The sequence below is a fragment of the Onychomys torridus genome, chromosome 2 (genome assembly GCF_903995425.1).
Source record: "Onychomys torridus chromosome 2, mOncTor1.1, whole genome shotgun sequence".
NCBI lineage: Eukaryota > Metazoa > Chordata > Mammalia > Rodentia > Cricetidae > Onychomys > Onychomys torridus.
Genome location: NC_050444.1, coordinates 22,386,314 through 22,608,155, shown reverse-complemented (window position 1 = coordinate 22,608,155; position 221,842 = coordinate 22,386,314). Strand labels below are relative to the sequence as shown.

Below are 221,842 nucleotides of genomic sequence, written 5' to 3'. Positions count from 1 at the left end.
TCCCTCCCCATTATATATGTTGTATACCTGGGGCAAAATGTATACTAACATGCATAAAAGTAGTTTCTTAGTTTTGAAAGTATTAGAAGAGGCATATTTAGTCAAACCATTAGTTTATGCCCACCAAATAGTCTAGGGGCTCAGTAATATTGCTGTTGTCCAGGTGAATTAACTGGTAAAACAGAATAACAAGCATCAGAATAATGGGAAGTGTCTAGATTAAAGGTTTTAGATATTAGACAATTTCCAGTCTCCTGTAAATCCTCTAAAATTAGTTTGGGCTGCCGAGTCACAATGGTTTTTATCAGTCAATGGGCTGACAGTTTGATTATTTCCTATCCTGATGTAGTACATAGACTGGGGATATAAGCATAACCAGCAATCCTGGCCAATTTCTAGCTGGGAATGGTCAACTAAGTGAGAGACATTGCCAAGAATGGAAAATAAGTGTAAGGATTCATTGGCTTCTAGGTGGGACTCTTGCCCCAGGTGTGTCAAGTGCTTTGTGCTTTGGCATGGGCAGCTCTCTATCAGGACCCTAAAGTCTGGGTACCAGAGGAGCAGTTGCTTCTAGATAGTAAACTGATTTCTGGGACCAATAAGACCAAAAACTTCCTTCCAAACCTTTAATGTTATCACCACTGGGTTATATTTTTCTATTGTGCATTCCTTGGGATGAGATTCTCTGTCTATGTATTCATCTGAGTGTTTCCATAAAGTTTTATAACCCCCAGTTTTTACAATAGGAATCCCCTAGTTCTTGGCAATTAGGGGGCCCAGCTTTAGGAAATACATAGAAGTGTAAATGATATATTCCTACCTCAAAAGATAAACTTCCACATCCTCCTCCCTTTCTTCAATACCACCAGACACTTAAAGTGGGCCTCAGTGAGCAAAGGTCCATGTGGAATATTGGTTTTTGGTTTGTAGTCACATTAGCTATCACCTTCCCTGTATCTGTCTTCTTCAGCTCTCAGGTCCAGGTCTGAGGATGATAGGGCTTGGACCATAATCCTGTATTTACACCAAACATGACTCAAGAGGAGTGGAAGGGCCCAAGGCCTGAGGAAAGTTTAAATTTAATGGGTCCAGGAGACAGTCCATTTGGCAGTGGAATTTGTGACTTCTGCTTTCTTGACTGGGGTGTGGTGGATCCATGGTGTAATACCAGCTTCCTCACAACCATAGGGGCAGAGAGAATCACCATGCAGGGTTCTTTCCAAGTCAGTTCCAGCGTCCCTTGGCTACTCACTTGATTCAGACAGTATCACTGGACTCAAACAAGCGAAACTGGTGAAGGACTCAGAGGTCATGTGGGTATCTCAAACAATCCAATGAATATCATTTGTGGAGGACTGGAAGGCCCTTAGTTACTTGAGAAGGGAATGGTTAGAAAATTCTGTCAGTAGCTTGTCTCTAAGCCAAGGAAACATTGGGAGGGTTCTTCCAAACATAATCTCATAGGGAGTAAATCCTTCCCTAAATGAGGTGCAGCTGACCTGAAGTAAAACAAATTGAAGGTGGTCTACCCACCCTTCACTGGACTCTAGTGAGAGTTTTGTTAGTATTTTCTTTAACATTCTCTTCACTCATTCTGTGTGCCCAGAACTCTGAGATCTATATGCACAATGGAGTTTCCAATCGATCCCTAAAGCTTTGACTATCAATTGTCAAAGCTATGAAAATGTGCCATTGTCAGACCCCATTGCTTGGACAAGGCCAAATCAGGGGACCAGGTCCTGGAGGAGCTTTTTAGCTACTATTTGAATAGTTTCAGTCCAGTTAGGGAATGCTTCTATCCACCCAAAAAGTATCTATAAAAACAAGAAAGTACTTGTATCCTCTCCCTGGCAGGCCATATTTCAGTGAAGCCAGTTTCAGAGTTTTCCAGGGTGTTGTCCTTTTATATGGACACCTTCCTGGCAAAGGCCCTCTGTTTTGGATTTACTTGAGCACAGACCTGGCATCTGGCTGAGACATCCTGCATGAGGCTGTTCAATCTAGGTATAAGATAACTTGGTCTGAGCAACTCAGAAAATTTTGTGGACCCCAGATGAGGAGCCTGGTGAAGGTCAGTTACCAATCCTGACAATTGTTTCTAAAAGAATAATCATTCCTCTGGCATTCTCCACAAACCTGTGTGTTCAAGCTTTCCATTCCTTCTTTTTGGAATCTTCTTTTTCCTTTTGGTTATACCATGGAGTCTCAGGTAGCACTGGGTTTGGATATGTCTCCAGAATATCAATAGGACCAACTGGTCTTAGGGACACTTGTCAGGCTCTTGTTCAGCCAGGTCACTGGTATGTTACATCTTGGCTCAGGGGAGTCACCTTTTTGATGTCCTTGGCAGAGGATAGCAACTAATGGGGGAAGCCAAATAGCCTCTAGGACAGCCAAGATTTCTTCTATTTTTTTTTTTTAATCTCCTTTCCTCCTGCAGCGAGGAGCCCTCTTTCCTTATAGATTATACCATGGACATGTTCAGTAGCAAAAGCATAGTGACAGTCTGTACACATAATTTTAGGTTTCCTTTATCCCCATCGGAGAGCCTGGGTTATAGCAATCAATTTTTCTCTCTGGGCTGAGATACCTGGCCCTGAAGATTATGCCCAAATTGTTTCAGATAAAGTAACTACTACAACCAACACATGTCTGGTTTCATCTTTAATGAAACTATTCCCATCTGTGTAGAGTACTGTATCAGGATTAGTCCAGGGTGGGGATGTCCATTACATCAGGGCAGATCCCCTTGACCACTATAGTTACCTCAGGACCTTTGTATCCATAGGTTGTCTCTAGGCAAGAGGGTAACAGTATTGATGGGAGTGGGTTTCTCAAACTAGACTCAGTCACATGGGCATTAGCCAGTGTTCTGATCTTCCTTGGAGGAGGCCTCAGTTACATGAGGTATTGATTATAAGATCATGAACCTGGAAGGAGGGGACTGGACCTGCCTGTACTAAATCCACCAGGTTTAAATGAATCCCCAGGGGAGTCTTGGCCCTGGAGGAGATGGGAATGGAGGGGAGGGGATGGGGGAAGGTGGGGGTGCAGGGGGGAGGGGGGAGGACAGGAGAACCCATGGCTGATGTGTAAAATTAAAACACAAATATAATAATAGTAAAAAAAAAATCATGAACCAAAGTTAACTTGTCTGTTTCTTTCACTATAATAGTGGTAAGTACCACATCTCTTAGACACATAGGCTATTCTGAAGGGTCCAGTCATTTGGACAATTATGCCACAGGCCATTTCTATAGCCCTATACTTTGGGTTAAAACCCCCTTTGCAGTGCCTTTTTTTATTTAAATATATTTATTTATTAAAATTTTTTCATTTTACATATCAACCCCAGTTCCTTCTCCCACCTCCTTACCTCCCTCCCACTCTACCCTCATCCACTCCTCAGAGTGGGTAAGGCCTCCCATGGTAGTCAACAGAGTCTGGCATACCAAGTTGAAGGAGAGCCTAGCCCCTCCCCATTGTATCAAGGCTGAGCAAGGTATCCCACCACAGGGAATGGGTTCCAAAAAGTCAGTTCATGCACTTGGGATAAGTCCTGGTCCTGCTGCCAGGGACCCCACAAACAGATTGATTCACACTACTTTCACCCTCATTCAGCGGGCCTAGTTCAGTCCCATGCAGGTTCCCGAGCTGTCAGTCCAGAGTCAGTGAGCTCCAACTGGCACCGGTCAGCTGTCTCTGTGGGTTTCCCCATCATGATCCCTCTTCTCTTCTTCTTCTTTTTTTTTTTTTTTCTTTGAATGCCGAATGCCGTTTACTGAAGGGAGGAGGTCTTAAATACAGGCTTACAGCACAATGGGAGAACCCCAGAGAACAGAAGTTCACTTCTGATTTTTTTTTTTTTTTTGAGCCTAGGATTGAACCCTGGGCCTTGAGCTTGCTAGGCAAGCACTCTACCATTGAGCTAAATCCCCACCCCTGCTCTTGATGTTTTAGAATCTTGCATCTAAGCTATTAACGCTCAATATTTGCAGTGCCTTTTGTTTCATGGATGAACAGATGAAAAGGTTTCAAGACATCTGGAAGTGCTAGAGCTGGAGCCAAAGTCAGCTGGGTTTCTAGCCTCAACATCCTTTTGTTCAGTCTCAGTCCAGATTAGGGGCTCAGTTCCCTTTATTGTGCTGGTATATAGAGGGTTTGCTATTTCTAAAAACCCTGGTATCCTAGGATGGCAATATCCATCCCTTCCATACATAAGATCTCTCAAGCCTATCTCTTAGTTTTTGGAGATAGGATCTAAAGGATGGCAGCAATCCTATCTGAGACAGGCTCCCTTTGCCCAGCCTTGGTTGATAGCCAAGATAGGTAGCCTCTGATGTACAAATTTGGGATTTCTTTGCAGATGCTCTGTAACCCAGTGTCTGTAATTCTTGTAGAAATCCCTCAGTGGCCTTTCTACAGTCGGTTTTGGTTTCATAGGCTAGGATGAGGTCAGCTACATACTCTAAGCTGATGGTCTCAGGAAACTTGTAATGGAAGGGCAGAGTGTCAGCACTTAGTGCATTATTAAAAAGAATTGGAGAATTCTTAAATAGTTGGGCCAATCTGGTCCAAGTAAATTGCCCTCTGTAACCTCCCTCTGTGTCTGTCCAATCAAAAGCAAAGATGGATTGACTCACCTCTGCAAATGGGAGGCTGAAGAATGCATCTTTTGGTTCCAAGATAGTGTATCTCAGTTTCTCTGGAGGAATCAGACTCATGAGAGTATATCTGATTTGGAACTATGGGGTGAATGTTTTCAACCCTTTTATTAACTTCTGTTAGATTTTAGACAGGTCTATAATCAGAGGTCCCAAGTTTCTTCATAGGCAGGAGAGGTGTGTTCAAGGGTGATGAGCAAGGCATCAAGATGCCTATTTCTCTGAGCTGGGCAGTAGGGACCACAATTCCTTTTTATGCTCATTGGGTATTTTTTAATCTGGACATGGGTAACTAAACTGGTTAGTAGAACAATTATAGGAACTTGGTATAAGGACAGGCCTTGGGGGTTAATTTCTGCTCATACTTCTAGGAATTTTTCCTGAAAATCTGAGAGATAGTCCAACTGTATCTCTTGACTGAGGACAGGCATTTCAGCTAGGAGATATTCTTCTGCCAAAGGGCAAGACACCTGCTGTGGGCCACAGGAATATATCATAAGAACTCATCTGGTTATGGCAAAGTCACTACCAGGAGGGATCAGGGAATTCCTCCAAAGGAAGCCAAATCCCAAGGAGTGTTTGGTGTTATTTGGCTTGTTATATATCAGCTGTATTCTGTTATGAAAATCATGTGTGCCTTCAAAGTTTTCCCAATTGACTTTTCCCTAAGAAGGGCTAACAGTGTGGACTGATCACTCTCTGGACATACACATTCCAGGTATTTGGAGAACAGCCTCAGGAAAGGCTTTCTCTAGAATCAGATATTTCCCTTAGCCACTTTCAAGCACCAACAATGATAACAGCCCACATACAAGTCTCCTGATTTAATTCCACAAGGAGACACCACCTAGGTCAGGTGGACATTAAATAATAGTTTCACACAGTTTAGCTTGGACCCTCCTTTCTTATACAACCTTATTAATAGACCCCTAACTTCTTTCCTAACCACTTCTGGGAATGTAGACATAGATCCACTTTTTGATATGCTAACCAGTCATTAGCACTCAGTTTACCTTCTCTTTTACCACTCCCATTTTGGATTGCAAAAGAAAGCTTTATGGTCACTGCCTGAAGAAAATTCTTACCTGCCTTTATGACCCGGTAGAATTCAAGCCTGTTGACCTTGCTCTACCAGGGGCTTGATATAGCTGGACTCCGGGGAGACCTAGGTGGAACGTGGAGAACGGAGGACAGAGAAGAGAAAAGAGAATGGAAGAACTAGATGGGTAAGAACTTGAGAGGAACAAACTGAGATAGGGAAGAACTAGATTGAAGGGCTAGAAGAGAGTACTAGAGGAATGAGATGGAAGATGAGGAAGAGTCAGATGGGAAAGTCCTAGCTGGGGAAGAAAGGACCTAGATGAGGCAGAATTAAGATGAGACAATTAAGATAGAACTTAAGAGGGAGTAGTAGATAAACAGAGAGAAATCAGGCAAGAAAGGACCCAGGCACGAGAACAGAACTGAAGCTGTATATACAGGATGTTATGCCAGAAGAAATAAAGCAAGTGGAAGATAGAGCTTCATGTGCTGAGATTTTATTTTCTGAAAATAGTCCTCGCCATTACTGTTGGTTAAATCGGCACTGCTTGTGGCTGGCCGCCACCCACAGTGGCCATGCAGACGGAGGAGCATGCTGGAGGAAAGCCATGAGCCATAGTTACCTTTCTAGAGCTTTGATGAGAGAGAGAGAGAGACAGAGAGAGACAGAGAGACAGAGACCACGCAAAGGAAAGAGAAAAGGGAGACACACAGAGGGCCCACCCACTTTTTCGGGTGGCCTGCGGTCCCAGGCTGATGACATAATTAAGACAGAACCCTTACAGTTAGTAGTTCTCTCTCCTGAGACCCTGGGATGTATAATATTAAGGCTGGTCCCCCTAATATTATACAAGAGACACAAACCTTTTGCTGTGTATCTGTAAGTCTAACTGTGTCTCATCATTAGAGAAGGTGATGGTGTCTTTCAGTTTATGCAAGAGATCTCATCCCAACAATGGTTAGAGCCAATCAGACATGACCAAGAACAAAGTTACACTCCCCTTTTCTAGGTAGATGGGGCAGTTTGTGGTTCAGGAGTGTATACCTTTTTTCATGTTTCCCCTTGGACTGCAATTTTTTTGACCAGTTAATTGGCCTAGGAGCTTTTTAAGAACTGAATTTGTAGCCCCACCATCTACTAAGAAATTGATTGCTTTATCCCCAACTATAAATGTTAGCCTAGGCTCCTGGGGGCTTAAAACATAAGAACCTGGGTCGTGTTACCTTTCCAATTGTTGTACTTGCAGGGACTTTTTCTTACAATTAGAACATCCCTTTTTCCAATGTTCTTTTTCTCTTCAGTAGGCATATTGGTCTTTTTCTAATGGTGGCTTACTTATCTCCTAGCCCCCTTCACACCTGTCACCTCAACCTGGTTTATTATTCCAATTTTCTCATATAGCCACCACTATGCCCTTGATAAATCTCTTGTCCCTCTGCCTCTCAATCTGCTCTCTGTTGTTAAACACCATTTGAGTTACCTCCAGCAAATGAGACCTACTAATACCTTAAAATCCCTCTAATGTTTGTAATTTCTTTCTAATATCTGGGGCCAATTGAGTGACAAAGGCAATGTTGAGCGCTCGCCTGTTCTCCAGCTTACTGGGGGGTCCATTGGTATATAGATATGGTAAGCCTTTATGAAGTACTCTAGGAATATAGCGGGATGCTCTGAAGTCTTCTATATAAACTCACTTGCCTTTGACAAATTTTGGGGTTTCAGTGCTGCTACACAGAGTCCAGCCAGGCAAGTCTGACTGTAGGTGTCGAGTGCCCCCTTACCTTGGTCAGTATTGGGATCCCAATAGAGTCTGCTGGATGGAAACATGCTCTCAGTGTGATTAGCTTTATCAGCCAGAGATCCCCTTCCTGGAACCAGGACAGTTTTCTTAGCTTCCAACTTTATGCAGTCCCTTTCTGGTAATGTGAACATGATAGCCAGTAACTGTTGGCAATGATCCCAGGTGGGCTAGTGGGTATAAAAACAATCTCTAAAAGAGATATGAGTTACTGAAATTTCTCAGAGAAGGGAGGGGGGGTTCTGTGACCTCCAGAAATACAGGTCACTAGTTGAGAAGGGAACATATATCAATCAGGAGAGTGGATGGATCCACAGTGGAATCCTTTGGCTCAAGAGGACTGAGACTACAGGTCTTCTAAACAGGAAGAATGTCAGAGTGGGTTGAGTCATGGGAATCCAGGGAACAGAGAGCATAGTTGTAGCCACTGTGAGTGTGTGGAGGAGACACTGTAGGGGAAGAAGAGGAAAGGGCACTTGGGGATAAGGCCCAGATTTGGTTCACTATTTATCCCAGGACATAGGTGTTTTTTCCCTTTTGGGGCTTAGTTACCAGAACCTCAATACCAGATTTAAGGACAGAGGTCCTAAGCCACAGAGGAAGTTATTATAATAAACTTCACCATGCACCAATTTAGGGGAAATGTTCAGGATTGCCAGCATTCCTCTGACCACCAGCCACACTGTTTGGACCTTTCTTCAGTCATATGTACCAGCAGACAGCGATTAAACATCAAAAGAGGGCCACACTAACTCACAAACGTTCAGAAGTGGCCTTTTGACACTATACTCCACCCTTTGTCTTTATATGCCTCCTGAAAATAATGAAGGAAACATACCAAAGGAGCGAACTGTTTAGAAACAGAACTGCCCATAGCTTTCCTTTCCAGATCTCAAGTCACAATGACAAGTAACAGACTGATCAGGAGAGAAAGACAGACAGAACAGAAGCTAACAATGATAATAGGGAGACGAATTATGGGTGGCCATCATGCACTAAAACACCTGAAGTGAGAGAATCCTGTGATGTCTCTCAAGGACCTCAGACACTGGATCAGCAGCTACACTGGATCAGCAGCTGCATCCAACCTCTCCTATGTGTCCAAACTGAGGGTGTCTTAAACAGACTAACCCCAGGAGATAACAGAACAGATAGTTCTTAATGAAAGAAATTTAGACAGAGGTAGCTGGAGAGTCTGGACAGCTGCATGTGCTGAGTTCTGCGATCGGAGCCCTGTGCAATTCCACAGGTTACATATCTCTTAGAAGAAAGTCCACACCTGCTGTGGTCACAGCCCACATGGAGACCTTGGTCAAACTGGTTAGGATCACAAAAAGATCTTGGTGGGACCTCCAGTTCTTATGGGGTAAAAACCCAGAGACCACTCTGCATGATCAAAGTTTGAATGTGTTAAGCAGATGGAAGACCACCTGGAGAGAAACACTTCTCACAGAGCATCACTGAATGCATAGTGCAGGAGACAAATAATTCATAAAAACTATACCCTGGTTGTCAGTTGCAAGGAGCAGCAATAAAAGAGTTGAACAAGAGCCAAGAGTATTCAGTTAGCTGGGGCTTTCCATCCTGAATTTCTAGAACAAGGTTTGGTGTTTTTCTACAAGACTTTTCAGGGCAGGGGGTAGAAACCAAAGATGGCTTCATCTGAGACAAGATGGAGAAACCTTTACCCTGTTACACTATCAATATAAATCTTTCAAACCACTCAGTTCCTTGAGTCCTTTACTGGTGGAGTGGACAAGAGTTTCTGCCATGGTGAGAAAGAGAGTTGGTAACTGGTTCAATCTAATTTCTTTTTTACTAATTCTTCTCTCCTTGATGTTAAATCTTCCTGGGAATAATAAAATCTTACTGTAATAGGTAGCAGTGACTGACTTGATCAGCTGCATAAATAACTTTGATGAATAATTAGCCTTTAAGACATTTTCACTGTGGCTTCAGAACAAGATCACAAAATATTAGAGCAATTTAAAAGTTAACCACTTTCAAAACCCAGTTAGACAAAACAGTAAGTTTTGTGTAAGGATGAGATGGCGAAATCAAGAGAGCAGTATTTTTTTAAAAAGCTTTGTAGAAGTTGGAGAAAGTATGAAATGTATATAATAGTGAGAAGTTCTCATTTCTTTATCAAAAATTTAACAAGGCAAAAACAAAATTATTTTATGAGTACATTTTCTTATTTGGTACCACAACAGGTGTCACTTTGTGTCTCCACACACAGTATTAGAATACCCCTCATTGGAAATTTGTGCCCTGAAAATTTGATTATGCCCTGATTGGTATGATGAATGCTTTTTGTTAGGCAGACTTGGGGACCAAATTCCCTGTGAGTACATAACCTTATTATTTCTCTAAGAGGTCTCTTAGATCCTCTATTGTTTTCCTCAGCCTTTGCATTAAATTTTTTGCATGTTCTCTCTTAATATAGCATGTTAATATAATACAACCTTTGTATGCTAAATTCTCCACTCCTTAGCTAGCAAAAAAAAAATGTTTATGTCTTTCTTTTGCTATTGGTGGCCATTGGAAACTCTCAATTCTTGAGTAATGAAACCAGTGACTTGGTTTCAGAGTGATTGGTTTTTTTAATTTCATATCTGTGAATTTGGTCAGGTTTGAGAATGCTTTGGATGCAAAACTTCCAATGCTTCATAGACTGTAGAAGCCATTCTCCAAGCATTGTGTATATACCCTGGATTGACACTCCTTACCAATACAGCAGGTAAATCCTTTCATAAAGCTATTTGATACAGTGTATAAATTCCAGAATTTGTGGGAAATAAAAATGCTATTTGTTTTTGTTATTAAATTAAAACTACTCTTTACTTCATTTCATCTAAAAATTCAATTTATATCCATTAAGACAGACTACGTAGAATTTATTTTTCTTGCAGTCAGTTCCATATAAATAAATTTTTGAGAAATGTAAATAAGATTCTCAAAAAGAACTGGGATGACTTGACCCTCTCAGGCTTCACTGCATTGATTTTAGGCTAATTTAAGGCATTTCTCACGTGAGTACTAAAGACATAAGAAGTATATTATTTTTTAATAAAACTCATAGAATTAATACATCTAATTAATTAATACAATTAAACTCCACAAAGTGATGACAAAGCCCTATTGTTAAAGACAACACCTACCCAACTCATTGAATATAGAGAAGATGAGCTGGTGCCTACATAGACTCTTTACCCCTAAGTGCTAATGCCTTTGATATTGGAACGTACTTGGTTTGATAGCAAGAGAGAAACATAAAAATCAACTGTTTTAGTTTGGGTTGCTATTATTGTGATAAAACACCATTATCAAAGCATTTGGGGGAGGAAAGTGTATATTCAGCTTACACTTCCACATCACAATTGATAATCAAAGGAAGTTGGGACAGGAACTCAAGCAGGGCAGGATCCTAGAGACAGGAGCTGATACAGAGGTCATGGAGGGGAGCTGCTTACTGGCTTGCTTCCCCGGATTTGTTCAGCCAGCTCCCTTATAGAAACCAAAACCATCAGTCCAGGGATGGCCCTACCCATGATGGGCTGGGCCTTCCCCCATTAATCACTAATTAAGAAAATGTCCTAGGACCAGATACTATGGAGTCATTTTTTCACATGAGGTCTCTTCCTTTCAGATAATGCTACGTTGTATCAGGTTGATATAAAAGTAGCAAAATACAACATATTACTGTAAGGCCATACCTTTTCTTTCTTATTTATCCCCAAGGTCACACATTAACATCAACATCATAATATAAAACATGGCAAAATCTCTACCCACCAATGCCTGAGGCAGGTGCCAAAGCTAGCTTTGAGGTCAGAAGGGCAGGAAAACTGTCCCTGCTTGTCACCATCTACAACACTCAGGAGAGCAGGCCCTGCATCTCGCCTGGGAAGCACAAGTGGTGTGGTATGGGTAAGTCAGCCCCAAAGTTGTGAGCTTGGGACAGCTGTCCTCATTACTCATCTGTCACATGGCAGCATGGTGGGGAGAGATGCCCTCCCCCCGACCTATCAATGCCTGAGGCTGGTGGGAAAGCTGTCCCTGAGGGCAGAAGGGTGGGAGAACTGTGCCTGGCCACCATCAGCTGCAACACTCAGGAGAGCAGGCCCTGCACCTCACAAAGGCAGCACAATAGAGCCAACTTCATTGGCAGAGGTGAGGGTGAGCCAGCCTCAATATTGTGAGCATGGGAAAGCTGTCCCTATTACTCACCTGTCATGTGGCAGCATGGTTAGAAGAGAGATGTCATCCCTCATCAACCCATCCACACATCAATGCCTGAAGCATGTGGGAGAGCTGTCCCAAAGGTCAAAAGAGCAGGAGAGCTAACCCTTTAGGGAAAAGGGACTGGCTAAAGAAACCCACCCTGACCATGGAGCCCAGAACTAGGGAAAGATGGCTCAGATAAGGTCAGTGAAAGAAACAGTTTGGCTCAGATCAGAGCCATCTCTGCCTGTTGCCAACTGACTTGTGAAACCAAACAATCAATCACAGAGCAGGAAGGGAACACTATGACTCTGGGGCCCAGGACCAGGGAAAGAAACACAGCCTGGGTTTGGGACCTGAGCCAGAGAGATGAACACTTTATCCCCAAACCCAGCACTCAAGAGACTGGCCCTTACACCATGCCTGGACATCAGAGGAGAGCTGGCCCTGAATGTTTAAGTGTGGGAGACCTGACTCTGAGGACATGGAAACCAGAGAACTGGCCTCACTCCTTGCTCAACACTGCAAAGGATGAACTTGCAAAGGCAATGCAAGAGAGCTCCCCCTGGTGGTGAGGACAAAAGAAAATGCGTGGCCTGACCAACCCTACAATAGGATCTATATTATTCAGGTTCTATTGCACAAACCAACAGCCCCAGAACCAGGGTTATGGGTTAGTCTACCATAATATCCATCCCTTCACTGATCTGCTGGAGCACATGAAGGGACTGGCCCCACAGGCCCAAAACTACAGGATTTCCACAACACAGGGCAACAGCAGGATAATCAAGAAGAGTTCCAGTGAAGACCCATCAATAGTGTAGCAGAAACCAGAGGCCTCAAACCAGACCAATGATTCTTTGCAATGAACACTTGCAAGTAAATATATATAGACAAAAAATGGTAAAATCTTTTAAAGTTCCATAGTTTTCACAAATTCAAACACTGTTTTTATTAAGAAAAATTTTTCATTCATTTTACACACAAATCAAAGATTCCCCTCTTCCCTTCTCCCATTCCCCCAGCCTCCCCCTCCAACCTATCCCCCATTCCCCACCACAAGAAGGCAAGGCCTCCCATGGGAAGGCACATCCAGTAAAGGCAAGTCCAAGCCCTTTGCCCTGCCTCAAGGCTGCACAAGGTGTTTCATCATAGGTAGTGGGCTCCAAATATCCCCATCATGCACCAGGGATGGATTCTGAGTCTACTGCTAGTCCCCCCCACCAAGCAGATCAAGCTACACAATTATCTCGTCATAAAGAGGGCCTAGTCCAGTCCCATGTAGGCTCCACAGTCATTGATCCAAGTTTAATGACTTCCCACTAGTTTGGTTTGGTCATCTCTACAGGTTTCCCCATCAAAATCCTGATACATTTGCTCATAGAATCCCTCCTCTCTTTCTCTCCTACTGCACTCCTGGAGCTTTGCCTGATATTTGACTGTGGATCTCTGTATCTGCCTCCATCAGTCATTGGAGAAAAGCTCAGTTAGAGTATTCACCAGTCTGATCACTGGGGCAAGCTAGTTCAGTTCAGGCACCCTCTCCACTATTTCTAGTAGTCTAAGCTGGGGTCATCCTTGGGGATTCCTGACAACTTCCCTAGAACTGGTTTTCTCTCTATCCCATGATATCTCTCTCTATCATGGTATCTCATTGCTTTCCCACTCCATCCCTGTTCCAGCTTGACCATCCCATTCTCTTATGTTCTCATTGCCTACCCCCTACCCTCCATTGCCCACCCTTCACCCGCAGTTTACTCATGGAGATTTCATCTATTTCCCCTTCCCAGAGTGTTCCATGCATACCTTTGTGGTTCTTCCTTGTTAGCTAGCTTCTCTGGAGTTGTAGGTTGTTGTCTGGTTATTTGCTTTACTTCTAGTATCCACTTATGAATGGGTATATACCATGTTTGCCCTTCCAAGTCTAGGTTATCTCACTCAAAATGATACTTTCTAGTTCCGTCCACTTGCCTCCAAATTTCATGATGTCAGTGTTTTGTTTTTCTCTGCTGAGTAGTACTCCATTGGGTGTATGTACCACATTTCTTAATCCATTATTCAGCTGAGGGGCATCTAGGTTATTTCTAGGTTCTGGCTATTATGATTAATGCTGCTATGAATGTAGTTGAGCATGTATCTGCTGGGGACCAGCTTCAGCAGTGTCGAGGGTCTCAAAGGGCAGGGATGTCTGGCAGGTGCAAGAAAAGACTCAGACACAGGAGTTGGTGCAAGCTGACAAGTCTTGTCAGATCTGGAGATTTCTGTCTTCTCTGCCTTCTCTCAGTCTGACTCAACCCCAGTCTTTTATTGTAATAATACAAGGAAATAGAGGATGAGAAAATTCAACAGGTGATTGGGTTATTCACAATAGTTTCAAAAGTTCTTTTTGTAAATCAGTAAAGTGTACCCCGTGCCCCTTGATTGCACATAGAAATTCCCAGGAAGAAATCCAAAGCATACCAGTTTATTCTTTCACAGGTTAATAATTATCAGAACATCTGAGGCAATCACCCCAGCGGCCATCTACTTGCAGTTTCTCAGAAAGCACAGAAGTACAAGCAGTGGTTTAAGGTACCAGACTGCCAGCTTCCTCTCAGCTTAAGTCCTTTTTCATCACTCTGTAATTCATCAAGTTGTCTTCTAACTAGCTATGGGCAACTCTTGTCTTTTATCCTATCTATATGTCACTCCATCTACAGCTTTCTGCCACCAGCCTTCTGGGTTTTTCCCATGACCTGCATAACGACTTTAACTCCTGCCATTGTCACAACCTCAATATCATTTCTAATTTCATGGAAACCACCCCAGGAGAGAGAAAAAGAAAATCATAAAGAGAAAATAGAGTAGGAGGATTACAAGAACCAGTAACAGTTGGATGGGTGAGAACATGATATGCATATGCCATAAAGCCTGCCCTCGGGAAGCAGGGGTTGTTTTTTCCCTGTCCCACAGAAGGCAGTCTTAGTAGAATATCCAGGGGGCAGGCCCAGAGGGGTTGATGTCCTCACTCTCGGGTACCTCCAGCAACACATCAGGCTTTTCATATGCTGTCTCCGGCATATATCCCTGTGGTATGACTGAGCATTCCTTAAGTATATGCCTAAGAGTGCTACAGCTGGGTCTTAAGGAAGATTGATTCCCAATTTTCTGAGAAACCACCACACTGATTTCCAAAGTTGCTGTACAAGTTTACACTCCTACCAACAGTGAAGGAGTGTTCCCCTTGCTCTACATCCTCTCCAACATAAGCTGTCTGCAGTGCTTTTGATCTTAGCTGTTCTGGCAGGCATAAGATGGTATCTCAGAGTCATTTTGATTTGCATCTCCCTGATGACTAAGGATGTTGAGCAATTCCTTAAATGTCTTTCAGCTATTTGAAATTTTTCCTTTGAGAATTCTCTATTTAGCTCTATAACCCATTTTTAATTGGATTGTTTGTGATTTTGATGTCTATCTTCTTTATATATTTTGGAGATCAGCCCTCGGTCAGATGTGGGGTTGGTGAAAATCTTTCCCCATTCTGTAGGCTGTTGTTTTGTCTTATTAACTGTGTCTTTTGCCTTATAGAAGCTTCTCAGTTTTAGGAGGTCCCATTTATTAATTTTTTGTTCTCAGTGTCTATGCTACTGGTGTTATATCTCTTTTATCAGGTTCAGTATAACTGGTTTTATATTGAAGTCTTTAATACACTTTGACTTGAGTTTTGTGCATGATGATACATATGGATCTATTTGCAATCTTCTACATGTTGACATTCAGTTATGCCAGCACTATTTGTTGAAGATGCTTTCTTTTTTCCATTGTACAGTTTTGGCTTCTTTGTCAAAAATCATGTGTTTATAGGTGTGTGGGTTAATGTCAGGGTCTTCAATTTGATTCCATTGGTCCACATGTTGGTTTTTATGCTAATACCAAGCTGTTTTTATTACTATAGCTCTATAGTAGAGCTTGAATTCAGGGATGGTGATGCCTCCAGAGGAGGCTTTATTGTACAGGATTGTTTTAGCTATCCTGGGTTTTCTGTTTTTCCAAATGATCAAACATTTTAAAATTCAGTCTCTTTAAAAAAATTGAATTCTCTTTTAAAACCTAAAATCTCATTAAATATTTAGTCTCTCAACTGGAACCCATTAAACATAAAAATAAGATAAATGCATCCTTACATAAGAAGGAAGCACCAGGGCACAGTCACAATTTAAGCAAAGCAAAATCAAACTAGAGAAGTGTAAATAACTCAATGTTCAATTGTTTGGGATACATTTACGATGTTCTGGGCACCTCCAAAGGGCAGAGGTCATTTTTATGGCACTGGCACTGCAGTATACACAGGTTGTCTAATAGGTTCCAACAGGCTCCACTCCACAGCTGCTCCTGCTTTTAGTGGTCATCCCACGGTATTCACACATACAAAACTGCTAGGGTCCCTTGCTTCCATGGGCCACACTTTCACCAATATCCTCTCCTAAGCCCTCTTTAAGGACTCTAGCCCTGCCATACAGAGCCCAGCCTCATTTGCTATTCATAACCCCTTCATGCCATCAAAGTCAGTACCACCTGGGTGACTCTTACACTACTAAGTTCAGCCAGCATAAGGTACAAACTTTGTTGCTTCTGAAACAGAAGTTTCTGTGTGCTGATACTGAGGAAACATTTCCCAGATGACTTCACCTAAATGATGCTGGTTTATACTTAGTCACAGGTGATTCTTCAGCCCAAGATGGCCAGCATCAATTATACTAACAGAGAAATGGTTTTACTTTAATGATTGTGGTTTTTTGTTAATCACAGCTACAGCTAGCAGATTCTTCACACAGAAGGCCCACTAGGTTCTCTACTTTCCTCTGAAACTTCTCAACCCAAACCTCTTCTTCACTGCTCTCAGCATGCTTATAGTATGAGATCTAACAGAAAAGAAGCTCTCTGAATTCCCAACACTCAATATTGTTTCTAGCCTAAAGTTCCAAAATCCTTCAGTGATCCTCCAGGAAAAAAAAAAAAAAAAAAAACGTAGTCATGTCTCCCACAGCAGTACTCCACCACTAGTATAAATTTATCATAGCTTGGGTTATTCTTACTGTGATAAAGCACCATTATCAAATCAAGCTTGAGACAGAAGAGTTTATTCTACTTAGACTTCTACACCACATTCCATTATCAAAGGAACTCAGGACAACAACTCAAGCAGGACAGGAATCTGGAGGTAGAGATAATGATGCAGAGGACATGGAGGAGTGCTGCTTACTGGCTTGCTCCCTGTGGCTTGTTCAACCTGTTTTCTTATAGAACCCAGGGGACCACCTGCCCATGGATGGCACCACCACCAATGGGCTGGGCTCAACCCCAATGATCACTAATTAATAAAGTACCTTATAGTCAGATTTTATAGTCATTTTCTCAAGAGAGGTTCACTCCTTTCAGATAACTAGCTTGTGTCAAGTTGACATAAAATTAATCCGGACACCAATCCAGCTACAAACTCTTTGATTTATAATGTTGACCTGCACAAAGGTGGCACAAAACTTGTGGGAGTAACGAGCCAGTATCTGATTAAACTTAAGGCCCACTCCATGAGGTGGAATCCATTCCTGACACTGCATACATAACCAATAATCTGAAACTAGATAGCCCAGGGACCTCCAGGAAGACCAAATATAAGTTGTCTACTAAAACAACATAGCAATAAAGTGACTCCTTGTGACATTCTGCTATTCTAATAGATCAGTGCCTTGCTCAGGGATTATCAGAGAAGTTTCCTCCTGTAGCAGATGAGAACAAATCCGGAGATGCACAGTCAGACATTATGCAAAGAGTAAGAGAGACCTTAGAACACTCAATCAAATCCTCCTCCTCAAAGCTCAGGGAATCCTGCAGAGGAGGCAGAAACAGTGTAAGCAGCACAGGGGATGAAGACACAAGGAAATGAGACTCTAAATCAACAGCATTGGCCAGTATCACATTCATAGAGACTGAGGCAGCATGCACAAGGCCTGCAAGGATTTGCGCCAATGAGTCCTATAGCTGAAAGGAGAAGTGGATAAATCCTCCATCCCTAACCCAAGTGCTGTTTCCACTTTATAGGGACTTGCAAATGGAAATTTAATTTCTGCCAAAGGAGTCTCACTAAGGAAAAGTATTACTCTTAGGGGTAGGCTGCACACCAAGCAGCAGATGGTCAAAAGTAAATGAACCCAATGGAATCTTTGAAGGTTCATCATCTCCTGATGTCATGTTGGGTCTTTATTATTTTTTCTCTCATTTTACCCCACAAGTCCTTTGTGGATATATTATGGTTTCCAGCTTAGTGTTTTTATGGGATCCCTGATTTTGCCAATGGGTGATTCTCTGCATCTTTATCTGTTTCTTGTGCCTTTCCTTGGGCTCTATTCCTTTTCTTTCTTTCTTTCTTTTTTCTTTTGTCTTATTCCAATGTAGTTTAGTTTTTGTTTTATCTTATTATATTTTATTTCTTTATTATTGCTTGAAAGCCTTTTTGTTTTCTAATGGGAGATAGAAAGCAGGAAGATCTGGAGAGAAGCTGAGGTAAGGAAGAACTTGGAAGAATAGAAGAAAGGGAAACTATATTCAGAATATGTTACATGAGAAAAGAATCTATTTCAATACAGGGAATAAAAAAGGATATATGTGCTTATAAACCACTAGTCAATACATACCTAATCAACATATTGATGTGTGCACTCTCAGCATGCATGTACTTTCATTGAAAAACATATTATATTTTGTTATTTATATTACATATAGTTATTTTATTTAATATAAATATTCATATCTGTAAATGATTCATAAAATTTTACTTACCAGTTTTAATTAGAAATATAAATTGCTTAATAAGTAACAAAGATTTTTCTACATTACTTTGTAATTATCTAGAAGCTTCTTGTAAATGTTACATTGCACATCTATCTGATTCACAATTATAAAGAATGGTAAGATATATGTAAATCATCTACTATTTTTATGCGTATGAATGTTCTGCCTTTACATATGTATGTACATCATGTTCATTCCTTGTGCCCATGAAGATCAGAAGACGAGATCAGATCCCCTGGAATTGGAGTTATGGGTGGTTCTAAGCCACCAGATTGGTGCTACAAGGTGATCCTGGATCCTATAAAGGAGCAATACATGCTTTTAGCTACTGAGCCATCAATCAGCCCTCACTGCTATTTCTAAGTAACAAAAGTGTGGTTATTTGAATGGTATAGCCCTAGTAGGTTCATAAATTTGAATATTTGGTCCCCAGATGTAGAACTGTTTGGAAAGGATTAGGACAAATGGCCTTGTTAGAGGAGGTATGTCACGGGGGTAGAGTTTGTGGTTTCAAAACTTCATATATTTCAGCCTCACTCTCTGCCTCATGATTGTGGATAAAAATGTGCACCCTCAAATACTGCTTCAATCTCACACCTACCTGTCTGCTCTCATGATCCTTGCCATGATGATCAGGGACTCTATCCCTCTGAAACTGTAAGCCTCAAATAAATTCTTTCTTATACAAACTGCCTTGGTTATGGCATCTTACCACAACAATAGAAAATAAATGAGATAAAATTAAACCCTTCTCATTCCATAATTTACAGAGTTTAATAATAGTTGTAGAATATTTCCAAATATTTAAAAAAATACAATACACTATATTTCCTTACATTTTAAAATTATAAAAATAATGAAAAATATTAGGTATCAAAAGCCTTTGAAGTTTTAAAAATTCCTTATAAATATTTTAATGAAACACTTTCTAAGATGTAGAAATTCTATATATTGAATGAGTGAAAACTAAGTATTGTACATTAAGACATTTAATAATGGGTGCTTGGGCCAGGGAAGCGAGAGGCCTACTACAGATCTCCACTTGTCCAAATCCAATTCCACAGCTCTGTAGCAAACCTCCTAACTAACTTCCCTTATCTCCCTCTGCTGTTTCCAGTGGATCACACAGATATTCACTTCAAATTTTCCTTCCACACACTCATTGCTTTGTCACAGATGCCAACTCCAGCAGTCTTTCTCTGGCACTCCACCAGCCAGGCTGTCAAAAGAAGCAGGTAGACAATTGAAGCAGACAGGTAAGCTTCAGAGCTTCTCCCAACCTCTCCTCTTCCGTATCTAAAGCCCCACTTTCATCCCCAGCTCTTGTAGTGAATGCTTGTTGTGGGCTCTCCTCACTCCCTGCTGCTGTTTTCAGAGAATTAAGCAGATCCCATTCAATACCCTTATTTCCTCTCTCCTGTGGACTCACTCAGCCCCACACTCTGAGCCCATCACCATTCTTAAGTGTTATTTCCCAATACCTGGGCATATATTTTATCCTGAACCCCCAGTGGCCACACCTTCCAAGATCCCAGAAAAGAGCCCAAGAGAAGGCACAAGAATCAAGACCCACTCATTCCCACACTAAGGAATCACATAAAAACACTAAACTAGAAACTATAACAGAAGCATGGAGGACCTAGTGAAAACCCTTGCAGAGCTCGTGACTACTGCTTTAGTCTCCTTAAGCGCATATGAGCGTTATTCGTGTTAATTTAGAGGGGCTTGTTTTCTTGGTGTCCTGCTTCCCTTCTGGCTCTGACGCTCTTACTGCCTCCTGTTTTGTGTATAGTCTTCTGAGATTTGAGGGGAAGAATTGGATGGAGACATCCCATTTAGAGCTGTGTTCTCTCTCTCTCTCTCTCTGTCTCTCTCTCTCTCTCTCTCTCTCTCTGTCTCTCTCTCTCTCTCTCTCTGCATAATGTCTTCCTTTGGGTCTCTATTTTTGTTCCTATCTGCTGAAGAAGGAAGCTTCTCTGATAATGGTTGAACAAGACTCATTAATGAGTATAGCAGAATATTATTTGGAATAATTTTGTCACTACATTTTTTGACAAGTATTATTTGGTTTTACCCTAAGTCCCTGAGATATCTAGTCTCAGGTTGTTGGTGACTAAAGCAATGGCAAGTATGGTTTCCATCTCATGGAGTGGGCATTAAGTCAAATCAGTTATTGGTTGGTTACTCCTACAAGCTTTGTTCCACCATTGCCCTATCATACCTTGCAGGTAGTACACGATTTTGATAAAAGCACTGTTGCTGGCTTGATGTTTATGTTTCTCCTTTGATAGTATGCAGAATATCTTCCTTTACAAAAGATGCTGGAGTGTAGGGATGAAGGCTCTAGTTAGGCACCAATTTGACATTTTTATATTCAGTGACTTGTGTAGGTGTTGTCTTCAGCAATGGGGTATTATGTAAGTTTGTGGAGAGTAACCTATTGTTTTGGCACCAATAGGTTATGTTTGGAGATTCCAGTAGGGGATTTTGGTCAACAATTCAATTAGATGTAACCCAATCCTGGTGTGGTACTGGAAGCTTTGTTTGGTGACAACAGATAGCTTGTAAATCCCTAAAAGAAAGCCAAGAAAAAAAAAAAAAAAAGCAAATGAAGGAAACTGTTAAGACCTGAAAATGGAAATAAACGCAATTTAAAAATCACGAATGGAGGGATTCCTGGAAATGAAAAATCTGGGTAAGTGAACAGAACTACAGATGAGAGCATCACCAACAGAATACAATAGATGGATGAGAGATTCTCAGGTGTTGATGACATGGTAGTGGAAATAGATGAATTGGTCAAAGAAAATGTTAAATATAAAAAATTCCTAACACAAAATATCCAAGAAATCTGGGACACTATGAAAAGACCGAATCTTAGAAGGAGAAGAAACACAGCTCAAAAACCCAGAGAATATATTTAACAAAATTATGGAAGAAAATTTTCCTAATCTAAAGTAAGACCTGCCTATGGAGGTACAAAATTTTACAGGACACCAAAAAGAGTGGATCAGAAAACAAAATCCCCTCACCAAATATTCAGAACACTAAACATACAAAACAACAACAATAAAGATTATTAGAAGTGGCAAGGGGAAAACACAAAATAACATGTAAAGGCAGACCTGTTAGAATCACACCCAGCTTCTCAACAGAGATCCTAAAATACATATGGGTCTGGACTGATGTCTTGTACAGTCTGACAGACCAACTATGTTCATAACAGCTTTATTCATGGTATCCAAAACCTGCAAACAACCTAGATGTCCTTCAACTGAGGAATGGATAAAGAAAATGTGGTACATTTACTCAATGGAGTATTACTTAGCTGTTAAAAACAATGACATCAGGAATTTTGAAAGCAAACAGAGCTAGAAAAAATCATCTTGAGTGAAGTAACCCAGACTGAAAAAGACAATCATGGTATCTACTCACTTATAAATGGACGTTAACTGTAATAAAATAATAAAAGATAATTATGCTAAAATCAACAGACCCAGAGAGACTAGGTAACAAGGAGGATTCAAGGGGGCACTCCTAGATCTCCTTGGCAAGAGGAAATAGAAGAAATTTCATGAGCAGACTGCAGGTGGGTGGAGTTGGGAACATGAAGAATCAAGTTAGGGATGGTGACCAAGGAGGGAAGTACTGAAGAAAGCTACTGGAAAAGGGGAGCAGTAGTACAGGGTCAGATAAAAACCTGGCATGAGGGAATCTCCCAAGAATCTATAAGGATGACCCCAGCTAAGACTTCCAGCATTGGGGAATACTAGCCTGAACTGGGCATCTCCTGTGACCAGGCAAGACTTCAAGCAGAGGGAGTGGGAAACCAATCCAACCACATAATCTTCAACCTACAGTCTGTCCTACCTATGGGATGTGCTGGGGTAAGGGTGGCCTTAGAAATTGAGAGAGTGGCCAACCAATGACCCATCTAGCCTAAAATCCATGCCAGGAGAGTAAGCCCATGCCTAACATTGCCAGGAGCACCAGGAACCACAGACTTGATGATCTAGAACCTTGTGATAGAAGCAAGCACAACTGAAGGAATAAAATTGTCAATATAATGATGCCTCATGATATTCTGCTCTACTCATAGATTGGTGCCTAACCCAATCGTCATCAGAGAGGCTTCATCCAGCAACTCATGGAAACAGATGAAGACCCACAGATAAACATTAGGCATAGATTGGGGAATCCTGCAGACGAGGGAAAGAAAGGATTGTAGGAGCCAGAGTGGTCAAGGACACCACAAAAAAAAAAAAAAAAAAAAAAAAAAAAACCTCATAGAATCACCTAACTGGGCTCAAGGCGGCTCACAGAGGCTGAATCACCAGGGAGCCTGCATAGGGCTGACCTAGGCCCTCCACATATGTTACAGTTGTGTGGGTTGGTCCTCTTGGACTGCTTACAGTGGGAACAGGGGTTGTTTCAGACTCTTTTGCTGGCTTTTATGGGGTGCTTATTCTTATTGCAATTTGATATACCATGTTTTACTGATATTCATGGGAGACCTGATCTTTCCTAAACAGAAACAGAGGAGGAGTGGATTAGAGGGTGGGAACAGAGGAGGATTTAGGGGAAGGACTAAGAGGAGAGGAGGGAAAGGAAACTGTAGCAGAGATGTAAAATTAATTAATTAATTAATTAAAATCCATTTTCATCCAACATTATTAATATAAAGACAGGAGAAATTTGATGTTATCACTTTGATTTACCTTATAAGGCCTAGGTAGATCTGGCTCCTTGTACCTCAGTTTAAGTAACGCCATCATATTTAGTGCATTCATGAAAATGTATACTTGTCCCATATATTTTATTGTATAGGTTACATTCAAAAATAGTATTGCCAGAGATGATAAGATGGTAATTTGAGTGACAGCTACAACTGGGCAGTGGTGGTCATTAAGCATAGGATAAATGAAAGGCAGCTGTCCTTCTTGGCTCACAGAATAGAAATTCCCTGATGCTGTAAGTATTCCACAGACAGTGGTGTTCAGTATTGAAATTGAGATCCCCAGAGAAATGATCCATTGCATGGAAGGGAATACTCCATTCATCCATGTGACTGCAACAGATTCTAAAAAAAAATTAAACAGAAATTCAAGAATGAAAGCTATTGTGTTTATTGAGAACATAGCAATAAGCCTATCTTCTTTCCTTCACAATCAGTATAACTTGGATGCTCTTGCCAGAAGAGGGAGTTCCTTTACTTACTTCTTGAGTCAGGTAAGGCCTTATGATTTGTTTTGATAAGAAAAAAGGCATTAGAAGTCCTTATGTCCCAGTATTTAGTCTATTTATCATATTGCATAGTTCTTGCTCCCTTGATTGATGCACTGGTTACCCAGTAAATTAACAATATCAGCTAGTTTGTGAGAAGACAGAGACATGACAATGTACAACATACTCTACAAATCATGTGTCCTATGACTCAGTGTATTAGTCACTTGTCTTCTTTCTGTGACCAAATATTTGCCTGATAAGAACACACTTAAGTAGGATCGATTTTGGCTTACAGTTTTGAGGTGAATAGTACATCATGTCAGGTAAGTTTTGATGGCAAAATTATAAGGTATTTGGTCACATTGCATCTGTAGTCAGAAAGCAGGCAGAAAGGGGGCTGAGCTGTCAGATCTCAAGGAACCCCCAAAACGACTCATTTTCTTCAGCAAGGCTCTACATCTGAAAGGTTCACAGCACTGATGGCTGGAGTCCAAATAATCAAACAGTTAAGTCTATGGGGGACATTTGACATTCAAATAACATCACTCAGCTACTTCACTGTGTCACCAGTTGTAGCCATTAGTCACACATGATGTATCTGTCAGATTGTTCATATCTCATGACTTTGTGTGGCAGTCACTTGAAGCATCATTGATTTTATGGCAGAATTTATCCTGTTAAAGGGCTCTTGCTATTCCTTTCTCCTACTTAAGGAATAATAGAAACCAATTCTCCTTCCTTCTGTTCCTTTTAGATAGTGTTCTGAGTTACATCATATCCACATTTTTCATATTCTTGTCAGGCTTCCTATTTTCTCAGTCACAAACATTTGCCCTAATCCAATCATCCACATATTTTAAAATTTTCTGCTCAAAGAACAGTAAGTCACCTGCACTTAAGAGTTCAGTCTATGTTAGGCTTCAGTGCCACTGCTTTCCAAGCTACAGGAGTCTCCAGAGGTATCACTACAAGTGACAGACCCTGTGAAGGACAGAATTGTTTGTCTAGATCCATCATAAATGGTTATCCCATACACGTGTGGGTTAAACCAATGAATAACTTTTATCAGAAAATTTGTGGAGAATTGATAGGAACAAAATGGGTAAATAAAACAGTCACTAAAACACTCATAAAATAAAATTTATAAATGGAAAGATTTTTCCCAATGGAAATAAAATATATGATTAAGTAATATGAATATTTGGCATTTGAAAATAATAAATAATTTCATAACTGTGTCTTACATAGTCCAAAATTGATCCAAACTATGTACATAGATATTGATTATAGAGCTGGGTGATGATGGTGCAAGCCTTCAATACCAGCACTCAGAAGGCAGAGACAGGAGGATCTCTGTGAGTTTGAAGCCAGCCTGGTCTACAGAGTGAGCTCCAGGACAGGCCCTAAAGCTCCAGAGAAACCCTGTCTTGAAAAACCAAAAAATATTTTTTTGATTATAAGCTATCGTTAAAATTTATTGTTACAGTTATATTGCTATGTTTTGATAGTATTTTCCATTCCTATTTATTGAGTATTTAAGTTATTTTTAACCCTATTTCCATCACAAGTGTTTACACATCTAGAGTTTTTCCCCAACATTTGCAAAGTTAATCTGTGCTTCTATAGGTCATCTTTAATCTAAATCTCAAAGAATTTATTATTCAGAGGTATCACTGCATTCTGATTTTTTTTTGTTCTGTTTTGTTTTGCTTTGCTTTGTTTTTTGAGACAAACTTTCTCTGTATAACAGTCCTGGCTGTCCTGGAACTCACTTTGTAGATCAGGCTGGCCTTGAACTCACAGAGATCCACCTGGCTCTGCCTCCTGAGTGCTAGGATTAAAGGCGTCCGCCACCACTGCCCGGCTGCATTCTGATGATTTTGAGTACAGTTTTCCTATTCTATTTGAAAAGTTTATACTTTCTTCAAGCTCTCCCGTATGAGATAGACATGAATTTTTAAAAGCCCTTGTGTGCGTGAGCTATGGAACTTAAAATTAATCCAATTAGACTGCAAGAGAGGATTATGAGGCTGAGTATCCAGGTGGCATGTGGAAGGCAGAAGGTGTCAGTTTTGTATATAACAGTGAGTTAGTTATTCAGAGCCTAATGTGTTTGTGTGCAAGAGAATTAAAAGCTCATTACAAGTTTAAAGATACTTGTATTTGTTTGTACCCCGGCATACCTGAAGCAATGATTTCCTGGGGTGTCAAAACTGTGAGGTAGGACACGTTAGTCAGTACATAAAGCACAGTTATGACAGGCAGACTAGAAATCAAAGACTTAGGAATCGTCTCAGAGGGATTTTTTACTTCTCCTGAAAAACACAAGTAAAGTCATCAAAAAAGTGGTATATTGTGAAACATGTGCATAAAAAAGAAGGAAATATTTGTCAGATGCTATACTCCTTTCACTTTCTTAAATTGATTCTGTTGGGTTTTTTTGGGGGTGGGTACAGAAATTTTGCTCGAATGATGGCTTTTCTATGATCCTACTTTAAAAATAAAGTTATGTAAATTTTCAATATTCTCCCCCAGTCAGCATTTAATCTTATAAGTGAGGAGTGTCCAGTACTGATGTAAAGACACTTCCCAATTCTAGAGATTTCTCTGAATATTGGAATTCTGTAATTGAGATGGATGCTCTTGGAGCTCAGACCCCAACAACACATCCTTCTTTTGGATATGAGTCTAAAATATGCAGAATGGCTCTTGGGAGGCTAAAGCATCTCTTCAGAATAACAATATAAACATATATTATCTGTTTTGTTCACAAATGTCTAACCAAAAGTATGTGTGAGCAGAAACCAAAGAATTGACTTCTATCTATTTAGGGTAACCATGGTGAGTCACAAAGTCCCAACTCTGAAGGCTGTAAGTGGTATTAATATGGTGCTAATTATGGCAATCAATTCCATTTTATGTGACATCCAGTATTATTACAGAGGCTTCATTCTCTTCTTTTCCCTTCTATTGATATGTTGTCAAGTGAGGCAATCTTTGATTTAAAATTATAATCAACCACAAATCCTAACACATGTGAACTTCACAGGAGCCGTATATGCCTCCTTCAGACATTAACCCTTACTGTTGTGACCCAAGCTTAGGCATACTGAGAACAGAATAGAGGCCTGCCCCAAGCAACAAATGACCACCCACAGAAATATGTATGCCTTCCAAACATTCCTAAGGATATATGGTGAGAGCCAGGTAACTTAATGGAGGGTTTGTTCCTCTGTTCAAAAACTTCACTTAGATGAAGCCTAACTAGAAGTACTTCTGAAAAAATCATTAGCATTTTAACACCAAGTAATCCCAAAAACTCAACCTTGGGCATCATCCTGCTTATCCAAAAATTTATGTTAGGGGTATAGCAAACCCAAACTCTCACTAAATAATGGATATAGATAATAGATAGATAGATAGATAGATAGATAGATAGATAGATAGATAATATGTGATAGATATATGATAGATTATAGAAAGATAGATAATAGATACAAGTAGATAGATGATAGAGATACATAATTCATATCAAAAGATAATACCAATGACTTAACTTGAGATACACATATTACACAAAAATAACACAACCAACATAAATAAAGGCAATATGTCTTCTACAAAAATTAATACTCGCAATTTATATGGAACATAGATGACACACAAGACAGTAATTTCAAAGTAGCAATTATAAACATCATCAAGAAACTCAGCCAGGTGGCAGTGGCACACAACTTTAATCCCAGCACTCTGCAAACAGAACCAGGTAGATCTTTGTGAGTTCAAGACCACCCTGGTCTACAGAGCAAGATCCAGGACAGGCACCAAAACTACACAGAGAAACTGTCTTGAAAAACCAAAAAAAAAAAAAAAAAAAGGAGAAAGAAATTCAATGAGAATATGAATTAATTCTGAAGTGAACACCACAAAAACCCTAAATAAATTAATGAGTGCAGTAAGAAAAATCAAGATATTAAAATAGAATTTAATAGAGAGAATTTCTGAACAAAACTCAAACAAAATTAAGTTGAGGTGAAAAACTTTAACAGGTCAAGAGAAAAAAATCAACATCCTTTCTATGTACTAAAAAGCATGCTGAAGAAATGAAAAAATTCCCATTCACAGTAGCCTCAAAAATATTTAGGAATCACCCTAACCAAGAAAGTGAAAGAACTTTATAATGAAAACTAAATCTCTGAAGAAGTAGATTGAGGAAGACAATAGAACATTGGAATATCTTCCATGCTCAAGGATTGATAAAATGAATATTGTCAAAATAACCATTCTATCAAAAGAAATTTACAGATTCAATTACATTTCAATCAAAATACCCATCATCTATGATATTCTGGATAGATATAGATATAGAGAATTCAGGTGGATCCAAAACAGACCCCAAATAGTTAAAGCAATCAGCAAAAATTACAATGTTGGACTGATCGTCATTCTACAGAGCTGTAATAATAATACCAGATACTCCTGGCACAGAAGCAGACATATAGGCCAATGAAACAAAATAGAAGGCCCCAAAATTACACACATAACTACAACCATTTGATATTTGACAAAAGATGACAAAACATGCATTGGAGAAAAGGTACCATGTTCAACAAGTGGTGTTTGGAAAACAGAATGTCCACAATTAGGAAGAATAATATTAGACCTGAATCTGTAACCTTACCAAAAATTTACTACAAGTGAATCAGATATCTCAATGTAAAACCTGAAATGCCAGACCTGCTAGAAGGAAACATAGGCAGTATCCTACATGATATAAATATAATATAAAATTTCTATTCAACAGTAAATAAAAATGTAATTATAAAAATTTCAGGTACATGGATGGAATTAGAAAATATCACATGTGTGAGGTAACCTATAAAGACAAACACTGTATGATCTTTGTAACATGAATTGCTAAATAGTAAAATAAAAAACCTGGAGCCAGATGCTGGGGTGAAAGATGAGAGATGAGAAGAATAGACCAAGCCAGCCACAAGTTCTTATCAACTAGGAAATCCTCAGCCTGAGAGAGAGCTACTTCCTGTCTACTCATGCCTATATAACTTCCTGTGCCCTGCCATCTTACTTCCTCTCTCTCTGCCCAGCTATATCACTTTCTCTTTCTGCCCAGATCTATCACTTCCTGTCTGTCTATACAGACCTCTATGTTTAACTAATGCTGGGATTAAGGGCATCTGCCACCATTTCTGGCTCTGTTCCCAGTGTGGCCTTGAACTCATAGAGATCCAGAAGAATCTATGCCTTCTGAAAGCTAGGATTAAAGGCATGTGCTACCATTGCCTGACCTCTATGTTTAGTATAGTGGCTGGCTTTGTCCTCTGATCCCCAGGCAAGAATTATTTTTTAGAGTACAAATAAAATATCACCAGATTTCCCCATTTTTTATCTAAAATTTTTTAAAAAGTTATAACTAATATAAGAAAAACTATATACAATAATTATATACAATATATACAGGCAATAAATACATCAACAAAATCTAGTCCATTTGCATTTGACAAATTTAGCAGAAATATTCCATTTTGTATCCTATTTTGGTGAGTCCAAAATGTACCTAATTCACTTTCTATCCTAACTTGTATTACCAACCAAAAACTATCTTTTGATGTCCATCAAATGTATATACTTTAAACCTCTTTAGTGTGTTTCAGTTCTGAATTTGAGAACAAGAAAAACTATAAGTACATAATGTTCAACTGCCTCAGAGACCCAAGAAGGATATAATATTACCTAGTTAAACAGGAAGTGCAAACAAGTGAGTTCCAAAAAATGTGAGAAAGGACAGAAACAGTGGGCTGGCTACCTGGACAGTCACCTAAGGTTTCCCTGCAATATTGGGGCATCCATCTTCAGCCTACAGGCTCAGCATATATGACAGACTTGTCTGGGAAGCAGGATTTTCTAAAGAGCTTTTCTACCTTGTCTTAACAAGGATCAGCAGTCTTATCTTTTGTGTCTTGCTTGTCCATTTTGGACAGTGTACTGTTAGCAGTCAATGTGTAGGTACTTTCTTGTCCAGTGTCTAACTTTTGCCACATTGAAAGTAAGCTCCATATGGAGTTTCTTCAGTGCCCATCATCTTCTCTGTAGTAGATTGGTGCTACCAGGAGCAGACATGTCTCATTGTCATAAAAAAAAGAAAAAAATCTACATAATTAGTACATCTTAAATGCCATATTCTGTAGATCTCTGAAGTGTTTGAAGATGATGTGTATATCGAAAATATATTTCTGCTTGATCTTGAAACCATATGTAATATGACTACAAGTCGATTGTAATGACTAACTACTAACCTGCATTTCTTTATTATCCTAAATAGTTGGTAATAACTGGCAAGAACTAGAACATTGCATTACATTGTTAAATGAATTGTATAAGTACAACACCTTGAACAAGATTAGAAATATATGTACAGTATTTTCTTGCTGTGGATGTCTTTCTGTATGTTGTGAATATATGTTGTCCCCATTAGTTAATAAAAAAGCTGCCTTGGCCTATGGCAAGGCAGGTTAGAGGCAGGCAGAAAATCCAAGGAGAGAGACAGGAAAGAGAAAGGGGGAATCAGGAGAGATACCAGCTTGCCATCCAAGGACCAACATGCTAGCAGACTGGTAAGCCACAGGATATGTGGAAAAACATAAATTAATAGAAGTGGGTTTATTTAAGATATAAGAGCTAGCTAGCAAAAGGGCTGCCATAGGTCATACAGTTTATAAATAATATAAGCCTCTGTGTGTTTCCTTGGGTCCAAGCAGCTGTGGGGCTGCAGGTGATAGAGATTTGTCTAGACTGCGGGGAAATTGGCAGGACTGGAGGAAACTTCTGGTTACATTTTCTAAAAAAATTAATCTCAAATTCGTATCAATATACATAACTTGTATACAATATACAGAAATCCAATCTAATGTAAAATATTTAAAACCAGTTGTTGCCTTTTAAAAGTAGATTCAGTAATAAACCTTTTTATCTTATCATATCTATATCTTCCCCTTTTTTCTTTTCAGAGTAGATTCAATAATATACTTCTTATCTTTATCACCTTTTTTTCTTTTTCTTTTTCAAAACAGAACTCTAAATCTGGTCTTCATTGTTTATTCTTTTTTTTTCTAACCATTAACAATAACAACTTGTAACCAAGCATCCTAAACAATAACAACTTTCCATAACCCATTGAAAGACCAAAAACCACCCACCCCACCACTTGGGAACATGGGCATCATGTTCTTAACAATATTTCCTGCTGTCTTGGGACAACAGAAACTTTAGAAGATCCTGAGGCATTGGGAATGGGGTTAATTGTCTAGTTCTGGGAGAGGTAGCTATATCATTTGTTGACCAGTCTCTGCAAAATGCCAAAGTGCAGGGCTTATCTCAAGACCTTGTTCAAATAGTCTGTGAGGCTGGATCATCTCAGTTAGCCATCTCAAAATTATCCTGAGCAGTTTGGAGTCCAACACTGAACTTTGGGTGGTGTTTATCAGCTTAGTGACATTATCATTGTCCTGATGAAATCGTGATTGTGGGGCCCATCAATCGTTTTTAGAGACTTCAAGGTCACTATTAGGCATGGACATGGTTTTCTGCAGAAAACTAATAGAGATTCAAACCAGAAATCATGTACAGGAAGCTAGATGAAGCCTTTTTTTCTAAATTAGTAAGTACTCTATTTGACCATTAATATCATGATAAAAATTTAAAATATATATAAATAAATCTTACCAATTTTGATATAAAATTCTTACCTTAAAGTTTTAAAGAGTCGAAATAGAACCAAAGGATTATGAGATTATTGGCAATAGAACAGCCCTTAATTTTCACTTTTCTTCTGTCCCATATCAGGTGGCTCTTCTGACATGACACAGAGACTCTGGATTTTCTTTTAACAAGCATGCTTAGATTTAGAGAAAGATATACCCATGCTCCACCTCCAAAGCCAGTTTTAATTTTTAATTGAACTGGGACTATATAAAGACCATTTGTGTTATGTGTCTGTAGAGAATAGCAGAAACAAACATTGAGGAAGACTTGTGAAACTTTATCCTGTTAGATATGTGTTATACCAATAGACGAATTTACTCTTTTTCTTGGGACATTTTTTCTGAATGATTTGTCCCTTTTATTCAGATGTCTCATTTGTCCAGTGTTCTTCAGATTCCTTAGCCCTCATTTTCTTGAAGGAAAAAAAAGAAAAACCCTTTCCCAACACTAAATTTGGGGAGGTTCCCTTCTGACAAGTAATATCTGATTAAATGAAAAACATTTGTTAGTGGTATAAGCTAGTTTAAATTGAATGGTCATGCTGGTTGATGAACCATCACCTCTTCTAATTAAGAGGTCTCTCTTGTTCAAAGTGAATCTTTATCAATTTTGATAGTATCCATAGTTTTTCTTCTCCTGTAGAAACAAATGCAAAACCTTGTCCCCAACCTAGTACATACGCTGGTTTCTATTCTGAGGTCAGCACATCTTTAAAGTATGTAGGCTGATTTAATTCTGTTGTCTTTTTTTCTGTTAGCCAATGTCTCTCTGCAGCTGTTGTTCCTTTGTCATTAGCACTGAGAAAATTCAAAGTTAGTAGAGCATTATGTAATCTATTTCTGGGGGGGTTTGTTACCCCTTTCTGTTTATTTATCATATCCTTTAGAGTTCTATTTGATCTTTCCAGGACTGCTTGGCCTGTAGGATGATGTGGTATACATGTAATATGCTTCATATTGTAATAAGCAAAAAACTGCTTCATTTTACCAGAGACATATGCTGGAACACTGTCAGTTTTAATTTGTGCAGGTATACCTATGATGGTCATAACTTGTAGCAAATGCAGGATCACTGAATCAGCCTTTTCAGAACTCAGAGCTGTCGCCCATTGAAATCCTGAATAGGTGCCAATGGTGTGGTGTACGTATTTCAATTTTCCAAATTTTACAAAATGAAACATATCCATCTATCAGATTTCATTCCTGTTAGAATCATTTGGGTTGGAAGTTGAGTCTGACTGTAAAAAGAACAAGTAAGATATGACTTTGGCTTCTTACCAGGTTATGGAAAAATCCTTTTTTTAAACCCTTACTATTGACATGATGTTTTTTTATGTAATTCTGAGGCCTCCAGCACATTTCCCCAATAGTTTATCAATCTAGTCATTTCCTTTTGCTAGAGGGCCTGACAGACCAGTATGGAATTGGATGTGAGTTATAAATAAGGGTTGATTCCTATTCCTGATTATTTCTTATAATTGAATAAATAATGAAGTTAATTATGACTCATCATGGATAAATTCTGCTGTTTCAATGTGTAAGACCATACTTTCAGCATACTGAGAATTAGTAACTATGTTGAGGGGTTCAAAAAAACCCATTAATACCGTCAGAATAGCATATAATTCCAATTTGGAGACAGAATTATAAGGACTTTGAACCACTTTACTTAAATTTTCTGATTTGTAATCTGCCTTTTTCTTGTTTGTTTGCATCTGTATAAAATGTAGGTGCTCCAGATATTGGTGTTTCCCATACAATGCAAGGCAGGATCCATTTAGCTCTCTTTATAAGTTTAATTCTATAATTTATGGGATATTTGTTGTTAATATCTCCCAAAAAATTACTGCAGGCTCTTTGCCAATATTCACTCTCTGACCATAATTTGTCAATTTCATCATTAGGTAAAGGTACTACAATTTCTGCTGGGACAATTCCTGATAATAGACAAAGTCTCAATTTTCCTTTTAAAATCAAGTCAGAGATGTTTTCCACATAAATTTTTAATTTTTTAACTCTGTTTATTTAGTAGTAATATCCATTCCAATATAATATCTTCCCTGTGCATTAAAATTTCTGTAGGACAATGCCTAGAGGGTAAAATAACCAAAATGCAATCAAGCTTTGGATCCACATGTAGACATGTCCTTCCTGTATTTTCTTTTCTACCAAGGCCAAATCTTTCTCAACTTCGGATGATAATTCTCTTGGACTATTTAAGTCCTTGTCACCTTTTAAGGTTTTGGACAAATTACTCAGTTCATCTTTTTTTTTTTTTACACCAACAATAGTTTGTAGATGGAAAATGTCTCTGAATAATTTTAGAAAGTCAATAAGAGTCCATAATTGATCTCTCCTAATTTGCACCTTTTGGGGTCTAAACTTTTGTAGCCCTATTTAATATCCTAAATAATTTATAGAATCTCTTCTTTGTATCTTTTCAGGAGCAATTTATAATCCTCAATAAGGCAAAATTTTCTTTCCTTCAAACATTCTTTCTAAAGTATCTGCATTTGAGTCAGCTAGTAAAATATTGTCCATGTAATGATAAATTATAGATTTAGGAAATTGTGTATTACTTCCAATGGCTGTTGTACAAAATATTAGCACAGGGTAGAGCTATTCAACATTCCCTGTGAGAGAACCCTCCATTGATATCTTTTAACCAGTTGAGCATTATTATAAGTAGGCACTGTGCAGGCAAATATTTCTCTGTCTTTTTCTTGTAAGGGTATTGAAAAGAAACAGTCTTTTAAATCAATAATTATAAGAGGACATTCTTTAGGTAACAGAGTAGGTACAGGAATTCCAGACTGTAGAGAGCCAAGCGGTTGAGTTACTTTGTTAATTGTTCTTAGGTCTATTATCATTCTCCACTTACCAGATTTCTTTTTAATAACAAATACAGGAGAATTCCAAGGGCTGGTTGATTTTTCAATATGCTGAGCATTTAACTACTATTGGACCAACTGTTCTAAGGCTTGATGTTTCTCTGTTACTAAAGGCCATTGTTGAACCCATACAGGCTTGTCTGTTAACCACTTTAAAGGTAGAGCTGTTGGTGTCTTTGAAAGATCAGCAGCTGTTGTGCCTTGTTCTTGTACAATCTGGATGGTTAGTGACTATTTTTATAATACTTTCTAATATTATTCTTAGGAACATATGTTAGCTTATGGTTTGTTTCTGAGGTCGGAGGAATGTTATTCTAGGTATTCCATTGTTGTAATAAGTCACAGCCCCCAAAATTCATAGCTATATTAGCTACATATGGCTTTAATTTTACTCTTCGTCCTTCTGGCCCCATACATTCGACCAATCTTGCATACTGTTTCACTTGAGATAATGTTCCAGTCCCTAACAACTGAACATTTACCTCCTGAAAAGGTCAATTTGGATGCCAAGATTCTGGTATAATTATTGTTATATCCACACCTATGTCTACAAGACCTTTAATGAAAACATTATTTATTTGTGTTTTTAATTTTGGTATTGTGCATTTATAAAAGTTTGCCAAAAAATTCGCTTTATGGTTTCTCCTGAAATTTTTTTGTTCTTTCCGCTATAGCTGTTCTCCCACCCCAAGCTATATGGTTTTTAACAATAGGCATTTGGTTATTTAATTGCTCTGGGAAGGGGTTTCTTCTATGATGGCAGGAAAGGACTGATCTGAATTTGCCATGGGACCCTGTGAGAGGCCCCTCTGGGAGTTTCCCAATGGCAAAGGCAAAGGATTACCTTGTCTGCCCTTTGTTCCCAGTGTGGCTCTGATATCACAGAGATCCAGATGAATCTCCACCTCCTGAAAGCTAGGATTAAAGCTGTGTCCTACCACTACTTGACCTCTATGTTTAATATAGTGAGTGGCTTTGCCCCTAGATCTTCAGGCAAGCTTTATTTTTTAGAGTACAAATAAAATATCACCTGAGATCTTCATCACTTCATTTATATTACTCACATATTCAGTGTATGTGTAGAATGAAGCCAGATACTTGGCCAAAGCATCAGACACATGGCCCCCATATCATCGCCTGATAAAGTCCTTTTTGCCCTCTGAAACATCATGAGCTGAGTTTTCACCATCTACATTTCTTGGCAGCATTACTATCTTCAATATGCACTTAGCACAGTTCATTGAGGTCTGCTTTTGGCATCCTGTGGCCTTTCATGCTCAATATACTAAATGCTTCTACATTCCTCAAAAAGGTAAAGCAATTACATAGGCTTAAAATGTACATGGTCAGGCTTATTACAATGATGACCCCACTTATGGCAACAACTTCTGTCTTGTTTCTTTTTTAATTGTTGTGAAAAAATACCCTGACAGAAACATCTTATGGGATACTGGTTTTATTTTAGTACACATTTCCAAATTATAGAATATCATTACTGTGAAGTCACAGCAGCAGGAAATCAAGATAGCTATATACATTATATGAATATTCAAGAAGCATAAACAATTAAATGCATGTGTCTTCATTAGGGTTTTGATTGCTGTGAAAAGACACCATGACCACAGAAACTTTTATAGAAGAAAACATTTAATTAGGTCTAGCTTATAGTTCAGAGGTTCCCAACATTATTGTCATGTTGGGAAGCATGGCTGCATGCAAACAGACATGGTGCTGGAATCTGGATCAGCAGGCAGCAGGAATAGAAAGTGAGTCACTAGGCCTGTCTTGAGCTCCTGAAAACTCAAAGCCCACACCCTCACTGATACACCACCTTCAACAAAGTCACACCTACTCCAACAAGGCCACATCTCCTAATAGTGCCAATCCCTATGGGACTATTTTCAGTCAAACCACTACAGTATGCATGTTAGTGTTTTGCTTACTCTCTTTCTTAAACAATCCAGAATACACTGCCTAGGAAACAGTGCCTGCCTCAGTGTATAGGGATTCCCTACAAGCTAACATGACCAAGATAAGCTCTCATAGATATGGACAAAGACCTCCTAAGTAATTCTAAATTCTATAATCTGACAATTAAACTAATAATGTTAAAATCCTTTTATGATCCCGTTTCCTCTACTTTTATGATACATTGGTAGCCCACCCTATTTAAAATGATACCCTCCTATTTCTTGAATTTTCTTGTTCTTCATCCATATTTTCATTTCTTGTTATATTCTTTTCACCATTAGGTGATTTTAAGCTAATTATTAGTAATTGCTACAGAATATATTTTCTTGTTTTTAATAGTTTACTTACTAGGTTTATTTCCTTATTTTTACTAGAATATAGATAACAAGAGAATAAGGTTTATTGTGATTATAATTGCAAAGCTCTATTTGTATTTCTGGGGTTATATCCTGCATTCATTGAATAAATGAATTGATAGTTATGTAAATAATTCTTTTTATGTGAATAGAAATTTAATATTCAATGTGGCAATTAACTTACTCGGTATAATTCCTGTATGTTTTATAAAAATTTAATTTCCCAAATGAAATAAGATTATGATGGGATGAATACATAGACAAAAATAGATTTATGAAAATTTTCTATACATAGTTTGCAAGAAAGGAAAATTTAAGGTGTCCTAAACATTATGTGTAATAAAATATATTCAAGAAAGTAAAAATATTTGTGTCTCCTTGAATTGAAAATCTCTTAGTCTATTTAACAACACCTCCAAAAAGTTAATCCATGAAAAATAAATGTAACTGGGAAGCAATCCATGTATTATCAACAAAAATGAGATAATTCTACCCTCAGTCTACCCATTGTGGCCACTAATCAGTTCAAAATTATAAAACAAGCAGTTCCTAAATGAGGAAATATGAATAGTTGAAAAATAGAAGATGCTTAGCCTCACTAACATGGGAGGAAATAGAAGTAAAAATTAATCATAATAGATTTAGTCTGTGACTTGTCTGTTGAGATGGCTCAATGACAAAAATTCTGGAGTCCTTTCAAATTTTGAATACCATATTGAACAGTGGAAGATATTAACTTATTGGTGTTACAAGTATGGAAAGTCAGTAAATATGAAGTCATTTACACTATGATCCAGAAATCCCATACCTTAGCACATAGTCAGTTAATCTTCTCTCAAATGTAGACATTGAAAATGTTATACATGAACTCACTGGAGCTTTGTTTGTGTAGCAAAGACAGAAGGGACTCAATTAATCACTAGTTAGGAGATAGATAAAAGATACTCATTTTCTATGGTATAATCAACTTTGGGTTGTCAACAAAGAGACTTGTAGACCAATATAGGAGAAAAACACACCCAGACTAAATCAACCAATTTCAAACAAGTGATTCTCAACAAAGTTATCAATGACAATGATACAAACAGCCTTTTCAAATGCTGGGAAAATATAATAAAGTTTACATAAGAAGATTTAAGCCAGACACCTTCTCTCTCATCTTGTATAAAAACTAACTCAAAATAGTTAAATTGCATTAATATAGGACCCAAACTACTAAAATTATTAGCAAAAAACTGAGTGGACAAATCAGCTTATAAGTCAATTTGAGAATATTCTAAATATAAAGCACAAGAAATAAAACAAAGCTCTGACAAATGCCATTACATCAAACTATAAAAGCTTCTAAATCGAAAAGGTAACATTCAAGTGTTATAAGACAACCCACAACAAAGGCAAAATTTGCCAACTGTTCATCAGACATTGTGTTAAAAATACAGGACACATAAAAATAAAAATTTGAAATTTTCTGGTTAACAAGTCACCGATGATATGAAAAGACAATTCACATGATCAGTATAAGTAACTGATTCTTTTATGAGAAAATGTTCAACATCTTTAGCCATCATAGAGAAGTTAACCAAAACTGTAATTTTGATGGCCTCTTACACATTCTTGAAGAGGATACTTATTGCAGCTACTGTGGAGAGCAGAAAGTTCACCAAATATTAAAAATAGAACTGCCATATCATATCACCATCCCATTCCTGAATGTATATCAGCAGGAAGTGAACTTGGCATACAAAATAGACTTGTTCAAGCATCTATTGCAGAACTACTCACAGTTTTCAACATATGAAATCAGCTGTGGTGCCTAGTACATGCATACAGGAGGAGGGGCAGGGAGACAAGGACACACAGAGACAAAGACAGAGAAACAGATAGAGACAGAAAGCCTGAAAAACAGAACAGATATGAAATATGAGCAGTGTGCAGGGACAGGAGAGTGGAAGGTGAGGGGATAGGATGAATGTATGACATATGAATGAATAAAATTACAGTGGAGCCCACTGTAGGATTAACATTTACTAAGAAATCTAATAAAGTCTTATCAGCTACATCTTTTAATAATACATATGAGTGATAAAAATTGATTTATTAGGAAGAATTTTTATAATCATAAAATAAAATATTTCAGAAAATTATAATTGTAAGTTTGGGGAAATTTTTGTTTTGTTTTGTTTTTCGAGGCAGGGTTTCTCTGTGTAGCTTTGCGCCTTTCCTGGAACTTGCTTTTTAGACCAGGCTAGCCTCGAACTCACAGAGATCTGCCTGCCTCTGCCTCCTGAGTGCTGGGATTAAAGGCGTGTGCCACCAACGCCTGGCAAGTTTGGGGAAATTTTGCAGTTATTTCAAGCATAAAACCTACAGAAGCATTACAGCTACTTAAGCAAGATGAAGTGTTTCTTATTTTAATCATTTTTGAAAAGATGTTATTTGAAAGTCAGGAAGATTCAATATTCTTCCTTAATATTTTAAGTTTTATAGTTTTCAATGTAAATGAAATATAGTAAATTACTTTTATCTACACTTTAAAAAATTTATTTATTTTATGTGTGTTGGTGTTTTGGCATGGGTGTCTGGTCCTCTGGAACAGGAGTTACTGACAATTGTAAGCTGCCATGTGGGTGCTGGGAATTGAACCCAGGTCCTCTAAAAGAGCAGTCAGTACTCTTAATCACTGAGCCATTTCTCCAGCCCCCGCCCAAAAAAACTTTTTTAATGGGAGTTTCATACACCTATACTCAAATTTTTTGGATATCAAACTAGACAGTGTGAACAAAGTAAAAAATTGTATACAGAGAAGGCTCTAACACTATCCATCTCTTATATGGAAAACTTCAGAAAGACTTTAAATGTTCGTAAAAGTGAAGCACATCAGAAAAATTATTGCCATACATAGCTAATATTATCATGGAATGAACTGTAAGAAAAACAAGGCAGGATAAAAATGAGAAAGCATTTTACTAATTTTGCTATTCCTGAGGACACAAAAGAGAAAGCAATGATATTTTCATGGACAAGTCTATAGATAATGAAGGGAACTCAAATCAAGTGACCGGCTGTGCTTAGTTCTGGATGGGTGAACGGGTTTGGTCAGAAGCACTGGAATATACCAAACATCTCAAATATGTCATACATTTTAATTAGGAATATGAATTATATAATTACTATTTAACAGAAAATGCCTCAAAATCATGAGGTCTACTGGAAAATAAAATCTGGAAGTACAGATAATCTTGCTTTTCTTTGCAGTTTGAAAAAGAAACTCAAAGTATTATATAAGAGGCATAACACACAGAAAATTAAATTTTGCATACTCTGTTTGAATTGTTATATGTAGAAGTTTTTATAGTACCATATAATGTGGTATCTGTGAAATTATATTACAAAACACTAAACAACAACATTTATTTTTTCCCATAAGTTCTGAATAAGTCATTATTTATGTTGCCAGTTTTCAGTAAATGGAGTTACCTGCTATGTTGACCAGAAGTGATGACCCCATGTATGCATAAAATACTTGAAGAATGGCTTCTACAGTCTGCAAGGCATCAGGAAGGTCAGCATCCTAAGCATTCTCAAACCTGGACACATTTTTCCTTTTCCCAATCACTAACAGCACAACCCCAGCTAGAATAATGAGACAAAGAGCACCCATCTTCATCAAACTGCTGATAGTATTAAACCAAAACACTGTAGTCACCCCTCGAGCATTAAGAATTCCAAGTGACCACAAAATAGCCAAGGCCAGACATTTCTTTGGTAGCTCTGGGGCTGGGCACTCAACATAGAAAGGCTGGATTAGATAACCTGCTATTAGTAAGTTTTGAGCACCCAGGCCTAGGGAATAAGCAAAAAGTTTAATCCAAAGACTAAAGAATGCAACAGAAGATCCAAGAGATCTTTTCAGGAAGTAATAAGGTGCTGCACTCACAGGGAAGGTTGTACCCAGTTCTGCAAGACAGAGAGCATGCATCATGCTCAGCACAGCACAAACTACCCAAATACTCAGAGAAACAGGGATGTTCAGTGAAGAGTATTCCAATGTCCCTTTAGGAGACACAAAAATCCCTGCCCCTATGACAGCACTAAATAGAAACATGTTTCCGTGGAAGAATCCCGTTGCCCTCAAGAGTTGCATGGTTTTGCCTTTTTTGTATTTCAAATCTTGAGAAACTAATATTATATTTCACAGAAGTTGTTCTTATATATCCCTCCCATCAACTCTTTCAGAGCTATCTCAAATAGGACACTCTCAAAATGTGCAACCTCATCCTTACACAAGATTTTTATTTTTGAGCTTAACATGGATTTGCAAATAATTAGCTTGTGCATTATCTTAGGATTTTATGGATTCTTCCTAAGACCACAGTTAAGACATGCCATAAGTTAATGTTTTTTTAAAGTTAGGGAATCCTAACTAAGATAGTTATTTTGAGCAGATTTACAATAAATTATTAACTCTCAGTTTATTTATATAAAATAAACTAATGTTATTTATCCACATTAAGATTTTGAGCTTATCTGGGAATCCAGCAGAAGAGAGGGAAAGGGATTATATGAGCAAGTGGGGAGGTCAAGATCATGATGGGGAAATCTACAGAGACAAATGAACCAAGCTCATAGGAACTCACAAACTTTAGACCGACAGCCGTGGAACATTCATGAGACCAGACTAAGCTCTCTGCATATGGGAGACAGTTATGTAGCTGGGTCAGTTTGAGGAGCCCCTGGCAGTGGGATCAGGATCAATCCCTGGTGCATGAGCTGGCTTTCTGGATCCCATTACCTATGGTTGGACACCTTGCTAATCCTTGATGCAGTGGGGAGGGGCTTGGTCCTGCCTCATTAAATGTACCAGGCTTTTCTGTACCCCCCATGGGAGGACTTACCCTTTTGGATGTGGGGATAGGGAGGTCAGGGGAGGGGAAAAAGAGAGGGGAGCAGAAGGAGGGAAGAGAAGTGTATCTGTGGTTGGTATGTAAAATGAATAAAACAATTTTTTAAAATAAAAAAGATTTTGAGCCTTAAAGCTATGATTTTTTTTTTTTTAAGGAAAGCTCTTTTAGTACCAGAATAAACTTTAAACCATAAACACAGTCCATGGAGAAACTGGAGCCTCATTTTCTTGATGCTTTTATAGTGTACTCTTACATATCCTAAATCAATTTTACAATTTAGTTTAGCACAAAGAATATAATCACAGGGGAGAAAAGTAAAATGTGTTTTCATAATGAAAAGGTGTGCAATTAATTTTTATTATTGTTTCCATTATGACTGTTTCTTCATGTGGTTAGAGCTTAACAAAGTTCACAATGAAGTGATTAGACATACATCTTTTAGTCAGATTTTTGTTAACATGAATAGGCACTTATAACTTTACATACATTAATACATTTAACCACTAAACATACTATGTATGTCTCATCCTCTGTGGGAGCCCATTTTCAGGTTCCTCAGGGCTTTACCCAGCAAGTCCTCTTAGAGGATGATTAGGGCCACGGGCCTGAGTGCAGGTGTCTGAGATGGTCCGCACTTGGCTGTGCTGGGGGAGGAGGTCTTTTGCTCTACCCCTTGGCATCTCTATAAATACTTGGGGCAGAGACAGTCAGGGCCCTATTGGAATAGGTTCCAGGCCCTGTCGAGGCTATCCTGTATTTTCTATCTGTTTCTCTCCACAATCTAAATCCTTCTATCTAATATTTACTGCTGCTTGCACTCAAGAAAACTCCGGGGAACTGTGGGGTTGGTGGGTAAATGCGCCGCAGAATGGTGCCAGGAACGGGGACTAAAGAAAAAAGGATAAAAAAAAAAAAAGGGAGGACTAAAGACAAATGAACAGGGACTAAAGACAAGGTAATAGGGACTAAAGAGAAAGGAAAATAATAGTTTTATTACAGCATTTTTGTCAGAAGGGTGACTTAGCCCTGCCAGTGAAAAGTGGCATGCCAGTGTTATGAAATACATATATTATTGAGGGTCAGAGGTTTTATCCTTGAGAGAAAAGGAAAATGGACTGGAAGAATGTCTGATGCTGCAGCGCAAAATTCCCTTCTGTCAAAATTTTCTATCTTCTATCCCATTCTCAATTTCTATCTGTGAAAAATAAGTATAAGGCATAGTGTCGTAATATAGTATAGGAGAAAGTTAGAAATGTTAGAAAAAATTTAAGATAACTAAAAGCAACTAGACAGAAAAACTCTTCAACTTTCTAACTTTGGGGGCTATGAACGCAAACTGGGGGAAAAATCTTTGAGCTTTATGGGTAGTTTAAAAAAAAAAAACTCTTTAAGCTTATGGGGAAGAAAAAGTTTCCTATGGAAGCTTTGGACCTGGGGACAGCTGAAATGCTAAGTCCAAGTGGCAGGAGAAAGTGATTTCTCCCTGAGGCAAAAATTAGGGTGTAAAAAGCTAAAAAAGTTTAAAGTTCAGAAAAGTTGGTCTTTCTCTCTTGTGAAAAAAAAAAATCACTTAAACTAAAAGCTTTCCTTGGAAAACTTGGAAAAGATCTCTCTAAAATGCCTTAATCTTTTTCTATTGGGAAAACAATCTCTAAAAATCCCTTCAGAGCCTTGTTCTCCTTCAGTAAAGTGCGAAAAATTAGAATCACCTGAAGATACTAGTATGGGGATCTCCTGTGATTAGTTCTAAGGGAAAACAAAAAACCTCCCAAGACAGCAAAACCTCTATCAATTCTCTTTCAAGCTTTAAAAATCCTCCCTGCAATGCAGGAGGCAGGTACAAGTTCCTGAAAACCTCTTCTAAGCTCTGTCCCTTCAAGCTACTAAAAGGCAGTGGGTCAAAGTCCCCTACACTTGGGAGAGTGCAGGTTAAGAGCCACAAAGAGCCCAATAGGGCAGGAAACTGTTTACTTGAGAAAAGCAAAAAGCCAAGCTTTTCAGTTACACCTGAGCTGAGGCATCAAGCATCTTCTGAGTGAGCTATGAAAAAGTGTTCCTGCCTTTAATCCCAGCACTCGGGAGGCAGAGGCAGGCAGATCTCTGTGAGTTCGAGGCCAGCCTGGTCTACAGAACAAGTTCCAGGAAAGGTGCAAAGCTACACAGAGAAACCCTATCTCAAAAAAAAAAAAAAAAGGTGCTCCTAATCTTCCTAATGCAAAGATCCCTTGAAGCAATGCAAACTCTGTTAGCATTGTATCCTCGTTACTGACCAAAACCCCACAGGCAACTGGCCAGTGTCTCTGAGTTAAAGTGCCTTTCGGGGATATTAGGGTTCTTGCAGTTGTAAACTTCCTGGAGAACAGAGCTGAGGCAGAAGGTGCAGGACCCAGGGGAAGATTGCTAATGAACAAACACAGCTAAAGCCAGTGGGAACACGGCTCAGTTGTCCGCTTTCCTACAAGTCCCCAGTTGATAGGTCCACAGCTGCAAAAAGAAATCTGAGAAAAAGCTTTCCTACCAGAGAAAGGACCTTTCTGGGAAAACAGTAAAGCTGAACTGTGTCTGAAGCAGTTGTGCTGCTTAGTCAGAACGATGTCTGGGGAAAGAGCCCGGCCAGGGCAGAACAGAATATCCAGGTTACTCCTTTTTTCTTTTCTGTCAGAGAAAGCATCTCTTTGAGAAAAGCTTTGTTTCAACTGACTCCCAGTGAGATGAGGGAGTATAGCTCTAAGGGGCCACTGCCTCTGACATAAGCTCTGTCCTTGAGCACCCAGACAAGCAAACACAACCCACTGGGGGACTGGACTAGGTGAAGGCCTGATGAGGCAAAACACCTGCTGTATATGGGAGTTTAGAAATGACAAAACATGCTGTTAGAAAAGCAGAAGCTTGATTTATGAACACAAACTTCACAGACCCTGAAAACAGAAACAGACACAAAGCAGGGAAAGCTGCCACTGAGTGTTGGAAACTGTTTCTGGGGCAGAGGGGATGAACTGAGACCGAACTGGGAACTGTCAGGGAGAAACTCAAAAGAAACGGAAAAGGGACAAATTCCTCCCCAGAAAATGCATGACCTGAAAAAGCTGCTAGAATTTGAGGCAGATTCAGGGGGAGAAAAAAAGCCCCTACCTCTAAAGGCAGCTAGCAGGAACAGAGCATACTGAGCTATCTGAAGCTCTGCATCTGGGGGGAAAGGAACAAGCAAAATGAGAATAAAATCAGTGGGAGAAAATGTCTCTGAAGGAGCCATGGAAAAGCTGTTGTAAAAGTTTGTTTTTCACTGACTGGCTAAGACAAACACAAGCCCCGAGGAAAGTTGCTATCAGAAATGCCAACCTCAATGCCCGCTAACAAGGCAGGTGCAGTTCTGCTTTAGGGCCAGTGTCTGATGAAGGAGATACACCTGTTAAAGCCAGCTGAAGAAAGACCAGAAATCTCCCAATGTCCCATAGTTGAAATGTAAAATGCTTGTTCAAATCTCCTGTTGCAAAACTTGTTTCAAACCTCCCAGGCAAGATTTTTTTTTCCCCTTCAAAGATCCATTTATTCACTATGTATACAGCATGTATGACTGCAGACCAGAAGAGGGCACCAGACCCCATTACAGATGGCTGTGAGGCACCATGTGGCCGACGAGAACTGAACTCAGGACCTCTGGAAGAGCAGCCAGCGCTCTCAACCTCTGAGCCATCTCTCCAGCAAGAATTTGTAAGCAAGTCTGGTAAAAAGAGAACTGGAAGTTGACTCCCAGACCCAAAGAGAAGTATGGAAAATGGAGTCTATGAACTAGCTCTATTTTAATATGGGGTCGAGGACATGTTTGTGTTTCTTCACAAGAGGAGAATGAAGCTCCATGGTTACCGGAGCATCAGGTAAGGAGCGTGGAACTAAGGAAGGTGAGCTCCAATGACGTTCCTATAAAGGAACCAGAATGAAAGTGGCTGGATTAGTGTTTCTGATTAGTTTTGTCACTGGTTAATGCAAACAGTGAGGAAATAGAGTTCAGGAGCTGTGCCACTTTTGGCTTTACTAGCTCCTTTAGAAAAATACTTTATATTACCTAATAACTATGCAGTATTTTTGCGAAGAGCTTTACAGCAGCTAAGTATGGTAATTTCACCCTCAGCATGAAGTGAAGTTTTTCAGTCCAACAAACCAAAAGTACTGCTGTACTAGAAACATTTGTCTGAATTGAAGCACTTGGGGGGGGGGGGGCTATTATGAATTTGGGTGAAGGGGTTAGCCTTTAGTTAAAAACAGTTTACCATTGAAAAGTGCATCTCTGCAGGTTCCGAATGGCTGAGAGGACTCGGCGACTTTGGGATGTGGTTTCGTCCCGAGAATATTACAATCCCCTAGCAACAAGTATCACAACTCTATAACACTCACTAAATCCCAGTGTTGTATAGCAAAGCTGACTATAAACTCCAAATTTTAGAAATGATGTATGTACTTCCTGTCTAGTTAAGAGAATCTTTCTAATAGAGATTGTGATAATAAGAGTAAGAAATAGAAAATGATGAAAATAAATATATGAGTTTGTAGAAATTATTCTGTCTTGTTAGATCTGTGTTAAGAAATCTTTGGGTGTTTGTTAAGTTAAATATATGCTAATGGTATCCCTATATAAGTTTGTAAAATAGATCTATAGAGTTCCTTTAAGAATATAAGCTTGCAAGAAGTATCTAAGGTAGTCTTAAGACATGAAGTAATAAGCTTGTAAGAAGTAAAGATGCTAGTTGTAAATGTAAGTTTAAATAAGAAATATGAAGATGTGATGAATATAAGAAGTAATAAGAAATATATTTGCTAAAGTAGTTCTATAGTTTCCTTAAGTAGTATAAAGAAGTAGATGTTAATGTTATATGTGAGTTTGTAAAAATGCATAAATGTTGAGTGTGAGTTTATGCTTAAGCACATGTTATATGTGAGTTTGTGAAAAAGTGTAAATATTGAGTGTGAATCTATGCTTAATGTACATGGTGAAAGAACCTGAGACACAGAAGGTAGTGTCCTAGTAGACTGTAAAGCAGGCAGTCTGAGTGGTTTCAAAAGCTCCAGAAGCCGCTAAGAAGCTAAGAATGGCGCTGTTTAAATGAAGAAGTTTATGTTTCTACCTAAAGTCAAGATGCAGTTTTGTGTATGCATTTATGCTGGTGATTCATGAGTTGTTCTGTATTAAAAATGCAATTGTTTTGTGGAACAGTTTATGTAAAAATAGAATTACTTATGGAACTGGTTTTGTGTTACAAATGGAACTGTTTAAATGGAAAAGTTTGGGTTTTCTAACTAGGCTGGAGATTTTGCTTAAAAATTATTTTATAAAAGGGAGAGTTAGTATTTGTTACTCTAATTTAAAAAATTATTGTTTGAGTGGATTAATGTCATGTTTTGTTACTAAGAAATGCCAATGGATATACTAAGAGACTACTTTTAAAGTGTAAAGAGTTTTATTAAGAAACTGCTTTTGGATGTTTTGCTAAACCTTTTCAAAATGTTAATGGTTAGATTGAAAATATTGCTTTTCAATACGGGTTTGTAGGAATTTGAGTTTGGACTTTCTTCTAACTAGGCTTGAGATTGTTTTTTAAAAAATATAAAGAAGCCGGGTGGTGGTGGCACACGCCTGTAATCGCAGCACTCGGGAGGCAGAGGCAGAGGCAGAGGCAGAGATCGAGGCCAGCCTGGTCTACAGAGCTAGTCCAGGACAGACTCCAAAGCTACAGAGAAACCCTGTCTCGAAAAACAAAATATATATATATATGTGTGTGTGTGTGTGTGTGTGTGTGTGTGTGTGTGTGTGTGTATACACACATATATATGTATATACATACATATATATATGTGTGTGTATATATATGTATATATACATGAAGGAGTTGCGAGTGAATTAAAGTTGAAGTATGTTTGCAAAAATTATGTTTAACCTATTGATATTAATGCACCCTGGTTTTGTGGTGTTAAGGAAATATTTATGTTTGATGTGAATACATCAGAAGTTTTTTCTATGTTCTGTTAGCAAGAAAACTTAAATGATTTATTAATAATTAAAGATGTAAGATTGAGAGAATTGTAACTATGGATAGCAATATTTATGTTAACTTGCTACTGATAATGATGAAGATAAGGAATTCTTTAAGCTTCCAATTACATTAAGTTTTTGGTTTAGAAAGGGCTTGATGCAGCTAAAGACTGCTGTAGTCACCTTGGACCTAATCCAAAAGAGAAATGCCATCTTTATCATCCTCTACTCCCATACTGGGAGGTATAACAGCTATGGAGATTGTTGTGAACTCATAATAATGAGTTGTTTTTTATATATAAAGAAAGGAGGACCTGTGGGAGCCTGTTTTCAGGTTCCTCATGACTTAACCCAGCAGGTCCTCATAGAGGATGATTAGCACCACGGGCCTGAGCGCAGGTGTCTAAAACAGTCTGCACTTGGCTGTGCTGGGGGAGGAGGTCTTTTGCTCCACCCCCTTGGCATCTCTATAAATACTTGGGGCAGAGACAGTCAGGGCCCAATTGGAATAAGTTCCAGGCCCTCTCGAGGCTATCCTGTATTTTCTGTTTCTCTCCACAATCTAAATCCTTCTATCTAATATTTACTGCTGCTTGCACTCAAGAAAACTGGGGAACTGTGGGGTTGGTGGGTAAATGCCCCGCAATCCTCAATAAACACTTCACAACATATTTATACATTCTGTGACTTGGTTTAAGGTTTTAGTTTTTGTCCCATTGTTATTTATATAATGAATCCTATCTAAAACAATTTAATTCTTTTATTAGAGATATAACCTTAAATTTATATCCTTTATAACATTTTGTTATCTCACTGATCTTGAGAGTAAATTGATATCTCAGCAAGAACTTTAGAGACATCACTAAGCTCAAATGAGAAAAAAAAAAATTTCATAAATGAGAACCAAGATCAGGAAGTGTAGAACAGGAGTTCAATTTGTAAATAACTGTGAGAAATCAACTAACAAACTTTAGTACCTTTGGACAAGACATCTTAACCAAAATTACCCTAATACCATGAGAAAGTAACACTAACAAACAGACTTACCATTTGTTTTAAGAAATTTTTTTCTAAGATTTTATGCAAAATGTATTTTCCTTGAATCCTTTGCCCAGTATATATAACAGCTTTCCCATGACTGCACAGGTGGACCACCTCTTTTCCAGTTTTTCTAACCTGTATACCCTAGTTTCTCCAGAAAACCTTGAGGTCTATGCAACTGGGACCAAATTGCCTATAAGTGGGAACAATAACTGGATACAAATGTGAAGGTTCAATGACCATCTCTATCTCCTCCTCTGCTAAATGAATATTAACATTTTAGAGCCCAGCTGTGATTCTTTTAATCAGGAAGAACTGGAGTTATGACAAAGATGACTATTCAGCTTTACAGATATTGTATAACATCATCTTAACAAAAGAAGGTTGAATCCAAATCACACATGTGGGTTAATGTAATAAATTAATATTATCTATGAACATACTGTTGAACTTTTAGGCACTGTAAGTTTTTAGATAAACCTTATAAAAATACAAAGCAAACTTTATGACTTATACAGTATTGGAGTTATTTTTTCATGATTATCATTACATTCATGTTTATAGCAGCTAAAGAATTTATCTGACTATGATGCTGGAGTAATTATTGAGAGATTTTAGACTGAGGGTTCCTTTATCTTTATGTACCATCATCCTATTAACTGTTATTTTATAGACACCTTTATATAATGAGGTTAATATTAATCACTATTGAAAAGAGTTTACCTCTTACCTGTTCTCTAGTGCAAAATGCCTTTTTCCTGGCTGGACCTAGTGCCCTATGTTGTCAGAATTTTTTGTCAGGATTATTGGCTCCCCAATAATGACATGGAGACTTACCATTAACTATGAAAACTCAGTTGATAGCTTAAGCTTGTTTCTAACTAGTTCATATAACTTAAATGAATCCATTTCCATTAATTTTCTTTCTGCCTCTTGGCTTTATTACCTTATTATCTTCATAGTACCCATCCTGCTTACTCTGTGTCTTCTGTGGTCTCCCATTCTTCCCAGTATCCTTTCTACTCAGGAATCCTGCCTAGCTGTTTCCCATACATCTTTTTATTAAACCAATCAGAGTAACACATCTTCAGAGTGTGCAAAAAGATAATTTCACAATATTTCCCCCTTTAGTCTAAAATAAAAAGAACAGTTTTAACTCTAACAGAGTAAAATTATGTAAAATAAGAACAATTATTAAGTATTGTCTAAATAGAAATGAAAGGTATTAACTTTAACAAATGAAACTATGTAAAATAAGAATGATTACCAAGTAAGAATCACATTCAGAATATCCAGTCCATTTGTATTTAGCAAATTTGGAGAAAATACTCTTGTCTATCTTATCTTGGTGGATTTAAAGTTTTATAACTAAATCATTTTCTATCATAATTTGTATTACCATCTTAAAACTATCTTTTTAGACCTCAGAACATTTTTTAGATAAACAATTTAAGCTTTGATGTCTCTCAATCTTATAAACTTTACTTCGATTATGTAAGTTTTTTTCTGAATTTGGTAACAAGGAAAACTGTAAAACTATAATTAAAATAGTTTAAATGCCATATTGTTTAGGTCTTTGAAGTGTTTGAAGACAATCTATTTAAAATATAAGTCTATTTGAGCTTGAAAGCATACCTAACATGACTATAGACAACTATTAACCTTTATGTCTTTAATATCCTAATAGCTTTTGAACACTAAAACTTTACATAACCTTTTAAAAATGAGCTGCATAGGTATAATGCCCTAAAAGAGTAGAAATCCATAAACAGTACAACAAAAATAACCTTAACTTTGTATCAATACACAAAAATCCATACCAATGTAAAATATTTGAGACTAGTAGTTGTTTAAAAGTAGACTCAACAATTCACCCTTTTATCCCATCATTTCTATACTATATCCCCTTTTCCACCTTCAGAAAGAGACCCTGAATATAAGCTCCTTTGTTTAGATTTCTCTGTGACCATTACCAGTAGCAATTTGTAACCAAACCTGTAAGTAATGACAAGCATCCATTGAACCACAAAAACCATCTACCCCACCTCTTGGGGATGTTGGTGTCACATTTTCTAGACTGCTTTCTATTGTCTGGGAGCAATGATATGTAGTTAGAGTTTTCCTGCCTGGCCCAGTCAGGACAAATCTCTCTTACCCGCCAGTCCCACAGTCGCTCAGACCCAACCAAGAAAGCACACAGAGACTTACATTGCTTAGAAACTGTATGGCCGTGGCAGGCTTCTTGTTATCTGCTTCTTCTATCTTAAATTAACCCATTTCTGTTAATCTATTCTTTGCCACATGGCTTGTGGCTTACCAGTGTCTTTACACGTTGCTTCTCATGGCGGTGGCTGGTGGTGTCTCGCTCCAACCTTCTACTTCCCAGAATTCTCTTCTCTCTTGTCCCGCCTATACTTCCTGCCTGGCCACTGGCCAATCAGAACTTTATTTACACAGAGGGATATCCACAGCACTTCCCCTTTTCTTTTTTTTAAGGAAGGTTTTAACTTTTACATAGTACAATTACATATAACCAAACAATTATCAAGCAAGAATTACAGTTACAATATTAAAGAAGATATACTATCTATATTTGTGAGTCTAAGGTTTTATATCTAACTTACCTTTTATCATAACTGAGGAAATTATAACTATCTAGTCTTCAACCACATCAAAGACCTCAGAAGGATATAATATTACCTGAGAAAGGGAGAAGGATGCAAGCAACTTTCGGGAGTCTTGCAGGGTAGACAGAGACAGCTGGCAGCCTGGACAGTCACCTAATGTTCCTTTGTAAAGTTGGGGCATTTGTCTTTAGCCCACAGGGCTAGAGTCTCTTGGTCACTTCTCTCAGTGTCCTGTAGAATGTCTGGAAGTTTCTTCTGTGAAGCAGGAACCTGAAGGACCATTGTGTCAAGCAAAGTTCAGTGGTCACCTTTCTATGGGTCCTGTACGTACAGTCGATCAAGCAGTCCAGGCAAGAACAGTTTCTTGCTAAAATGGCTATTTTTGACAAGGTGAAGATAAGATATGAAGTGTCTTCAATGCCCATCCTCATCTCTGAAGTAAATCGGTGTTGCCAGAAGCAGACATGTCTCACTGTCCAGAAAGTCTAAATTTTAAAAATATTTTAAATGCCATATTCTGAAGGTCTTTGAAGTATTTGAAGATTACCTATCTATCTGAAATATCTCTATGTATACCTAGAAGACTTAACTAACATGGCTGTGAGTATGATTATCACAGATGATTAATTATTAATCTATTTTTAATTATCCATTATAATTTTAAATGAGCTATACAAACACAATACCTTAAACATGAGTAGAAATATATACATAGTATAACAAAATTAACTTTAAGTTTGTATCAATAGACTAAAATCTAAACCAATGTAAAACATTTTAAACAAGTTGTTGCTCTTTAGAAGTAAGTTCCCTAATCTACCCTTTCATCCTATTATATCTATATCATATCCCCCTTTCTTCTTTAGAAAGAGATCTCATTTATAATCAACCTGCTTTAAAGAAAAATATTGGGTTTTGTTTGTTTGTTTGTTTGTTTTTTTTGTCCCACACCAGAGGGCTCTTCTGATTTGGGACACAAGAATCTCTTAACCATTTCTTTTAACAATATGTCTGGGTTTAGAGAAGGAGTGAGCCAATTCCATCTCCAAAGCCAGCTGGGAATTTTGGGAATGTGGGCGTAGTTTCTCTTACTACTTCCTGCTGGAGGGGGGCGCTGCATCTTATGGGGACACAAAGAAAATTTTAGGATTATGGAGTAGTCCATTAGGGTGAACCTCTGAGCCAGTTGCCTTGAAACCATTCTGGATGTCGGATCATCTGGGCCACTGTGTCATCGGAGACCTTTCAGGTGGTCTTGGCTGATCAAACCTGATGTATCTTAATCTGGAATAAATCCATAGCCTCTGGCTTTCTGTGGAAACAAAAGCAGAGACTCCTTTCCAAAGCAACATATCCTTATATCCAAATTTTGAAGTCAAGGTACCTTTAAAATTTACATATTTGTTTAACTCAACAGCTTTTATGATCAAATCTTTTTCTGCAGTTAAAAATCCAAAAGATAACATAAAACAGATTCTCTGTGTAATATCTATCTTTGTAAGACTGAAACGCTGCTGTGGCTGCTGGCTCCGCCCACCTCTGCTTCCCAACATGGCGGCAGTTACAGTACCGCCAGCTCTGGGTCTGGAGCCATGTGTACCATCAACTATCAGAAGCAGTTCTATCGAAGTAGTGCATAGCCCAGAAACTTTCTTTTTTTTTTTTTCTTTTTTTTTTTTTTTTTTTTTAACTAGCAAAGGCTAAATCCACCATGCAGCAGAGTAAAGTGCCGCTTGTAGACTCCTCATTCCAGCCACACTGCAGGTCAGACGCACACGCCAGGAACCCGCCATAGTAGCTCAAACCGGCAGGCTGCTGCTAACTTGAGAGAGACAATTAAGAAGCTGTTTTTAGCTCCATTTTAGAATCTTTTTTCTCAGGTGTTAGGTGGAAATGCTTGCCAACACGTTGGGCGCCATTTGTAGTTAGAGTTTTCCTGCCTGGCCCAGTCAGGACAAATCTCTCTTACCCGCCAGTCCCACAGTCGCTCAGACCCAACCAAGAAAGCATACAAAGACTTACATTGTTTAGAAACTGTATGGCTGTGGCAGGCTTCTTGTTATCTGCTTCTTACATCTTAAATTAACCCATTTCTGTTAATCTATTCTTTGCCACATGGCTTGTGGCTTACCAGTGTCTTTACACGTTGCTTCTCATGGCGGTGGCTGGTGGTGTCTCTCTCCAACCTTCTACTTCCCAGAATTCTCATCTCTCTTGTCCCGCCTATACTTCCTGCCTGGCCACTGGCCAATCAGAACTTTATTTACACAGAGGGATATCCACAGCAATGATATCTTTAGAGAACCCTGATTAAGATATTAATATTAAGATAATGGCCAAGTCCTAGGGGAGATAGCTGTTGCCCAGTCTAGATGTGATGGGATAATGCAAGTGAAGTCCTGGCTGGAATAGTCTGAGCAGATAAAAGGCATCTGTCAACTTTATAAGTCCATTTTGACTGCATGACCAAACTCTAATATAAATCTCTATTCATGCCATATAAAAGGATGGCATGTAATAATATGTCATGAGTACTCTGTAGTGAACAAGATTTATCATGTCTCTCTCATCTCATTTCCAAATTGTTTTCATGTAGAGGGATCAGCTTACACATCACCTGTCCTATAGTCTTTCTTGACTTTCTTTCTCATGTCTGTAGCAAAGAACCTCAGAGGGTCTCTTCCAGTCAAACCTGATCTCTAGTGACCTGGAAAAAATCCACAGCCTTTTGTTTCCTGCTATGGATATCGCTCTGTATAAATAAAATGCTGTTTGGCCAGTGGCCAGGCAGGAAGTATAGGCAGAACAAGAGAGAAGAGAATTCTGGGAGGTGGAAGGCTGGGGCGGAGAGATACGGCCAGCCACCACCATGACAAGGAAGATGTAAGGTAATAATGGTAAGCCACGAGCCACATGGCAAAGTATAGATTAATAGAAATGGGTTAATTTATGATAGAAGAAGTAGATAACAAGAAGCCTGCCACGGCCATACAGTTTGTAAACAAAGTAAGTTTCTGTGTGTTTACTTGGTTGGTTCTGAGTGTCTATGGGCCTGGCGGGTGAGAAAGATTTGTCCTGACTGTGGGCCAGGCAGGAAAACTCTAACAACAGTTTCCTGTGGAAACAAAAGCAGAATCTCTTCCCCAACGTAATACATTTTTTTTTACTTCCATCTTAAAGTTAAGGCATTCCTCAAGTATATAGGTTAGTTTAATTCAGCAGTCCCTTCCACAATCCAGTGTCTCTTACCAGCTGTTGTCTGCCCATTAGCATTCAAAAAATTCAAAATTAACAAAGCTCTATATACAGTCCCAACTCTTACGTTATAATGTTTCCCATCCTTATGTGGCTCATTCTTTTCTTAGTTACATTACTTCTCTCTTGAAAGACTTTATTATTTCTAAACTATTTATTTTTGTGACTGTCTATATCATTTTTCTTCTTTTTCTTAAGCCTATGCATAATGTTCAATACATTATAACTTGTTTAGGGTTTTTTCTGTCTGAATCTGCTTTATTGACTATCTGTAACATTTTCTGTTGGCATGAACAAAACCTTAAACCACCTCTCAGCTTAGCTTATGGGCAGCTCAAACCTATAAACAGTGGCCACGAGACATGTCTCTGTATCACAACCTGCATAAGAGACTGTGGGACTAGAAAGCCACATTTGGCTTAATTTATGTGTGTTTAGAACCTTTTTAAAGCTTTTTTGGGTCTTATGTTGAAATACATGTCCCCATGCTGGACATCATTTGTTGTCAAATTTTTTGTCAAGACCATTGGCTGCCCAATAACGACATGAAGACATTATTAATTATGAAAGCTTGGCCAGTGGCTTAGGCTCGTATCTAACTAGCTTTTGTAACTTTGATTAGTGCATTTCTATTAATTTTCTTTCTGCCTCATGGATTTATTACCTCATTTTCATATGCCCATCCTGCTTGCTCTGTGTCTCCTGGCATCTCCCCTTCTCAGCATCCTCTCTGCCTAGAAATCCTGCCTACCTATTGACTGTACAGCTTCACATTATCTAAAAGATTAATCCACAACAGCTCTATATACCCATAACCAGTTTCTGTGTATCAATAGACGAGGAAAGGTAACATGAAAAGCTTAGTGAGTATTCTCCCTCTTATAAAGACATAAAATTGCATATTATATAATGATTCTATGAGACAAAGAGGTCCTGTCTCCTTTATAATAGGTTCTCCTTAGGTTGTTTGTTGTTGTTGTTGTTTTTGGTTTTTGTTCGTTTGTTTGTTTTTGTTTTTTTGTTTTTCGAGACAGGGTTTCTCTGTGTAGCTTTGCCCCTTTCCTGTAACTTGCTTGGTAGCCCAGGCTGACCTCAAACTCACAGAGATCCACCTGGCTCTGCCTCCGGAGTGCTGGGATTAAAGGCGAGCGCCGCTGCCGCCGCCGCCGCCCACCACCACCACCACCACCACCACCACCACCACCACCACCACCCGGCTTCCTTAGGTTGTTTTAAATATATATTCTAGATAACTAGACTGTGCTGAACAGGAGTTCAATCTCTAACCAAGGTACCATAATACTAATAATCTAAGGAACCTAGAAAGTAATAGAAACAAAATCAAGAGTTTCCAGGTTGGCTGGGCAGAAACAAAGGCAGACCACAGTCACAAGGCAAAGGAGTCCCAAGAATAGAAATAATGTTCTGTCTCAGAGCAAGCAGGATTGAAGACTCAGTAGAAAGGACCAAATAATCATAGTTCTATCTTCATTATCTTGCCCAAAAAATGTAGTAAAGGAACTCCTCAACACAGAAAATCTGGCCAAAGACCCCTTGGCCACTAGAGAGAGAGAGATGAAATACATACTGAGGGAAGGGGCCTAAGAAGAATGACATTCTGCTACACCCATAGATAAGTGCTCTGCTCATGGATCATCAGAGAAATTTATTCTTGCAATAGAAGAAAACTAACACAGAGACACATAATTGGATAATGCAAAGGCAGTGAGAGACTTCGGCGTATGCAATCCTTAAATGGAATGGCTTCACCCAAGCTCTCTACTCAGGGCAAAGGAATCTCTGAGGAAGAAAAGGCAAAAAGACTGTAAGAGCCAAGGTGATGGGTGACTCAAAAAAACATACAACAGAACTGATACACATATGAACTCAAAGAGGCTATGGCATCATTTCCAGGGCCTACACAGGTTCACCCATGGGGTCCCAGCAATAGGAGGTGGGCTGGACATGGGCTCTGACATCTAAACAAGAATTTATCTGTACCTGATACCTTCTTACACAAGAAAAATTAGTTTTTCAGAATGGAGTCTCACTACAGTCATTAACCATTCTTCAGGGTAGACCCAGGAGCAATTGGCCAAATCAAAATGAACTCAATGGTAGGTCAGTAGACTTTTTGTCTAATATTGTTTTGTTGGGCATTTTTTGTCTTATTTTGTATTTTGTTTTCCATTTCTGTGCTTTGTTGGGGAAGAATGTATGTGTTCCTTATTTGTTTTAGTTCGGTTTTTTGGCTTTAAAAAAAAAAAAAACAAGAATGGACATGGAGTTGGGATGGTGGGAAGATAAGGAGGCTCTTGAAGGAGTTGGGGGATGGGGAAAACATGACCAAAATATTTTGTATGAAAAAAAACTCAATAAAAAATAAACATTAAAAAGGAAAACATATTGTATATAATTTTTTAATTAAAACCAAAAACAATAGGAATTTATGCTTGTGAAATTTTTTAATTATAAAAATTTTAATTTTTATATTTTACTAAATCCCTATATATAGAATTGAAATTTATTTTGTGTATAACTATTTATTTTATTAAATTTACTTAGCAATTCAAAGAGACTGTATGTACAACCTTTGAAATTTTAATAAATACAAGTATGTCTGTCATGTGCAAAGAAAGGAAGGAACAAAGGAAGGAAGGAATTATTCTTTTAGATATTTGAATTTAATGTATTTCAGGTTTTTAAAGTATTCCCTTACAATCCTTATATCCACAGATAAATGGGACTATCGGCCTTTACCAAAAAGCCTCTTTACAGCAAATAGATACCAGCTCAGAAAACCACAATAGAGATTGGCAGTTCATGAGAAAACAGGTCCAACAGATACTTCCACATCACAGATCCTGCATGTACGGATTAGGGAACATCATGAAAGAGGTCCTGAAAGATTATACTAGCCTGTGGTGATTTAAATGAGAATGGCCCTTACAGGGTCTTAATGAATGGCATTATTGGCCGGCAGTGGTGGCACACGCCTTTAATCCCAGCACTTGGGAGGCAGAGCCAGGTGGATCTCTGTGAGTTCGAGGGCAGCCTGGGCTACCAAGTGAGTTCCAGGAAAGACGCAGAGCTACACAGAGAAACCCTGTCTTGAAAAAAAAAAAAAAAAAAGAGCGGCATTATTAGGAGATGTAGCCTTGTTGAAAGAAGTGTGTCACTGGGGGTATGGACTTTGAGGTTTCAGAAGTTCAAGACAGGCCTAGTGTCTCAGTGTCTCTTCCCACTGCCTGAAGATCCTGATGTAGAACTCTCAGCTACCTCTCTAGCACCATAATCTATCTGCATACCACCATGCTTCCTGCCATAATGAGAAGGGACTAAACCTCTTAACTGTAACCCAGACCCAGTTAAATGTTTTCCTTTATAAGAATTGCCATGGTCATGGTGTCAGTTCACAAAAATGAAACCCTAAGACTGAGCCAGAATACCAGAAACTCTTCTATGAAAAACTTTCCTAGAAATGGCTGCATGAATAAGTCTTTAGCAATGGCAATAATAATGGACATGTTAACATGGAAGGAGGCAAGTTTCATGGAGTCCATCTCTTGATAAGGAATTACAGACAACTAAGGACTTTGGGAGAAGGAGAATTAGCTTCTCCCAGGGGTGAGCTCCCTTACTGGTTGTGCAATACAGATTGGTCATCCCTGAAATCCTATCCATACAAACAAGAAAAATTGCCTCAACAAGCTGTATTTATCCAAGTGTGGGCATATGTGTGTGTGTGTGCGTGTGCGTGTGTGCGTGTGTGTGTGTGTGTGTGTGTGTGTGTGTGTAGAAATAATAACTAAAGGAAAAGAGGCTATCAATTATCAACTTAATATTGGGGTTCATGGAGTAAATTTGAGGGAAAGGTACTTGGAAGGGTTTGGAGGGAGGAAATTGAGGAAAATGGATGTATAATTTCATTTCAATTAAAAGTATATTTTTGAAAATATACTTTGCAGCAAAGGATGGAACTGAAAAGTAACCTGTGATGCTTGGAGGAACCCAGAAGATCATGAGTGAATCCGAGACATTATACATTTACAGTTATTTGCATAGTTGGAGTAGTTTTATTTTGTTCATATTGGGACTATGCCTTGGTTCTTTGCAAATCAGTGAGCATCACCCTTTGATGGCCTCTGAATCAGTTCCTTCCTCCAGATTGTCACACTCTTTGGGTTCCTATCCCGGTTTCCATAAGTTATGGACTATGGATTTGGAAGTATAAGTCAAAAAAAAAAAATCTTTCCATCCCAGATTTCTTTTGGTCATAGTTTTTTAGCATAAGAATAGCAACCCAAATGAAGACACATTTTTGTAAAAAGAAAAAGGTGGTGGAGGGGGGCAAAAATATTCATGTAAAGTTAGGGATGGCATAAGGAATATTATAAAATGAGTAGGGTGTTTAATTTAATTGTGGAAATTTTACTTTGGCATTTCAGTGCATTTTCAGTTGCTTAAACAAAATGAACTTGGCTAAGAGATTTATAAAATCAAGAAATTTACTTCTTGAAGATTTTGGAAGTTAAGTCTTCAAGACTATTTAACCTTTGGTGAGGATCCTTTTGGCTGTATAATAGCATGGTGAAGAAAGAGAAAAGGGAAATTTTGTGAGCAAAAGGAGGCAAGCAAATGAAGCATTCTTGTTTTATATTAAAATGATCTCAGGAGAACTACCCTTGCTCCAGTGAGAACTAAGTTAATCATTCCCTGTGATATTTCTTTCAGTGGTCTCATTACATTAAACTAGGGTCCACATCTCAATTGGTCTACAACCTCTCAGTATCCAAACACCAGCCAATTATTCACATATACAGACTTATCATGTCATAAAATGGTGTAATATGTAGTGGGTAGCCATCCCAGCATTGGCCTGGAAGTTCCAACCCCCATTGAGGCTTTGGTAATGGTCACGCCCACAAGGCGGGGTGGAGGATGAAGAGGAAGACCCAGGATCTAGAGGAGGTCTCTCTCTTGGTTCCAGGACCCTGGACTCTGGAGGTAGACAGAGCAGAGTTCTCCAGAGAACACCGCCGGACTGTGCTATACCTTTGCCAGACCCTGCAACCTATCCCTTCATTTGTAAGTTACCCCACAAAATAAACCTCCCTTTAACTACGTGGAGTGGCCTTAATGATTTCACCAATAGTAATACATAGATATATGCCCATGTCATAAAATAATGAGATGCATAGATGTATGACTAAATGTAAAATCACTTGAGTGAAAAAGATATTGCTGCTTCTATTCCTCTTCCCAATATATGTATGAGCTTGTCCAGACTCTGGGACATAAAACTTCTCACATGACACTGTTCACATTCTAAAGTAATTCTCTTTATTGTAAGGGTCCTTACCTTGAAGAGTAAAACAAGGATATATGGAATTGTAGGTGATATTATTACAAGGAACCATGTGATGAAGGGCTGGGGATGAAGAGAGTCAGAAAGGAAAATATGGGGAAAAAAATCTTCAGAAATCCACAAAGGAAATGAATATGCTGGAGGGGAGAAAGTGAGCAGCTCAAAGAAGTAAGGCAAACTCACCTCAACTCCTCAGTCCCCTGATGGGAGAGAAGACGCAAAAGCCACTTGAAATGTATGATGAGGCAGTCTCCCCATCAGAACAAACTCACTACACTCAAGGTCATGCATGTGGCTGAATTGTTGTATGGTCTGAAGATAACTAAGACATGTAAATAAGATTGCTACATGGCTCAGATAGGCACCAGGCAAGAAAACAATTGTTAAGACTGGATGCAGGAAGCTAAAATACCTCCACTACCTGCAAACTTAACAGTCTTGTCTGAGATCCTTGAGTAATATATACCCAAAGTCATGTACATTCTCTGAGTCACTGCTACATGAGGCAGAGAGGGAGAAACCGACAGACAGACAGACAGACAGACAGGGAGGGAGGGAGAAATGGAGAGAGACAAAGACAGAGACAGAGAAAGGGAGAAACAGAAAGAGAGATGGAGAAACTGAGAGAAAGAGAGAGAACAAGAGAGAGAGAGAGAGAGAGAGAAAGAAAGAAACAGAAAGAGAGAGAGAAAAACTGAGAGAGAGGGGGAGGGAGAGAGACACTGAGAGAGAGAGGAAGTGTGAGAATGCATGAGCTAGAGCAAGAGAGTGAGGGTGGGTGAACAAGAGAAAGAGAGTGTGTGGGTGGGCAAGAGAGAGAGAGGTGGGGAGTGAGAGAGAAAGGGGGTGGGGAGTGAGAGAACGAGAGACAGAGTGTGTGTGTGTGTGTGTGTGTGTGTGTGTGTGTGTGTGTGTGTGTGTGGGTGGATGAGAGAGAGTGTGTGTGGATGGGTGAGAGAGAGAGAAAAAGAGAGAGAGAGGGTGGGTGGAAGACAGACAGAGAAGGGGGTGGCAAAACTGGATGTCAACATGTAGAAGGCTGCAAATAGATCCATATCTGTCACCATGCACAAAACTTAAGTCCAAGTGGATCAAAGACCTCAACATAAATCCAGCTACTCTGAACCTGATAGAAGAGAAAGTAGGAAGTACTCTTGAATGCATTGGCACTAGAGATCACTTTCTAAATATAACGCCAGTAGCACAGATACTAAGAGCAATAATCAGTCAATGGGACCTGTTGAAACTGAGAAGCTTTTATAGAACAAAGGACATGGTCAACAAGACAAAGCGTCAGCCTACAGAATGGGAAAAGGTCTTCACCAAGCCCACATCTGACAGAGGGCTGATATCCAGAATATATAAAGAACTCAAGAAATTAGACATCAAAATGCCCAACAGTCCAATTAAGAAATGGGATATAGAACTAAACAGAGAATTCTCAACAGAGGAAGTTCAAATGGCTGAAAGACATTTAAGGAATTGCTCAACATCCCTAAATATCTGGGAAATGCAAATCAAAACAATCTGAGATACCACCTTACACCTGTCAGAGTGGCTAAGATCAAAAACACTGAAGACAGCTTATGCTGGAGAGGATGTGGAGCAAGGGGAACTCTCCTTCACTACTGGTGGGAATGCAAGCTTGTACAGCCACTTTGGAAAACAATATGGCGCTTCCTTAGAAAATTGGGAATCCATCTCCCCCAAGACACACCTATAGCTTTCTTGGGTATATACCCACGGAATGCTCAATCATACCACAAGGGCATTTGCTCAGCTATGTTCATAGCAGCCTTATTTGTAATAGCTAGAAACTGGAAACAACCCAGATGTCCCTCAACTGAAGAATGGATTAAAAAACTGTGGTACATCTACACAATGGAGTACTATTCAGCAGAGAAAAACAATGACATCATGAGGTTTGCAGGCAAATGGATGGATCTAGAAAAAATCATCCTGAGTGAGCTAACCCAGACTCAGAAGGAAGAACATGGTATGCACTCACTCATAGTAGGATACTAGATGTAAAACAAAGATGACTAGACTGCTACACAACTCCAGGGAGGCTACCTAGAAAACAGGACCCTAAGAAAGACACAGGGATCGCCCAATGACAGAGAAATGGATGAGATCTACATGAATAACATGGATGACAGTGGGAGTAATGAAGGGCAATGTTTGAAGGAAAGGAAGCTTAGGGGGGAGCAGGAGATCCCAGCTGGATCAAGAACAGAAAGGGAGAACAAGGAATAACAGACCATGATAAATGATGACCACATGAGAACAGGAATAGGCAGAGTGCTAGAGAGGTTCCCAGAAATCCACAATGATACATCCTCTGTAGACTGCTGGCAATGGTCAAGAGAAAGCTTGATCTGACCTAGTCTGGTGATCAGATGGCCAAACACCCTAACAGTCGTGCTGGAATTCTCATCCAATAACTGATGGAAGTGGATGCAGAGATCCTCAGCCAGGCCCCAGCTTGAGGTCCAGGAGTCGAATTGTCAAGAAAGAGAAGGGACTGTGAGAGTGTGAATTGTTGTGATCAAGATTGGAAAAGCACAGGGACAAATAGCCAAAAGAATGGAAGCACATGAATTATGAACCAAAGGCTGTGGAGCCCCCAGCTAGAACAGGCTCTCTGGATAAGTGAGACCATTGAATAGCTTGAACTGTTTGGGAGACACCCAGGCAGTGGGACCTAGACCTGTCCTTAGTGCATGAGCTGGCTGTTTGGAAACTTGGGCTTACACAGGGACACTTTGCTCAGCCTGGAAGGAGGGGACTGGACCTGCCTGTACTGAATCCACCAGGTTTAAATGACTCCTCAGGGGAGTCTTGGCCCTGGAGGAGATGGGAATGGAGGGGAGGGGCTGCGGGGAAGGTGGGGGCGGGCATGGGAGTGGGGAGGACAGGGGAACCCATGGCTGACATGTAAAATTAAAACACAAATATAATAAATTTTTAAAAAGGAAAAAAAGAGACAATAAGGAAATCCAGAGAATCATCAGGTCATACTTCAAAAACCTCTACTACACAAAACTGGAAAATCTGAAAGAAATGGATAATTTTCTGGATAGGTACCACATACCTAAATTAAATCAAGACCAGAGAAAACTATTTAAGTAGTCCAATAACCCCCAAGGAATTAGAATCAGTCATTAAAAAGTCTCCCAACCAAAACAAAAACAAAAACACCCAGGACCAGATGGTTTCAGTGCAGAATTCTACCAGCTCTTCAAAGAAGACTTAATACCAATACTCTTTAAATTGTTCCACACAATAGAAGCAGAAGGAATATTACCAAACTCCTTCTATGAGGCTGCAATTACCCTGATTCCTAAACCAAAGATGCAACAAAGAAAGAGAACTACAAACTGATCTTCCCCATGAGCATGGATGCAAAAATACTCAATAAAATACTGGCAAACAGACTCCAAGAGCACATCAAAACAATTATCCACCATGAGCAAGTAGGCTTCATCCCAGGGATGCAAGGGTGGTTCAACATACAAAAGTCCGTCAATGCAATACACCATATAAACAAACTTAAAGTGTGTAACTGAGAATTTTTTCATGTATCTTCATCAGAGATATTGCCCTATAATTTTATGTTGCTGAGTCTTTGACTAGTTTTGAAGTAAAGATCAATCATACTGGCTTTGCAAAAGGAATTTGGAAATTTTCTTCCTTTTCTGTAATTCTTGTATATTCTATACAAAATCCATCTGCTCTGGTTTTTGGTTTTGGGGAAAAGATTTTTAGCTATTGCTTCTATTTCATTCGATGTCTTAGATTGATTTAAATTATTTAATTTTTCTTGATTTGACTTTGGTAGGTTATATCTATGTATCTGGAAACCCATCCATTTCTTTTAAGTTTTTCAGGTTGGTGGGATGTAGATTTTTTAAGATTCCATTATGATTCTCTGAATTTCCCTGGTGCCTGCAGTAATGTTTCTCTTTTACCTCTAATTTTATTAAATGTTTACCATCTGTGCCTTTTGGTTAATTTGGATAAAGTTTTGTCAAACTTGTTGATTATCTCAAAAAGCCAACTCTTTTTCAATAATTCTTTGTATTGGTTTGCTTGTTTCTATTTTGTTGATTTCAGCCCTGAGTTTGATTATTTCTTTTCATCTACACTTTGAGGTGTTGTTTCTTATTGTTTTTCTAAAGCTTTCAAATGTGTCCATAAGTTATTATTATCAGATCTCTTCAGACTGTTCATATGAGCATTTTCTGTTGAAAGTGCCTTCATTTGGTCACATAGGTTTTGATATGTTCTGTTTTCATTTTAATTCTACTTTCAAAAGTTTCCAATTTTCTTCTCAACTTCTGTCTTGACTCAATTTCAACCAGTGGTGAGTTGCTTAGCTTCCATAAGTTTGTATACTTTCTGTCATTTCTATTGTTGTCAATATCCAGCTTTAACTCATGGTGGTCAGATAAGATGTAGGGTGTTATTTCAATTTTCCCATATCTTTTATGACCTTCTTTGTCTCCTAATATATGGTGAATTTTGAAGGAAGTTCCAGGGGCTCTTAAGAAGAAAGTATGTTCTCTAGTGTTTGGGTAGAATGTTCTGTAGAGGTCTGTTAGTTCTATTTGAGTTATGATATTGTTTCATTCCAAAATCTTGGTTTAGTTTTTGTCTGGATGACCTGTCTCTTGGTAAGCATGGAATACTTAAGTCACTCACTACCATAGTTTGAGGGTCAGTATGTAATTTTTGCTGTAGTGATGTTCTTTTATGAACTAGGGTACCCTTGAAGTTGTTACATAAATACTTAGAATTTTAACATCCTCTTGCTGGATTTTTTTTTTCGTTTAGGAATTTGTAGCATTTTCCCCTATCTCTTCTGATTAGTTTTTGTTTGAGTCTCATGAGATGTTAAAATGGCTGTTCCTGTTTGCTTCTTGATTTCACTTTTTTTTTTAATACCCTTTTCCCTACTTTTACCCTGGTGTGTCTATCCTTGTTAGTGAGATGTGTTTCTTGGAGGCAGTAAAGAGATGGAGCTTCTTTTCTAATCTAACCTGCTAATCCATGCCTTTATATTTGGGAACTGAGACTGCTGATATTGATAATTAGTACTGAGCCATTTTTATCAATTCTTATTATTTTGATTGTGATAGTATTGTTGTTTTGTGGTTCTTAGTATTTTTCAAGACCTCTTTAACATTTCTGGAATTATTTATCCCTTATGTCCTCTTAAGTGTCATTTACCTTCTCTTCAGATTGATGCTTCTGTAGAACTGAACTGGTGGACAGAAATTGTTTAAATTTGTTTTTATCATGAAATGTTTTTCTTTCTTCTTCTATTGTGATTAATAGTTCTGCTGGATATACTAGTCTAGGCTGGCACCTGTGGTCTTTCAAAGCTTGTGGAATTCAGAGTCACTATTGAAAAGTAAGGTGTTAATGAAATATCATTTGACAGTTAAGAAAAGAAAAATGAAATTATGGAATTCACAAGTAGATGAATGTATCTAGAGAAACATCATTGTAAATAAGGTAACTAAGACACAAAAAGACAAATATTGTATGTTTCTCCTAATGTGGATGTTATTTTATAAACTATGAGCAAGTAGGCAAAAATCCACATTACCACAGAGGTTATGTACAGATTAAGGGATCGGGGTGAGGGTAGACTCTCCCAAGGTAGGGGAAATAAAGTATATATCTATGGGGAGACAAAGGGGAAACTAGAATAATAGGATTAAATATGAAAGAGTGGGAGATAAGGGTAAAGGAGGGAATATGAGGAGGAATAACTAACATTAAAGAACTTTGAAAACTATACCAAAATCTACTATTGTAGATACTTCTTAAAATACACATATTTTAAGGCTAGATGAGAGGAATTTAAAAATAGTCACAAAATACTAGGGGAGGGAATTTCCCAACTAGATACATTTCACCACCAAGCAAAACCTCTTGTGCCAGGAATGGTATGCATCTTGTTGAGTTGTCCAAATGGACACCTTGGAAACTGCCGAGCACCACAGGCTATTGCAAAGGTTATTGGTTACTCTCAACAACCTGATGGTAAGCCCTATTGGTGAAAACAACAGTTAATGTATGTCATCAAACATTGAGAAGTTGAGCTGGTGCCTAACTACTGATGCTTCCCCACTGCTGATTAGTGCTCATAATACTGGAAGGTACTGTGCATGCTCCCAGAGGGAAAGGTAATCATTAATATCACTCCATTACAAACCCTGTGAACTACAACAGTTACATGCATGCAAGATATAATGGTTCATTAGTGTCACAAATGTTATAGGAACCATCAACCACATTCTGATTTAAGTATATTTAAAGCTCACTCCATGAGACAGAAGCCATACCTGACACAGCTAACGTGACCAAGAACCTGAGACTATCTATACAGGTCACAGGCCTAAGAGAAAACCTACTACTACTGTTCTGCTAAAGAAACATAGTAATAAAATAACTTCTAATGATATACTACTGTTATACCCACAGATCAGTGCCTTGCACAACTCATATTTGATAAGCTTCTTACAGTGCCCACATCTCTGCGGGGGTCTCCCTGCTCACCCATGCCCCAGAAGCCGCGTTGGGGGACCCCTGGAGTTTTCCCCACTGTGCCTACGTTGTGGAAACAAGGAAACTGATGGAAGAATGTAAGAGATTTCAGAGAGAAATGTTGAAGCTGTCAGAAGAAAACTGACACCTGAGAGATGAAGGCCTAAGGCTTCGAAAGGTAGCGCATTCGGATAAAGCAGGATCCACCTCGGCTGTATCCTTCAGAGATAATGTCGCCAGTCCTCTTCCTTCTGTTCTGGTGTAATTGCAGCCATTTTCATCGGATTCTTTCTAGGGAAATTCATCTTGTAGAGTGAAGCATGCAGAGTGCTATTTCTTTTTTTTCTCTCAACCAGAAAAAGATTTGTTTACCTACCATTTCATTGGTAGTATGGCCCGCGGTGACATTTTGTGTGTGTACAGCGTCATATAGGCTTTGCCTTTAATGATCTCTTACGGTTAGAAAACAATAAAAACCAACTGTTCGGCTACTGGACAAAGTGTATATTATCAGATCATCACTAGCAGATGTCAGTTGCACATTCAGTCCTTTATGAAATTCATAAATAAAGAATTGCTCTTTCTTTGTGGTTTTAATAAGAGTTCAAGAATTGTTCAGTCTTGTAAATGTTATTTTAATAATCTCTTTAAATTTTATCTATTGCTGTTACCTCTTGAAATATGATTTATTTTGATTGCTAATCTCACTTATTCAGGAAATGACAGGAGGTTTTCTGTGGGGAAATGGTGCCTCTTACTGTGTAAATTTTCTCCTTTACCTTTGCTAATATCATGGCAGAATTTTTCTTATCCCTTGTGAGGTGGTTTGTTGACTGAGTTTTCATCCTTACAATCCTGTCCCATGGTATTTAACATAAAAAAACTGTTAACAGATTCTTGAAAAATCTATAAAAAATTAAAAAGATAGAAATTAATGCAGAGACAGATAATGGGACAATGTACAGAGAGTGAGAATTGGAAGCAGTCAATCCAAATGGGACATTTTCATCAAACCCTTCCTCTCAAAGCTCATAGATCTGTGAGGAAGAGGAAACAGAAAGATTATAAGTGCCAGAGAGGGTGGATGATGTGCTGGCTAGTATATGTCAGTGTGACACACATACTAGAGTTATCTGAAAGGAGGGAACTTCAATGGAGAAAATGCCTCCATAAAATTCAGTTTTAAGGTTTTTTTTAAAAAACATTGATTGATGGATGAGGCCCAAGCCCCTTGTGGGTGGCCATCTCTGGGCTGGTGGTCATGGCTTCTACAAGAAAGCAGGCTGAGCAAACCACAGAGAGCATGCCAGTAAGCAGCACCCCCTCCCTTCCCACAGCCTCTATGTCAACTCCTGGCTCCAGGTTCCTGGCTTGTTTGGGTTCCTGTCCTGACTTCCTTCAGTGATGAAGAGCAATATTGAAGTGTAAGCCAAATAAACCCTTTTCTCTGTAACTTGCTCTTTGGTCACGGTGTTTCAAGACAGCAATAGAAACTCTAACAGAGATGAATCCAAGGAAACAATGTCTTCCAGACAAACAGCACTACTGCCCTCATAACTCAAAGGGGCATAAACAAGACATGTATCGATTCAAGCCAATAAAGTCCTAGCACTGAGAGGGGGAAGTCCACACAGAATCACACCCATAACTAGGAAGTTATCTGCAATTGTTGCTGGTTGGCAAAGGGAAAATTAATTTTCTCCAACTGTGTCTCACTTAAGTATATGAACCACAGTTCAGGGCAGGACCCAAGACAAGAGGCAGTGAGTCAACACAAAATGAATTCAACAATATTTTGTGGAGTTTTTGTTTCATTTTGCTTTGTTTGGGTTTTTGTTGTTGTTCTTGTCTTATTGCTATCTTACTTGTTTGTTTTGATTTTGTGGTGGCTTTTCCTTTTCTTGTTTTGTTTGTTTGATTTTCTTCTGTTTTTATTGTGTTGGTTTTGGTTTTGGTTTTTGAAAAAAAAATGAGAGAAAGAACATATAGTTGAGTGGGTAAAGAGATAGGAAGCATCTGAAAGGGAGAGGGTAAGACATGATCAAAAGTACATTTTATTATAATTTTTGATAAAAATTGTTGTAAAAGCTAGGTGGTAGTGGCACGTGCCTTTAGTTCCAGAACTTTGGTGGCAGAGGCAGGAGGGTCTGTGAGATCAAAGTCAGCCTGATCTACAAAGAAAGTTCCAGGGCAGCCAGAGTTGTTACACAGAGAATGAAACTGTCTGAAAAAAAAACAAAATAAATAAATGAATGTATAAAAAAAAATCAGTTGTTTTTCTAATGAGCTTGTCTTTCTGTGTAACTTGGTCTTTTCTCTCATAACGTTTAATATCCTTCCTTTGTTCTGTACATTTATTGTTTTGATTATCATGTATCATTGGCAGTTTCTTGGGGTTTTTTCTGGTCCTATCTATCTGGTGTTCTGTATGCTTTTGGCATTTTGATAGGCATCTCTTTTGTTAAATTTGGGAAATCTTTTCTATGATTTTGTTAAAAATATTTCTGTGCCTTTGACCTGGGTTTCTCTATACTTATTATACATAGGATTCGACTTTTCATAGTGTCCCAAATTACCTGGATGTTTCCTATCTGGTGGTTTTTGTTTATATTTGTGTGTGTTAATATTTTCTTGAACTGAGACTACCTGTTTCTTCTACCATTTCTTCAGGACTTGAAAATTTCTCATCTAATTCATTCAATCTGTGGCAACACTTTCCTCTGAACTTTTTTTTTTTAATTTTATTTCAATTTGAAATTCCTTTAGTGATTCAATTTCTTTGTTAAATCAATAACTTCATATCTTGAATTATTTTTATTGTTTCATTCAACTGCTTGTGTTTTCATGGTCTTTATTTGGTGCATTTATTCATAACCTCTATAAGGTCCTTGAACATATTCATAACTGCTTTTCTGAAGTCCTTGTCTTCTATTTTATCTATACTGTTTTCCTTAGGAAATGTTACAGTACAGGTGCTGGTTTCTGGAGGAGTCACATTGTATTGGTTGTTCATGTTTGCAGTTTTGTCCTTGGTATCTAGGCATCTGGAGTTGATAAATTTGTAGTATTCTTTGATGTGGATATCTGGTCTTGTCTTAATTAGTTTTAGGTTCTTTGATTGATGTTACCTCATCTAACAGATTATTGGCCAGCAGACTGATGCTTGGTTTTCAGTATTGGGGATACTCTGGTTTCAGGCTTCAGACTCTAACTGGTTCCACATCTGAAGTTTGAATTGGAACTTTGTTCAGACTCCAGGAAGCCCCAGATCAGTGAATGGGTGGGATGGGTGATAAGCTAGCATGGAAAGAGGACAGAATCTGGACCTCTCTTAAATATGGTTTGTGGTCTAACACCATGAAGAGTAGTGGTAGAGGCAGAACTAAGGGTGCCCTGAGTCTAGCCATAGATAGTGGGGAGTCACAATGAACTGCAGATGATCTGGGAGAAGGGGCTAAGGTAAGCAGTATTGTAATACTAGAGAGACAAGAATGGAGGAAGGGGAGGAGGTCAGAGTAGCTTGGCTCACACCAAGGGTTTAGGCTGTGGGATCCCAGAGAGAGAAAAAAAATCTGTGGTCAGTGAATAGTCGCAAAGGAATGAAAACAGGATGGAAGGAATGGCTGAAGTGGGTAGCAAAAGAATATCTATAGCAACACTGAGTCACTGCCCTATGTGGTGGCAAGTCTCAAGGTGATGAGGTGGGCTGGGAAGATGGGCTCAAGTGGGAGATGACAGCAGGACTTGGAGTGCCCTACAGATGCCAGGTGGGGGAGACAGAGGATCACACTAGTTTCCTACCTAGGTCCCCACCATGTATAGTTGCTGTGAAGTCCCTGAAAGAGAGCAGGTTTACAGTCTGCAGTAGTATTCCATATGAAATTTGAAATCTACTTTGGAGAATTTGAAAAAACATAGAAAAACATTGAACTCTTGAATGTAATAGGATTTTTCCATGGAAGCATGTTCTTATTTAGTGTCATGGTGAGGGCAGGAATCTTCATGTCTCTTAAAGGGGTATTAAAATTCTCATCACTGAACATCCCTGATTTCCTGTTAATTTGGGCAACTGCTGCTCTGCTAAACATGATGAATGCTCTCTGTCTTTCAGAGTTGGGGACCACCTTCCCTGTGAGTGCAGCACCTTTGTTATTTCCTGAAAAGTTCTGTTGAATCATCGGTTGCTTTCCTGGGCCTCTGGATTGATATGTTTGTTTTTTCCCTTGGCCTAGGTGCTCAAGACTTACTAATAGAAAGTTGTCTAATCCAACCTTTCTAATTTGGGTGACCAGCTCTAGAGCTACCAAAGAAATGTCTAGCTTTGGCTGTTTTATGTCACTTGGAAGTCTCAATGCTCGAGGGCTGACTACAGTGTCTTGGTTTAATACTATCAGCAGTTAATGAAGATGGCTATTCCTTGTTTCATTTCTCTAACTGGGATTGTGCTGCTAGTGATTGGGAAAGGGAGAGTATGTCAGGTTTGAGAATGCTTTGAATACTGAACTTCCTGAAACCTCACAGATTGCAAAAGCCATTCTCCAAGGGTCCTATGAATGTGCAGAATTAGCACCCCTGTTCAACATAGGTAAATCCATTCATAAAAATAACTGAGAGCATGCACAAGGGTTTGTTCAGAATTTATCTGGAATGACAACAATGATTGATTCATACTTTGTAATTAAAATTAATTTTCTCTGTATTACATGGTCATTATTAAACCTCCATGTGTAATTCAGGCAAATGGCATAGAATTACATGTTCTTCAGGCTCTGTCTCTTACATTAACATTGATAATTTTGGTTTTTCGAAAGTAATGTTTTCTGTATTCTGAGATTTTGTGACATTTAATTTTAGCATTTTGAGGTATTTTTCAAGGAATTAATTATATAAGAAATACACATTCGTTTTCACAGAAAAAATGTGAGCCACCTTAGATTGAAAACTTTTGCTTCATTTTACTATTACTCCCAAAACTAATCTTTATATAGAATTTGGCAAATATCAAGGAAAATCACTTCTGCTGATTCTTTTTAAGGACTTGCTTTCCCGTTTGGCCATTACATTTTTTTAACTAAATTTTGGTCCTTAATAAATGCACTGTTCCATATTGCAATTTAAAGGTGCCCTTTTTATTTATTCTTTAATATCCCAGCCACAGTTTCACTTCCCTCCTCATCTCTCAATCCCTCTCTCCCACATCCCCTCTGACTTCCCTGTCCACTCCTTCTCAATTTCTATTCAGAAAAGGGCAGTCTTCCCATGGATATCAGTAAAACATGGCATATCAATTTGCAGTAAGACTAAGCAACTCCCCATGTATTAAGGTTGGACAAGGGAACATAGTATGAAGAATAGGGTCCCATAAGCTGGCAAGAGTAGGAGATAGCCCCTGTTCCCACTGTTAGAAGTCCCACAAGAAGACTAAGCTACACAACTGTCACATATATGCAGAGTGCCTAGGTCAGTCCCATGTAGGCTTCCTGGTTGTTGGTTCAGTCTCTGTGAGCCTCCATGAGCCCAGGTTAGTTGATTTTGTGAGTTATCTTATGATCTTGACCCCTCTGGCTCCTACAATCTGTCCTTCCCCTCTTCTGCAGGATTGCCTGAGCTCTGTTTAATGTTAGGTTGTAGGTCTCTGTATATATTTTCATTAGTTGCTGGATGAAACCTCCCTAATAACAACTGGGCTAGGCACCAATCCTAGCATATCCTGTAGGCAGGACAGACTGTAGGTTGGAGGTTAAGTGGCTGGATTGCTGTCCCAGTCCTTCCACTAGAAGTCTTGCCTGGGCACAGGAGATGGCCAGTTTAGGCTGCATATCCCCTATTGCTAGGAGTCTTAGCTGGGGTTATCCTTGTAGGTTCCTGGGAGCTTCCCTTGCACTAACTAGGTTTCTACCTCACTCCAAAATGCCCCCCCCTTTTCAGTAATCTCTTTCAGTACTCTCCTCCTCCTTTTTGCCCACCTGATCTCTCATGTTCCCATCCCCTCCAGTCCCCAGTCCACCAAGATTAACTAAAAAATCAGTAGACCTCCTATACACAAATGTTAAATGGGCAGAGAAAGAAATCAGGGAAACAACACACTTACAAGAACCACAAATAATATGAGATATCTTGGTGTAACTCTAACCAAGCAAGTGAAAGATCTTTATGACAAGAACTTCAAGTCTTTGAAGAAAGAAAAGGAGAAAAATATCAGAAGATGGAAATATCTTCCATACTCGTGGATTCATACAATTAACATAGTAAAAATGACCATTTTACCAAAAGCAATCTGCAGATTCAGTGCAATCTCCACTGAAATCCCAACACAATTCTTTATAGACCTTTAAAAAAGTACCCAATTTCATATAGAAAACCAAAAAACCCAGGACAGCTAAAATAATCCTGTACAATAAAAGAACTTCCGGAGGTATCACCATCCCTGATTTCAAGCGCTATTACAGAGATATAGTAATAAAAACCAAATGGCACTGGCATAAAAACAGATGGGTGAATAAATGGAATCAAATTAATGACCCAGATATAAAGACACCCTTTCATCTTGCTATAATTTTAATTTTTTCACAGTTCTATCTTATGCTCTTAGTGACATTGAGCTGTAGCTGCTTCCCATGCTTCAGAACACTTGGTGCTTTCCTTCACTGTTCTCTTGCCCTGGACCAGTATGCTGCACTTAAAAACATTTCAGTATAAGAGGATTGTTCAATAGTTCACCATTTTCTAAGTTACATGTTCTCTGCTGGTCACTTGAATGTGAAGTTTGAAGTGTTTTAAAATGTTGGGTTCCCATTATTTGTAATTGATTTCTTTTATGTTGAGCCATGTCCTATTATGTCAAACTAAGGGATTAACAATTTTCTAGCATTCCTCTTTCCTTATCTATTGATTCTAGTTTTTCTGGTTTATTGTAGAATCTACAGTAGGTTTATGGCATTCAGTGAATTATAATTCCTTAAACATATTCACTGAGAGCCTATTATGTGGCATCATGTCATTAATCTAGAGAGTTGAGATATAGCAGTGAACACACCCCATCATCGTGGACTTCAGATGCCAATGTATGACTGTGAATTACTTATTCCTCTTCTCGTTACTGAGATTGAACATTCTTAAAAGATTGCCTGCATTCTGCTTGAGTTTTCATATCTGTGCTTCTAGTCTGCGTGTTCACACTGTGGCTTTTGTACTCAGCTCAGCAACACTGACTGGAAAGATTCTGAGCTACAGCTTTGATTTTTATTAAGTTGTAATCTACTTGTTAATATTTGAATACTTCACTAAGGAGTCACTTTTTTTATTTTTAGAGTAGATTCGTGTATTTTGTAATATATGACTTTCAGAAAACTGAAGTGGGTTGAGCATATATGTAACTACCCACTCTCCTAAACTCTACAAACATTCCTAAAAGTCTCATTTCTTCTGCTCTGTAGCATGCTGCATTCATGGAAAATATATTAAGAGCACACACATAAGTGGACACGCAGAGAGAGGGAGGGAGATGACTAAAAGTGCAGATCCTTATTATTTGTTGCCAAGTGCTGACTGTTTAGGAAATTAGTTCTTAATTCCTATATATATTTTTCCTATAGACACATAATTCTTACTTTAAAACGATTCTTTGTTCTTATATAATAGAAACAACTTTTATATTCATAAGTTTCCTTGTAATTTTATGTTATCTGTTAATGAGAAGAAGTTGCATATACTTACTTTTCAGACTCTATTAAGTTTCGGGGCTGGAGCAAGGACTCAGCAGTTGAGAGCACTGACTGCTCTTCCATGCTCAATATCCAGCACCCACATGGTGCTTCACGATCCAGTAACTCCAGTCCCAGAGAGTCTCACACCCTCTTCTGGCCTGCACAGGCACTGGAAGTACATGGTGCCCAAATATTCATACAGGCAAAACACTGATACACATAAAAATAAAAATAAAATGCAAAAAAATTTCAATGTATTAAAATTAAGGGATTTTCTGTTAATCCTAAGAAATATATTACTAACTCAATAAAATAAAAATTATATCTTTTTCTTAGAGCATTTTTATACTTTCATTTTATTATACTTATTCTTCCTCTGATTTTCTTTCTAGGTACTGTTTTCATTGTGGTTCTTTCGATGGAACCCTACTCTGGCCAGAGCTTAAGACTTTTAGAAGAAGAAGTCTGTTATATTTTCAGGAAAGATACTTTAGTTTGCAAGTATTCCCTAAAATGCAGATATCTTCAATAAAATTAAATAGTACCACTCTTCTAGCAGCAGTAGAGAATAAGATATTGATCAGTATGGTAGTTAATACTGTCAACTGACAGGATCTAGAGTCATCTAGGAGGCAAGCCTCTGGACATGTCTGTGAAGTCTTACATAGATTAGGTTAATCAAATGAGAAGGTTCACCTTATTTGTGGATGGTATTATCCAATAGGTTAGGATCCTTGAATGACTATAAAGAAGGAAGGATGGGCTGCAGAGATGGCTCAGTGGTTAAGAGCACTGCCTGCTCTTCCAAAGGTCCGAAGTACAACTCCCAGCAACCACATGGTGGCTCACAACCATCTCTAGTGGGATCTGATGCCCTCTTCTGTCATAAAGTTGTACATGCAGATAAAGCACTCACACATAAATAAATAATAAAAATCTTACAAAAAAAAAAAAAAAAGGAAGGTGTTATTCGCCCTGATAAGAAAGACCAGAAGAGTACTTTTGGCTAAGAATGGTGCATCCAGTGTTCTTCATCTGTAAATCCTTTCTCAGCTGAAGCCCCTCTTCCCTTGTCTGGAGGAACAGATAGAAAATTTCTGTTCTCACCTTATCTGTCCCACTTCTGTAACTATGCTTCCTCATAGACAGTCCTTAGTGCTGTCAGCAAATATCCCAACACATAACCCACCAATAACAGAAAAGGTGAGAAATGATGCTGTACATCAATTTAAGAAATTAGATTTGGGCCCAGAGTCTAAGAGTATTATCTTTCTGTCTTCCACTGGGCTGAAGGTATAGTAAAGCAATGTTTTCTCTGTGTACTTGACTCTTCATCTTCCACAACAAGCACTCTCCACTTCCTGAGGGTGGATGCAATGTGACAAGCTGTCTCAAATTCCTGCCTCCATGATAAATTAACTGTATCTTCCAATTGTGAGCCAAAATAAATCCCACCTATCTGAACTTGCATTTGTCATACATTTATCATAGCTACAAGAAAAAAATAACTATTAAAATCAACATCTGCATTAAAGCTAATTCTGTTCTCTACAAGAATATGGAATCTTCTAATCCAAAAAATTTCATTCTACCTTTCCAACCACTTCGTCACATTGCACCAGAATACCTTCACATTTTGTGGTCACTGCTGGTTATAAATCAATTGTTTTGATCTAAGCTTTGTCTCACTCGATGGTACATGAGCTCAAGGAACTGAAGGAAGAGGTCTGTATCACAATGCCCCACAGAATGGACCTGGCTGTCACACTAGCAATGCATTAACATTGCTTATAATGTAATTCATGGATTTAGAATCTTATGGATTATGCAGTAGTCTTCTGGCAAATTTTAACTGGTCACGCATCAATACAATTAATGCTATATGTCTAGATTTTTATGTTGGAGGGACAGCATCGAGTTCTAACTATCATTGTACTTTGTTTAGACCCATGACTGACTTTAGCCAGGCTGTATATTGGTCTCTGAGCCATCACTGTATCCATTTCAGTAACAGGAAGTACATACCCAGAGAAATCTCCTGTGGCAGAACTCTCATTACCAGATTTTGTTTCACTCTTCAGTAGCAGGATCAAATTCTTCTGTTTCCCTGATATGATTAGGGGAGACTTTCACTAATTTACATACTTTTATTTTCAGTATAGGATTATAGAAAATTACCAACTTTGGGGGGAAAATATGTGTTACACAAAAGCAGAATCAAAGCAAGCAAATGAAGAGGCAATGAGTCACCCGTCCCTAAATTCTTCCCACTGTGACCCTCCCCTAAGACCGCTCTATCCCAGGTAGTCCCCAACCCCCCATGACTTGGCTTTCCCCACAACCCATGACCCTTCATCAGGCCTATTTCAGTCATCCCAGTTTTGTCCCTGGCCCTGCTGCTGTTGGGCCCTAACCACAACTCCAGGGGACTTTTGCCACTGAGGTACAGACAACATCAGCCACAGATGCCCTCATCAGTCCACAAGAGGCTCTTTCCCTGACCTCATAGACTCCATAGGCCCAGATACAGTCCACACCAGTTGGAAGAACAGACACCATAGGCTCACACACAGTTTACACCAGTCTGAAGGATATCCCCAGCAACTCTACCATAGACCAGGCTGGTCCTAGGTACTCCAGAAGAAGACTCAAGCTTTACTGGAGGGCAGGACAGATATATAAATCCAAGAAGACTTCAGCTTTACTGGAGGCCAGACTGGATCAAGGGATTCAAGGCCCCCAAAACCTCAGCAGAGATACTCTACTGGACCTGAAGACTCATCAGTGACCAAAACACTTGGCCACTTGGTCCAGAAGACTGGAAAAGAATCAGAAACCAAGGAACAAAACACCCATCCAATGAATATAAACATAGGAATCAACAACTAGAGCTATAATCACCCCAAATCCAGATGCTTAAATGTCAGTGTAAGAACACAATCAAAAACAAAAAGGTCAATATGTCATCACCAGAACCCAGCTATCCTATGACAGCAAAACCTGAACATTCCAATGCAGCTGAAGTACAAGAAAATGACAATAAAAATAACTTTATATAGATGATAGAGTTCCTTAAAGTGGAAATGGAAAAATTCCCTTAAAAAATGGAGGAAAAGACAAGCAAAAAATTAGAGGAAATCAATAAATCTCTTAAAGGATGTGAAGAAAAAACAAACAGTTGACAGGAACAAATAAAACTTTTCAAGACCTGAAAATGGAAATAGAAGCAATAAAGAAAACACAAACTGGGGGAATTCTAGACAGGAACTACAGACGCAAGCATCACCATCAGAATACAAGACATGGAAGAGAGACTCTCAGGTGTTGAAGAGCCAATAGAGAAAATAGACTCATTGGTTCATTGGTCAAAGAAAATGTTAAATCTAAAAAATTCATAACACAAATCATCCAGGAAATATGGGACACTAGGAAAAGTTCAAAACTTAAGAGTAATAAGAATCGAAGAAGAAGACTAATGCCTGCTCAAAGGCCCAGAAAATATATTCAGCAAAATCATAGAAGAAAATTTCCCAACCTAAAGAGGGACATACCTATAAAAGCACAAGAAGTTTCAAGAACACCAAATAGACTGGGCCAGGAAAAAAATTCCCCTTGCCACATAATAATCAAAACACTAAACATACAGACTAAAGAAAGAATATTAAAAGCTACAAAGGAAAAAGCCCAAGTAATATATAAAGGCAGACCTATCAGAATTATACCTGACTTTTCAGTGGAAACCCTTAGAGCCAGAAAAACCTGAACAGACCTCTTGCAGACTCTAAGAGACCATGGATGCCAGCCTAGACTACTATACCCAGCCAAACTTTTCATCACCATAGATGGAGAAAACAAGATATTTCATGAAAGAGTCAAATTTAATCAATATCTATCAAAACCCCAGCTCTACAGAAGTTACTAGAAGGAAAAGTCCAACCCAAGGAAGTTAGTTACTCCCACAAAATCATAGGCAATATAGATAATCCCACACTAGAGGGAAACACACACATACCACCACCAACAGGAACTGACAATTAATCACTGATCATTAATATCTCTCAATATCAATGGACTCAATTCACCAATAAAAAGACACAAGCTAACAGAATGGGAAAAAAAAAAAAACAGGATCCATCTTTTTCCTGCTTACAAGAAACACACCTCAAAAGAAACACACCTCAACATCAAAGAAAGATATTACCTAGAGTATAAAGGGCTGTAAAAACATTTTCCAATCAAACAGACCTAAGAAGTAAGCTTCTATAGCCTATCCTAATACCTGACAAAATAGAATTCAACTCAAAATTAATGTAAAGAGATGGAGAAAGACATTTCATATTAATAAAAGGATAAATCCACCAATATGATGTCTCAATTATGAACATCTTTGCCCCAAATACAAGGGTAACCACATTTGTAAAAGAAACATTATTAAAGATTAAATCACATATTGGACCCCACACATTACAGTGGAAGTCTTCAACACCCCACTCTCACCAATGGATAGGTCATCCAGACAGAAACTAAACAAAGAAATAACAGAACTAACAGATGTTATGACTCAAATGGACCTAACAGATATCTACAGAACATTTCATCCAAACATGAAAGAATAAACCTTCTTCTCAACACCTCATGAAATCTTCTCAAAAATTGACCACTCAGCCACAAAGTATGAACAGATACAAAAAAAATTTGAATAATCCCTATCTCATCAGATTACCATGGATTAAAGTTGGAATTCAACAACAACTGCAGAAACCCTACAAACTTGTGGAAACTGAACAAGTCTCGACTGAATTACCACTGGATCAAAGAAGAAATAAAGAAAAAATTAAAGACTTCCTAAAATTCAATGAAAATGAATGTGAAACATACCCAAACTTATGGGGCACAATGAAAGCAGTGCTAAGAAGAAAGTTCATAGCAGTAAGTGCCTTCATAAAGAAGTCGAAGAGATCTCATAGTATTGACTTAACAGCATACCTGAAAGCTCTAGAATAAAAGGAAGCAAATACACCCAAGAGGAGTAGATGGCAGGAAATAATCAAACTGAGGGCTGAAAACAATAAAATGGAAACAAAGAGAACAATACAAAAAAATCAATGAAACTAAGAGTTGGACCTTGGAGAAAGTCAATAAAATAGACAAACACGTATCCAACCTAACTAAAAGGCAAAGAGAGAATACCCAAATTAAGAAAATCAAAAACAAAAAGGGGGCCATAACAACAGACAATGAGGAAATCCAGAGAATCATTAAGTCATACTTTAAAAACCTGTACTTCACAAAATTAGAAAATCTAAAAGAAATGGACAAATTTCTTAATACATACCACATACCAAAATCAAACTAAGATCAGATAAGTAATTTAAATAGACCTATAACCCCTAAGGAAATAGAAACAGTCATTAAAAGTTCCTAACCAAGATAAGCTCAGGGCCAGATGATTTCAGTGCAGAATTCTACCAGCCTTTCAAAGAGCTAATACCAGTACTCTTGAAATTATTCCACAAAATAGAAACAGAAGAAGTATTTACAAATTCTTTTTATGAGATTACAGTTACCCTGATACCCAAATCACACAAAGCCTCAACAAAGAAAGAGAATTACAGACCAATTTCCCTTAAAAACATTGATGCAAAAACACTCAATAAATACTTGCAAAACAAATCCAAGAAAACATCAAAAAAATCATCCACCATAATCAAGTGGACTTCACCCCAGAGATGAAGGATGGTTCAAAATATGAAAATCTGACAGTGTAATCCACCATATAAAGAAACTGAAAGAATAAAAAGCACATTATCATCTCATTATATGATTTTTAAAAAGCCTTTGACAAAATTAAACACCACTTCATGATAAAAGTCTTGGAGAGATCAGGGGGGAAAAGAATATGCCTAAGCCTAATAAAGACAATATACAGCAAACTAATAGCCAACATCAAATTAAATGAAGAGATACTCAAAGCAATTCCATTAAAATAAGAAACAAGACAAGTCTGTGTACTCTCTCCATACCTATTCCTTAAAGTTCTCAAAATTTTAGCTAGAGCAATAAGACAATGATAGGATATCAAGGTGATACAAACTGGAAAAGAAGTCAGTTTCAGTATTTGCAGATGACATAATAACATACATAAGTGACCCCAAAAATTCTACCAGGGAGCTCCTACAGCTAATTCAATACTTTAGCAAAGTGGCTGGATAGAAGATGAATCCAAAAAAAAAAAAAAAAATCAGTAGCCCTCTTATATCCAAGTGATAAAAGGGCTGAGAAAGAAATCATTTAAACAACATCCTTCACAATAGCCACAGACAATATAAAATATCTTGGGGTAACTATAACCAAGCAAGTAAAAGTCTTGTCTGACAAGAACATCAAGTCTTTAAAGAAAGAAAGTGGAGAAGATATTAGAAGATGGACAGATCTTCCATATTCATGGATCCATAGGATTAACATAGTAAAAATGGCCATCTTACCAAAGGCAATCTACAGACCCAACACAATCCCCATTAAAATTCCAACACAGTTCTTTACAGATTTTGAAAGGACAATACTCAGCTTCATATGGAAGACCATAGCTAAAACAATCCCACACAATAAAAGAACTTCCAGAGGTTATCACCATCCCTGATCTCAAGCTCTACTATAGATATGTAGTAATAAAAATAGCATGCTGTTAGCATAAAAAAGAGATACACTGATCAATGGAATCAAACTGGAGTCCCAGACATAAATACACACACCTATTGACATTTGATTTTTCACAAAGAAGCCGAAAGTATACAATGGAGAAAAGAAAGCATCTTTAACAAATGGTGCTGGTCTAACTGGCTCTCAGGATGTAGACGAAAGCAAATAGATCTATATCATCCTACATAAAACTCTAGTCCACATAGATGAAAGACCTCAATATAAATCCAGTTACACTGAACCTGATAAAGATAAAGTAGGACACAGACTTGAATGCATTGGCACAGGAGACAATTTCCTGAATAGAACACCAGTAGCACAAACACTAAGATCCACAATTAACAAATGGGACCTAGTGAAACTGAGAAGCTTCTGGAAGGCAAAGGACACATCAATAAGACAAAACAGCTGTCTGTAGAATGAATGGGAAAAGATCTTCACCAACCCCACATCTGACAGAGGACTGATCTCCAAAATATATAAAGAACTGAAGAAACTAGACATCAACAAACAAAAAAATCCAATTTAAAAATGAGGTACTGATACACAAATGGAAGCTTATGCTGGAGAGGAGGTGGAGCAAGAGGAACACTTCTCCAGTATTGGTGGGAGTGCAAACTTGTACATATTAATTTGGAAATCAATATGGCAGTTTTGCAGAAAATTGGGAATCAATCCACCTAAAGATGCAGCTATAACCAAATTCTTGGGCATATATCAAAGGATGCTCAATCATACCACAAGGACATTTGTTAAACTATGTTCATAGCAGCATTATTCATAATAGCCATAAAGTGGAAACAACCTAGATGCCCCTCAACTGAAGAATGGATTAAGAAAATGTGGTACATATACACAATGGAATACTACTCAGCAGAGAAAAACAATGACATCATGAAATCTGAAGGCAAATGGATGGAACTAAAAAAAATCATCCTGGGTGAGGTAACCTAGACTCAGAAGGACAAACATGGTATTTACCTACTCATAAGTGGATACTATAAGTAAAGCAAAGGATAACAAGACAACAACCCACAACTCCAGAGAAGCTAGCTAACAAGAAAGTTCCAAAGGGGGATACATGGATTCTCCTGGAAAGGTGAAATAGATGAGATGTCCATGAGTGAACTGGGGGGGAGGTAGGGGTGGGGGATGGGAACATAAGGGAATGGGATGGTCATACTAAAACAGGGATGAAGTGGGAAAGCAATGAGAGAGATACCATGATAGAGGGAGATCATGGGGACAGAGAGAAACCCAGTGCTAGGGAAGTTGCCATGAATCCCCAAGGATAACCCCAGCTTGAACTCCTTGAAATAGTGGAGAGGGTAACTGAACTGAAGTGACTTGCCACAGTGATCAGATTGGTGAATACCCTAACTGTCATCACAAAACTTTTCTCCAATAACTGATGGAGGCAGATACAGAGATCCATAGCCAAAGACCAGGCAGAGCTCTAGGAGTCCAGTCGAAGAGAGAGAGAGGAGGGATTCTATGAGCAAGAGCATCAGGACCATGATGGGAAAACCTGTAGACACGACCAAACCAAACTAGTGGGAACTCAAGAAAATTGGATCAATGGCTGTGGAGCCTGCATAGGACTGGACTAGGCCCTCTGCATGGCAACACCACTGTGTAGCTTGATTTGCTTGGGGTTGGGGTGCTGGCAGTAGAATCAGAATCCATCCCTGGTGCAAGATGGGGCTTCTTGGAGCCCACTAACTATGATGGGACACCTTGTGCAGCCTTGAGGCAGGGGGAGGGCCTTGGACTTGCCTCTACTGGATGTGCCTCCCCATGGGAGGCCTTGCCTTCTTGTAGGGGAGAGTTGGGGGTGGGTTGAGGGAAGAGGGGGATCTTTGACTTGCGTGTAAAATGAATGAAAATTTTTTCTTAATAAAAAAAAATGAAAAAATAAAAAAAAACTTCAAGTTTTACAATGATATGTCTTTTTGCTAATGAATTTATTTTGTAGGAGAATTTAAAAAGTCCTGCTGAGACAGTTCTGAAATCCTTGATTTCTGATATGTCTAATGTAGCATAGCTGTGTTACACATATTGAGTAATGAATCCTACCTGGTAGTTTTGTCACCTCAGGATATCATCTCTCCTGGTATGTGGTAAGTATAATCTCACACACACACACACACACACACACACACACACACACACACACACACTCACACACATGCTCACACATGCATTCATACACACATGCACACATACAGCAGCACTTCTGTATACAAACACAAGCATGCACACACACATGCACTCACATAGTCATGCATACCAGTATACATACTCATATGTCCATGCCTGTACTCAGACTCATGAATGGGCCTGTATACACACACACACACACACACACACACACACATTCATGATGCACACATACATTACACACTCGCATATAATAGGCTTTCTTTTGGGACACCTGAACCAGCTTCCAAATCATGACATAGAGACTTATTACTAGTTATGAACATGAACTCTCAGCCTTAGCTTAGGCTCATTTCTTGCTAGCTCTTATAACTTGCTTTAACCTGTTTCTCTTCATCTATGTTTTACCTCAGGGCTTTTTACTTTTCTTTCATGTTATATGTCCTATTTTCATTGCTTCCGCCATGTCTGGCTGGCTGGCAGCTGCCTTACTGGCTGTCTGTCCCAGGACATTTCTGTCTTTCTCCTTTGTTCTCTCTTCTCCCTCAGCCTATATTCCTTCTCCTTCTTATTGTCTCTGCCCACCAGCCTTGCCTATCCCTCCTCTGCCTAGATTTTGTTCAGCTTTGTATTAGACCAATCAGGTGCCTTAAGCAGGCAAAGTAACACATATTTACATCTTTAAATGAATACGGCATAAACAAATATAACATGTCTTTACATAGTTAAAATAATATTCCACAACATAAACAAATGTAACATATTTTTATGTAATTAAAGTTATATTCCATAGCACTCACACATGTGTGTACACTCACAATTGTTCATGGGCATGTATACACACACACACAAGTTGTGAAATATTAGTTTGGAATATGTTACATTCATTTATGCTATGGAATATTTGTTTAATGATGCAAAGATGTGTTGCACTGTTTTATGTTGCATTTGTTTAACTCTGTAAAGCTGTGTTACTTTGCCTGCTTAAAACACCTGATCTATCTAAATAAAGAGCTGAATGGCCAATAGCTAGGTAGGAGAAAGGATAGGCAGGGTTGCCAGGCAGAGAAAACAAATAGGAGGAGAAATCTAGGAAAGAGAGGGAGGAGTGAGAAAAGGAGAAGGAGATGAGGATGCCAGGGACCAGGCACCCAGCCACACAGCCAACCACAGAGTAAGAAGCAAATAAAGATATCTAGAATAAAGGAAGATAAAAAGCCCAGAGGCAAAATGTAGTTAAAGAGAAATGGGATAATTTAAGTTAGAAAAGCTGGCTAGAAACAAACCAAGTTAAGGCTGGGCATTCTTAAGTAGGAATAAGTTTCTGTGTATTTATTTGGGAGCTGGGTGGTGGGTCCCCAAAGAGTAAAAAAAATAAAATAACTACATATACATAAATGGATTTATGCACATACATATACATGCATGCATGTATACACACCCCCACAGGTACATATGCATGTATATACACAAAGGAAACAATGTGATCTTCCTACTCAGAATGAACTTTGCCTTCTCCTATACACAGACACATCAGGCTCTAAAGAATTTTCCATTACCAGGATGGATTCTTTCCCCTCTGCCTGTCAACCATGCCATCTGGATGGCCTTCACCTCAATTACAAGCCTGTCTGCTGCCTGTAGTAGTAGTGATTCTAATGCCATGCTCATTGAGTCCAAATGGTTTATGAAATACAAATCTACCTTGTCCTAGAGAACTTTATATGTAGATTAAAATCTTGAAATAGAATAGAGTGACTGCACTCAAAATCTTGACAGTAATGACCCATCTGACAAGTAGGCTCTTTGAGTTTTAGACTGGAAATGTCCAATAGAAACAAAACTTAACACTTGACTTTATTGTACACAGAAGAAAATGCTAGATGTTTAGCCATTTGTGTTGGAAATGGGGAGAAAGCAGTCAAACAAGTAGTTTATCGAAGGGTCATACAAAAATCCTACTAGCCTGACATAAATTAACTTTATCATTTCTTGCTGGCCACAAGAATATGTCATGGAGTTTCAGCTGTGTATTAAAGCTGAACTTTGACTGGCCAAGGGTCTGTCAAAAGGCAAAGCCATTTATTATGAATATTTGGTGTTACCCGGCCTTTAATATTTCAGCTGTCTTTTGCTATGAAATCCTTGTGTGCCTACACCAATTGGTAAACAGTTCAGCTCCCCAGACCTGCTGAACCTACTAAGTTACTAAGTGCCCTGCTGAGCTTAGGAGACAAACTGGGGAGACGCCTAGCTTTCTTTCCTGTGCTAATGAAACTCAGACCATTCCCTGGCCTTGAGGAGGCCTAGTGGTTCTCCTGAGCACTTTGACAGAGAACAAAAGATGTTTTTACATATCAAGGTGAGAGATAAAACAACATTCCTGAGGAGGCTGGGAACCACATGCCCAGGGAAAGAAAAGGCAGGTATTTTCTGTAGAAGAAGAGAATAGCACAGAGAAGAAAAAAAGAGAATGGCAGAACTAGATGGGTAAGAACTTGAGAGGAACAAACTGAGAAGGGGAAGAACTAGATTGAAGGGCTAGAAGAGATACTAGAGGAGTGAGATGGAAGATGAGGAAGAGCCAGATGGGGAAGTACAAGCTGAAAAGGACCTAGGTGAGGCAGAATTAAGATCAAAAAAATTAAGATAGAACTTAGAGGGAGCAGTAGATAAGTATAGAGAGAAATCAGGCAAGAAAGGAGGTAGGCAGGAGAACAGAACTAAAACTGTGTATGTAGGATGTTATGCCAGAGGAATTAAAGCAAGTGGACTATGGAGCTCAGTGTGCTGAGATTCTATTTCCCAAAAATAGCCCTAGCCATTGGTAGTTCTCTCTCCTGAGCCCCTGGGATGTATAATATTAAGGCTGGTTCCTCTAATATTATACAAGAATCATTTTAACTACAGGTTATAACCAATGTTTAATGCACGTAATTTGTACCAATTTACAATATATTGGAAATTTCTTGTGTTCCTTATGCCAGGAATACTGATATGAATTCACAACATTCCCCCACAGGGGGACCTAGACACTTCCGGCTAGTTATTTCTGGTTCAAAATAGCCATTTCTGGGTCAAAACGTCTTACGTGACCAGGACCCCATGGCTTTGCGTGGTTGTGTAGGGTGCAAGCACAGTCATGTGATCTACGTGCATGCATGGAGTAGCCACATGGGTTCCTGTACACACGTGTGGCCCACCCTTTATAAGCCGCTGCCATGTTCCCGGGCCTCACTCTTTCCCTTGACCATGTATGTTTTCCACAGGCCTGTTCACATCTGTCTCTTTCCTATCTTAATAAAAACTCTTGTTAGTGGATTTGTCGTGTTTCGGGACATTTCCTCTCAGGGTAAGAGCACCACCAAAATAACTAACAAATACTGCTTAAAAATATATTTATCTCTACTGAAAAATCTTTCCATCATTATTTTGTGTCATAAGCAGTTTAACAACTATTTCACTTACCTATTGGTTCTTGACAGACCTCCAGGTATTTCCAGATGTAAGTCAGCCATGCATTCAGTTCACACTCCTCAGTTGGATGTTTAGGCTAGATCGAGCTGAGAACTTCTGTTTTCTGTGGGATCATTCACATGCTGCAGTTTAGAAGACTACTAAGCTCAGGCTGCTTGCTCATGGAGCTTCGAGTCTCCCCTAGTAGTTAGTTCCAGTCCTTTGCAAAAGCAAATTCTAAAATGGTATATGTGTATGGCTAGTATATTCTGGTAAAGTTTGTGTTGGAGCAAAAAAGAAGGAAGCTAGATGGATAACACAAGGGCCATGGACTATGACACACATCAGACCCCCAGCAAAGAGAACATACGGAGAAGAGAAACTGATTCTTAAAACCCAGGAAAAATGAGGAATGAAGGGAAAATATGCAGGGATCCCTTTAGCTGAAAAACAGAGGTTTCAAGTGCCTGTCTTACAAGGTCATTGGATGAGGGAATGTAACATGAATCTTAAAAGGTCTTAATAAAAACAAACCTGGAGCCAGGTATGGGGTGAACGCTGGAATATCAGAGAAACAGAACAAGCCACAGCTAATTTCCTCACTTTGCCAACTCCTCAGTAGATCCTGTTTCCTCAGACTGCAACCTTCTGAGTCCTCACCTGAATCTCAGCTGAACTGCTATTAAAAGCTAATAGCTTAAAAAGGCGCTAGTTCCTGGTCCTCGTGCCCTATATACTTTCTGCTTCCTGCCATCACTTTCTGGGATTAAAGGAGTGAGTCCCCATGTCTAGCTCGTCCCAGTGTGGCCTTGAACTCACAGAGATCCAGACAGCTCTCTGCCTCTGGAATGCTAGGATTAAAGGCATGTGCTACCACTGCCTAAACCTATGTTTAATATAGTGGCTGTTCTGTTCTCTGCCCCCCCCCAGATAAATTTATTGGGGTGCACAATATATCAACGACAAGGGAACATAGTGTTAGTATAAATGTTACAACTTATTTCACTGTGGAGTATCTGAGCCCTAAGACAATTATGGTTCCAAAATAGTTCTGTGCATTGTCACAGCTCCAGATTTAGTATGGCTCTATTCTCTGATAAGCTAGCTGAAAATTCTAGATCATTTATAGGTAAGGTAGGCAGTGTAGCAATCAAGAAGAGCAAGAACCATGATATATGCCCACAAGGAGTGGCAAGCAGTCACTTTAGAAGCATTTGTCTGGTTAAAACAAAACACAAGGACACATGAGAGTCATTAAGTGAGGAAGGAGACTGGCTCCAGGAGGTGGCATTTAAGTCTAATTATAGAGGAAGGAATAGATCACTGGTGTAACTGTTGTGAAATTGAATTTTGGCATTTTGACTTTCTGTTTAATTTTCATAGATTCTGTTGCTGGCACATGGATGGACAGAGCATTCCCTTCAATGCAAATGGGCCATTTCTATTGTGGTCTCAATTTCAATGTTGAACAGTACTGCCTTTCATCAAGGATTTTCTACCTTGTGTGTCAAGGACAGCTGCCTTTCATCTTCTCTATGCTTAACAACTACCAGTGTCCAATCTACAAACACCTTAGAAGGCAAGTAAAACACTACTTTTAAAATTCTCTTTGTATGAATCATATTGCTTCAGCTTCTCTCTAATTGTGATACCAATCTTCAGAACATCTACTATAGGCCTCCAGTGTGTGGATATGGACAATTCTAATTCTTTTTTTGTTTGTTTTTTTGAGAGAGGGTTTCTCTGTGTGGTTTTAGTGCCTGTCCTATCTCTTTCTCAAGTGCTGGGATTAACGGCGTGCACCATCACCGTCCCGCCTCTGCTTCATTTTTTAATGTGTAAAAACTCAACACTAATTCTTCACAGGAAGATAAATGTCATTTTCTTCATCTCTCCTGAACTACGCAATAATTAGAGGGCATTAAAATATTGGCCGTGCTCAACATTATCTCCTCAGCTAACAATCCAATGTAAATTATGTACCCTTATCTTCTTTTTTACATGTTTAACGCAATCCTAATTTCTATAAGACATTGGTAAAAGTTTGGTGGTTTTAAACATTTTTAACTTAATTAACAAGATAGAATCATGACTATAAACTTTTAAACATTATTACAAGCAGTTTTTAAAATTTATACTAAGGATTGAATGCATCAGAGAGGCAAGTGCTTTATCACTGAACCATATGAACAGAACCCAAGAAATACCCTCCGAAGTGCCCTATCTGCTAGGGAGTTGCATTCCCAAGGCCAGGAAGAGCCTAGTGAGCAGAGCAGGGACAGATGTTAACTTACATTTGCCACTAGGATGAGTGCACAAGTCGGAGGTAAACTATGCAAGCAATCAAATGTCACTGAATTAAGCTCTTAGTTTAAAAGATTCTGCTGACAGTTGGGCTGTGGTGGCGCACACCTTTAATCCCAGCACTCCGGGAGGCAGAGCCAGGCAGATCTCTGAGTTTGAGGCTAGCTTGGTCTACAAAGCGTGTTCCAGGACAGCCAGAGCTAAACAGTAAAACCCTGTCTCAGCAAACCAAACCAAACAAAACCCCTAAAACTGAAAATAAACGCTACTGACAGGAGTATGCAGTAAACACGAAGCAGTCCTGAACTGATGCAGCCCAAGGAGCTGGCATGCGTTTCTAATAACTCTCCACACAAAATCGTTGTAGCTCTGACACTAAGGACACTAGCAAAAGGGAGCAGGAGCAATACTTTTATAACCTAAGATGATGAATATGTTATTTTTTAAAGAACACATTGTGGACGGTTTTCCTGATCTTCGAATGGAAGTACTTTGACCTCTATAGTCCTTGGTGTGTCTGCTTTCAGAATCCACAGATCACCTGGTTTTATGCACTTTTTGTATTCTGTATTTCTTTATATCCAGCTGTATTTCTTGATGTCCTTCATCTCCTTTTCTTCATTTCATCAATTTTATCCTTGTATAATACAAGCCATACAGTGCTATGATAAGAATCCTGTGAGTTCCAATAGATATTATGACTTAACCGTGTTATAAGCATAGTCAAGGTGGCCCATTTCAGATATTTCCTCACTTGAAGATGAAGTGAAATAAACTGATGAACCGATATTTCTTGTCAGTCACTATAATATGCATTTCAGTTTTCTTATTGTAATTTAAATTACTAGACTGACTCATGGGGACACAGATTTTTTTCTCTATTAGACTATGTAAGTATTAATTATTATGGGACCCTTGTATAGATAGGTACACTGGTCACTTTTACAGTGGTTCTCAACCTTCTTAATGCTACAACTCTTTAGTACGGTTCCTCATGTTGTGGTGACCTTAACCATAAAATCATTTTCCTTGCTACTTCATAACTATAAGTTTGCTACTGTTATGAATCACAATGTAAATATCTGATATGCAGGATACCTGATATGCAACCCCTGTTAAAAGATCATTGACCCCTACCAGGGATGGGGGAGTTGCAACCCACAGGTTGAGAACCACTATTTAAAGGGCGACTAACCTGTTCAATCTTCTACACTCTTTTCCTCCTAAAATAGCTTCCTTTTTAAACCAGACTGCATTTGGAAAATGTTGAATGATGATATATTTTATTTGAATCATCTATTTATCATAAAATACATAGTGAGTGTTTCCTTTGCTTCAGGCATTCATCTGGGTGGTTCAGAGAAATGAGGACCAATTTTATATCACAATCATAATGACCTCATAGGAGATTGAGAAGTGAAATACAAAAATATTGTGGAGCACACTGTCCTGAAGTATAATAAATGTGGTTCTCATAATGGCTTTAGAGATCAACATTATGAGGTTTAGATTCATTGAGTGGTCTAAGTTATGAATCTGGACAGTGATGGTTAACTTCCTTGACAGGGCCCTTCTTTAGCTGTCCTAAACATGTAGCACAGTAAGCAAGTTGCATATCAGAATTGTTCTATGAATAATTCTGGAAGGGATAAATGAATAAAATAGTAAGTTGTTTATTCCAAACCAGATTTCTGTGAGTACTGTACTTCTTTTATTTATTTTTTTATTTAATGATGATGCTTCAAGATGTATTAGTCCACACCATTTTAAAGATGGATTATGACATGGATGACCCTGTGAAGGAGAATTGGATGAGATCTACATGAGCGGACTGGGTGTAGGGGGGTTGGCAAAGAGCGAGGAGTGGGGGGATGAGAACATAGGGAAATGGGAGGGTCAAGCTGGAACAGGGACAGAGTGGGAGGGCAGGAAGGGAGATATCATGGTAGATAAGGACATCATGGAAATAGGAAGAGGCAGGGTGCTGGGGAAGCTCCTAGGAATCCACAAAGATGACCCCACCTTGGTCTCCTGGCAGTGGTCCAGAGGGTGCCTGGACTGGTCTACTCTGGTGACTGGTCTAGCAAATAACCTAGCTGTCATCATAGAGCCTTTGTCTAGTGACTGATGGAGGCAGATGCAGAGATCCACGGCCAGGCACCAGGCTCAGCTCTGGGAATCCAACTGATGAGAGAGAGGAGAGATACTGCAGGCGAGGGACTTTGCGATCCTGATGGGAGGATGTGCAGAGATGACCGGCCACACTAGTGGAAGCCCATGAACTGTGGACTAGTGGCTATGGAGCCCCCATGGGACTAGACTAGGCCCTCTGGATATGGAAGCTGGTTGTTTGGCTCAGACTGTTTGGGGGCCTCTCTGGCAGGGGGATGGGATCTGTCCCTGGTGCATGGGCAGGCTTCTGGGAATCTGGTACCTGTGGTGTGATGTCTTGCACAGCCTTAGTGCAGTGGGAAGGGGTTTGGACCTGCCTAGGCTCAGTGTGCTGGCCTCTGCTGACTCTCCATGGGAGACCTCTATTTGGGGGATGTGGGGATTTGGGGTGGCTTGGGAGAGAAGCCTGGGGGGTGTGAGAAGGGAGGAGGGGGGATCTGTGGGTGGTATATTGTGGTGATATTGTGTTCCCCACAATATTGTGCACCCTAATAAATTTACACTGGAAGATCAGAGAAGCAGAATAAGCCACAGCTATCTCACCTTGATAGTTCCTCAGGTGATCCTGTTTCCTCAGGCTGGAAGCTTCTGAGTCCTCATCTGAATGACTCTCAGCTGAACTGCGCTGCTCCAAAGCCTGAACACGAAAGCAGCAAATGCTTCTGGTCTTCATGTCTTATATAATCTTTCCCTTTCTGCCTCCACTCCCTGGGATTAAAGGCGTGTGTCACCATGCCTGGCTGTATCCAATGTGGCCTTGAACTCAGAGATCCAGCTAGCTCTGCCTCCCAAGTGCTGGGATTAAAGGCGTGCACCACCAAGGCCCAACTTCTGCTATGGCTTGCTGTGACCCATTTTCTAGCCACCATTTCTGGCTCTGTTCTAGTGGCTGTCTGTTCTCTGACCCCAGATAAGTTTATTTCAGGGAACAGACAATATTTTGGGGAACACAATACCACAGTATGTGGAGTGAGTAGAAAATTTCTTAATAAAGAAAAATTTTAAAAAAGAACACCTGAAAAAATGAAAAAAAAAGAAAAGAAAAAAAGATGGATTATTAGTAAACATTCAGTTGCAACAGTTAATCCCTAGTCCCCCAAACCAGAAGTCTCAATGGCTAATAATAAAATAATCTGGCTTAATTTTTATGAGGACTATGTCATTTAAAGTATGCTGTACAAATATGCCTGCAAAAGAGCACTGATTTTAGTGGATGAATGTCACAGTTTGGTGGAACAAGAAAAGTTTCTAAAATCTGCAGACTAGGTAGATTCGGTTCTGTTTATAATTGCTGTGTCTTCTGTTGCAGGCAAACTCCTTCTATTGGCTGTAAAGCTGAGGCTGTGCCTCTAAATCCATTTCAGGACATGTTTGCAGTCATCTCCTTTTACTTCTAGAACAATTCATCAATGTTCTTTCTCAATCATAGGAGATTTTGAGAATAGATTCATCACTAATGTTAATTTTCTTCCTACTTTTAGGTGTGGTCACCATTTCTGTTAGGGTCAGTATCTTCTTTGTTTCTGTTTGTCTTACCAATGATTAAGACTACCACAATAGAGCTTATCTACCAGGCCATCTTTCTTTGAAGTCAATTTCTGTGTAACTGGCTTTTTTTTGATAAAAATCACTTGCTATTTGCAAATGCTATTTAACGTTTCCCCATCTGAAGACAGAGATAGCTTTTTTATGCATTAGGGGAAAAGCTGAAATAATATGCAAGTTTTGTGAATTAGTATATTTTATGTAATCACTTATTACATACATAAACATCCATTTCCCACCTACCTCAAAATTGTGTGACATTAACTTACCCTCTGAGCTGTGCAGATATCTGTGAATAGCAAGAAGAAAGGAACTCAATGGTTGTAAACACAAAATTAAATGACATGAAAATGTAATTTCTATGACCTAACTCCCATTCAAGTATCACAATATACTCCATAAATAATACTTTTTATTACATATAAATAAAAATTGCAATGTTTAAGATAATTCAATGTTAACGATACCGATTGATCATCACACACAATGTAGATATACCAAATTATCACATTTTACCCTGTTAATTTATAGTTCATGGTTTTATTTTTGAGATTCAAGGTCTGATCATTTATTTCCTCCCCCTAAAGACTTATTTTTGAGTGGACTCAGACTTAGAAGAAGGAGCTCTTAGTGAGGACAGACTACATCTCTTGGCAATCTGTTCCTGGCATTTTTCTTTGCCTTCCTTCAATCTCTAGGCCAGAAGTTTAGCATATTCTGCACCCTCCTCCTCATTTTCCTTAGTGTGTGGTTTTTCAGAGCAAAACATCAGCATTTTTATTGCAGGACATGCAGAATAGTGCTGTGGATATTGCTCTGTGTAAATAAAGTTCTGATTGGCCAGTGGCCAGGCAGGAAGTATAGGCGGGACAAGAGAGAAGAGAATTCTAGGAAGTAGAAGACTGGAGAGAGACACCGCCAGCCACCACCATGAAAAGCAACATGTAAAGACACTGGTAAGCCACAAGCCATGTGGCAAAGTATAGACTAACAGAAATGGGTTAATTTAAGATAGAAGAAGCAGATAACAAGAAGCCTGCCACAGCCATACAGTTTCTAAACAATGTAAGTTTCTGTGTGCTTTCTTGGTTGGGTCTGAGCGACTGTGGGACTGGCGGGTAAGAGAGATTTGTCCTGACTGGGCCAGGCAGGAAAACTCTAGCTACAAATGGCGCCCAACGTGGGGCAAGAGTTTCCACCTAAAACCTGAGAAAAAAGATTCTAAGACGGAGCTAAAAACAGCTTCCTAATTGTCTCTCTCAAGTTAGCGGCAGCCTGCTGGTTTGAGCTACTATGGCGGGTTCTTGGCGTGTGCATCTGACCTGCAGTGTGGTGGGAATGAGGAGTCTACAAGCGGCACTTTACTCTGCTGCGTGGTAGATTTAGCCTTTGCCAGTTTAAAAAAAAAAAAAAAAAAGGTTTCTTGTCTATGCGCTGCTTTGATAGAACTGCTTCTGATAGTTGATGGTACACATGGCTCCAGACCCAGAGCTGGTGGTAAACTGTACCACCGCCATGTTGGGAAGCTGAGGTGGGTGGAGCCAGCAGCCACAGTGGCGTTTCAGTCTTACACAGGTGGATATTACACAGACAATCTGGTTTGTCTTGTCTTTGGGATTTTTAACCACAGAAAAAGATTTGATCATAAAAGCTGTTGAGTTAAACAAATATGTAAATTTTAAAGGTACCTTGACTTCGAAATTTGGATATAAGGATATGTTGCTTTGGAAAGGAGTCTCTGCTTTTGTTTCCACAGAAAGCCAGAGGCTGTGGATTTGTTCCAGATTAAGATACAACAGGTTTGATCAGCCAAGACCACCTGAAAGATCTCCGATGACGCCATGGCCCAGATGATCCAACATCCAGAATGGTTTCAAGGCAACTGGCTCAGAGGTTCACCCTAATGGACTACTCCATAATCCTAAAATTTTCTTTGTGTCCCCATAAGATGCAGCGCCCCCCTCCAGCAGGAAGTAGTAAGAAAAACTACGCCCACATTCCCAAAATTATCAATCTGGCTTTGGAGATGGAATTGGCTCACTCCTTCTCTAAACCCAGACATATTGCTAAAAGAAAAGGTTAAGAGATTCTTGTGTCCCAAATCAGAAGAGCCCTCTGGTGTGGAACAGAGAAAAACCAATATTTTTCTTTAAAGCAGGTTGATTATAAATGCGATCTCTTTGTAAAGAAGAAAAGGGGATATGATATAGATATAATAGGATGAAAGGGTAGATTAAGGAAGGAACTTACTTCTAAAGAGCAACAACTTGTTTAAAATGTTTTACATTGGTATAGATTTTAGTCTATTGATACAAATTTAAAGTTAATTTTGTTATACTGTGTGCATATTTCTACTCATGTTTAAGGTATTATGTTTGTATGGCTCCTTTAAATTGTAATGGATAATTAAAAATAGATTAATAATTAGTCATCTATGATAATCATACTCATAGCCATGTTAGTTAAGTCTTCTAGGTATACATAGAGATATTTCAGACAGATAGGTAATCTTCAAATGCTTCAAAGACCTACAGAATATGGTATTTAAAATACTTTTAAAATTTAGACTTTCTGGACAGTGAGACATGTCTGCTCCTGGCAGCACCGATTTACTTCAGAGAGGAGGATGGGCATTGAAGACACTTCATGTGGAGTTTATCTTCACCTTGGCAAAAATAGCCATTTGGGCAAGAAACTGTTCTTGCCTGGACTGCTTGATCAACTGGACATGCAGGACCCATAGAAAGGTGACCACTAAACTTTGTTTGACAAAATGGTCCTTCATGTTCCTGCTTCACAGAGAAAACTGCCAGACATTCTACAGGACACTAAAAAAAGTGACCAAGAGACTCTAGCCCTGTGGGCTGAAGACAAATGCCCCAACTTTACAAAGGAACATTAGGTGATTGTCCAGGCTGCCAGCTGTCTCTGTCTACCCTGCAAGACTCCAGAAAGTTGCTTGTATTCTTTTCTCATTTCTCAGGTAATATTATATCCTATTATATCCTTCTGAGGTCTTTGATGTGGTTGAAGACTAGATAGTTATAATTTCCTCAGTTATGATACAAGATAAGTTAGATATAAAACTTTATATAAGATAGATAGGATATCTTCTTTAATATTGTAACTATAATTCTTGCTTGATAATTGTTTTGTTATATGTAATTGTACTATGTAAAAGTTAAAACCTTCCTTAAAAAAAAAAAGAAAAGGGGAAGTGCTGTGGATATCGCTCTGTGTAAATAAAGTTCTGATTGGCCAGTGGCCAGGCAGGAAGTATAGGCGGGACAAGAGAGAAGAGAATTCTGGGAAGTAGAAGGCTGGAGAGAGACACCGCCAGCCGCCGCCATGAGAAGCAACATGTAAAGACACTGGTAAGCCACAAGCCATGTGGCAAAGTATAGACTAACAGAACTGGGTTAATTTAAGATAGAAGAAGCAGATAACAAGAAGCCTGCCACAGCCATACAGTTTCTAAACAATGTAAGTTTCTTTGTGCTTTCTTGGTTGGGTCTGAGCGACTGTGGGACTGGCAGGTAAGAGAGATTTGTCCTGACTGGGCCAGGCAGGAAAACTCTAGCTACAGAATAGCATGATGCTGAATCTTGGGTGCATTTATCCTGAGCTGTTCACCTTCTTTATTTAAGGGCTTTCTGATTGATGGATATCATCTTCTTTAGAGAGATTAAAAAGTTTTTGGATTCTGTGAGCTCTTTGGAGCCCCAATCACCTAGGCACAGTAGTTACCTGTCAGTTCAGGATATCTCCTCTCCTTATCCCTCTCCTCCCTTCCTGTCCCTTCCCCTCCCTCCCCATCAATCACTGAAAATGGCCTACGGACTTGCCTATAGCCCAATTTTATGGAGGCATTTTTGCCTTAATTGAGGTTTGCTCCTCTCAGATGGCTTTAGCTTATGTTAAGTTGACATAAAACTGTCCAGCACACTTAGGCAGATTTTTAGCACAAGTGCAAAAAGTAGCCAGCCACATCTTTGCCAAAATATCACAAGAGTTGTCTCTAGGCCATTTACTAATATTCCTTTCCCTCTGACACATCTTTAACTGGGCTCCACAGTTCAAATCACCTTCAGAACTGTTTTCCAAGCTCCTACTAGTATGATCCATTCAGACCTGCTTAAAATGTTCAATCGTTTTTCTATTCCAAAGTCCCAAAATCTTTTATATTCCTCCAACAAATAGTATGGTCAGGCCTGTCACACCAGTGCCCCAGTCCCTGGTACCAATCTGTCTTAGTCAGTGTTCTATTGCTATGAAGAGACACCATGAACAAGGTGACTCTTATGAAATAAGGCATTTAATTGGGGCTTGCTTACAGTTTCAGAGATTCATTATCATTGTGGTGCACAGCATGGCTACATGCAGGCTGGTGCTGGAAAAGTAGCTGAAAACTACATTCTATGCTGTGGGCAGAAAGAGAGAGAGCCTGGGCCTGCCGTGGGTTTTTGAAACCTCATAGCCTACCCCAAGTGAAACACTTCTACCAACAAGTGAAACACTTCTACCAACAAGGGCACAACTACTCCAAGAAGTTCTCACCTCCTAATCCTTTTCATATGTTCAAATGATGACACTCCTTGGTGACTAAGTATTCAAATATATGAACCTATGTGGACATTCTTATTCACCACCACCAACACACACACACACACACACACACACACACACACACACACACACACACACACACGATCCAATACATACCATAATTGTCTTTCTGGATTAAGTTACCTCATTTGCAAATAAAGATATGTTGACTTCTTCTTTTCCAATTTGTGACTGTTGATCTCCTTCAGTTGTCTTATTGCTCTAGCTAAGACTTCAATTACTATGTTGAATAGATATGGAGAGAGTGAACAACTGTCTTGTTCCTGATCTTAGTGGAATTGCTTTGACTTTCTCTCCATTTAAGGTGGTGGCTATGGGCCGACGGTAATCTGCCATTATTATATTTAGGTATGTCCCTTGTATTCCTAATCTCTCCAGGACTTTCATCATAAAGGAGAATTAGATTTTGTCAAAGGCCTTTTCTGCATCTAATGAAATGATCATGTGGGTTTTTTTTTTTTTTACTTCAGTTTGTTTATATGTTGGATTACATTTATTGATTTACATATGTTGAACTATTCCTGCATCTCTGGAATAAGCCTACTTGACTGTGGCAGGTGATCTTATTGATACTATTGGATTCAGTTTGCAAGTATTTTATTGATAATCTTTACATCTATGTTCATAAGGGAAATTGGTGTGTAATTCTCTTTCTTAGGTTTTATGTGGTTTGAATATCAGGGTCTGGGGTTGGGGATTTAGCTCAGTGGTAGAGTGCTTGGCTTGCCTAGCAAGTGCAAGGCCCTGGGTTCGATCCTCAGCTCCACATACAAAAAAAAAATGAATATCAGGGTCAGTGTGACCTCATAAAATGAATTTAGCAATGTTCCTTCTGTTTCTATTTTGTAGAATAATTTGAGTATTGTTGTTAACTCTTCTTTGGAAGTCTGTTAGAGTTCTGTACTAAAACCATCTGGCCTGGCCCAGAGCTTTTTTGTTTGGGAGACTTTTGTTGTTGTTGTTGTTTGTTTGTTTGTTTGTTTTTTCAAGACAGGGTTTTTCTGTGTAGCATTGCACCTTTCCTGGAACTCACTCTGTAGCCCAGGCTGGCCTCGAACTCACAGAGATCCTCCTGGCTCTGCCTCCTCAGTACTGAGATTAAAGGCATGCACCACCACCACCACCACCACCCGGCTGGTTGGGAGACTTTTAATATCAGCTGTCATTTCACTAGTATTTATATGTCTCTTTCAATTGCTTATCTGATCCTAGTTAACTTTAGTAAGTGATATGTATCAAGAAAATTATCCATTTCTTTTAGACTTTCCAATTTGTTTGAGTAAAGGTCATTAAAGTATGTTCTTATAATTCTCTAAATTTTCTTGATTTCTGTTGTTACATCTCCCTTTTAATTTCTAATTTTTTTTATTTTTTTTATGGGTGCAGTGAACTTTATTGATGGTGTTCAAGAGAGTAGGGCTCCCTAAGCCCCTTCTGTTGTTCTGGGGGTCTGGGATGGAAACGGTGAGGGAGATGATCAGTATCCAGGGCTGAGATGGGACAGGAACTACTCAGCAGCTAAGGGTCTCTCTTGCTGTCCTTGCTGGGGTGGGTGGTCCAGGGCCGGCTTTTTACTCCTTGGAGGCCATGTAGGCCATGAGGTCCACCACCCTGTTGCGCAGCCAAATTCATTGTCGTACCAGGAAATGAGCTTCACAAAGTTGTCATTGAGAGCAATGCCAGCCCCAGCATCAAAGGTGGAGGAGTGGGGGTCGCTGTTAAAGTCGCAGGAGACAACCTAGTCCTCAGTGTAGCCCAGGATGCCCTTTAGTGGGCCCTCTGATGCCTGCTTCACCATCTTCTTGATGTCATCATACTTGGCAGGTTTCTGCAGGCGGCATGTCAGATCCACAACAGACACATTGCGGGTAGGAACACGGAAGGCCATGCCCGTGAGCTTCCCATTCAGCTCTGGGATGACCTTGCCCATAGCCTTGGCAGCACTGGTGGATGCAGGGATGATGTTCTGGGCAGCCCCATGGCCATCACGCCACAGCTTCCCAGAGGGGCCATCCACAGTCTTCTGGGTGATGGCGTGGACTGTGGTCATGAGTCCTTCCACAATGCCAAAGTTGTCATGGATGACCTTGGCCAGGGGGGCTAAGCAGTTGGTGGTGCAGGAAGCATTGCTGACAATCTTGAGTGAGTTGTCGTACTTCTCATGGTTCACACCCATCACAAACATTGGGGCGTCAGCAGAAGGGACGGAGATGATGACCCTTTTGGCCCCACCCTTCAAGTTGGCCCCTGCCTTCTCCATGGTGGTGAAGACACCAGTGGACTCCACAACGTACTCAGCACCAGCTTCACCCCACTTGATGTTGGCGGGATCTCGCTCCTGGAAGATGGTGATGGGCTTCCCGTTGATGACAAGCTTCCCGTTCTCAGCCTTGACTATACCGCTGAACTTGCCATGGGTAGAGTCATACTGGAACATGTAGACCATGTAGTTGAGGTCAATGAAGGGGTCATTGATGGCAACAATGTCAACTTTGCCAGACTGGAAGGCAGACCTGGCAACCAGGCGTCCAATTCGGCCAAATCCATTCACTCCGACCTTCACCATCGTGTCTCAGAAATGAGGCTGGCACTGCACGGAAGGATGCGGCTGTCTCTGGAACAGGGAAGAGCAGAGAGCCTTGTTTTTTAAATTTTATCATCTCTCTCCACCTTTGAGTTGTTTTGGATAGGCATTTATTAATGTTACTAATTTTCTCAATGAACCAATTCTTTGTTTCACTGATTCTTTATATTTTTTGTTTGTTTCTATTTTATTGATTTCAGCCCTGTGTTTGATTGTTTCTTGTGGTCTACTCATTTTAGATGTGATTTTTTTCTTTCTGTTCTAGGGCTTTCAGGTATGCATTTAAGTTACTAGTATGAGACCTTTCCGATTATTTTATGTAGGTACTTAGTGCAATGAACTTGCCTCTTAGAACCACTTTCCCTATGTCCCAAAATTTGGGTGTTTTGTATTCATTCAGTTAGAGAAAGACTTTCATTTCTGTCTTGACCCATTTTTCATTTAGTAGAGAGTTGTTCAGTTTTCATGACATTTTTAAGCTTTCTGTTGTTGGTGATATCCAGCTGTAATCTGTAGTGTCAGATAGGATGGAGGGTGTTATTTCAGTGTTCTTGTATCTGTTGAGACTTGCTTTGTGTCAGAGCATGTGATCAATTTTGGAGGAAGTTCCATGAGGTGCAGGAAAGATGTATTCTTTTGTATTTGGGTGAAATATTCTGTAAATATCTGTTAGGTTCATTTGGTTTATAACATGTTAGATCCTGTATTTCTGTTTAGTTTTTGTCTGGATGACCTGTCTATTGGTGAGAATGGGGTATTGAAGTCTCCCAAGATCAATGTGTGAGGATTACTTTTCTGACTTAAGTGGAAATGCCTGTTGGACTTTGCTGGACTTAGAGCATGGGATAACATGATGAGTGGGGAGGAAGTTTGGAGGGAAAGTTCTACGTGACTCATTGTGGATGGGAACAGAGAGAAGGAGGCCGGCCATAGCTGATTTGGGGGTGGGAGTCAGGGGGTTGGATTTGGAGGAGAGGAAGGGGTGGTGAAGAACTGCAGTTAGTCTATCTGCTTAGCTGGCCAGGCAATCAGTCATTGGGGTTTTCAATGTATCATTGGCCCTTTCAGTTAGTAAGTGGAGGGAAATGAAGGCAGCCTAAGTGATATTTCCTGTTTGTACAGCCTGTCAATGTACTGCAGAACTTTACCTCAAGTGTCAACATAAAACCTCAATTGTAAAAATGTCTTTCTTCCTCTGTGTGTACTTATGTGTATGTGTAAAAATGTGAGTGTGGCAAAGGATAACCAGGCTACAATCCACAACCTCAGAGAAGCTAAGTAAAAAGGAGGACCCTAAGAGGGACACATATGGACGGCCCCAGGCAGGGAAAATAGTTAAGATTTCCTGCATAAACCAGAGGTGGGGCCAAGGGGAGGAAGGGAAAGCATGGGGGATGGGAACAGGAGGAACTGAAATGGCCAAGTGGAGGGAGGGATGAAGAGGGAGAGCAATGAAAGAGATATCTTGGTAGAGGGAGCCATTATGGGGTTAAGAAGAAATGTGGTGCTAGGGAAATCCACAAGGATGACACCAGCTAAGACTCCTAGCAATAATGGAGAGGGTGCCTGAACTTACCTTCCCTATAATTAAATTAGTGACTACCCTAACTGTCATCATAGAACCTACATCCAGTAACTGATGGAAGCAGATGCAGTGATCCACAACCAAGTACTGGGCTGAGCTCCTAGACTTCAATTGGAGAGAGGGAGGGGGGATTCACAGGAGCAAGTGAGGTCAATTCATGATGGGGAAAACCACAGAGACAGCTGACCCAAGCTGTGGGAGCTCATGGACTCTGGCCTGTGCTGGGGACATGCATGGGCCTGAACTAGGTCCTCTAAATGTGGACAATCATATAGCTAGATCTGTTTGGGGAGCCCCTGGCAGTGGGACCCAGACTTGTCCTAGGTGCATGAAAGGGCTTTTTGGAACACATTCCCTAGGGTGGGATACCTTGCTCAGCCTTGACACAGGGGGGAGAAGCTTGGTCTTGCTTCAACTTAGTATGCCAGACTTGCTGACTCCCCAAAGGAGGCCTTACCCTCTCTGAGTAGTGAAAGGGGTATGGGATAGGGGGATTGAAGAAGGGGAGGGAAGAGGAACTGGGATTGGTATGAAAAATGAAAAAAAAAACCCTTTTTAAAAATAAATAAAAAATGTGAGCTTAGTGCATATGTGTGGTGTACACATGGACATGTGCAGATATGTTCATACATATGATACTGAGGAGGATTTTGGGTGTCCTACTCTACTACTGTTTATCTTATATCCTTGAAAAAAGGTCTCTCCCTGAACCTGGAGCTAGGTTGGCAGCCATCAGGTCCCAGAGATTTTCCTGTTTCAGCCTTCCAACAGTGCTGGAGTTACAAGCCATTCCTAACCATGACCCAATTTTTATCAGTATTCTGGGTTTTTAATTCAAGTTCAATTGCTTCCATGGGTAATAGTCTTATGCCATCTCTACAGCCTTTAACTTAAAGTTTTAAAAATAACAAAATATTTTAATGAACAATCTGTCATGAAATCAATCATGAGGCCTTGAGCAGTCTCAAAATGAGTTAATGTGTGGTAGCCAAGAAAACTGTATTTTGATGGCTCTCTCTTCTTACCTTTGCAATACCCCTTTGTGGTTAAACATCTTTGAGGCTGTGGATAAGTTTCCCCTGCTGTACCAAACCCTATCAGTACATTTTCCCATAACTGGCACTAAATACCTTGGCACTATTAGAATATCATGCCATTGTGCTCTCAGGTTCCCTCCCATTTAGTGAACTTTTCTGAAGGACTGTGGAAATAAATACCCTGAGAGGAGATCAATCCATGCTATGGGTTGATTCCATGATTGTAATCACCTCATAAATATTTTTCTTTTAAATCCACAATGCAAACCCATCGTGTTGCCAACCCTACCTTGGAACAGCCCAGTTAAGTATCTTTGGGGTGCTTGCTTTGCAGAGGCATAAAGGGTGTTCCTTGAATGAATTTTTTTATGAAGAAAAACTAAGCCCCCCCCCCACACACACACCGCTTTGGCATGGGGACCAACATACATAAACGCACTGCACAAGATTTAACGAATTACCAGGAAAGGCAGTAACCAAACAGGGAAACGGTACTATGACTGTGAGATCATATCACGAAGTATAAAAGCAGACTATCGTTATTTATAGATAGACAGAAAGGTAGATAGATAGATGGTAGACAGACAGACAGATAGACAGATAGATAGACAGATAGATAGATAGATAGATAGATAGATAGATAGATAGATAGATAGACAGACAGACAGCCTTCATAAGGCAGTATAGAGTTCATGTACACGGGTCTGGAGCAGACCCACCCATTGTCAAACCAACAGCCCGAAGGCTGTGCTTTAAAGCAGACGCCGTAAAAGGCTACTAGCCCTGGGCCGCCGGCGTCCTGCTTTGCGGCAGCGGCCGGCGGGAAAGTGCGGCGGGCGGTTGGAGTCCTCGCCCCGCCCCCGCCTGCTTTCCGGTACTCTGGAGGCGTGAGCAGGCTGGGACCCAGCGCTGGGCGCCGCTTAACACCCACTCCCCGTCGCCGGTGCCATGGAGGCGGCGGTGGATGCCGAAGTCGAACCTGAGGATGGCGACAGCAGCTGCGGAGACGTGTGCTTCATGGACAAAGGCCTGCAGAGGTAGCTGCCGCCACCCGGTGGGGTCGGCCGGCTCGGGGGTGGGGGGAGGTGGGGGGAGGCGGGTAGGAGAGTTCCCCTCTGTCCTCCCAGCACGGCCCCGGGTCCTCTCCGTCCTCCCAGCACGGCCCCGGGTCCTCCCCGTCCTCCCAGCACAGCCCCGGGTCCTCCCCGTCCTCCCAGCACAGCCCCGGGTCCTCCCCGTCCTCCCAGCACAGCCCCGGATCCTCTCCGTCCTCCCAGCACAGCCCCGGGTCCTCCTCGTCCTCCCAGCACAGCCCCGGATCCTCGCTGTCCTCCCAGCACAGCCCCGATCCTCTCCGTCCTCCCAGCACAGCCCCAGGTCCTGTCCGTCCTCCCAGCACAGCCCCGGATCCTCCCCGTCCTCCCAGCACAGCCCCGATCCTCCCCGTCCTCCCAGCACAGCCCCGGATCCTCTCCGCCCTCCCAGCACAGCCCCTATCCTCTCCATCCTCCCAGCACAGCCCCGGATCCTCCCCGTCCTCCCAGCACAGCCCCGATCCTCTCCATCCTCCCAGCACAGCCCGGGGTCCCTCTGTCTCCTCTTCTTCGCTCCCTTTCTGTCCTGCTACCTGTTGCCTTTTCTAGTTTCGTTTCTCTGCGCCTGGAAAGTGGCGGCCGGGCTTGCATCCCGAGCCAGCTGCTTGGCAAGCCTGCTCTGTTCCCTGCTTGCAGCTCTTGCCACAGTTCTCACGCGTTTTTAATTCCTTCTGCACAAGGCACTGTCAGACACACTTCCATAGACTTGTTGAAACTCTTTTAGCTGACCCTGTTTCATGCTGCCCATACCATTCAGTGCTTTTGTCCAGACTCCTTTCTTTTTTTTACTTTATTTTTATTTATTCAATGTGCATTACACATCATGCATTTTGAGCTCATTCATTTCCCCTTCCCTTTGCACTCACCCCTGCAACTCTCCCACATCCCCCAAAATAAAATAAAATTTAAGAGAAAAAAAGGAAAAAATTAAAACTCTCGTCATGGAAGCTGCAGTGAGTCACCCAGTAACCCTTTTTGTCCATATATCTTTACTTGCAAAGAGTCATTGGTCAAGTTTGAGGCCTCTGGTTTCTATTACACCATAGATGCTGGGCCCTCACTGAGACGCTTCTTGGATATCCTGTTGTAGCCATTTCCATTGCAAGAGTCTCCCTGTCTTTGTGGAGGTGCTCTATCTGAACCTTGGTATTTATAATATAATAAAACAGTTTATTCTCAGCCCTGATCTGAGGTTTACCAGGGAAGACGTTTTCCAAAGGAATGCTTGCATTTATATTTAATAATGTGGTTATCATTTTCAGGATATTGTCTATGTGAATGTTATATGCATTATTACTAATGCCCACAGCAAGTCTGCAAGGTTGTTTTTCTAATAAGCAATGAATTTGGGACTTTCTTTTTTAGATACATTATATAATTTGTCTGACAGTTCAACTATATGAGCAATTAGATTCAGCCATATTAATTTCTGATGTGTTAGAAAACAGTTGGCTATTAAAAGCATATGGTAATAGCACAAGATCTGGCCCTAAATAATTCTGTAAGTGATAGAAGCTAGATAATTGGCAAATACTTCAAACAGGCACCTTTAGAAGTTGGTGGTTTGAAGTTTCCTTGCTGCCAGTCAGTATGTCCCTGCAACTTTATAGTAGCCAGTACAAAGTCTAGCATAGATGCCCTGACCGTCTCTTCCTACCTGCATTCATCTGGTACCTCTGACTGGGCACTGTAGTTTGGTGGAACTACTATTATGTCCTCCTAGGCAATTTCCACTCACAAGTGGTATTTGAGGGAGTAGAGAGGTGATTTCTGTTTAGTGGAAATGCATTCCAGCCTGCAGTTACAGAGGACAAGAGCCTTTCCACCACAAAGAGCAGTAATTAGTGAGTTTCCTAGAAGTCAGCTGCATTCTGGACTAACTAGCTAACACAGACAGTAAAGAAAATAAAGTTATAAACTCATGCATAAGATCTGGATTTATGTCAGGTCTCTATTAGTCTGTTCAATTGCCATGAACATGCACCAACTGCCTAAGAGTTGTGCAGATTAAGTGAGAAAAAGAAACAGCTTTAAAGGTTGCAGCTGCTCATTCTTAGCTACTAGAGGAGAAAGGGTCAATTTTCTCTTAAGAATGTCATTGCCCCTTAGTAAGTCTACCATACTCCAGTGGAAGGCTGTACATCCAAGGATATTTGGACAGCACAAATTGGCCTTGATTGTGAAAATGAACAAACCAAAACGGACACAAAGTTGAGCGGGAAAAGAAAGGAGAATGGATCTAGGAAGAGGTGACAGAGTAAATGTGATCAAAATACATATGTATGAAGAACTTGTATGAAGTTCTCAAAAAACATGTATAGAGGCGCACAGGAGGTTGAAGTAGCTCAACATCGCGAAAAGAGTGAGCAGAGATGTCAAATGGTGTGTTAGCATTTAGGAACCTGTATAATTACTGACTGTTGAATTCTGCCTTTACTATACATGACAGTGACTTTGCACATGCAAGCTGAAAGTACCCAAAGCTACTCCTCTTTCTGTGATTGTATAAATGGATCAAAATATTAGTTTGCATGGTAAGTAATGAAATATTGCAAGGCAAAATAGGAAGGAATTTTTTTCTAAAATGAGTAGAAGACATTATAATCCTGCTACTTGACTAATTTTAACTATTTGGTCATGCTTTTTAAATATGTTTTTATAACATTTTCTTTTATAGTATATCAGAGTTATCTTTAAATTCAACACTTCATGCCATCAATCTGCATTGTAATAACATCTCCAAGATCACATCCATTGATCATATTTGGAACCTACGACATTTAGATCTGTCATCTAATCAAATAAGTCAAATTGAAGGACTAAACACACTGACAAAACTATGCACTTTAAACTTGTCCTGCAATTTGATCACAAGAGTGGAAGGTTTGTAAACTATTACATGTGGTATTTTGTGTAAACGAAAATGAAAAAAAAAAAATTAGATCTTTCTGTTTTCTTCCAAAGAATGGAGTTAATAGAACCATAAATTTTTGAAAATTGACCCACTGAGAAAAATGTTTTATTTTTCTTTTAAAATAGCTAAGTACTTCAAAAAACAGAAGTTGATTTCATTGCTACCAATGTGAAATGATATTGTGTTTCGTTATTTAAACCTTATAAAAGCTATATTCTCCCCCCCCCACCACCTTTTTTTTAGGACTTGAAGCACTGGTTAATCTGACTAGACTGAATTTATCTTATAATCACATAAATGATCTTAGTGGTAAGTAGATTTGCTTATATTTCTATAATGCTAAAGCTGTTCAGTGTATGAGGACTTAGCTCAGTGTTGGGAAACTCCAAAAAATAATGATGTTTTGACCAAGAGTTTTATCCAAATGATATACTTCTATGTTGCTGCCAAAACAATACCTGAGTAACAAGTGGAGATAAAGACAAGGATGATCATCAACAGAAGAAGCTAAAGTGAGGAAAACCTACTTTAGGAGGATAATGCTTAATCTCAAATAATTAACCACTATACTCACATAGAAAGGGGTGGTTCCAGTAAAACCTCAGACACTGATAGAGACTTTCTGTATCTGATGCCCTCTTGTGTGGCTGCCAAGAGCCAGATGTGATTATTGACATGAAATATGACTGGTCAGGCAAGGGACTGAATATTTAATTAAGTTTTAATTTAAATATAAAAGCAAGTATTGACTACTACATTGCACAATATAGATATGGAGGATTGCAGGAACTTGTATCTTAAAAGTTAAAATCATTTTTTCCTGTGGTCAGCATGTCTAAGGTCTTGAAATTGTTACCTATTTCTTATTAAAGTGATACAATTGACAAAATTATAATAAGATACAAAGTTTCAAAATTCTTAGAATTACCTGTTAGAACTAACAAATTTTCACTAATTACTCTCATATGCTGCTCCTTTGCCTTAAAAGATTTTTCTTCCTGTTGCAGGGTTGATGCCTCTTCATGGACTGAAGTATAAACTTAGATATATTGACCTACATAGTAATTGTATAGATAGTATCCATCACTTACTTCAGTGTACAGTAGGCTTGCACTTCCTAACCAATCTTATTTTAGAGAAAGATGGAGACGGTAATCCTGTCTGTCTTGTACCAGGTAGGAAACAGTTAATTTAACAGATACTTTTCTAACACTTAAATGTAAAAGCTTTTTTTTTTTCTTGAAATTGGTGTTTATGACCCCCTTTCATTTCAGTCTTAAGCTTTGCAATTTTGAGGTGTTGGGTTGTTTTGTTTTGTTTTGTTTTGTTTTGTTTTTAGTATGTTTAGGAGAACAATTACAAAGAATTTAATTGAGAAAAGAACAAAATTTCTTCTTTGTTAAAAGTATAAAGGATGAACAGACCTCCTTCCATGGTTCGTTCCTTCCTTCTTTCCTTCCTTCCTTCCTTCCTTCCTTCCTTCCTTCCTTCCTTCCTTCCTTCCCCCTCGTTAGATAGTATTTCTTGTAGCTCAGGTTGACTTCAAACTTGATGTGTAGTGGAGGATAACCATGAACCCTCTTCACTCTCTGAGTGCTGGGATTACAGTTATGTACCACATGAATTTATTGCATTATTAATTATGTCTTTTGAAAGCTAAAACTTATATGTTCATTGCACAGCACCTACATGGTGGCCCACAACCATCCATAACTCTAGTTCCAGGTGATACCTCTATTCACCTCTGTGGTCACCAGGCATGCATATGGCACATACATGCATGAAAGAAATCTTATTAAAAAAAAAAATTCTAACACTGATTTGCTAGACCTCTCTCTCTTCTTTCCAACCACTTAATTGATCCTTCTGAGAAATATTTAGTATTGAAATTACTTGAAGGATTAGTAAGGTGGTATAATTTGCCACCAAGCCTGATGACCTGAGTTCACTTCCTAAGACCCACATGGTAAAAGAAGAGAAATGACTTCCACAAGTTGTCCCTTGACCTACTCATGTTAAAAAAGGAGAGAAAGAGAGAGAGAGAGAGAGAGAGAGAGAGAGAGAAAGAGAGAGAGAGAGAGAGAGGAAATTTGTTGAGGGATTAGAGAGATGGCTTAGTGACTAAAAGCACTGGCTGCTCTTCCAGAGGATCTGGGTTCAGTGCCAATACCACATGGTGACTCACAACCATCTGTAACTTCATTTCTGACTGCCTTTATGTTAGGAACCAGGCACACATGTGCACAGACATCATACAGCCAAAATACCTATACACGTTTAAAAAAAAAAAGGAAAGAAATTACTTGAACAAAATCGAATGTTTCTATCGGGTTGCATACCAATGTAATGTTGACTTGTCAGGTTTCTCATTTAATTAGAGTGAATATTTTTTCCTGAATACTTCATATAGCATATCCTAATACTGATTATGTGTCATTAAGAAAAGGTGAGATATTTCACAAATGTCTCACTATGGGGAATTCTGCCTCTAATTCCTTTTTTTTTTTTTTTCCATTTTATGATGGTCATATTAAAATAAGCAAAAGTCTTATTTATCTTCCTTCTCAGAGTAAAATGATGCTGGTTTCATGCATTTATAATCTAGAGATAATTTTTCAGACCAGGTGGTTTCAGTGGTTTGTTGAAAATGTTGAGTGCGTGATGTTTTTTCCTAGTTAGTGCTGCATGGGACTGACTGATAATTATCATTCAGGCAATATATAGTAGCTTGGTTTGTTTTAGAAATAATCTCTTAAAATATTTATGCATTGGTTTTTAACTCTGTTTCCAAGGGTACCGAGCAATCATTCTCCAGACTTTGCCACAACTGAGAATCTTAGATTGCAAGAACATATTTGGTGAACCAGTAAATTTGGAAGAAATAAACTCAACACGCCTACAATGTTTTGAAGGACTTTTGGACAACTTAGTTTCTTCTGATTCCCCCCTGAATATAAGTGAAGATGAGGTAGTGTATTGGTGACTTTTCTAGGAAGAAAGATATCTTCAAGTGTTAAGGTATCAGAATATGAACTTTAAAGGGCTTGGGTTTGTTTCTGTGTCACAGGTCATTGACAATATGCCGATGGCAGCACCACCCATGGACGTATTGCCTCCTTTGGAGCAGTTTACCAGTACACCAGAAGACAATGTTTTGACCTCGCTTTTATCTGTGTGTCCATCTTCTGAACCAGAAAAAATTAATCATGAAAACGATTTTCAGAATGAAATGAAACTTCAGAAATTGGATGATCAAATCTTACAGCTTCTCAATGAAGTAATTTATTTTTATCTTTTTGAAGGCCAATTATGTTTATTACAGAAAAAGTAGTTAAAAAAGTGTGAAGTATAAAGTAGAAATTATACCAAAGTTTACCAACCAAAAATGTCATGTTGACTCTATCAGTATTTTTGTTTTGTTTACAGAAATAGGATTATATATAGTAACAGTGGCAGAAAAAAATGGGATATGTTTTTTTCACTCATTTTCTTTGTTGACTTCATGAGTGTCAGTGCTTGTATTGCCAATAATATTTTATTGTTTTGTGTATGTAGCATCAGTTCATAGACATTTGACTAGTTTTCCTCTGGCAACTGAATGAAATGATTATGAACATGATAGTCAACTTTTGATTTCTCTTTACTATGTACCTTCATGTTCAGTTGCTCATCCCTATCCTACCTTTTGGGTAAGAGTAGCTGAAACATTCTATATACCTAACAGCAGTTCATGAGGGTTCTAGTTTTTCCTCCCTTGGTTTAGTTTTTTTAAATGAAGTGTTACTTGATGTCTTGCATCTGCTTCTGGAGTTCTGGGATTACAGGAATATACCAATATACCCTGCTCTCCTGTGCCTTTTTCATTATACTTGCCTTCAGTTTCAAAGGTATGTAATTTATAAGTCTTTAATCTTATAAAATGTCTTAATATTTAAGAAGGCTTAAATAAATTTTAATTATTCTGAGCAGAATTTTTAACAGGCTTTATTTCTTTGTTTCTTTGTTTCTTTTTTTTTATTCTTAGACTTCTAATTCTATAATCGATAATGTTCCTGAGAAAGACAGCCCAAAAAGGGACACAGACATAACTTCTGAAAGTGACTATGGAAACAGAAAAGAGTACATCCGCAAAGCTCCTAGAAGAACAAAAATCCCGTATTATGCCAGGACTATTCAAACTATTAAGCACCACAATAAAAACAACGGTGCTTTTGTAAGGTACATGCTTTGGTCTTAGTAATCCAAATAAGGTACACAGGCAGGAGTAACTGACTGGCTTCTTACTATTTCCTGATGATAAACCTGTCGGTTTACTGACACCAGACATTTTTTTTTTTCTTTTCAGCCTCGACACTTAAGGTTTGGTAAACTATTTGCCCCTCTTATCCTACAGTTTCTGCATCCATGGATTCAATCCACTAGTAAACAAATAAAATCAAACAAAAGAATTACATCTTTACTGACATGACCCATTCAATAGGTTTAAAATTATTGTCCTGATTGAACAGCCACAAATTGTTTTTTCTCGTCATTTATTTCCTAAATAATAGAGTATAATGAATTGATTATATTAGGTATTATAGTGGATATTGTATTGAATGTTAAAGTTAGACAATTTAATGTATACTCATATGCATGTTATATATAAAAATGCTATGCCATTTTATGTAATGTATTTGAGCATTTAGATATTTTGGTGTTTGTGGGTAGTTCTGGAACCAATTTCTGCAGAAACTTAAGAACTGTATATTCATATAAAAGATTGCTTTCTCTTTGTCATTACCAAAGTTGATTAATTAATGTATAATACCAAAATGCCACTGTATTAATTGCAGTGGGAAGTAAGGCTAATACACTTGAGTTTTCCTGACTCGTTTCTACTCCATGTTGTAGGCAAATGTAGCTGGGAGGCCAAGGCCTAGCTAAGCAGTACCTACTAAGCTAGGATCAGTAGCAAATGAAATGATTATGTTTTTGACATAAGGATGTAGAAATCTGATGTCTGTGTTTTCATAGCAGGGGTATCAACCATGATAGTTATTCAGAAAAGACTACACCTTTTGCCTGCATCATTCTGTTTTTTAAATGTCCTCTTTGTTATTTCAATTCTTCATAGTGATCCAATTGTACTTTGTTATATAAAACTCACTCAGTCCTCTTAATAATAAGGCTATACTTCTTATTACTCTGGCTTCTGACAGAATCTGTTTATTCTGTTATATTGTATCAATTTTGAACTTTTAAGTTCCATAGGGTATTTAAATCATGTTTTCAAATTTTTGTATTATATGATCATAGTCTGTTTCATTTTGAATATATTGAACACTACACATATAAAATCATCTTTTTAAAAAATCTTAACTAAATAGTGAGTCAGCAAAGCATATCCATTATAAAATTTATAAATTAGCTTGTCCAAGTAACTATTACCTTACTTAATACATTTTTTGTTAAAAAAATATTTATTGTATAGGTATTGGTGTTTTACCTGCATGTATGTCTGTACCATGTCCTGGTGCCCACTAAGGAACAGAAGTGGGCATCAGATCCCCTGCGACTAGGGTTGGAAATGTTTGGAGCTGCTGCATGGGTACTGGGAATTGAATCAGGGTTCTCTGCAAGGAGAGCTCTTAACTACTGAGCCATCTCTTCAGCCCCTGAATGTTTTTTAAAAATATTTACATGTGTGGCTGTGGGTGATTGTATTGGAAAGCATTATAAACTGTGCTTTGGATTATTTTCTGCGTTTTATTCTTTGCAGTTGTAATCGCAAAATGAGGCAGCCTTACCTTAAAGATTTATATGTAAGATCGTCTTTAGTAAACTGTAATATTTTAAGAGACTCAGACGAGCAGAAGACTGACTTAATTAAAGTAGACAAAAGTGTCTCGGATGACAACACTTATCGGGTACGGTTTAGAAAGTTAAGAAAAACTTAATAATCTTAATTTTAAATACAGAGTCCTAGAAAGTTAACCATGTTTTTTTTTTGGTTTGTTTGTTTAGTTTTGTTTTGTTTGTTTGTTTGTTTGTGTGTTTGTTTGTTTGTTTTTATGAGCAATAAATGTTTGTAGTTTTATCAGAGATGGGAATGGGCTACTTTTACCCTTCCTGATTTCCAGACTTTGTGTAATATTACTGCTTTTACATTTTCTAACGATCAAATCAGTTGAAATGATTTTACATTCCTGTAGAAGGAGAAACCATTAGGAACGTTCCAGTTCCTATTTCCCAAAGAAATAGTTCCTAATTTGAGGGAGATACTGTATCCTTTCAAATATCAAAAGAAATCTCCATGTTTTCTCAAAGTAGTATTCTGCATAACTGTCTTGTTGGTTGTCCTGAAACTCAGCTTTAGAAAAGGATTCAGAGATGCTCCAGTAATTTTAAAAATTCAAGACTTGCTGAATGTATTAGTTAGCTTGTCCACATTTTACATGTTGGAGTACTGGTTTTTCTACTATGCACTTTAAAAGTATACTCTTAATGGTTGGATTGTTATGATAGCAGCAGCTAACATTCATTTGATATAGTTATGTACCCAGCACTATTCTGCACTATTCTTTGTGCTTTAAGTCCATTAGTTTATTTCTCACTGTAGCTTTTTACAATAGGTAATTTACAATAATTACAATGTAATAATTGTTTACTATACAATAAATGAAAAGACTCACTAAGGCAGTGAGAAGTTAGATAACTTTTTCCAAATTCATGAAGCATTGCTTTTTTTTTTTTTTTAAGTCCCTCTTGGAACAGTTAGACCAAGAGAGAGAGATGAGGTGGAAAGCTGAGCAAGCTGAAAAGAAACTTATAGATTATATCGATGAGCTGCATAAGCAAGCGAGTGAGAAAAAAGATGTTCACAGCCTGGCTCTCATCACTACAAACAGGTGAGGCAAAATATGACCCTAGAGGTGTCCCTCAGAACATGAAGATTACTGGATGTGGCACAGGAAAAGTTAGGGGAAAATGAATATATGTGACTTTCATGTCATTTGAGGATCTAGTGCTTTCTTGTCACAAAATTGGGGAATTTGGAGTACAAGTAGTTGACCACTTGTACAGGGAAGTGTCAAGTGGATGAGTACTATAAATAATAAGATAAGAGGGTGGAGTAGGGGGTGACATGCTTTGTAGAGTGCCATATTTGCAAGGGGCTGGCATTGGCAAATTTCTCTTTAAGGTTTATGAATCCTAGTATCTTATCATGTACTCATTTTCTGTTAGCTTTGGTACCACATAGCCCAAGTTTCTTAATTTTTTTCTTATTATTTCTTGTCTATTCAGTCTCCTATTTGCCTAAGGATTTGTTTTTTCACCCCAGACTTTCTTTAATATAAGTCTATCCTATTCCATTATGTGAAAATACATTATAGTAACCCCTCCTTTGATTTCTATAGTTAATTCTGAAGTTATCCCTTCAAATAGTTATTAAGTTTCTTTCTGAGAGTTCTTTTGGGGTTGTATATTTTTCTTATCTCTAAAAGAACACTAGGTGTCCAGACTTGCTATTGGCCATAAGTAGGATTTAGAAGTTGTTGCTAGTTCAGTTTTGTGTCTGTAGAGAGGATAATTCCTCTTAGAAGATCTCCTCTGAATATTAAATTGAAGTACACAGTTTCCAACCTGATCCCTAATTTATTTTAGACATTTGGCTGTATAATAATGATGTTTAAAGAAACAAACAAAAAACCCGGTTCTCCCTGCTTCTTTTATATGTTGTACCTGTGTGAGATGAAAAAAGAAATCATGCTAAACATGTACACTGAATGTGTTTACTGTGAGAATCACCATAACTATACATTTTGGTATATTCTGCTCTTCTGTGATTGCTTCTGTCACTATCCTGCCTTATTTATGTTTGAGGGATCACTGTCTCTGAACAGACAGAAGAAAATCCTGGTCAGGAAATGAGAGAATGGCATGGGAAAGGGAATAGGACTCAGACATCCTTAAAAAAAAAGAGCCCTGTTACATGACAGGTTTACAGAGACCCCAGGATGAGTCACGTGGAGACTGTAGAAGACAGAATTTCTCTTCAGAATGAAGCAAAGCTTGTTTTAGGAGTTGTTTTATTAAATTTTATTTCCTTTTGCCTTATAATTGAAATTCCTTTTAGTTTTGGCATTCTTTTTGTTGTGTTGTATTGAGTTTTTGAGGCAGCATCTCACTATGTAGCTCTGGCTGGCCTGGAAATCATTAAGTAGAGCAGTCTGGCCTTGAACTCAAAAGAGCTCCACCTGTCTCTGCCTCCCAGGTGATTGGAATTACAGGTGTGCACCACCATGCCTAGTTTGTCATTCTTTTTTTTTTTTTTTAAACAAATTTAATGTGCATTGGTGTGAGGGTGTCAGATATCCTGGAACTGGTGTTAGAGGCAGTTGTGAGCTGCTATGTGGGTGCTGGGAATTGAACCCAGGTCCTCTGGAAGAGCAGCCAGTGCTCTTAACCTCTGAGCCATCTCTCCAGCCCCTATTTTGTCATTCGTAATCTCTTGTTTTGGGCTATTTGTGATTAATTTTTGCTGTATTTCATAGTATAAGTATTAATTGTAGTATTTTAAAACTATTTCTCAGCTGCTCTCCAGAGTCCATTGAATTTGCGGTGTTTGGAACACACTTGCTCTTTAGCTTTTATACAGTCTGTCTTTGTACCTGTTGTCCACTGTCCATGTTCATTGCTCTCTTGAGAAGTAAGTCTCAGTTGTTCTGATTCTACTTTTATCTACATCCATATTTGTTTGGTATCTTACGAATAATGCCTCACAGCTCTTGATATTCTTTTGTGTGCCTTGTACCCATTGCCCTTAATATGAAGTCTGATGACTAGGTGCCACCCTATGAATAATGTTAGGTCAACTAGGGAATCTCATTTAGTATAGTATCTTCATTGTTTCGACCTCCTTGGACAATAGACTTGTTGATCTAATGGGTTACCAGAAGTACTGTATTTCTGTATTTCTCATGTTTTCAGGTTAGCCCATCCTGAGAAAGAAGCATCTTGCTTCTTGTTCTGTAGTCTTTTGCCTTAGTAAATGGTGTGCCATTAATATTCTGCCAGCTACCAAAACTAGAAATAATAGTTCTGCCACTTCTTATATCTCAAAGCCAGTTGGTATTAATATCTTCTTGATTCTGGATCTTACAATATCTATCTATCTATATCTATATATCTATATATATCCTCTGATACTGAGCTCCTTGTGGGCAGTGACTATACCTTAGTCAATACTGAATGCTTTAAAAAGTTCACATCTAGCCCTAAGCTGAAACACACTTGGGGTAAAATATTGCTGTAGAATAATAAAAGTTTATCTAAGTTTCTTTAATTTATGATGAATGTTTTTTCCTTATAGTAAAACATTAATTTCAAGATCAGAACAAATGCGTATATTCAGTATTTTAAGCCTTAACATTGATTACAGTTTTCATTATTTTTATACATGTAACATTCTTACCATTGCATATATAATTTATGCTTTAGGCTAAAGGATGTTATTTTTAAGGAGAGACATTCCAAGGCTCAACTTGAAATTATAGTTCACAGACTTCAAAATGAAGTTAAAAAACTAACTATTGAATTAATGAAGGCGCAAGGTCAACAGGAAGAGCACCTCAGACACTTGAGAACCCTGGAAAAGGCCTTGGAAAAAATGGAGAAGCAGAAAGCACAGCAGCAGCAGGCACAGGTATCTGAATGGATGAGGGTTGTAGATGAACAGATTGATGGCTTCCTCCCTAAAACTAATTACATGCATAGTAGGCTCCAAAGATGCCAGGCTCTATGCAGAAATTAAGTCAGTGTTGTTTTTAATAGAGCAATTGTACAGCTTGTGGATTATGTCTTTATTCTACCAGCACTTACATAAAGCATTCATAAGAGTTGGTAGAAATATTGCAGGTAGGTAGGCTCATATTATTGAGGGATAGCTTTCCAATCTGTGGGGTACTTGAAGGATTTTCACTTTCATGCATGGCATGGAGCCCTGTCCAAAAAATGTGATGCAAATCAATAGTGTTTGATACCAGTATACTTGATGCTTCAACTTTGTCTGACAGTATCATTCTTATGTCAGTAAAGTTTGAAAACAGCTCAGTTACTAGGTCATACCATTTAGTCAACATTTAGAGGAGCTGGCATAAAATACAATACAATCGGGTAGTTACTGGGTTGGCCATAAAGCACTTAGGTCTGCCAACTTTTCTGGTAAGGACTTTCTCTTTTCTTTCTGTTTTTTTTTAGATACTGGCTTTAGTCATGCTCTCCCTAACATGCTGAGCTTCAGCACGTCCCAAAGCTCTCTGTTACTCACCATGTGGCTGGCAGCGAGCTTATTTCTCCTCCATGCCTAAATCAAAAAGGCGTGATTTTTTTCTCTTCCTCTTCTCCATCTTCCTCCTCAAGGCAGCTGCCAATGTCTACAGTTTGCCTGCCCTGTGGCTTTTCTTTTAAACTAAGGGAACTGCCCTTGGCCTTTAAACAAACTGACCAGATATAAAGTGGAAGCAGAGAGATGATTGTGGGAGTGCTGGAGCCATGTGTACCTTACTCAAATGAGACTAACTGACTTTAAGACACAGAAGCATGAGGATAATTATGTGACTGTGCTTCACTTAGATGAGACTTATCCAAGAAGTGGAGCTCAAAGCCTCGGCTGCTGATCGAGAAATAAACTTACTTCGAACGTCTCTTCACCAAGAAAAGGAGCAAGTGCAGCAACTTCATGAACTTCTGGCATTGAAAGAACAGGAACACAGGTGAATGAGACGTGTATCAAGACAATACTGACATTCAAAAGTATAAAAGGAAGTTTCTGGTTCTGTCCCCCACCCCCACACCAGCTCCTTCCCACCCAGTGACTGACCATTAGTGAAGGCTGACAGGATTAACTCATGAAGGGCCAGCAAGATGACTTAGAGTGCCTGACAAATGTAGTTCCTGATCCACGTGATAGAAGGAAAACCAACTCCTGCAGGTTGTCCTATGACTGCTATGCATGATGCACATTCATGTAATCTGTCAACCAGTCGATGTAGTGAAAAAAAGATTAAGATCAGAATTAATTCATAGAAAATACCATGTTTGCGCCTCGGTTAGATTCAGTCCCATAGAAATAGCTAGGAGCTAAAACCAACTGTGTGACTTTAGTGTCAGCATGAAAAGAAGAGTCTTCTAATAATTTCTATACTTCTTCAAGCTTGACAGAAAAATTGTTCATCATACAGAGAGGAAGCTATGCTAATTAACTTCCAAATAACTATGTGTAAAATCAATCAGTATTTATTCTCTAAAGCAGTAGACTATTAACTTTCTCGACATATCTGTGTTTTGAAGCAAAGACTTGATCTTCCATTAACCTTAGGTGATGGAAAATGTCAAAGGTAACTGTTTAAAGACCTTTGAATTTTTATGGACATAAACTGCACTGCTTTGGTTTCCATTCCAGAAAAGAAATTGAAACTAGGGAGTTCTTCAGTGACGCTGAGCTCCAGGAGGCATTGGCTAAAGAAATGTCCAAAGAAGAAAGAAAGCATGAACAAGAAGTAAAAGAATACCAAGAAAAAATCGATATACTAAACCAGCAGTATTTGGATTTAGAAAACGAATTCCGTATTGCTTTAACTGTTGAAGCTAGAAGATTTAAAGATGTAAGAGTTGATAATATAGTTCTATTGATAAGAGTACCACATTTTAAAATCTTACCCCTATTTAGATGACTGTATGATGTTTAAAAAATTGAATTTTTAGAGCTTGCATTTCCTCATGTAAATAATAGCTAATTTTTTTTTATTGCTGTTGGAAAAATAATTGTGTTAATAAGTGGTGAGATAAAGTGAGAATCAGAATGTGAATGAGAAACCTGAACTGGTACTGCAGGGGCCAGCAAAGCTGAGAGTTCTCCTACCCCACCCCCACCCCCATACCCTCGCTCCTAGGCCAGTGCTTAGTTAGCATTTCTGTTGAACTGAAATTCCTCCACTTTTACTTCAACCATCTTTCCATCTCCATCAATGCTATTCCCAGCCTTCTAGGTGCTTATGCCAAAAATTAATGCCAACATTGACTCCTCTTTCTCTGATATTCCATAACCAGTAGTACCTCAAGAGCTTGTTTGTAATGTTATTTTTAGAATGTAGTCTTCTTTCTTACCACCTTTATATTAAAATGTAAGTTAGATGTTATGCCACTCCTCAACTCTTTTGCCCCTCTATTTTATTCAGAATGATAATCAGAATTCTCTGTATTCTAGCTGATTGCATGCTTTGTCATCTTTCCCTTCACCCATGCCACTCACATCACCAGCCCTTGTACTGTTCCTTGAAGCACCTTCCCGCCTAGAGCACCTTCCTTATATACATACTTACATCCTTTGTTATCTTCTGTTAACCTCTCAATACCAGTGTCATTTGAAATTGAATGTTCCTCTTATAATACTGTACATCCCTCTAAGCTTAAGCTTTCTAGATAGTTTCATTATGCATAGTTTCTTCCTATTGGTATCTTATTAGTCCCTAACTACTAGAAGACAGATTAGTCTATTTTGTCCATTGGTACACTGTAGTGCCAAACAGTGGCTGACATACAGCAATTGCTCAGTGAATGTGTGTTGTACAAATGCATTTTGGTTCTTTCATTCACTAGTTAACTCCTTGGGTAACTAGACAAATGAGTAGCAAACTCCTTGGGTATGTGTTTTATCTTCTAGGAATTAGTAGACTGAAACAAACTACCTTTGAATTTTGTTTTGCTAAAACTCAAGGTTTTAAAATGAAAAATGTAAACTGTTTGTAGAAGCAATATTTTCTGTTTGGGAAGATGCTATTTATATGATTTTGAAATACAGGTTCAAGATGGTTTTGAAGATGTTGCAACTGAGTTAGCCAAGAGCAAACATGCTCTTATTTGGGCTCAACGCAAAGAAAATGAATCTTCCTGTTTAATTAAAGATCTGACCTGTATGGTGAAGGAACAAAAGACAAAACTCTCGGAAGTCTCCAAATTGAAACAAGAAGCAGCAGCAAATTTACAGGCAAGAGTCTGCAGTGTCATTTCCTTGGGGCTTTCGCATCACCTCAAGTGTGAGCAGTGCATTTTAGGAGTACTCAGGACTAACTGGGAGACTGTATTAGTCATTCATTGTGATGTTCGTGATGAAAGTGTACCTAATGAGATTAATGATTTCATAGGTGATAGTGCTTTCGTCAAAGTATCTAAGTATGCCGGCACCTTCAGCCACAGCTCTTGAAGGCAGAGGCAGGCAAAGGGATCTCTGAATGGAGTGCCTTCTGGTCTCCATTAGAGTTATAAATCTATCAGGTCTACATAGTGAGACTCTGTCTCAGTAATAATAAAAATAGGTAAAATAAAACTACTTAAGTAAATTATTTTTATAAAGGTGTACCAGTTGTACAGTGATATAACACAAATTGGTGTTAAGGTTTAAGAAATGCCACTTGTATTACCGCTGTTAATTGGATAGTAGTGGCAGTTTCAGATACACTTCTCTGCAATAGCTTTTAAATTCATTTACATTAGTATTTGTTCTATTTTACCTAGGAAATCAACTTCTGGAAAGTAACTTATAGACTGTTAATTTAAATATTTCATGAGAAAATTTGACAATTATAGGTTTAGTTTTTCTCTTAAAAATTATGGAGTAAAAACTTAGCTTTAGAGAGTAGCCCTTTAGATGTTGGCATTTTATTTTATAGGATGTGTCTTAAAACTTTTGGTGTAAATTTTGGTAATCTTTACTTTTTATTTGCTTAAAGAGCACTTTTTTATAAGATGTAAAGAAGGTACTTTAATAAAAATTTATAGCAGGGCGGTGGTGGTGGTGCACACCTTTAATCCCAGCACTCGGGAGGTAGAGCCAGGTGGAACTCTGTGCGTTCCAGGCCAGCCTCGTCTACCAAGTGAGTTAAAGGAAAGGTGCAGAGCTACACAGAGAAACCCTGTTCTGGAAATAAATAAATAAATAAATAAATAAATAAATAAATAAATAAACGAACGAACATTTATAGTGTATATAATTTTAATGTTTATAATTAAGTGAAATAATTGGTGGTTTTGTGTTTTGGGGGTGTACAGAATCAAATCAACACTCTTGAAATTTTGATTGAAGATGACAAGCAGAAGAGCATCCAAATAGAAATTCTTAAGCATGAGAAAACCCAGCTTATTTCTGAGCTAGCAGCCAAGGAGTCACTGATTTATGGTTTGAGGACAGAACGAAAAGTATGGGGCCATGAACTGGCACATCAGGGTAAGTCAAGTTTTTAAATGGAAAATTGCCATTGTTAGAAAGCAGTACATCCAGATGTCAGAGTAAAAAGGTGCTTCCCTGCCTCCCAATGCTAAGATAAAAGCAGTGTTTTATCTGGTATAATACATATGCATTTACTAGCCAGACAGGAACACAACCCTCTCAGAAAAAAATCATTTCAGCAGTTAAGTTGTTAAAGTGGCCAGGCATAGAGGTACATGCCTATATCTGCTACTTCTCTGGAGGCCGAGAAAGAGGGTCACTCAAGAGCAGCTGAGGGAACGGTAGCTTTGATACTTTAAGTTTTCTATTTGAGTTTATTTCTCACTGATATATAAAAACGTTAAAATTAGGTATTTTCACAGGATACTGTGGTGATACTGCTCTATATTAATAGTAAAAGCATCTAAAATGAGTATTCATATTTGTGACATTTGCAGTATTTTGCATGGATAGAAGTAAAATTGTGCATGAATGAAACCACTGTAGATTTTAGGTAAATCCTTAGTCTTGTTCCCATTTTGATTGTTATTAGCAAAAGAAAATTAATACTCTGTCTTGACATTTATAGATAGCCTAAAAATTATGAATAGTTAGATACTGGTCAAAATAAAGCATTGCTTATTTATTCTATAGCAATTTCTAATGTGATTGTGTTTGCTTCCTTTTACCTTTGTAGGGTTTATAATAGCTGAAATATTTAGAAGGCTTTCTCTCTCCTGTTGATTTGCATTATTGTATGCTGTAGATTATAAATAAGGTTTTTTTTCTGTTTTTCACCTTACTAGGTTAGGGTTTCATAAAGTACAAAAATCCCCAAGTTGTATTGTTTCTAACTGGTAATTGTTTCTTAGGCTCGTCACTAGCTCTGAGTCGTGGGAAATTAGAAGCTCAAATTGAAAGTTTATGTGGAGAGAATGAATCTCTTAAAAAAGCCCATGAAAGTGACTGTGATGCATTGAGAATAAAGTGCAAAATCATCGAGGACCAAACTGAAACCATCAGACAATTAAAAGATGTAAGATTAACCTTTTGGGGGGGGGGGGCAGATTTGAAAAATAATACTTTATAACTGTAATCCTCAACTGTTGTAGATTTTAAAGGGGGAAAGAATATCATGTTTCCTTTTGAAGTTTTTCACCCTTGCTCTTAAAAGTACTATCTGATAGTTATTAACTTGAATCTTGGGGGGGGTTTTGTTGTTATTGTTGTTTTTACTTTTTTTTTTTTTTTTTTTTTTTTGAGACAGGCTGGCTAGGAATCAAGCTAGCCTTCAACTCACAGAGATCTGCCTGCCACTGCCTTGAGTTCTGGTATTAAAGGCATGTGGCACCATGCCTGACTTATTGCCTTTGAAATAACAAAACAAGAGGTATCAGTAAAAGATTAGGAATCACAAGAAAATTTAATATTTTATGTTTAGTATCCTTTTAGGTCTTAATTTGTACCATATTCAGCATCTAATAAATTATTGCTTTTTTTAAAGTGTTTACAAGAAAAAGATGAGCAAATCAAATTACTACAAGAAAAGATCGCTTTTGTAGAAAAATGTACTCAAGAACAACTTAATGAAAAGTGTTCACAACTAGATAATGTGATTGAAAAATTAGAAAGACACAATGAGAGAAAGGAAAAACTAAAACAGCAGTTGAAAACAAAGGAGCTAGAACTGGAGGAGATCAGAAAAGCTTACAGGTATTGTATGACTCATCCTTGCCTCTGAGGAAGTTTTAGATTAATAGTTCTGTGTTCCTCACTTTTAAAGTTACTTCTTGTCTTTTTAGCACACTAAATCAGAAATGGCATGATAAAGGAGAACTACTGTATCATCTTGAAACACAAGTGAAAGACGTAAAAGAGAAATTTGAAAACAAGGAAAAGAAACTTAAAGCAGAGAGAGACAAAAGTCTTGAGCTACAGAAGTAAGCATTAAGTCATGAAGGATGTGGGACCCCGTGTAGCTTTGCGCCTTTCCTGGAATTCACTCTGTAGCCCAGGCTGGCCTCAAACTCACAGAGATCCACCTGCCTCTGCCTCCCGAGTGCTGGGATTGAAGGCGTGCGCCCCCTCCCCCCCCATGCATACTACGCTGGCATGAGTGAAATACATGTACAGAAAGAAAAAGATGCCAAAGGTATGGGGCTGATTAATTTGCTAAGAAGTTATTTTCATACCATCTGTAAAATAGGAAGTAATATTAATTTCCCCTTAATAACTCTAAATGAATATATATATATACATATATATATAAATTTATATTTATTTCTCCTTATAGAATAGTGCTGAAACATAGTAATTTCTATATGAGTATTTTATTACTAACATTACTGGCACTATCTGAATAAAATCTTGCTTGATATAAAACTCAGACCAGTCACTTGACTGCCAAGAGCAATGTAGATTTAAACTACTATTAGCCTGCACAAACTGAGGAATAGAAATGCTTTTAAAAGAGATCAAAGAAAATGTGTAGCTAACTCCATTTTTGGTTTCATTGTAAAAAAAAATATTCAGTAGGAAATAAGGATTTATCCTTGTAATTTATAAATCTATTTTTTAAAGTAATTTGTAAAATTGAAATCTCCATGAAAAATAGGTATTACAATTTAATGCTGGTTTTGATTTCAAGATTCAGAGTGTTATTAATAACAGTCTGCAGATAGCTTCTCACTGCACCCATGAAAAAGCCCACTTAATCTCTTCTGTATACCCATATACATGGGGGTGTTTTCTGCCTTTTATTTTTTTAAGGGATGCAGTAGAAAAGCTTCAGAGCATGGACGATGCCTTTAAAAAACAAGTTGATGCAATTGTTGAAGCTCATCAAGCTGAGATAAAACAACTAACAACTGAGAAGCAGAAATATATTGATTGTGCAAATTTAAAGGTACTGTGAGTTAAGATTTACTTTAATAATCAATATTAAATAGTTTGGTTAAACCAATTATATTTTTGGAAATTAAAAGAAAAGAGACTGCACATTTTAATGATATAACTATTAAAGAACATGTTTTCAAAGCTATCATGAATCCAGGCAACACTTGGGTCATTCATAGATAATAACTCCAGTGAACTGAGTAGTTAGACCTCTGTTTGCATTTGTCCACAATCCTGGCAGTCTCCATGAATATCCCTTTGGTCATGGCAAGGGAAAAATATAATGCAGTCTACTACTGCCTTGAGGAAGGTCTCAGTGATCACTTCCCTATTTATTGGGGCTTATGTCAGTCAGCTTTGTCATTTTGATAAGAATGAGTTTCTGATGGTGCCAAATCAGATATCAGATGCTTTTTACCTCAGGGTCAGACCAAGGTATTTTAACAACCACACAAATATTCTGATATGACTGCTCTGTTGACATACACGAGATTCAAAGTTACTTAAGAACTTTTCATTATTGTTCAAATAGTAATTAAAAAACAAACCAAAACTAAGGTATCTAAAATTTAGGAATGAGTAAGTAACCAAAAAGCATTCCAGAACAGAAGGCACAGTGGTGCATGCTTATCATATAATCTCTACTCAAGATGAGGCAGGAAGATGAAATGTTCATGCCAGACTGGCTACACAGAAAGATGTCTCTCCAAAAGTAGGGAGAGGGGCTGAAAAGATGGCTCAGCTGTTAAGAGCACTGAGCAATCATGAGGCCCAGAGTTCACATACTATCACCCACACAACAAAAGCCAGATTGCCACACCCTGTAAATGCCAATAACTCCAGGTCTGAGGGATCCAGTGCCCTAATCTGGCCTCAATACATTCTCATATTCATACAGACATGTACCAACACATGCACACATAAGTAAGTCTTAGAGACAGAGGCAAAGTCATTCTCAATTAGAATGTGATTAAAATGGAATTACCTGTAGGAATCTAAAGAGAGAGAAAACGGTCTTATTAATAGTTAAGGACATAATGACGAAGTTATTTTACTTGGAGTAAGTGGCAATTTTCCAGTATTTTATTTAACATGATACTAAAGTACTGTGGACAATACCAAATAAAGCATGAACTCGGCTTTTGGCAGAAAGTACTGAGTATAATGTTGGACCTGCTACCAACATGATTTGGTAAAGAGTGGAAGAAACGCTTTCTTATGTGGGTTTTTGACAGACAGGAAACTCAGGAGAGTCTCGCTACCTGAGGTTTATCAGATGTTCAAGTTTGTGTTGAATTAGAAGTTACAAGCCTTTCTTTTCAGGAAGATCCTGAGGGACTCCCTGATGCTGCACAAGTCTGTTTCATGATGTAATAAGTTCTTGAGAATTCTTAAGTCCAAAGGCCTTGCTCCTGATCATCCCGAAGATCTCTACCATTTAACTAAGAAAGCAGTTGCTGTTCCCAAGCCTCTGAAATGAACAGAAAGGACATGGATGCTAAATTCTACCTGATTCTGATAGACTGGATTCACCGGTTGGCTCCTTATTATAAAATTAAGTGGGTCCTTCTACCAACTGGAAATATAAGTCATCCACAGTCTCTGCTCTAACGGCATAAATTTGTCTTGTGTACTAAAGCAACAAAATTAAATAAATTTTAAAAAAAAAGCTAGAAAAATAGAACCAGAGCTTAAAATAATCAGGCACAGGAAATGTATAGCTCATGAGGCATCACAGACAGGTAACAATTTAAACTAGGGAAAGTTGGGGCTGAAGAGTTGGCTCTGAGGTTGAGAGCACTAGGCTCTTGGAGAGGACCCAGTCCTGATCCCCAGCACCCACATGGTAGCTCCCAACCAGCTGTAACTCTAGTCCAAGGGATCAGTGCCCTCTTCTGACCCCCATGGGTACTAGGCATGATTGTGGTAAATATACATATATGCAGACAAAACACTCAAACACATAAAATAATAAATCTGAAACAAAAATAATTAGGAAAAGTCATTTTCTAAGGGAAAAGAAATTGGGAGATCTGTATGAAGAGGATGAGGAATGGAGTGGTGGGAATAGCAGCTGTGTCGGACATGTTGAGGTATGTAGAAGTACCAAGCAAAAGTCTGTAATATGCAGTGCAGGAGTCCTAGGGGAATGTGGGCTAAGAGTGAATGATAATATTTTCTCTTCAATGTGAATGACAGAACTTTTACACATGCTGGAGGGACAAGGATTGCTTTGGGTGGGAAGTTGTATGAGTTGGAAATCTTTAAGGGGTGGGTGTTCTAAGTTGACTTGGCATTGATAGGCAGCTGAGGGCAGTCAGAAGACTGGGTTTCTGTTCTCTCTGTAAAACAGGAATTTCACATTTTCTAAGCTCAAAGTGCAGTTAAAACACATTGCTCTATCTCTTTCAGGAGAATGTTTTGAGGATCAAATAGGTAATATACATGAAAGTACTTTATATAGTTTTCCATTTTATTGTTTGAAAAAAGTTGCCTCTTACTAACTTCATTTGAATAATCACAAATTGTAGAGTACATAAAATACATCATTGACTTTTCAAAATGCACTTAAATTTTTTTTTTTTAGAAAATTAAAATGTAAAATGTATACATTGGTTTAGGTTCAACAAGTTGAAGAAGAAATGCGAGGACTTCTGGAAGAAACATCCAAGAACAAAAAAGTAATGGAAGGAAAAATTAAGGAACTTGTGTGTGCTCTAAGTGAAATTCAGAAAGAATGTGATGTTGGTAGGAACCAATTTAATTGAAATGGACCAACAGACCTATTGTAAAAATGATTAAATACTGTAACAGTAGCAACTGCTATGACTTTGAAATGTCTCTTTCTACACATTTCCTTATGAATATATTTTAAGAGACTTGATGAAATAATTGTATGTGTAGGTTTTTTATAATAAACTATTGATTATATATATATAAGAAGGACCTATCATAATAATTAGACTTAAAGGACTTTTTCTTGTCACTGTGCTGTATATACTTTGTTGGTAATTACACATTCATTTATTTGCAGACTTGTAAGGAAGGTTAGAATTTGACTATAGGAGAGAAATGAGAGAAAGTAATTGTTGTTAATCTTGTGCTAGTGCAGAACTAATTATATTTATAGGTTGTCTTTTAGTTGATGTAGCTCTGTTCTTTTAAAGTCTATATGATTAAAAACAAAAAATGAGTTGTCATTCAAAAAGCAGGTGTAGCTCTCTCCACATGATGCAGTTTCCTCTTTTCTGGTGCATTGATTTCATTAAAGGTGACATTTGTAGTTTTATAAACATTGTCTCATCTAGAAGAGCACTGCAGTCCTCCCGTCATTCACACTTTGAGAGACTTCTGACTTTGCAACTGGACACACTCACTTCACTTCCAGAAATGTCTTGTACTGCTACCTCACTGTTGTCGCCTCTTACATTAGAAAAGAGATGTCTCCACCCCTCTGTCATTTCTGAGAGGAAGAAAATACAACATATTTGAAAACTCCTATCATTAGTAAATTAAATTTTAAAAACTAAATAGAACCCAAATAACCTTTATTCCTAAAGGGAAGGTCTTGTGTTATTCTTATAGCCGAGCTACATACTGCAGTCTGTGGGCCATTATCAGATCCACCAACATATGTAATAGGCATCTTGGAAACAAGATAAAGAATAGCTGCAAACCTACTAAATTTTATTTTAAATAGTTAACCTATAGATAAATTTTTAATAAAAAAATCATGATAAAAAAATTTTACCCTTAGAAATGTCAGCCAAACTTCAATCAGTTTGAGAAGGAACAAGAAAGTCCTTATCGTAAACAATACCAGTTGGAAAGAATTCTATTAAAATAACTGAAAGACACTGATGAATATTAATCTACATTGTCAGTCAACCTGCTTTAAGAAAGTTGCTAAAGAAACTAAGGCAGTCAGAAAATTATACCTGACAACTCAAAAACCCACTAAAGGAAATGATTTACTATAAAAGGTAATTATGTGGGTAAATTTTTATATAAAAGATTAGAATTTTGGCTAACTGACATAAATTACTCTTGTTGGATTTATACCATAGAAGATAGCAGAAAATACCGGGAGTTTGGTAGCTACAGTGTATGTTTTGTTCATATTATAGTATATTAGTATCAAACTGAAGATGATTAGTGTTCAGATGCATAGTATAAACCACTGGAGTATCAACTAGGAAAATAATGTCCCAAATCATTAAAGTGCCAAAGCTAGGCATGATGACATACAGTCACCACCAGGAGACTCTAGAGGAACCCAAAAGCCAGCCTGGGCCACATTGGAGGCTCCACATTGGAGTGGCAACAAGGGGTTTACTGACCTGCTTCCCAGAAAAATAATCCTGATGGTAAAAGTGTTTTAAGACTTTTAGAAGTTGTCCTAATTAGATACAGCAATTGAAGTATTTATTCAGCAAAAACCTCAGTAACAATAGCAAAGGCCTCAGTAATGTATAGAGACATGGCATTCCCAGCACCATCACTTTAGGACAGTGAAACTCCACTAGATGGTTGTGGGTATGGGCAAGTCAGCTTTCTTCTCCCCTTTGTATCTAACCAAGGGATGTAGTCTCACCAGAGTGGACAAGATGTTAGGGTTATGCATCGCTTCTGAAACTTAATAGGCTATATTATGGTAATCACAGCCAAGAACGGAGGGGAGTCCATCCATCCAGCTCCCATTCATGACATCAAAAGTATTAATTAGTAGGAGTCTAGTTAACCAGGTCAATATCAGAGGTTACCTCCTGGGAGAGGTAGACCTAGAAGACCCAGACCAAGGCTTCCTATCTTCATCTAGCACCTGAAGTAGAATCTTTTGGGTTTGCATAGAGCCAGGTCCAAAGGGATTGAGTTTATTTGAAACAAAGTGGAGAAGTTCAAGCTAACAACTTTCTAAGAAAACAACTTCCTTATAGGTGAACTAGTAGTTTATCAGATAAAACTAGTTAGTGACCTGCAATCAGGCTGAACTGTCCTATGCGTTGTGGGTGAGTCTGCAAAGTAGCAGATACTTGAGAATTTCATAAATATATTCTTAAGTCTCCTGATACTATACAGATAGGAGGCATCTTGCTCAGGAATGTCCTGTTTTATTTTAAAATCATCTGTATTATTAGAAAATTCTCGTTCTTTATTGTTGTACGGCCAGGTTGAGTCATTTTTCTACAGTGTGTTGGTAGTTCAAAATACTCAGGTTCTCACTTACCTACTCGGGAATAAGAATGGCATCTAGGGAGATGAAAAGGGATACCACTTACAGTTGGGTCCGGAGGAATTAACATGTTAAGTGCTCTTGACTTTACTGATACACTGCTTATAGTGTGTGACATCACCTTCCTGGTGTTGATCTTTATTTTTTCTTCATGTGTCTGTATTATGTATAAAGACATTGCAAACTGATTTTCTGTTGCGTTTATTTCAGTTGCTCTTTTAATTGTGTTCTGGAAAATAGCATAATTGAGTCCTTATAGCTTACAATTTGGCTGTTCAATATGTTATAAGAGAAGTAAGAGAATCTCTATAACTTGGCAACTTCTTAATCATACAGATTCTCAGGCCCCAGGTCAACCTCACATACTAAGCACACCCTCTCCTACCCAGCTCCCCTATGCCAAGACCCACCTTTTAAACAGAAGCACTGAATGATAGGAGTTTATGTTCACATTTAGGAAGCATTGGCTGGCCCAGAGCTCTGCAGTTTACTTCAGCTGTATTCCTATCAGTGCTTTGTGAAACTTCAAGTTTTTAAGTATCTGCCCTGAGTAGAGTCTTCACATCTATGCTGGAGTTTCTATATAGCTGTCTTACTAACTTGCCTGCTTTTACCTCAGATATATTCTTCAGATATAACTTCTTTTTTGGTAGAGCAATTTCTGCCACCCCAGATCACAAATGTCATTAGGAGTGCTATTTGTCAAATCAAATCTTGGTCTATTTTTGTGATTCAGTTATGGTTGAATAGGCTATACAACTGGTTCTGTTGAGTAAGATTTTAGTGTAAATGATGATTAAGGCTTGTAGTTTGCCATTGCAGTATAATGTAGCTCATCCTTTTGACTACTTTTGCTACTGCTTCAATGTCAGGTAAACATAATTTCTACTTCAGGTTAAGGTCTGTTCATGTGCATTTGGATATGCTAGATGGAAGATATATGCAATTTTGTGTTTTTTTCTGTGATATTCAATTAAATATAATCCATGAATTCAAATGGTAGCTGACAGTCTAATTCTTATCTGAACCAATGCCTGCCACTTCCAATTTCATGCATTCATAAGTTTTCTGTCTGGTGGTAAGCTCCGAATTGGGTTGGCTCAGATTTATCAACATGGGTGATATAATGTGGAGGATGTTCCAGGGAGGCTATGGAATACTTGGTGTGCTCGATGGAAGCAAACACCCCATGGACCCTGCTTAATTATTACCACATATGTAATCCTGAGTACACCATTTCTGCTTGTTGACAGAGTACTGGGCTCCCCTATCTGTGAGAAAGAGGAATGGCATGCTTAAGTTCATAATAGGAATATAGATCATGGTATGATTAAAAACAGACAGTATCAATCACCCATTGGTTGGAAGCAGGGGGGGGTTGTCAGATAATTCTTACATTCACTGAAATACCAGAAGTTTTAGGAATCATTTGGTTTTCTTAATCTAGGGGATTCTCCAATAATTATCTAGCAATTTATCTTTGGATCTAAATTCTTGACTTTAAAGTACCTCAACTAAACTTAGTGATCTTTGAATGCTGTGCTATGAACTTGGGTTCTAGTATGTACTTACATCCCAACTCGAAAGTTACACGTACAACTAACCAAATTCCCAAAGCCTTGATTCACTCTTCAAGACTGCTGAGCTTCTTCCAAACTGAGAGTGTCAGATTCAGAGGACTCGTTGAATAATTTGAGTAATAACTAGTAAAGATAACTCATTGTTATCCTTGGGAATCCCAACACACTTGTACATGGGGCAAGGTCCTGAATGTTTTCAAGGAAAATAGCTTAACTCTTCACATTTTGTCAAGGTGTCTGGGAATACCAAGCAGTTCAACCTACTCTGGTACCATTTACGTATCATTGATGGGGCTAATGCTAAGTGTCTTTAGGTTAATAATAATATTATTATAAGACAAGTAAATAACTTCTGTGACAAATAATGAGAAATGGACATATAGTGGGGTAAAAGCTTAGTAGTTGGCAGAAGTCTGGATAAGTCATCTGAGTTCCCATATATGGGCATATCATGCTAAAAGAGGATACAGAAGAATGGGAATGATAAGGTGGTCCTAATTATACATAGAATTTCCTTCTGCTAGAAATCTCTCTGCTGCCCAGTAGCTGTACTGTTAGGGACAAGAGATGGGTCTCAATAGCACCAGCTTCAGTAAGTGACCACAATCTGGTTTTCCATTTAATCCACCACAAAAATAGATGTAAGGGCTGCTGGAGCTTAAGTGGATGTTTCCAGCATATTATTTCTTATATTTTAATTTTATGTGTATGAATGTTTAGCCAACATGTATGTCTGTGCACCCTGTGTGTGCCTGGTACCCATGGAGACCAGAAAAGGGTATTACATGCCCTGGAATTGGAGTTTCAGAAGGTTGTAAGTGCTAGGAATTGAGCCCAGGAACTCTGGAAGAGCAGCCAGTGCTCTTAACTACCAAGCCCATTGCCCCAGCCCCTCCAGTGTATTCTTGTTGAATTTTTTTTGTTAAAACAAACACTTCTTTATATTTCAATATATATAATATCTATAAATGAATATGTATGACTTTAAGTTCACTTAATCAGATCACAAGCACTATCCTAGGGAAGGTGCAAACTCAAATTCTCATTGCTGAGCTGGTGAGATGAGTCAGCTAGTAAAGGCACTTGGTGCTAAACCTGAGTACCTGAGCTTGATCCCTGGGACTCACATAGTGGAAGAAGGGAGTTGACTCGCAAGTTCTTCCTGGACCTCTACATAAATTTATGCATGCACAAAAATATAATACAGTTTTTAAAATCTCTGTGATATAGTAGAGAATAAGAATGTGAATCAGGTTTAATTGTATAAATACCTATACAATTAAAACTAAGATACTAAAGAAATGGTTGAAGACACTAGAAGACCATCCATGCCCAAGGATTGGAAGAACTAATACTGTGAAAATGAATATACTACCAAAAGCAGTCTACAGATTCAATGCAACCCCATCAGATCCCAGTGACATTTCTCATAGAACTAGAAACAATCCTAAAGGCTATTAATAGTTAAAGCAGTCCTTAGTAGGAACAATGCAAGTAGCATAATACCTGATGTCTATTTACATTGTAGAGCCTAGTAACAAAATAGCATAACACTGGCATTAAAATAAACATGGCGACCAAAGGAACAGGACAGAGGACTCAGAAGTAAATCCACGGAGTTAGAACCACCTAACAGTTGAGAAAGCTCTCAAGAATAAACATTAGAGAAGAAACAGGCCCTTTAACGAATGATGCTGTAGAAATTGGGTTTACAAATGTAGAAGAAAGTATGTCAACATCAACTACCATACACGGAAACAATTAAAAAATGGATCAAGACCTTAATGTAGGATCTACAACTCTAAAATTTCCAAAGGAAAACATAGCTAACTCATCTCAAGGTACAAAGGCAAGGATTTCTGAAAGACTCCAATAACACAAGAAATAATGCCAAGATTTATTAATACAAAGGAATTATGTGAAATTAAGCTTCATCACAGCCAGACAACCATCAAAGTGAGTGAAAGCTTATAAACTAGAAAGCAAAAGCTTTGCCAACTACATATTAATTAGGCAGGAGGTTAAGACGAAAGATAAATGAAGAACAAAAGTTTAGCACCAAAAAATTCAAATCATCCAATCAATAAATGGGCTAAATAGCCAATATGTACCTGAAAATGTGTTCAACATCTTCACCCTCAAGTAATTACAAATTAAAACTGCTTTGCTAGTCCATACCACCCCAGTCAGAATGTGATCCTGAAGAAAATAAAAGGTAAATGCTGGTGATGTGGGAAAGAGAAGGATGCTGGGAAGAGGAACCTTTACGTTACTGATGGTAGGGAATTTAATCTCATGCAAGCACTTTGGAAGTCAATCATGGAGATTCCCGCCACATAACACAGCTATGCACTCCTGGATCTATACCCAAAGGACTGAAATGAACATACCATAGAGGTGATGATTGCTGCATTATATACTATAACTAGGAATGGAACCAGTCTAATTGCCCATCAACAGGTAAAGGATGAGGAAAGTGTGATACATAAACAGTGGAATTTTATACAACTAAAGAAAGAAAAAAATGACATTTGTAGTGGAATAGCTGTGATTAGATTCACTGTTAAGCAAAATAGGGCAGATTTGAAAAAATCACATTCCCTCTCATATGCAAGACCTAAATGTAAAACTATATATACATATGTGTGTGTGTGTGTGTGTGTGTGTGTGTGTGTGTGTGTGTGTGTGTGTGTGTATTTAAGGCCATGTATCAAGATGAGGGTAATGAAGAGCTCTTACAGGGCTCAGGAAATAGATGTAACAGGAAAGCCCAGGGACTAAGGGGAAGAAAGAACTGGGGAAGGAGAGGGACAAGGAAAAGCAGTGGGAGAGAGTGAAGTGAGAGCAGAGTAGCACTCCTACTGATGTGGAAGTCTGGATGAAAAGCGTTGCTTTGAATGCTACCTTTAAAACTGATGGCAAAGCCACTCTTCCAGATTATTATGTATGCTCTTGGCAAAACGGAAGAGTGTAAGACTGAAAATCATTCTGCTGAGTGCCAAGTGTGTGTTTAAATACAGTCTGTACTTGCTGTTCACACTTACGGGATACAGACTTTCCAAAGGCCTTGGCTTTTCTGTCGTATCGCTGCGCCGTGTATGCTATGAGCAGAGCCATTTGTCATAAGAGGATTAACTATCCTTGGAGCATGTTTTAATGTAGAAAATGCAGAAGGTAGATATTTGTATATAAGCATTTGAAAGGAAAAATAACCAAATCTGGTTTTAGAAAATTACAAAAAAAGAGGTATAATATGACTGATAGAGAAGCTTTTGATGGATTGTTAGCTCAAAGGAGATCTAACAATTGAAAGTTGCAATTATCCATGACCATTGAGTAGGATTATTCATTTAAAACTCATTCAGTTACATCTGAGGACATAACTCAGTGCTGGGGCACTTATTTAGCATGCACAGGGCCTGGGTTCCAAAGCACTGCCCTATCTCCACGGGGGAGGCAAAAGAAAAAAGAAAAACAATTAGTTTACTGCCATCAAGATTTAAAAATTTTGTTTTCTTGAATATTTACTATATTATGACAAAGTAGCACATATTAATTTATCCTGTATATATGAAAATAGCATATGTTGTTTTCCACAAATGTCACATAATTAAATCCAATAAGTTGTGGCCTAATAAATTATTCTTTTCACCATCAAATACTTGCCCCTCATCCCTTAGCCCATTCCTGAATTGCATAGTTAATTTTCTAAAATGTATTAAAACTTATTCAATAATATTACATTACACCATAATATCTGTCCTACAAACCTATGTGGCTAACCTAAATTTGTTGGAAGATTGCTGACATGGAAATATTACTCCACAGTGAAATACAAGTTAGTTCCACTGAACTAGCAAGTGTACAAAATCTGCCTTGGAGCTTGCCAACCTGGTTTGAACACTGACTTGAGGTAAAGAGCTTTGAGGCTTTTCTCCGAAACAGCAGACATGTAGTAATTGATCCTTTCTTTTTGAAAACTGTCTCTTTATAGCCAAAAGACATGGAAATTGAAGTCAGACTGAAAAAGCATGATGTTTTGGGTCACCTAATAACTGCTAAGTGAACAGTATGCAATAAGTGACCAGTAGCATCTTAAAGGTTATTTGTATTCTGGTTTTTAATGAGCAGAAATTTCAAAAAGATCCAGCAGTAATAAAAACGACTTTTTCACCATCAATCTCCTTTTCAGCAATGTTTGGGGAAAAAGAAACATCATTATTTTTCACTGTGCTGTTCATTGTTCGCAGGGTGACTGGGCACGCGAAGACTGAGGCTGAAAAGCACCGCCCTGCAGGTCATGTTCTCATCTCAATTGCGGATGTGCTCCTGAGGGCTCGGACATGCGCACCAACATTTAGTGTTCTGTGTTTGGTTATGGTGATGACAGTTGCACAACTCTATATATTACAACCCAAATCAAAAGACTGGATTGTGTATAAATTTTACATCTATCAGATGTTTTTACAACAAAAAATAAAGGCAAAGGTCTACATTTATAACAGTTTTCTCTCTGAAATTTGGGAAACAGTAGTTTAATTGTTGTTGTTTTTTTTTTAATTTAGAATATCAGGCAACAAAAACACAAAAGATTTTTATGGCTAACTGAAATGTTTGCTAATTTGTTAATACTTTAATATTTGAAACCCAGCAAATTCAAACAAATGAAAATCTCACTGTGAAAAACACAACTATTAATCAAAAGTTTAGAGTCAATAGTCTTATTGGTCTTTTTAAAACATCTAAACTAATATATTAAAATGTGTTTACAAAATTACCCAGATAATTGAGGTATGCTGGCTTCCCCAAAACTAACCTTTTGAAACTCTAAGCTCCAATTCCCTCCCCTCTTATGCTCTTTGGAGACTAGGAGATCATTACCAATATGTCTTCCTCAGGGTGAGATTTTCAGGGTGGCAATAGTGTCTTTGTAGGAAGAGAAATCCAAAGCTGTTCAATAGCCACTCAAAAACGGTGAAAAAAAAAAAAAAAATCCAGCATCCTGGTTGGGGATTTAGCTCAGTGGTAGAGCGCTTGCCTAGCAAGCACAAAGCCCTGGGTTCGGTCCTCAGCTTAAAAAAAAAAAAAAAAAAAAAAAAAAATCCAGCATCCACAAGCTAGGAAGAGGCCCCTGCCTAGAACTCGGCAATTCCTTGATTCTTAGACTTGCAGCCTTCAAAACTGCCAGAATTTAAATTTCTATAGTTTAAATAACCAGTTTCTGATGTATTATGGCAGCCTGAGCTAAATAAGACACACATAAATTGTTTTAGAAATAGTAATTTTATTTCTCATCAATTTATGACCCAGCACACGAGTTCCTTAATCAAATCTCAAAAACCACTTTCTATTATAATAATTCATAAAATTTGTTGATTTGCTTAATATAAAATTACCTAGGCAGTTGTATTAACTGTTTTCAATTTATTTTAAATTCTTTATCCCAAATTTTGTTGTGTTCTTTGGACTAAAACATTGGCTAATAAACTAATGTCTGTGAAGGGAAAACAGCATTTTTGTTTGAAATGGTTTCTAGGATTTACCAGCTGATGCTGTCAGTTCCCTCTCATTTCGGTGATTTTTTTCTATTGTTAAATTAGGCATTCTTTCATGTAGGATATGTCCTCCATTATTTCCTGCCAAATGCTGTTTTTAGTCACCTAGTATTTGTTAAGTGTGAACACTATTCAATGTGTGCAAACACCAAGTTGTCAAAGATTTTTTTTTTTATATCCTGATTCTCAAGTTTGCAAGTAAAATGAAGGACGGGAACACATTTCCTCCTCTCATACCTGTGTGATTTCACTATCCATCCGTAGTTTAGGATATCACTAAGCACACGATGCTGCGAGTGCCTAAATAATGCGATGGCTGGGAAACAAAGCAATATAACTGGGTAAAGAACGCTATTAAAGGCAGGTAAGGCAAGAGTTGGGAATCTACCGCCTTCAACAGGCTTTGGAAAGGACTGAGGATTGACGCCGCGTTCTCTATTCCCGCGAAGATGAACCTTAACAACACCTGCACCTGATGTTGGTGCCAAAGAGACACCAGGGACGCGAGAGCCGCAGGCCTGACCGCGGGCGCGGGAGTCGGCGGGACCACAGCCCGGGGCACCGCTCGCTAGACTGGGCTCCGCGGACAGTGCGTTTCTAGGCAACGCCGGGCGGCGTCACTTCCTGCCATTTAAACTCAGGCCCACCCTCGCGGCGCCAGCCGCTCGCCCGAGTCCGCGCGCGCTCTTTGGTCCCGCGCGCCTTCTTCGCGGCTCCCGGCGGCTGGTGGACGCGAGGGGCGCCGAGGGCCGGGAGCGGAGTCCGCGCCCCTCGTCTGCGCTGCGGCCCAGCGGCTCCCGGCGGGCGGGCGGCGGCGATGGCGGCGGCGGAGCCCGCGAGCTCTGCTCAGCCCACGCCGCAGGCCCAGGCCCAGCCGCCGCCGCCGCCGCCTGGGGCGCCATCCTCGCAGCCGCCCGCGGCGCTCGCGGCGGGCAGCAGCCGGCACGAGAAGAGCCTGGGGCTGCTCACCACCAAGTTCGTGTCGTTGCTGCAGGAGGCGCAGGACGGCGTCCTGGATCTCAAAGCGGTGAGCGGGGGCGGGGGCGGGGGCGGGGGCGGGGGGGTGGCGAGGCCTGAGGGAGCTGGGTCCGCCGCCTGCACGGCGACCCGGCGCGGGATCCAGGCGTCGGGGCCCACCGGGAGGCGTGGGAGCGGGGGCTGGACGCGGGGCCCCCACCGGCGGGTAGCCGCGCCGCCCTGGCCACAAAGGAGCACCCTGAGCGCGGCGGCCCAGGCCCAAGCACCCAGAAATTCGCGCTTTGCTCTGGACTCACTCAGCATTGGTTTGGTGTTGGAAACTGATGCCTTAATGGACCGCTTTGTAGGACTTTATTACTGTTTGAAGAACTTCGTGCCATTTCTTCCGAAGGAAAGGAAAACGAGAAAAATTCCCACACTAATAGTTTCTAGAAGGGGAAGCTCTCCATCGACAGGAAGTGAGATTCGATTTGTTGACTTAATTTGGAATCTTACCGGTTTCTAGATGGAGATTTGCCCTCGCACGGAAAGTTTTGTGACTTCCAGACTAAGCGGTGGAATTGCTTAGTAAACATAATCTGGTTTTATAAGATGTTTGCTTCGTTCTTTGCTTCGGTTCAGGTTTTTAAACAACGTTCATCAGAAGCTGTTCAGTCATAGAGTGATTTAACCGTTCCTGGCAGGATTTGGAAGGATTCCACAGCGCAGAGGGGAAAAAGAAGTATGTGATCATGTGAATTAAAAGTCCAGCCAGTACACTGACGTTAAGAGCCAATACTTTAAAAAGCAAACAGAATTACTAAGGAGTCTACAACCACAGCGGATCGCCTTTGTGACTCCTTTACCTGGCTGTACTGGGAAAACTCCAGCACCCAGGGAATAAGTACCAAGCCACCTTCCTGGCTCGAAGCCATTACCATCCTCACTTCTGTGCCCAAGGCAATGGAAAGAGTGTCTGAGCCGGAGAAGCCTGCCTTCCAGAACTTTCCTGTTGCGTGGCCTCCTCTCGGTGGCCCAGTGGGAGGCACTGGCTTGTTGGCATTAGGATTGCCCCCTCCCCTTTTTTCTGAGTATAGATGCCAATGGGTGTCGGTTCTTACCTGGAAATGTTATTCCTGGGACTTTTTTTTTTTTTGCCACTTTTGAAAATTACTTGTATCCTCATTTACATATAGTCTCTCTCTGCCTGGCTTCTCCCTCCCCCTTCCCCTCTCTCAACCTCTTTACCTCCTTAAAAGTACTTTAATGGGCTTCTACAGTATTCAAATTGTAATGAATTCAAATGGTATGGTTTCCAATTTCACCGGCAGTAATGAGGTCAGCAGAGAAACCCCTGATGTTACAAAACACCCATTGAAGTCTGCTGTTCAGAATTAAATTCAGCTTTAGCCAGTGATTGTCAGTAATGAAAAAAAATCAGGGAATTCCTTTCCGAGTAAAGCTGGGGTTTGATAGTTGGTCCTGAAACATGATCAAACTCGGAATAAGATGGACTCTGCCCTTCCAGACTTTGTTATGTGGCTTCCTTCCCTGTGTGGCAGCAGGCTCAGGCATGCAGTAGCACAAGTTTGATATTCAAGAGTCTTATTTCAGTTATCTTGGATCTGTCCTAAAGAAAGGTTCATATATTTCTGTAGTAATAAGGGTTAATGACTTATAGAGACCAGTGTATTATTCTGTTTCCTAGGTAGAAAAACATTTTATTTATACATATATTTCATGTATATAAATACACATAAAAGCTTACATATAGGGGCAGGAAGAGGGGCATCTGTGATTGGTTATGTAAAGTGAATAAAAAATGTCTTAAAAAATAAAATCTTATATAAAACAACTTACAGTGAGGCATTCTTAGTGATGTTTCACATAGTACATCATTATGAAATATCATCAAGATATCCTGATATTACATGTTGAAGATCGACTTATTCTGAAAATTATAAAACTCATTCGTTATTTTTTTTATTCTAACTCTGAGGAAATTACATTTTTCTGTATAAGCTACTGATACAGGTTTTGCACCTCATTTTTTAAATTAATAAAAATCCAATTTTGTAAAAATCACAAATATAAAAATATATTAACTTTCCCATAAAATATCCTGAGTGGCCATAAACTAATCAGGACTGTGTAGATGGTAAGCATAATATTCCCACCCTGTTGTGAGCCTGATACACCAAACTTAAAGTTCTGGGATAGGTCTGTCAATGAGCTTGGACATTAGAGGGTAGACTTTTTTCTATGCTGTACTGCCATTGTAGTAGTCCTTAAAAATTGAAGTTTTCATGTGTCTCTGTATAATGGATTCCTTTTTATAAAGAAAAAAATAAAATTTTACTTCCCTGGAATAAAAGTAACACAGTAGGCAATGGGCATCTGTCTAAAAAGGAGGGCACTGATGGCAGGTTTCGTAGAAACAGTGTTTTATTTTTCTGTAGCTTAATAACTGAACTGTTAAAGAGTGTGGGTGTGTGTGCTGAAAATGCCTGTTCAGTATACTTTACAATATTTTATATGCCATTTTGGTGCCATCTTGAACTTTGCAAACATAATCTGGATTGTGTATGTTGTGTATTATGGTTACTTAAGTTACAATTATCTGAATGACACCTAAGTATTGGTGCCTCCCAGATCCAAACAAACACAACAAATGACCTAACTGATTACCCCCCACCCCCCAGATGAGACAGATTCAACCTCGGGCTTCAGTAGGTAACAAGGTTTTGAGGTAGTTGACAGAGGGCAGTATGTATAGAGCATAGCAAGGCTTCCTCTATACATACCTACATAGTACTTGCTTTGGGACAGCACCACTCCTGAGTATAATATGCCTGCAGAATTGAAACTGGCGTCTGGAATAGGAGGTATTTCTAACATCTGTGTTCATCCAGTATTACTCAAATAGTCAAAAGATGGGCAACTCAGATGGCACAGTGAGGAGCTTTTCTGTTTTAGAAAGAAATTCTGTGCTGCAGAGATGATCCTTGAAGATTTACAAGAGTAAACAAACATGCTATACAATTCTTTTATTATTATTTTATTTTATGTGTCTGAGTGTTTTGCCTGCATGTATGTCTGCACTACACGTGTGCCTGGAGCCTGCAGAGGCCAGAAGAGGGCATCAGATCCCTGGAATTGAAGTTACAGATGGCTGAAAGCCATCATATGGGTCCTGGGGATTGAACCTAGGTCCTCTGGAAGAGCAGCCGGTACTCTTATTAACTGCTGATGTATCTCTCCAGAAGCTGTTAAGTGATTTTTATTTGAAGTATGTAAGAGTACTCAGATTCTTAGAAACAAAGAAGGAGAACGTCTGCCAGAAGATATGGCAATACAGAACAAAAGTTGACTAATGGGGTATAGGCTGAACTGTCAAAACTAGTGCCCTCCACCCCATTCATTAATATGGAAGGTAGTTTCTTAAAAGGAAGGCTGAGTTAAATGACACTATCAGGATGTGACCTAATGAAATCAGTGACAGAAATTTGGAGATACAGAACCAGCAGGGCAGTTCACACATAAAAAAGACCATGTGAGAACACAGCAAGAAGGGAAGAAATGGGAGATGGAGGGCAGTGGGGCAGGGGTGTCAGCTAGGAACAGATTAAATATAATGACAGATGTCACAGTGAAATCTCTGGATGCCAGCCAAAATAAGAGTTATAGAAAAGGATTTTCGAACTATACAGTTGGTGGATGCAGGCACACAATCTCTAGAGATTTCAGTTTATAGATTTCAGAAGGTGACTGATTTTCCTAGTTAAATAGACACCATCAAATACCTTTTTTCTCCTCTTTTGATTATTCTTTGGTGACCTGTTTAAGAAAAATAGAAATGAACTCTTTTTTTTTTTTTATAAAAAAAAAAAGCTTATACAGAGTTTATTAAAAATAGCATCAGAAAAATATTCAAAGCTTATCTATTTCAAAATACATAAGTACAGTAGCAGTCAGAGTAACCAAACCCAGAGGGTATGTTTAGGTGCAGTTTCTTTAGGGCAGAACATAGATGTGGGATTGAAACACTTACTGTGTAAATAAATGGGGCTGCCTGGGTGGGGGGCACTTCTGCTCTTAGAGTCAGCAGTTCTTTGGTATTTCCTTGTTGATTTATGGCCCATCCAGACCCACTGAAAACAGCAGCCTCTCCACTACTCCCACTTCTTGACAGGTTGATAGCATTTTAAAATCTCTAGGGCAAATGACCCTCTCTTTTTTTGTGCTAGGGATTACCTAGGGATTTGCACAGGTTACCCTTTTTGTAAAGATGTATTCATTTGTGCTATTGTTTTGCCTCATGTGTATCTGTGTACCACCTGCATGCAAAGCCAGTGGAAGTCCAAAGAGGTGCTTGGATCCCTTGGAACTGGAGTTACTCATGCTTATGAGCCTCCATGTGGATGCTAGGAACCAAACCCATATCCTCTGAAAGAGCAACATGTGCTCTTAACAGTTAAACCATTTCTTCAGCCCTTACAAGCACCATTTTATGAGATACTATCTGTATAGGCATGGACTTAAATATCTATGAGTTTTTATTTTCAGTAAGCAAATAAGTGGAAATTTAAATTTCTGCTTTTCTGCCATTTTTATCTATACTCATTTTACTTGAATTCCCGGTCTAGTGCAAGCATATACTGAATTCAGATGCCCGAATTATTTAGTCTTTTAAGTTGTATAAAATGTTTTGTCACAGTTTGGTTTTATGACTATAGGACTAATTAATGTCAAATGCTGCCCTTATTTATTATTCTTCAGCTTTCTGGGCTTCTCTGTGAAATGAGAACACTTACTTTGCAGAGTTATTGTGAGCTTTACATTAGATAACATCTATAAAGTCCTCAGTTTTACCCTATTGCTATAGGTTAAAATCAAGCTTTTTATATGTTAATTATAATGACTTGTGTTTGACATTAGGTAATAATTAAGGAAATGGGTCAGCGTAAAATACCATGTGTCTTAGGGTTTCTATTGCTGTGAAACCTCATGACAATGGCAACTCTTATTTAAAAAAAACAAAAAACATTAATTGGGTGCCTTACAGTTTAGAGGTTCAGTCCATTATCATCATGATGGGACATGGCAGCATGCAGGCAGGCATGGTGCCGGAGAGGTAGCTGAGAGTCATACATCTTGCAGGAAGTGGTATAAGACACTGGGCAGTATCTTGAGCATATATGAGACCTCAAAGCCTGCCTCTACAATGACACATTTCCTCCAACAAGACCTCACCTACTCCACAAGACCAAAACTCCTAATAGCGCCACTCCCTTTGGGGGCCATTTTCTTTCAAACCACCACACCATGTGTCACATCTGAAGTTTTTTTATTCTCATTAAAATATTTTCTAGGCTATCTTGGTGCATCACTTGAGAACCTTCCCCCTTAATACTTTGAGATATATTTTTCCTTTCTTTATATGTCTGTGTGGTTCTGTGGGTGTCTGCCCTGTTTATACAGTTGCCTTTGGAGATCAGAAGAGGGCATTGTGAATTGCTCCATATGGGTGCTGGGTATTGAACTCAGGTCCTTCAGCACTCTTAACAGCTGAGCCATTACTTTAGCCCTCCTCAACCTTGATTTTAGGTAGAATCTCTTTGTTGTTTTTTTTTTTTTTTTTTTTTATAGCATTGCAGTTATACTGCTTTGATTTTGGATTCTGACTCCTGTCTTAATGTAAATTTCTAAATCCCAGTCACTAGAATATTGAATGCTTTTGTGTTAACTGTTGTGACCTGGAAGAGAACAAAGAACTTGCTTTGAGTACAAGAAGTTATCTGAACTTGTTTTTATGTTACCTCTTTAAATGCACCATTGTAGCACTTAGATCCTGCCTCCTTGGTCCTAGTTTATAATTCATTTGGCTTGCCCACCTGGTAATAGCATCCCAAGCTTGAATATTGTTCTACCTGTAGACATTGTTTATCTCCTACTTGTGAGTGGAAAACATCTAATACTCATCTGGGAGATCTTTTTTTTTTTTTTTTCCTTTCCCCAGGGGATTTTCTTAAAGTTTGCTTTTTTTTTTTTTTTTTTTTTTTTTTTTTTGCTATAAACTGGTTGTATGATAGTTAGTTGCAACTTTAATGGATTTCTTTATGGTTCCCTTTATTGGCTATCAGGTCCCACTATACAATTGCAATGTTTTAAAAATAAACTTGATGCCCTATCTACCAGCCACAGTAGAAAGCTTGAGATGAGGGGGGTGATTCTAATCCCTGCCTACCTCCTTGTTATATCTGAGCAGTTCGAGGGCTGGAGAAAAATGCAGTGCTGTTGCATGTAGTTGTTTGAATGAGAATGCCCCCATAGGCTCAGAGTTGAACACATGGGCCCTAGGTGGTGGCACTGTTTGGGAAGTTTAGGGGGAGTGGCCTTGCTGGAGGAGGTACATTACTGCATATGAGAGTATCGGAGTACAAGGCCTCTGCCATTTCCAGTTTGTGCTCTCTACTTTGTGCTTGTATTTCAAGATGTAAGCCCTCAGCTTTCTGTGCTGGTCAATGTGCCTGTCTGCTGCCGTGTCTTCCTGCCATGATGGACTCTTATTCCTTTGCGACCTTAAGACAAAATAAATTCTTAAGTTGCTTTGGTCATGACGTTTTATCTCAGCATCAGAAAAATAACTAACGTATTGAAACTCCCTTAATAAATAAAATTTGCCTGAAGATCAGAGGACAGAGCCAGCCACTAGATTAAACAAAGAGGCCAGGCAGTGGTGACACACACCTTTAATCCTAGTACTTTGGAGGCAGAGATCTGTCTGGATCTCTGTGAGTTCAAAGCCACATTGGACTACATGAGATTGATTCAGTCTAGGAAAGAAGCAGAGCCAGGCAATGGTGGCACACACTTTTAACCTCAGTAGTTGGGAGGCACATGCCTTTAACCCTAGCACTTGAGATCTCATGCCTACCAGTATTTGGGGAAACTCACATGCCATTAATCCCAGCAGTAGGAAGGGAGTGTATAGTAGGAATCTTAAAGGTACTTGTTAATAAAATCAAACCCGAGGCTAGTTATTGGGGTGAATACTGGAAGATCAGAGAAGCAGAAAAAGCCACAGCTATCTCACCTTGCTAGTTCCTCAGGTGATCCTGTTTCCTCAGGCTGGAAGCTTCTGAGTCCTCATCCCAATGGCTCTCAGCTGAACTGTGTTGCTCCAAAGCCTGAACGCTTAACCAACCAAATGCTTAACTAACTACATGCCTTTTTCTTCTTTAATTCCTGGTCCTCACGCCTTACATACTTTTCTCTTTCTGCCCCCACTCCTTGGGATTAAAGGTTGGGTTTCTGGGATTAAAGGCGTGGGTCACCATACTTAGCTGTTTCTAAAGTGGCCTTGAACTCAGATATCCAGCTAGCTCTGCCTCCCAAGTGCTGGGATTAAAGGTGTGCACCACCACCGCCCAACTTCTGCTATAGCTTACTCTTCCCATTTTCTAGCCACCATTTCTGGCTCTGTTCTAGTGGCTGTCTGTTCTCTGACCCCAGATATGTTTATTTCAGGGAACACAATACCCACCACAGGAGTGAAATGTCTGGGCAGAAAAAGGTATCTAAGGTGTGAGGAGACAGGAACTAGAGGCTTTTCAGCTGAGAACTCAGGCTTTCAGTCAGGATTCCTGGAGATAGGATCTCGCCTTCCATTCAGCCTGCAGATTTGGTGGTAATGAGAAGTTTCCCTAGTGGCTTGTTCCTTTGTCTGTCTGATCTTTCAGTATTTACCCCAATATCTGGCTCCGCGTTTCTTATTATAAGACCATTTAGGATTTGAACACCACCTTCTTTACTGTCCACTATTTCATGTGAGTATTTTTCTTTTTTCTTTTCCTCCCACCCCTCTACCCCAAAGCTGATGAGAAAATCGAACCTATTAGGAAGGAAACGAACGACTGCTGTTTTGTCTTCTAATGTAACAGTATTTGCCCTCGGCCCAGTGCTGGACTTCAGCTCCTAATATGCCTTCCCGCTCCCTCCTAATGGTCTCTTTAATGACTGTCCTTCCATCTGTGTTGTTAATATCTATGTTTGCCAAATCATTCCTATCAGCATACTTAGAGGTTGAAGTAGCACCTATCTTCAAAAGGAAAAAGAGAAAGAGGAAAAAGAAGAAAAAACTTCTTAAAGACCCTACAGATATGGCCTTCTGTCTCTGTTCCTCATTACAGCATGACACGTCAATATGCTGTCTATGCTAGCTTTCCTTCTGTTCCTCCAGGAGATCCCTCCTCCCCTGCCAAAGTAGTTCTTCCCGGTGCCCGGCAACCTCTGGACCCCCTCACTGCAGTGCATGACAAGTCCGGCCTCTTCCTTCCACTCCCTTCCTTTGGACTCCACAACTCCTGCGTCACACATGCCCCGTGTGCCAGTGTCAGGTCGTTCTTCATTTCTCACACTCTTGGTTCCCTTGCTGGGTGGATCTTGTGGATTCCACTGTTCCTGAGATGTCTGTCTCCTGAGGACAATCAAATTGATGTCTAGCCTGTGCCTCCTTTATATATAGCTTTGGCATCTCCTTTGTGGCCTACATTCCCATGCCCAGTGATCTCCTTTGGGATGTGACAGTCTCCAAGGTTAAGTTCCTACAGTGGTGTTCCTCACTTGCAGTTGTCTAAGTCAAAAACTCTTTTGAGCCAAGGTACTTGTTGCCAGGCCTATGGAAGAAGAACACCTCTACAAAATTGTCCTAACTTACATGCATGTGCTGTGGCACACATGCCCCAACTTTAAAAAACAAAACCCTGAGTGATCCTTGGCTCCTCTCTGCCGGAACTGCTGCTTGCAGAGCCTTCAGACTGTCCTCATCTGTCCCCCTGGATCATCACCTGAGTTTACCCCATCTGCATTCCTACCTTTAGTGGGTGGTTGCCGTTGCCTTCCTTATTGATCTCCTTTCTTCTGTTTTCTTCTCAACACGATTCTCCTTATAGCAAACAGAGAGGACATTTTGAAACATGAAGTCACATCATCCCTGTGCTCAAAGTTGCCTGGTGGCTTTCCATGTCACTAAAATTAAAAGCTGAAATCTTCACAATGACCGAGAAGGTCTGCTGTCTCTCTCCTAGTGATATCAGAACCCATAAAGTCTCACCTACATGAATGAATGCTCAAACATGAGCTGAACAAGGACACCAGTGAAGATTCCAGAGTTCACAAGAAAAAGCCCATAGGCTTCAGCCCTACATAAAGAGCTACAGGCAACTGAGAAAAGTTGGGAACAGGAGAGTTGGTCCTCCCTAAGGAAGAGCACACCAATTGGTTATCCAGTGCCAAGTGGTGAGCTCTGCACAGGTTCTATTTAGGAATATATATACTCACATACATACATGCAATAACAGTGAATAAAGAGGTCATGAATTTAAAAGCAAGTGGGAGGGCACTTGGGAGGGTCATGAGGGAAGAAAAGAGAAAAGGAAGGAAGAAATGTAATTATCTCAAAAATAAAAAGACAGCTCTTATAGTCTGGATCCTATGGATACAGTGCAATACCAGATACCAAGAGCTGTTGCTATGGCTGAATGATGTGGTACATGTGTATGTAGACACTGAAAATACAGAACTATGGCTGGCAGGATTCTGGGTCACTTCTTGAGATCTTTTTCAGAAAGAAGCAAGAACATTCTTAATTTTAGATTTTTTTTTTTTTAATGGCTACTTTGCAGTAGGCTGCTGTTCTTCACAATAAAGTCAAACTAAAGAACAGAAATTCTGTGAAGGAAAGTGAGATGGTAAAGATTCTCCTGAGTACTGTGCAACCGTGGCTAGTCCCAGTCCTGTTTAGGTTTTGATTCCCTAGAGTCAAGAGTCTTCTGGAGATCAGGAGATTCTAGAGATTCTGTAGAATTCAGACAGTGCCAACTCAGAGTTGAGGATACTAAAAAGCCTGTTGCTCCCATCACTGCACATTCTGTTCTCCTGGTCTATTGTTGGAGACATGAGTCCCATTCCAGAAAGACCTGGATGTGGGGCATCCTGGTTGGTTTTTTATCAGTTTGCACAAGGTAGTTACAACATAAGAGGGAACCTCAATGGAGAAAATACCTCCATCAGACTTGACTGTAAGCAAATCTGTAGAGCATTTTCTAGATTAATGATTGATGTAGGAGGGCCCAGACCAGTGGGTGGTGCACCCTTAGGCTGGTGGTCCTGGGTTATATAAGAAAGCAAGCAGAAGCTCTGAGGATTACCTCATAAGCAGCACTCTTCCATGGTCACTATTTCAGTTCTTGCTTGACTTCCCTCAATGAGTAACTGGGATTGGGACAAATAAGTCAAATAAACCCTTTCCTCCCCATTGCTTTTGGTGATAGTGTCTTATCACAACAGTAGAAACCCTAATGAAGACAGGTTGGTGAGTCAAGCAAGTAGTGTTGACTACCAGTTCAATAGCTGGTAACCATGTTTTAAGCTGTAAATCGCACTTGTTAATTTAGATAATGTGCTGGAAATTGTCAGGAGGGCCATTTAACTTTTTCATTAGTGCCATGAATTGTGTAGTGGGACCCTACATTAATGATATAGGCTGTGGATTCTGGAAGTGGAGCTATTGGGTAACCTCTTTTCTGAAGTTCTTTCCTAGTGGGGAACTGATCACAGGAACTATGTGGTGTTCTTCATAATGTTCATTCAGTTCTTAACATGATCATATTTGTCTCTTACCTGCTAGGAAAGAAAGCACCTTGCTTTTTTAAAATCATTGCTAGAATCACCACTGTGTTAGAGATTTTTATTTCTTGTCGATTTAATACTGTTGGGGTGGGATAATTCATCCATACAATAAAGCTTTAGAAATGCAGATCATTATTAAACAGATTTATAATTTGTGCATATAATTCCAACTACCCTTATTCCTTAATTGCCAAAAGGTCCAGATACATAGAGTAAGGCTGTCTTTTGATGAGATTCTTCTGAAGAGAGAAATAGGAAGTGACAGACTAACAATTAGTAGTTCCTCCTCAGCTTAGTCTGTAAGGTGACAAAAATTACTGCTGTGTTTTATTTCGAGGGCCATATGTTGTATCCATATTTTTTTCCTTCTCTCCAACATCTGCTAGTGTTTAGATGGGATAATTTCTCTGGTATTTGCAAAGTCTGGGAAATGCTTCAAATATATCTAGCCAATGTTCTCAAGATACTGAGTGGGTCAAATTTGGGATTGGACTCTGGTGTTTTGACCTTGCCGGTCAACTTTCTCTCTGACTTTAAAATATACACTGTGCTTTCTCTGTTCTCTTTGTCCTAAACAGGCTGCAGATACTTTGGCTGTGAGGCAAAAGCGAAGAATTTATGATATCACCAATGTCTTAGAAGGAATTGATCTAATTGAAAAAAAATCAAAGAACAGTATCCAGTGGAAGTAAGTCACACAAACCCTACCCAATACTAGATAGATATCGAGCTTTAAACCTTTCTTTAAATGCTCAGTTTTAGCTGGCCAATCACACCAGACTTCTCTTCCCCAGGACAGGCTCCCTGGGCTTGCCTATCTGTTCATTATGTGTTGGATATTTTTCTTGCTCTGTCCACTCTTTCATGTATTAGCTAGGACATGGTTGTGTACTTCTGACAAATACGTTGTTTTTACAGTACTTTTTTCAGCCTTACTTTTTTGTTTTGTTCGAATTCTACCCCAAACAAGAAGTTTACAGTTAGCTTTATCAGCACCTCAGTGTACACCAGGAAACTTAAATGTAACTGTTTAGCTTTGATGTGATTTTGACACCTCAGTCACTAGCTTGGCCTTCCAGGTGATAAAAGCCACTCTAGCACATCCTAAGAATTTCTAAAACATGGTTCTTGTCATCAAAATTTTTTGTTGTTGTTATTGAAAGGTGGGTTTTTTTTTGTTTGTTTTAAGATTTACTTTTTATGTGCATTGTTATTTTGCCTGCATGTATGTCTGTATGAGGATGCTAGATTCCTTGGAACTGGAGTTACAGACAGTTGTAAGCTGCCATGTAGGTGTTGGGAATTGAATCTTGTGTCCTCTGAAAGAGCAGCCAGTGTTCTTAACTACTGAGTCAATCTAATTGAAAAAAATTTCCCAAGCAAGTATGTATAGCGCTTTGATGTTTAAGTTTTATAAGTATTTTATGTATGGTTTTCAGAAGAGTGTAAACTCATCTTGACTAATGTATAAGTCAGTTTTATTACTATAAAAATTAAATGATATTAAATGGGTGTCAGATCCTGAAATTATTTATTCTCATGCTTTTAAGGGGTGTAGGTGCTGGCTGTAATACTAAAGAAGTTATAGATAGATTAAGATTTCTTAAAGCTGAAATTGAAGATCTAGAACTGAAGGAAAGAGAACTCGACCAGCAGAAACTGTGGCTACAGCAAAGCATCAAAAATGTGATGGAAGACTCTATCAATAACAAATATCCTTCGAGTAAGTGATACCTATAGCTGCAGAAGGCATACATGCAGTGCTTTACTCTCAGGCTTAGCAGTTACGTTTTACAAATGAATATGTTTTAGAATTTTCTATGACTTAGACTGGCATTTAAAAAATACTATCATTTTAAGTTGTATGTATTATTAACATTCTTGTGTTGTAGTGAGGGGGGAAGATATATATGTTCTTTCAGCATACTGACTAACAGGATGCAGCATTGTAGCTTAGTATGGGGGTCTGAATATTATTGCTAAGTATGTAAGGGTGCTTTAGATAATTATGTCCAGTTGTAGGGCAGTAAAAACATAGCAACTTTCAGTTTTGAAAAAATAATTTGAGTTTAAAGAACTATCAAAAGTTTATAGTCCTTGATATTATTATTATTATAGTAATGGTTTCTCCTACTACATAGGGGGGGGATATTAATAATGCAGGCCATGTGTTCCTTACACATCATTCTCTATGCTTAGAGATCTTGGAGATTTCTTTGGTATTTATTTACCTGTACTTTTACAGAAACTTCGCAGTTTTTCCCCACCTCACAGAAATATTTGAGTAATGTGTACAATGCATTCATCATGTTGTCTTACTTGTTACTTTTGTGTGGGGGTCAGAGCTCCATAATCATGTGAGTACAATGGAAATTTTCAAGCTGTGTTCTGTGGAACCTGAAGATTCAGAAACCAGTGAAGTGATCTAGAGTTTGTTACCCTGCTTTATATAGCTTTACACGATTTTGGCCATTTACAAGTCTCGTAAACCATGACTGTACATATGCCGTATAGCTCACATAGTTGTGATATTTTGATGTGTCAAAAAATATTTCTATCTGGGAAAAGACTGCTGGATTTAGCTAATTCTTAGAAATGGCAAGGGCTCAGCCAGGAACAGACTTGTACCATACCACCTCCATCTGGCCCACACACCCAGGAGGCAATATTCCTCTGACTTCCTCATCCCAGGGCCAGGAAAAGGCAGCCTAGCATCCTATAGAAAAGAGTTGGTCAAAATTATTCAAACTAACCAATTCTGAAGTGTTTCCCCTTCGCTGCCTTGCTTTTTTTTTTTTGACCTGAGGATCGAACCCAGGGCCTTGCGCTTAGCGCTCTACCACTGAGCTAAATCCCCAACCCCTGCCTTGCTTTTTATATGAAGACCCAAATAAAAATTCCGGACTAGTGCTTTCTCCTGCCTTCTAAACACACTGTTTTATTTCTCATGTGGCCTGTGACACTTTAGTCTCTAAGAGCTATGAGTGTAATATAGTTTGTTTTCCAGAGCCTCCTCTCTTTCTTTCTATGGTCATGCAATTCATTAAACAGTTACCCAAGAAGATTTAGCCTGTATGGCCGCTCTCCACTCACAGTGATAATGTTCTTTCCCATCCATTCTGTATGCACACACATCTTTAGTATATGTACCATTTTCCATCGTATCCCCAAAGTCCTCAGATGTCACAGATCAGAATGGCTGCTTGTTCGAGCACACTATAGGACTCTGCCTACAGACCTTTAAAGAATTGTCTTCCCGAAGACTTGCACTTTTGTCTCACCGAGTTGCAGCACCTTCACTCACTTGATTTCAGTTTGGACTTCAGTTTGACTAACTTAAGTAGGCCTTGATATAAATGTTGTTCCTTAACTCTTACGACAGTACGTTTTCCTATGTAACTCACGAAGACATCTGCAATTGCTTTAATGGTGAGTACTGTCGGCCTTTTTTTTTTTTTTTTTTTTTTTTACATTATTCCATTTATTTGTTTATCTGTTAATTTGTTGTTCTTTTTTTTTTTGGTGTTTTTTTTTTTTGTTTTGTTTTTTTGTTTTTTTCGAGACAGGGTTTCTCTGTGTAGCTTTGCGCCTTTCCTGGCACTCGCTTTTGAGACCAGGATGGCCTTGAACTCACAGAGATCCACCTGGCTCTGCCTCCCGAGGGCTGGGCTTAAAGGCTTGCACCATCACATTCTTCCTCTCAACAACCTGTTGACTGTAGTTTCTCACAATTCTCCATACACTCAGCCTGACAGTATTTTCAGGAGTTGTGAATATTTTTGTCTTTCTCAGTAGTGGAGTGTTGATAGCCTGCTTACATTTCTGTTTTCATGGCAGTAATCTTTTCCACAGCTTTTACTTTATGTGTGTTAGGGCACAGTTGCCAAGGAAAGAGGAACTTAAGTCAACAGGATTTAGCAGCCTTTTCAAAGTCACAGGAGCATTGGAACTTGAAACATAGGCATGTTTCATGAAACTGTGTACAGCAGGTACTAGTCACAGGTGGGAACGCAGAGAACTCTTGAGGAAAGTCAGGTGAATCTGTTTTATAACCAGGAATCTTATTCCTGATCCTGTTCCATCTTCTGCTTCCCATGTTTAATGCTAAAAATGACAATGTGATAGATTAGCTAAAGTGGATGAGACCATTTCCAAAATTATAAAGTAAAATTCTGTGCATATTTGTATTGTGCATGTTTACTAAAAGGATAGCATGTGTATTGCCCGCACAAGTTGGCCTCAATCTCACTATATAGGATGACCTTCTCATCCCTCCTGCTCCTTCCTCTTTGGTGCTGGGATTATAGGCATGTGCCATCACCCCTGATTTTTGCAATGTTGGGGATAGAACCCGGGCCTTTTTTGTAGGTTGGCACTCTACCAACTGAGCTACACCTCTAGCCTCTGTTTATTTTTGAGAAGATTCTCAATTAGCCAATGCTGGCCTAGAACTCACTATGTAGCAAAGGAATTCTTAATTTTCCTGCCTTCACTTCCTAAGTGCTGGGATTAAAACCATGTACCACCACACCTGGAAGTCTGTGACTAAATCTATACTTTTGTCTCATTCTTACCTGTCTTTTATGGACCATAGCATTCTACAGTTGTTAAGTATTTATTGATTTTATTTTGCCAGGTGATACACTGTTGGCCATTCAGGCACCTTCTGGTACACAGCTTGAAGTACCTATTCCAGAAATGGTATGTAGGATAGCTTTTTATACAAGTGAAGAAATAGATCTACTGTTTCAAGAGAAACAAATGTATTTTCTTGAACTAAACAAGAACAGTGTGTGGACACTTTGAGTTATTGGTATTTATATACCTGAAAGCACTGATATCTAAATGTAGGTATCTTCAGTACTTCAGTAAAAGTAGCTGAATGAATCTGTACTCCCCTTCTCTCCTATTCTCAAAGCATTTAAGAATTTATAGTACCTAAAGCTTTAAGAAACAAGTTACCCTTTGGAAAAGGAAGAATTTTGTTAACTATGTAGGAAGTCAAGTCAGTTATCTTGGAAAAGTTTTGGTTTGTGAAATCTGTTAATTCAAATAGGACGTTGAGATGACCATAGTCATGGTAGCTTACTTCAGAGATTGGAGTTCATGCTTGTGGCCACTTTGTACATTACTGAGCATAACCAGGTAACATTACAGATAGTGAAATGGATGGTGGTGAATGCGTGTAGTAATCATCCCAGCATGTGAGAGTCAGTTTTTTTTTTTTTTTTTTTTTTTTGGTTTTTCGAGACAGGGTTTCTCTATGTAGCTTTGCGCCTTTCCTGGATCTCGCATGGTAGACCAGGCTGGCCTCAAACTCAAAAAGATCCGCCTGCCTCTGCCTCCCGAGTGCTGGGATTAAAGGCGTGCGCCGCCACCGCCTGGTGAGAGTCAGTTTTGAAACCAACCTGGACTACACAGTGAAAGTCTGTCCAGTGAAGATGAAAGTGAGGGACGGGAAAGAAGTGGAGAGGAAGGAAAAGACAACAAAGGGAACCACAGGGACAAGGAAAGAGGAGAGGACAGGACAGATTATTTAGAATTTCACAACTGACAGCCATTTTAGCCAAGTTCCTCTTGGGAGCAAGTGACTTACAGACCTCACAATTCCATTCTACTTGGTCTTTTCTCCTGTGTTGCAACCCACTGACTTTTTCATGTGAGTTTAGTTGTTCGATTCTAATGACTTTGCCTTTGTCTTAATGTGTCAAGTTAGCTAGCAGTGATAATACTTATTTGTTTATGCCCAATAACTTCAAAGGGTCAGAATGGACAAAAGAAATACCAGATAAATTTAAAGAGTCACTCAGGACCTATCCATGTGCTGCTTATAAATAAAGAGTCCAGTTCATCTAAGCCGGTGGTTTTTCCTGTCCCCCCACCTGATGACCTCACACAGCCTTCCTCCCAGTCCTCAACATCAGCGACTTCACAGAAATCCACCATGGCTGCTCAGAACCTGCCTGAGCAGCAAGTTTCTGAAAGAAGCCAGAGTTTCCAGCAGACACCAGCTACAGAAATATCTTCAGGTTGGTAGAAAGTCTTTGATCTAAAAATTTCAGGTGACTACCTCAAACAGATCAGAGAGCTTTAGATAAAAGGCAAAATAAGCTTATTAAATATTTTAATTTAGTATCCTCTATATTCTATATGCCTGTTACTAGAATAGATATTATAAAGGAAGATTTTAAAGCAAGTCCTGTCTTTATATTTTTCTAGACATAATACATATATGGGTATGCATGTGTATATGAATTTTGAGGGAAAGAACCCATAAGGAATACTTAACCACTTTTACTGAAAACTATTCATACACTGGCCCAGAAGTAATTGAATGGTGTGTCATAATCAACAGTTTCGTACATATTCCCACCACAGGCAATTTCAAGCTACCTACCCGAATCATTGAACTATTACTAATATTAGCCAGGGGGGTCATATGAAATCCATACTTGTAGGCACATATGTGTATATGCACATTACAGGAGTATCCATCTAATCAGTTACAGTGTTTATAGACTATATAGAACTTTTGTTTCTAAGCAAATACAGAAGTCACTATAGATAGAAAAAGCTGTATTATATAATTTGTATTGTTTGCTAATGGAATATATCTCATTGCTTCTACTGAAATTTCATAATCAATAACAGTGAAGCTAGATTTTAATTAGACATGGGTTAGTTTTTAGCTTTGTGTCGTGCGCGTGTGCATGAGTGTGTGTGTGTGTATATATATATATATCTCACTTCCTATAAGTTTATACACTATAAGAAAGTACTAATTCCAATTTAATTGGGATACACGAGGTAAACAAACTGTATATGCTTTTAGCTTAAACCTAATTGCTACCTTGGTTTCCAAAGAGCATTTTTAAAAATAATAATTGAGTCCTTTCTGTGTACCATTTGGTAAAGTGAGAGAAATTACTTGGGCCCACGTTACAGGTTTGGAATATCAGATGAAAATGTTAGCTAATAAACCAGTTAAGATTTGTACGAGGGAAAGTAGCAGTTAGCTGTGCAGTGGTGAGCCTGAGGGTAGGGTGACTTGGAAACAATGTGCTTTTGGAAAGCAGAGGATAGCATTTCAGAAGCTTCAGAGATTGAAGATGAGATGTTTGCAGTTGCCACAGCAGAGACAACCTATGACTAGAATAGGGAGCCACCAGGGAGATAGGAAAGAGAAGTAATGAGCAGATAGGAGAAATTTGTTTAAGTAAAGCAAGTACATTTTGATGTATAAGATATGGAGACAAAATGAACAGGAGAAATGAAGTGTTAAGTGAGTAGAATTATGTCACACTTGTAACATATTCAGTTTTAGAAGAATAAGTCTTTTCCTGTCTTCAGTTTGCGAGTTTAAAGATAATGCCAAGAAAGTAAGTACTCATCAAATTCCTTCCACAATGTGCTAGGACTTTTAACTTCATTCTGCTAATCAAACTAGTGATGTGACTACCATATTGAAATGTAATTGCCTCTATCTCATTTGTGTTTTCAACAGGATCTATTAGTGGAGACATCATTGATGAACTGATGTCTTCTGACGGTAAGTAGTTGAAGATTTTACTACTGGATATACATCACTATCCTAGAGTGTAAATGCCATGTGACTCAAGATTATACTAGGCATCTTTTAGAATTTTTATTTACTTACATTTTTTGGGAAAGACCCCAAAAGGAATACTTACCACTTTCATTGAAAACTATTCATATGCTGGCCTAGGAGCAAGTGAATAGTATGTCACCAATGAAGCTTTGTGCATATTCCCATCACAGGCCATTTCAAGCTGCCCACCTGAATCACTCTGAACTATTACTAACATTAGCCAGAGTGTCATATGAAATAATTATTAAAAAACATCTGAAGTATGCTAATTAATAGTTTTGCTGGGCTTTTGTGTAAGTTTGCATTCAGGATTGTGAGAAATTTTATGTTAATCATAATAACTCCTGTGGAAACCAACTGTAACAATGAATCTGTTTTTCCTTTGCAGTCTTTCCTCTCTTACGGCTTTCTCCTACCCCAGCAGATGACTACAACTTTAATTTAGATGATAATGAAGGAGTTTGTGATTTGTTTGATGTTCAGATACTAAATTATTAGATTCCATGAACACTTGGGACTGTTATCTACCTCTAACTGTAACATTGTAGAACTCTTAATAACCTAAGTATTTAAAATTATGAATGTAACACCGTTTTAGTTCGCTGATTCTGAAATGTTCTTCCCTAACATTTTATTTTTTACTTCACAAAACTTGAAAGGGCTCTGACTGCTGGGGGGGGGGTGATTAACTGTCTACCAGCACGCCCCTCCAGTGATTGTATCCACTTTCTTTCAGCGCTGAATCCTGCTGTAGCTTCCTCTCCTGAGGAGAGTTAAGCAGGCTTTCAGGTCATCACAACAAAACATCGCCCAGAAGATCACTTACTTGTCTTTATGTTTTTACTGCCACAAAATTATATCTATGTGTCCTTCAGACATTCACTGCCACATAGAAAGTGAAGGACGTCACTGTTGCGTGAACAGATTTTGTGAAGTGCCTTCTGTTTTAGCACTTTAAGTCTTACCAGTTTGTTGACTTCTGACATTCCACTTTCCTGGAGTATAGGAAAGATCTGTTATGTAGTTTGTTTTTAAAATGTGCCAATGCCTGTACATTAACAAGATTAAAAAAATAAAGTTGTATGAGCATTCAGTTTATTGATCTTTGGGGGAATGTGATAACTGTCACTAGATTACAATTGAGTGAGCATTCAGTTTATTGATCTTTGGGGGAATGTGATATACTGTCACTAGATTACAATTGAGTGAGCATTCAGTTTATTGATCTTTGGGGGAATGTGATATACTGTCACTAGATTACAATTGAGTGAGCTTTCAGTTTATTGATCTTTGGGGGAATGTGATATACTGTCACTAGATTACAATTGAGTGAGCATTCAGTTTATTGATCTTTGGGGGAATGTGATAACTGTCACTAGATTACAATTGAGCCATTAGTCTTGTCGCTTCATCAACATTAGCTGGTTCATTTTCACGGTGCTTCTGAGGAATCAAAGGGAAGAAAGTTTAAACAACAAAAACTTAAGTAACAGCAAACTAAACCACTGTGACTACAAACTGTTATCTACTTTAAGTCTTTTAGAGTCCCTTTAAAAATAGAATAAATTCTATATCAGACTTAGTGTTTGAGCCTTAATATGACTTACAGTGCTATATATACCAAAACACCAGGTAAAAATTACTAATTGAAGTGTTAGCCTTCAGTACATCAGTCATGAAAGCAACTGATTTCTACTTACCAGCTCTTTCTGCACAGATTTAAGAGAAAGACTTTTTGAAAAGTTTGCAAGTTCTTTCTGTATATTTACAAAAGCTGTGTTCATTCTGTTGACTTTTTCATCATTCATAATGTTTATCTGTAAGAATAAAAAACCTTAGAATCTCATAACAGTTAAAAGTACTGCGCTGTCTACATGTCTTAGCAGGTAAAGGCATTTGCTGTGCAAGCCTGGCAGCCTAGATTTGATCCTGAACACATGCAGCTGTCCTCTGACCTCAGACACCCTCTCCTACCCCTGACTGCATGTGGCACAGACACAAAATTAAAAGAAAAAAAATTTTTTTTTTTTTTTTTAAGAAATCTATAAACTCTTGATTCTACCAAGTAGATATTTTACACAAAAACTACTGTTGTCTTATATGGAAATTTAGTCAGGAAGTTTGGACTTTTCAAAAATATGGATTTGCCTCATACTTAAGACTCTGACATAAACAGATCAAAGTGTGTGATCTGGAGCTGGAGTTGAGTTTTCAGCAACCACATCATGTGACTCAACCACCTCCATTTCTAGGGGATCTGACACCCTCTTCTGGACTGCAGGCCTACATAGAAGTGGCATATGATACACATACACATTTTTTAGAAAAAATTTTAAGTGACAAGTCCTGGCTATGGTATTTAACTCTCATTTATAAAAAACAAACCTGGATCAAATGCTTTCAGTCCTTTCAAATAGTAAACTCTTGAGCCCTTTTCTGGACACATTCTTTTAATGAATGAACATTAGCCCTCTTCAGTCTAAGCACAGAGAAGAAATGGTGTACTCAATGTTGCCACCAGTATCTCCTTAAAAGGCTTTGGCTCCTTTGTACCACATTCTTCATGAGAACACCAATATTCCCGACTGTCATCCAGAAATACCACAATTATCTGCTGCTTTGTGAATTCAAAACTCTGACCACTCTATGTATGGAATCTGCTCAGTGAGTTCATCAGATCTAGTCTAATGGTCTCTTGTCTCAAGGTCCTGTTCTGCAGGATCTTTTTAACAATGGACCTCTACCCTCTGCCCCTATGAGACAATATATCTCCTCCCCATCCCCCCACACCCCATCACCTCTCACACCTTGACAAAATTTGCTTGGTAACCTGGCTAAGCACAGTTGACCCACTCTGAGTCCAGATCTTAATCTGACTAAAGTCGTAACTGGCTGACTGTCTTCATTAAATTCATTGTCACAAATTTCAAGCTGTCATTTATGTAAAATTTAATAAAGCCACTTTCTGAAGAAATTATTTGATATTAACTCCAACTACCTATTTAGCTATGCCCTTTCTCTGATCCTATCCACTTATGTAAAAGTTCTACTGTCTTAAAGCTCAAGAAAGTAATATTCCTCATAGACTATACACATGCTGCCCTCGGGTTCCCCACTGCAGTATTAGCTCTTTCATTCAGGTCTCTGCAACTACAAAGAAAACCCAGTGGAAAACTCTCTCCAAACTCCTGTCTTACCCAACTTTACTTCCTTTGTAATTATGCAATCATAAATCTCCTTTAGAAAGTGTATCCCAGTTCTTAAGCGACATAAAAGTCAGTTTTTAGTGGACTTTTATGACAACTATTACATCCTGGAGAGCCGGCTCACTTACTACTTAAGCTAAGAAACTGTCTATGAGTATACATAATCTACTTAGCCATGAAAACAATTCCTCAGGCATTTTGAAGTATAAAGATTACTATTTTTATTTATATTCGTGTGCACCTGCATAAGTTTTTGTGCACCATGTTTATGCAGGGAGCCATAAAAGCCAGAAAAGGATATCAGATCCCCTAGAACTGGAATTAGTTGTAAGCCCCCATGGGGTGCTTGGAATTCAGCCTTGGTCCTCTGCAAAAGCAATAAATGCTCTAATTGCTAAGCCCTCTCTCCAGCACCTATTTTGAAGAATAAAGACAAACATTTTCTAATTTTGTATTCTTCATTTTACAGGCTTTTTTTTGGGGGGGGGGGATTTAGACCAGTGTTTTTTGGGTACCCCTGGCTGTCCTGGAACTTGCTCTGTAGACCAGGTTGGCCTCAAACTCAGAGATCCACCTGCCTCTGCCTCCTGAGTGCTGGTATTAAAGGGGTGCACCACCACTGCATACTCCATTTTATAGGCTTTTAAGTTCCAAGTTTCTAGTTACCAAGCTGCTGGTGGACTTTGTACGCCTTTGCTAGTGGAATCTTAAATATACTTCAAAGTGAGCTCATAAGAACTTCTGTCCTGCATACTGTCTTAACAGTAATTTCTATGGTCTCATACAGCTATTAGGCTGTTGTGTGGGACCTCATATGTGTGTGCAGTTTGTTTGTTTTTGCCCACCTCTTTAATTTGTATTTTAAAAGAGAGGTTATTTATCTTAATATTTTTAAAATAATCTTGCCTAGTAAGAAATGCTAAGAATTTCTGGTTTAAGTAACAAAATCCCATTATTCAGTAGTTTCCAAGTACATTTTGCTTGTAAATTAAAGTCAGACAGAATACTTACCTTCTTAAGATTAGTAGTAACTGGTTTTGCCTTATTTTTAGCTTTGAAGGTTCTTTGGTTGGCTATGTGAAATACATTCCTGGACTTCTGCCCTTTTAATTTGTTCTTGGCCATTGTCTAGAAAAGAAAGGGTTAAACTGCTTATATTTTGAACCACAAATAATTTTAACTTTTATGTCCATCTTAGTTTTGATTATTTTAAAAGTTGCTACATAAATACCATGTCTTCCACTCCTAGACATTTTGCTTTATGAATGAGGCACACATCTCAATCTTCCCAATGTCCCCAGCCCAGGCCTGAGATGCCCAGTTAATATCTATTGGTTGAATTTGGTACCATCAACACACACAAGCAACAATTTCTTCTCTACAGCATCTTATAGTAGTAACTGGCAACTATTCTGCAAGTTCACACACTAACACACGATTCTGGTTCCTATTGTATTAGGTACTAATTACTTGTTGATTTCTTTTCCCTTTTACTCTACTTTCTTTTGTCTAGTACTCCCTATCCAAAAAAAAAAAAAAAAAAATCCTTAATCTTGTACTTCCTACCTCCCTCAGATGCCTTTCACCAACTTCCCTGATATTTCAAGACAAATGGTTTTTACCTTGAAGCCTTGTTTTCTTTGCTCAGGCTAAATAAAAATTTAACTTCTAACTTAGCAGTTTCTGTCAAGTCCATTTAATAATTCATCTAAAGAGCAATTTTTAAAATAACATTTATTGAGCTTTTACTATATACAGTCACTAGACTAATGTCTTATGTGATTTAACTCAGTTATTCCTCACCACATCCCTGTGTGGTAGGTACTATTATCCCAATTTTACAGATTAAAGAAATGATGCAGTTTGCCAAGATTTAATTGTTTTTGTTTAAAAAAAAAAAAAAAAAGCCTGGCGGTGGTGTTGGTGCACGCCTGTAATCCCAGCTCTCAGGAGGCAGAGGCAGGCAGAGTTTCTCTGTAAATTCAAGGCCAGCCTGTAGCCAGAACTACACAAAGTAACTCTGTCTCGAAGAAACAAGAATAAATAGGCAGTAGATAATACATGATTACAAGAGTAAACAAAAATCTAAAAAGTCAATTTCTCTAAAATCCCTCATCTAACCTCTTACATACTTATCAGTTACTAAGCCTGAAGTAATAAAGAGTCGATAAGTATCTAAGTACACATACGCCAAGCAAACAGGCATTTTATATACACAAATATTAACATCAACATAAAGCAAACACAGGCAAAGGTGTTACTAACTCCAAAGACAAGAGAGATGCTTAACTAAGCTAGAAACACAGAATGGTTCGAGAAGACCAACCACCTAATAGAAGTCAGGATTGGGAAAGCTGACAGCTTGAAAATTGTGATGAAAACAGTTCAAATACAGGGAACCTGCTAAGGGGTGGCCCCAAGGTCTCAGGCCCGCCAGGGCGGGTGGGTCCATAGCCCACGACTACTAGGCAGCGGGCGGAGAAGTCCGTACAACAGAGCCCTCGGGGCCGCCGCAGCCAGAACTCCCAGCACGCTCTGCCTGGCCCCAAACATTTCAACCCAGCGCTCCGACAAACCTCGTAAGTTCCTCACCGAACTGCAAAACGCACGCGGCTGTTCAGGTTCCCAGTGACGCCATCCACAAAGTCAAGACGCAGGAAGTTCCGGGAAGAAGCAGCCAGTTAGGTGAGCGCTTTCTAGCCGTAACCCCACCCATGGCACGGGCTCCCCGAGTCGGGCCACGCCCACCACGTACAGTCCTCGTCCCTCCTAGCCACGCCCTTCACGCACCGCCCTCTCAGCGGAGCCCTGCCCACTTTGCCGTGGCCCCGCCCACCCCTAAGGAGCCGCCCTAGAAGGGGAGGAGTTAATTCAGCAGGGAGCTCGCTTTCACCGGCTGTCGTGGACCCGTTACACAGGTTTAAGCTGGTACTGGGGGCACGAGGTTGAGAAGCCCGGAGTCACCAGCTGCGGACTGGGATGTCCGGCAGGTGGCGCTGCGACCGCGGGTGTCGTCCGGGCTGGGCCAGCGGTACACGGAAGAAAAGTTCACATCCTTTTCATTTTGTTACTTTCTTGTTCCAAAAGAAAATTTCTTACAACCCTGCAGATGTACAAGGAATTATTCACAATAGTATATATGTGCAAAAAGAGTTCATCAGGAATCTTTGAGAAAACTCAAGAGAAGCCTCTTCGCCGTCGCTCTTTGTGGGATCTGCTCGTTTCGCGTTAGGGCATTTCAGAAAAGTCTGCTCACATTTTCCAAGCTATTTACATAGCTGTTTCCACATGTTTCTACTTATTTTATAGACGTCACGGGGAAAACAGTTTTCAAATAAATGAAATGTTGGAATTTATATGTAATTTTGTATCTTAGAAGCATTCTGACTGCTTTTTGCTCTATACCAAAATAAAGCAATGATACCACCGCCTTTGGCAAGCGAGGGCACCACTGAGGCCCAGAGCGGAAGCCACTGCTAACCGTCCACCACAGCTGGCATCCTCTCAAGTCCTCTTTCAACTACATCAGCCCTTCATCTGCTTTTAGAAAGATGATCAATCCTTACAACAAATCAGCATTTTATATTATACCTGTCACAGAAAAGGAATAAAGTCCGGAAAGAAACATAATTGCCTATTAACACACATTTGTTTGTATTTTGTATTCTTTCCAAAGATCCACTTCTAAGTGTTATAAAATGCATTTCAAAATACCTGTGAAGCTCATATGTCATGATGCCCTTGGATCAGAGCCCCCTTGCCCCAAGCAAGAAAAAAATAAAAACAAATAAGTCTGTGTTGGGTAGGTGTGGGAGTGACATCAAAGCTACAGAAAAACATTAAATTATTTTGCAAAACCAGAGTTATAAATACTGACGCAAATAAAGGGACATAATTATGTTCCTTAAATAGTAATTAACGTGTTTGTGCAAGACAAGGAAACATATGTAAAAGAATGGCATTACAGTGGTAAAATCTGTGGAGAGTAGCTTTTAGTCTAAAATAAGGCTAATCTATCAAGGAATAGTATAGTTATACAGTAAAAAACAGAGGCAGTAACAAAGGCAAGGAGACATTAGTTTCTGTTTTATTTTCTACCAGCCAACAGTGCAACCTAAGAAAAATTTATTTCCCTGTGCCTCCTTTGCAGGAGGCTATTGATTATTTACTCAGCATCCCTTTCTGGATAACCACTTTTATTACATCAAGTGGTCCTAGTCGGGTAAAGACATCCTTCTCTAAGGCCTTCAAACTAGAACCAGGGGGAATGTTGCTGCTTGGGCTTAGTGATGTTTCCTGGAAATGCTGTAAAACTGGTAAGAAAATGAAGAGCCCACAAAGGGAAAGCTGGGTTTTTGAAAAACAGCCTGGCAGTACAATTGGTTTAAGTATTGTAACCTGAGAACTCATGAGACCGTTTGACTCCCTGGATTCACTCTTGACTGGAAGAACAATCCTCCTCAGTTATCAGAGGTGCAAGATTACATTGGAGAGACCAGACCTAACTTGGACCATTTGTTTTTTTTTTTCCATTTGTACCTGAGTTTTGACTCTCCTGCTTACTTCATAGGATTATTGTATGAGTTAGTCTAAAACAAGAATGGGATATTACTCTGATAAAGATAAGGAACATGTTAACTTTCCAAATGCTGTTTTATTCTGTGAACTATATGACCTGTTAAGTATAGAAAAAATATGCATGGTGACTTTTGAAAGTCTTTAAAAACATTTACAAGGATCATATTGCCAGGATTTGTTGTTAGCACAGTCTGCCTCAAACTTTCAAGCTTAATGGCTTGCCTTCCCCAGTTGCTGGGATTATAGACATATTCCATCACACCTGGCTGGCCTGCACTTTTTTTCTGGTAACTTTAGGAATGAATAAAACCATATATGCAATATATGCCTATTTTAGTTATTTGTCTTGTTGCTTCAACAAAATACCTGACAAATATAACTCACGGAAAGGGTTATTTCGGCTCTGAGTCCAATGTGGCGAGAAGCTGTCACAGCAGGACCTTGAAGCAGCTGATCCCACTGCATCCATGGCGAGAAAGCAGGAGAAATGAGTGCACCCACTTGTATCCCTTTCCCAGTTTTATTCAGTCTGAGAGTCTAAGTCAGGGAATAGTATCTATATTCATGGTAGACCTTGACTCCTCAATTAACCAAATCTAAAATAGCCCTCACAAACATGCCCAGTGGTTCATTTTCATGGTGATTCTACGTTGTATCATGTTGACTAAGAGTGACTGTCACATCTTTCGAAAACTTTCGTTCTCTTTCTGAGATTCACCAATGCTTCATTCCTACAAGCCCATTCTAAAACAACTATCTTGAGAGCAATTCAAGAGTTAAATGAAGGTAATAAGATAAAAGAGACCACACACAGTTAAAAACCACCTCTAACTAAAGTCATAGCTGTCCAGGGTCTTAGTTAGGTTTCTGTTGCTGTGAAGAGACACCATGACCATGGCAACTCTTATAGAGAGAGAGAAAAGAAAAAAAAAAAACTACTTGATTGGGGTGGCTTGCTTACAATTCAGAGGTTTAGTCCATTATCGTCATACCTGGAAACAAGGCAGACATGATGTCGGAGCTGAGAGTCCTTACATCTTTGTAGGCAGGCAACAGCAAGTGGTCTTTGAGACTCTGGGCAGTATCACGAGCATATATAAGACCACAAAGTTGGCCTCCACAATGATATACTTCCCCCAACAAGACCACACCCATTCCAAAAAGGCCACACTTCCTAATGGAGCCACTCCTTTTGGGGGACATTTTCTTGCAAACTACCACAGGAACAAAGCCAGCCTGGTACTAATGATAATCTAAAATAAATCCGTTAATCTACCCAGTCTTATTCTTCCACCAGCTTCATTCTCCCAATAGTCTGAACATCCAGGCTCTATGGGCCTCAAAAGAAGGGAATGACACATTTATTCATTTCAAGAGGTCACCATAACCTAGATTATGGATACACAGAATAATGATTCTTAGTAATATCTGTAAAAACTATAATGAATGCACAAAAATATGCCATTTATTAAAGAAATTCCAGAAACCTGTTAATGTTGTGATCTGCTTGTCTTCAAGCAGAAATTTACAAACTACATTGAGAGGGACACGTCTAGACCAGTGTTCATTGTTATACAGTCCACACACTGAAAAGGATTTTGCATTTTCAAATAGAGCAGAATGAAAGAACAACACCCTAGACCATATGAGTGTTCAATGAACCTCATGTGTTGGTGGCTAGTGTTTCATGACACACAACTAAGCTCATTGTGCTGCTTGCTGTCAACTGTCCAATCATAAAGCTGAGTTCCTTCAGGACCACGCAGCATAAAAAGCCTAAAATACCTTCTACCTGTCCCTTCACCAACTTTAAAGCTTTTAAAAAAAACCACTACCATAGTAGATGATGAACAGTCTAGTAGTATAATTGGTTAAATTATTTAAAATTTGCGCTTTAAGCTATAGGCAGTTTCAAAGAACTAAAGGCATATTCCATCACAAAATTCCATGAAAATAGATAAACATTTGTATCATGAATTTGAGTCACCTTCCCTCTGATGATTAACGATGATGTTCATGCTCTGGGCTGAAAATGGAAGATTCCAGATGAGTGGAAGACACTTTTTTCAAGAATGATGTAAAACTAGGGAAGAAGGTGAGTTCCCCTGGAAACTGGGGAAATAAAAAGAGGTGGCTAAGGGCCTTATGAGAGTGCTTAAGCTCTGTGTCTCCTGCCATCCACTGCTCTTGCCTTGGGAGCAGTAGCCTAAACTCTCTACACTATTACAGCCACAAAGCGCTCTTTTGTCTTCCAAAGGACTTGGACTATGCCGAGTTAATTATTTCCACCCTCCTCTAGTCTGCATTCTATTGCAACTAAAAGCTTTCTTCTCTACCTATGTATGTATTCTCTTTTTGTTTATATCAGTATGGGATTGTGAGTTCCCGTCTTATGCAGTAGACTATGGTCTTTTTGTTATAACTATTTTCCTGCTTGCACTGCTCAGTTTGGGTCAGTGGGTGTGCCTCTAAACAAGCATTCCACTAACTGTGTCATCACGACCTCACCTGCATTCTTTGACCACCTCTTACTTTCTAGTGTAAGAAAGCATTCTAGGCTCATCCGGGATCTGTGCTTTCCCAATCCTAAATTCAATCATGTATTTGTAGACCCCTGACTTCCTTTAGTTAAGAATATTTAAAAGCCAGCAGAGGTGTGTCACACCCACATCTCAGTGGATTGAGCTGGCCAATATATGCCTGTGTGTACATATTACAAATCTGGTATACTTGTTAATAAACACAACACAATACAACTCAGCAATTGTCTTTGATACTGTATGTTCAAAGTATAGGTTCATGCCAATACATTTTTAACTGGATGCCATAAAGTTTAAACTTTCTAACTGATCTACTATTTCCTTCTTCACTGTTAAGTGGTTTGATTTCTATTATTCTTCATTTATACACCCATTTAGTTTCCTTTCCTTAATTATTCCCATGTAGTTCCTTTATCCCACCCCATGCAGGTGCCTCTTCACCTCTGTTAGGCTCCTGTCAGGCTGCTGGGCTTCTGTCATTGGCATATGCTGCCACCTGCATAGATGATTTCTACACCCTGTTCAGACTCTAACTTGCCCTGGGCTGTTGCCATCGTTTTCTCTTCCTAATCTAAGAGTAATATTTTGTAGACTGACTGAGTTGAGAAGGCATGGGGAAAGGAAAGAAGGGAGAGATGGAATGATTAAGGAGGAAGAGAAGCAAAGTGTAAGGATTTACTTTAGCTGGGTGGTGGCAGCGCATGTCTTTAATCTCAGCACTCCAGAGGCAGAGCCTGGTGGATCTCTGAGTTCGAGGCCAGCCTGGTCTACAGAGCAAGATCCAGGACAGGTACCAAAGCTACACAGAGAAACCGTCTTGGGGGCAAAAACATATTTTACTCTGTGGTTGCAGGTAAGGAGATCGTGGTTAAGGACACAAATGATGAAATCTAAGAAGGCAAAGGAGGCCCTTGGATGACTGTGCACTAACAATGGCTTCTCTTAGTATCCATTGTATGAAGAATAGTCAGTATAAATTGCATATAATCTGAATCTCTGTGTTTTTTGTTGTTTTATGTTTTGGTTTTTGGATCCATTTTTGTTTTGTTTTGTTTTGGGGAGGTATGAGATAAATAAACAGTAAAACTACCTGTCCAGTGAATTCTACCTTCCTCTTAGAAATCTGAAATTGGAGCATGTAAAGTTTCATTATTTTTTGTGGAAGTAATGAGTCTTATTTTAATGCCTTCATTGACAGAGGTATTTGTTTCTAGTCAATGAATGAACATTTATTACATAATTTATATAGACTCTTCAACCTTGTATTCTAGGTCAAATATTCCTAGAAATATCTGGAAGTTAAAGAGGAGTCAATAAAAAGAGATGGTTAACTCTTTGTGTAGGGAAAAGTGGCAGGCTAAAGAAACCCACCCTAACCCTGCAGCCCAGAACTAGGGAAAGATGGCTCAGATCAGGGCAGAAACAGAGTTTGGCTCAGTCAGATCAAAGCCATCTCTGCCCCTGGCCAACTGACTTGTGAAACCAACCAATCACAGAGCATTATAGTAGAACCCTGGGTCCAGGGTTGACTCCACCCCCCAGACTTCCTGTGAAAAACCGACCTGTCCAGTCAGTTAGAAAGAAAGGCTGTTCTCTCCCAAATAAATCACTTTCTCAAAAGAGTTGTTCTCTTAGGCCAGAGAAGCAGAGCTCTGCTAGGAAGCCCCCCTTAACTGGGGGCTGAGCAAAGCTCAGCTGTAGCAGCTCTCCAGGAGAGGAACAGGATTGCTATATCCTGAGGGGAGACCATCCTTCATCACACCAGGTATACCTTGACTTTCCTGATGAGTCAGGATACCCTTCCCTGCTGAAGCAGTTCCAGGCTTGCCTCTCTCGAGAAGCAGAAAAATTTCTCTTCCAGGGTTGGGCTGCTTCTTTGCAGTTCCAGCCATCATAGCTGTGCTAAACAGCTCCAGGTGTCCTGGGCACCTTCTGGGCAGAGCTGTTGTTCTGAGCAGCTCGAGGTGTCTGGGATACCTTGACCTCCAGGACTGAACTGTTTCCTTGCAGTTCATCCATCAGAGCTGTGCTAAGCAGCTCAAAGTGTTGACTGACTCCCCAGGTAGTCAGGACACCTTTCCCCAGAGTTGTTGCAACCAATGTACCTACATTTTTGGTGCCAAAACCTGGGACACCAAATCCACATAGTTGCAAAACTCAAACGTTTTACACTAGTTTACTAACATTTTGTAACTGAATGTAAAGTGACACACTTCAGCTGACTGATAAAAGCTATAGGAAATAGATCACAGGCTTACTTTTCACTGTGTCTTCCCTGTTTTATTTATCTATTTATTTATTGGTGTTCCAGACAGGGTTTTTCTGTGTAGCCTTGGCTGTCCTAAACTTGCTCTATAGACCAAGCTGGACTTGAACTCACAGAGATCCACCTACTTGCCTCTCTACCTCCTGAGTATTGAGATTAAGAGTGTGCACCACCACCTGGCTCATGTTTCCTATTTTAAAATACCGTATTACTTGTGTTTATCTCTTTCCTGCACTCTTCACTCTTAGATTTCCATTCAGATTACTGTAGCTTCGTCACATGGCATGAGCTTTGGCTTAATGAAATAAAATTCTCTGCAGTTTGAAAAGCAAAGAGATTTAATGGCAATGCATGACTGTAACACAAATTTCTAAACAGTCTTATTAATAGAGAAAACCTGGAGGCAGATACTGGGGTAAATTCTGAACGATCAGAGAAGCAGAACAAGTCATAGCCAACCTCACCTTGCCAACTCCTCAGCCAATCCTGTTTCCTCAGACTAGAAGCCTTTGAGTTCTCATCTGGAAGGGATCTCAACAGAACTGCTTAGAAGCCTAAAAGCTTTAAAAGTCTCTAGCTCCTGGTCCTCACACCTTATATACCTTTCTCTTCCTGCCATCACTTCCCCGGATTAAAGGCATGTGTCTCCCAAGCAAGACATGAGAACTCAAGTCCTGGGATTAAAGGTGTTTGCTACCATGCCTGGCTCTTCTTCCAATGTGGCCTTGAACTCACAGAGATCCATCCAGATTAAGGGTGTGTGCCACCACTGTCTGGCCTCTATGTCTAATCTAGTGGCTGTTCAGTTCTCTGACCCCAGATAAGTTTTATTAGGGTACGCAATATATTGGGGGACACAATATATCATCACATATTACACATTATTTTCAAGCACTTTCATTGTTATCATGATAAATATATATCTAGAAGAAAATTTTATCTTCTTGTAGCACCATTGTAGCATGCCTTTGGATATAATAGGTATGCTACAACATTTCTAATTTAACCAAAAATTTTTATCCAGAGCAGTTCACCAGTCAAATGCCCAGAAATCTTGAATCTGAACTCACTATAACAATTAAGAAGGGATTGATTATAAAATAAATAAAGATTAAGAATAATCAAATACATATCACAAAAAATGATAGAAAATACCCAAGAGGTATATGAAGTCCTTTCATATTTTTGAGGTACTGAATTAAAATTCAGGTAATGGTTTAAAATTAGAGGAATTGTCCAATGCTTAGCAGATACATGTTACAAACACAAAACTGTCAAAAGCAAAGAAGGCAACGTACTATCAAATTACATTTTGACATTTTAAATTTTAGGATACCAAAGGTTTTTTGGTTTTTTTTTTTTTTTGGTTTTTTTTTTTTTTAAGGGATCATGCAGTGCTTTGTTAAACTCTCAAGCTAAGACTCAATAATATTTGACTCTTTTAATAATTCAGGGGAGTATGAAGACGGGCAGCCAGCCATAACCACATTCTAACCTAGTCTACATCTCTCTCTTTCTCTCTCTCTCTCTCTCTCTCTCTCTCTCTCTCTCTCTCTCTCTTTTGAGCTGAGGGAGGAACCCAGGGTCTTGCGCTTGTCTGCCACTGAGCTAAATCCCCAACCCCCTACTCTCTCTGTTTTTATTAAATCTCTTCTAACTGGTCTGCTCAATTTAGTAGACAGAAGGATTAGTACTAACATGTTGGCCAGACCCATCAATCCTCATCCCACTCTCCTCACAGCATTCAGAAGATAGCCAAGTCTTTCAGAAGCTCTTTTGGCCCCTGCTACTTCCTTATTACTCAGTAATCCACCTGATAAGTTTCTGTTCTTTGGCCTTTCTGTCTCGAACACTCCCTCATGGCATAGTCATAAATCACACCATACCAAAAGCAGCTTAGAGATGAAAAGGTTTATGTTAGCCAAAGTTTATAGTCCATAGTGAAGGGAAATTAGGGTAGGAACAAGACAGAATCTGGAGGCAGGACTTGAAGCAGAGGCCGTGGAGGAATGAATGATGCTTCCTGGCTTGCTCTTTATTGGTTTGTTGTTTTTACAACTCAGGACTTCCTGTGCAGGGGTGGTACAACCCACAGAAAGCTGAGTCCTCGTATATCAATCATTTGTCAAGAAAACATCCCACAGACTTCCTTACAGGCCAGTCTTACAGAAGCATTTTCTCAAATGAGGTTTTCTCTTTCCAGATGACCATAGTGGATAGCAAGTTGACCAAACTAACAAACAAAAACCCTGTTATCCACAATTACACTGTCATTCACGATGGCCTGGAACACTCTATGTAGACCAGACTAGCTTCAAACTCACAGGGATTTTTCTATTTGTGTCTCTTGATTATTGGGATTAAAGGCAATAATTGCCATGCCTGGCTGATTTGTGTTGGCGTCTCCTGTTAGAATGTTTTATACAAGCATGTCTTTTTATCCTGTTTTGTTTGATACTATTTTTGTTTTCTAAGGTTGCATAGCAAATCATCAAAAATTTAGTGGCTCAAAACACCAATCATCACTTTCTATCTTACAGTCTCTGGGTTAGAGTTTGGCAAGAGCTAGGCTGTCTTAGCACAGTCCATGAATAAAACTATGTGAGGAGACTTCTGAGAGCTTTTGAGAAAACTCCAGGTAAAAAACATGGCAAGAGTCCTGTAACCTCTATTCCTTAGTAACATGAGTTGCTCTTGACATGTGCTTTTGTGGCCCTTCCAAGTATAATAAATACAAGTAGATTTTGCTTCAGATTTTCTATCATTTTACTTTTGTTATTCAAAAATGTTTACAAGCATGGGCTGTCCCATATACAGGAAAAACTCATGTGAACTGTGCTCATGACCTTGCTTAACCCCCAGAATATCCTCAGAATACAAATTGTCTGATGCCCTGAATAAAGTTGGCTATTGTATGAGACTTTGGTTTGCTTTGCTTTTAGGCTCCACTCTCCCTGGTTCATGCTGCCAATAGAACAGTAACAGTAGGATAAATGTTCTGGCTCAGGATCCTTTGAAAGGTTTGTGTTAGATGTCACAGTCAGATATCGCTTGGTTGCAGCTGGTGCATTTGCTTCCAAGGATCTTCATGAAAAGCTGCAAGCTGGTCCCCACTAAACCCATGATGCCCCAAGCCCCTTCCTAAGTGAACCTTCTTACAGAGCTTTCTCATGTGCTCATGACAGGAGAGCTGGTGACATTCAGACCCAGTGTTCCAAGAGAGTCAGGGAAAGCTGACAGTTTTTATGACTGGGACTTGGAATCACCACCATCACTTCTATTCTTTTTATTCAGCACACGTACCAGCCCCAATTCAGTAAGGAAGATGATTCACAAAGAACTGAAACTAAGAGAGCATTGTGAGTTATGTAGGAGGCTGGCCAGTGCACCTTCTAGGTCACCATGCTGAAATAGTGTCTGGCACATAACTAGTGTGCAAGCTTTTTAAACAAATGAGTGAGTTCTACCACTCAGCTCATTTTGATACATTTCCACATAGCTCTATTTCTCAGCACCATTTAGTAAAGAAGAGAAAACAAGGAAAGTTAAATCATTAATGAAATAATTCAACTCTGTTTTTGTTAGGGTTTCTATTTCTGTGAAGAGACACTATGACCATATGAGACAACTTCTATAAAGGAAAACATTTGATGGGGTGGGTTACAGTTTCAGAGGTCTAGTCTATTATCATCATGTGGGGACATGGAGACGGGCAGGCAGACATGGTGCTGGATAGTCAGACATCTTGATCTGCAGGCAACAGGAAGTGAATTGTAACACTGTGTGTAGCTTGAGCATATATGAGACCTCAAAGCCCATCCCCCCAGTAACACACTTCCGCCAACAAAGCCACACCTACTCCAACAAAGACACGCCTCCTAATTGTGCCACTCCCTGTGAGCTTATGGGGGCCAATCACAGTCAAACACCACAAACTCCATCTAGATATACTATGTTGGAGTAGCTGAGTAGAATTCAATGGAACTAGAACTATGCTGCCAGAGCTGGAAGACAGTTTAGTGATTAAGAACACTTGCTGCTATTGTAAAGGGCCTGGTTTTGATTTTCAGCACCCATACTGACAGCTTACAACCGTGTGTAAATCTAGTTCCAGGGAATCTCACTGTCTCTTCAGCTCTCTGTGGGCATATGCATGAACGTGGTACATATTCACACAAAATAGAGAGAAATCTCAGAACTGTGCTAGATAATAAGTAACTGGAGCCAGCAACCTCTTGTCTGAACTGAGATACGCAATTAAAGCAAACACTAGATTTAAAATACATTGTATGAGAAAAAGGACATAATAGGTATGATGGTAAGGTCCACTGAGGAGGCAGATATTACATGGTGCAGGAAAGGTTCACTGTAAAGATTTATTAACTATAACCTATGGTGAGTACATAAAGACAGTGGGAATAAATATTCAGTAGCTATGGAAGTTTCTAAAGAGGAGCACATCTGGAAGTTAGCCTATTCTCAAAGCCTGGATTCACACTGTGAGGAAGGTGTGGTTGTAGCCCAATGGATTGCATCATCAAGAGTTGCCCCACAGCTGTCAAGGAATCAAGTACCACTGTGGGGAATCGGAGGGCGAGGGCTGGTGGGCAGGCACACAGGTGTGCTGAAGGATACAAACCATAGGCTATGTAAAATGTGGCACTGAGTTCACAGGGTCCCTGTCAGGAAGGCCAACGTGAGCAGGTGGTGAATAGCATGTGGAAGGAGGCTAGGAATCTGCTGATATCAGGATGGTGGCATGATGGTGGACTGTATGGAGAAGTGGTAGAGCTGCCCAGTAGGCTTGTTGTAGGGTTTTGAACCTGCTAATGCAAAATGAGTGTGCTGTGGACAGCCGACACTGATAATAACTCAGAAGGAGCCATGTAACTGTCCTTACAATAACAAAGATTCTGTAAAGAGGCACTTGATCTCCTCCCATTGGCTGGCAGACTCTTCAAATAATGGTCCTCAAGGAACTGGGATTTCCCCCAAGAATCTCTTGCTAGGGAGGTGGAGGGATAAGTAAAGCCTGGTGTCAGCTAAAGGAGAAACTTGTCTGCAAGGATGAGGTTTCGCAGAGATCTGACAATACCAGACCACCTTGCAGGAGAAACTGCAGCTAATAAGATAATGATGAGTCAGTGATGGACAGGACTACACTTGATGGAACTATTTAGCTATGCATAATTCTTTCTTATGTTTTGTGGCTATGCAAATATTCTGAAAATATCTCTTATACTAAGAGAATGAAACTTTTACTGGGCCTCACATTCAAAGTTAATAATACACCTTGAAGTTACTTAAGACTGTTAGCCTGCTGTGTACTCAAACTGTTTGTTTAACCTGCCTTCAAGGGAACAATGTAACCGCCAACCCTACTTGCTTTGGATTTCCCATGTAATCAACATTTACTACCTAAGTTAATACATAGCAGCAATCTTAAGTTATGTACTCTTCTATGCCCCTGACCCAGAATAATGCACGTGTATCATTTGCTGAAATCAGTAAACACAGAAGTTGAGAATAAGTTCCAAAAATCTACCACACAGATTGAAAACAATGTTATGGGTATTGGTTGATAAACAATGATGTTTGTCTTTTGGGCCAGCTGAGATAAGTTGGAGCCAGTGACATGATCCCTTGTAACACTCTGTTAAAGATTCTGTAAAGTACCCCATTCCTTCCTCATGTGATGCTTCTGTACTGTTTAATAAATACAGAGAGAAGTCTTTGGGACAGACAGAAACCACTTGTGCTCATAGATACACATATAGTAGCACAGTAGTCACTCAGCAGTCACACACAAGATAGATCCACATAGGGATATACACACAGACACAGGGACAAATTAATGTGATGACATTTAGGCAGGCACAGATTCAGAATGATATACCAGACAGAGGACAAAAGACAGGGAGCATAAAGTAGAGAATTCAAATCGGGAATCAATCTTGGTTAAATGACTCAAAGGGGAAGTGCTTTAATTTCTTTCTTTACTGTGAGGTGAATGCATTGTTGGTGATTTGGAGTTAATCACTAACATGTTATAATCTGTGCAATATTTAAACCTAAACCATATGCCATTGCCTTGAAGACAGTAGGCCACTGGACAATGAGTAAATGTCTTTTTCTCTGTTTTTCATTATTACTCATCTCTTTCACTGGTATATTGAAGATGTATCTGTCTTGTCAAGTCTACAAGGGTCCAGACTTTGATCTTAAAATCTCTGGTAATGACAAGAAGAAAATATGAAGGCAGCAGCATTCTGCAAACAGAAAGAGCTGTTCCTTTTGCCTCAACCCCTTTCTGCTGAAGAAAGTTGAGCATTTTGCTTGCTTGAGGAAAACGTCTCAAAGTTTTATTACCACAGAGCCACTAATGTATGGTGGGGTCAGAGTTGAGCTGAGACGTGAGTTGCTAGGTGACACAGCCAGTGTTTTGAAAATATGGATTCATGTTGGAGTAATAATATTTTGGATCTATTGGGTTAAATAACACTTACCAATAGGACTAATTTCACTTCTTTCTATGTTTACTTTCAAAATTATAACTAGTGAAAATTTAAATATGTATATATGTCTTGCATTCATAACACAAGTTATTTCCTTTGGGTATTACTGTAACAAATATCAAAGTGAGGGAGATTGTGAACATAGAAATTGATGGCAGTGTTGAAGAAGAAACAGTGAGAAAAGAGACCCAACTCTCATCTTCTAAATGCAATGGTTGGTGTGATAATTGATATTATTTATCAATTTGGATGGGACATGAGGTACAAAGATCTTTGTATGGGTGGTTGGCATGAAACTGATGCTTGATTCAGTAGAGTGAGTGAGTGGGCTGTTTTCCTTAGTATGGATGGGCCTCCACAGTTGAAAGCATGACTCAGAAAGGATGACCTGAGTAAGAGAAAAATCTCTTCTCTTGGTTGCTTTGAAGATGGGCTTTGTCATTTTCCTACCCTGGCATATATATAAACTGAAATGCTGGTTCCCCTGTCTAAGTCTTGAGAGTGCCAACCTTATCAAGCCTCCAGCCTAAATACTCATCCTGCACGTGCTGGGACTTGTTGGCTTCTGTAATAAGGTAAACTGATAATTTAGACACATACACCCTTCTCCCTCTCCCCTCTCCTCCTCTCTTTCCCTCATACTCCCTCCCTTCCTCTCTCCTATTTCTTCCTCCCTTCCTCTCTCTTTCCTTCATTTCCCTCTTTCCTCCCTCCCTTTTCTTTTCTCGTTTTTCTCACACACACTACATTTCTTTAGAGAACTTTAGCAAATACAATTGACTATAGAAGGATTAACCCCAGGAAAGCCATGGAAAATGGGGGGTTAGCAAATGGGAGATGTATATATTTTCAGGAAGTGATTTCTCCCCTAATGAGGAGAACATAGAACATGACATAGGATAATGGTGGTACATAGGGGCAAGCTGGTGATGTAGGCTACACAAGATGTGTAGGTGTGTTGGTGAGAACCTGGGGCATTGCTAGGTGTCTATGGCTAGTGCAGCAAGTCTTCAGTGCTAGGAAGGTCATATCCAATGGCAAGCTTCTTGGAATGAAGGTAATATCTCCTTCCTCCAGAGAACAGCCTGCCCTGTCCTAGAGGACAAAAACAAGTAGATAATATTATATGAGTTGATGAGAGAACACTCAGAACAACTTTTATTTTTGTTTCTGCAATACTTGAAAGACTATAGGAATAAGCAATACTGACTTACCTGATCTGATTCAAGGGACTATTATCTACCTTTTGTCCTGAATTATCTGTGCCTTTCAATATTGATTAAACACTTAAATGAATTCATTTCCATCTATGATAATCTTACATTCCTCTTTTTCTCATTTATATTTTACTTACTTTTACAATATATGGTATAAAATATTATAAAATAGGATATGGGTATGTTTCTAATAGAAAGTTGTGTGATTTAATAAAAGACTTAAAATGTTGAATTTATGTTATAAGCTGAAATCTTTGACTCTACTTGTGAAAGCTACAACTCTAAACTTGACAAATGAATGACTCATCGAAGCTAACCTTTCAATTCTGGCTTGAGAATCCTCATCTTGGCATGGCATCTAGGTCAGTTGAGCAAGCCTTTAAACTTTGGGAGACTTAAATTTTCCCTTGAGAGATTGCATTTTGTAATCCTAATCTTAGGATAATTTTAGAAATGTAAAAATTAAAGAAATTGAGATTCTATACAATATTGATGCCATAATATGAACAATAAGTCCCAACTGCACAAACCATGGAACTTAATGAGTGAAGGAAACAAGGCATAAATTGAAGGGCACCTTGTGTCACTAGGATCTTGGTCTAGACTACTCTCTGCTCCTTATTTCTTATGATCTGCTTCAAGAGGATTCAGATGAGACATACAAATATATACTGTAGAGGAGAGGCATAATTTATCATGGATTTAAGTACAAGGCTCCTTTTTATTTTTAAAGATTTATTTTTATTTCACATGTATGTTTTTTTTCCTGAATGTATGCATATGCTCTATATTCATGTAGTGCCCATAGAGGCCAGAAGATGGTGATGGGACTGGAGTCACAGATGATTATTAACAGCCATGTGGATTCTTGGAACTGAATCCAATCTTCTGCAAGACAGGCAAGTGCCCTTAACTGCTGAGCCATCTCTCCAGCACATTATGTAAAGCATTTTCAAGAGACAAGAACACCAATGGCCAAAGGGACCCTTCTGTTGGAGCCATCCATAAATATTCATCCCTTATTTGAAAATATTGTTTGTAAAAAGGTCAGAGTTGTGTATTAGTATTTTGGTCAGCTTGACATAAGCTATATTCTGGAAAAAAGGACCTTCAGTTGAGAAAAGGACTCATTAGATTGGTCTATAGGCAAGTCTGGAAGAATTGTCTTGACTAATGACTGTGGGTGGTTCTACACCTAGAAAAGTAGTTTTTGGTTCTACTAAGAAGTAAGCTGAGCAAGCCATGGAGAACAAACCAGTAAGCAGTATTCTTCCACTGTCTCTGCTCTAGTTTTTTCCTTGAATTCCTTCCCTGGCATATCTTCATGAAGGACCATATAAAGTTATAAGATTAAATAAATCCTTTTCCTCCCTAAGTTGATTTTGATTATGGTGTCCTATCAGAGCAATAGAAAACAAGCTAGAACAAGTGGACAGTTGCCAAAGGGACCATTCCACCAATCTTCATTTTAGCCAAGCCTTTTCCTATGTCCAGTCTTTAGAACAAGCATGTTTTCCTGAGGGACTTGCTCTGTCCAGGCAAGCCTGCTTGGTCTGCTAGTAAGGGGCCGTGCTAGATCTTTGTTCTTGACTGAAATATGTCCTGGTGCACGGAAATAATACAAAGGAAGTTCCAGATAAAGTCACTAATTTAGATAGTTGTTTATATAGTTGTTATCTAATAATGAACTTCAAAGATATGAGGATCCCCTGCCTCACCCCTGCCCAGGGCCAGAGATAGGACTCAGGATCCACTTTTTCTGATTAGCAATCATTATCCTGAAGTTCCTGTTCTCAGTTTTACATGCTTTTGATTATGAAACAGGTTCCCAGTCTCAGTTAAGCTCCTAGCCTGCTAATTGAATTTGTTACCAAACAGTCCTTTCTCAAGAGATGAAACCCTAAAATAATCTCTGAGATGGGCATTGGGTTGGTCTGAGTATTTATGGGTCAAATGGGACATAGAGTTTCACTTTTAGAATTCAGAAAATAAGTGAATGGACCCAGGTATATGAAATGACTGATCTGAGAGGGGATGGGCTATAAATGAGGAGATAATTAGGACAGCAGTTGAGCACAGAAAGTTCCAAGACTAATAGAATTACTACTAAGATTATAAAAGGGGTAAGACATTTGCTCATGAAGATATGGAGATCTAATTCTAACATTAACAAGATAGTGGTGCCTGATGGGATTTGTAAGAATAAACTGTTAGCATCCAAACCCTCCTCAGACTACTCTCGGAGATGCTGACAGGCACTGGAGCATTGTCTGAGTCCTGACTCAGCTGGCTTGTCACTGCCTTGACATCTCACCTGAAGAGTGGGATTACATCAAAGATGTGCTGCATCTTGCCTGGAAATGAGAGCGCCTGGCTGCAGGCTCTGGCTGTGAACCCTGCTCCTCATCTTCAAAAGGTATTAGAGGACAATACCTCCCTTGTCACGTGTACTGTCATACTGTCTGGTACAGGGGCCTGAATTCTCCTTGGGGCCCTTGTAGGCTTATGCTCCTCTTCTGTCTGTCTATGATACTAACAACTTTTCTAGTGAACTATGTAGGCTGTGGTAATCTGTCTCAGTGTCCTTTCGAGTCACCCATTCCATCCAAAACTAACGGGTTTGAGTCTGGTTTTGTAGACTGTGTAAAGCAGATGAGGAATTAGTGAGTTTATCTGGAATATTCATGTAGCATTCCACCTTAGCAATAGTAAAAGTGTTCTCCAAAGCAGGGGTATTCAAAGCCATACGATTCTGTATAATTGTAACATTTTGCTTTTCTTTCACACTTATGTGAAATTCCCTGGGCTGTGCCATTTAAATTAAGCATTTTTAGAATATTTAGTAAGAATTTTAACATGACAACTGAAGCCCTAAAATAGCTCTACAGATAACATAAAAATGGAAGCTACATGATCACATCATGAAGAGATGCCATAACAGCTAGAACAGTATTCAGAGTCCTTTAAAAATTCTAGCTCAGTTTGTTTTGTGTCACTTCTAATTACTCCAGTCTTTGAATCTTGCTTCCCTGTTGTGTGTTTAAACCAAGTAGATAGCCAAAAGTCACCTTTCTTCTTTTTACCGTTAAGTCCAGCTGCACCTCCTTCAAGGTTAGTTTGAAGGACCTGTGAGGAGCCTCTGGGGTCCTTTAGTTTTTCACAACCAGTTCTGTAATCTACTGGGATAGGTCAGGGTCTTACTAACCATGTGACTTCCATGTAAGCAGTGACCAGAGTCCAACTTGGTCTCCATGACCTCTCTGAGGAGTGAATTGCCTGAGCTGTAGGCCCTGGTACCTGAATGACTTGAGTCAAAGGCCATAATATTGGCTAGCTATCTTCTTAGTCGCTTTATTCCCATTAACTTCAGAATGAGTGTTGAATGCACATAAGGTCAGTTATCAGATGTGAAGATGAAGAATATTTTAATTTTAATTGTTGATAGTATAGACTTAAAGCTTAGAAAATAAAAAGCAAAGACTTTAAAATACATCATGACTTTGATAAGCATCTGTTTCCTGAGTAGTTAACAGTCTGTCTGCTTTTGGTAAATGTCATTAGGAACAAATCAGCATTTTAAGACAATCTTATTGCTGTATATAGAGAATTAGGCTTTAATTTTGCATTGTTGTATTAAATTTTGACCTTAAGAATTTTTAATAGTTAATTAGTCATATCTATGCAATTTTTAGGCTTTATTTTCCACAAACTTTTATTCCTTTTTATAAACTAACAGACTTTAAGCATCTGGTTTTGTCTTTGCCTCTATTTCTGGTTTGGGACAATTTTTTTATTTGTAGAGCAAAATTCTATTTTATCATATGAAATACTTTCTAGTCCAAAAGGATTTTCTTCTTATCATATCTATATACACACACTACATCTCCTTCTCATGTTTGTTGGCTTTATGTTTCATTTTCTTTTACAAAACTCTTGATGTAAGTTGAGCCTTGTTTTTTAAAACTATACAAGTGTATACACAGAGTATATCTAATCAATTTTGGTTTTATAAAATTACTACAGCTGGAGAATGATATAAAAGCTTAAATTTCTACAAACCAGGGCCTTTTATTTTATATCACTTGTCTAGTTGCTTACAAAAAGTTCCAGGGAATTAGCTCATAGCTTTTATGTAAATAGAGTTCCTTGTTTTGCTTGTGAGCTTCCTAGAAAATTGTAGGCTTACAGTGGGGAAGCAAAAACAGCAGTGTGTGGCCATAGACACTTAGGCCTTGAGCATGGTTCACTGTTATTATAGCGGACTTCTTTGCGATCTCTACATAAAAGGAATGCTTTATGTAGGCACCCTACATGGCGGAGACTGTTAGCCATGCTAGGCTTGCTGCTTCCCTCCCAGCCAGAGATTGCAATTAGACCTGAGTGAGCGGCTCCTGTTCCTGCCTATGTCCCTTTAATTTTCTGCATCTCTCTGTCCTGCTTCACTTTGATATCTTCCAGTGAACAGAATTTTCCACATCTACGAGCCTTTCTTAGCTTCTACAACTTCGTGTTTTTAGGAGCCACAGTGACCATCACAGTTCTGCATCAATATTCTTGTTCAATTTTTCTGTCTTATAATAGAGAAGTAATATTTTCTGGATCACACAACCAATATTTCTACCAAAAATACCCTAATAGTAATGTTAGTAATGTTCCAGTTGTTCTTAGTGTATTTTCTACTGATGATTTGGACACATAGAGCTATACATTAAAATTTTTTTCTGTATTATTATAATCACTTCAATATAAATGATTTTATTTCTCTTTTAAAACAATTTTAGAGTTTTAAAATCTCTTTCATTTTATCTATTTTTTACACTTACATATTTTCATGTGTGTGTGTGTGTGTGTGTGTGTGTGTGTGTGTGTCTTGTGAAACACACTTGTGAAGTCAACTTGAGGGAGTCTAACCATGTGAGTTCCAGAGATTCAACTTAGATCATCAGGCTTGGCAGCAAGGTCCTTCACCCTCTGAAACACCTTACCTGCCTTCATTTCATTTTTATATTTTTAGTTTATTGAAGCAAAATGTTGTGATATTATCAGTGGCCTCAAACTCACTGACTTACCCAGATGCCCTTAAATTTCGAACCCTCTTGCTCAGCCTTCCATATGCTGGAATTACACACATGAGCTATAATTCCTCACTGATTTTATTTTATTTGAAAAATGCAAAACATAATAAAACATCAAGAAGATATATTGGACAATTTCACTCTTTCCTAATCTATCATCCATTACATTCACACCTGCCTCCTATGAGAAACCAGTGTTTCTAGCTTGACGCTTTATCTTTCCAAAGGATTTTGGTCAGGGCTGGAGATATGGCTCCGAGTTTAAGAGCACTTGCTGCTCTTGCAGAGGACCTGAGTTCTGTTTTCAGCACTCACATGGCAGCTCAAACCTGCCTTTAACTAAAGTTTCAGGAGAGCCAACATCCCCTTCCAGCCTTCCCAGGCACCAGGCATGCATGTGCCCCCCCCCCCCCCGCACCCCCTGCCCCACACACAGGCAGGCAGACAGTCATACACATAATAAAACTAAATAAATCTTATAAGAAGCTTTTGTCAAAAAGTTGCTAATGTATGTACCTTTTTATTTCTCTTTTTCCATTAAACAAATGTTGTTTACACTCCTGTGTCTTCTGTGTATTTTCTCTTCTTTCTCCCAGCTAGAATGTCTCAGGAATTATTCCATATTGTTCATAGTGTTGTTTGTTCCTTTCACAGATGGCTGACCACTGCATGGATGCTCTTTAGGATATGTAACCAGTCTCCTGTGAGAAGTACTTTGGATTTTTCCCCATTATACATACTGCAGTTTTGGAAAAGTGAACAGACTGCCCGAAGAATTCAAAGCACAAAAGTTCAAATTCAAATTTCTTTTTTTTTTTGTTGTTTATTTATTGATCCATTTATTAGACAACAATTATTGGGTATTGGAAGCTAATACTAGAACACTAGTCACTGTGGTGTGTTAAATCACTTGTGTTAATGAATATGGGGTCCCTCAGAGAGAAGCTGTCTGGGTTCATGAGGCATGGGCAGTTGACGTGAAGTAAGGATACTGGGGAGAGTATTCCAGGAAACTGAGTTTTTATCACCTCTGACTGCACAGACACTGTGCTCATTAGTTTCTGACAACTTGACACAAGCTTGGATCACACAGGAAGAAAGAACCTCTACAAGAAAATGCCTCCACCAGATTGTTGTGTATGCAAACTCTGTGGTGGCAATTTCTTGATTAGTGATTGATGTAGGAGGGCCCAGCCTATCCTGGACAGTGCTACCCTTCCTTCGGCAGGTGGTCCCGGGATGTATAAGACAGCAAGCTGAACAAGCCATGCAGAACAAACCAGTAAACAGCATTCCCCTGTTGTCTCTGCTTCAGTTCATGAATCCAGGTTCTGGACATGAGATCCTGCCTTAGTTTCCCTCAATGGTAGGCTGTGTCTGGATGTGTAAGTTAAAAATAAATCTTTCCTCTCCAAGTTGTCTTTAGTTGTGTTTACTACAGCAAGAGAAAGCAAACTAGGACATACATGATGAACAGTTATGTCACCAATAATTAAAGTCTGTGCCTACAGGTCTGAGGCAGAACTGGAAGACTTAATTAGCCGAGTAACCTAGTGCCCCACTTCTTCTTTTGTTGCTGTGATAAACACCACGACCAAAAGCAACTCAAGAAGGAGACTACAGCTTGCAGTTTGCAGCTCATCACTGAACAGAGACAAAGTAGGAACTCAAGGCGGAAGCTTGAAGCAGAGACGCTGGAGAAATGTGATTCCTGGCTTGCTCCCAGGCTGCCTTTCTTATATAGCCCAATTCCACCTGCTTAGGGTTGGTACTGCCCTCAGTGAACTGTACTCATCTAGATCAATTAGCAATCAAGAAAATACCCCCACAGACATGATCAGATCACCAATCTGATGGGGACAATTCTTTGTTTGAGGTTCCATCTTCCCAGATGTATCAAGTTGACAACCAAGGTTAGCCACCACACACCTTTTTACTTTTTTATGTTGATAATCTTAAATACAAATAGGGCACATAATACATTCACATTCATAATGTATATTTGTGCACATATAACACATAGTCTGTTCTCTTTATCAGTGAGATGTGTGAATTTAAACAATTTCATATAAAAACAGAAAAAATTAATCATATCTGTATAGAACATGTAAAGACCTTTTTCCTTTGTTATTAATCCCTTAAAAATACCCTAACCATCATTTACAAAGTATTAGGCATTAAAAGGAATCTAGAAATGATCTTAAAGTATATGGGAGGTTGTGTGTAGTCTACCTGAAAATATGAAAATGTGTCTGCTAAAGCTCCTATACATACTGAGAAAATGTATGTATGTTCTTCTAAATTTTTTTAGATTCATTTATTTTATGTGCATGAATGTTTTGCGTATGTTTATGTGCATGCCTGGTGTCCAGAGAGGTAAGGAGAGGGTTCCCTGGTACTAGAGTTATGGATGTTTATAAGCCACTGTGTGGATGCTGACAGATAAGCCTAGGTCTTCTACATGAGAAAAAGGTGCCCTTAACTACTGAGCCATCTCTCCAGCCCTAATATATTTTTTAAAGTATTTATTATTATTATTATCATCATTATTATTATTAGTGTGTGTGTGTGTGTGTGTGTGTGTGTGTGTGTGTGTGATAGAGAGAGAGAGAGAGAGAGAGAGAGAGAGAGAGAGAGTACTTTCATGGCAGGGCATGCATGTTGATATCAGAGAACAACTTTGTGGAATTGATCCACATTTGAATAGATTCAGGAATTGAACTCATGTGATCAGGCTTGAAGGGTAAGTGCTGAGCCGTCTCACAGGCCCGCACAAACTCTATGTATTCCTCTCTGATAAAAGTGAGTATATGTTATATATTTTTATATTTTATTTATCTATCTTTAAATAAGAGTTAACTTTTATTCTTAAAAATTGCACACCATAACTGAACTGAATTCTTCCAGAAAATGGAGAAAAAAGGGAAGTTAGAACTCTGCTGACATAGAGGGAGCATGTTAAACTTACTACACTTAATGCTATATTGAAAACTTGTTCTGCTGCTTTTTACACTGAGGGACAGACTGCAGTATTTGGTATTTAACAAGGGTAGCAATACGAAATAGTTAATGGATTATTATTTAGTGGTATGTGTTTTGCAGTGATTACCACACAGCTCTCAAGTGACTTGGATTCCTATTTCATGCAGCAGTTTTGTGGATAGTAGGGAAATAAAGAGATGATATTTAAACAACCACTCATCTTGTTTGAATGTCAGGCTCCTGCCCATCAAGAAGGTTTTCACACTAGCTGGTCCATAAGCAGCATCAGAAACTGACCACAACTCAAATCCTCAGACCACTAGAACACTAATAATTTCGAAGGTCTCACAGTTTTTACATTTCAGTAGAAGCCAAGAACATGCATCTCTTCTGAACACCTTCCTTCTTCAACAGTTGGAAGGGAAGTGGAATTTAAGCACCAAGAATCCAGTAGGTTTGGTTTCTTCTAGGCAGGGCCAAGCCTGCAAGATGCTGGAGTAAGCAAAAAGGAACCAGAGAAATGAGTAATGCAGACTGCAAAGGATGGAGCTGTGGGGGCAGGGAGGGCCGGCCCAGAGGTTAGCACTTCATAACTAGTAGTTGTTATTTTAAGTGGTAGTTATTACCACTATCTGCATTGATGTGTGTGCGTGTGTAATCACCACTGCCACCTCCATCAAGGTCCCTTGCATTTCCCAGTCAAGATCTCCACCTCCAGCCAGCAGCTCCTGCCTGGGTGAGTCCTCTCTAGAAGGGCCTCTCCGGGGTGTCCACTTCCCAGAAGGCAGGAAAACCCCTTTGGAAACGCTTCTGGCTGCTGGGCACAGGCCTTCCCCCGCCCCAAGGCGGGCGCCCCCTGCGGGTGACGACCGTGCCCTCCGCTTTCGGGTTCCCGGGCCCTGGCGCCCCGCCCTCCGCCCGCTGGGCCCGCCCAGCTGTCCCGCGCGGGCACCGGGCCACAGGGTCCGCGGCTCTCCATCGAGGACCATGGCGAGGCTGAGCTGGGGATACGGCGAGCACAATGGTGAGCGCGGGCTCCAGCGGGGGCAGGCACCGACCAGCGGGAGATCTGAGCCCAGCGGGTGGATGGGGGTCGGGGCCGGGGTCCCGCGTTCTCTCTCGGGGCGGACAGGAGTGTTCAGTCACCTTCACTCAAAAAGCCCACCACTGTCGGGGAAAGTGAGAGGTCAGAAGTCAGATGACACACTTGTGAGAAAAAAGGACAACTTCAGGGCGGCCTGAGCACTGATCTCCAAGTCACGGGATGCCTTCCAGAGGCTGTTGGAGAAATCTTGGTAACTTGTAATTTGCGTACTGATATGAGGCTTACTTAGAACTTGTTCTTCACTTTTCCTTTCCTACCATACCTATCATTTCAGAGATCAAGGCTTAGCAAATGATTATAGAAATTACAACTTGGCGCCAAGTGTACTTATTGATAACCGTGGCAATGAGATATGTACTTTCCTTCATATCGTAAATGTGTTGGAGATAAACCATGTTTCTTGTTGGTCTATTGAACTGAACTGATGGCTTAAAGTAATTATTCAAAAGAATTGCAAAGAAATACCAGGAAAGTGTTGATAGAAACCTGTCAAAATGGAGTTTGTGAATAACATTAAAAACTTCAATTATCATGTACATTATTGAACGGTATTCTACAGTACATTTTATGCAGTTTCCTGAAATTGTTCCTTTCTTTTATTTTATATTTTCCTGTTTGTGTTATGAGATGAGGTTTCACTCTGTAGCTTAGACTGAGCAGAACTGGAGGTCATCCTCCCGCCTTGAATGGAAAAATTTTCATTTCTAATTGCAGCTTGCTTGAGGTTGTGATGACTAACGTTACTTTTAAAATGGCACGAGAGGAACTTTAGAAGTTTAAGAATGAAATTTATAATTTAGGTGAGGTTCTTTTGACTGAAGTCACAATAACAATCTTATATTTCACTATCTTCTAATTTGTGTTTTGGAAAGACAATCTTCACACATTTCATTTTTGTCCGTGATGGAATCATTTTTATTGTTGTTATTTAGCAGATAAAAGGTTGTGTTAGCCAATAGGTACAGACTGCACCCTAAAAGGTAGAAAGTATTGTGTTCTTTCTTTCTTTCTTTCTTTCTTTCTTTCTTTTTTTTGAGACAGGGTTTCTGTGTAGCTTTACGCCTTTCCTGGAACTCGCTTTGTAGCTCAGGCTGGCCTCGAACTCACAGAGATCCGCCTGGCTCTGCGATTAAAGGCGTGTGCCACCACCGCCAGGCCAATTTTTAATTTTGAAAAAGATGTATTCATTTTCTCATTAAACAATGTTAAGAGTGTTTGGCTTGCATGTATGTTAGTACACCACATGCATGCCTAGTACCTGGGGAAGTTAGAAGAGGGTATCGGATCACCTGCGACTGGAGTTATAAATGGTTGTGAGCCACTCTGTAGGTCTGGAAGTCAAACCCAGGTGCTTGGCAAGAGGAGTATGTGCCTTTTACTGCTGAACCTGTTCTCCGTACCCTCCATTCTACATTCTAGTTAGGAGTTGTAGAACGATTCTTCTCTTTCACATACAGGGGTTTTAAGAGGACCGCACCTTGAAGGGAGCTTTTGTTGGGAAAATTCTGGTGGGATGTGCCGCTTCCTACCTAAGCAAGCCTTGTTGTTTTTCGTTGTTTGGCAAACCCAGCGACTGGGCAGATGAAGGGGATCTTGAGAGCAGCAGTGATGAATGGATCGGAAGGGAAACTCTGGACAAAGTGCCTGTTCTCAAGCAGCTTGTCACTTCTTCCACTACCCTCTGGCCATTTTTATTGGTTTAGGCCATGTGACATCACCAGGCATTATATATCACTATGGATATTCAAAAATTCCCCAAACTACTAAGGAACCACGTACCCTTTCACTTAAGAACCGTGTTTAAGTGGATGTAAAGTTGAATGTGCTAGAAAATGTACAAAGGCAGGTCTCTTTTGAGAGGCACAATAATGCAAGATGAATAGATAAAATTGGCTATTTGATCCAAGTTTTTTTTTTTTTTTTTTTTTTTTTAATCTTGGATAGGTTTGACTTCTCTATAAACAGCTCTGGTTATGAATGGCTAGGAATTGATGAAGAAAGTGATTAGGAAATAAAAACAGTCCTTTGCCTGTTGTAAAAATGTTTGCACACTGTGATGCATGCATTGCGTATTTGAAATTTGATACTGAAATCTGGTGCCCATTAGATTAACTTATATGTGGTATCCATGAAATAGAAAGGTTTTCTATATTAAATAAGAAGACAATATTGTGAACAGAAAGGGTAGTCACACAGAAAGATAAGGGAAATGACCTAATAAAATGTAATTCACTTTCTATAGTGTCTTCTGAGGATTTTTTTTTATGCAAAATTGCTATGACTCAAAGTATCTGATTCCCAGGACACCTACTGAGCAGAGTATTGTCATGCGTTCATGTTGCAGCTTTTTTTTTTTTCTCCAGGAACCCTTATGAGCAATAATGTTATATTTACTGACATGGCGTAGCCATTTTATTTGGATTATTCTGTGTGGCAGATTTGTGTGTGTCTTGGGTAGACCAGTTGCACATCACAGGTAACTGAGCTGAGCTGAGTGACACCCAAGGATATCTGTTAGCGGTGTAACAAGCAAAAGTAACAGGCAGTATCTTTAGAATGACTACTTTCTTTGACACTTAACATCGCCTTTTTATCTCTTCTCCACAGACTTCCTGGCCTATGGAGCAGCCAGATCGCATTCTTGATTTTGAGATGGAATTTCTTTGTTTGCAAAAATGACTTGTACTTCTGTTTTAGTTAGTAGATGGATACTTTGGGAAGTACTTTATTAAATATAAATATTCTTTTACCTATAAGCACATTTTAATTTCGAATACGACTTAAAGCAGATAAAATGCTTTCCATACCCACAAAACACTAGTCTTGGTTAAAATATAGGTATAGGGGTCTTGAGAATGAGAATATTACTTTTCCTAATCTTTTTTTTCAGGGTGGGGTTGTGGGTGATGTGCTTGTGTATATGAGTGTTTTTTTGTGTGTGGGTGCATGTGTATGTGCTTGTGTATATGAGTGTTTTTTTGTGTGTGGGTGCATGTGTATGTGTATATGAGTGTTTTCTTGTGTGGGTGTATGTGCATGTGCTTGTGTATATGAGTATTTTTTTGTGTGTGTGTGTGGGTGCATGTGCATGTGTATATGAGTGTTTTCTTGTGTGAGGTGTATATGCATGTGTATGTGGAGACCAGAGACTGACCCTGGTTGTTGTTCTCATTTGCTGTCTACCACCTTTTGCATCAAGGCAGGGTCTCTCGCTGAGCATAGAGGTCAGTGATTTACTCAGCCTAGACCAGCCTGCCTTCTCTGGACATCCTGTCTCTGCCTCCTACGTGCTAGATTACAAGTGAGCTGACACACTCACATGGCATTAATGTGGATGATGAGGCCCCAAACTCTCATCCTCACATTTGTGCAAGCACTTCTTCCATGGAGCCATCACCCTAGTGGCCTGTTATCAACTTTAATTTGCCAAATGAAGAACTTACTTAGACCTTTTCTTTTGGCATATCAGGCCCTATTCACTGGAATGAATTTTTCCCCATTGCTGATGGTGATCAGCAGTCTCCGATTGAGATTAAAACCAAAGAAGTGAAATATGACTCCTCACTCCGACCTCTCAGTATCAAGTATGATCCTACCTCAGCTAAAATCATCAGCAACAGTGGCCATTCCTTCAACGTTGACTTTGACGACACAGAGGACAAATCAGGTTGGCTCTGTTTCTTTATTTGTTGGGCTAAGACTTTGGATAGTTAGATTTATTCTCCTATCTTTGATTCTGGAATTCAAATGTTATCTATTTGGCCCATAAGATAATGTTACCATTAAGTAGTAGAGAAAATGTGTAGAAAAAAGTGTTCCAGATGATATTTAATAATTGGCTTTAGGTTATCATTACTTAACTGTGAAAATATTGAAATTTAATAGTATTTCATACATTATTTTAATCTTTTTTCTGGAAACTTACAATTTTTTTAGATTTATTTATTTTATATGTATGAATGTTTGCTATGTGGATGTCTGGAAGTTATGATGGCTGTGAGCCCCCGTATGGGAGCTGGGACTCCAGCCCAGGTCCTCTGTACAAGAGAAACAAATACTCTTAATCTCAGTTGCTGAGCCATTTGTCTAGTCTGTTTCTGGAAAGTGTTTAGTCATGATTATTTTGCTAATTATGGTAAACCTATAGGAGTAAGAGATTTCCTTTTAAAATCTCTTTTATGTGCTTGCAATCATAATATGTATGTGTAGTAAACACACAGAAATGTAGGATAAAAGTTAAGTCTATCCCTATCCCTACAGTTTATTATTATGTAAGCAGTGTGGCACTCATGTTTAAATGTGTAGCCACACATGTATACACAGTCATGTCATATTAATTTATACCTACTTTATAAATTACATTTAGGCTGATTTTATATTACTCTGAAAGTTTTTCCTATTCAAAATATTTCATGGATATTTTCCATTAGAATGTGTAGATCTAACACCTTTACTAGTAGATGAGATCTATCAACTACTCTTTTATCATAATTTATACATTATTGCCTAACAATGGACATTTCAGAAGTAAGGAAAGTAGATATTTAACTTAAAAGTAGGAATATTTAACACATCTATCCTTATTTATACTTTTCAACTTATAATAAAAATTGTATTTAATTTGTTCATGGGTCATTTCTTTCACAATGTGATTTGTGGACACACAAAATAAAATTTTAATAATAATTTTAATAAAAATTTAATTCACTTGTCAGTTTATTACCTAAAGAGAGAATAAATGATGTTTATTTAAAATGAATATTTAATACTCTTTGAGGCTATCTGCTACCAAGTATGGATGATACAGTGTTAACAATAAATATCCCAGAGCAAATATATGAAAACTCTCCTGTCACTTGTGTTTGTGTGCACCTGTATTAGGGCACAGCATTTGGTCTCTTTGCCATTTTGGCCTAGGATGCATGAGAAGTATATCAGATAAATACAGTTAGGAGTTATTGGAAGCATACAAGAAAATCATTGCAGGAACCGGCATATATATGCTAAAATATCACCAAGACTTCTTAAGCCATGGCTTGATCTTCAGAAAAGTCCTTGACTTTTCCAAGTAATAGCTTTTGTCATAGTAGCTGAATTCCATACATTTTCTTGTGGCTTGCAGCACCTGTACAATGCCCTTACGGAAGTTAATGTTGGTCCCAAGGATTGAACTCAGGCCATTAGGCTTGCCTGGCAAACACTTTTATCCCCTGAGCCATGTCATTAGCTCCTCATTAAGGACTTACAAATTTTCATCACTTACTTCATCAACTTATAATTGAAATCGTAATATCCTATTTTTGTAAAAGCATTGTGTTTAGTAAAGAATTGTAAGGTTATACAAATGTCTTCACATCTGTCACATCATCACAGTGGTCCCTTTCTGTTGACCTGTATAAAATACATAAAGAAAAATGAATTTGATGTATCTTTTTATATGAAGCAGAAAGGGGAAACCTGCCGTATTTTAAGTATTCAACTTTATTTCCTCCAGGTTTGAAGTTTTATGAATATGTGAATAGGTGTGTATAGTGTACTGAGAAGTTTGGGAAAGCATTCAAAGTTTCTAAATAGCAAGTTGCTATCATCCATATTTGGAATAGTATAATTTTTTTTATAATATTTCAGACGTAAAAAGTCTAATGCTACTTACATCTAATATTAGAATAAAAAGTGTTGAGATCATACTTCAAAGAGATTTTCTTTATGAATATTAGTATTTTTATTGGCAAAGAATCCCCAATTCAATTCATCTGCAATAGTCTATGTCCCTCTCTCCCCCCTCCCCCCCTCCCCTCGCCCCCCCCCCCCCATATCTCCTCACCTTTCCCCTCCCTCCCTCCTCTCCTCTTCAACTCCTTAGAGACAGGGTCTCTCACTGAATCTGGAGCAAGGATGGTAGCCGGCAATTCCCAGAAATCTTCCTGTGGCCATATCTAGATCTTCGTTGTTGTTGTTGTTGTTTGTGTGCTTTGTTTGTTTGTTCTTCTGAGTCAGAATAACCCTCTGAATTCGGGGCTGACCTGGAACTTACTATATAAATCAGGCTGTCCTTGAATTCAAATAGAGCTGCCTAATTCTGCCTTTAGAGTACTGGGATTAAAGGTGGGAACCACCATTCCTAGCCCTGGCTTTTAAATGCTGGCCCACATGCTTGTATAGCAAGTGCTCTTACCCACTGAGCCACCAGTCTCCAGCTCCAAAAAGCTGTTCTTCTTTTGTAATTTTTTTTTTTATTTTACATTTTTGGTTTTTCAAGACAAGGCATGTAGATTTGGACCTGTCCTGGAACTTTGGAGATCAGGCTGGCCTTGAACTCACAGAGATCCACCTGCCTCTGCCTCCTGAGTGCTGGGATTACAGGCGTGTGCTACCACCGCCTGGCTCCAAAAAACTGTTCTTGACCAAAAATTAACTCTGAATGTTATCAGTGAACATAGCAGTGGCATAGAATTATCCTCATGGCCCTTGAGGGTTTTACGTGGTTCAACACCTACCTGCACATTGCCTATCCTGCAGACACACACCTTTCAGAATGTTAATAGTCCTTTAAAAGAGGACAAATGGATATGAAATTCTGTAGGAAGAGTATCTACTGGGTGTAGAGGAGGCTGATGAGGAAAGAAATCTGATGGGGTGACCAGGCTGCTCTTGCCTGTGATACTTGTCTTTCTAGACTCAGAACTCACTTTTCTTGGGCTCTCACCTAACTCTGGCTCCCCTGGTGTTCTGGGATGACTCCATCCAGAGCTTCCTACACTGGTATAACTGACGGGTTGGCATCTCTTGACCTCTTACATTAGTGTTTTATTTGGAAGAACTTTCTTTTTGGAAATTCTAAATGAAAGCAAATAATAGCAGGTGCAACTTTGAAGAAATTATTACTTGTTTTAAAGAATAAAGTAGAGACAATAGTTATTATTTACTCATCTGGGCCAACTTTATTCAAAGCAGCAGACCATTTATTCTCTGCAGGAAAGAGGAGTCACGTGAGTTCTGACAGTGAGGCTGAAGTAGGAGGGTCATGAGCCAGCCTGTCTAAAAAGCTGAAAAGAAGCAGTGGAGGTGCACGCCTTTAATCCCAGCACTCAGGAGGCAGAGGTAGGTGGATCTCTGTGAGTTCAAGTCCAACCTTTCTACAGAGCAAGTTCCAGGAGAGCCAGGGCTATACAGAGAAACCCTGTCTCGAACCCTCCTCCCTACACAAAGAAAGATAAAAATAAATGGTCACTATGAATTTTGTATCACACATTAGCTGTTTCATTACAGACCCTCAAAACCTAATATTTTTGTTTGGGGTTTTTTGTTTGTTTGTTTGTTTTTTCAGACAGGGTTCCCTGGCTGTCCTGAAACTCGCTCTATAGACCAGGTTGACCTTGAATTCAGAGATCCACATGGCCATGCTTCCCAAGTGCTGGGATTAGACGTGCACTACCACCACCTGGCTAAACCTAGACATTTTAAATTCACTTTTTCTGACCTAATTTTTTGGAAGAGTCCTACTCAAAAGAATAGTCTTCTCCACAATTAGGCATTTGCCTATCATAAGCGCACTTGGATATTTTATTGAAATACTGACCTGTGCAGTCTGAATATGTAACCAGTAAAGCAATCCGCACAGCTTAGCCTGCAAAGCCAGCTAACCTGACTTTAACTGTGACCTCTACAGCCATTATTCTTGGATGTCTCCCTAACAATGTGTGTTGTTTGTATCACTTTCTTTCTCCAGAGCCAGCTTGCCTGAGTCTTCTCCCAAAGTCAATTCCACATTGATTACTCAAGCTCTCTAATCTCCTTTCTATCTGCAAGGGAATGACTCTTTGGCCAGCTCAGATTTTGTTATGCAACAGCCAGGATGAAAAGCACAATAGAGCCCTTGACTAGGCTCCTTCAGGTGTCATTCCAGCCCCAGTCTGTGTAGGCTGTGTAATGAAATATGGCTGGCGTCACTCAGGGGAATCGCAGTGAATCGATTCAATGACAAATCAAATATCTTATCCATTTATTCATCAGATATTTGTGCATCTCCTCTAACAGTCACTAAGCTTGGTGGTGATGATAGCAGGATCCCTGTCTCTGCTTTCAGGAGTGCAGTGCAGCACAAGAAGAAGAAATAAAAGTAACTATATTTCACAGAGTAAAGCAAGAGCAAGCTCACAGATTGATTGAAATGGTGGTCTCTTCTTTTCTGTTGTTCAGAGTGCTTTGAAATAGCTATCTTTTGGTATTATTATTTTCAATTTTTATGTGTGTGTGTGTGTGTGTGTGTGTGTGTGTGTGTGTGTGTGTGCCACATACATGTGGGTGCTGGTGGAGGCCAGAAAAGGACATTAGATCCCCTGAAGCTACCTATCACCTGATATGGGGACTGAGACTTGAACTTGGGTCCTCTGGAAGAGTAGCAAGCACTCTTAACCGCTGAATCATCCCTTCCCCCCCACCCTTATGTATTACAAAGATATCTACATCGACATGCTTTTTTATACAATGTGGATAAGTTTTGGAATTTAAGACTGTGTTTGTGTGTGTGTGTGTGTGTGTGTGTGTGTGCATGTGCATGAGTGATGTGTGATGTGCGCACACACACATCACTCATACACTCTCTGAAGAGTAATTTAAATATCTGTTGTTATGTGTTTGTTTCTGCAGTCTAACACAATTTTGTTGTATGTTGGTGGAGTTTAGTGATGTGTATGCTGTATTCAGCACACAAAGTTTCCTTTCTGTTCCTATGTCTGCAGCGTACAACAGAATTAGGCAGAGATAGTTTAGAATTGTCTTCTGTTCTCCTTCCTTCCCTTCCATTTCTTTCCTCTCTCCTGTCCTTCTTCCCTTTTCTTTTTCTTTAGTTTGTTGAACAGGCTAGCTTCAAGCTCACTGGATAGTCCAGGGTACCAGAATTACAGGTGTATGCCCCATGCCTAGTTTAGGACTGCTTTGTTTTAAAGTGTGTTTTATATATTTCTGATATAATTTTATTATCATAATCTTAGAGACAATATTTGCTGAAGGAAAACACTGAAATATACTCTATCAAAGTGACAAAAACATCTTGGAGTTTTAAAAAGGAATTTAATTTCATCCTGTATTTTATGTTTCTTCACAAATACAGACTCCAAGCACAGAAGGTGTGCCAGTCCTTATGGTTATAGCAATAGCTACACCATGGTAGCAGTAGGTACCACGTCTGCAGTGCTGTTGTGTGCCAGGGATTAGAAGGTGTCTTGCTTACCATGTTTCTTCTATTTGCACAATGGTCTTAGGGAGACTGTGTCACTCTCTCCAGTGGTTAGATGTGTAAGCTGCAGCTAAGAAGGTAGGTTTTGTCCAAGACTATGCAGATGTAGAAAGTCCAGACCCTGGCCATTTAGACTTCCTGCAGAGCCTGTATCTAATCATGCAAGCTGTTTGGCTCTCCCAAGCTCACAATGAACGTTTTTTGCATTTCATATTCTTATTCAGAGAATCTGGCTTGCTCTCAGTTAAACAGAGAGGATTTTCACTTTTGAGAATTCAAATCTTTTCTCTTTGCTGCCCGTGGGTGTGTTGTGACTTGCCAAGTATTCTGTAAAAATCTACATGGTGGACTCTGTTTCCAGTCTTTTGTTTCCACTCTTCCTATCTGTAAATTGTATCTATATCTGCAAACTGAATGCATTTGTAAGGACAGGAATGTGTTTAGTGATTCAGGGAGAAGTTAGGGTTTTGATGGGATGGGTAACTGTGATTTTTCTTGCTAACCATTTAAAATGTGTTGGTGTGTAGTTCTTCGTGGAGGTCCTCTCTCTGGAAGCTACAGGTTGCGGCAGTTCCACCTGCACTGGGGGTCAGCAGATGACCACGGCTCTGAGCATGTGGTAGATGGAGTGAGATATGCTGCAGAGGTAAGCTGCCTGAACAGCCTACTCCATAGGGGAAACCTTCCATTGCCCCAATACAACTTCAGCTGCTTAGACACCTCAGTGTCTGAGACAGCATCATTGTCTAATGGGAGAGCTTCAAATGTGGCCTTTCATTGCCTTGAACCAACTCTGAGAGTTTAGTGTTGGTTATGTGTTTGGAAATGAGTAAACTGAGTTTAGCATGGTATCACATGTCTGTAATTCCAGCACTAGGGAGGCCAAGACACCTAGAAGGATCAGGACTTCCAAGCCAGCAGCCTAGGATATATGACAAGACTCTATCTGATAAAACAAAACCAAACAAGAATAACACCAAAAATAACTAGAAATGTATTTATTGGTAAGAGGGGGTGTAAATCAGAGACTAACTGGGAAAGACTAAGTTATTTTTCCAGCGAGGAATCATTATGATTCATTTATTTAAAACCCAAGTCTTGTGACATTAAACTTCATCTGTTGGATTTCCTGAAATGCCCGACAGAAGAGAAACATTTGTATTACGTCAGCTCTGTGTATATTTGATCTGGACACAAATAATCAGACCTAAATAAAGCCCACATTCCATATATGACAACAATGATGTTTAAGACTAAACTGTAAGGACATGAGCTTCAGATTGCATCTGCAGGAATCTAATGCAACCTCTGCTCACTAGTCAGAACATTGATAAACAGCACTGAAGGGACTGGCCAGCTCTAGCATGGCAAACTTGGCTCTGGCAGCTCTTGCTCTTCTCCCTGATTGCTTTGTCTTGCTGAAAACCATTAGATTACATTCCTGAAGCTAGCCACCAAGATCTAGTTCCTTGTTTGGCTACTTCCTCCTCCTGAGGCTGACTACCAAAGTACTGCAGTCCAGCAATCAAAAGCCCCCTTTTGCTCCCCTAATGAATATGCTCAATGACAATTAAACACCTCATGCTAACATAGCGTTTCCCTTTTACCATTATAAATGCCATTTTCTTATGAGCCATGTCTGTTTCCTCTCTATCCAGAGACAAATACCCATTCTCCCTCTCCCTTGTCTCCAACCCCTACTCCCTCATCCTATATCTCCTGTCTTTATCTCTTATTCCCTGCCCTCTGTCCCTCTAGGGTAAATAAATTTCCTTTGTGCTGAGAACTTGGTCTGGGGGTCCTGAGCTGATACCATTCCTTTCAAGCACAAAATTAATGATCCATTGTCTTGTTCCCTTTTCTCTGGTAAGGTAGTCCTTTTTGTTATAACTACACTCATCAGGAATACTCTCACTATTCTAATCCTCTGCTTAAAATACAGAGTGTGGTACACCTCATTTAAATACCATTAAGTAACATTGAACTTTACCGAGAGATGAAAGCCAGGTCTTGTGTGACTCAACAAAGACTGTTTGAGTGAAATGAGCGTGACCTGTGATTTATCTAGACGAGACTGAGCAGTTACCAGGTTGTACAGATTCCCTTCAGCTTTTCATGTTTCTGGGATGTGGTTAGACACCTAGGATGACTCTGTTGGGAAAAATCCAACAAATGGAACTTCTTTCCCAGTTTCCTTATTTGTTTATATGTGTACCTGGCCTTTGAGGCTGCCATCTATCATGTCTATTTTGCCAGTGTTTTGTGTTGCAATACTTGATCTGCCCTCAGTGCGCAAGAGTGAAGCCATAGGTGGTCGATTCTCTGGCAACAATGGTAGCACATGATCTGAAGAGTGGCTGTGGGGTTAGGACACACTTCTTTAAGATGGTATGTAAGTTGAGATAGAAGGACAAGGAGAAAGCACTATGAGAAAAATCTGGACTCAGTGCTTTCCGGGAAAGGCAATAGCAAAGGGAAGTGCTGTGTGGTAGGAATGAAGTCAGCATGCTCAGGAAGGAGGAGGGAGACAAAGCAGAAGACTATGGAAGAGTTGAGGTGTGCAGTGATAATTTGAGCAGACGTGTGAAGACCCTGGAGTGGTCCATGATATACTTGGAAGGCCATGCCAGTGGGACTTGCCTATAGCAAGGATGCTGAGCTTCAGCATGCTGTCGCTACAAGCCTGGACTTTAAAGAGGACATCAGTGCTGGAAATGCTAGTGTCTGGGAGATGGCCACAGTTAGCCCAAAGTTCAGAAAAATCGCTTTGTGCTCAGTCAGCTCTAGAGATGGCTCCGATGTGTTAATTAGCCTTTCTAAGCATCTTTTTTAAGAACATTGCTATAATTAAGTTATGTCCTATTATGAATTTGAAACAAAAAAGAAAACAAAGATATTTTAAATTACAACACATGAAAATGTAACGTTTCAACTATGATTTGTGGTGTTATAGAGAGGTTAAAGAAATCTCATCATGAAAAATTTTGTGCCAAGACATGCAGTGGTGGTGTGAATGGGAATGGTCATGGATTTGAGCACTTGGTTCCCTACTGGTAACGACATTTGGAGAGGTCTAAGAGGTGTGTCACCTTGTTGGGGAAAATATGTCTCTGAGGAAGTATGTTTCAAAGCCTCTTGTCATAGTCAGTGTTTACTCTGCTTCATGCTTGCGGTTCGAGAAGTGAGCTCTCAGCTTGCTGATTCAGCCATCATGCCTGGTGCCTGCTTGCCTCACTTCCCCACCATCATGATGGACTCTAACTATCTGAAGCCCTAGGCTCAAATAAGCTCTTGTTCTCTAAGTAGCCTTGCTCATGGTGCATTGGCACAGTAGCAGAAAAGTAACTGATACACATGGATATATAAAGAATAGGTTAATAGTCTGTGCTGGAAACTATATTTGGTTATGGTCTATCTATCATTGTTATATGTTTGAACTGAATTATCCTCCACAAACACACTTATCAAAAGGTTTCCTCCCCAGGGTAGTCTTATTGGAAGGTTGATGAACCTTTGAAAGGAGTGGCTTCCAAGGAAGTCCTTGGGTGCCTTTAAGGGGGATAGTGGGACTTTGCCCCTTCCCTTGACTTTTTTGGCTTCCTGGAGATGAGGTGACCAGGTTTACTCTGTTGGCACTCCAGGTGAGATATGCTACTTTACCACAGACTGAAAAGCCAGGGGCTACCTGAGCGTGTACTGAGACCATTGAAACTGTGAACCTGAATAAATCATTTCTCTTTATAGACTGATGATCTCAGGACAGATGAAAGCTCACATTAATGTAGAAGAAGCATAAATCAAATCTCCACATTCATGGTATATTTTTTTCATAGTACTTGGCAGCATATTTTGCATCTTACAAACATTCAACCTAAAAGCACTAAAGCTAAGCAATGCTATATTTAGAAATGATTTTACCAATAAGTAAGAATCTTTTTGTTTTGTTTTGTTTTTAAACAGAGTCTCAAAAGTAGCTCTGTCTGACCTGGGACTAACTGTATAGACTAGGGTGACCTCAGACTAACAGAAATCTATCTGCCTCTGCTGGTGCTCAAATGCTGGAATTAAAGGTGTGTGCTACTACACCCTGTGGGAAGAATCATAATCTGATTATTGTGGGGGTTAATTACCTGTCATTCATCTCTAATCGATGTCCCTGTTAGTCAGGAAATATGAAGTTGCTAATTTGTTTACCTTTAATGCAAAAAAAAAAAAAGCCAATATATAAAGGTGACACCAGTTCCTCCATGAAGGTGTGGTAAGGTTATATGGGGAAGAAGACATTTTTACAAACAGGTTTTCTTGCTCTGGTTTCTCATCGTATTTCAAACAGTTGTTGTTTAGCCAGCAGAAAGATGTCTACATAGAAGATTTCTTTCCTTGTATTTACACAATCATTTTCTAACTAGTTTCGTTCCTGACCCTCTGATGCCATTTCTCACTAAGCAAGCTATTTCAGGAGTTGTTGTAATTGGCACAGAGCCATTTCAAACAACTTTAGCAGCCTCATCAGCCCATCCCCACAGTGGAACGTTCTTTATCTCTCCTGAGCCGTGTGAACCTAGTTTCATCATCCTGTGTTTTCAGGGTTCGTCCCCCCTATACTACCTCACACCAACTAGGAATGTGGTGCAGAATCCACCTTTGTATGTTTCTATCTGCCTATCCTTTTGTTTCCCTTGATTACACATGATTGTTGCACTACTTTATAGTTTTATAGCTGAGTATGTGTGATAATTCTTATCTAATCAGAAACTCTTTATATTATAGTTGCCTATAAGATGTGGAGGTTAATTTGAAGGATGGGGATGAAAGTATGTGTTTGAATATGCCAAATTCTCTCTGTGACAGTTTGCTGAGAGGGTGATGTGAGCATGAAGGCTGAATGAGTGCTCCTTGCCTGATTGCCAAGCAGATCCTTAAGGATTCTTGTGTGAGGTGGTCCCTGGTATCATGAGGCCCTTGCCTGAACAACATGGCCTGGCCTTCAGCATTTATGATAGGAACTAAATCTGGGCATGGCATATTGCCCTTTGGCTTTTCTCTGTCCTTCTCTCAAGCAGAACTGAAGTGGTTCTTGGTTATGCTGCAGTTTCTCATATTCCTCTGTGTGCAGGATACTCACGTGCTGTAAGATGTAGGTTTTTGTTGGGTTTTGTGAATGTCTACTTGCATGAGAATTAAGTTGTAAAGTAAGCAGGGCTTTTTCAAGAGTCGTAAGTTCTCAAAATTCTCTCTCTCCTTCTCCTAGCACTAGCTGCCTCTCTTCATGATCAAACACCTCTGATTCTTTGACCCAAAGCCTCTTTTTCCCCATCAAAACTTGCTCTTGGCAAAGGATCTGAATATATTTATATAAGGTAGTAAATGTAAATTACCTATGTCAGTCAGATCAATATGATCATGGGGATATTGTACCCCTGCATCAGAACACTATATGGTACCCACAAATGTATATGTGACTATCTTTTTTTTTTTTTTTCATTAGACAGGGTTTCTCTGTAGCTTTGGACCCTGTCCTGGACTAGCTCTGTAGACCAGGCTGGCCTCGAACTCACAGAGATCCACCTGCCTCTGCCTCCTGAGTGCTGGGATTACAGGCCTGGTGACTATCATTTAACAGTAAAAATAATTTAATATTAAAAATATGACTAGATCTAAAATAGTCCATCATATGGAGAATTTGCATTTCCCAGCCACAAAAATGTGAGATTGCAATGATAAATATATGACAGGTCAGCTTCATGGGCAACCTTGTTAATTGTCAGCAGCCACTTTATAGGAGGTTGACTTCTTGTACCTGTATAGGCCAGACACCTCAGTGAACCCCTGGGCAACTGGTACCTGACCCATGCCTGCTCATTTGCAGTAACTTCAGGGAGGGTCAGAGGCCCTAGGTCACATAAGAACAATATTGGAGTATGGGAGGACTGGAAAAAACTGGGCAGAACGTTCAAGACATAATAAATGAGCTTCAAATAGTTCACCAGAGTTAGCTAGGAGCGTGTAATCCTTCTGGTCTCATTTTATATGAATAGAGTAGGAGGATAAAGTCAAGGTCTACACGAAGGACTCTGTCTTAGTTAGTTTTCTGTTGCTGTCTAGAGGCATCATGATGAAGAAACTATGGCAACTCATACAAAGGAAAACATTTCATTAGGTTAGCTGACAGTTCCAGAGGTTCAGTCCATTATCATCATGGTGGGACATGGTGGTGTGCAAGTGGACATGGTGCTGGAGATGGAGCTGAGAGTTCTATATCTTGATCTCCAAGCAACAGGAAGTGAACTGTCTCATTGAGCATAGGAGACCTCGAAGCCTGTCCCCACAGTGACACGCTTTCTCCAACAAGGCCATACCTACTCTAACACCTCCTAATAGTGCCACTACCTATGGGCTCATAGGGGTTAGTTATGTTCAAATTACCACAGAGTTCTTATGCATTTGAGGCCCCAACACCAGTCAGTTATATCAATGTTTCATTTGCATTTACATTTCTCATCATACTTATGCAAATGTTTGAACTATGTTGTGTGCTTTCTTTTCAGCTTCATGTTGTCCACTGGAATTCAGACAAATACCCCAGCTTTGTAGAGGCAGCTCATGAGTCGGATGGGCTGGCTGTCCTGGGAGTATTTCTACAGGTGAGAATCCACTGTTTAATTTTAAATAGTCAGCCATTCAGCTAGTTGTAAATAGCAAACTCGTTCTAAATTTAGTATTTTCCTTTTTAAGTGAACAGTAAAAAGATCCATAATAGTTTGGAAACAGTATCTGATTGTATTTCGCACTGCCAGTTGAGGATTCACATGGAAGTAGCAACTGATACGTCAGCAAGAATAGCAGCCGAAGTCACAGCTGAAATCTAAGAAGAAATCTAGCCTCTTCTGGTTTTCTGATTTCAATATTTAAAGATCTGAAACAGCAGAAAATTTAAGCTCATGCTTCTTGAGGCCTTTGTTTGATGACATTGTCAGATCATCTCAAAAATACTGATCAATTGTTTTGAAAAAAAAAAAAAAAAAATCCCAAGCTTCTCCTTTTCTGGTATTTGCATGTGAACAGGCAAGTCCTGCCATTACACCTGGGGACACTTTCTTTAGGGCGTGCTCTTTTTCCATGCCTCATTATCTGTGATGTTGTAACTTGTGGAGCTTGGGGTGGGGTTGAGGGGGAGATATTGGGAGTGATGTGGGAAGCAGTCAGGGCTTTGCCACGAACTCTAGGTGGTAGCAACAGGATCCAGGTATGGCTAAGAAGGAGCTCGAATCTTACAGGGTTTTAAACCTTTAGGTAAATTGAAAACACCCCCATTAGTGGAAAGAACACATTTCATACATTTGTATTTAGGATGCATATGCTCTTCAGGGTAGAGCCCCTTGACCTGGGACTTCAAGTAAGTTTAGACTACAAGTCGGAGATCTAAGAATTTATTTAAGATTTGGTTGCAGCCCAATCTGGATCCAAATGTCATAGCTGGCTTAATTGTCAGCCACTTCCCCAAGCAAGGCTTCTCTCAAGTTAACCTGTGGCTTAGCAGTTAAGAGTGCTTGCTACTCTTCCAGGGGACCAGAGTTCAGATTGCTCACCAGGGCCTGTAACTCGAGCTCCAGAGAATCTGACACCCTCTTCTAGACTCTTTGGACATCCACATATACATGGCTGATACCCATACACACACACTCACGAATAAATAAAATAAAACAAAAATAAAAACAAATCTTTGGTAAACCATCTGAAACATGTGAAGCTAATACTCCCTGCTTTGGTACCAGACTGTCACTTCAGTCTAGGATCCCTGTAATATCTTTTCAGTTCAGATTCTTCTGGCATAATCAACTTGCCAGGTGGAAGAGAACCCTTGTTCTAGAACAGTCGCTGTAGGCTTGAGCTGACTCTGGCTTTTAGAAAATAATTAAAACTTAAGGGCTGAAATGGAATGCTTGTGCTGATTTGCTGTTATAACTATTTGTGTTTTGAAAATTTACATTTTTAGATTGGGGAACACAATCCCCAACTGCAAAAGATCACTGACATTTTGGATTCCATTAAGGAAAAGGTAAAATTAATTACTATGTGTTAATGACTAACAGCTTCCTCCTCTCCTGAATTCTTTCACCATCTTTTGAAATCTTACACATTAGACACAGCATATCCTGCTTTCTTTGAAGCAAGTTTCAAGTTACCAGACCAAAACTGCAGAAAAAACTTACTCTCTCTTACCATTTTAAACTTGTAAAGAGCCTGACATTATCTAAAATAATCACCAGTAAATCTATGCAGATTTTAAGTTCTTAATACTATAATTTTGTAAACAAAAATTATACCTTATTTAAAAGACTACTTATGTAAAATAAATTTTTTTCTTGACCCTGGATCTCTCTCTATATTTCATTCTAGCCTGTTATTTACTTTAGAGCCCATGTTGAACTTGAAGAATTCATGATCCTCCTGCCTCTACCTCCTAACTGCTAGGACATAGGTATGTGCCTGACTCTCGTATCCTTCTGAAATAAATCCATGGAATTTGCTACTTTATCTGATCTTTTCTGGATTGAGGCAGAAATTTATTTTACTAAAATATTAAGGGATTACAGTATGTAATTACACAGAATTTGAACATGTGGGTGTATGTGTGTGTGTGTGTGTGTGTGTGTGTGTGTGTGTGTATGTGATTTGTAATCTGTATCAATTATTTTTATTTTTTCAGGGTAAGCAAACCCGATTCACAAACTTTGACCCATCATCTCTGCTTCCACCATCCTGGGACTATTGGACATATCCTGGTTCTCTGACAGTTCCACCTCTCCTTGAAAGTGTCACGTGGATTGTTTTAAAACAGCCTATAAACATCAGCTCTCAACAGGTATGAGGAAACCCCTAAATCATTTTTAATGCTGCTTTTATTTCTGCCATATTTTGGAGTCTGACGTTTTCTTTCATTAATTAGGTGAATGGTTAGATTAGATAACATTTGTATTCTTCCTCCCTCCCTCCCTCCCTCCACTCTCTCTCTTTCTCTCTCCACCACATACATCTTTCTATGTAGCCTAACTTAGCCTTGAAATCAAGACCTTTCTGCTTCAGCTCCCAGGTGCTGGGATTGCAGGCATATGTCACCATTTGAAGTTCATGGTTTTGGTAATGTTCTTAATTGACCTTTTGTATAAGTCCACAGGGGTCACATTTCAGATATTCTGCATATCAGATATTTACATTACAATTTATGAATAGGATCAGAATTACAGTTATGAAGTAACAACAAAAATAATTTTATGGTTGGGGGGGTCACCGCAACATGGGGAACTATATTGAAGGGTCAAAGCCTTAGGAAGGTTGAGAAACACTGCCTTTAAGCCTCTTTGAGGGTGAAGCATCATTTTGAAGCCCTGATTTTGTTATTTTTGTTTGTTTGTTTCAGTTGACATTGAAACAGTCCCATATAGAGAGGATAGCAAGTACAGAGGCGCCTCAAGAAAGGCAACCCTCTCCTTTCTCCTCAGTCCCTAGATTGCTGCTCTCACAGATTCAGAAGTGAACATTGAGATTAGTGTCAGGCATGGCCCCTGAGAAACTCGAATACCTGCTAGTTTCAAGAAGAGGAAATGCTGTATACTTACCCCTTCAAGGGGGTAGCTCTTCTGTTAAGTGTTTTTACTGCAATAATGACGGTTGAATCTTGGCGTTTGTTGACAGAGCTTTTGTGGGGCTGCCTGAGGGAACATTGTTAAGAGGCTGCTCCCATTGTGCCTTCCTTGGTAAAGCATTTACTCGGGCATTTTTCTTTGTAAATTTTTATTTATCTTTCAAAGTGATACAGGATCAAATAAAGGGCCTTACTCACTGTAGCATGAATCTTAAAAGTTCTTATTAATAAAAACAAACCTGGAGCCATGTATTGGGGTAAATGCTGGAAGATCAGAGAAGCAGAACAAGCCACAGCCACCTCTTCCTTGACAATTCCTCAACTGATCCTGTTTCATCAGACAGGAAGCCTCTGAGTTCTCATCTAAATGGACCTTAACTGAACTGCTGCTAAAAACCGAAAAGCTTAACCAGCTCTAGTTCCTCGACCTCAAGCCTTAAATACCTTTCTGCCTTTTGCCATTACTTCCTGGGATTAAAGGCATGAGTCACCATGCTTGGCTGTTTCCAGTGTGGCCTTGAACTCACAGAGATCCAGGTATATCTCTGCCTCTGGAATGCTAGGATTAAAGGCGTATGCCACCACTGCCTAACCTCTATGTTTAATATTGTGGCTGTTCTGTTCTCTGACCCCAGATAAGTTTATTAGAGTGCACAATATTTTGGGGAACACAATACCACCACAACTCACGCTACACCCCCGCTCTCGTTTTTTCTGTGAAATGTTTATTCAGCCCTCAGAGTAGGCCATAAGGTCTAAAGTCTCAGGATGTCCTAAGTCCTTAAAAATATGTTCCTGAATATTATGTTTCTTAATAGATTTTTGTCTCACATATGTTGAGGTTTTTAAAATTAGGTACTGCAATCCTCACAGCAACGGGTCTAGTTATTATTATTATTATTATTATTATTATTATTAGTAGTTAATATGCCTTTCTGCTCTAGACCTGTGTATCTGCCTGATTATGTATTCTCCACCTCACTTCGATCACGTTAAGTCTGGGTTAGCTTTCTAAAGTCATCTCAGGACAAGTTTTCCCTTGGAGTGAACACTAGGATTGTATTGAGTGTTTCCCCTTATTGTCTTTGTATTTGGGGTTACAGACAAGTAACAACTTAGTGCATAGTTATTAAAATACTCCACAAAAGTTTGGAGAAAACCCAGGATTCCTGAGACTGGAGAGATGGCTAAGCAATTAGGAGTTCTGGCTGCAGCACCCACATGGCAGCTCACAGTGGTCTGTAGCTCCAGTCCCAGGGAATCCAATACCCTCCTCTGGCCTTCCTGAGATCAAGCATGGGAGTGATGCAAAGACATACATGCAGACAAAACACTCATATGCATTATGTGGATGAGTAAACAGACATTAAAAATCCAGGAGCCCTATGAATTTTGTCCATTATCTAATGAGAAAAAAAATGACCTGCTTCTGATTCAGTGGTCTTATAAATGGGGTTAGTTTTTCTTTCTTTCGCTTGCTAAATTGCTTACTTTTACTCATTTACTAAACTTCAAAAACTTAAGTATTATAACTTCAAAGTGGCTAATGGCAAGTGGATAATGCTTTTCTACATAGTTCAAGACATTTTTATTCTTTAAAGACACTTGGAAAATAACTTTGTGTTATTGTTTTTTTTCTCCAATCCATGAGTGATTTTGACAAGAACATTATAAAAATATATAATTCAATTCTTTAGTGAGAATAAAATGAACCTTACTAAAAGCAACTCCCTACAAAGTTAGGTGTTATAATTGTCTCTACTGTGGATTTACTGCTGTCTTTCATTTGAGGCTCATTGAACTAAAATTGTTAATGTGACTTTTCATGTATGAGAGTATGTGAAAGAATAGCTTTAATTTTAGAGCTCCCATGGATTGGCAATTTCCTTTGAAACATTAACTTAAATTGACTGCAGCTGGGACACTATTAGATATTTCAGTCTTAACCAGATGGAAGGAGACATTTAATGACCATTCAAATTACTATTAAGATTAAAGGAATGAAGAAAAGGATATTTTAAAAATACAGTTTCAACTTAATCACAAGGAAAGAAAATTCTAAGACAAAGCATTGCTAGGGGCCATAACATAAAATACTTAATTAGGACTCCTTCCAAAATGTCAGTGTTTTCGAAAGCAAAAGGAGATTGAGAAACTAACAAGAAATATCAAAAGAGTGCCTAGGGATTTGGCTCTGTGGTAGAACACTTGTCTAGTGTCCTGGAAGACCTTGGGTTCAATTCCCATGGCTGAAAAACAGAAGAAAGTAAATAAAAGTCATTATTAAGCAAAATCCAAAGGCAGTCTGAGTACAGTAGAGACTAATTAATGATGCCAAGCTGCTGTTGGATCAACAGTTACAGAAAGTGTACCATAAAATGTAAGACATAATTGATAGGGAAGCCGAGTCTGGGATATGTAGGAAATATTTGTAGTCTCTTTGTAGTAGTTCTGTAAATCTGAATTTTTCCTAAAATATAAAGCTTATAAAAATGCAAAAACATGGGAGAATTGTTTAGTTGCTCAGTGTTTTTATATATAGACAAAATGTCTTATATCATTGGTTTAAAGACTTACTCAGCAAAAATAATTTTTTAAAACATTTAATTATCTAAAAAATTTAATTTATTTTTATTATCCTGTGTGTGAGAGAGGGGTGTGTGTGTGTGTGTGTGTGTGTGTGTGTGTGTGTGTGTGTGTGTTGGGGGGTCTCTGTGTATGTGATGTTTGTGTGTGTGCATGTGAGTGTATGTATGCTGCAGTGTGCATGTGGATGTAAAAGGTCAACTCTGTGGAGTTGGTTCTTTCTTTCTCCCTGTTTGTGAGTTCTAGGAGTTGATCTCACAGCATCGTACTTGTGTATCAAGTGCCTTTACCCCTGAGCCATAGTCCCAGCCCCCAAATAGTTTTTAATCTCAATGTCGGGATCTCTTTCTTTTGAAGATCACAGAGAAATATTGTCTATATTCATTTTTCAACTCCACCATTTAATGCTACCAGCTTTGAAGTATACACCCTAATTTGTTGCCATATGCCTGCCCCCTAGGGTTTTCTATTACAATTTCTTGTGAGGGTATTATTTGACCTAAAGAAAAATTTAATTTAATTTAATTAAAGTTTAATTTTCTTAAAGCTCTTAAATTTTCTTATTTTTAATTTAGAATATTTTTTCTTGCTTAGAGTCACTTTATTGAGTTTTAACTTCTTGGTTTGACTGTATGCAGTAAGAGACTGCTTTTGGTACTTTAAATAAAAAAAAAAAAACAAAACTCTCATTTCTTTGGAAGTTGGCTTTTTCTTCCAGATCCTTTTGGAGTAGCCTAACTGATTAGGATGCTCAATTGCTAAACTCCAGTGTAAAAAATACTTGGCTTTGATCCTATTCTAAAAAAAAAGTTATTATGGCATTATTTGCATATTATAAAAGTCACAAATTTAAATGTCTGGTTACTGATTTGGGTGATTATACTACAGCCACCACAATGAAGGCAGGGTAGATCTTTTGGCCAAAGATCTTCTTGTCATAGTCCCAGCAACCACAGTTATGCTATCACCAGAGTTTGTCATTTTCTAGAATTTTTGTTTAACTGAATCAAACAGTAAAAAATTTTGTTTTGATTTTTTTAAATGCTGTGACAGAGGAGACCCCAAAGCCTCACAAATGTTAGGCCAGAATTCTACCACTGAACTACATTCTCACCCCCACCCCACCTCTTTTTTTCTTTCTTTAATTTTTGAGATTATAATATAATTACATTTCTCCCTTCCCTTTCTTCCCTTCAGGCCCTTCCATATACACCTCCTTGCTCTCTTTCAAATTCATGACCTCTTTTTGCATGTGTATTGCATGCATATATGTATATGTATTTACATATGTGCTCTTAAATATAGCCTGATCAGTCTGTAAACACTATTTGTATGTATACTTTTTACTTTGAAATAAAGTCACTGAGTTGTCAAGGCTGGCCTTGGACTCACTCTATAGCTTATGCAGGCCTTGAGTTTATGAACACCCTACCTCACCTTTCAAAATAGCTACAGTTACAGGTCTGTACCACAGAGCCTGGCAGGTAGATACATTTTTGTGTTTGGCTTTTAGCATAATTATTTTAGGCTCTATTCATTTCACTCATTTTTATTACTGGCATAAAGTCAATTGTATCATAGATATACCACATTAAAAATTTTATTCAGCAATTGGACATTAAGACTGGGGTTATTATGAACAACTTAGTTTCACATTTGAATATGGGAGTCATTGATATTCACACTTGGATAGACACATTTTCGTATGTCTTAAACCAGTGCCCATGACTGTAATTACTATGTCGCAAATGCTTAATTTTATGATATGCCAACACATTGTTTTCTGAAGTGACAGTATCTCTTTGTCTTCTTCCCACCAGTGTTTTATGAGATTCCTGTAGCTCCATCTCCCTGCTAGCATTGATACTGTCAGTTTTCCTAATTTAGCTATCTGACAGCTGTATGTGATTTTAGTTTGCCTGTATTATAACTAGGAATGCTGAGCATTTTTTCATATATACACTAACTGTGCATCTATCCTCTTTTGTGAAATATCTGTGTAAATCACTTACCATCCTCTCTCTCTCTCTCTCTCTCTCTCTCTCTCTCTCTCTCTCTCTCTCTCTCTCTGTGTGTGTGTGTGTGTGTGTGTGTGTGTGTGTGTGGTGTGTGTGTGGTGCATGTGTTCTTAAAAGTATGTATGTTTGTGCATGAGTGTTGAGAGTGAGTATATATGGAGGTCAGATGTCACACCTAAGTATTGTTGCTTAGATGTTATCCATCATAAACGTTTTCTATTGGTCTGTATTCACATTCTTCTCCTATCATGTCAGCCTTTCTGGAAAATTCTATATTGGGATAATTTTAGTTTTGAAGCCATAAGTTTAGATATAAAATTTCTCTTTGGTTCTCTTTTAATTATTTGAGAGTCTCCTTTCCTTTCCAGATTTCACATGTACAAAAAAAAAATTCTTTTGTTTAACTTCCTATAACCTGGAGTAGTTACAAATGCTACTTCAATATCCTTTTAAGTTACTATGTTTAATTACTCTTTCATTGGGAATGTGCTATATTCTCCTGACTCAGCTGTCGTGCAACCTTTTTACTTCACTGTATGACATGTTACGTTGTAGAAACCCTGTTCTGTTATTTTTCTCTGGTGAGTGGTTTTCTTTTTTCTTTACATTTAGCAAGTAATTATTTGAGGTGGGGCAGAAGTTCATATCGCTTCCTGTGCCACAGCCTTGGTCCTACTGTGGTGCATTGGCTTGGAATCTGTCCCAAACAGCTGTGATTAGTAGGTTAGTCAGAGATATGGGCAGAGTTTGAGGTTCCTCTCTCTGGTCATTTTCCTGCAAGAAAAGTGCCCCACTGCATGTGAGTGCACCTTACAGTCTGTATTTAGCTGCAGCGGGAGAAACATCTCTTGGAGCACTCTCATTGTCCCTTCTTCAAGCAAGCGTGCATCCCCCGCTGTGGTCCTCCATTGTCAGCCTCTTCCTAGTGCTGTTGTTCATGCTATGTCTGAGTGTTTGCCTTCAGGATCTTAGAAAAATCTGTCTAGAAGCAAACCCAAACCATTCCATTTTTAATAGGAAAATTTTGTGTTTTGTGATCATATATAAAATTCTGTGTCTTTGAAATTAAAATACTAAGTTATGGAATATTGTTTACCAAATGCTAGGGGTTTATTTTTTGCAAGTTGTGGTTCAGGGAATAAAATAATGTTTTAAAAGAGGTCTTCATCCTTGACAGTTTGTAACCTAACAGGATAAAATAAATGTGCAGAACTATTACACAGTGGGCTGTGACTACCACCCTAAGGGAGACAGGATGGTGGAAATCTAATCAGAGGCTTTCTCAGTGTAGCCATCAAGAGACACATCATAAGTAATAGGCATTGGGATGCTTAAAAGCTTAAATGGTATCAAATGGTTGTGGGGGAATAAAGGAAAGAAGGGCATATCTGGAAGGAGGAACAAACGAACCTATGGAGGCAATTTTGTACTGTGCTGAGTGTGTCAAACAATCCCCTTGGAGAAACTGATGAAATGTGCACCCTCAGACCTTCTTAGAAATTCTTGTTCAGAGGTCCAGGGTAAGATCCGCAGGTCTGAATTTTTTTTGAATCAACCTAGTCTTGTCAGTTAGGTGTTCTGAGGCCACCTTTACAAGAGTGGCTTTGCATAGTACCTGCAGATGTAGCTCTAGAAAGATTTAGAAAAGTTAGTGGGATGGTGGTAGTCTAAGGCTCAGAAATGATACTGAAAGTTTATACTGTGTGCCTACTAAGGTGTTTAAAGTGCCACTTCTTATAGAGATAGATTCTGAAATGTTCACCAAATGCTAGGTTTTTTGACCCCATGTCCAGAATTGGCCTCAAAGTCATCTGAATTGAGCAAAGAGTGACTGGGTAGGAGTGTGGATTGAGAACCGACATACGTTGATGGTTGAAGCATTCCTGCTACTTTATTAATGTTTCCATAATAAAAGCTAAGTGAAAGAAGATTAAAGTGAAATGCTTTTTTTAAAAAAGCAATTTTAATGCAATTACTTCTGTGGTAGGTCATGATTTAGTTGACAGATAACTTATTTATTGAAACATCCCAGCTGCCTCTTGAGATTACCATTACTATGATGGGGTAACAGTACATTGTTGCTAAGTTATTTGCCCCCAAATAACTTATTAAATAAAATAATGTAGTGTAAAGCACATAGCACAGTGTCTGGATCTCTATGTTCCAGGAAGGAGCTTATTTTCCTTATTACTCAACTTTGGCAGGCAGCAGAGAGTTCTTAAAGATTTGGCTGAGCACAACTGTGACATAAAATTACATAGAGGACTTTGCAAAAAGAAAAAAAAAAAAAAGGATTTCATCTTGCTGAGGTTGCTACTTAAGGAAATGAAGATCTTAGCAGTGGAGCCCAGGGAACCAGCAAACAGGTCACACCTACCCCAGCCTCCAGGCTATGTTGGGATGAATCTGCCTAGAATGGGTGGGTGCTGAGTCAGCCGTTGTGAAAGAGGGGAAGGTTTCTGCCTGAATGGGCCTGTGCCTACATGAGGGGATAAGCTATCTGAGCCATCCAGGTAAGCTATGCAGCCAAAAGAAACCAAGCTCACAGGGCTTGCCAGGTCCTAGGTAGCCAGGCCAGGTGATGGAGAGAGTACCGAGACGGCCTTAGGACTTAGCAAATGAGCAAGCTGACAGAAGAAAGTCTTACAGTAAAATGCAGTTTTACACTGGTGAGGTGAAAGGGATGCAGAGCTAGAGATCCATAACGAGATTCCAGAGGAAATGCATAGCGTGCGTGCGTGCGTGCGTGCGTGCGTGCGTGCGTGTGAGCATAAACCAAGAACAGGTCTTCTGAGCAATCAGTGATGCCACTAGGGAGGTGTGTTGTCCTGGAAGGCTCATAGATTGAACTGCATTTCCAACACCATCATCTTGACAGGAGTTATGACCAGGGTTAGATCAGCCTCTGTCACTGAATTTCATCAGTGATTTTTTTTTTCTCATAAGTCTTATCTGTTTTCAACTAGAGTGATCTACTCTAATACAAACGACTATTTATAAGTTGTTATCATTTGTCTCCTCATTCCCATGTCTGGGCTCCTTAAAAAGACATGAAGAATATCATTTGTGAAGACACAGATCTGCTTATAAGGGGATGATTCTGCATCCACAGACAGACCATGGTCATAAACTACTGTGTTGATAGTGAGAGTCTTTCTCCTCTGCCTCCCTCCTAGTTGATACTGCACAAGAAATGAAGAGGATGAGACCCTAACTGATGTGGTTCTGAGGTCAAGGGGCTAAAACTGCATAGAGACTAAAGGCTCTCAGTCTAACAGTTTACTAATTTGTCTTCATCAAAACACAGCAAAAATAAAAACAAATGGCAAACCTAGTTCTAATAAGCAATTTCTTTTTGTAAAGCATGAGGTTAGGAGTACCCAGGTAACTTATGCAGTCTTTATTTTTATCACTGTAGATTTTTGTTAAATCTTAGTAAACAATATTAAGCTTCCACAGATTATTGGAATTGCATAAATCATATTTATAACAAACAATGTATGTATAGAGCTCTGGAGCAATTACCAGTAGTGTATGAAGTTATGTTTATTGATATGCAAAAATGCCTAGAGCATGTATTATGTGGAAAAACCAGATTTAAAACATCGAATGTTTGAGCACATTTTTGTAATAAAATACATCAGATGTGTGTTGTAGAGTAGAGAGGGGACATATGGAAAACTGTTCTGTGAATACTAGTGTGCACTATTTAGAGCACATTCTACTTTGACAACTTTGATCCTCAAGTGAAGAATGTTTATATGCTTAATTTTGGAGCCACATTGTTTATATAGCAAAGAGAACCTAGCAGAACAGTTCTTTATGATCTGTGACCTGTAACTTAGAAATTTCACATTGAAGGGGTTGGGGATTTAGCTCAGTGGCAAGGTCCTTGGGTTCCATCCTCAGCACAAAAAAGAAAAAGAAAAAGAAAGAAATTTCACATTGCAATACTTCTAGATTCTGGCAGAGGAAAGACTATAACTCTTGTTATCTTTTTTACACAGCTCACAAGATCAGTCTGACTTTCTATGGTGAAATTAATTTTGTTCTAATTTTCAACAGCTGGCCAGATGCCGTAGCCTCCTGTGTACAGCCGAGGGCGAGACGGCAGCTTTCCTGTTAAGCAATCATCGTCCACCACAGCCCTTGAAGGGCCGCAGAGTGAGAGCATCCTTCTATTAACAGCCCAACCCGGAGCAGGAAGGCGGCAAACAAAACAGAACTCAGACATTCTTACTACCAGCTCTTCTAGACTTCCATGGTTATGAATTCCATTTTCGCAGCAGCTTTGGCACCACAGAGAAAATCAGAGATCTGAACTAACTAACTTAGCTTATCACTCTTAGATTTGCACTAACACATGTCCAATTGGTAAACACTGTTGGGTGTATATTATACCACAAAGTACACCTGCGTCACCCTTCAAGACCATATATGGTCAGCCTTACAAACCTCAGACCGCACTAAAAGATTGTTGTGGTCTTTGGCTGATGTTACCACATTTTAAATAGTGTTTGCTAGAAACTTTAAACTCACTTTGAAAATGGTATAATTCCTAAACAAGAAGTTCTTATAGTTTTTGTATTTTTCTTATTAATCATGACTATGCATTTCCTTTAATGTACTTTTTCCCCCCTCAAACTCTCATTGTGAGTACGGTGATAGACTACACTACATGAGACACACAGGGATTGAGATAGAATACTATGTCTACTTCTCTGACCAAAGTAACCTAGAGTTTCAGTGAGGAATTCTTCAGGCTATAAACAGCTATTTAAGGCATTATTTCATGTGATATATTCACCTAAGAATGTTACTGACCACCAGGGTGATCACTGGCATATTGTATAGCAGTGTTGGCTGGCTCATGGCATTAATGCAGTTCAGACTGTCAGGTTACACAATACCACTACAGCAGAACTGCCCCGAGCTGGAGAACAAGTTCCCACATTTGCCCTGTGTTTTAGCAGGGCAGGGATCTATCCTATGTGTGGTTTTTTTTTTTTGTTTGTTTGTTTGTTTGTTTGTTTTTGTTTTTCTGTCACTAGTGAAAAAAAAAAAAATGAACCCAGTCTCACATAAATGCCTAAGCCATCAATGCATTTTCCTGGCAAATCTCATTTTTCAATTGTACTAAGTCTATTACATGATTTAATAAGACACCATTTCGTACTGATTTTAACCTGTTCTGTCTGGAGAGGTTTTTGTTTACATTTGGTGGAGGAAGATGGATGCCATGTTTCTTTTGCTTTTCCATTATGGAGTGACCCTATCATTAACTCAATAACCGTGCTTGACTTGAATATTTGTTACACTTTTGCTATTTACTGAGAAAGTGTCCCTGGGTTTCTTCATTTTAATGATTTGTTTCAGATCTCTCTCATCTTCTAAATTTAAAGCTAATTAAAAATATTCTTTGTATTCTTCTTGGTGGAATAACTTCATTTTAAGAAAATTGTATGATGAAATCTACTGTCACATAAGACAAGAGCCTGAATATTAGAATGGACACGTCAGCCATTGTTTTGCCCTCTTGAGTGTCCAACTTAAGGCCTTGAGGAAGATCCATATACCATAAATATTTAATGAGTTGGATAGGTAAGGATTTATTTGATAATTTTTGGTAACTGTCATTCTCTCTGAGGTCAATGCAGTCAAATTAATTTAACAATTAAAATAGGATATCTCTTGAAAGTTTTTTCAGAGGTAGTATTTATTAATCCACCTTTTAGGACCAGAGGTTCTAATGGTTTCGAATGTGTCAGTGTTAGGTGGGAAGGTATGTCTTTCGTTTGGAAATACATGCAGGGAAGCATTCTAGTCAGAGAGGAGTCTGTTTTATCCAAGTTTGGAATGTGTGAAGGTGGAGACTCTAATGACATCTAAGTGTTACACAGTTGGTAACTCATGTTTTCACTGCAGCATGGGGCTCTTCTGTGATGTACATCTCACCACAGTGGGATAAAACTATCCAACTAGCACTATTTTCTTGGAGATCATCTGCTTATGTACATCTCTTTGAGGGATATGGTCTGTGCTTTAAATTTGTTGTAGTAGTTTCTTTCAATAGAACTGTAAGTTACTCGTGTGGATCTCTTACTTCCCATATCACCTACTGATTTCTGCGTGTTAAGCATTTTGTATTATAATTTAATTTGATTCAACTTTAATAAAGAAAATGAGAAAAACACTTGTCAGTAGCAAGGCTTTGTATATGCAACAAATGGAATTAAATTATATATTTTAAACTGTGTGAAAGGAAATAATCTCAAATTTATAAAAATATTTCAAATACAATGCAAAGCAAAACAAAATAATTTCCCACGAATTATTTTAAAGTAAGATGCCATCCCAACTCCTTACAGTTTCAGTGTATACACACCATTAACCTCATGCTTTGCAACGTGAGGGAAGAGCATAAAATTCTTGGTGTGGTTCAATGGAAAATACTTTTCATTGTATTGAATTAAATGGATGTTTCTCTGGAGTGGCTGGAAACTCACCTTTGACTCCCTGAAGAGGAATTACACTACAATGAATCCTCCACTCCTGTCATGGGTTGAGAGAAGTCGTCCTGACAGAGCCTCATATTTCTTTTCTTTACTCCCATTAGAGCAAATCATCCAGTGACAGTGTGTGGGTTCATTAAACATTCCTGCTAAGGAGTTTGTTTTTAGTACAAGTTATTCTGGGTGGAGGCTGAAGTTGGTTTTTCTTAGCTGTGCTCACAGCAGGAGAGTCAAAGAAAGTATTGGGGAGTGTATGTCTTCCTGAATTCAGAAGGACTCACCCCTAAGCTTCTGATGGAAGATATCACTTAATAAAAGAAAAAACATCTCAATGAAGGTTTGTATTCTGATGACGACCTCTGGAAATAACTACCTTTATGCATGCAATTCTAATCATATGTGGTTCACTGGTGATGGAAGGAGTTGGAGAGATAGGTAGCATCTTGGGGCCTCAGCTAAATACACATAATACCTTAGCAAATGACATGACGACAGTTTCCCCACAGGAAGGCACAAATTACTCAATATTTCAAACGGATTGTGAAAATGCTTGTAATTAATGCCAAAAACAATGGAAAGGGCAAAAACAAAACCAAAAACAAATAAACAAACAAAACCACAGAACAGGAGACAACCAAGAGATTACTAAGATCAGTAAAGCCTCCATGTTCTTTACTGGGAGTCAGTGTTCCCTGTGGCTGTCTAGGAGCCATGGCCACATACCTGAAGTAAAGTAGGCATGAAGACCATCGTTATCATCATTACTATCCTCATCATCACCACAGCCTTCATCATTATTCATTGAGAGGCCCAGTTCCCCTCTGGAACCCTGCTTGAGGCAGAGAAATATGGAGAGTACTCTAGGTTTTCAGTGGTGGCACCCATTGGGGTGGTCCTCCTTTATGTGGGTCACTATGAGGCTAGACTGGAAATCTCCAGAGGTGTAAGACTTGCCACACATCTATTGCTCCCTGGAAATTTAACAATGACTTTACTGGGTAGTTTATGCACTAAGTACTGTGCTAGGTATAAAGATGACTGAGAGGTGATTCCTGCTCTTAGGCAGCTCAAATCTTTCAAGCTGTAAGAGCAGACTTGATCAATACAAGATACTAAGTTTCTTAATTTGGTGTACTTATGGAGTACCATAACAACATGGAGAAGATGGATCTGCTATTGGAGAATTTAACACAGTCAGGAAGGATTTCAGTTGTGATGCACTTTGCATCAGTCCTTTTCCTCTCTTGAGTGTTTTCAAACTGGTACATAGTGGTATGGACAAATATCAGGGTTATTTTGAGTATGGTGGAAATTTCAAAGTAGCTGAGGCAAACAGTGATATTTACTGACTTACATAATTAAAAGAAACGATCTAGAAGTTGGAGCTGGAGAGATGGCTCAGTGTTTAAGAGCACTTGTTGCTCTTGCCGAGGACCTGGATTCAGTTCCCAGCAACTTTGTGGTGGCTCACAACCATCTGTAGTTCAAGTTCCAGGAGAGCTGAAGCTTTCTTCTGAACTCTGGGGCACAAGGCACACAATAGTGCTCAGATACATGCAAACAAAATATTCATAAACTTAAAATAAAAATATTTTAAAACTTAGAAATTTCTAGACATTAACCTGGCTTCTGTAATGGCAAAGTCCAAGATCAAGCGTCAGTTGAACTACACCCTTGCGAGTTCTGTTAACAATCAGTGTACACTTATCCCCCCCTGTGAGCCAAACTAGTGCCAAAGGACATGTTCGAGTCCACAAATATTAAGACGTATCTGTCCTGAATTTTCCTTAGGCCTAGAACAAATCTCCTTCCCAATGCTTAACCAAGTTACCATAGCCAAGGGAAGACATAGCTCAAGGGAGGAAGTGTCTCTATTTAATCTTGTCCTACTCTTTCTTATATGCCTTTGAACTTACTTAGCAAACAGCATGGATTGCTAGCCACAGTAGTCTGTGGATATGTCACTCAAAAAGCACCAGTGTAATCCCAGCAGGCAAGAGGCAGAGGCAGAGAACCATTGCATGTTTGAAGACAGCCTAGTCTACAGGAGGAGTTCTCAGGCAGGAGAGGAAGAAAGGGAAGAGAGGAGGAGGAGGAGGAGGAGGAGGAGGAGGAGGAGGAGGAGGAGGAAGAGATGGGATGAGAGGGAGGGGAGGATGTAAGGAAGAAAGGAAGGGAGGGAAGGAGGGAGGGAGGGAGGGAAGGAAGGAAAAAAGTATTTGTTGAATACTGAATGAACACATGGATGAAAATAAATGGTCAGATTAGGTGCAAGACTAGCACAGTTTGCAATGTATTGTATTTCCCCAATGAAATAGCAGGTGCTCAAGATTGTTCCACTAAAAACACAAGCAATTTGCTTGCCAAAGAAATGCTGCCTTGGTGATTATGAAATCACTCCAAAACAAACTGGAGGGAAGCTTTGCTACAGCCAAGGACACCAGTCTTGGAGTCAAACCTACTGCCACCCTCTGGACAATGAGGAAAGTGCCACTGACCAGCAGTTCTGAGCGGTTTGCTGACCTCTGGGAGAATCTGAGACACTTTCAGGGGATCAGTGAGGTCAACATTACTTTATAATAGTAACAGAATATTGTTTGCGGTTTCATTGTTTGATATGTGTGCTTCTGATTAAAGAAATATTGGCTAAGAATGCTGATTTCCCAGTACAAATCAAGACTGTAGCAACAAACACTTCTGTGTATTATTTCTTCACCAGTATAAAGCCAGTCTCAAAATACCAACTATTCATTTTTTTATGTTATATTTATTATTTTTATGACAAAAGTGAAATAATATTTACATTAATTTAAATGAATAACTCTGGAGATTTTCAGAAAATAAAATACAAATGGGAAATGTAAACATTTGATTGCTTTTTCTAATTTATTCTAACTCTGTATTTAGTTAAGAATACAAAGTCCCAAACCATAAAATGTTATTAAAATGAGAACATTATGAGAAATAAATAACAATAAAATGTTATTAAAATGCTCATGCATTCCAAGGTTCCGTAGCTAAATGTTAAGACAGGTGTAACAGGGGCTGGGGAAGTGGCTCAGAGGTTAAGAGTTCTGGTTGCTCTTCCAAAGGACCTGGGTTCAACACCCACATGGTAGCTTATAATGATGTCTAACTCCAGTGCCAGGGATTGGACACTTTCTTCTGGCCTCTGTGCTCACCAAGCCTGCATGTGGTACACAGGCATGTGTATAGACAAAACACCCATACACATAAATAAACAAGCAAACAAACATGATCATCTTAACAGTGATTTGACACCATTATGTAATAGAGCATAAAGGACACAAATCATTACTGTGACCTTTGTCCCACAGAATAAGTCAGAAAGAAGCTCAGTTCTGCCAGGCTCTAAACTCCTTGATTCCTAAACCAAACCTTGGAAGCAAACACTATGCTCCATCTTACAACTTTACAGCAGCAGTAATAAGTCAAAGCTTGTTTTTTTGTATTTTTCTAAAGGAAATAATTAGTTACTTGATAAATAATAAAATTTTCCTAGGAATCTACTTCCTGAGTTTGTTTACTAAAGACTTTGTGTGAGAACCAACTAATGCAAACAGTTCCTATTGGACTATAAATTTACCAACTAGGTTGGAAAACTAAAATATGCAGGAAAGAGAGGAAATAGAGATCCTAGGGTTTCTCTGTGTAGTTTTGCTCCTTTCCTGGAACTCACTTTGTAGACCAGGATGGCCTTGAACTCACAGAGATCCACCCGGCTCTGCCTCCCGAGTGCTGGGATTAAAGGTGTGCACCACCACCGCCTGGCCCCATTTCTTCATACAAGCTGACACTTGCTTGGTCTTGCTGATGAAGAGGAGTCTGCACACTCATCTCTAAGCCTTCTTTGAGCTCAACATGCCTGTCACTGCTCTCTCCTTTTCAAGGCATTGTTCCGTGTAAACCCATTATTTCAAAAAAGAACATAACAGACCAAGAGATGTTCCTGCCTTCCACCCATGGCCTTCTTCCAATCTTAAAGGTTGTCTTAATTTCTTGGAAACACTGTCAGTGAGAATTTACTTTTTTGAACCTTGGCAGCCATTACGTGATCCAGTTCCCTTTTTAGTAAACTGATGGTCACCTCCTTCTTTAATGTTCTTTTCGATGAATTCATCACTCTCTTTTCTCTGGAGTAAAAACTGAATTTTGTTAAATCTCAGCCTGTGACTATTCCTTTCTTTTTAACCTTCGGTGTGACAAGTGTAGCATTTATGTGAAGGACTGTTGCACACTGGCTGAAGTGCAGCAGCTCTCTTTAGAGAAAGCCCTGGTAAACTGGCTTGGTAGCTGCACTTTTTTCCCCCCATGAAGCATTACTTCTGACAGCAGCTCTCAAACTCTGGATAGCCAAATTTGGATAATTGGCAAATATTTTCTTAAAAATGAACAAATTAAGATCATTTCTTTAAGATAGACAATAAAGTAAATTAAGATCAGTTTTTAAAGATAGACAACAAAGTGTTGGTCAGTTGATAAAGTGAGAGCTGTCTAGAGAAAATGGTTTGTTTCTGCCTCTGTAAGCTTCTTAATCATTAACGATACTTTCCAAAATTAACTTCCCTTAGTTGACATTTCCTTAACTGGACACTTGAACACATCCACTCAAAGCTTTCAAATTTGAAGGTCATTTTGATTTATGGAGAGTTTTCTTAGCTCCACTCTTATCCATAATATATATATTACTGTCTGATTCTTAATGCTGTTTTGCTTTTTATATATGATTGTTACTCTCATACATAATGGGGTATGAAGTTTTGTGATAGTGTTCAAGGACTGAAAGCAATATTGTTTAATCTATTTATTGAGTGAGTGAAAAAAAAAAAAAAACAGAGTGTTGTAATACAATACAAGCAGGCAAAGAGCAAAACTTTCTGTCTTCCATGTCTTTATGTAGGCTCCCAGCAGAAGGTGTGGTCCAGATTAGAAGAGAATCTTTCTGCCTCAAGATACAGATAAAAGGCATATATCCTCCTACATTAAAGATCCACATTAGAAGTGGATCCACCCATTTCAAACGAGGCAAAAAATCCCTCACAGGTGTGCCCTCCATTTCTGGATTCCAGTTAATTCTAGGTATAGTCAAGTTGACAACCAAGAATAGCCATCTCAAAGGGAACGAACTAGTTGGTTAAAAAGTCTCAATATAGGCAGATTCATCACTTTTTCCTCTTCTATTCCCACCAGAGTTTTCTTTGAGGAAAACTTGGCTTTTGACTCAGGTAGGTTCAATCTGTTCTCAGCCAGGTGGAATACAGATAAGAGGCACCGGCTGTGAAAATCACCATCCAGAGTAATCATATTCTGTGACTAAATGGAAATTTTACAGATATAATGGGTTTTGTAGACAGATGTCAGGGTGCTATGTAATCAGCATCTTTAGATCCATGAAAATCCTGCAACCTTGGTCCCAAGGGGTCTCCCCATATGTATGCAACAGTGTTCCTTTTACTCAGGCACAGCATGTAGGTTTATCCATCTGTCACTTAGGACCTGAGACCCAGGTTCCCCCCCCCCGCCCCACATATATCGCTGCTGTATTTGCTATGAGGTGGATGCTTTTGTGTGTTCTCAGCAGAAATCATATACTATATGGGCTCTGTCCTGAAAGGTTCTGCTAATGCCATGCCACTACACAGAAGCACATGTGTAGAGCTGTTTACTCACTAGCCACAAGAATTTGAGATGTGAGCCCTAGTGATTCTTTTCCTTAAGGCTCCTCCACCAGTGATGAGGGAGAGGAATCTTATTTCTTAATTTCTTCACTGAGAAGATCTACTTCATGTGTTAATCCCACTGAAAGGAGTAAAGACCTTTACTACATTTTTTTTTTTTTTTTTTGGTCAAATTAAGCAAGCTTTATTTCTCATCAGACAGGACTTTCTCCCTAAAGTGGGGATTGAAAGAAAAGCACAGAACATAGGAGAAAGTGATATATATATATATATATATATATATATATATATATCCAAAACAAAAACAAACAAACAAAAACCTCCAAACAAACAAACAAACAAAAAAACCCAAACACCACAAAACAAAACACACCTGCAGGGCTAGGGAGTTTCCAGAGGAATTTTTGTTACCCAGGAACTTGGCAGAATATCTCAAAATTATTTGGGAGAACACCTTATCTTAACAGGGTGGGTGTAGGTCAAGGCTCCGGTACAGACCAAGTCTAATTTTAGGAAGGTTCAAGTTACAGTCAGCTCAAATTTTAATACACAGAAACTTACATTTTATAGAAAATAGAAATGAACTTATTTTAAGTAACCAGATGGCTACTGATTTAAGATGAAATCAGCCTGGTTCATCCCATGTCCTTCTGAACTGAAGCTCCTTATTGCCAGAAGAGTTCCTTTGTTAAAATTTAATGAGATTGAAAAGTTAAGATATAAAGTAGTCCTTCCTAAGACAAAGGATTTGGAGATCGCTATTTCAATATGCTAGTATTGAATATGTCAGAGTTCCTGAGTTAGATTAGCTAGTTAATGTCTATTATAAATGCATCAATTTATAGCAAAGTACCTCAAATGACTTACACATTCCTCATAGATTTTAAAGTGTAGTGTTTCTATTTCTTCATTTTGTCATCTGAGATATTTTCTAGTTGCTCCTTATCTACCTTTTCTAGTCTGTTCTTCTATCTCTTTGCTCAATCCCTAGGGTTTTTTTTTTTTTTCTTTCCTTTTTTCTAGTGGGACAAGTTTCTGTATTACTTCAATTAGTAGATAGCACCTGCATTTTCAGCTTTTTTTTCCTTGAAATTTGAACTTTCATATCCACTTTCCTATGGGATGGCTCCCCAGGGTCGTTGGTAATGTTCATACAGATTTCTCGTTGGTACTATCTGTGCCCCCAGCTCCTCTCTGGAAATGTTGGCTTTTCCTGGCAGACTCCTCCTCACCAAGGGCAGCATTAGCTAGCTGCTCAGGTCTCACAGTGTTCTCCCCCTTTTCTCTCAAATGCAAGCTCTACTGATGCTGGTCATACCCCATTACTGCTGCACAGTCTCCATGCAGCAGCCAGCCTGACTCCTACCCAGCAGGTGAAGGTCATCACACTATGGAGCACCATGCTGTGACTTCCTGCCCCAGAAAGTCTTGATCATGGCTTCATGACTT

General features: G+C 39.0%; 5 protein-coding genes and 1 pseudogene across 15 annotated transcripts; 3 read left to right on the top strand and 3 right to left on the bottom strand.

The window, feature by feature from the left end:
- Nucleotides 1-22,495: 22,495 nt before the first annotated feature.
- LOC118577490 (solute carrier family 7 member 13-like) lies at nt 22,496-40,925 on the bottom strand. Its single transcript, XM_036177686.1, is given in 4 exon segments — nt 22,496-22,597; nt 23,275-23,636; nt 25,966-26,097; nt 40,259-40,925. Coding segments are annotated over 4 exon segments (1,263 nt in total).
- A 57,873-nt stretch (nt 40,926-98,798) lies between these two features.
- On the bottom strand, nt 98,799-99,846 carry LOC118578141 (annotated as a pseudogene).
- A 3,395-nt stretch (nt 99,847-103,241) lies between these two features.
- Lrrcc1 (leucine rich repeat and coiled-coil centrosomal protein 1) lies at nt 103,242-134,896 on the top strand. Of its 5 annotated transcripts, none has more exons than XM_036177681.1 (19): nt 103,242-103,470; nt 106,205-106,410; nt 106,685-106,750; nt 107,449-107,616; nt 109,234-109,409; nt 109,509-109,718; nt 110,466-110,659; nt 112,203-112,350; nt 113,183-113,331; nt 115,925-116,129; nt 117,059-117,198; nt 117,888-118,089; nt 119,286-119,471; nt 120,533-120,707; nt 121,562-121,725; nt 122,194-122,402; nt 122,492-122,629; nt 123,459-123,594; nt 134,648-134,896. In XM_036177681.1, the coding sequence occupies exons 1-19, from the start codon at nt 103,382-103,384 to the stop codon at nt 134,669-134,671; spliced, it is 2,985 nt and encodes a 994-aa protein (XP_036033574.1). In that variant the 5' UTR covers nt 103,242-103,381; the 3' UTR covers nt 134,672-134,896. The 5 variants fall into 5 exon arrangements, with proteins under 5 accessions (XP_036033574.1, XP_036033572.1, XP_036033573.1 ...); XM_036177679.1 differs by lacking the exon at nt 134,648-134,896 and adding an exon at nt 126,206-129,819 and having other exon boundaries at nt 103,256-103,470; XM_036177680.1 differs by lacking the exon at nt 134,648-134,896 and adding an exon at nt 124,908-125,401 and having other exon boundaries at nt 103,256-103,470.
- Nucleotides 134,897-136,594: 1,698 nt separating this feature from the next.
- Nucleotides 136,595-157,061, top strand: E2f5 (E2F transcription factor 5). 3 transcript variants are annotated; one of them, XM_036178288.1, is made up of 8 exons: nt 136,595-136,979; nt 148,180-148,289; nt 149,152-149,313; nt 150,984-151,030; nt 152,238-152,302; nt 153,501-153,630; nt 155,106-155,150; nt 155,599-157,061. In XM_036178288.1, exons 1-8 carry the CDS (start codon nt 136,770-136,772, stop codon nt 155,706-155,708), a joined length of 879 nt encoding a protein of 292 aa, XP_036034181.1. In that variant the 5' UTR covers nt 136,595-136,769; the 3' UTR covers nt 155,709-157,061. The 3 variants fall into 3 exon arrangements, with proteins under 3 accessions (XP_036034181.1, XP_036034179.1, XP_036034180.1); XM_036178286.1 differs by having other exon boundaries at nt 153,363-153,630; nt 155,599-157,056; XM_036178287.1 differs by having other exon boundaries at nt 150,987-151,030; nt 153,363-153,630; nt 155,599-157,054.
- On the bottom strand, nt 156,284-161,156 carry Rbis (ribosomal biogenesis factor). 4 transcript variants are annotated; one of them, XM_036178292.1, is made up of 5 exons: nt 160,993-161,156; nt 159,428-159,544; nt 156,911-157,027; nt 156,573-156,653; nt 156,284-156,448 (listed from the first exon to the last, which is right to left on the bottom strand). In XM_036178292.1, the coding sequence occupies exons 2-4, from the start codon at nt 159,539-159,541 to the stop codon at nt 156,591-156,593; spliced, it is 294 nt and encodes a 97-aa protein (XP_036034185.1). In that variant the 5' UTR covers nt 159,542-159,544; nt 160,993-161,156; the 3' UTR covers nt 156,284-156,448; nt 156,573-156,590. The 4 variants fall into 4 exon arrangements, with proteins under 4 accessions (XP_036034185.1, XP_036034183.1, XP_036034184.1 ...); XM_036178290.1 differs by having other exon boundaries at nt 156,286-156,518; nt 156,580-156,653; XM_036178291.1 differs by having other exon boundaries at nt 156,286-156,653; nt 161,009-161,156.
- Nucleotides 161,157-184,509: 23,353 nt separating this feature from the next.
- On the top strand, nt 184,510-214,375 carry Ca13 (carbonic anhydrase 13). 2 transcript variants are annotated; one of them, XM_036179994.1, is made up of 7 exons: nt 184,510-184,613; nt 188,164-188,361; nt 194,460-194,578; nt 200,481-200,576; nt 201,929-201,991; nt 202,643-202,798; nt 212,248-214,375. In XM_036179994.1, the coding sequence occupies exons 1-7, from the start codon at nt 184,577-184,579 to the stop codon at nt 212,365-212,367; spliced, it is 789 nt and encodes a 262-aa protein (XP_036035887.1). In that variant the 5' UTR covers nt 184,510-184,576; the 3' UTR covers nt 212,368-214,375. The 2 variants fall into 2 exon arrangements, with proteins under 2 accessions (XP_036035887.1, XP_036035888.1); XM_036179995.1 differs by lacking the exon at nt 184,510-184,613 and adding an exon at nt 184,711-184,884.
- The last annotated feature ends 7,467 nt before the right edge of the window (nt 214,376-221,842 follow it).

Excerpts from the sequence above, each read along its gene's own strand:
- Ca13 (XM_036179994.1), top strand. The coding sequence starts at position 184,577 with ATGGCGAGGCTGAGCTGGGGATACGGCGAGCACAATG. Across the intron at positions 188,362-194,459 it reads CGACACAGAGGACAAATCAG|TTCTTCGTGGAGGTCCTCTC; the intron begins GTTGGCTCTGTT and ends GTTGGTGTGTAG. Across the intron at positions 202,799-212,247 it reads TAAACATCAGCTCTCAACAG|CTGGCCAGATGCCGTAGCCT; the intron begins GTATGAGGAAAC and ends AATTTTCAACAG.
- Lrrcc1 (XM_036177679.1), top strand. The coding sequence starts at position 103,382 with ATGGAGGCGGCGGTGGATGCCGAAGTCGAACCTGAGGATGGCGACAGC. Across the intron at positions 107,617-109,233 it reads TCCTGTCTGTCTTGTACCAG|GGTACCGAGCAATCATTCTC; the intron begins GTAGGAAACAGT and ends TCTGTTTCCAAG. Across the intron at positions 123,595-126,205 it reads TTGATTGTGCAAATTTAAAG|GTTCAACAAGTTGAAGAAGA; the intron begins GTACTGTGAGTT and ends ACATTGGTTTAG.
- E2f5 (XM_036178286.1), top strand. The coding sequence starts at position 136,770 with ATGGCGGCGGCGGAGCCCGCGAGCTCTGCTCAGCCCACGCCGCAGGCC. Across the intron at positions 148,290-149,151 it reads AAGAACAGTATCCAGTGGAA|GGGTGTAGGTGCTGGCTGTA; the intron begins GTAAGTCACACA and ends CATGCTTTTAAG. Across the intron at positions 152,303-153,362 it reads AAGTACCTATTCCAGAAATG|GGTCAGAATGGACAAAAGAA; the intron begins GTATGTAGGATA and ends ATAACTTCAAAG.
- Rbis (XM_036178292.1), bottom strand. The coding sequence starts at position 159,541 with ATGGCCAAGAACAAATTAAAAGGGCAGAAGTCCAGGAATGTATTTCAC. Across the intron at positions 157,028-159,427 it reads TTACTACTAATCTTAAGAAG|ATAAACATTATGAATGATGA; the intron begins GTAAGTATTCTG and ends TTATTCTTACAG. Across the intron at positions 156,654-156,910 it reads AATCTGTGCAGAAAGAGCTG|AAGCACCGTGAAAATGAACC; the intron begins GTAAGTAGAAAT and ends TTGATTCCTCAG.